At 41.9% G+C, this 288,358-nt stretch overlaps 1 protein-coding gene across 1 annotated transcript; it reads left to right on the top strand.

Moving 5' to 3' along the window:
* The first annotated feature begins 108,949 nt into the window (after positions 1-108,949).
* On the top strand, positions 108,950-112,862 carry LOC147425764 (uncharacterized). Its single transcript, XM_086499916.1, has one exon. The coding sequence runs from the start codon at positions 110,990-110,992 to the stop codon at positions 111,467-111,469; it is 480 nt and encodes a 159-aa protein (XP_086356042.1). The 5' UTR covers positions 108,950-110,989; the 3' UTR covers positions 111,470-112,862.
* Positions 112,863-288,358: the final 175,496 nt, after the last annotated feature.

Here is a 288,358-nt window from a genome sequence, read left to right as displayed (position 1 = left end):
GTACCCATTGTCGATGGTAAAATGCTTCCATCGCTGTAGTTCATCACTTGATAAAGGAGAAATAGGTGTGGAGGTTAACTGTACACTACCTGCATTGGAGTGAGAAGGATCCCTCTTTTGAACATGGCTCCACACTTTGGAATATGTTTCATCTTGCTCATATTTGCTCTTGAGAGAATCTAAAAATTCACTATGAAGTTCCGTGAACAAGAGCAAATTGATCTCTGGCATTCGCATGAGAGCGTCTGCCACTACATTATATTAGCCTTTGCGATACCTTAACTTGGCGGCATATTCCTGAAGGATCTCGGCCCACCTGGCTTTTTGACCCTTTAAATTTGTTTGTTGTGTAAACCGTTTGATGCTTTCATGGTCAAACACAATCTCGAATGGAGCACCATACAGATAGTGCCGCCATGTCTTTAAGGCAGACACTATTGCATAGAGTTCACGTTTGTAAGCAGCATAATTTTGCTGAGCTGCATCCAGCTTCTTACTTTCAAATGCAATTGGCCGTCCGTCTTGTAACAGGACTGCTCCAATAGCACGATCACTGGCATCCGTTTCCAAAACGAATGATTTCGAAGGATTTACAATAGCCAGTAGAGGAGCTATAGCTAATGCATCTTTGAGTGTTTCAAAACTATGCTATTGAGCGGAACCCCACTGAAAAGCTTTACCTTTTCCTTTTAGTTGGTTCGTCATAGGTACAACAATGTGGGCAGAGTTTTTAACGAACCTTCGGTAAAAACATGCAAAGCCTAAAAAGAGTTGTAATTCTTCTAGATTTTTAGGAGGTGGCCATTTCCGGATGGTATCCACTTTGGATTGATCCATGTATAGGCCATTATCTGAAATAACATGCCCTAAATAATGAATTTCCTCCTTGAGAAAATCACGTTTAGATTCCTTGGCATATAACTTGTTTGTGCGTAACAACTCAAACACCTGCCTAAGATGTTGTAAGTCTCTTCTTCAGAAGCACTATAAACTAGAATGTCATCGAGGAACACAATGAAAAATTTGCCGAAATATGGCTTCAAGACACTATCCATAAGTTTCATGAATGTTGCGGGCGCATTGGTTAACCCAAACGGCATCACCAAAAATTCGTAATGTCCAAACCGTATTCGGAATGCAGTCTTAGGTATATCGGTACGCCGAATACGGACTTGGTGATATCCTGACCGCAAGTCAATTTTTGTAAAAATTCGAGCATGTGTTATCTTATCAAATAACTCATCTACCCTCGGCAATGGGTATTTGTTCTTAACTGTAACCGCATTTAAACCCCGGTAGTCTACGCACATGCGCATACTGCCGTCCTTTTTCTTTACCAAAAGGATAGGCAAAGCCCATGGTGAAGAACTAGGTTGTATAAACCCTCTGCTAAGGTAGTCAGCAAGCTGACGTTCCACCTCAGCAGCCTCTGAGTAACTCATACGGTAAGGTGGTTTACTAACAGGTTTACAGCCTGTAGTCATGTCAATGCCATGTTGTACTGAGCGTGTCGATGGTAAACCTGATGGCAAATCATTAGGAAAGACATCTTGAAATTCCTTTAATAATTTTTGCAACTGATTAGCAATGTTTTCTTGTGTAGAATTAGAAATTGGCGGAATAGAGGAGAGAGACGCATGCGGCGTTGAGGAATGTTCAACAGACTCAACGTTAGAAAGAAAATGAGACAGTGAGTAACACAAGAAAAACTGTTCTATTTCATTATCAGAAACGAGCTGCATAAGCTCAGCAATACAAATCAGTGGTGATGAAGGTATATCCTTTTCTCTTAACAACAATACATGTGTGCCATGGGAATCAAACATCAAGCTATTGTGCTCATAGCTACGCATCAGTGATGGTCCTAGGCTATGCAACCACTCCCTACCAAGAACCACATCAGCCCTTTCCATGTTCATAACTTGAAAATCCAAACAAGTAGAGTACCCTTGTACTTCCAATGGAACAGCTCGGCATTGAGTATCCCATATTTCAGTATCATGTCCATTCATCATTGCTACCTTGTAGCGGTGGGTACTAGGAGTTTGAGGCAGTTTGAGCTTTTTCACCAATCCAAAATTGATGAAATTATGAGTAGCACCATCATCTACCAAGATGCACACCTTGTGCCCTTGCAGATATCCGTGCATACGTACTAACTCATGTGGTCCAAAGGTTTGTTGCCACATGGAAGATGTGAGACAACATTCATGCACCACCTCAGTGTGTGTTACTTCCACTGTAGAGAATTTTGAGGAAGACTCGAGAGGCAGTAGTTGCACCGTGTGCACTGCTTTCTCCTTCCCTTGAGCACCAGATTTCCCCTTGGGACAATCCTTTTTTCCATGGCCTCTTCCTAAGCATTGAAAACATAGCTTCTCTTTCTTGGCTTTATCAAAATCCTTAGGTGAGAGAGGACCCCTAGACCCCTTGGGTTTTTTAGATGCATCTGAATTAGCAACTATAAATTTTCTTTTATTGTGCCCGTACTGAGTGCGTGTATTACCATGTATACTAGCAGGCACCTTACTATTATGTGTTTTCTTATCATCAGGGTCATCATGAATATGTGCTTTCACTATGGATTCCTCAAGTGTTTTAGGGTCCTGGGACTTGACATACTTCTTAAGTTCTGGAGTCAGACCTCGTATGAACCCTCGTACTTGTTGAAAGGTATCCAAGCCTTCCAACTTGAGGATGACGTCCCTATAGTGAGAGATGTATTCAAGGAGTGATGGATATTGGCGCATGGAACACATGTCGCAAGCGGTCCAGTTCCGATTGGCCTTGTTTGTAGGCAAAAATTCCTTGCTAAACATTGATTCAAAGGCTGTCCAACTCTGTGGTATGATGTTCTTCTCCTTGAGATACATCCACCATTTGTAGGCCTTGCCTTCCAGAGTTACACTCGTTTGCAGAGCTCTAACTGCATCTGGAGTACGTCGTAAGGCATGAATTCCATCCCATTTACTGAGAAAGATGTTCACTGCATCCTTATTGCGGTCTCGGTCTTCGCCCTTGAAAACTGGTGGTTTTAAATTCTTTAACAAGTCATCTACCTCTTTGGCGGTGAGAGTATGCAGTGTTTCATTAATTGGTCCTTGCCCTTGTGTTCCAACGGGCTCATGCATGTGGGTGTTAGTAGTACTCTTAGTCTGTTGTTGCATTAATTGAATGAATAATGTGGAAAGTTTACTAACATTTTCATTTAAAGCCTTAAAATTTTCATCCATGACTGTCATGCGTGTTTGAAGTGCAGGAAATTCTTGAATATCGAGCAATTCATAAGTATCTTGTCCTGCCGTAGCGTCACGGGTACTCTCCTTGAGAGGATACGGCCGCGAGCTGTCATTGGCAGGATCGGGAGTACTTTGCTCAAAGTCGAATGTCATGTTGATATTCGAATCCATGGCTACACAGTGCAGTGAAAGAAGTACTCAGAAAAAAATACCTGATTTTGGTAGCACTTGCCAAGTATAGCTAACTCCCCTTGTGCGTCGTAGCACCTGACCGTCGAAGAATAAGCAAGTATGATGCAGCAAACAATCGGTGTCCATGTCTCTTGAAGAAATCACCGGTATGGAAAGGTGGAATCCAGCGATTCAGACACCCGGGAACCGTTGCACGAGCGAAGCGTGTTGGAAGACGGACGTGCTCACAAGAGAATGAAAAACTTGAAGTGCCGTATAAAAAAATCAACACGCTTGGTTGTTGTGTAGTGGCGGCGGCAACGGTGAATGAATATTGAGGTGTGACTTGCTGCGAGCAACAAAGAAATAACTTGCTTTGAGAAGCACAAGCTATGGCATTTGTGTGCTTTGGCTGGAAAGAGCAGTGTGAAGAAGAAGCTTATACGCTGTATGAAAGGCTTCTAGAGTCGAAAGGCCAAAATCAATTAAAGGCCAAAGCCTTTGGCCATCATAATGTGAACCAAGGAAGCCAAAACTACACGAACAACGTGAAAGCAGAGAATTCGAGAGCGTGGTAGAGAAGATGTGATGTGTGCAAGCTGCAGGAAGAGTAGATGGCCTCCAAAGCTGAGGGAGATCAAGCCGAAGAGCACATGCACCTATCAAGCCCAAGCCCTCCCGAAATCATGCACCACATAGTGGTGTCCAAAACGGGAAATACAGCCCAAATTAGAAAAAAAAATCTATTTTTGGAAAAGCCTCACAAAGGCCATGGTTCTCACCTAAAGGCCCTATTTTTCGGAGCCAAAAGTGACCATGCCTAGAGAGAGAGTGGAAGAGAGACCTTAGCTCTGATAACAATGTAAGAACTAGGGGAAACTAGACTGAAGATCCTCCTCCCAACCTCCCTTTATATAGGCGGGCTCCTAGCCCCTTGCCCTAGACGGATCCATTGTCCACACTGTCTAGCCCGACCCTTGGCCGTAGTCCATGACCATCCTAGTTCTTAGGTTACAGGACCCTTGTCTTGACAAAATCCCTACAGGGTGGAAGCATGACTAGGTGTGGTACACTTTTATGGGTTGAAAGCTCTTTTTTAATAGCCACTTAATAACACCTTTGAAATTTTTGGATTCAAAAAATACTCAAAAAAACACCAAAGTTCGTATGTGCAAGAGAGGTCCCAAAAGCTTGGACTTGCGTGGGTGTTGAGCACACTGAGCGCATTCATGTAGCTTCTCTTCCTCTCAAGCAAGAAGCAATAGCAGCAGGGCACACAATAGCAGGGCAACATGTCTCTTAGGTTCTCTCTCACTCTCTGAGGCAGGGTGGTCAATATCTGCCATCCCTTTCTCTCTTTCTATTTCACACACACACACACACACACACACACACACACACACACACACACACACACACACACACACACACACACACACACACACACACACACACACACACACACACACACACACACACACACACACACACACACACACACACACATGCATAGTTGAAAGTATTGCATGTTTGAAACAAGGTAGCTTAGTCTCAAGCTTGCCACCTTTGATTGGACATGTTTTGCTTGCTTTTTCCCCTGTCACCATTACAAGGTGCTTCATGTCCCGATAGCTTCACCACCCAACCGTGACCATTGTATGTTTCTTTTTAAGTTTCATTTTGTTCCATGATGCATATCCATGGACATAGATATGAACACACACACACACATACCTACATAGAGAGAGTCTTGTTTCAACATTAGGATTTATTATTGGTGCAAAAATCCTTCCTCTTAGGAGATTTTATCTGTTATTAGTTACTTCTTGTGGTGAAATGATGATTAAAAATGTTATTTTGATGTGTCATTTAATTATAAAACTAGTTTTATATGTATATTCTAGGTGGAACCCACCTCCATTTACTAGAATCCAGCATACAAAACTTTGCATGTCAAGACAAGACTTCCATGAAGTTTACAACCTCAGCTTGGACGGGGTTGACAACCCACACTTTATGGATGTTACAGAGAAAGAGTGGTTGTCCATGTTCACGGTGCTACAAACCAAAGGGCAGAAGGTGAAGCTTCAAACCATACGGTCAGAGCTTTACGATAAATTCATGATGCTGTATCAAATGGTTTACTAGGAGTTACCTATAAACGGTGAGTGCACTGCCTGGTTTGCCAAAGCATTTGCATTTGAAAATTGCCAGAGGGCGGACTTGTCTCTCGACAAGTCCAAATACCGGGTAGCTTGGGCTGTTGTGGCTGAGAACTCAGTTACTCGACTGGGGGCACATAAGCAAGGGCTCTCCAACAAGATGTCCAGAGTAATGACGCACATGACTGATGGGAAAACAATGTGCAACTTAGTATTGGTAGCTCAATCATCGAAGGCAAGTGTGGATAAGTCAAATAGTCGGGATGTAGAGCTGGCACAGATCATGCGGTTTGATGTACAAGCTAAAGTTAGGCAGATTGAGAGTAAAATAGAGTAGATCTCTAAAGAAATGCAGCAAGCACAAGTGGAAGTGCAAGTTCATTCAAAGGCAGACACTTTCTTGAAACAGTTATGGGAAGCACAAGAAGAATTAGCCACGCTTGAGGCTAGTGGCAGTGTGCCGTTGGAGAGGGTGATGATGTTGCAAGCTGTGATCAATGCTAACTTGCAAGTTCTCAGTGTTCTTGGTGTCACAGAGGGTGGCACGTTTGAAAACAACGATGTTGCAGCCATACAGGTTGATTTGTGAACACCAAGAAGATACTGTTGTTCCTCTTATTTTGTGTTTGAATAGTTTTGCTGAATTTTTTTGTCCGATACAAGAGAGGCTGCAACAAAAGAATGTGCTCTTGGCGAGACTCAGAAATCAGGAGGCTTTTGTTGGTAGTGGAATTTTACAATTGCAACAGGGCAAAGCACCTGTATTCTCTCCATCACCTCCAATCATGTCAAATAAACGTCGAGGCGTTATATTTATTGACGAGCCGTGCACAGCCTGTGGGTTGGAACTTCAGGATAAAATACTGGTGGGTGTTTGCACGCTACCATGCCAACACCCCTATCAAATTTTTTGTTTCACAACTTTGTCCACGCTGAGTGATTTTTGCTTGGCACCTGGATACAGCATAGAGATCCTTGCTTCAGGGAAGAAGATGTTTGGTGCAGAGACAACCTCCGTGGCAGAAGAAAAAGTTACTCCAATAGGTATGTTCCCAATTTTGGTTACTCAAGCTCCAAAGGAAGGAAAAGTTGTATTAGTAGTAAGCTCTATTAGTAACCAATAGCTGTCAAATAACTGTATTAATAGTAAATTATATTAGTAACCAATAGCTTGTAATTAGTGGTAAGCTATCAAATAGCTTGTAATTAGTAGTAAGCTATATTAGTAACCAATAGCTGTATTAGGTATGACTATGAGTTAGCTATTTGATAGCTATTGGCTACTAATACAACTTACTGTCCAATTACCAATAGATGCTTATCACAAGCTTTTAAAAAGCTATTAGATACAGCTTTAAACCAGCTATTAGTTTGCCAATGGATTCCATAGGTAGTGGGTGATAGCTATCTGCTAGGTTTAAAGAGAGCTACTAGCTGGTAATAGCTACCTGGATCTTGTTAAATAGCTCCAGAATAGATGTTAATTGTGTGAGTAAATACTTTCTCACTCACTAGTGGCCAGTATTCCTACCTATTAGAATTTAATAGCTCTCTAATAGTTGGGTACTAGCTATTACATATCTGCTGGTCCCGAAGCTTTTGACCATCTATGAGGTAGCTATTGACCTTTGTAGCTGTACAATAGCTATTGATAGTGTGTAGATATACACACTCAAGCACCATGTGGCCACTATTTCTAGTTAGCAGCAAGAAATAGCTATTTAATAGCTTGCAAGTAGATATTATAGACCCAAACTTTGCTAAAGTTGCTTCTCAGATAGCTTTTGACCAGCTATTAGGTAGCTATCGTCTGCCATAGCTAGTGGGTGATGGCCTATTAGCTGCCAGTACTTATTTGACCTATTATTAATAGCTGTGTGATAGAGCTTTTAATCAGCTATGAGTTAGCTATTGGCTTCCATAGCTAGTGGATAATAGCTATTTTCCATAGCTAGTGGGTGATAGCTATTTTGCAAGGTGGGAGAGCTATTAGCTGGAAGTAGCTATTGATCACAGCTACTGTCTTCCACAGCTAGTGGGTAATAGATTTTTGCCAATTTTGGAGAGCTATTAGCTGGAAGTAGCCATCTGAAGCTGTTATGAATAGCTGCTTGATAGTGCTTATAACCAGCTATTACATAGCTATTGCCTGCCATAGCTATTAGGTCAAATCTATTTGCATGGTTTTGAGAGCTATCAGCTGCTAGTAGCTATTTGGCCAGCAAGTGCAAAGGTGACATTTCCCATGATGCCTAAACTTGTTTTGCCGCATCCGATTAAAGGCCTCTTTTAGATAGAGTATCACATGGGATACACAGTAGCAGGTATACCGCTCTTTCAACATCTGAACGAAGTATGGCTTTAATGCCTCAAAGCATCTAAGAGACATGACCAGTGTAGGGTGAGTTCTCTTGAATCTGTGGTATAACTCTACCTGTGGAACCAATACAATAAGAGTTAGAAATTCCAACTTCATGCAAATGGTAAAATGCCACTAATGTGCAGTAGTACAAAAATTGGTTGTATACAGTACCAAAGAATGTATTGTAGAACCAAAACTGGATGTAAGAAGTACCAAAGATTGTAATATAGAACCAAAATTAGTTTTAAACATTATCAGAGATAGTAATGTACCAAAATTGGATGTACACACTACCAAAGCTTGTACTGTAGTACCAACATAGGTTGTAAATAGTACCAAAGATAGTACTGTAGAACCAAAATTGGATATAAAGAGTACCAAAGATTGTATTGTAGAACCAAAAGTGGTTGTAAATAGTACCAAAGATAGTAATGTACCAAAATTGGATGTACACACTACCAAAGATTGTACTATAGAACCAAAATTGGTTGTAAATAGTACCAAAGATAGTAATGTGCCAAAATTGGATGTACACACTACCAAAGATTGTACTGTAGAACCAAAATTGGATGTAAAAAGTACCAAAGATTGTACTGTAGAACCAAAATTGAATGTAAATAGTACCAAAGATAGTATTGTAGAACCAAAATTGGATGTAAACAGTACCAAATATTGTACTGTAGAACCTAAATTGGTTGTAAATAGTACCAAAGATAGTATTGTAGAACCCAAATTGGTTGTAAGTAGTACCAAAAATTGTACTATCTATCTGCTTTTGACTCATTTTAGAATTTTTTGTAGAAGAGTACCCATATGGAAACTTTGCAAATGATTTGGTGATAAACAAGAATGTTTTGGTACTATACAGGGAATAGTTTTGGTACTCTGCACAAAAACTTTGGTACTACACAATTAGGCTTTGGTAAAATAGAGTAAGGCTTTGGTACTAAAGATTGAGGCTTTGGTGCCTGTAGGGATGGAAAAGTTACTATACAGACGCTTTGGTACTGTACAGATAGGCCTTGGAATCACTAGTATGGAGCAGACTACCAAATTTGGTACTACAGAGGGGATTTGGTTCTTTATAGGATAGCTTTGGAACTACATAGGAGTTCATTGGTACTGTATATAACCTTTGTAAGGTATTGTATACCACCACTACCATATAGCAAACTACCAAATTCGGTATTGCACAAGGGATTTGGTTCTATAAAGCATAGCTCTGGAACCACCCAGGAATGCACTGGTTCTGTATACGACCTTTGTAAGGTACTATATACCACCACTGCCATATAGTGGACCACCAAATTTGGTACTGTTTTGACCAAATCAGCTTTAAGAATCACCAAATAAATTAAAATTGCTAGTATTTGTTGGTACTTGAGAGTCATCGAGTAGATGCACAGGATGTTTGACAACACTTTTCCTTCCAATTCTCTTCTTACGTATGTCCTTCTTGTTAGGTGAAACTCTGGTTTCTGATGTCCAAAAGGCATACACCAAATCTCTTGTTTCATGAGTGATAATGGTTCCTTGTGGCAATTGTCTCTCACAAGCACTCAATGGAAACACTTCATCCTCATCTTTATTCTCCAGCCTTGAAGTTGCAGCAGCTATATTCCTTCGATGGACACCCAAGACACTAGCAATTTTGGACTGGTTTATTGAGGCTACACCTGTAATATTGTTCAAGATCATCATCAGAGAGGTTCTCTTAACAAAAAGCTCACTTGCTAAGTGTGGGACCTTAATTTTAGCCAAAGTGTTGCACACACCAATAGAACGGTGTCTTCAACATTGTTGAAATTGGATTTTTGCAACTCGAAAAATGTCTGGTGGTCCAATAGTTGCTGAAATATTTCCTTTTGCTCATTCCTTGACAGCCCGAGTGTTTGCTTGCACCAACATCATGCCACTGCTGCACAAATGTTATTCCTTGACCTGGATTTCGGTAATCCAAGTGCAAAAGAAGGATGTCGTTCTTTCCTTCTCTGTTCAAGTTTCTTTGCAGCCCAATAATCACGAAGAAAATCTTGATTAGTGACACATGTCTCAATGGAACTGAAAATGGGACGGTTTTGTATCTATTCATCCATGCGTGATTCCTCCTCATCCAACTCGTTCAAAGAGAGTAGCTGTGAGTCACCCCAATGGTAAATTCTTGCAGTATTGTCCATTGGCAAGGAGCAAGAGAGAGAGAGACACACACACACACACACACACACACACACACACACACACACACACACACACACACACACACACACACACGCACACACACAGAGAGAGAGAGAGAGAGAGAGAGAGAGAGAGAGAGAGAGAGAGAGAGAGAGAGAGAGAGAGAGAGAGAGAGAGAGAGAGAGACGCAACAGTGGTCAATAAACATCAATTAAAACTAGGGTTTCGTGTGCATCTTTCTGGTGCAGAGAGTGTGAGAGAGAGAAAGAGATGCAGTGGCTGGTCAATTCAATTAGCTTATCCATTTATCCTTTGCAAAACCAGGGCTCAACTTGGTAGTGGAGAGAGAGTGAGAAAGAGAGATAACGAGAGAACAACCCAAGTTCGTTGGCTATGGAGCATAGAAGGTGCACAGGAGCAACACAACCGTGTGTAGAGAGAGAGAGAGAGAGAGAGAGAGAGAGAGAGAGAGAGAGAGAGAGAGAGAGAGAGAGAGAGAGGTGTGGTGAAAGCCAATAACCATAATGTGGGTCCAGCCCTCCCCCCCCACCTCCTCTCTTGGAGTGGCCCCTCCAAATAGTGAAACGTCTAAAAACAAAGAAATATATGGCCCCTCTCCATTTCCAATTAAAAGGTCCAATTTATACACAAATGAACCACCAAGCCCATTTGTGTCAAGGACAGTCCTTTTTGTACCACCATTGCATGCTTTCAGTCAAATCACAAAGTTTATGTTTTATTAATTGGTCAAATATTGATGTGATTATGGGAATGTAATTTTTCTGAGTTAAACATGTGATTGTAAATTTGTCAATTCTCCATTGTTTTCAAGATCATTCATTGTTAAATGAAGCATGACATAGAAATTTTAAGATGTTTTAGCCATAATGTTTTTTGAAAAACTTGCGAGCTTAAATGCTCATTTTTTTGAGTTTTTTTGGGTTTTTTTGTGGCAACCAAAACTACATCTCATGCCCTGTTGTAATTTTTGATGACCGAGTGTTACAAGCACCTTACAAGAATGCCAGCTACAGGAAGCCCTCAGTCTCAAGATTCGGATTGGAGGGCTTTGCTCCCCATGGTGCACAAAGGAGGGCACCCTCGAAGAAGCCATCACCAAGCTCAATGGCATTCTTCAACCACTTAATATCAAGTCCAACATTGTCTCTTGGATCAATGATACGCATAGGCATATGCCACTTGGTCAATGCATCCTTACTTTCAAAAACAAGGAAGAATGGATGAGGCTGCTACGTCAATCCTATCGCCTCAAGGGGAAAAAACTTTGAATTGCCGAGGAATTGACCATGAATCAACTCAATCTTAAAGCAAGAAAGCTCAAGAAGATGCATGAAGCTCGTAAACAAGGTAAATGGGTTTTATACAGTGGCGGTAAAGCCACCATTCAGGAGTTTCAAACTCCCAAACCAGCTCCACCTCCACTTGACCGTCCTTAGGTTTTGTTATTGTTCTTTTCCTTTTTCCCTTCATCCCTTGATGGACACTCAGTCCCTAACTGATATGTATCTAATTTTTTCACCTTGGAAAACCAGATGTATTGCTTGTTTTGGTCCCATTGGTCACATTTGACCTCCACGGATGATAATGAATCTCTCTCTCTCTCTCTCTCTCTCTCACACACACACACACACACACACACACACACACACACACACACACACACACACACACACACACACACCCACCCTTTATTTCACTCACTCCATTGATCTTCATGCCATGTCCTTTGCCCATTACATACCTTTGTTGCTCTCTCCCTCCCTTGGCCTCTACATGCCATTTCAACTTGCTTCTTTCCTCTCTCTCTCTCTCACCCATTCCCTCTCTCCCTTTCTTGGCCTCCATATGTCATTTTAACCTACTTCTTTCCTCTCTCACCCATTCCCTCTCTCCCTTCCCTGCCTCCACATGTCATTTTAACCTACTTCTTTCCTTTCACTCACGCATTCCCTCTCTTTCTCTCCCTCCCTTATGAACTCTCTCTCTCTCTCTCTCTCTCTCTCTCTCTCTCTCAACTTTTTCTTCCTTTCCATCTATTTCTATACATGTCCTATACTTTAAAAATGTCCACTTCTCTCTCTCTCTCTCTCTCTCTCTCCTCCTACCATCACTTTGCTTAACTGCATCCCTCTCCTACACCCTTTCTTATTGTTTCTTCCTCTATCCCTTTCTTAAGAGAGATCCCACTCCCATGATGTATCCTCTCTCTCTCTAGCCATAGACATAAAGAGACAAGGAGGAGACATAGAGAATATAGTAGAGGTTTATGTGTGTGTGTGTGTGTGTACATATATATGTGTGTGTTTTTGTATGTGTTTATATACATCTGCATACACACACATATCTATATTATATATGTATACATATACCTGTGTGTGCATATGTGTATGTGTGGGTATTCACCACCACCTTCCCATCAGTGATATTGCTAATGGGAAAATCCAATGAAGGGAGAGCCGGGGGAACGGGGGGGGGGGGGGGGGGGGGGGTATGTGGTCGGAGGGAGCCAGAGAGAGCCAGAGAGAGAGAGAGAGAGAGAGAGAGAGAGAGAGAGAGAGAGAGAGAGAGAGAGCAGGGGGTTGCGTAAGAAGAATATATGGTGGGAGGGGGCAATGCAAGAGATTGGTAAAATGGAAGGAGAGGGAGGGGGGGGGAGAGAGAGAGAGAGAGAGAGAGAGAGAGAGAGAGAGAGAGAGAGAGCAGGGGGTTGCGTAAGAAGAATATAAGGTGGGAGGGGGCACTGCAAGAGATTGGTAAAATGGAAGGAGAGGGAGGGGGGGGGGGAGAGAGAGAGAGAGAGAGAGAGAGAGAGAGAGAGAGAGAGAGAGAGAGAGGGAGAGAGACTTGATTGAATGTATGTGTGTTTGTGTCACACGCACACACAGAGAATCGCTTGACAATATATATATTTTCTTCAAGGCAAGCTCAAAATATATTCGAGATTTTACAATTTTACTATATGTGGATAGGGGTGTGTGTGTGTGTGTGTGTGTGTGTGAGAGAGAGAGAGAGAGAGAGAGAGAGAGAGAGAGAGAGAGAGAGAGAGAGAGAGAGAGAGAAGAAGAAGAAGAAGAAGAAGAAGAAATAATAGTAGAAGTAGAAGAGAAATTTAATGTCACAGGAAACTATCCCAAGAGAACTCAAAGATTTATCCACCGATGTGAGTTGAGTTCACGACCTATTACTCAAGAGTGTGTGTGTGTGTGTGTGTGTGTGTGTGTGTGTGTGTGTGAGAGAGAGAGAGAGAGAGAGAGAGAGAGAGAGAGAGAGAGAGAGAGAGAGAGAGACTTAATCAAAAGGAAAGAAATAGCACTCCCTTTTGCTCTTATTTAACTTTCTTTGTTCAAAATTTGAAAAAAGAAAAAGAAGGGTTGGACTATACCAGGTATGGTCCAACCCTTCTTCTTTTTTCTCAAATTTTGAACAAAGAAAGTGTTAAGAGCAAAAGGCATTGCTCTTTCTTTCCTTTGAAATAAGTCTCTCTCTCTCTCTCTCTCTCACTCACACACACACACACACACACACAACCCTAGCCTAGCTGCAGGTAGAACTCCTCCTCCTTCTCATCGCGTTGGCCTCCTTGGGGCGAGGGACACCCTTGTGCGAGTGCCTTCAGTCCCATAGATCCACCGCCACTCCTCTTCTCCTAGGCATTACCCACTTGACGATTGCCTGCGTGTTAGCAGGCTGTAGCTCAACAACTGTCTGTATTTTTCGATGACTGTTCCTTTGATTGCCTGCCCTGTCTCCAACCCAATTTTATTTGCTTTACTTTGCCCTTCCACCAACAAATAGACACTAGCACTGTGTCACACTCAGTAAATAGTAAACAAACACCTCTTCAACCCTAAACACAGAAGCTTCTTCTCATAGGACTAGGCAATGTTTTGAACTCTTTCTGATGCTCAAGGCTTTTCCTCGCAAAGAGTGCTTCTCCAAGCTACGATGCAACGCGGGGGGCCCTCTCTCCCCCATCAAGTGGACTCGTCTTTTCATGTTCACCGTGTGGGTGGATCCGACGGACCGCCTTCACCCCCAAATTCAAGAACTCAAAGACGAGAATGCCAAACTCAAGGCACGTCTAGCATCCGTTGAGACTCGCCTCTCCTCCTTGGAGTTCGAAAATCAAGTCCACAATGAGCAACTTCTTGCCAATGCAAACGACGTCAAGCACACCCTCACCGCAAGCATGGCCAACCTTGCCATCCAAGTTCAACAAGCAATCATCGTCGTCTCCTCCAAAAAGGAAGAATATGCTGCCGATGAGAAGTACTGACACTCTCTGTCCGAATGGGTGGCTTGCCCTCCACTTGGTGGGGTGAGAGTGATGACTACACCTCAACACTAGACAAGGTCAACCAAGCCATTCACCCAACCAAGTTTTATCCCAACAAAATTGATAAAGGTTCACCACGACAATCGCACCAACCAAGGGATCCTTGTCTTCAAAACCAAAGAGCCATGCATAGCACTTTTACACCAAGGACGACTTCTCAAGGGCAGCAAAGTATGGATCAGTGAGGCGTTTACTCCTGCCGAACTCAAAGTCAAGAAACAAGAACTCCAAAAGGCTTAAGAAGCACGGGCAGCTAGAAAATGGTTGTCTACCGAGGCTGCAAGGACATCGTCAAGGACTTCTGGGCTCCGAAAACTCCCGAGCCACTTTCTCCCTCTTCCCCCCCTAAGTGACATATATCACAATTTTTGTTGTATCCACAACAGTCATGATTCTCCATGTACTCCTCTAGTAAGAGGTCCAATCATGTATGTTTTCTTGGTCCCATAGGTCATATTTGACCCCCGAGGACAATAATGAAATCTCTCTCTCTCTCTCTCTCTCTCTCTCTCACACACACACACACACACACACACACACACACACACACACACACACACACACACACACACACACTTCACACATTGTTTATAAAAAAAGCTGTTAATGTAATTTGACCCGTTTAAATCTCTCTCTCTCTCTCTCTCTCTCTCTCTCTCTCTCTCTACACACACACACACCCTCTACGCACTATTTGGCCAATGGACCCCGGAATCCGACCATCAGACCTTATGTATTGACCTTTCATGTGGAGAAGCAACTAAGCATGGTAATCTCAGCCAAACGGAAGAGAAATTATCACTATGTATAAATTTCACACGGAAACCAATGTACATTGAAATGGTTGGGCAAAAGTTATGGATGAAAAAGCTTCAATATGATGCACCATTGGAAACTAAATTGGAAGCTTTCAAGAAAGTTATTTGTTCTTGTGTTGAAGAATGATTTGTCATAAAGCGTCTCCATGGTATCAACAAAGATAGATCACGCAAAAGGTGGTTTGATAAAGAATTTCAAGATGCTCAAAACTCCTTCATACAGCTTGATGCAACTATGGACAAAGACATATACAAGGCATTGATTCAAAAGAAGAGAAGAAGATGGGAAGTAAAGCAACAACTTTTTCAAGTCCAAGAAAAGGAACATGCGTGTGGAAGATTTTAGAGGAAATTGAGGGGAAAGCAGGTTGAGAATTTTGGTAACTTGCATCTTGTGTATATATACACACATTGTAGGCAGTTATATGAGCAAGCAAATGCTAAAAAAATGCCATTTTATGGTTCACTCCCATGTATGTACTCTGTTTTTACTATTGAGGATGTATGCGATGGGCTTGAAAAGTTGGCTACTTGCAAAGCGGGAGATCTTCAAGGTATCCAGGCAGATATGATCAAATGGACGGGAGATTTTACCCATGAGTGGATGTGTGATATGTTCAACCTTGCACTTCAACATGGTATGCCTTATGATTGGAGTACTAATTGGGTTAAGCCTTTGCATAAAGGAGGGGATGTAAAGAATGTAAACAACCACCGGACTATATGGATTGGGTCTCTTATGGAAAAGTTGTTTGGGTGCATAATTGAGATGAAATTGAGTGATTGGGCTGAACAGAATGACAAGCGTGCAAAAGGACAAGCGGGTTTTTGTCGATGCCATAGCACCATTGATCATCTTATCACTCTTCGTGTTCTCATGGAGGAAAGTCGGTTGAAAAGCAAGCAATTGTATTGTTTTTTTGTGGACTTTAAGAAAGCCTTTGATATGATTCCACGTAACAATTTGTGGAGAGGGATGGAAAAACTCCAGGTGCCAAGTTAGTTTATGCTTGCGGTTTCTCGGTCATTTGTCAATTGCGCATGGGAAGAGAAATTTTAGAAATTTTTGTAAGCACTATTGGGGTTAAACAAGGATGTCCGTTGTCACCAACTCTCTTTGGTCAATGCATCGATTAATTGGAACAAATGGTACTTGACTTTATGAAGAAGAAGGCATTGAAGAGGTCACTATTTGCAATGCGGTAATCAAGCTTTTTTTGTATGCGGACGATGTAGTGATTCTAGCACACACTTTAGAAGATGCATAAAAGCTTATGGTTGTCCTTGAGAACTTTTTCTTGCATAGTGCGCTGATTGTTAATGAGTTCAAAACAAAGGTTATGCTTGTGAAAACCAACCATAAGGAGAAGCCATGCGTTGTGTACAGCAATGAGACACTTGAAGTTGTTGAGAGCTTTAAGTACCTTGGCCTTGAGTTTCCGTCCAATCAAAAGTGGCATGAATATGCTATACGTCACTTGGAAGTGGAAAAGAGAGCATATTATGCATTTGAGAACATATGTAATGCGGAAAACATCAGGTGTTGGATTCTCAAGAAGTACCTTTTTGATGCATTAATGACACCAGTTCTTCTTTATGGAGTTGAAGTGTGGGGAGGGAGCATCTCAAAGTATACTTGTAAAGAGTTTGAGAATGTCCAAAAGAGTTTTCTTACAAACTTTCTTCAAGTTAAGACAGAAACACCATATATGCTCCTACTTTTTGAGTCGGAATCTCTTCCAATTGAGGTTATGGGCATGGAAAGGGTTTTGGAGTACATTATAAAGATGCATCAAAACCCCTCACATCGGCTTCCTACAATTGCATGGGAAGCAAGAAAAAACGTTTAAAAGACACATAAATGCAAGATCTTGAGCACGGGATGGATGCAAGACATAACGAAGTGGTTTGGGAGATGGGATGCATTACACTTGCTACATGATGCTTCAATTGACTCCCAATTGAATGAATCTTTTCTACAACACCAATGTATTATGGCTTGGGAGAAATCCTGTGGTTCATGGTGTTAGTGTGCAAACAACAAGGAAAATTATTGCCTCTATAGCCTTGCACGAGTCACACAATTGGAAGGAAGAACTATTGCACTGCCAAAACCACATGTGATAAGCACCTGTAAAGATTTTTAAGAACCCTTCAACCATGAAACACATTTGATATTAGGAGAAACCAAGGACATCATGATGTAGCTTGTCTCATGGAGATGTCTGTAGAGTATCCATAGGAAAAAAAAAATGAAAGATGAGAGAGTTATGGCCACTCGAAACTGGGGGTGTACTCTTTCTAGCTCAAAAATGAGATCTCTGGAAAGTTTGCAAGTGTTGCAGCTATAATAATGGGGGATTTTCTTATCTTTTATCCCTAAAGATTTCTTCTCTCTCCTCAACCAACAAGGATTTCTTGCAAAAACTTCATTTTATTCGTCCTTTTTTGGGCTCAATTTGGGCATAAAATGGGCAGCCGATGACTTTTTGACCAAGGGAAGGGGTTGGGGCAAGTCTCCAGAGGACCAAAATGAGGACCAGGCACCTAGACAACTGATTGGAATCCAAAATGGACTCCCTTCTCCCCCAAATATCCACGAACCCCCATAGCCAAGCTTTGAGAGAGCCCCTCTCACCTTTGATACACCCTGAATGGGCACCCCATCCTCCCCTTATACCCCCCACTTTCCCCTTTCCTCTTCTCATGTGGGATAATCCCATTGCCACATGGAACACTCCTTCCACTCTTCCCCAAGTCCCTTATCTCCCCACAAAAAATTCCCAGCTTGACCCCTTCTCAGGACCAACTTCCTTGGAGCATAGTGCATCGCTTTGGGCATCAAATGCGACGCCGTAAAGCACGGATCAGAGCCCATTACTTTGGCTATCTCCAATAATTTGAACTCTCAACATTGCTAATTTTAGATCATCAAGTTGGACCAGTTGCCTTTGTCACATGTATCTGCAACCACTTTCTACATCATGTACAATTCTGATTCACAAGCTATAAAGCACGACTGAAAATACTTATTGAAAATCATGTTTTGGGGACTCGAACAACCCAAAAAATCAGCACCCAAGCTTGACAAAACCAAAACTTTCTACATGAATTTTTACATGATCACTTCCAAGTCTCAAAGCACTATGTATACATATATACATGAGGCTAGTTAGCAAGATTTTTGGCATGATCTAATGACTTTATGCTCATCCAAAAAATGTGTGACATAGCTTGCCAACCCCCCTAGTTTTCTTGATCATTCGTGATAAGCAGAGTTTCTAAGGTGAACGATTGTTGTAGCTCAGTCCCAGAAACCTCATTCACATTTTCATATGTCTTTACATTGTCTTCCTACATTGATAGCATCTTATCTGTCACAATTGTTATCAAACATGCTAAATATTTCTTCAGTCTCTAGCCATTGACACGGTATTTATGTTGTGCACCACCCAAATCTACCAACTGATATGTGCCATTGTGCACGTTTGTCGCACGTGTCAATGCAAGGAACTTGCCGATACACTGTGTGTGAGCCACAAATGGCTCCAAGCACGCAACTAGCCTAAACTAGTAAGCTCAAAGATGGAGATGGTGTGTCACTCACCGCTCTAAGCTTGCTATCGTGGAGGATTCCTCGCCATGAAGAAGGAGCCGCCGCTGTGCCACGCTCAACCGCTTCGCCCCGCTACCGTGCCGTCGTCGCAATGATCAATCACACACACTCTCTCTCTCTCTCTCTCTCTCACACACACACACACACACACACACACACACACACACACACACACACACACACACACACACACACACACACACACACACACACACACACACACACACACACACACACGCATACACACACACAAGGAGATGAAGAAGAAGAAGATGGAGATGGAGCAAGAGCACTCTTCAATTGCACAAATGAGAGAATGAGTGAATTTTAGGTTTAGTTGACTTTTATATGAGCTTGCCCCATTCACACTTGGCCGCCCATGCTTAGCCAACTAATCCCTTGAATGTTCCAGCTAGAGTGCACCTCTCATCAACGATCACTCTTACCATTTTCTTATTGGACCGGCAAGCCCAATACCTGACTCTACCAAATAAATAATTCAGCGTCCGTCGTAGGTGATAGGAATGTGCGTGAGGGTTAACATGCCCCCCTTCCTGATATAGATTGCATCCTCGGAAGCTATTGATTTGAAGCTCGTTCATTGAGGTGGAAGAGCATTTGAGATGAATGTCCTTCGCCTTCTTCAGTCACTGCAAAATCAAACAACATTGGCACAGTAATTGCATTCTCATTCCCCAGCAACGACGTCAAAAATGTGCACATCTGTCGCACGTGTCAATGCAAGGAACTTGTCGATACATTGTGTGCAAGCCACAAAAAGATCCAAACATGTAACTAGCCTAAACTAGTAAGCTCAAAGATGGCGATGGTGTGTCACTCACTACTCTATGCTTGCTGTCGTGGAGGATCCCTCTCCACGAAGAAGGAGCCACCGCTGTGCTGTGCTCAACCGCTTCGCCATTGCCGTGCCGTCGTTGCAATGGTCGATCGCACTCTCTCTCTCTCTCTCTCTCACGCATACACACACACAAGGAGATGAAGAAGAAGAAGATGGAGATGGAGCAAGAGCACTCTTCAATTGCACAAATGAGAGAATGAGTGAATTTAGGTTTAGTTGACTTTTATATGAGCTGGCCCCATTCACACTTGGGCACTCATGCTTAGCCAACTAATCCCTTGAATGTTCCAGTTAGAGTGCGTCTCTCATCGACGATCACTCTTACCCTTTTCCTATTGGACCAACAAGCCCGGTACCTGACTCTACCAAATAAATAGTACAACGTCCATCGTAGGTGATAGGAATGTGCGTGAGGGTTAACATGCCCCCCTTCCTGATGAAGATTCCGTCCTCGGAAGCTATTGAGTTGAATCTCGTTCGTTGAGGTGGAAGATCATTTGAGATGAATGTCCTTCGCCTTCTTCAGTCACTGCAAAATCAAACAACATTGGCACAGTAATTGCATTCTCATATACAATTAAAAAGCATATGCAGTTTTAGGCAGACAAATTGATTGGTAGCAGAATTCTAAACCATTTGTCAGAAATAAACATGAAATTGTAATATAATCAAACGCATAAACAATTGTAAAGGTAAAAAATTAAACAAGTCTGGGGTCGCTCATTTAACGGTCGAAAGGCACTAAAGATCGACTATTAATACTATGGGCAAGCTTCTCCATTTTCTTTGGTCAATTAAGTTGTTTAATCACGAGAGCCAAGTATTTCAGGTCCGAGGGCTGACTAGAGGCTATACCTAGAAGACCTTGTAGTTAAGCTACGATAAAAGGAATTTCTCATGAAATCATAGCCTGACTTATTTTCTTTTTTTTGACCCCCCAAAGTCTTTTCACATTGTTTCAATTTTGATGTGTGTGCTTATTTGTATGCCTTGGGTTTTTTGCTTTTCAAGGAAAAGCGTCCACACTGGGAACCTCTAGGGCTCTAGTACCATAGGTGATACATGTGAGTGGAGTATCAAATCAAGATGAGATTTATCTTCCAGCTTAAGATTTTACATTGTTGCACTTTGATTTTTTGTTTGTTCGTTTTCAGCATTTTAATTTTGTAACTTTGGGGGGTCATATAACATTGTTACCCTCCCCAGGCTCATCACATTAGTAAACTCCCTCTATAATACTTAAGCTAAAGGTCAATAGGGACTAAGACCACTAGAAAGCCCTAGTACATTTCACACAATGTTGCCTAAATCGGATTAAGAACCTAAGTAACCATTGATTATTAGGAAGGTATTCCCATGGTATTAAGAGAAGATCTCTAACACCTAGCTTGGTCAAACTAGCTTAGTCGGACTGCTTGATTTTTAAACCTAGACAAGTGCTTATGACAAACAATTAATGTTTGATACTAAGAAAATGTGTTGAATATTATGCTACCAATCACAATTAAAGCAGATAAACATGGATGCAAAAAGATAAGGGGCAATGCTAATGGACAAGAAACACATGTTTGTGTTGATGGTCGCGCTTGATTTGAAGTGTGAACGAGAGAAAGATTCCATGAAGGTCCAAATCCTAACAACAGCAACACGTTCCTGTACACACTAAGAAACACAAAGAATACCTCTAGGAGGCACATTAGTGGGAAAAGATACCAACACTTATTGAACATAATTTAAAAAAACATAAGGAACCCTAACCTAATTATTTGCACCCCCCCTAGAGAGTCAAGGGAATAGGATATTGTAGAGATTGGGGGGAAACCCTAGGGCTAAACCCCTATCCTCATCGTCGAGAAAAACAAAGTCATCATCTGTGAGACCACATGTGCCATCCGTATAATCATGTGAATCTTCTCATCATCAGAGGCACCAATGTTTACTAAGAAGTTCACTAGACGCCTATAGTCATCTTGGTCAAAAGGATAGGCTTGTGCAATGGGAGATACACTCTCTAGTAAGTACGGATTAGTCGTGGTCAAGAGACGTATCAGCCATTCTAACTCCTAGAAATTCCTCTCACATGCTAGCGTACCTACCAAATCCCATTCATAGGCAAGCACCGCAAAGACCATGTGAAACATTTGTGAAAAGGAACGAGGGTACCTCTCACCCAAGGCAGGAGTGGATGACTCTAGCGTACTAGCCATATCTGTACATGCAAATAGATGATGGTTAGAGTGCAAATATTACAAGGGTCGTGTTCTTGTGCATAATGTGTTTTTATGATTTTGTGTTATGGCTCTTGCTGTTTTACTTTTTTATCTTGTTTTTGTGAGTATAAGGCTATATAAATTCTTTAAGATTAGAGATTGAGAGGTCAGGGAGGAAGGTTGAGAGGGAAGCAAGTGAATGATGGATGTCAGCAAACACTCCCCCCTTCCTTGGGTAGATCATACCTTTTGGAATGATGTCGTTACCCTTTGAAACCAATTGTTCCAAGTTGTTATAGGTGAAGGCTTTAACCAATAGTTTTTGACCGCCCTATGCGTTTCATCTAGTTGCAAGGGTGGTAAGGTACTCTCCCATGATTTTATTTGCAACATTGTGAGGTGCAAAATCTTTCTTGCTTGTATGGATATGTAAAATGGTAGGTGGAGGTTGTGTCAAAGCTTCTATTTCCGTATAGGAACTACACGAAGAGCAAGAAGCTTCATTTGATTTCCCTGTTCCTGAGCTAGGTGGAACAAATCGTTCTTTCTTCAGTACCCAAAATAGCTCTGGAGAAGGTGTGTAGCACTCCATGATTTTTTCCTTTCCGCGATCTTCAATTTATTTAGGAGCCACATGATTGAGCTCACATGGGCCTAGTGACAAGTAAGAGCACAATTTACGTTTTGGCACCCAGATTTGATAATTTCCTTGATAGTAGCCTTGGGTTTCCAATAGTCGTTTAGGAATCCAACGCCACGTTTCCTTACATTTCCTGGAGTGAGTGGGATGTTTCTTACAAGGCGTCAAAAATGTGGGCTTCTATTTTTTAGCACTAGCTATGGTTGCTAAAGAAGATTTAGGGACCCACTTGTATGTTTTCTTTGTTATGTTAGGATGAGTCTTGTCACAAGCTATATGCATTACTTCTAGCATATTTAAGGGTACCAGTGGTGGCATTTCATCCCCCTCAAGTGTTACCCAGGTCATCCCCCTATTTACCCAAGTGTCTATGGTTGCTGCTAGGTGGACCCAATCCACATTGTCCGACTCAGTCATCCCAGGTAGTACATCCATATAAGGAGAATCTTCCCCAACATCAGTGTCCGCTTTACACGTGTAACAATACTGTAATGGGGCTGAGGGAACTGTGGTGTCAGATCTATGATCAATTATAAACCTGTCTCCTAGAGGATGTGCTCGATCAGTCACAAGATCCGCTCAAATGACAAAATCTTGGAACTGCAAGTAGACATGGTTTTTAGACTAGTCATGCATCATTTCTGCTTCCCTCATGAAAGGACGTCTAAGATCATCTCCGATGCCATAGTGTGTTTGGAGAAATCCATATCAATGAAGGTAATCCTTATTTTATGTCCAAAGACCTTGATCTTGAGATCTTCTAGCATCCCAATAGGTTTAACAATAGACCCATTGGCCATCTTCACTACTATGGTTGTGGTTGCAAGGTGAGGTCTTCCCATAGTTTCCCATCAATTTTTAGTCACAATGCTAACAAAAACGCCACCATCAAGGATTCCCTTCACAGTTAATCCCTTAGTAGTGATTGGTATGGTCACATTGGATTCATCACCCTCAAAGTATTGTCCCAGCTTGTTAACATGTATTTCTATAACAAGGTTCTCATCTAGGTTGGGTTGTGGATCTAAGTGTTCCTCCTCTATTGGCATCTCCCCATCTCCATCCATCTGTGAAAATTGTGGTAGCCCAAAATTTAGTTCTCCATTGAGGAAGGCTCGAAGGGCTGAGACTAGCTCATGGTCTTTATATAGTTTGGACATGATGATGGTTCTAACTTATGAAGACATGAAATCCATCAATTTGGCAATGTTAAACAACACCTTTTGGACTTCAATCCCTTGATGTGGGGAAGATGGGATCTCCATTTCTTCGATAGGATCAGGTAGTCCCTCTGTAAACATTCTTTCCATCAAGAAGTGAGTACGTCCACTTTTCCATGACTTTATGTCACTTTCTTCTTGGATGACAGTAGGTATGTCTAAGGGTCTATGGACTTGGTGAGGTTGTTGTTGCGTAGGGAACATGGTGTCTGTAATCTGGATCTGTCGAGGTGCTGGTTCTAGATCCTTTTGGGTATCTTCTACCAAACTCCTTAATTGCTTGACTCGCTCAATATCCTCTGTAGGGTTTGGATAAGTTCCTATCTTCTTCTTGGATCCTGGCCATTGTGGCTCATGAAGGTATTCCTTGTTGGTTTCTATCTTAGTGGTCGTTTTGGTCTCCATAGTTTCACCTAAATTAGAATCCTCTTCAGCGTCGTTCATATATACGGGGTCGTCACCAGTCCCTATGTTGGTCTTTGAAATGGGGTCTGACTTCGCTGCTTTTTGCAATCTCTTCCTTCGTGTTTTCTTTTTTTTCTGAGATTGGGCAATTGATGCCATGTCTCTTTCCTCAAGAATATAATTTTGTTTTTGGAGCATCAATCGTGTGAGTACGTTTACTGGTACCAGAGATGTACTTTGTGATGGCTCCTCGGTAACTTCAATCAAGTTTAACGGCGTGATCTTCGGTGCATTTGGATTATTTGGGCATTGGGCAATCAAATGATCTATGTCACATTGATTACACATGAGTATCAGCATTGTAGACGTGCTCGCTTGATTGGTTTGCATTAGTGTGGTGTTATTTTGTAGCCTAATAGGACACTCGGTCACTCGATGTGGACCTCCACACTCATAGCATTGAAGAGGTGGTCTCTTAGCAGTGCAATTGATATTTTGGTGTCTTGCAGCAAGAGCAGCTACTTGATAGACATGTTTGACTTGTCTCCAATAGTCCTCCATGTAGTATTGTGGACTTTCTTCAAGCACATCCACCCCGTAGGCAATATTAGGATCTATATCTTCCTCACAGCCTTCCAAACAAGCAATAGATGACTCACAACCCACTTGATTTACATAAGTGATTCTCGGATGTGGTGGTTGTGGTCCTAGCACTAGAGGTGGTAAGGGTGTTGTTTGAACAACATTTTGGGCCCTAGGGACCATGTGTTGTGACATTTGTTCAAGAGGTGGAGCCGGAATCAGTGCAGGCACTCGAGGTGTGTCTGTCCATGCTAAGGTTGGTCTATTGGCCATCGCACGCTTAAATACTATGCAATCCTTAGCTTGATGAACATACCTCCCATAGGCATTGCAGTTCCCATTGAATTTTACTCTAAAAGTAGGGCATTCACTGGTACTATGTGGACCATAGCATACTGAGTACCATTGTTGCTCCCTTCTTGGATACATACGATTGTTTTGTAGAGCACGATTGTCTCTAAGAATCTCTTGAATAGCCTTGGTGAGATTTGCTAAATTCATCGCAGATATCTTTGGCTCCTTAGCAATAGGCTTTAGGGTCATTGGATGAGGCCTTGATGCTTGCGAGCTAATAGATCTACGCTCAACAAACACTCTTTCTCCTTGAATCATTAAATTATCCTCCAATTGTATCGCGTCGGTGGTGACTGCTTCCCAAGTGGTGATACCTCTAATGACTAGGCCATTGCAGATATCCTCATGTCGTAATCCCCTAATGAATCTATCAAGCAATTGATTATTATTGAAGCGCTCATTTGGATTACAACGAGAATTCAAATGCTTCAAGCGACTAATAAAGTCTCTCACCGACTCTCCTTCCTCTCATTGGGATTTCTGGAGTTGAGAGGCTACACCCCAAATCACTCCCTCTCGTATGTATTCTTTCAAGAACAGTCCCCTAAGAGTAGGGTAAATCATTTTTTCTTCCACCCTTAGGGTTCTATACCAATCCCTTGCCTTCCCACTTAAGTTTAGGCTTAAAGCATTACTCTTATGTAGGTCATTGTGTTCTCCTAGAGAATCGCATATTTGTTCAAACACTTCGATATGCTTTCTCACATCCCCGTCTCCACTAAATTTTTGTGTGAGCTTTGCTATTTATACTGCCTTACTTCTAGGCTCTCTATCAGGTGTGTTACGCATATTCTCAGCAATAGATCGACCAATAGCTTGAGCAAATGTTGCCAAGTCACCTAAGTGAGCAAGCACTGTGGGTGAAGTCTCTCTAGAGACTATATGTGGAGTAGGTATTGGCATTGGGCTTGGCGCATAGGAAGCCCTTGGGTTTCACGTTGGGTAAGATGTTGTGCCATGTGGTGGCCCAAGGTATTAAGAAAGCTAAGATCATCAGGATGGAAAACCAATCTACCAATCCTTTTGTAGATATGACCAGAGGTATGACAAGCCAAGCTAGAAGTGTTGAAATGCCAATCTATCCACATTTTGACACAAACCCACACAATGCATTAGAAAAAGGTGGGAAATTGGTCAATGAAGGACCACATATATCTCCACCAAGAATGAGAATTGCTCCAAGAATTCCAAAAAGGGAGCCACTTAGATTCCCTTCTAGAGTGATAACGAGAGATGAAATGATCACAGAGATGGCATACATGCCTCCTCAAGTGAATATTCTTAATGGAACATGGTTGTACCCAGATTCAACCATAGAACATGACTTTTATAGAGGTGGAATTACGGACACAACAGGACCATATGTACCATCACCACCCCCTATAACTTACTCCTATTCAAATTAGAGCAGAACCTTGAGAAGATATGATACTGAGAGTGACACATCTTCCCAGAGGAGTGATTCACCAAGAATCCAACCCACATTAAAGCCAGAGGTATCTAGTGAGAAAATGAATCTTATAGAAGGATTAGCTCAAAGACTTGCTCCTCTAGCCAAATCTGACCTCCAAGAACCTCTATGGTGCGAAATTGAGAGAAAATAGACAAACCATACGAGAGAATAGTGTTACTATGGCATGGAATATGCTAGGGAAAGATATGTACAACATGTTATAGTAGCCCCTCCTCCACTTAGATACGCTATCGGGAATGTTCTGGGACCAGTTGGAGTTTCAAGGCCACAACTTGTATTAGGACAACTTATATTGCCAGGTGCTAGAATGCATGTAGACATGAGATATACGCAGATGATGAAAGCACCTAACAAACAAGCGCTAGTACCAAATGGAACGTATTATAACAGCCAAAGTGGGTACTTTCCTTTGAAGAAAAAAAAGATTAGAGAGAAACACAGGGAATGGTGAGGCCAGTACAACCTCCACCTCTTGCGTTTTGACTTGAAGAAAGAAGATATGAGATGGAAAAAAGGACATTGCGGTTCATTGCTAATAGAGGCTTATCAAGATCAAAGCCTCTTTACAGCCAAGAGGAAATGCAAGAAGAAGCTCCTCAATCAGAGATAGATTGCCCACTTGGTCAAACAATGTCCTCAGACGGAGATCACACAAGTGAATTCCTATTGTCTTGATCACAAAAAATCAAAACCAAGTCGTCAAGATCACAATGAATGTCTCAGGAATTGTTCAGCTACCCAGTAGCTCAAAAAATGAAAATGTTGTACCAGTTCAAGTAGTTAGGAGAGCACAAGCTCAAAAGGAAGATGCTAAGAATCTAGAGACATAGAAAATGGAAACAGATGCGAGTCTAGAGATGGGTGAGCCAAAGACCGACTCACTTAGTCAAAAGACCAAGAGCAAACAAAACAACTAGAAATCTAGAAAGTCTATAATGAAAGCACGTAAGGAATGAGAGAAAAAATCCCTAGCTGAGAAGCTTACCCAAGCTGAAGAGAAGATAAGACAACATGAGGAAAGGGTTGCATCTTCTCTTGTGGAGGCATCTCAATCTTCAACAGAAACATCAACAAAGAGTGAGTCAAAAAGTGCTAGTTCAAGAGGATCAGTTTTGGTAGAGAAGGTTAATGAGAATTTAGAAGACCTCCTAAAAGACTATGAAACACGACTCAAAAACAACCAAACCTAGGAACAGAGATGGATGACATATCCATATGCGGAAAAAGGACAGGCTTGAAATGTGCCAGAAAATGATTCAGAAAGCCCATGATTTACTAGAACCACCAATTGAAAACCTGAGGGTGTGATCCCTGTCCCACCTACACCAGTAATACCACCAAACCACGAACGAAAAGAGCTAGATTCCAGTCATGAGTGTTAGGTTTCCAATCCCGTGAGAATAAGTCTCAAGGCATGCAGATACCTTTTTTAGTTTTGCATGGCAAGTCTCCCTTATATGTAAAAGGATTTTATCAAATTAGAATAGCGTGTGATTTTTGCAATTATATATATAAAAAAAGTTGTTGGGGCACGTCTATGGAGGATACCACTTGCAGCAAATGCCTATCAAAATGCGAGCATCTTGAGATGCTAGTCTGCCATACCTACGGCGTGGGCTCTGATACCAGTTGTTGGGGCACCTCTCAGGAGGCATCCCCCATAGCTTCGCAACCCAACATGTGGATTAGAGCCCATGTCGTAGGTGTGGTGGGCTACATACGACTCTCGCATTTTGATAAGCATTTGCTGCAGGTGGTATCCTCCATAGACGTGCCCCAACAATGAGCATGGACCAAAGTTCAAGGACTCCACATTAGAGCCAAGAATAGTGTTGAATACCATGGATAACTCTTCCAAGGGATTTCACATAGACATACATGATAGTTGTAAAGACATAGATGGTCTTAACGAATTGTGGAAACAAGTCAGAGAGGCCAATGAAGCGAGTGATCTAAGTAGACAAGTAAACCAAACGAGTGATGCAAGAGGAGTGTCTCTTCCACCAATACAAGAAATTGAGATTGGATCTCAAATGAACCTAGAAGTGGAATTGTATTGGGGAGACAAAGGATCTGTACAGTCTATGGACAGTCAACCCCATTCACTAAGAACACTACCATCCTATATGGGAGATTATGAGGCCAAGTCACATGTTGTTTCAATCCCATTACAAAGACTGTCTCCGAACAAGGTCATAGATTCAAAAGTGCTGATAGATATTCTATCTACCCCAATCACTTGTACGATAACAGCCGAGTTGCTTAGAATACGACCAAACATGTGGGATACTATGGAAAAATGCCTAGAAAAATTTGGTTTAAAAAAACCAATGACTCAAATCGAGGAAGGGATCAAAGAGCTAGAAATGCCTCACACCAAGGCACATACCCAACTACATAGCCAGACTGCCATCCACATGCTTCTACCACTCCAAGTACTCCTTAGCAAACTGCCCACTCACAACAAAGCACCTTCAAGAACACCAAATAGAGCACCTTCGTGCTCACCATCCTACTCAATCAACAGTCGTGACCTACCTGACCTGCCCTCCCATCCATGTAAAGCTAGATCCTTGCCCAACAGATTCTGTACCTGCTTAACAGCACATTGCACAACGCTCTTTATCACCATGTCTTTCAACCACCACTTATAGACCTCCTTACAAATCTTGGACACCGCCTTAGAATCTGCATCACCTATCATAGAGGGAACCAACTGCATAAGAAGCACCTCTAACGTTGACTCCGCTTTGCCCTTCTCACCCGTCATACACTCAATTCCAGCATCGTGGAGCTCCTCCTCATGAACTGGCCCTTCAAGGACAGTAAGCACCACCTGCTTGTCGACTGCAATCACCTGCTCTTCTACCACTGCATCCTCAAGATCTGCCAAGGAAGAGAGAAACTCGCTCTCTACCGCATCCTCTTCATCCTTCTCCATAGGTACAATTGTTTCACACCTTTTAGCAAAATTTTGCACCTGCTGCACCACCATGGCATACTCTACTTCTATTTTCATCATCATGGCCATTAGCATGGCACTGCACACCAGCTTTACCTGCTCTCCACCACATGTAGGGCTAAATTGCACCGCTCGGTCCTCACTAGGCACCTCAGCTTGCACTTCATGCTGCTCCTCGCACACATTCACTGCCTCTCCACTCACATATAGGAGGTCGAACTCATCATACCTGGATTGGGATGACTTGGTCTCCCAACTTGTATCTGCGTCCATAGATCTACTGTCACTCGACCCCGTCTCCACTTCGGTTTCAAGCTTAGGAACTTCCTCTAGCTTCACCGCTTCAACCTCGTCTGCAAACCGCACTCCTTGCTCTCTACCGCACTTCAATGGAGCTTCAACAACTTCACTCAAACTTGGCAGCACTGCTTTTTCCCACTCTGGAACCACCTGCACTTCCTCCATAACTGGAACCGCTCTAGCCGGCATCTTTGGCATAGGAACCATTCTGTCTCTTTGTAGCCAAAGAACCCTTGGTTCTTCTCGCACCTACACTTCTCTTTGCACCACTTTTGGCTCGGCTATCACCGCATCACACTGCTTTGGCATCATTGCACTTGGCCAACCCTGCCTAGCCTCTTGCTTCCTCAAAATTTTCTTGGTTCGCCCTCTCGCTAGAGCTACCGCCTCTTCATACGACATTGGACCATCTATCTCCACCTTATCTCGCACTTCTTCATGCAGGCAATCCATGAACTTACACAACTTCAAAAAAACGGCATTTTCTGCAGCAATTACCTTCATTAACTTCCCCCATAGGGCTTCGAACTCCCACTTGAACACTTGAAAATCTCCCTCCAAGCTTTGCTTCAATCCGTCTAGCTTCCGCTTTACTTCATCTAGTTGTGCATCCGCTACGAACCTGCTTCGAAAAGCCGCCTCGAGGGCTTCACAAATATTATTTTTCCTCTTCACCAAGTCTATCGAACCACAACTTTGCTTTACCATGAACCAAGAGCGGGAACACCTGTACTGCACCATCTTCTCTTGATAAACCGCTTTCCAACAGGAACAATCCGTAGTCTTGAAGCCAAGTTTCCGCATCTTCAACCCCAGTGAAAATGGGAAATCCTACCGAAACCATCACTAGCAGCACCTGCTCTTCAAAGGCCGCACCTTTGGTATCACCAAAATCACCGCTTTGACTTCAACTAGGAGCATCAGCATACTCCTCCGTGGGGGCACTAGAAGATGGAGAGGGGGAATGGGGGAAAAAGCCCGGCACAAACAGAAGGGCCTCTCTATAGCTCAGGGCATTCAGAGCATCCCTATCCTCTAGGAAAACACCTTCAAACACACAACTCACACTAGCAGACCACCGCCTGCTCGATTGCATCTGCTCACACAATCCACAAAACCACCACACGACACACACCTGTTGCCATGGCCTGTCTCCACCCTTACACTCGCACACAACAACTCAATCTCACTCTCTCACACAACACCATCGGTTCGGGGGGGGCACACACTTCCACACAACCGGCACCGGAGAAAACCATGAAAGCAGGAGAAAGAGAATGGGGGGAAGGGGAAACCACAGCAAGAGAGGAAACAACCGCTTGATTGCACTTCACCAAACACGTATACAAACTCACACTGCCATCACCATCGCCATTTACACAAGAAAAATGCAAAGGGCTTGACAGGCACACTCCTCTGTCCAAAAGCTCCACTTTGCAGGCTTCCAACGGGCTCCACAAGCCAAGAAAAAGCTAAGAAGAATCCCTTAATTTGATCATTTTTTGACTTTTATAGGGTGGGGGGTTCAGTTTGGGAAATTGCCCTCTAATTGGTCCATGTGGCACCCTTTTTTTGGCATCTCTTGGGAAGGGGGCACCGCATTTCTTCATCTGCTCTCTTTCTCTCTTTTGCTCTTTGGGGGGGGGGCACTAGCGACATCGCTATTGCCCCTTGGTATTTTTTATTTTTTATGTTCTTGATTTTTACCCCTTATGGCCTCAACCTTACACTGCTCCATTTTTGACTTTCACTCTCCCTTTCCTCTATCCACTCCTCTTTTGCCCTCTTTTGACCTTGGCTTCCACTTTGTCCGGACATTCCCTAGCTTGGCCCATTTGGCCTTGCCCCTTTGGTCTTTGCCGCCCTCGAGCTCGGACTCTCTCTCTCTCTCTCTCTCTCTCTCTCTCTCTCTCTCTCTCTCTCTCTCTCTCTCTCTCTCTCTCTCTCTCTCTCTCTCTCTCTCTCTCTCTCTCTCTCTCTCTCTCTAGCTCGCCTACCCTGCTGTGGGACTCATCTCTTACCTGAGGGGGGGAGGCAATAGCGATGTCGCTATTGCCCCCCCTCTCTCCTTTAAAAATTTGGCGCCGTGAGAATTGCCCCCTACCGGGCGAGCGCGCCATGTCATCACTACCAACTCCTCCGCAGGCCACTACGCCGCCGCTCCTCGCCGGCCGTCATCGCCAAAACCGCCTCAATTTCCACCGCGCAGGGGCCCTGGCGCCCACGCCATCGCCCACGTCTCACGGAGCTCCAAGAGCTCTCCACATCTTGTGATACCCATGAGGGTTGCTTGCCCCAGGCCATATAGCGCACAACCTTTGGTCTCCTCCTCGCATGTGGGCGCACTTGTCAGCCACGTGGCAGCCCTAGGGAGTACCCCCCTTTGAGTGGCCTCCAAGGCTTTGAAAATTTAAAAAACACCTCCATGAAAAACCCACTTCTCCCCTCCTTTCTCTTGTCTGCCAACTGGCACCTGGTGATCCAATCACCGAGTCGTAAAGTGGTGCCGAGTCCCACTTTGCCGGTCCCTGGCCGTGCCAACCCCACTGCATTCCGACTCCCCGGAGTTCGACATCCGAGGCCATGAAAGTCTTAAAAAACCATCTGTAATTATTCCCTTCCCAAATGCGCCCAACTTCATCTCGCAGTATTTGACCAACCAAATATCCGATTAACGTGCAGTCAACTTGTGCCAGTTGCACATGACTCATCCTTCCACCGACAACCTTGGCGAGGCTGAAAAACTGCCAGATGGCGCCTTTCCCAAGGTGGTCAAATGAGCACCAACCTTCCCCCCTCGAAATCTTCTAATGGCCATATCTTGCTATCCAGAGCTGCGATTCGCAATCCAAGAAGACAAGCATGCTCCATAACTTGAGCTCCACACATGTATGCACTGACATCAGCCCGGGCCAACTGTCGCCAGCTGCCCTATCCATCGGGGATCTGCTACACATTTCAACTTTAAACTGCAATATCTTAAGCACCGGGGCTTCGTTTGACAAGCCGTCTGGACCGGCTTCTAGAGCACATTGATCACTACATTCTAGGACATAAACCCACATCTCGGGCACAGTAGGCCACCAACCTGCTTGGCTCTTTGCAGCACACCTTTGGCCTAAAAAACCACTTCAAACATACATCTCCATTATCCTTGGGCTGCCTAGGGCTTTGGTACCTGCCCTAGCCTTCTGCACTGCACTCACATGTTCTCTCTGCTTGGCATTGACCATCTCCTAGCTCGGACAAACTTTGGCTGCACCAACGTGATAGGTTACATTTTTATTAGGTGACCTCCCCGGGAACCATAGCTACCTCAAAATACATCTTATTACTAGACCTCATTGCATTGATAATCATAAATATCACACGATATTCTTGATGAATAAATTTCTCTTCATTCCCTTTGTAAAGGGGACCATCACTCCAACTGCTTTGTGTTTCATTTAAAAACTGGAAAAACATCTCAAAGACCCCAACACTAGCATCTTCTTCTGCACACAAGGCATGTGCCACTTGAAAAGTTAGAAGCATGTATACAAAGCCACATAAGATATCATAACCAAGTCCCAAACAAGTCCTCATTCTGCCAACCTTCCCAAAGACTTGCTAACTACCAATCAAGACCTTTGCAGATAAAAGAATTTTCCCCAACCGTATGCTAAAGCACTTGAAATGCATCCACTAGATCATTGTGTAATCAAAATATCACTCTAACTTGTTTGTCTATCGCATCCTCAAAATGTTTATACAAAATCACCAGATGGCATGTATCATTGCCAAAATCCCCAAGAGATGGAACTAGAATCAAATTGTTGCATAGATAGACCTCATTCCTATTGCATTCATGAACCAACACCTTTGCATCACAACCACTAGAGGGTGGCCCAATTCCCAACTCTGGTAAAGCAAATTTACCCAGGGTCAAATGATCCAGCATAGAATCACTCTCTTGTACATCATCTTCAATTAATGTGGAAATTCCATGACCATATCCCATCATCTCATCTTCATTACAAGCATCCATGTCGTGTTGCTACAAAGCTCCTTCCCAAAACATATACTAATCTTCATGCAAGGATACCATGCCCCTCATTGATGGATCTTGAAACTCTATGTCATCATCACATACATCATCATACCAACTCTCCCTAGCATTAGATGTATCACCATCATAGGCTACCTCATCCTCCTCAATTTTACTCTCACCATCTCCACTTTCCATGCTAGTGCTCAAAATTACACAACTGTCTACTCTGTTTTTGACATTGTCCACCATATTCATGTGTATGGTTTCCACAACTAATTTACATACTTCATTTGCATTGACTTGAAGCTCACCCACTCTATCAATACCAAGTAGAGGAAAAAAGTACTTCATGCCTATAGCAACACATATCTTTCTCTCTTTTTGTAGTTCTATCTTTAATGCTTCACACATGGATCTGGGCTCTTTCTCTTACACTTTCATCTCAAGGATTGGCCGTAGAAAACTTGTGAATACCTATATTCTTTGCCTATTTGTAATATAAAAATAAAATCCCCCTTTAGAAATGGTTTTTGCATGCAACACATCTTTCCAAACTCTCCAAGAATCATCAAATCTTGACCAAAATGCTACAACATACTGATGTTCTTGCATAAACAATCTAGTGACTTGTTTCCACACATCTTGGTGAGGGATCATGTTCTTGAACCGCTTCAAAAATCATCTCTTAAACCTATCCCAAGATCCTTTCTCATCCTATGACAAGTCCTTAAACCATTCTATTGCATTACCTCTAACCACCAAATTGATACCTGCAAAGGCTTCTGCAACTCACTTGGAACTACAACGGCATAAGATGCCAAGTCAAACTCATATGATGCAAGCCAATACTTTGCATCCATGAAACCTATAAAAACTGATGGTCAAAATGGCATCACCATCTTGAAATTACCTTTAGCACCTAAAATGTGAAAATATCACCACTTTAACCTTAATGTTTGAGTGTAGAACCGGCAAATCTTTGCTCCCCAGTATGATCTCCAAAGGATGGTGGGGCAAAAGACACCGTCCACCCACTCACACACCCTTGCACCTTAACACAACAAAAGGAATTTGATTACTTCCCTAACCTCACACGCCACTCAAGAGCTCCATGAAAGTCCTTACCCAACCCGATTCAAGCTCCAAATGTCTCAAACTACTAACCCTTGCCTTCCCGTAGACACTATATAGTGAGTCGAGCTGATCAAGGCTATATATTAAATTTGACGGCCACCTAAAGACATAAGAAAATCCACCAAAAGCTTGAAAATGCTATCCACAAAAGGACTTTCTAAAACCATTGCAAAATATTTATCAAACTTTACTATGTTGGACTCTTTGGTGTAGCCTCAACCCTAATGGCATCGATATAGGTCACATAGTCTTGTAGAAAGCCACAAACACCATTTTAGATAATTTGGGAAAATCCCGTTTCCCAAATTCTAAATGTGTATGCTAGGATTGTGTTATTTAATGATTTCTAAGCTCTAGTTGCCTTTAATTTAGATAAATTATCATGATTGTATGAGTCCATTTTAATTTCTCTACTATAAAATTTAAGAATAAACCTCCAATATAGTTTTTGGAAAGAGGATTTGTATGACATCAGTGCTTTTCAAAATTCAACAAATGCTTCTAGAAGTAGATTCTCAAAAAATGAGGTGTCAAAAAAACCAATTGATATGATTTTAAAGCAGCATATAGATTGATTACAGCAATTAAAAAAGATAATATGTAAAGACAAATACTATTAAACACTCTTGTCATAATTTGGTGACCTTAATCCATGTATAACAAAATACTTGGTCATGGTTTTGAAGCATGCTATCAAGTTTTAAATACACGATAATTTAAACAACATTCAAACTAATATTTCACACTTAAAAAGTCAAAACAATACTATATAGTATCCTATGGCTATAAGACCATGAGATTCCATCTATTGCACCTATGGCCTTAAGGCCATATGGTGCTCTTTGTAGACATGTCTATGACTTTAATATGTCTCTTTATGACCTCAAGGCCATAGGGTTAGGATTGTTAGTTGGTCCCAACGTATAAAGAGGTCCAGCCCTTCAAAGCCATATGGGACTTTATTTATGTGCCACCCTATGTCCCTAAGGCTGTAGGTTGTCTTAGGGCCACAAGATGTTGTTTATGTTAGGAAATAAGGCGTAGCTAAATAGATAATTGAGTAGATTACTTAATGGAGAGAGACAGATTTATATACACGAAATTATAGAGTAGAGAGAGAGAGGGAGGGAGAGAGAGAGAGAGAGAGAGAGAGAGAGAGAGAGAGAGAGAGAGAGAGAGAGAGAGAGAGAGAGAGAGTACACACGATATACGTGGTTCACCCAATGTGGGCTACGTCCACGGGAAAGCAGCCACTCAATGGCTTTAGTACTTCAAAACAAGAAGTAGTTTACAAAGGGATTATACCCTTAATGGAGATCCCGCCTTGCTTCACTCTCACCACCTCACACTCACCTTGTTGCATCAACTTCACACTATGAAATGTGTGTAGAAATGGCCTCCTTTTATAGGCCAAAAGGGCTGCCCTCTCTTATGAGAGACAGCCATGTGTAGCCGTCCTTGTGCGAATAAGTCCAAATCAGACCCTCCAATCCGCCCATGTGTGGCCGCCCTTGAGATGATAAGTCCGCTTTTGAATTCGGCCACCGGCCATTGACTTCCAACCATCGACCACCGGCCATTGACTACTGGCCACCGGCCAACCGACCGGTTGTTTTCCGACCACTTTCCGACCGCCGTCCGGCCATAATATTCCGGCGAAAAAAAAAGACTCGGGGACCTCCACCCCCGAGGCCTTTAAAGTTGCCCCTGATTCCTGTCCGTGAAAATTTTGGTTTCCGATGAGTGATTTTCCTTCACACACGATGGCTTCTCCTCATAATGGGGGCCTTACAAATGTGCGCTTTTACCACAAAAAATTACAAGGGTAAATCAGGCTCCATACTTAACAATCTCCCACTTGGAGACTGATCTCCAAACCAAACCTGTGACTGCTTTCCATTCTGGCTTCTTATCCTTGAATGCCGATTGAAGATGAGCAAAAGCTCAACTTCTCCTTGTTGACCACCTTTGTAAACATGTCTACAGGATTTTCACTTGTATGCACCTTTCCTAACTTTAGTTGTCCCTGTTCCAAAAGAGTGCGTATGAAGTGATATTTCACCTCAATGTGCTTTGTCCTTGAATGAAAGGCTGAGTTCTTCGCAAGATGGATAGCGCTTTGGCTATCACTGTACAAGACACAATTGTCTTGTTTGAATCCAAGCTCTTCTAAGAATCTGTGAAGCCACAGAATTTCTTTGCTTGCCTCCGTTATTGCTACATACTCTGCTTCCGTGGTAGAAAGTGAAACCACTTTCTGCAGCTTTGAAGCCCAGCTTACTGCTGTGCCTCCAACCGTGAACACATAGCCAGTAGTGCTCCTTCGAGTATCTTTGTCACCTACCATATCTGCATCAGCATACCCTTCTAGAAAAATATCAGTTCCTCCAAAATACAAATCATTTGTTGTTGTCCCTTTTAGATACCTAAGTATCCACTTCACAGCTTGCCAATGCTCTTTACCTGGGTTGTCCATGAACCTACTCACAACTCCCACTGCATGTGCAATGTCTGGCCTTGTCCATACCATAGCATACATTAGAGAACCTACCGCTGCAGCATATGGAACTTTAGACATATAGGCTATCTCCTCTTGTGTCTTTGGACACATATCCTTTGTTAGTTTAAAATGACCAGCCAAAGGTATAGAAACTGGTTTTGCATTTTGGATTGCAAACCTTTCTAGTACCTTCTTGATGTAATCTTCTTGAGATAGCTTTATTGTCTTCTTCGTCCTGTCCCTTGATATTTTCATACCAAGTATCCTCTTTGCAGCACCTAAATCTTTCATTGAAAAAGATTTGGACAGCTCCTCTTTTAGGTCTTTGATGTTCTGCATGTTAGCACTTGCAATCAACATGTCATCAACATACAACATTAGGATGATGAATTTCCCATCTCCCAAATTCTCCGTGTAGACGCAGTGATCCGAGTTGCATCTTGTGAATCCATGATCCAACATCCATCGATCAAACTTCAAGTACCATTGTCTTGATGCTTGCTTTAAACCATACAAGCTCTTCTTTAATCTGCAAACCATTTTCTCGTTACCTTTTACTTCATACCCCTTTGGTACCAGCATGTAGATTTCCTCCTCTAAGTCACCGTGAGGGAATGCCGTATTTACATCCATTTGCTTGAGATTTAGATCATGAGCAGCCACAAGGCTTAAGACAAGCCTAATTGAGTTCATTTTTACAACAGGAGAAAATATTTCATTGAAGTCAATACCTTTCTTTTGAGAAAAACCTTTTACCACAAGCCTAGACTTGTACCTTTTCTTCCCACCTTCTTCTTCCTTTAGCTTGTACACCCATTTGTTTTGAAGTGCCCGCTTATCTTTAGGCAACTCAACCAACTCCCATGTTTGGTTGCGATGTAGTGAGTCCATCTCCACTTGCATGCTCTTCGTCCATTCTTCTTTGGATTCATGTTGCATAGCTTCTTCATATGATTCCGGCTCTCCAGAATCTGAGATCAAGAGATGGTTGAAGGAAGGAACAAACCTTTATGGAGGTCTACTTGCTCTTGTAGATCTTCGAGGAATAGGTTGAGTCTCCTCATTTGGTTGACGTTGTTGCACATTGTCACCGTTTGCAGTCCTTGAGTCTTCACCGTCCTCAAGATCCATGTACTCATCACCTATTTCTTTTGTTTGTTTTCTTTCCAAGTAATCTTTGTACATATTTTGTTCGTTAAAAATTACATCCCTACTCCTTAAGATTTTACCATCTTCAAGATTCCATAGGCGATACCCAAAGTCTCCTTCTACATAGCCAATGAAGAAACACTTTCTGGACTTTGCATCTAACTTTGATATGAGGCTTCTATCTATGTGCATGAAAGCCTCACACCCAAACACTTTGAGAAATGCATAATTCACCGGTTTACCTGTCCATGCCTCTTCTGGAACTCCCCCATCCAATGCCGTTGAGGGTGACCGATTGATTAAGTACACAGAAGTACTTACAGCTTCTGCCCAAAGCTCAAGCGGTAGGCCTGCATGTAGCCGCATGCTTTGTGCTCGTTCCATGATTGTCCTGTTGATCCTTTCCGAAATCCCATTTTGTTGAGGTGTCCTTGGGGTTGTCCTTTGCCTCCGAATGCCATTGCTAGCACAAAAGCTTTCAAAAGCTTGGCTGCAATATTCGCCTCCATTGTCGGATCTGAGGCATTTAACCTTGGTACCTGTTTCATTCTCCACAAAGGCTTTCCACCTTTGAAATATGGAAAATACATCGGATTTATTCTTCATGACATAAACCCATGTTTTTCTAGTCGCATCGTCTATGAATGTTACATAGTACAATGAGCCACCAAGCGATGGTGTACTTGCAGGACCCCAAACATCAGAATGAACCAACTCAAGTTTTTTATTTTTTCTTTCATTTCCTGATTTTTGAAATTTTACCCTCTTTTGTTTACCATAAACACAATCTTCACAGAACTCTAAGTCCACTTCTTTCAAACCTGGTAGAAGCTTCTTTGTTTGAAGGATTTGCATTCCTTTGGCACTCATATGCCCAAGTCGGTAGTGCCACACCGCACTGTCAACTTCTGTAGTTGCTGCACAAGCTGAAGGTTGCATGCTAACAGTACACAAGTAAAGTGTACCGACTTTTTCACCCTTGGCAACCACCAAAGATCCCTTTGAGATCTTCCACCGTTTGTTTCCGAATGCAATGTTGTGACCTTCATCGTCCAATTGTCCTGTAGAGATCAAATTTTTGCGAAGAGAAGGAACATGCCTAACATCTTTAAGCTTCCATTCATTTACGTTAGCAGTTTTGACAGAAACTGTACCTTTGCCGACAATCTCACAAGATTTATCATCTCCCAAGTATACATACCCAAAATTACCTTTGGTGTAGTCTTGGAAATGTTGCTTGTGTGGTGTCGCATGGAATGAAGCCCCGGAATCTACTATCCAGGAATTAGACACATTGTCTAATGAGAGAATTAGAGCATCTTGGTCTACTTTACCTGCCACATTGGCCTCCGATGTCTTGTTGTCTTGAGACTTTGTCTCCTTCTTCTTCTTGGACCAGCAATCCTTCTTGACGTGGACCTTCTTGCCGCAGTTCCAACATTCAAGAACTGACTTTGTGCGTGACTTGCTCCGCCTTGAGCGATCACGACCCTTTTGGTTTTTGAACCTCTCCTTAAGCCTTCCTCTTGTTTCCACTGATAGTGCATCACTTGATGATTCTCCTGTGCTTCTCCTTTGCATTTCCTCGCTTAGGAGAACACCCACAACATCATCAAACTTAAGAGTATTTGTGCCAGAGATAGAATTACTTACAACCATCACAAGGCTGTCCCAACTATCCGGTAGAGATGATAGTATAAGGAGAGCTCGCACTTCGTCATCGAAATTGATTTTCACTGATCGAAGTTGACTTATGTTTGTGTTAAAGTCATTTAGGTGTTCTGCAACTGAACCATTCTCTGCCATCTTTAGATTGAACAAGCGCTTCATAAGAAATACCTTATTGGATGCCGATGGTTTCTCGTAGAAGTCGTCAAGTGACTTCATCAAGTCCTCCGTGGTCTTCATCTTCAAAACATTGAAGGCCACCGTTGACGCCAAGCTTAACCGGATTGTTCCCAGTGCCTTTCGATCAAGGACAATCCATGCTTCATCTGCCATTGTTGCGAGCTTCTTCGCAAGACCGCCTAGTGGCAAATAGAGGTCCTTCTGGTAGAGATAGTCTTCAATCTGCATCTTCCAATGTTGGTAGTTTTTTCCGTTGAACTTCTCAATCTTGAGCTTCCCTTCCTCCACCATAACTCCCACTCAATTCAAGGAATCCTTTCTTTGAGATAATTTAGCTACGAGCAAACCTTGCTCTGATACCAATTGTTAGGAAATAAGACGTAGCTAAATGGAGAATTGAGTAGACTACTTAATGGAGAGAGACAGATTTATATTCACGAGATTATAGAGTAGAGAGAGAGAGAGAGAGAGAGAGAGAGAGAGAGAGAGAGAGAGAGAGAGAGAGAGAGAGAGAGTACACACGATATACGTGGTTCACCCAATGTGGGCTACGTCCACGGAAAAGCAGCCACTCAATGGCTTTAGTACTTCAAAACAAGAAGTAGTTTACAAAGGGATTATACCCTTAATGGAGCTCCCGCCTTGCTTCACTCTCACCACCTCACACTCACCTTGTTGCATCAACTTCACACTATGAAATGTGTGTAGAAATGGCCTCATTTTGTAGGAGAAAAGGGCTACCCTCTCTTATGAGAGATAGCCATGTGTAGCCGCCCTTGTGCGAATAAGTCCAAATCGGACCCTCCAATCCGCCCATGTGTGGCCGCCCTTGAGAAGACAAGTCCGCTTTTGAATTCGGCCACCGGCCACCGGCCATTGACTTCCGACCACCGGTCATCGGCCATTGACTACCGGCCACCGGCCAACCGACCGGTTGTTTCCCGACCACTTTCCGGCCGCCGTCCGGCCATAATATTCCGGCGAAAAAAAAGTTGCCCCTGATTCTTGACCGTGAAAATTTTGGTTTCCGGTGAGTGATTTTCCTTCACGCACGATGGGTTCTCCTCATAATGGGGGCCTTACAAATGTGCGCTTTTACCACAGAAAATTACAAGGGTAAATCAGGCTCCATACTTAACAGTTTATGCCAATAAGAAACCCTTCTATGCTCTATGTTGGCACACTATGTCCCCAGGCGCACAAGGTGTGCCTCGTATGCTAGTTAGAAACCCTTTATTCTATATGTTGTCACCATATGGCCTTAGACCATAGGGTGCCCTCTGTGCTAGTAAGAAATCCTCTATACTCTGTGTTTGCACCCTATGGACCTAGGGCCACAAGGTACCCTCTATGCTAGTAAGAAATCCTCTACGCTCAATATTGAGACCATGTGGCCCCAAAGCCATATGATATCCTCTATGGTAGTGAGAAAAACCCTCTATGATCTATGTTCACAAACAATTAAAAAATCTAAACAATACTATAGAGTATCCTATGGCCCTAAAACCATAAGATGTCATCTATTGCACCTATAATTCCATTTGGTATTTTATTTAACTATACAAAGTTAGATGAGGCACTTACTTAGATAAACTATCATAATTCTAACTTTGAAATTATTTCTTAACGTAAAACTACAATATAAAAACTCCTAATATAAGTTTGTGCCAAAGAATCAATGTTAAGATGAAGATTTTTTACATCAAGTACATGCTTTAAAACTTCACTCGAAGGTTTTAGAGATGGTGTCTCAGAAAAAGGAGGTGTTTAAAAACACCATTTGATGTGAATAATACGAATTGTATACATTGATTATGTCAAAATAGTATAAAGTATAAACATAAAGATTACCACCAACATGACAGTTTCATAAAAATGATGGTCTTCATCACATGTACAATAAAAGACTAACTAGAAACAGTATGATATCTCCAAGATTGAGGGTGTTCAAAAAACACTGGTTTGTAACACTACCAAATGTCAAGAAATTCTGATTGTTTGGATCACTTAATAAAGACAATTAATAAGAAGAAAAAGTTAACAATACCATAGAAGCATCAAACAATGAAACCAAAGAACTTGAATGAGAGAAGTCTCCTCACAATAGGATGCACTTCATTAAAAAAACAGCTTAAAGATGTTTCAAGATATCCCACAACATTCCATCAAGTTTAAAATTTGAGCAGTACACATTGCCAAATACTTGGTAGATGCTATTTAGAATACTTAACTAGTACACTTAAAATGGCCTCCTTCTCTTGAGATTTTGAGTCCTTTGAGACATATAACATTGCATTACATAGTGAGTCTCAGGATCAGGATGGAGCATTACAAATTTTTTTATGGTATAGTTTCTCTTGTCTTTAACATACAACCATCCACATAACCATGGAACAATTTCATCTTTTAAAAAACATTGAAGCAATTGAGTAGGTTGGTTCCAAAACTTTGGAAAAATCATATAAGTTCCTTGCATATTCCACATCACTCGATATGGACTATCATCAAATATTATAGTGTTGTCCCCATCTAAATAATCAAATAGCTTCCATATGGTCGAAAGATTTTTGTGATAGGCTCTTTTGTAACCGATCATGAAATTTGAATTTTGGCAGCACCGGTTATCCATAATCATCTTGAATTTGTGACTTTGTGTAGGAAAACAGGTCTTGATTATGTGTTGAGCTTTTTGTAAACGATGGCAGCTCCAAATCCAAACCTCAAATAACTCAAAGAAAAATCTTAAGAAATACTCTGCATCTGGACGCACCGCATACACCTCATTTTTATCTTCTACAATGCACATGTACTTGGTCCAAGTTGGCCTTGATAGAAGCTCAAATGTTGCAAGAAGCACACCCTCTAAATCCAAGACAAGCATTCTTTTGTCCTGTTTGAAAGATGTTGGTAGATAATGAAACCATTGCTCTTGGTTTGAATGTGATATTGATGTAATATGAAAGGGAGCTCCTCTATTTTGTGATAATCTAATAGCAAAACATTTTTTCTTAGAAGCCCTGAAATGATTAAAAAAATAAATTAATATAGATATCTTAAGTGTGTTGAAGACCTTAGGGACATAGGGTGCTTATTTGTGGTTACACTTAGTAAGTCCTATGCAAGAACACATGCCAAACTATGACCCTATGGCCTTAGATTCATAGGGTGTTGAGACAATAAAGTGAAATTCCCCCAAGGACATATAGGGTGAGATTTGACCTTATGAGCATGTAGATTGTCCTTGATGGCACAATGAACTCAAATTTCAAAGCAAACAACTATAAAAGCTTTTAAAAAAAGAGCATTTGGCACATGAAACTCAGAAGTTACTTATAGTATTGAAAGACAATTTAAAAAACTATTAATCATTTACATCTTCATATATCTTGAAACCCTAAGCACTCTAACAAAGTCTCTGAGTACATAAAGATCTTTGTAAATGACAAAATGTTACAAAACATTGCTCCATCATTTCTTGATATAGGGCTATTTGAGATCATACTGAATTTTTAGATGCTTTATATAATTCCTGGCTTCATGTACTTTGATCACAGGCTCCTTGTATCCCAATTTTTGGACAAGCATGATTGCTTTTGTACCTTTCAAGGTTGATAATGATTTGATATTCTTTAAGACCCTTAATTTTTCTCGATCACGTGCTGAAAGTTTCTTGTCTTGACTTCGAGTGGACATTCCACTAGTGCTAGATGTTGTAACTTTCTCATCGTGAAGAGGATGAGAAAATTCTGGTAGTCTTCCCGTGGAGTAGGTTTTTCCTAGAAAAATTAGATTTCTCTCCTCCCACTCTACAACAACCTTGTGTATACGGTTATAAAGCTCATGACCTTGAGAAATGGGTGCTTGTCCATATAAATGAGACCCTGTAACTGTGCGAATGTCATTAACATGATCGAGAGCTTTGATATATGGTAGCAGCTCCCCAAGGAGGATATTATCCTCCTCATCATCAACATTAAATGATGGTGGAAAAATACAATTCAATGCAAGATTCACACATCCCTTTAATGGTTCATCATCTACAAGAAGCAATCTTCTTGCATCAAGCCCAAATATTAATAATGCAATAGCCAGCAGTTTGAAAAGTTCTTCTACTCCTCGATTATCTAAGCGAGTGATCCTTGATTCTACGCATGGTTGACATTGGCTTTGCCCACAGATCATAAAGAATGGAAATTTTTCTTTAGCTTCCTTTTCTAAAATCTTGATGATGTCCACAACATGCATGTCATTAGCAGCTGACCATATCCCTACAATTAAATTGCTAAATAGAGCCTTTAAAAACTCAATGCATCCTGGACGAAGAACAATATGCTCATGTCCAAACTTTAAGCTCTTCATTTTATTGGAATTTTGCCAGCATCTCCTCAGGAACAATCCACACAAGCTCACTATTATAGTCAGCATTGGTTTGTTGGTGGATGGAAGGTCTGACTCACCATGCACTTTGATTTCCAAATCCTGGGGTGCTAAAATATTTGTGTTGGATTCTCCTTCTGGCGTTGCACATGTCTGGAACTTCCATTGTGGTGTCATGCAATCCAATTCCCAACTTTTGGGCTACTAGAATATTTTCATTGGATTCTTCTTCTTCCCTTGGACATGTTCTGGAACTTTCACTGTCTTCTTCCATTGGATTACTCTTTAAATTTATCTCCAGTCGTTGTAGCAGTTGACCCTCAAAGACTTGTAGATTCTTGTCATCTTGGTCAGAAACTCTTTGGTTGACATGGAGATTGATAGAATCTTTCTCAGTGGAGTCAATTGCATTAGCATCCTCTATACCAACAATCTCGAGTAAAACTTTGTCAGCCGCAATATCTTGTTGAAGGACTGCAAGTTTAAAGAACACCTAATTTTAGATTCCAAAGTATCTACATTTTGATAACTCTTTTTTGTCACACTCTTAGAAAAAACTAATCGCAAATAGCAAATTTACTAACTGACAACACATCTACAATGGATTTATTTTTATGCTCCTTATTGTCTAGAGATTCCTAATCTTTATCTAGCTACATTAGTTCTTTGTCCATGATGGTGGCGCCAGAAGTATACTTGGAGAAGCATTTATGCCTTTAAGCTCTATAGCAGAAGTCTCATTTTCTATTGCCATGATATTCTTCTATTGGATGATTTCCTTGACTAAGTTTCTTATGGCCTTCAGGCCATACGGTTCTCTTTGTAGATATCTCTATGACTTAAAGATAATCCAAAATATGTCTGTTTATGGCCTCAAGGCCATAGGGTTAGGACTGTTGGGAGGTCTCAACATATAAATAGATATATGGCTTCAAAGCCATATGGTACTTTACTTATGTGTCACCCTATGGCCCTAAGGCCATGGGTTGTCATAGGGCCACAAGATGCCGTCTATGAGCACTAGTAAGAAACCATATATGCTTTATGTTGGCACCCTATGACACGAGGGCCACAAGGTCTGCCTTTATGCTAGTAATAAACCCTTTATGCTACATGTTATCACTCTATGACGTTTGGGCCATAGGGTGCCCGATGTGCTAGTAACAAATCCTCTATGCTCTATGTTTGCACCCTATGGACCTAGGGCCACAAGGTACCCTCTATGATAGTAAGAAATCCTCTATTCTCTATGTTTGCACCCTATGGATCTAGGGCCACAAGGTAGCCTCTATTCTAGTAAGAAATCCTCTATGCTCAATATTGAAACCCTATGGCCCCAAGGCCATAGGATGTCCTCTATGCTAGTAAGAAAAACCCACTACACTCTATGTTGGCACCCTATGGAGACTTGAGGGCCACAAGGTACCCTTTATAATGCTACTAAGAAACCTTGTATGTTCTAGGGGAGCACCAAATAGCCCCTAGGCCACAAGGTTACCTCTATGCTAGAAAGAAAACTTCTACGGTCTACATTGGCAACCTACAGCCCTCGGGCCATAGGGTGCATCAAATGGCTCCTAGGCCACATGGTGCCCTCTATGCTAGAAAGGAAAACTCTGCGCTCTACATTGACACTCTATGGCCCCAAGGCCATAGGGTGCCCCTTATGCCTAGTATGAAACCATTGAAACTCTATATTAGCATCTAAAGACCGTAGGCCACAAGGTGAGCTCTATGTTAGTAAGAAACCATCTAAACTCTATGTTGGTAGCCAAAGGCCATAGGATAGCCAATGAACCCTTTAGGAGCATTCCCCACAAAGACCACCTTATGGCCCCAGGGAAATAAGCTATCCTCTATGCTTTCAAAAACCGTTTATGCTTTTTGTTGGAATCATATGGCCCCAAGTCCATAGGGAGCCCACAGGGTGCTCTTTATGCTAGCAAGAAACCCTCCATGCTATATGTTTGCACCCTATGGCACCAAGGACACAAGGTGTCCTTCATGATAGTAAGAAACCCTCTATGCTCTAAGTTTACGCCCCATTTGACTATGTTGACACCCTATGGCCCTGGGGCCATAGGGTGCTCCCTAGGTCCACAAGGTGCCCTTCAACCTAGATTGGTACTCTTTGGCCTCAGGGTGATAGGGTGCCTTCTATGCTAGTAAGATACATTATATGGTCTAGGTTTCAACTCTATTGCATAGAACTAAAAGGTTAGCTCTATGAAGAAACATGTATACTATATATTGTTGGCAGTGTATGGCGCTAGGGATAGAAGGAAACCCTAGGACTATAGGGTGTCCTCTATGCTACTATCGTATGATCCAAGGGCCAAATAGTGACCAAGGTATCATGTGTGTCCCAAGGGTAACAAGGTGCTAATAAAGAGCCCTCTATGCTTTATGTTGGCACCCTATGGCCCCAAGGCCATAGGGCCATCTTTATGCTAGTAAAATTCCCTCTATGCACTATGTTTACGTGTATACTTATAAGAAGCCATTTATGCACTATGTTGGCACCCTATGACCCTAGATCCATAAGATGTCCTCTATGGTAAAAGAGAAATTGTACATGGGATATGATGGCATCCTATGGTCCTAGGGCCATAGGGTGTCCTCTATGCTAGCAAAATGTGTAATTTAATACTCCGAAATTGAAAGAGCTTTTCAGAAAAAAAAAGAAAAAAAAAACCTTGTACTTCCATTGTGGTGTCATGCAATCCAATTCCCAACTCTTAGGCTACTAGAATATTTTCATTAGATTCTTCTTCTTCCCTTGCACATGTTCTGGAAGTTTCACTATCTTCTTCCATTGGATTACTCTTTAAATTTATCTCCAGTCGTTGTAGTAGTTGACCTTCAAAGATTTGTAGATTCTTGTCATCTTCGTCAGAAACTCTTTGGTTAACATGGAGATTGATAGAATCTTTCTCAGTAGGGTCAATGGCATTAGCATCCTCTATACCAACAATCTCGAGTAAAACTTTGTCAGCTGCAATATCTTGTTGAAGGACTGCAAGTTTAAAGAACACCTAATTTTAGATTCCAAAGTATCTACATTTTGATAACTCTTTTTTTCACACTCTTAGAAAAACTAATCGCAAATAGCAAATTTACTAACTGACAACACATCTACAATGAATTTATTTTTTTATGCTCCTTATTGTCTAGAGATTCCTAATCTTTATCTAGCTACATTAGCTCTTCGTCCATGATGGTGGCGCCTAGAAGTATACTTGGAGAAACATTTATGCCTTTAAGCTCTATAGCAGAAGTCTCATTTTCTATTGCCATGATCTTCTTGCATTGGATGATTTCCTTGACTAAGTTTCTTATGGACTTCAGGCCATACAATTCTCTTTGTAGATATCTCTATGACTTTAAGATAATCCAAAATATGTCTTTTTATGGCCTCAAGGCCATAGGGTTAGGATTGTTGGGAGGTCTCAACATATAAATAGTTATATGGCTTCAAAGCCATATGGTACTTTATTTATGTGTCACCCTATGGCCCTAAGGCCATGGGTTGTCATAGGGCCACAAGATGCCCTCTATGAGCAATAGTAAGAAACCATATATGCTTTATGTTGGCACCCTATGACCCGAGGGCCACAAGGTCTGCCTCTTATGCTAGTAAGAAACCCTTTATGCTACATGTTGTCACTCTATGGCGTTTGGGCCATAGGGTGCCCAATGTGCTAGTAACAAATCCTCTATGCTCTATGTTTGCACCCTATGGACCTAGGGCCACAAGGTACCCTGTATGATAGTAAGAAATCCTCTATTCTCTATGTTTGCACCCTATGGACCTAGGGCCACAAGGTAGCCTCTATGCTAGTAAGAAATCCTCTATGCTCAATATTGAAACCCTATGGCCCCAAGGCCATAGAATGTCCTCTATGCTAGTAAGAAAATCCCTCTATGCTCTATGTTGGCACCCTATGGAGATTTGAGGGCCACAAGGTACCCTTTATAATGATACTAAGAAAACTTTTCTACATTGGCAACCTACAACCCCCGGGCCATAGGGTGCATCGAATGGCTCCTAGGCCACATGGTGCCCTCTATGCAAGAAAGGAAACCTCTGCGCTCTACATTGACACTCTATGGCCCCAAGGCCATAGGGTGCCCCTTACGCCTAGTATGAAACCATTGAAACTCTATATTAGCATCTAAAGACCGTAGGCCACAAGGTGAGCTCTATGTTAGTAAGAAACCATCTAAACTCTATGTTGGTAGCCAAAGGCCATAGAATAGCAAAGGAACCCTTTAGGAGCATTCCCCACAAAGACCACCTTATGGCCCCATGGTGATTTAGTGGCCTATGTTCCCTTCTTAAGACTCTTTTATTTTTGTATCATATGGCCCTAGGGAAATAAGCTATCCTCTATGCTATCAAAAAACTGTTTATGCTCTTTGTTGGAATCATATGGCCCCAAGGCCATAGGGTGCTCTCTATGCTAGCAAGAAACCCTCCATGCTATATGTTTGCACCCTATGGCACCAAGGACACAGGGTGTCCTCCATGATAGTAAAAAACCCTCTATGCTCTAAGTTTACACCCCATTTGCCATATGTTGAGACCCTATGGCCCTGGGGCCATAGGGAGCTCCCTAGGGCCACAAGGTGCCCTTCAACTTAGGAAGAGACCCTTTATGCCCTAAATTGGTACTCTTTGGCCTCAGGGTCATAGGGTGCCTTCTATGCTAGTAGGATACATTATATGGTTTAGGTTTCCACTCTATAGTGTAGGACTAAAAGGTTTGCTCTATGAAGAAACCATGTATACTATATGTTGGCAGTGTATGGCCCTAGGGATAGAAGGAAACCCTAGGGCTATAGGGTATCCTCTATGCGACTATCATATGGTCCAAGGGCTAGATAGTGACTAAGGTATCATGTGTGTGAGAATTCTCTACTATATATACAAAAACCACTTTATTGGCACTATGGCGTCCCAAGGGCAACAAGGTGCTAATAAAAAACCCTCTATGCTCTATGTTGGCACCCTATGGTCCCAAGGCCATAGGGCGGTCTTTATGCTAGTAAAATTCCCTCTATGCACTATGTTTACATGTATACTTATAAGAAGCCATTTATGCACTATGTTGGTGTCTTATGACCCTAGATCCATAAGATGTCCTCTATGGTAAAAGAGAAAGTGTACATGGGATATGATGGAATCCTATGGTCCTAGGGCCATAGTGTGTCCTCTATGCTAGCAAAATGTGTAAGCTAAAAAATGCGATAAATATGCAACACGATATACAAAATTGAATCATTAGCATACATCATACATTTGTTGCTTTACCACACAGTTGAAGGGGTCTTTGCCTTCAAATATCATCATAACATTCAAACATTTAAATCAAAATTTCAAGTACTTTAATTCACAAATGCATTGATCTGTTGGTGGATGGAAGGTCCGGCTCACCATGCACTTTGATTTACAAATCCTGAGTGGCAAAAGTATTTGTGCTGGATTCTCCTTATGGCATTGCACATGTTTTGGAACTTGCATTGCCTTCTACTTCCAATTTACAAACTTAAACAATGGTTATACATTATATAATTTTTTCTTTGCAATAAACCTTGATACAATGTTCCGATTGCTACATGAGAAGCTAAAAAATTCTACTAGTCCTAGCTTCTCTCTATTGAAAAAAAATCAAGATATAAATTCCAATTCTCTGCATCATCTAGAAGAGAAACAAAATCATAGTTTGGAAAAAAATACTCGCACTTTATATCTTTGAATAAAATCTTGTTAAAATCAAAGAACTAGATCTTCACATAATCCAAAGGAGAAATGCTTCAATAACCATTTATACTCGATGTTTACTGTCTAAGCAAATAATTGGCATTTACAACAAATGTTGAATATATGTTTAATCTAGTTAGTTGCAATACAAAGATAATTATTTCAAACGCTTACACCATCAATTCACAATAGAATAACTTACACCCAACAAAAACTGATCATACATCAATTGTTCAACCTTAATCACAAGATAAGAAATATATGTCCCTAATGTATATGAACACAAGATATAAGGCCAACGAAAAATGTTCTTGAAACACTTAAAGAGTCTTTAGGTGACCTAGAATAACCAACCTATGGTCTAAAGGCCATAGGGTGTCATGTGATGTTTTATAAGATGTGTCCATAAGAGCTAGGTGATTTGCATCCATGGGGTGATTTAAGTGCCCCTGTGGAGATTCTATGTCACCACCCTATGGCCCTAAGGCCTTAGGGTATCCCAAATGCTCTTGGATAACTTATGTTTCCTTCTAGAATAGCCCAAATACTAATGTGCCCGTTTAGAGACTTTATGTAATCTCTCTATATACATAAGATTGTAGGATAGCTGTGTTGACACCCTATGGCCTTAAGGCTGTAGACTAGCCCAAATGCTTATGTGCCCTTTTAAAGACTCTATGTAATCACCCTATATCCGTAAGATTGTAGGGTAGCCAAATGCTTTTGGGGGATTCTATGTTGACACCCTATGGGCCTAAGGCTATAAAGTAACCCAGATGCTTATGTGCCCTTTTAGAGACTCGGTTTAATCACCCTACATCTGTAAGGTTGTTGGGTATCCCATTTTCTTTTGGGGGATTCTATGGCCCTAGGGCCATAGGGTGTCATGTCTACAAAGAACTCTATGATCCTCAAGTCTACAAAGAACTCTATGATCCTCAAGTCATAGTGTATTCTTCCCAAACCTCATATGATCAATTAACTTTAAAGTATTACATAATATATATCTTATGACCATATATAAATGTAGAATTCTATTTACCAAAACATGTCCATATAATATCATACACTTAAGTCTAATTCATTTATTGTGAAAAAACTCAAACTCACAAGTTCACATTTTTTCAAAGAAAATAAATTGAGAACAATAACGAGCCAAACATCAATGTTTTTAACATCATGGGAAGATTTGAGATGGGACAAATAAAATAAAATGATAACAATAATAATCTAAATATCAGTAATGTAATATCATGGGTGGCTAGCTTAACTTGTTTCCTGTAGACTTTCTAGAATGGCCTCAGCAGTTGCATCCAATGGTTCTTCAATTTCTTCTTCCTCTGAATCTTGGCATTGACTTTCTCTGTGTTATCCACACCTACCCACCTTCTAAGATCAAGGTCTTCTTCCACTATGGAATGGCAAAGAGATTCCAATCGCGTCATTTGATCACTACTACATGCAACTGATATCACCTTTCTCTGTTGTTGTAGTGCCTCTTTAGTCCCATAGCCTAATGAGAAGATGTCTATCATTTGATCATCTTCTTTGAGACAGATGCATTTGATTGCATGATGTACAAAAAAGGATTTGGCCGTGGTCACAGCATCATACTCGTCGTCATTGATGCACAGAGTATTCATTGGCTCCAACAATGACTCTTTAACACTAGAGTAGTTGGTGTACTGCTCTCCTTGACTGAAAAATGCCCAAACCCCAAAATCTACTTCACGAAGAGCACATGTTTGGATGGTCTCTAATCCCATTAAGGAGCTCAAAGGTAGAACGTGCATTTCATACCATTTAGCTTTTTCAAAAATTGCCTTCTCTAGGGAAGCAGCATGCTGATACTTGACTAAGCCGGCAATTAAAAACTCTGATTGTTGATGTGCTACCCCACATACTCCATCAATTAATTTACCAAATTGGGCAGCACTCCAACCACTAGATGTAAGACTTTTGTGTGTTGTGTCTATGATGCAAACACCAACACGAATTTTAGAGCTATTCTCACTGCAGAGAAACTCAATGCCTTCCAAATACTTTCCAACACACTTGATTGTCCATGGTAAAACGAATTGCAAACTAGAAGTGCCATTATTTTGTGCAATGATCCACTGCACATATCCCCTAGTGATCTCAGGAATTGGCTCTTTCTCCTTTCCTTTTTGTAGTAGGAGATTTAGCCATTGCGTACAACAAGTGAAGAGAGATTTGTAAATCTCATCTGTAATGTTATAATGAGACTTAAATTTATCCCATGAAGTAACTGCTATTGTTGATCGATCTATCTCTTTAAATGCCATCAAAACTTGAGGCTCAAAAACCCTGGTCTTCTTTAAGACTGTTGCACGTGCAGTGAGGTCGAGCATGCCTGCTTGTTGACGTGGTTGCTTCACTAAGAAGATCTTCTCATCTGCCAGCTCTTGTTGTAGTATCTTGACATCATTATATTCTAAACTAGCTAGGAATCTAAAGGTTGTTATGCTTGGTTGTCTCCCACGAGCAGTTGATGTCTGATGCTTCTCCAAGATGTGTATCCACTGATCATAGATTTCATCATCGTACATGACCATGTGTGCTTCTTTGTTGGAAAATGATTTATGGTTGAACACGATGTTCGCCACATTTACAAAGGCATTCAAGATAAAGAAAAGAAAATTACTTTTATTTCAAGACATATTTGTAACAAAACAAGCATAGGGAAGTGGAACTTACATCCCAACTTGCTCGACTTGGATGACCGACAGGAACACCTACCTTGGGTTTTGTTGGTTTAGAATATGCAAGCCATTGACTACGGCCATGCTTCAAGACCTCCACATAAGGCTGGTGTTTCATTGTTGTTATTCTCTCCATGTTCTCCATTTTGGAAATTCGAACAGCAACCCCTTTTGGAGCGTCTACCACTATCCTTGCAGTTCTAAACTTGTAGAACTCTTTTCTCAAAGCATACTTAGTGCTGTTGTTACGCAAAAAAGCTCTAGCCTCTATGATGGAATGCTGACCAGCTAGAATCCAGTAGTGGTATGTTGATAGCTTGTCTCCATGCACTTCAGCTGTTTGTAAAGGCATTTTTGTAATTGAGTTATACGGCATCAAGTCTGCTGCACTGGAGACTGGCCTAGAGTGCCCTATAAATTGCTTCAAGAGATATTTCACATATACATCTTACAATGGTCTGCATCTATAGCCTTCTGGTGTAAGGTTGCATTGCTCAACTGGGATCAATTGGGTAAATTGTACACCAAATTTAAAATAGTGGTCAATTCCGACGTATCCATCTAGCCCACTCTTAGAAGTTTTGGCAACTTCTTTATCAAGATCTTTTTCGTTGGGCTGTATAATAGAGTCCAACACAGCTAAGGATGCTGAGTCCACAACCACTGCCACTGAGGGGGTTCCAACTGTTAGGGTTGCAAGTCCACTAGAATATCCTGCTTCTTGAGTCTGTAAGGGTATAACTGAAAGATTTTCTTCGGCCACATTTCCACTATTTTCTCCAAGTGAGGGAGTCTGACTCTCCTTGAGCGTCTTAGATTGATTTTTTGTACCTGTGTCTTCATTCTTTCGCTTCTTATTCTTCTTTGTGCTGCTCAATTCACCTAAATAATGATTGACTTTCTTAAAGCCCTCAATATATAAGTCTATAAAGTTCTCACTTGGAGTGTCGTCTTGAAGCTCCACCCACCCTGCTTCTTTCATTGTCACTCCTTCATAATCAACCTTCACCAATTTTTGAGCAAAGGCCACAGGCTCCAACAAGTAGGAGTCACCATTGAGTAGTTTTACTCCAAGGCATGGAGACATTTCAAGATTTGAACAATCTTTCTTTATCTCCTTGACAATACCACAGTCCTTGAAGGGCAATTGCTCTTTATCTTGAAAGAACAAGTGGACTTTCTCATCACTTCCACCATTTGGTAAGTGAAAATCTAGATACCAAGAACTTGGTGTTGAGCCTGTTGCATCAACTGACTTTGACTTTCTCTTCTGAGACATTTTCTGTAATAAGAATGACATATATTTAGACAAGATGGATATTATTACATCCATATGGACCTAGGGCCATAGAGTCACCTCTATGTTAAACCATGTGGTCCTAGGTCCAAAGGGTGCCAACAAAATGGTTCTACAAGTGTACCTAGGCCACTCTATGGTAGTGTGATCACATGTTCCCTTATGACATTAGAGGACCCTCAAAGAAGTATCCCTTGAATGGCCTAAATACCCCTTTAGAGCCTCTACACCAACACCATATGTCAATCTGTGGCCTGAAGTCCATAGGGTCCCCTGCATGCTAGTAAGAACCTCTCTATGCTCTACATTGGCATCCTATGGCCCCAAGGCCACAAGGTGGCCACAATGTTTTAAAGAAACACTTCATGAGGGTTTTCTGGTAACCTATGACCCCAGGGCCATATGGTGCTCTCCATGCAAGTAAAAACCACTATTTGCTCTATATTGAGGAGACTTGGTGGGATGAAGTCCATAGGGTCCCCTCTATGCTAGTAAGAACCTCTGTTTACTCTATAATGGCACCCTCTGGCCTAAAGGTCATAGGGTTCCCTCTATGCTACTAAGAATCTCTTTGTGCTCTATGCTCTATCGTCTATAATCTATGATCTATATTGACTTCCTATGGCCCCAAGACCACAAGGTGCCCTCATCATTTCCAAAAACACCTCATTGTTTTGCTATGGCCCTAGGGCCATAGCTCTCTATGCCGCTATAAAGCACCATGCTCTATATTATCTCCCTAAGGCTTGAAGGCCATAGGGTTGGCCTCAAGGGCCCCAAGGGTGCTCTGTATGCCAATGAAAAATACTATTCGCTCTATATTGAGAAGACCTTGTGGGCTGAAGGCCATAGGAACCCTTCTATGATGGATTTTTGACAACCAATCCCCCTAGGTCAGGATGTTCTATATGCTAGTAAAAACACTATTTTCTCTATATTGGCACCATGTGACTTGAAAGCCATATGGTCCCCTATATTCTAGTAAGAGCCTCTCCATGCTCTATATTGGCACCCTTTGGCCTGAAGGCCATAGGGTCTGATCTTTGCTAGTAAGAACCGATCTATGCTCTATATTGGCACCCTATGGCCTTCAGGCCATAGGGTCCCCTGTATGCTAGTAAGAACCTCTATATGCTCTACACATCCGATGACCCCAAGGCCACAAGTTGCCCTCTATGTTTTGAAGAAACCCTTCAGGAGGGTTTTTTGGCAACCTATGGACCCAGGGCCATAGGGTGCTCTCTATGCCATTGAACAACCCTCATTGTTTTGGTGCCCTATGGCCCCATGTATAAAGCACTATTTGGTATCTCTATGCTAGTAAGAACTTATCTTTGTTCTATATTGGCACCCTTTGGCCTGAAGACCATAGGGTCCGCTTTGTGCTAGTAAGAACCGATTTATTCTCTATATTCTCTATATTCAGGCCATAGGGTCCCCTGTATGTTAGTAAGAACCTCTCTATGCTCTACATATACTATGACTCCAAGGGCACAAGGTGCCCTCTATGTTATTTGAAAATCCTATGTCCTAGGGTTTTCTTCTTCTATCTTGTGAGATCCTTGTGGCCCTAGAGTGGCAATGTGAAAGCTTGTGGACCTAGGGCCATAGGGTGGCAATGTATAAGCTCAAGAGCCATAAGTTTCCCTATATTCCATTTGGAAATCCTATGGCCCTAGGGTTTAGGGGCGACAATAGATAAGCTCCAATACATAGCCCTATGTTCTAGTTGGAGATCCTATGGCCCTAGGTCCACAACAATGAATAAGCTCAAGAGCCATATGTTGCCCTACTTTGTAGTTGGATATCCTATGGCCCTAGGGTCATGGAGTGGCAATATGTAAGCTCAAGGGCCATAGGGTGCCACATGTCCCATATGGAGATTCTACGGCCCTAGGGCCATGGGGTGGCAATGTATAAGCTCAATGGCCAGACATTGCCTATGTTCCATTCCGAAATCCTATGGCCCTAGGGTAATGGGGTGGCAATGTATAAGCTCAAGGGCCATACATTGCCTATGTTCCATTTGGAAATCCTATGGCCCTAGGGTCATGGGGTGCCACATGTCCCATATAGAGATCCTATGGCCCTAGGGCCATGGGGCTGCATTGATATCTTGTCCACCCTTGAACCCACACCCTTGAGCTAAGGGGCCTTAGGTTCTCTTATTGTATGTTGTGAGATCTTGTGGCCCTAGGGCCATAGGGTGGAAATGTATAAGCTCAAGGGACATACATTGCCTATGTTCCATTCGGAAATCCTATGGCCCTAGGGTAATGGGGTGGCAATGTATAAGTTCAAGGGCCATACATTGCCTACGTTCCATTTGGACATCCTATGGCCCTAGGGTCATGGGGTGCCCCATGTCCCATATAGAGATCCTATGGCCCTAGGGCCATGGGGCTGCATTGATATCTTGGCCACCCTTGAACCCGCACCCTTGAGCTTAGGGGCCTTAGGTTCTCTTATTGTATGTTGTGAGATCTTGTGGCCCTAGGGCCATAGGGTGGCAATGTATAAGCTCAAGGGCCATACATTGCCTATGTTCCATTTGGAAATCCTATGGCCCTAGGGTCATGGGGTGGCAATATATAAGCTCAAGGGCCATACATTGCCTACGTTCCATTTGGAAATCCTATGGCCCTAGGGCCATGGGGCTGCATTGATATCTTGGCCACCTTTGACATCGTGGCCATAGGTTGTCTTTTTGTATGTTTTGAAGTCTTGTGGCCCTAGGGCCATAGGGTGTCAATGTATAAGCTCAAGGGCCATACGTTGCCCTATGTTCCATTTGGAAATCCTATAGCCCTAGGGTTGTGGGGTTGCAATGTATAAGCTCAAGGGCCATACATTGTCGCATGTTTCATATGCGGATCCTATGGCCCTAGGGTCATGGGGTTGCAATGTATAAGCTCAAGGGCCATACATTGTCGCATGTTTCATTTGGAGATCTTATGGCCCTAGGGTCATGGGGTGCCATAGGATGTATATATACTTGACATGAAACTCCGTGAGGTGATCTTGAGGACAACCCTATGGCCTTCAGGCCTTAGGGAGATAATATAGAGCAAATATGCTTTATATCGGCATAGAGAGCTATGGCCCTGGGGCCATAGCAAAACAATGAGGGTTTTTTGGAAACAATGAGGGTGCCTTGTGGTCTAGGGGCCATAGGAAGTCCATATAGATCATAGAGCATAGACGATAGAGCATAGAGCACAAAGAGATTCTTAGTATCATAGAGGGAACCCTATAACCTTCAGGCCACAAGGTGCTTCTCATGAAACACCCACATACATACTTGTTATGCTTTATGCTATGTAAATCAATATACTCTGCAAGCAGTTTGTTTAACAATTATTCTTGAAATATTCTTGTAGGTATGGCTAATTTCAATCATGGTGATAGAGTGTGCATGTTTGTAGCAACACAAAAGGTTGCCATTGGGACTGTATTTGAAATAAATCCAAGTGCATATTGTTTTGGCATGCTTATTGGGGAAGGCAATGTATTGGTGTCAGTTGATTTGTGTTTTGAAAAGAAAGCACTCATCCCTTTTCCAACAATGGATGCATTGACAGTGGGAGATGCCTTTCATAGTATTGTGAAATGGAGTAGTGGGTTGCTGCAACATATAAATGAGATGCAATACAAAGGGGCTTCTATGCATGAGGCTGACAAAGCAGAAGGAGGATTGGATGCACAATGTAATGGAATGAGCTATAGAGAGGTTTGGAAGGATAAGAGGGTTCAACTTTGGGATGAAATCAAAACACATGTAGTAGCCGAAGGGGTTGTCATGTACGTGTGTCCATTTGACTCTGTAAACTTTGGTGAGCTAGGTGAAGATAACATTGGTATTGGTATCGAAACATCCTATGCAGATGAGGCTACTATTTCTGCAGAAGCTAGTGTATGCAGCATTAACCTAGTTTGTTGGCCTATCAAGAGAGTGACAACTATGGATGAAAAAGAATTGTTATGCTATGAGGATCTACATGCTATGCATGCGTTACAAGACACATGCATTGAATCAGCTTATTTGGTAGAGCCTATTTCAAAAAAGCGAAAATATTTCTTTGTAAATAGGAAGCCAAAAATGTTAGTGAAAGCTTCTAAGAGATCCAATCAAGCATCTCTAGCATCTGTCCAGCTTGTTTCAACCATAGATTATTGTTCCAAAAGGTGTTATCAATATGCCAATCGAGATAAGGTCATGGCTATGCGCAATGAATTTTGGGGACAAAGTTTGCAAAATAGAACAAACTATGTGTATGATACAATGTTGACTGCATGGCGTGAGAACAAAACAACTACAAAGACATGCTATGTGTTTTCTTTTAATGGCAGTGAGGTTTGCAGTAGAGCTTGGTACAAAATTCATGGCATTCCAAAAACTTCATTTTATCGTTACCGTGAACATTTTGAGAATGGGGTTAGACGCTCGGTGCATGGTAATGATGGTGCCATGAGAAAAGGAAGAGACCATACATAAATGGGAAGGGCATTGATGCGCTCTTTTGTTGATGAAAACTTGGAGAGAATGCCACATAAGAGTAGAACCATGGAAGATGGTACTAGGGAAACTTTGCTTGCAATACTAAACACGTACAAGCAAGTAGACATTTTACATGATGTCAATAAAACACTTGACAATATGAGTTTCAAGCCAATGTCTAGCACGACATTCAATAGGATTTGGAATACAGAGTTTGCTAATGTGACATTGTCAAAAACAAGTGAGTTCTCCAAATGTGTTGTGCGTAGTCGAATAAAGTCTCAACTAGAGTCAACAAAGGATGACGAGATGATTGCACATTTGAAGGATGAACGTCGAATTCACATGTTGCAACAACGAAGTTGTAGGAATGTGTACTACACCTGGCGTAAGTTCTCCCAGTTGCAAAAGGATAAGTATTTATGCATTTACATTATAAAATGGATAAAAAAAAGACAGAAATACCTAGGTTGCGTGTGAGCTCAAAAGATTATGCGAATGCATATCAATTGCAAGTATCATTAATAGGTATGATAACACATGGACATGGTCATGGAATGTATGGTCACTTCTCACTTAATGGTCTATGGCCTTCAGATTCCAATGCTACAATTGGTTCCCTTGCATTATGCTTACAGAATCTGGAAAGAACAGAAAACCATGGACAAGGAGATTTATGCCATGACGGTATGCCACGCAGCAATGTAACGTTATTCAATGCATTGAACTCAAGGAGAGCTCTAGACCTCCAAAACAAAATGAAGCAAGATCGTGAGAGGAATGCATCAACAATGACACCACCGTTGGCCATCCAGGGATGTAATGAAGATATTGTACACATACAATCAACTTCCTCTCAATGTGTTTTGGATACCATATCCACTCCTGTATTTCAAAAATTGCCTGAGAATCTTTTGCTGCAGCTAGATAATTGTGCAGGAGAGAATAAAAATCGATATTTTTTTGCATACTTATCCTTGTTAGTAGCAAAAGGAGTTTTCAAAACCGTGCATTTGGGATTCTTAATGGTGGGTCATACACATGAGGACATAGATGCAATGTTTAGTAGGTTCTCAGAAAGAACAGGAATGACATTTACTTTTCCACATCTGATGGAACATTTTCAAAAATGTGAAAGCTCAGCTCCAGCACCATTTTTGATGACACAAGTTCCCGACTTTAAATCCTTTGTGCAAGGGTACATGTGTGACGGACAAGATGCTCTAGTCAGACACTCTAAGTCACTTCAATTTCGTTTCTATATGCAAGGTGAAGTCCCAGTAATGCAGTACAAAATTCATCCCAAATCACCCGATTGGATGCCAAAGGAGTCGGGAATTGAGTTGTGGAAAAGAGATGACCAGGGAAAACCAAAATTACCAACAGGCTGTCCAGATGTGGTACCTATAGCAGACTATGTGAGAGATAGTCCTTGTTATTCAAGGGATTAAGTCATATCTTGAATTTTGGAAAATATGTTCTCTATTAAAGGGAAAGGACCATGACTCCACAAAATACATGGAGCCTGTTATCACTTATTGGAAAAACATAATCAATGAGCTTGAACAACCAACCAATAAACACATTGGTGAATATATAACATTTTGTCCAAAGACTATAGGGAGTCATAGAATGCAAGAGATAGAGGAAGACAGAGATGAGTTTCAAGGATATGAAGAATTGAATGATCACTATGTTGGTCCTCAAAGTGGAAGGCCACAAGAGGCCTTTAGGCCTCAAATTGATGTAAGAAAAGGGGATCTTGTTCTTGTGAGACCCGCAAATCCTGAATATCCGATATGGCTAGGAGTGGCAGAGTCAAACGTTGATGTAGACAAATCATCTCTTAACTACAAGAAAGTTCTGATTCAATATTGGGCACCAAAACATCGAAAACGAAATCCCACAATCCAAGAACAGTATGAGGATTGTTGGAAAACGAGTTGGTGCTACAATCTTGCTGACCCAAAGCGCTGGGAGTGTGTTGATACAATTGTATGGTCATGGACTCCAAGGGGTGGAAGAATTGCGGAAACAATCAAGATCCCATCAAATGTCATGGAGAAGGCACAAGCTACCTTAATAGGAGAAATTGAATAGCATTTCATATCTTGCTCATTGTTTTATTTCCCCAGCTTATGTATGATTTTATGAAGTATTTTTAAACACCCACATAAAAATAAAAATTCTAAAAGGTCTTTCTCAACACCACCATTTTCTTGGGAATCTATCTCTTTTATGAAGTGTTTTGAAACACCCACATAAAAATAAACATTTTAAAAGGTGTTTCTCAACACCACCATTTTCTTGAGAATCTATCTCTTTGTCACATTCCCAAATTAAATGAAAATTTTCCAAATTTAATGGAAAATGGGAATCCATAGGCGTTGAAATTAGTCCCAAATTTGTGGGATTTTCCCATTTCATCTAAAATGGTGTTCACACCTTCTTCCCTCAATTACTCACACACACACATCCATCAAAACCTCAACTCTTCCATATACTCTCCCAAGTGTTGACGGGAGCAAAGCGAACCTCGAACCCCCGACGGCCTCTAAAACACCGGGGACCGAATGGCGCGCCTCGAGCCTGTCATAGTAAAGCAAATAGGGGGCACCACCTAGCTTCAGTGGCTAGGACGCAAACAACACACCACCATAACAAAGTTTTCATCCAAGAGAGATGGATGCTTGGGAGTAATTATGAAGAGGAAGGGAAATGAGATCAATAGAGAGAGAGAGAGAGAGAGAGAGAGAGAGAGAGAGTGAGGGAGGGGGTATGAATCCGCACACCCTTCACACATACACTAGCTCACTCCAAACACAAGACTAGGTGGCGATTCCACACACCTCACATGGGCAAAACATTGCAGGAAAACATACTCACAAAACCTTAAGCTTTATTTAGAGAATAAGGCGATGAAATGCGGAGCATAGGGTAGGGGAATGAGAAGGGAGAGAGTGGTAGAGCACATGGCGGATAGGTGGGAGTTGATGGCGAAGACTCGCACAAGGGTTATGGCCATCATACTTCATTTAGTTGCCCTTCATCTTTCATAGCCCAAGGGTGTAGAGGTCATGCTCAAGACGAGCATGGTGATTGCGGTGATGGTGATGGTGTGGGTGTGTGTGTGTGTGCACTAGGCACACACAGTGCATAGTGTACTCTTTGGTGATGTTGTGTGTGTATTTAGTGTGATGGTGACCCCTCTTTATATAGGGGAGGAGGGGGGGGGGGGGGGGGGGGGAGAAATTCTAGAATTTAGAAATGAAGAAATCATTATCTACATAGGCCATGTGACTGTGGGCCCCACTTGTCTGGCTGTGTGTATATGTGCCAGAACAGCAGTCTCATGAGAGAGAGACTAAGAGAGAGAGATGGGTTGATGAAAAAAAATGAGAGGTGACATGGAGAATAAAGTAATTACAAGAGGGAAGAGAGGGGAGTGTGTTGAGAGGTGAATCTGTGTGCAGATGTGTGTGAACACAAGAAAAATCAGGTAACCACCGGGTGGGGATGGGTCTGTGGGCACCTTTTTCAGTGAAACCGAGTGTGTGTGAGTGTGGGGGAGGTTATTTAGCTACAAGACAAGAGACATGGCGCCCTTTAGAGAGAGAGGGGGTTGACATTTTGAGTGGAGGAGAGGAAAAGGTACACACAGCGGGGCAACAGTGAAGAAAAAGGAGGCAAGGTGGGGATGGGCTGCCCCACAGGCATGAGGTGGCCTATTTTACATTTCTCATATATTTACATAATCATAATTTATTTTTTCTTACTTTTTCCAATGCCTTTTGTCACTCCCTCCCTAAGAGGGGGTTTTCATGGGGTGGGGACGAGAGAAGAGGAGTATGGGATCTTGGCTTGTGAAAAGCCCCCATCATTAGCCCTCCCCTTTTGGCTAGAGGCATTCATGTCTCTAGCTCATGTGTTTGATCATTATCGTCGAAGGTGGCGGCTGATGGTGTGTCCTCATCTGGAATGTCAATTGGTGGAGCGTGGTCAAATTGAAGAAAATAAGGTTTAAGTCGCCAACCATTTACCTTGGTTTTATGAAGTTTTTCATCAGCTTCCATAAGCTGGTAGCTTCCATTGGCATACTTTTTCCTGATGATGAAAGGGCCTTCCCATTGGAGCAGGAGTTTCTTATCCTTGCGCATGTCGAAGCGATTGTCGTAGCGGAGCACCAACATTCCTTTCTTCAATTCTTTTTTCCGGAGATGCTCATTAAAGCTAAGCCGTCTATGCTCTGCTTGTGCTGCATAATAATTTATTTCTTCTTCTCTATCCAGCTGCAGTCTTTCCAAGTTGATGATGTGATCTCTCAAATGCATGTTGGGCTGTTGAAGTTGGCTTGCCATTACTCTGAGACTTTGTAGTTGCACTTCAATGGGCAAGATTGCTTCCTTACCAAATATTAGATGATACGGTGTGAATCCCAAGGGTGTATGGAATGAAGTCCTGTAGGCCCATAAAGCTAGTAGTAGGTACTTATCCCAGTCTCCAGGATGATTGTTTACTTGCTTGGTAATAATTTTAGAAACCATTCCATTTACCTTTTCAACTAGGCCATTACATTGAGGGTAATATGGTGAAGAGTGTCTCCTTGTAATGCCCAGTTTTTGCATTAATTCTCCTACCAAGTCTGCTCTGAAACCTGGCCCTCTATCAGAGATGATCTCTAAAGGTGTGCCAAACCTACAGCATATGTGCTCGTAGATAAATTTAGCTACCTCTACCGCTGAAGCGGTCCGGGGCGGGCAACAAGAAGAGCAACCTCTAGACACCCTTCAAGGCTCCCGTGCTGCTCAATGGGGCTGGGGCACAACACAACACAAACCAAAACAACAAACCCCCAGCCAAATCCCAACTACACAAGGGGAACCACCTAGTTTAAGAGAGAACTAGGACGCAAAAGAGGAGAATCGTTAGAGCAACCCACAAACAAGCAAGGAATTTACACTAACCCTAACACCAATGGAATACTCTCACACACTAAAACACGAGAGAGAGAGAGAGAGAGAGAGAGAGAGAGAGAGAGAGAGAGAGAGAGAGAGAGAGAGAGAGAGAGAGAGAGAGATTGCTCTGGCTGCTTTGAAACGTATCGGCAATGATCAAGCAAACACAATTATATATGTAAGAAAGAGAGAGAAGGGGGAGGGGGTGTTTGTTGCACTAATACCTTCTTACAAATCTGTCATGAACAATCCAAGTGATATTAGTATTTGTTCAACATAGCTTGAGTAAATTACACCACAACACATCACAAGAAAAGCCACCCCACTCACTGTCTTAAGGCCAGGGGAGTCCTCTCCACCCTGTCGCCCTCTTACAATATGTTGGATTTATGGCTAAATTGATGACAACACTAGAGACAAGCTATCAAGAACTTAACAAAAAAAACACCAAGACACTTACACATCATTGTTGTCCATTACTTCACGTGGGAAGAGAGACAAAGTATCCAAGCTTAGTCCAAATCCACCCGCCTTGATTCAGCAAATGTTGGGCTTACACTAGTAGGAGAAATGATAGATTTCCTACTCTCAATTGAGTGATCTCTCTCTCTCTTACAATGGCATAGAGTTCCCTTGCTAATCTCCTATTACAACACATGCACATGCATAAGACAATGAGCTTCCACTCAAGAGCTCCTTCTAGAGAGGTTGAGCTTGGCTTCTCAAGCTATAGCATAGTGCTCTTGCTTATGGCTCCCCCTTTTGTGCTAGCTACACCCTCCTTTTATAGCAATTTTGAAGGCTAGGGTTACTCCTCTAACCATGGTTGGGTTAGATTTTCAACAATTTATCTAATTTCTTTTGCTTGGAATTATCAAGAAGTTGGTGGGGAAAGAGAGAGGAGAGAAATGGAGGTGATAGGACTTTTCATAGTGGGTTAGTGTTAGTAGAGTTAGTATTAATTTACAAATGGAATTGGATATTTACAATGGGAGTATCCATGTAGGATACAAATAAGGAAGAAAAACTCTTAAGAGGTAAGAAAAGGTGGATTTCTTACAAGGTTGATGCTCCAAGTGTCTTGAGTAGGGCCAATTTTGACGCTTGTTGACGGTCCACTAGCTTTGACGGTACATTTTTTCTCCACTCTTGACCTTCCTTGAGAGACAAGGTAATTGAAGCTGAGTAATCAACCACCATGATGCTGTCTTTTAAGAGAAGAGGCTGAATTTTGTGGTTTTTTTGATAGATATGGGTAAATTGGAGGAGGAAAAATGAGACTAGGTGGTCAATTTTGGAATGGAATTGTGTGTGGGAGGTATGAGTTCACCATGGTTTCTCTTATTCTTCAAGGTTGAGGAGAAGGTGAGTAGGGTGCAGAGAGGAGTGGTGAGAGAGGTGGGGATGATGAGTGGAGAAGTGTGTGTGAAAGAGGAAAATGATAAAGTGGAAGAGAGAGTGTGGCTGCATAGTATGGGAAAACTGGGGTCCACTAATAAAATCATAGCTCACAACTCGTAGCTCAAAAAAATATGAAAAAATTTGAGGCAAAAGTTCAGCCCACGAGCTACAACTTTTGTTTGTATCACCTTTTCAAATTCGGAGAGCAAGTGAAACTTTAAAAATTCAGCAAAACCGACTGTTTTTTTCCACTGCACAAAGTCCTTGTGGGGTCCTTCTTTGGATGATTCTTTTGAATACCTCCAAGAGTGGGCCCTCCATAGTGCATGTATGCATGCCACCTACCCTTGACCTTATTTGGTAGGTCTATAATTGAAGATATTGTTGAGATCATGATATAAGTGAATAGCACAACTAAGAAAATCAAATATTGAGGGGTCTAAAAATATATGTACATGTCAAATATAAATAATATAGGTGGAAAAAATATAAAGGGGTCAAAATAAATCTCTCTCATCATAAGTCTACCATAAAAAAAAGAATATTTTTTATGGTCTAATTTATGAGAGTAATAGAGAATAGATGTAGGAAGGAAAAAAATCACAATAGTGAAAAAATATACACATAAATAGAACTAGTTTTTTTTGGTTTTTTGTTGGGATGGAGTTACACCAAAAATAAGAGAAACTTGCATGAGATTATTTTTATATGGAATAAAGAGTATGCAAAATGGTAAGAAAAAAATATGGTAATGGTGAGTCAATGTACATAGCATAAATAACACATCCTACGTAGAAATATTTAAATAAATACCAAAATAATTACGAAAAATCTTTTTTATTTAGGCCCTATATACAATGCAATATTTACACACAAATGGGACATAATATACTTATATTTTTTATTTTTTTATTTTTTTGGCTCAACTAGCCCAATGACTAGCTAATTGAGGGTTTTTTAAGAAGATATGGGAAAAGTCCCGTGACTCACGCACGCCTATGTACAGTGAAATGGTAGGGATAGCCACAGTGTTTGGGTGATTTTGGTAGGGTGAGGTAACTCGCTGTGGCAATTACAAAGAGCCGGAAAACGGTTATCACCGCTGTGATTCTAGTGGTAGCTGTAGCCTCTGCCCATCTAGTCATGTAGTCGACCCCCATGATAATGTAGAATTTTCCTGAGTTGGCCCTAGGTAATGGCCCAATGGCATCGATACCCCATTTTTCAAATGGGCCATATGAGAGAATAGGTGTCTGTGGTTCAGGCATAAGTGACCTAGTGCCGGCCTTTTGACACAACTTACACGTTTTGCACAAGTGGTGTACATCACGGTTGAGGCTCGGCCATATGAATACTGCCTACAAGATTTTCCTACTTGTTATGTCTAGGGCAAAGTGACCACCACAAGCCCCGCCATGACAGCTAGCAATTACTCCCATGATTTCCTGAGAGAGAGGGACCTTCCTGAGTATTTGGTCCTTACCCTTACAATACAGATCGTCATTGATGAGTCAATACCTTGTGGCCTTCCGCGTCAGCCATTGCTTCTGTCCCTTTGTTAAATCTGATGGGCATTCCCCTGTTTCCAAAAAATGCATGATGTCAGGCAAGGCGTCACTACCTTGAAATAGAGGGAGCTTTAGTTTTATTGCTCCAACCACCACTTCCTGTAGTCTTTCACTTGCTAGGGCATCTGCTTCTTGGTTTTGAGCCCTTGGGATATGGTGTATATGAATTTCTTCAGACTTACCCAACAAGGTTTTTACACCACTTAAGTGAGTCCTTAAACTAGGATTCTTGCATGTCCATGCTCCATTTACTTGCCTTACCGGAAGTAGAGCATCCCCAAATACATTAAGGCATTGTACACCTTGTGAGACGCACCATTGTAGACCCTTGGCTAGTGCTGCATACTCAGCTTCATTGTTAGAATGTGAATCTAACAATTGGCCCAACGAAAATACCTTTGTCCCTTTGTCATCAAAGACCACTATGCCTGCAGCTGCTTTGTCGGATGCTCGCTTGTAGGCTCCATCAAAGTAGAGAGAGTATGCTCCTTCTACCATCGGTGGTACTGGAGGTAATTGGACTTCTCCTTCCTTAGATTGCTTCTCCTTCCTTTCAAAGACTTGGTAGGTCATGAGTCCCCCCAAACTTGACCTTGTCGTGCTTTCTACCTGTACCGTGTAGTCAAACTCTTGCAGACGAACTAGCCATTCAGTAATCCTAGCAGACACATCCATGTGTTGTACAACATAGGGAAATATTTCATCCGTGGTTAGAATCACAAATTGCTTAGGCAGCAAATATGACCTAAACTTTGTAGTTGCAAATCTAAGAGCTAGGACTAAGTGTTCCACATGGGTGAAACCTTTCTCTCCTGCTGTCATCATTCGACTAGAGAAGTAGATTGGCCTCATGAAAGATGTCGTCGTATCCTTTTGGAGTAGCACAGCCCCCAATGAGTCATCACCAACACTTGAGGTGACATAGAATTTTTCATCCCACTTAGGTGGTGAGATAGTTGGCAGAGTGGCTAAGACCTCCTTTACCTTGTTGTAGTAATGTTCGCTTTCCTTGTCCCAAGTGAAAGTTGATCTTTGAGTGAGTTGTTGCAGTGGTAGAACAAGTTGTGATAGTAGATGTATGAATCTACTTAAGTACATCACCTTCTGTAGAAAAGAGACCAGTTGACGTGCGGTCATTGGTGAACGTAGGGCTATGAGTGCGGACACCTTACTTGGGTCGGCGTTGATACCTTTTGCTGAAATTTCATGGCCTAGTAGAATGACTTTACTCTCCCCAATGTGGCATTTATCCACATTTAATTGCCCACCTACGCTCTGCAACCTGGCCAAACCTTTAGTTACCTTTTCTAAATGTGAAATACGGGAGCTATATATACAAAAATCATCAATGAACACTCTTATGGATGTTCCAAAGAACGGTTGAAATACATATGTGACATATCTTTGGAATGTGGCAGGTGCATTTGTGAGACCAAATGGCATAACCACGTATGTAAAACAACCCCATGGCATGATAAAAGTGGTTTTTAGTTGATCTTCCAAGGCTATGCGTATTTGAAAGTATCCAGAATAACCATCACAGACGGTATAGCATTCAAAACCCGCTACTTCATTCAGAATTTCATCCAAGAAAGGGAGAGGAAAGTGGTCTCTCTTTGTAGCTGCATTTAGTGGTTTGTAGTCAACACAGACCCTCCACTTACCATTCTTTTTAGGCATCACCACTATGGGTGACACCCATTCTGAGTTTTCTACAGGATAGATGAATCCTGCCTCCAACAGTTTCCTTACCTCAGCCAAGAGTGCCTTTTCTTGTATGACCCCCAGTCGTCATAGCTTTTGCACAACTGGTTTTACCCCTTCCTTCAGCTTAATATGATGTTCCACCACTTTAATGCCTGTGATTCTTTCATAGTTGTCACTGAACAGGTTAGGAAATCCCATCAACATTTGCAAAAAACTATCTTTCTCCTCAAGTGTTTATTCTGTAGACAACATACCCTTCAACCTACTTCCTCCTAGGCCAGGTGATTTGCTCTCCTCTTCATTGGGTTGCCCTTTTGGTGATGGATCACCAGTTGTGCTTACCCTTTGTGGATCCTTCATAATGATACCCATCACATAAATGGAACTGTCACTTTCGTCAGTGGATGTGGTCTCCTCCTCAGAACTGGAAGATTCGCTAGTGGTTTCATCTGCCGATGTTTCCTGATTCATTTGCTTCTGCTTGCCAATCCTCATGTCGTAGTAGATTGTCTCCCCTTTCTTACCGGTCATGCGTAGAAGGCCAGTACCCCAATCCTGTTTTTCCTTCATGGCCATCAACCATGGCCTTCCCAAGACTAGTGGATAGCCCTCCCCCTTAGTAGGCATTACAAAAACATCTACCTCTACCTCAGTGTTGAAAGCTTTTATTTTCACGGCACTTACCACACCCACACACTTTACTTTTGCGTTGTTTTCCATCTTTGGCTTGCATGGAGAAGGCCTGTCAACCTCGAGCCCTACTTGAAGCATCATAGCTTCGCTCATTACACAGATTTGTACACCTCCATCAATGTAGGTGTTTCCAACCCTCTTTCCTTTTATGTTTACGTCGACAATTGGAAGGATGTCATCCATGTTGCAACCCGAAATTGCTCCGGCTACCTTTGTTTTGGAGCGTCTTGTACTTACCATTTTGGACCATTGTCGCCTTACTTTAGGTGCAAGATGTAGTAGCTGTGGCCATGTAATCTTCGGTCCTTGCTCTGCCACATCCAATGTTAGATCATAGGGCTTAGAACTTTCCCCTAGCTGGAAGTCGGTGATGCCCAATTTCCGTCGTGGCCTGGATGGCCTCTTGCTAGTTTCTCCTCTCATGCTTCTCTCATCATCTGATTGTGTAGCTTTCTCCCTCCTAGCTCTTTTCACAGTCATGGCTTCAAGTGGTTCTAAAAAGGTTACCTTCTCCTTACCCTTGTCCCTTTCTTTTGCTCTAGGTGGATCCACTACTACGGCTTTTCCTTTCTCTTCTAGCCTTATGATGTTTACAGGGCGATCAGGTGGTGGGGCTGGTGGAAGAGGTGGAATGGATGCTTGTAGTGGTGTCTGGGGTGGACGTAGAATTTGTGTTGGTGGGGGTGGTGCTCGGGGTGGGGGTGTTCTTTCTCTAGGGGGTGACAATTGGTTCCTCCTACCTCCTCTATTATAGTTTTGTCGTGGTTTGGGACAGTAGTACATATCGTGACCGTCTTCTCCGCAATTGTAGCCATGATACTCCCTATTTTGTCGTCGTGCTCTTCCAGGGTCTTGATCTCTTTCTTGACTCCTCCCATGTTGTATTAAGTGGACATAAAAATTCTACAGTTGGTCAGTAATATGGGCCAACATATCTTGTTGGTCATCTCTTACCCCAAGAGCCGGTGGTGGTGGTGGAATGGTGTTTGTCGTAGTTGTTGGTCGACGTGATGTTCCTGTTTCTGTTGACTCGGTTTCTTTGGCTTTCATTCGCAGCTTCTTGTCCTTAAGGCGAGCAATCTCAATGGCTAACTCGTACGTAGCCGAGAATCTACCTTTCACCTTCTCCTTGAGAAGCGTCCATAAGCCATGCGTGAACCGATATTTTTTTAGGAAATCGGGTGCAGCTTTTCCCCTTGCCAGTGACTCAACCCACTGTTCCCACAAATCCACAAATTTGGACTCATAGGTGGCATATTCTAAAAGACCCTCCTGCTTCAAGTCTCTCAACTTGTCCCACAACTTTTCTGAAGTGGTACCTCCCCCAAAGCGCCTCTTAAAAGCGGTTTTTAAGGGTTCCCAGTCATCCTTGGTTGCTTGTGGAAGTGCATTGTACCATGATCTAGCTTCTAGCTTCATGAGATGCTTAAAGATTCTAACCCGAGATTCATCCGTATCTTTGTTGCTCACTACACATGCTACTTCAAAGTCATCTAGGAAGTCTGTTACCAAATCCTCCCCCTTCTTTCCTTTAAATGTTGGAAATGCTACACTTGCCATGATTACTGAGAGAGAGCTAGAAAGACACACTGCTTAGCTTACAAAAGTTTTTTTTCTTCTTTACAAGGAGGCGTGTATACCCTCTTATACTAGGACATAGATTAAAACTTCAAACGGTACATTGCCTTGTACCAAAGGTAAGACAAATGGTTGATCTGATGCCAGAACCTCAAAAAACTGCTCCCCACCCAGCATGGTGTCAATGACGTGTTGGTAGTGAGCCTTCAAGTCCAGTATTACCTTGATTGAGCGTACACGTGTTGGTATGTGTGATATGTCTTGAGGTAGTTTGTACTGATTCATGTGAAGCTTAGAGGTGCTTAGTCACTGTCCAAGCTTGTGGGAGAGGGTGGTGTTCTTTCCTGAAACAAACTCAGTAGATCCCTAGTTTCTCTAGTGAGAGTGTGAGCCAATGCTTCCGTTATCTGTGCTGCAGCATCATGTGTGACTTGAAAACTGACTGTGATAATTACCTCAGTGACTTGAGTTACCCGATTCTCAAAGTAGAATAGTGTTGATTCTCTATTGTACAGAGCTCCTTCCATTTTGTTGTTGTTGGTTGGTTGTAGGTTGCGTACATGGTTTCGACCTTCTCCTTCTTCTTCTTGGCACTTGGCCTATGTATATCCACTGGGTTTGGCGTGTTGGTTGACTCTCCCACTCCAAATCGATTACCGTTACGCCTGGCACTCGAGCTTCGATGGAGATGCGGAGTTCGTCTAGTTGTGCTTGGAGATCTTCTTCTTCTGTCCTCTAATTAGCAAATCCTGCTAGCCATTCATCCATTCACAATAGTTTAGGGGTTTCAATCTTGTAAACTGAAGGGTTTCATGAAAAGATCCTCAGTGGGGGCACCAAATGACGGGAGCAAAGCGAGCCCCGAACCCCCGACGGCCTCTAAAACACCGGGGACCGAATGGCGTGCCTCGAGCCTGTCATAGTAAAGCAAACAGGGGGCACCATCTAGCTTCAGCGGCTAGGACGCAAACAACACACCACCATAACAAAGTTTTCATCCAAGAGAGATGGATGCTTGGGAGTAATGATGAAGAGGAAGGGAAATGAGATCAATAGAGAGAGAGAGAGAGAGAGAGAGAGAGAGAGAGAGAGAGAGAGAGAGAGAGAGAGAGAGAGAGAGAGAGAGAGAGAGGGAGGGGGTATGGCGGCTTAGTACTTAGGCACCACAAAAGGATGGCGAATCCGCACACCCTTCACACATACACAAGCTTACTCCAAACACAAGACTAGGTGGCGATTCCACACACCTCACAAGGGCAAAACATACTCACAAAACCTTAAGCTTTATTTAGAGAATAAGGCGATGAAATGGGGAGCATAGGGTAGGGGAATGAGAAGGGAGAGAGTGGTAGAGCGCATGGCAGATAGGTGGGAGTTGATGGCAAAGACTCGCACGAGGGTTATGGACATCATCCTTCATTTAGTTGCCCTTCATCTTCCATAGCCCAAGGGTGTAGAGGTCATGCTCAAGACGAGCATGGTGATTGCGGTGATGGTGATGGTGTGGGTGTGTGTGTGTGCACTAGGCACACACAGTGCATAGCGCACTCTTTGGTGATGTTGTGTGTGTATTTAGTGTGATGGTGACCCCTCTTTATATAGGGGAGGAGGGGGGGAGAAATTTTAGAATTTAGAAATGAAGAAATCATTATCTACATAGGCCATGTGACTGTGGGCCCCACTTGTCTGGCTATGTGTATATGTGCCAGAACAGCAGTCTCATGAGAGAGAGACTAAGAGAGAGAGATGGGTTGATGAAAAAAAATGAGAGGTGACATGGAGAATAAAGTAATTACAGGAGGGAAGAGAGGGGAGTGTGTTGAGAGGTGAATCTGTGTGTAGATGTGTGTGAACACAAGAAAAATCAGGTAACCACCGGGTGGGGATGGGTCTGTGGGCACCTTTTTCAGTGAAACTGAGTGTGTGTGAGTGTGGGGGATGTTATTTAGCTACAAGACAAGAGACATGGCGCCCTTTAGAGAGAGAGGGGGGTATTTGGGTCATGGGATATGATACGAGAGAGAAAGGAGGGGTGGGGTATACTATTTTGGAAGATATGATAAGTTGCATGTGAGTTAGGGTGCATTATTGGCGAGTTAGAATGCATTATTGGTGAGAGGTGGGGTAGCTTGAGGGGAGAGAGAAAGGAGAAAGGACAAGGGGAAGAGAGAGGGGGTTGACCTTTTGAGTGGAGGAGAGGAAAAGGGACACACCGCGGGGCAACAGTGAAGAAAAAGGAGGCAATATGGGGATGGGCTGCCCCGCAGGGATGAGGTGGCCTATTTTACCTTTGTCATATATTTACATAATCATACTTTATTTTTTCTTACTTTTTCCAATGCCTTTTATCACTCCCTCCCTAAGAGGGGGTTTTCATGGGGTGGGGACGAGAGAAGAGGAGTATGGGAGCTTGGCTTGTGAAAAGCCCCCATCAGTGTAAAAGTGAAGAGAAGAAACCCTCATTCACACAAAGGGAAGAAAGTTATGACATTCTATCCCACACACACTCTCTCATCTTGTATAGGCATGGAACCATGAGTGATGTGGCAAATTATAGCCTCTACAAATCATTTTATAGGACCCTCGATGGGGGCATTTTTCATGGGAAAAATACCAAACGGACTCCAATTTCCATAAAATTTTGTATGCTTGATCCTTGATACCAAACATTCATGGACACTTATCAAAATTATATTTTTGACCACCTCCAAGGTGATTTTCACATCACTATATATCGGGCGTTGCAAATAGATGGTTATTGCATGTGTCAAACTTTTGGGGTGGGATGAGAGTATCCACACTTACCACTTGCATTATTTAAATTATATAAAGATCAAAGACATATTGAATACATAAAAGAATCTATTTGGAGCCATATCTAAGGCTTCAACACCATGTCTAGACATGTACATATACGTGACTACTGACACGTAAGCATGGCTATTTATAATGCATACATTGTCAACCATACTTGAAACCCAATATCAGTTTGAAAAGCTTCCAAATGCATGTAATTCTTTAATATATAAACATGTACATGCTTACACCCACTACTATGTACAAGACAAAATTTATTTACCATTGGGTGAGTTGTGTGTGAGTGTGCGTGGGTGTGAAAGAGTGTGTGTGGTTTTTGGTGTTTCTGATGAGGATACAATCTTCATTGTTTTACCCTTGCACTGCTTTTGTTTGGTTTTGAGTACGTCCTCGTGCAACAAAGATATTATATCCTCGATATTAATCATGTTCCCTGGTGAGTCATCACATTTTTCCTCTCCAAGCTTGAGTTCATAATCTCTTTTTTTGTCTTGCAAGAAATTCATCACACTTATCTTCTTCAAGCTTGGGTTTCTAATAAAATTTTTTCCCTTGCTTTCTTGCCCAGCCCATTTTGCAAGGACTCCTTGCTAGGTTCCTCCTAGAACTCATGCTTTGTTGATCCTTGGGTAGACTCAATGCATCCAGGCATTTCTCGAGAACTTTTGATGGAGATGGAAGCCTCTACATTTGGCATACCGAATTTTATCTTCTCATCTAAGGGTGAAAAATGAAACTTTGATAACTGCTTGTAACCAAGATGTAAGGAAAAAATATTTGACCCCTTTTGTTGAGAAAACCATTTCCTTCATGGTGTGAATTTACTCAAGCAAAGTAACGCTACCAACAAATATGCAATACAAGTAGAGTTCAATCTTGATGTTGCTTTTCTGAGCTTGAGAGAATGCTATGCAAAATAAGTTGTGTTGTTATTTATGGAAAAACAAGGATGTCGACTCAAGGCTATTGGGATTTGGAGGCTGCTATGTTTTGTCACAGGAGATAGAGAAGGAGAGATCTTGAGCTCTTGGAAGAACACACACACACAAAGATGGAGGAAAAAGACTATATTTCTTCTTCTTCAATAACTCAAGGTAAGTGGTCTACAAAACATAAGGGACAATAATGCATAGAAAAGGAAACCAATACAACGGTCTACTATAAAACGCTAGTGAGTGAGGTGAGTAGATAAGTGTGGCATAGAGCTGCAACTCCACATCATCCCTATAAAAGAGTACAACCATAGGGCGGTTTACACTAGATCAATGCAGCCATAGAGCTACAACTCCACATAAGCCCTATAAAAGAGTGCATAATCCAAAGTAGCACTCACATAGTGCAAAGTGCACCTCATTGCATCCAAGTGTGGTTTCTTAGGAGACTACATAAACTGACTCACCAATCCAATTGTGTAGCTTAAGTCTTGTCGTGAGATAGTCAGGTAGATCAAGCTGCCCACACTCTTCCTGTACATGGTAGCATTCTCAAGCACTTGACTTGCATCATTTCCCAACTTCAAATTCTGATCTAATGGAATTGCAACTGGCTCACAACCAGCCATACCATACATTTTCAACATGCTTAAAGCATATTGCCTTTGTGATAGCCATCCAACCTCTTCTATATGAGTAGTTTCAATGCCCAAGAAATACCACACGTCTCCCAAGTCTTTCGTTTCAAACTTCTGCATAATTAGTGCATGCACACCCTCTACTTTAGCCACATTATTACCTCCAACAATCAAATCATCCACAAAAATGCATATCACCCTGCCTCATTCTTCCACACATACAACGAATGATCTACATGAGACATCTTAAAGCCCAATGAAATGAGGAATTCCACAATCCTCTCATACCAAGCTCTAGGTGCCTGCTTCATCCCATACACCACTTTCTTTAACTAGAATACAAGGTCACATATCCTCATTTTTTCATAACCTTGTGGCTGCTCCATATACAAAACTTTCTCCAAGTCTCCATTCAAAAATGCATTCTTTACATCCATTTGATTCAACATACATTTTAACACGGCAGCCATTGCAATAAACACATGAAAAATATCCATCTTGGCTACAGGGCTGAATATCTCCTCATAATCCATCCCATAAGTCTATGCATAACCTTTGGTTACATGTCTTGCCTTATACTTGATCACACTCCCATCAGCATTATGCATTATTTTGTAAACCCATTTACATCCAATTGCCTTTCTACCTTTTGGTAATGGCACCAATTCCCATGTTCCATTTGCATCAAGTATAGCGATCTCTTCATCCATAGCTTGCCACCAGTTTTCATCTTTGACAACATCATCAAAATATGTGGGTTCTACCTCCTCTGTAATCTTTGCCATGCATGCACAATGATGAGCTACATAGCTATCATAACTCAATCTCTGCACATGATTTCTTACTCTTTCTAACCTGCATGGTCCAGGATCACTTGCAGATGCCTTGTTCCCTGTTTGCATCCTTCTTGCACCCGATGTTTTCACAGAGGGTATGCTAAACTCCTCATCTAGATTCTGCTCAAATTCACTAATATCATCTTCATCATGACTACTACTCAAACTTGGTAACCTAGGGGAATTATCAACTTTTTCCTTCCCTTTTCTTGATACATTTGAAGAGTTATCAAGACTCACTCTTTTACGTAGCATGCCACTTCATGGATTCTCAACATAACCTGCACTAGATGATCCTTGCATCCCACTCACAACTTTTGATTGCGCGCTTGTTTTTTCCAAAGTCACATTTTCTCTCACATCAATTCCCAAATTATCTTTTACATCAGCATACCAACTTGACATTTCATAAAAAACAACATCCTTGATCACCCTCACTCTTCCCGTGATAGGATTGTAGCACTTCTACACTTCAATGAACATGCATTTTTTTGCTTATGGATCAAGCTTATTTCTTATGTCATTTGAAACATGCACATAAGAAATACATCCAAACACTTTAAAATCTGACCTATCCGGTTTTTCACCAATGAACTTCTCTTTAGGTGTCATATCATGTACTGCAGCAGTAGGGGTCCCATTCATAATGTAAACTCCTATAGCAACAACCTCAACCCAATAACAATGAGGCATGTTCTTCTCATTCATCAATGCTCTAGAAACCTTTACAATGTGCCTGCATTTTTTCTCATCAACACCATTTTGTTGTAGAGTATACTCGGGGGGCTGGCGGGTCGCTATGTATAAATTGTGTATATCATGTGTCTTCAAGGACTATTTTTTCTACTGCTTAACTAAGAATTTTTGACAAATAAAATATACCCTTTTTATATTCAATCTGTATTTTTTTTTCAAATTTTATTTTATGATACCCTTTTGTATAGGAAAATGTGAGAATAACACCCCCCCCCCCCCCCCCACCCCCCACCCCGAGGGAGTATACCTTCATGAAAATTGCCTATGAATTCCATGTTTTTTCAGAAAACGAGTGAATTGATTGGAGAAGTATTCTCCCCCTCCATCTGACCTCGAGAACTTTACATGTTTACCAGTCTATTTTTCAACCATAACTTTGAAATTTTTAAAGTGCATAAACACTTTATTTTTTTTCTTCATGAAATTACCCATACCTTCCTAGTAGGGTCATCAATGAAACCCACATAGTATCTACATCCACCCATAGATGCAGTCTTTGTCGGACCCCATACATATGCATGCACTAAATCCAATGCATTCTTGCTTACATGCTCATCACAAGGAAAGGATGCTTTTTCTTGCTTTCCAAATTGATAAGCTTCACAAAATTTTTGCATTTGAGCAACTTTAAATGTAGTAAACTTAAAACCATCTCTTTAGTTTACATCATTTTTAGCCTCTATAAATTTACACGACCAATACATTTGTGTCAAATTTCAATGTTTGGAACAACACGTGCACCTCATGCAAACATGGCAGCATTCACTTCAGGCACATTTACATCCAAAGTAAACATTCTGTCCACTTTCTTTCGTTGCGCAACCAGCCTTTCATTCTTCTTATGCTCTTTCACAAAGAGACCATCGGAGTTCAAGTTGACTTGCAAGCCCTGCTCAACCATTTTTCCAACAGAAACCAGGTTCTTTGTAGTATTGGGTACATGCAGTACATCATCCATGTACTTTAGTTTACCATCTGTCAGACAATGACACAATTCTTGTATGCATAATGGGATGTGTAGTATCATTCTCAATTTCTACATAACCAAGACTTTGTAAAGATTGCATGTCCTTGAACCATGCAACATGACTGGCCATGTGATTCGATGCACCAGAATCTATATACTAGACATTATTACTGTATTTTTTCACATTTGCAAACATAGTTTTCAGCATGTGCTACACCACAAATAGCCTCTCAGGCCCATCTACATTCCTGGTAGTGGTTGCATAATTGTTTTGTTGCCTCTTGTTTAGACAATCACATTCAAAGTGACCATGTCTTCCACAACCCCAATATACTAAATTTATGTGTTGACCTGCATTATTTCATTACACATGTTTACGACCTCTTGGACTTCCCCTACCTCGAAAGTTTCCTCAACCACCCGTGTCTGACCTTGATTCTTATTTCTGCTGTTGTGCTTGGTGATTGCCTCTTCCTTGGCCTCATCCATGATGTGTACCATGCCCTCTTCCTCTTATCTATTGTTGAAAAGGACCTATTCAAAATTGTTTCCACCGTGCGTAGAGGAGTCTTCATCAAGTTCCTTCTCTTCTACAATCAATAAGGACACCAAATTTGTGAATGAGGGAATGTTCTCTTGAAAGTAGATGTCAGTTTTGAACTTTTTGTATTTTGGACCCAAACCTCATGCACAAACTTCTACTTTGTCATCCCTCATTGACTGTAACGCCAATTGATGCAAGTTACTCATATATGTTCTTTATCTTCAATGAATAGTCATTGATGGACAATATTTTCTTCTGCACAGTATTCAACTCAATCTTGAACTGCACCTTACATGACCTTCCAATCTTCCTGGTTCCAATCTTTAAACGCATTTATTTGTGCAACACTTGCACCTTCCTCTGGTAATGATGGTGTTGTCTCATGCTCTCCACCAATGTAATCCCAATAACCTGATTGGTCATTCTGAACTTCCAAGCATGGAAGTTACTCTTGTCCAACCTCTCATTGACAATTTGGTTAAGCCCATCATTGTTGGACGACATGTTTTCCACCCTTCACCAAGTCTCTGAGCAGCCTGCTAAAAATGTCAATTACCACTTGTAACCACAATCTATGTACATACATTTATGTCATAGTGCTAAGTAGTATATGTGCACATTGCAACCAATTTGAAGCTTTCTATACCAACACCTCAAACCTTAGCATTTCTACATGCGAACACACTCTAACTCCAAAATAGGTGTCGAAACGCACTTGAAATGGACATTTGATTGCACAGTCTCAATCCAAAATTCCAAACGACTATATAAAACCTTGAAATACGCAATCTTCAAGAAGAATCACCTCAATCGAAGATTGTTGGACAATGGCTTCTAAGAATATCGAAGCCGCTTCCTAGGCTACTATGCTTGTTGCCCCAAGCTCCTTAGGCACAACCAAGATCTGATACCATGTCATGAGATAGGGAAGGGGATAGCTTGAGATCTTGCAAGCGCGTGCACACACACACACACACACTAGTATACTAATCATAAGTGGTTTTTTAAAGAAAAACTGCCCCCCCCCCCCCCCCCCCCCCCCCCCCCCCCCCCCCCCCCCCCCCCCATGGTTGCATAATAAAGACAAACTGGGACTTGGTCCCCGCTTAAACCAAAGCGTGAAGTAATATCATTACAAGGGGTAGGCGGCCCTTGTCCACTCTTGATCACCTTCCCCAGACTATGGCGCCTACAGGCGCACACAGATTGAGGGTGGCCAATTGCATTAGAAACTGATGGCTCTGGGAGCGTGCATGACATCCTTTATAAACAAAGGTGAGGGCATACTCTGGCCCTCACTTAGCCTTGGAGTAGGTTTTTTTCTGCTCATGTTTTTGCTGCCATCTTATCTTGATAAAATGCAGCTTGCAACTCAAGAAACACAGGTACCTTACTACAAAGCTTCAGTTTTTGTTTTAATGTTGTTGCAGTACCTTGCATGGTAAGAAAGATGTTGTCTACACTGTGTATATGTCCTAAACTTGGAGAGACAAACTCTTTTGCCTAACATTTGAGCAAAATAAGGAAGCTTTTTGAATCACTTGCATGTAATTTAGGTGTCAGTTCTAAGAAAAACCACTGCATAATCATAACATGGGCATTATTGTTGGCCTTGGGACTGATTGTGCATAAAAAAGAACTATTTTTTATCTTGTTGACTATACCAATGAGGATAAATTCCTGAGGGAATGGTGTTAGCTATACAAATGGCCATTTTTGGTTTGTTTCTGCCGCTGCGTTTCGTGGTAAGATACATGAGCATGGGTTTGTGGTTATGGGTTTTTGTAGTAAGGTACCTGGTTATGGATTTTGGCATGGTTGGCTTCATTTGGGAGCCTATTGATATAAACATGGCTAAACTGGTTTCTTTCAAACTCCTGGGCCGAGGCATGATTAGCATGTGCCTTTAAGGCCCCGTATACATAGATTGGGGTTGAGCTACTATCAAACACATGCTCGGATTGTCTCTTGCTTTTGGGTGTTATACTGGCTCTTTCTTGAGCAGTTGCAAGTTTGTACCCCAAGGACGTTAATCCTATATGGCCCAAGGAGAGTCCACATTTTTCCTAATGTACTGGTGGTTTATGGCGATGCATGTTGTGCGCTATTGGCTATAATACTGGTGTTTGTTCGCATACTGTTTGATTGGGTCTCTCTTGTTAACCATTGCAGGACGTTAATTTACATTTTAAAAAGAAAGCGATATGACATATTGCATGACGTGCAGGGTTGGAAGTTATGTGTTAAAAACAATTTGTGTTAGCTTGGCGTGATAAATTGTTGGGCTTAAATATACCTTGGCACTTGTAAATTCATATAAAAACAAATGGTTTGGGGTGTTACTCACTTCATCTAGTACCTCTGGTTGATAAACAAGTAAGGTATCTTACTCAGTCAATGGCCGGACACTGTCATTCTTTAAAAAGTTCATAATGACTTGTGGATATCTTGGCATTATGAAGGTAAGTATATGGCTGGTATTTTCAGCTTTGGCATAGCTTCCAAGCTATGAGTTAAAAAATGGGATTCCATATTAATAAGAGGGAGTCTTGCTACCCTGCTAACTGGCTATGCTAGTGGTCTCAACTGATGCCGTCTCTTGCCAAAAAATAGAAATTAAATGATTATGCATCTTATACAGAAAAGGTCGGACATGACCTATCTTTGTCTAAAGGGATACCAATGACACCATGGGATTACTAAGTCTGAAGGTAAGTATATGGTTGTTATTTTTGGGCTTAAGCATAGCTATCGAGCTATGGATCTTGAAATGTTTGGACTCTTGATGGACTTCACCACTCGCATTAAAAAGTAAAATGTACCACTCATTTTTTTTAAAGACTACTAAAAAAAACCTAGCTTTTCTAAAGTAATTAAATCTTATAAGATGGACATGGATAACAACTGATATGGTCCATTGATACCCGTAAAACACATCCAAGGCTAACTGAATTGTTGTTTTGTTTGGATGGATGCATGTAAGGACTCTATCTTATTTTGGAGGGTTTTCTTTTCTTTGGCAAGCAACCTTATTGTAATGAAATACTCACTGAGGAACGGGGAAGTTCTTTTACTAATCCTACTGAAAGAGGATCTCTTTCCTACAATCATTGTACCTAAATAATTCTGATACTGAGTTAATTTTGTACAAATCAGTTCATTATTCCTTGGCCAAATGTCTTTTGAATGTAAAAATTCAATTATGTCTTATTAGTTAAGATTTAAATAGCTACACACACATCCTATACATAAGGTTTCTTCTTTTCGGGGGAAACCGGAATGCTGGCCTAGGAATTTTTTTAAGGAATGGAGCTCTAAATTGGACCCACAGTCTGTAAATCCTTCATTGGTTGGCTGGTGTTAGGGGGGACCCTTTTAGACTCTTTTTCTGGTTCCCTGCTCACGGCTACCATAGTCTCTGACTTTGCCGGTTGAAGGTTTGCAGGACCAAGTATACTTTACAATATAGACACTCTGCTAATTTATATGTCACCTCTGTTTCAGGACTGCTCACATTATAGAATGACAGCTTGCATGAGTACTAATCACAACCCTGAGAATCATGCAAAGATTCTTGATCAGATTAATCTTTACCTTAAAGAACATACACCAAAGAATGCCTTGGATACTAGAGCTAGACCTTTCCTTGCTAGGAAAGCCAAATTATGTATTACATACTATGGTAAGAAAAAGTAAACCTGACCTCACTGTTTTTGCAGACTCTTGCTTTATCTCAAGGATTGGAACTTACGTCGGAGCCCCTCTCTGTGGCCTCCTCTCTTGTCCTCAGATGTATTAGCACTTTGGATGCTTCACAGCTTATTTATGATTCAGCTCTTGTCTCGGATAAAAAACTATCTATCTTGACTATGTTGTCATTTAATGACTGGGTAAAAATTCTGGCTACATTGGACAAAGACCCCCTAGAAGGCGTTAATTTGCTATCCCAATATATTGCCCAACTTCCGGTCCTTGCTTCACAATACTAGCAAGAGCTTGCCCTGTTCTCCTCATCTAGAGATGAGCTGTCAAACTTCCTTAGAAAACTCTGTGGGCTTAACCCCTCATTTGTCTGCACCCCAAATACCCCCTCCATCCCTCCAACTGGTGGCATTTTCTGTTGAGATAGTGCAGCACTAGAAGCAGTGAAATAATTTCAAAATAATCTTTGCTCACTCAATGATGTTAACCTCCTTGAGATGGTACCAAAAATATCTAAAGTTTCTCCTGTCTTACCAATAAGACAAATAGAAATTGAATCTCTCGGAGTTGACCATCAAATGTGGGTTCTACCAAACAAAGCCTTCCTGGCTCCTATTCTCAATGAAACCTGGGTGTACTTGGCCAACCTTCCCGCCTCAACCGTGGAAGACTGTAAACTCAAGATTCTTAAAGGTGGGCAGTTCTTGGACAAGGGAGAACTGATTAAAGCCCCCTTTAACCTTCATCTCATTGACCACTCTAAATGCCCTTCAAATGCAAGATTGTACATACGTACTAAAGGTAGCATGGAATTTGCAAAAAGTAACCCAGATTTCTACACAGAGTCCATCTGGAATATCTTTAACCCCTATGTGAAATGTACCTGCAGATTTCTTGACCCCAAAGCTACCTGTGAATCAAGAATCATGTGGTTTGATCATGCAATATGGTATATCCTCAACCATTTGGATCTGTTATTCCCAGAGAAACTAGTCGATTTTCACCTATCCCTCATCTGCTCATGGCTAGGTGGACAGGCTAAGCAGTCGTGATTGCACAAATTGCCTTTAATATTTTCCGTGGTCTTAGGCATGATATTCTGAAAGAGATTAAAGCTGATGAGCCCGGTCTATACCTCACCACATATGCTAACTTTAAAGGAGTTAAGTTCATCACTAATCTGCTTAAACCTTGTATTGAAGATGATGATTCTCCTGCTCTGAAAAGAGCTAATTCTTTGGCTACTCCCAACCCTTTCACCTCATTTTTTACACCTAGCTCCTCGTATAATCGAAGAAAAACTCGTAGCTTTACAAGAGGGAGAGGCAGGTTCCCTGCAATCAAAAATTTCGCTGAAATCTAACCCATGAATATATTGCAGGTCTCTACAAACCCGTGTGGAAGAAAAGTTCTCAGCAAAGAAGATTCGAATCGTGGTGCTATCTACATACATTGTTTGTTTCACAATATACTTCTTGATTGGATCTTACCAAAAAGTCTTTTTTGTGAGTGCTTTGACTTATTTTTTGGGAATCATAAATTGCTTTGACAATATTCTCATAGGATGGAAATATCATCATCCTATTAAAGGATTAGTTTTAAATAATGACTTTCTTAGACAAGAAACAAATCCTTATTGTACATGCATTCAATTTGCCTCATTTTGCAGGGATTTTGAAGGATTTGGTAACCATGTTTTTACTCAGGACCTCAGCATTATCGATAATGTCACAATACGTAAGTTACTAGCGAAAGGGCTCAATCACATACCTAACTATCCACAAAACCCATACCTTGCCCTATCAGCTTTACTTAGCTGCCTCACTGACCTTGTCAGTGCTCTCCGAATGGAGATGACAGTCCTACCGAACTTAAAGGAATTAGTGAAGGAATGCTTCCTTCATAAAATTTCTCTGCTTCCTAGGAAGTGGCTTTCTTCTGATAGTTCTTGGCTTACACCTCAACTAGCTTTTTGATTTTCAACTAATCTCAAATAAATGGCTTGTGGTTGGGCTTGACAAAAGCTCCAACTATCCTACTATTGTGTGCAAATACCTTGCTTGGAAAGCAGCTCGAGATCGAGTATCAGGGAAAGAATTCTATCATACTAACAAAACGCCGCAAGATATCTCTAACAAGATCTCTAAACATTTAGGACAACTTGGTTACTCTATTAGTAACACCAGATTACCAGTACTATTTCCTACATATAAATTCCACAAACATAAATTCAGATGGATATCTGATGCCTCTAACTGTATCTTCACAGATATCACCAAAGATATTACTCTTTGCCTTGATATTATTCTCATAGAATTTGAGCTCATTTGTGCAGAGAAGCATAGAATCTGCAAGGATTTCCTAAATATCCAATATAATCACTTTTGGTTAACAAAAAAAGCAACAGAAGTCACACTTAACCTTCCTCAACATATCTTCCACATCTTTACAGCTGATATTACACAATGCTACGAAAACATTCCACTTAGTGGAGATCTCGGCCTTAAGATTGTTTTAGCTAAGGTTTAATTTAGCCTTTACCAATACTAAAAAAAGAAAGTATCATTTTATCTCCCTATCCAAGAAACCCAGATGGATTCAAGCATCTCACTCCATACACCCTCTACACTTCAATGAAACAAAACTCTGCTCCTATATTTTCTGGCTCTGCTGAATAACTACACTATTATTGCAGGTGGTTGCTGCTTTAACTAATGCCTTGGCATCCCTATGGGCTTCTCATGCTCACCACTTATGTGTAATATTTACCTGGCTTTTTTCAAATACAAATGGTGCCTTAAGAACACGAAAACTAACCATAAAATACTTCCATCATTCAATCATACTTTTAGATATATGGATGACCTGCTTAGCATTAACAACAGAATGTTCTCCAAAGAGATTGATCTAATCTACCCCCACTGCCTAAAAATTGAGCCTACTTCCCTCCCAGATAATTCGACTGTTCTTGGGGACTTTTGCAAATCAACCCAATTTCTGAACCTTTCAATATCTCTTCACTCCCCATCTACAGGTGGATATGACCTTATATTTATCTGGAGAAAGGATCTTCTTAAGCTTCCTCACATAGAATTCATTAAAAGAAATAGCAATAGGCCATACAAAGCCTCTATTTGCTCCTGCATTGGCCTTCTTTACTTAATTTTCTACTCTTCATCTACCCCCTCTTTTGCCTCGGAAGAGATATCTGTACTAGTTAAAAAATACTCCCATAACGGATTTAACCATAATCAGATCTGAAACACCATCATACAAGCTCTCAGTTGGCATAACTGGCCTCGACTATTGTTTCAGAAAGAGAGTCTCATCTCTCTCATAAGGTAGTAGGCCCATACACAATGGGCCTACTACCGACCCATTGTGTGTGGTGCCTGGGTTAGGGCGGGTACACACACACACACACACACACACACACACACACACACACACACACACACACACACACACACACACACTATTATACTAATCATAAGTGTTTTTTTAAAGAAAAACTCCACCCCCCCCCCCCCCATGGTTGCATAATAAAGACAAACTGGGACTTGGTCCCCGCTTAAACCAAAGCGTGAAGTAATATCATTACAAGGGGTAGGCGGCCCCTGTCCACTCTCGGTCACCTTCCCCAGGCTATGGCGCCTACAAGCTCGCGCAGATTGAGGGCGGCTGATTGCATTCATAACTGATGGCTCTGGGAGCGTGCATGACATTCTTTATAAACAAAGGTGAGTGAATACTCTGGCCCTCACTTAGCTCTGGAGTAAGATTTTTTTCTGCTCATTTTTTTGCTGCTATCTGATCTTGATAAAATGGAGCTTGTAGCTCAAGAAACACAGGTACCTTACTACAAAGCTTCAGTTTTTGTTTTAATGTTGTTGCAGTACCTTGCATGGTAAGAAAGATGTCGTCTACACTGTGTATATGTCCTAAACTTGGAGAGACAAACTCTTTTGCCTAAAATTTGAGAAAAATAAGGAAGCTTTTTGAAGCACTTGCATGTAATTCAGGTGTCAGTTCTGAGAAAAACCGCTGCATAATCATAACATGGGAATTATTGTTGGCCTCGCTGATTGTGCATAAAAAGCAACTATGTTTTATCTTGTTGATTGTACCAATGAGGATAAACACCTGAGGGAATGGTGTTAGCTATACAAATGGACATTTTTGTTTTGTTTCTGCTTCTACGTTTCGTGGTAAGGTACCTGAGCATGGGTTTGTGGTTATGGGTTTAGTAAGGTACCTGGTTATGGATTTTGGCATGGTTGGCTTCATTTGGGAGACCGTTGATATAAACACGACTAAACTGGTTTCTTTCAAACTCCTGGGCCGGGGCATGATGAGCATGTTCCTTTCAGGCCCCATATGCATAGATTGGGGCTGAGCTACTGTCAAACACATGCTCGGACTGTCTCTTGCTAGTGGGTGTTATACTGGCTCTTTCTTGAGCATTTGCAGGTTTGTAGCTACTGGTGGTTTATGGCGATGCATGTTGTGTGCTACTGGCTGTAATACTGGTGTTTGTGCACATACTGGTTGATTGGGGCTCCGTTGTTAACCATTGCAGGATGTTAATTTACATTCAAAAAAAAAAAAGCAATATGACATATTGCATGACATGTAGGGTTGGAAGTTATGTGTTAAAAACAATTTGTGTTAGCTTGGTGTGATAAATTGTTGGGCTTAAATAGCTTGGCACTTGTAATTTCATATAAAAACAAATGGTTGGGGTGTTACTCACTTCATCTAGTACCTCTGGTTGATAAACAAGTAAGGTATCTTACTCAGTCAAGGGCCGGACACTGTCATTCTTTAAAAAGTTGATAATGACTTGTGGATATCTTGGCATTATGAAGGTAAGTATATGGTTGGTATTTTTAGCTTTGGCATAGCTTCCAAGCTATGAATTAAAAAATGGGATTCCATATTAATAAGAGGGAGTCTTGATACCCTGCTAACTGGCTATGCTAGTGGTCTCAACTGATACCGTCTCTTGCCAAAAAATAGAAATTAAATGATTATGCATCTTACAAGAGAAAAGGTCGGACATGACCAATCTTTGTCTAAAGGGATACCAATGATACCATGGTTTCTAAGTCTGAAGGTAAGTATATGGTTGCTATATTTGGGCTTATGCACAGCTACCGAGCTATGGATCTTGAAATGTTTGGACTCTTGATGGACTTCACCACTCGCATTAAAAAGTAAAATGTACCACTCATTTTTTTAAGAGACTACTAAAAAAAACCTAGCTTGTCTAAAGTATTTAAATCTTATAAGATGGACATGGATAGCAACTGATATGGTCCATTGATACCTGTAAAACACATCCAAGGCTAATTGAATTGTTGTCTTGTTTGGATGGATGCAGGTAAGGACTCTATCTTATCTTGGAGGGTTTTGTTTTCTTTGGCAAGCAACCTTACTGTAATGAAATACTCACTAAGGAACGAGGAAGTTCTTTTACTAATCCTACTGAAAGAGGATCTCATTCCTACAATCATTGTCCCTAAATAATTCTGATACTGAGTTATTTTTATACAAATTAGTTTATTCCTTGGCCAGCTGTCATTTGAATGTAAAAATTCAATTATGTCTTATTAGTTAAGATTTAAACAGCTATACACACATACACACATACACAAAGATGGAGGAAAAGACTATACTTATTCTTCTTGAGTAACTCAAGATAAACGGTCTAGAAAACATAAGGGAAAATACTCCATAATAAGGGAATTAGTACAATGGTTTGGTGTAAAGTGCTAGTGAGTGAGGTGAGTAGATAAGTGTGCCATCACTTTGGTAGGTAGACCAACCCGATGTAGTACATTTGTAGTATCGCTGAAGAAGATATGTGTATCCACCAAGGCATGTAGTGGTAGTAATCTAGGAGTCATACAAGCTGAGCTTGACATCTTAACATATATAGCATCAAAAATGAGGTCCAACAATTAACAACATATTGGGCAAGTGCTTCTATGTTGCTATATGAACTTTTGAGCATGCGGTTTAGGATTTAGTTATCAAGGTAATGATTTGTGTTCTTTGCATATATAATGCCATGGACACTGGAGTTTTGCCTAAAGGAAGAGATTATGAACTTCTATGCAATGTGTGTCATATTTAAATGCCTCTCACTTTAGCTACATGGGCACATTGAATCCATTGCTTCGAAGTTGGGTTGAGTGCTTTATGAGAAAGATATCAAGGTGTGCATCCTATGGAACATGGAAAATCCCATTCCAAAGTATGCAGATATTAATATGGGATGCTTTATAGCGTTTTGAAAAGAGTTGGCTTTTACTTCTTTCCCTAGAGCATGCTAAAAGTGTAAAAGGACTAGTCTCTACACTAGCGTAATGCTCGATGGTAGGGATTATTAGTAGCCTAGTGAGAAAACCCACATGGGAACAAGCTGATCAAGGTCCCAAGCTATCATCATTTGAGAATAAACACCTTTTATTGAGAACGCATGTGACAAGGAGGAAACGGATGATGCAAGTGTTGAAGATGCTAGTCCACTTATGTCAAAGAACAAGAGGAAAAGGAAAATGCCTATATGTCCTCATCTCAAGCTAGGTTTGCCAACAAAACCCAAGTTTAAATTGCTCCAAGTGATGACTCTCTTGGGCAAGAGCCTATCCTCATTAGCCACGTGGAGGATCAAACAAAGATTGAAGGATCCTCACTTGGGTGCTTTTCTGGTACGGAATTTCATATGCAGGAAGGTCATCATTGATGCCACTCCAACACAAAATCTTAACCTTCTTATCCATCTTTTGGTTGCCCCGAGCTTGTCTACAAGGGGTGCTTAATTTTTGGGAGCTTCTAATTTAGAGCTTTTTAAAAAAGATTTAGGTCTTTTCAAGTTGTGGACAGAATTTGGAAAAATCTTGTACAAATTTTTTTTTACTTTTCAATTTTATGAGACGACTTTTCATTTCTTATATTATTAACCTTCACTTTACTAATTTATGTTCAAACTTCCAATTTCCATAGCCTTTCAATTTCCACCAATTTCCCATTGCACCTATGAATGTTTTAGCCTAAAGTAATGATTTTCTTTCCCAAATTGTGGTGACTTTGATGAGCTCTAAAAACAAACAGTATAGTCCCCATATTTCATAGAATAGATTTTCAAGCTATAGGTTACCCAATAATAAATGCATTCCTTTAAAATATACATATGATGTGAGCTCAAGTGTTGATCTAGTGAAACATATGCATCAAAGTTGATAGCATGGCATTGGGTAAACAATTCCAAATAAGCCATGGCTTGATAGTAACCTTGATTACAAAGAGAAAAATTGTATGTGTTCTTACACAACCATAGCTTCAGGCGCTCTTTGTTTTAAGAGAAACGTAATCACCAAGGTCCTGTTTATCTTTATCTAGTAGATTCATCCAAAGGTAGCGGTTTATTTTCCCCTAGATAGCACCACCCAACAATTGATGTAATGCATGTTTCCATTCTTTGACTTAGACAAGTCCGGTGTCGTTAACGGCCCGGTTAATCATGTAAACGGGAGCTTAAACTCCTAGTTAGCAGATGATCCAAGTGACGACGCTGTTAACAGCCCGCCTTGGCGTAAGGACTAAGTTGTACTCAAAGTAATATTCAATTAATTGATGATTGCGGTGATTGGTAGAGCTGTCATTGTCTCTTGTTCTCTCTCTTTCACACCTCCCACAGCTAGAGGCCCGGCGCCTGCCCGGCTCACGTAGCGAACACATATCCCCCGACAACGCATGTCACCTTGGCCTTTGATCCCTCCCCCCCCAGAGACACACACCTGGCTCCCATGTTGCCTTCCCCTTGCCACTTGTGATCCATTCCCTTTTCTTTTCAAACCCACAATGGGGATCTCTTACGATTCTCCCTTTAAAAAATGGTTCCTCCCCTACTGGGTTTCTTATTTGTTGCCTCTAATGGGCTTCCAGTAGCTTCAAATGCTAGAAGAATAAACTAGGGCAATAGGCATGCAGAGCGGAGGAAAACCAATTTTCACTTGAACTTTGCAAGAAAATAGTATAAATATGCTAAAACATATTTTTATTTGCCAAAAATGGAATTTTTTTTTCCATCAAAAAATAGCCACGTACGTGCGCGGACGGACTGCATACTCAAACACGTACGTGGCTATTTTTTCATGGAAAAAAAGCATTCCATTTTCAGGAGATAAAACTATATTTTAGCAGTTTTATACTATTTTCTTGCAAAATTCAAGTGGAAATTGGTTTTCCTCCCTTCTCAATTGACTTTTTTGAGTTTCCACCTAGCTCAAGGCTAAGCCAAGAGAAAAGTTTCCATGTTCCTGTGAATCTACACCTACTTTTCTTATAAAGTTTTTTTCATAGCTTGAGCTCACTGTTCATCTGCGCACGCACGGATTGATTTTGAGCTTGGATAGTGATCTTAAGCTAAAAATAATACCATATGAAGCTATGAAGCGTAGACAAGGAGCGTGCAGACAAGCAAGAAAAAGTTCTCTTAAGAACGCTCGTTGCCAGCATGGCATATTCCATCGAGCTTGGCGTGTCCACTCCAAAGGCTGCAGACACTTCGTCTGCATGCTCAAGCTGCACCCACTTAGGCTCCACCCGCCAACCCTCGAAACTTACGCTACGTGATGGTGTGTTATGCAGCTTCAACTCGTCGCCTGCATTTGATCGGATACAATCTCGCTGCGTTTGTTGTGGACGAAATGGAGGGCTGCATGTACTTCTAGGGAAATATCCATAGGTACTTCTATAGCAAAGCAAATCTGTGACAATATGAAGAGGAGACATGCAAGATGGAGGCGCAATCATAGCTAGGGAGGGAAAAATTTGAGTGGTGGGATTCTATGTTGGAAGGGGAGGAGGAGCACCTAAGGGAAGGCCTGGAGAGTATGTGCCTTAAGGATGGCAAAGCAGACAAGTACATGAAGTGGCATGGAGAGATGGAACAAGGTGGAAGGTGGAGGCACAATTACAGGAGGACGAGGAGGAGTGGGAATAATTGAAGGAGAATGACGACAAGGCAGAGGAGGAGAATAATTTATACTCTATGTACTTTCATATCATGCATGCTTCTTACCTTTTGATATCAGATTACTTCATCTGACACCCCCTCATTAATTATTCTTGCTTCCATCCCTGCGCCTATCACTTCCCACATCTAGGGCTAAGTTGTTTGAACATACTCAAATAATAGCATGTTTCAGACCTCGGATGCCTCTGTGTTGTATGATGTGCACCCCTCCTTTCCATTTGATCTCAAAGGGCTTTTTTTACCTTTGAATTCTATTCTCACTCATCCTGCCTCTTGAGTGATTAGGTAAGCTCTTAATTGTTGCGATCTTAGATTTAACTCTATCCTCAACTTTGATGCTAAGTTGTATGGAATCCTAATTCAGGTTGTTTTAAAATCACGCCACTTCCACAAGAAGATTTAGAAATATTATCATGTGGAAAACGAAGTTTTTTTCAGTGTTTTTCATACAATGCATAACATCATAGCTTCTGCTCGAGAGGCACCACATATCTAGCTAGATATGATTGGGGCAGGGGACCACCGGTAGTCCCCAACCCCCAATCATACCTAGCTAGGTATGCAGTGCCTCCCTCACAGAAGCTCATGACATTGAGGTAAGTCGCAATGTGGGAATTATTGTGAGAATTTGTCCAAAACTTCTTTTGAGAGGGAAGAGGAGGTCATGAGGTTTGTAGAAATGATGGATGACCCTCCAAACTTACACTGGAAGACACAAACTCTTTAAATTTTATATGAACATTGAAGTTAATAAAAACCTCCATGTGAAACAATTTAGATAAAAATTGATATATTTGAAGGTCTTTACACCTAATTTTGTTTGTATTGTCACCTTTGAATTTAAAATTCACAAGATAGTTTTGAAATTTATAGGTGGTACCGGTATTACACTACACTTTGGTTCTTTAACACTAGAATGGTAACCTAACAGGACATAAAAGTGTCCTTTCAGGGTTTTGGAAAAAAATTCCAAAACCATAGTAGATCCACTCATTTTGAAAAATCCTTTCATGAGCTTATAGTTCAATCACTACTACATATGGAAAAAATGAGAAACTTGTAATTTTTCTCATCCCTTAGTCACTACAAGCCTCCAAAGTTGATGGACCAGTGCATTTTGCCCAAAACAACAATTTCTTACGGTTGATTGCATATAAATAAGAGTGGAGATTTTTGTAGTACATGAGATAAAATGCCCCGTTAACTTCAATGAGTTGGTGACCAAAACATATGGTTGCTTTTACCTCACTATTTTTTTTTTGGGCAAAAAAAATAGGTACAAAAAAGTTGCATTTTTTCCATTTTGCGGACCTATCATCAAAGTTTCTATAGTCACGCTCAATACAGATACTATATACATGTTTTCTTAGTTCCCTTTGGGCCTTTGGATTCAAAAGGAGCCATGGAGCATGTCAAAAGGATAATGGATCTCTTACAATTGGAACCTTGGGGGCAATGATAAAGTGCTAAATATAGCAAACATGAAAAAACTGGGTTTAGCATTATGACCTCTAGAAACCCATTAAAACTACTCAATATCTAGCCAAGTTTGTAGTCTATGATTAGATATGGTCACTACCTACAAAATACACACAATTGGCATAAGAAACTAGCAATATTGAGAAAGTTATACTTGCTACTCTAAAATGTATCGTATTCTTCAGCAATCAAAAAACTCAACCATCATCATATACTATGCTATATAGGATATTAGGTCCCCCAAAACTCAAGGAAGACTAGCTTTATGTTATACATTACACTTACACAATCAAAATTGAATTTGGATATCAAGAAAGCCACCAAAAAAATCATAAAAGTGCTAATTTTGGCCAAAAAACAGGATTATGCAATTCTTGTAAATTGGTCATAACTTTCAATTTTAACACTTAGCTCTCCCTACAAGCATCAAAACATGTTGAGAACTATGAAGGCCTAACCTCTAGCCATCTAAACCTCACAAACATGAAGTTTAGAGTGGTATAGTTGCCAAAAATTGAAAAAAAACCAAAAACAGGACCCGTTTTTTCACACAGTTTAGGTTCAAAAATGTTGTGCAAGAGTAAGGTTAATGGTGAGATCGATACTCAAAAAAAAATGCTAAGTTTTTTTCAGCTCATAAGGCAACTTTGTGGATATATAGCACCTAGAAATTCATTTTCATACTCTTCAAATAATTCAAGCAAAATGGTCACTTAACAGGACACAAAAGTGTCCAAGGACATAAAAGTGTCATGTTACCATTCTAGTGTTAATATAATTTTGATTATTTGCATGTAGAGTTTGGGAAAATTGTGTCTTAAGTTATGATTGGGTCACTTTGAAATTGAAAATTTTTGCTTGACAGTAAGAGGAAGAGAAAATTTGCGCTTGGATTTTGAGAAAAATAGTGTAAAAATATATGAAGTTAGCTCTGTACTTTTCAGATTATCCTTTTGGAGAACTTAGGAAAAGAAATTAAAGGCCTTTCCAAACACGGTTTGTAAGACTTTTGAACTATTTTCTAGACCTAAATGCAATAGATGACTAATAAACCTTTTCGAAGTCTACCACATCTCACTCTAGTCAACCTCAATTGCTCCTACCAACAACCTAAATTGACTAGCAGATGCCAAAGTCAATGATGCGAAAGCGTCGAGACCCATAAGAGAGAGAGAGAGAGAGAGAGAGAGAGAGAGAGAGAGAGAGAGAGAGAGAGAGAGAGAGAGAGAGAGAGAGAGAGAGAGAGAGTCTCCTAAAACAATCAACCTTGGCAATGAAAAACTGAGTGTGTGATACAATGTAGGCAAGGGGTTGCATATATAGCAACCTCAATAAATTTCCATACCGGCCAGACTTTGACAAATAAGTAAAATAAATACCTAAAGGACAAAAACAAATAATGGGATCACATTGGGTAGTTCACTTGAGATGCCAAAACTCTAACACCCTTTCTGTAGCTCATAGAGGACATAAATAGTGAAACCACGTTAATGAAGAAGCTACCATGGACACCCCACCATCACCGGTCGTGCTAGATACTCCTCCAATTTGCCACCCTCAACTTTGTACCTTAGAAGAATGCCATCTTGAGCATGAGTTTCCTTTTAGAAAGATGGAACCTATAGACCACACTAAATTCAAGAATCCCCATTTGTGAATTGTGAACACATCATGTCCAAAAATAATTCTCCAAGATAATGAACCATGTAACACATTTTGTCCATGATCCGACCAACAACAATGGATGTTCCTACCGGATGCATGTGCCTTGAAGTCCAACCTTTGTGTTCAAACAGTTGTGCCTAGGTCATAATGAGTGGGATGCGGAAATATTGAATACCTTCAAGAGAAATTGTGATGAATCGAAGCTCTTAACATGCCATGTGTCACAAGAGGCTTATCGATTCTACAACATCCCTTTTGGTGGCTTGATATCTAAGTTTAGAGTAAAATAGTTCAAATTGGAGGATCCAAAGTTCTTATTTATAGTTGCATACAATGCTCATAATTTTTTGTTTGGATTATCCTTTAAAAATAAGTGATGCCATCTTTGAAGTTTGATGCTTGCGGCAGTTAGGTGCCTACATGTTCTAGTTTGTAGTGTGAATATCCAATCAAAGATAGAAATATTTGTGACCCATAAAACAACAACCAAAAATACACAAAAACAAGAAAAATGTCTATCATATATCAACCCTAGTCATATATACTTGAAAAGGTTATTTAGGGTATTTCATCCCAAAATCTTGTAGCCTTCAAAATCTTAATAGGGTGAAGGGGAGCCCTAAGCACATGACGGACAAATTTTCTCTATGCTACTCTTTCTTTAGCATTGATAGGTGCGAGGATAAAGAGGTTTCTATAACATAAGTCTTGATGGGATCAACAATTTATAGACTAGGAACAACAACAATAAGTGTGCTCAAGTGTATCTAAAGCAAGGACTAGTGTTTAAAGTGCAATCCTTAGAGGTAAATTTACTATATTTCAATAGCTCTATAGTTTGAAATTCAATTCTTGGTGGAGTCCTCAGTGAGTGAGAGAGAGATGCATAGCAAGAGTTTCTTTCTAGATGAAGTGTATGGAGTAGCCTATAGAAGGATATGCCAGCAAGGGTTGGCAAAAGAAATCTCTAGAAACTTTTTTAATTGGGTGAAAATATAGGACTTCTTCCCAGAAAAGACACTCATGTATAAAAAAAGTACATAAAAAGCTGATTTTGTGGGATAGAATCTAAAAAACTTCTTATTGAATATAACTTTGCACACAACTTAAAATATAAATATGAACTAAAATATGTCAAAAGGATGTACATTCAGAAGAATTCTTGTGTGTACAATAAGCCCAATTGAGCACATAATTGAAAAAAATCTAAGTTTGTGCCAAAAACTCTAAATTAAAAGCTTACGAAATTATTATTCCTGTTTAGAAGTACTAGTTTGATCAAAAAGAAAAAGAGGAAAAAGTAGTGTCTATCCTAGAGTTCTATTATTTATTTGGTTGTTGTAAGTGTTGTTGGCTCCTTGTAAAAGTTAGTTCGGTGCATTCCTTATGTACACATGGCAAGGAAACTTTGCATGGGTGATGCTGTCTCTTTCTTGTTTTTTCTTAATATAAATGTCCCACATAATGTGGGAATTTCTCAAAAAAAAGATTGTTAATCGTTATGTATATGCTTATAATCTAAAGTCCATTTTGTTTTTTTTCTAAACTCACTTACTTAACAACTCTTAGGGTAGAAGAGCCAATTAAAGGATGGATTCCAAAACTAATACAAGTTTTGAATAAATCCATCATATTTTTCATTATTTGGATACATGATGAGCTGGACATTTGTACTAAAATAGTTTCACATGTGCTATCTTTTGACATAAATTTGGTTCAAAATTATGAAATACCATAGGAGATTGAACTAAGAAGATTACATTTTCTTAAATTGGCCCATACAATTTGAGCGGCCATACAATTGGCCCATAAATCGATGCCTCTACCCTAATGTTTTTTGGCTTTTTGAAACAACTTTTAGACAGTGTTCGATAAATTTGTGCCTCATCTCAATCTTGAGCCAGTTAAAAAATCGATTGAAGAGAGAGGGAGAAGGAGAAAATTTGCTTGAAAATTTCAAGAAAGTAGAGTTAAATTATAAAAAATGCTAATTATTTTGAAAATTTTCCTCTTTGAATCTATCCTAAAGGGCATTTTTTATGTTTGTGAATTTGATTTTTCTCAAACGCTGCTTTTAGAGGAGAAGAGAATTAAGCAGACATTCAAAATTTAATTATTTTCTATTTTGATTGATTCTTGCTTATCATGTGAACACTAAAATATTCTTGCTTTTCATATGAACATTCAAAAGTTTTGACATTTTTTGGGTTGTGAATGTGTCCATTCGTATCACACTTGCATGTAAACAATTGAAATCTTCTTTAGGTTGTAGTTCAGGTCAATGTGGCTTTTCATTTCACACTCTTGCATGTAAACAATTGAAATCTTCTTTAGTTCAAGTCAATTTGTCACTGCATAGCCTTACATAGGTACATGATTTGATTTCCCTTTCCCCTTAAAATGCCAATGTGAACCTTCACCTTGTTTTCTTGTTTCCTTGAACCATTAGTCAGCACTTGCACTTAGTTTATTTAGTAAAGTGATCACATGACAAATAATGATAGGAACTTCCCACTTCCTGATTGCCTTTGGAGAGTGTTCTCAACTCGAATCGCATCAATGGTTCTATCACATGCTTGCAGTTATATTTCCCTTTCAAGTTTCAAGCGACTTCTAAAATTATATCCACAGTCCACTCTTGTCAAAAGAAGAAAAGTGCCTCGAAAGAAAAGGTATGTCTAGAATGAGGGTAATGGCGAGGGTTTTTGGCCTTTGTGTCAACGGCCAAGAGTCTTTGTGTCTGCATGCTCCACATTCTCTCTGCACTGTGCTGAGGATTTCCACAATACTGACTTCATCCTTGATCGCCTTGTGTGGCAAAGGGTGGTGCCACCTAGTGCTCCCATCAATGGGAGATCTCTGCTTTTTCACTGCTCGTGTCCCCCCTAGTTGTTGTAGATCTTGGTGCAATAGTACATGGAGGCAAGCCCTTGTTGCCCCTTGGAGGAGTGCGCTTTTGTTCGATGGCATCTTCTTTGCCTGGCGCACTGATTTTGTTACCTTAGTAAGTGTGAGTATTATTGTTTCTACCAACTTGCGACTATTATATCAAGTTTCTAGCCAAGAAAAAGAGTCCTTAGGAGATCTTCATCACGCTCATGTGTTTAGCTCTTGAAAAGCCTTTTGGCCAAGGCCACTTTAGCCAAGACTTAGGTCTTACTCTAGCCCACTCATACAAAGCCCCACTATTCTATTTTGTTGCTACCACTCCCCCGTCCACAATGATAGTAATGGAGGTTGAAGCTCTACCCATGGAGGAGGACATCATCAAGTTCTTTCAAGTGCTCATGACTGGGAAACTATCATTGAATGAGGAAATTGTATGATGGACGAAGGGGATGCGTCCTCCTTGAAACCATCAACTGATGCGGTAATGACGGATGGTGCTTTGTTAAGGGGCCCAACCATGGGTTTAAACAAAGCTCTGTGACTGAAAAGGTCCCCTTTGCTAGGGAGAAATTAAAAATGATCCACCAAACTCCTCAAGGATTTGGCTTCAAGATAAAGACCCTCCAAGCTGGTGAGCGTCAGGCTTGCCTCAAGGTCCAATTTGTATGACAAGAAACAAGGTGGAAATTGGTTTTGCATATCTTAGACCAGGCATCTCATTCACAAACATCCTAAAGGGTTCTGTCTCTAAGGACTGTGCTAAAGCTACATCAAATGAATCATCAAGTGAAGGAGACCTCCATAAACCAAAAGAATGTAAAGGCTCGGCTTGAACAAGAGCTCAAAGAATTTAACAAGAAGATGGAGTTTGACCCAAACAGTAACAAAATAACTTTCTCAAGTGTTGAACGCGGTGGGGTATTCAAAGACAAGCTGGCGGATCGGGCCTTTAGTGCTTTAAATCTCTACCGCAATAGGTGGAGGTCGCAAAGGCTATTACTATGGAAATTGTGGCATCTCTGATTAAAAAACAACTTGCCATGCAAGCTAAACTTATGCTTGTGTTTGGTTTCAGTGAGATAGTCTCGAATAGGTACAAGCTGATTCAATGGCTTCAAGGACCACAAATTTTGGGGCATGGAGCAGCAATTAAAAATACCTATTACCTAGAAAAGGGTTTGTGCTTGGGTAGATTCAAAAAAAAATTGACATGTAAAAGATCCTGGATAAAGGTCCCCTTATATTTAACAAGACTATTGTTTGTGTGGTACCATGAGAGCCAGTGTTTGACTCGGTAGAGTTCCTCCAAGGGATTCATCCTGTCTGGGTTGAGTTTGCCGGACTGCCTAGCTAGCTTTGGGATAATATCAACATGCTTGCTAGTCAATTGGGCACCCCCTTGTTTGTTCCCAACAAGCAAGGCAGGTCCCCCGCATGTCCTCTAACCGGATTTTTATAGCTTGTAAAGTTTCTAAACCACCTCCTAAGAGCATGGTTATCAATGTGGGAGCTAGGTTGATAACCATTCCGCTCATTTTCAAGACTTACTTTGGGGCATGTTTTGACTGTAACAAATTTGGACACTTTGCAAAGGATCTCCCTACTATGAAGGATAAATAAATACGATCCTACAACACAAGTCTCCAGTGAAGGGGTAACAACTAGATTCCCGTTAAGGAAACCACAGTGGATGGGAAGGAGAAACATTTAAAGAGTAACAAAGGGATAAGTGTAGGGGAGGAAAAAGAGGCTATGATTTGTGACAAGGTGGACACCAAGCTGCAACAAAAGACTCTGGAAAAGAAAAAACTCACACCTTAAGTCCATTAATGCATAGGCAATGAGAACCCGTTTTCTTTTCCTACTTCTACACCTAAGTTTATGACAATGACAACTACATCGGTTGTAAAAATCCAGGTTTGAAGAGGGCCCAAAGGGTAAAGGAAGTGGCAATCTTGAGACTAGAAGATATTTGAAAGGAAAAAACTCCGCTCCACCTCCCACCCTACTAAAAGGAGGGATGTGCGTCATCTTGCTTCACAATCCCTAGTGCTACAAGAAAAGAAACTCCCTGACTTGGATCCCTCGGATTCTCCTGGGACCAGAAGTGTGGAGACTGGACAGGGGTCGGAAGTTGAAGATTTCATCCCTCTCCCCCAATGAAACCCACACTTCATTTGTTTTCTTGGAATGTGGAGGGCATAAGAACAAATGAAAGGCAAGCAAAGCTCTAGTAGTGCATGAAGAGGAGAAATCATATTAGTTTGCTGGTGCATACGCAAACACTACCTTGATGCCTCAGTGATGAGAAAGTAAAAACTTGGGAAACTATTTTTTTTAACGGCATCGCTTCTCTTGATGGATCTAGTGGAGTGATGATAGGAGTCCACAGGGATCTGGAACCTAAAGTTGTTTTTCAGCACCCGTCTGGGAGGGCTCTTTGAGTGTCTATTAAGGTAGATAACAACTTCCTCACTATTTTCAACATTTATGCTCCTAACAACTCCAAAGGTAGGAAGGTGTTATGGAATGACCTCTCACAATTACAAATAGAAGGAGAGTTTTGTTTAATGGGGGACTTTGATATGGCTTATCTTAGACAAGATAGGTAGGTTCCTTCAAGCATTCCTACTGGGGGGAGCGTAAGAAGTGGTATTCCCTGGAAGAAACATGGGCTCTGGTGGATCCCTGGTAAACTAACCCTTGGAAGGATGGTGTGAGGTTCACCATCAACCACACAATATAAGTCTGCAAATCTAGATTTGAAAAGCTAGGCCAAAAGAAAATGCAACGAAAAGCCTTGGACCAAGAGCACATTAAGTGGTTGAAGATCAAGTAGACCTTGCACAAAAGGGAAATGGAAACCACAAATCTCCTTAGGGTTCAATCCAAGGAAAGCTACATCAAGAATAAGAAGGTTGACAAAAAAACCGTATTGTTAGCAGCAAGCTAACATGGAAACCATTTTTTGGAGTTTTCTTTGTACAACATTTATTATTTTGATAAATGGGAAATATTGTAACTCCTATTTTTTCGGATAAACTCTGTAATTAATGAGCCGGGGCTACAAGCTTCCAGATTGTATCAGCCAGTCATTACCCAGCTTTGGTAGAACTCCAGATTATTAGTTTTGACCACCCAAAAACCTTGGCTAAGGTATAAAAGTCAATTTTTGTAAGTTTTATACAAGTTTTTTGGATAAGAAATACACAGAGTGAGCTAACAGCGCTCACTTCTCTCCTTCTCACGCTTCCTACTCCCTCTCCCATTGTCACATTGCAATTGTGTTTGTTGCATTGCAACCGTAGGTAAGAGCTCTACGCATTGACGTAAACAATTCACAATATTTCGTAGCTTTTGGCGTCACCGACTGCGGCCTAATTTCATCATAACTAGGAATTTATACTTTTAAATAAAAAATCAAGCATAGGAGGGGTATTGGGGCATCATTGCTAAGCATTTAGATGCATTTTGGATCAAAAATGACTAGGTAAAAAATCCATTGCTGTTAATAATCGCGATTTTGGAACTTGACCTAAAGTGAGATTTGAGACCATAAGTATGTGTGCTTAGGTCTTATAAACTTGTCCTAGATGTTTCGTTACATTTGGATGTCATCTGATGTTGTAACGGATGTGATTTGTTTGCTGATGAGCGATTGGCTTTTGGTGATTTTAGTCAGTTGAGTGTAGCTTGAGTGAGATGCGAGTTGTTAGTTGTTTTTCGAGAGATTGACAACCTCTTGTAGCCTCTATGCACTAGTCGAGTCAGCTTTGTCCCATGGTTTGACAAATTAATCGTCGTTCTTGCTAATACTGCACTAAGATAGGATGGTAAGGTTAGACATGCGTCCCATATTTGGCACCACTATCGGGGATCGAAGAGACCTAAACTAAGGAAAAACACGAGCGTCTTGTGTAGTTGTCCTCTAGATTCCTCTAGGTCCTCTAGGTTCGCCTAGCGTTCAAAACTTTCTTTTAGAAACTGCATAGTTTAAGATTGTCGTCTTTTGCTGTGTAGAGGTAGCTTGGAAGTAATCGTACTTGCTGAGTGCCTTTAGGATTGTAGGATTGTAGAATTAGATTAGGATTTTGAGAATGATTGGTAGACAAGACAAGTCTTAAGATCAGTGCTCAGAAAAACATAAAATACAATAAAACGAGTGTTTGTGAACAGTTTCCACAACCCCATTGCATGAGAATCTAGGGGTAGGGTAAGTAGGATCTGAGGTGGATTTTAAAACATTGCTCTCTCTGAAAGAATCAAGTGTGAGTTGTTATTGGAAGTTGCAAAATTTTAGGTCTACGGCTAGAAATAGCTCGAAAAGACTCGAAACCACTCAATCTGACTGGAGAGTAAGCCTAAAAGTTGTCTGAACATGTTGGTAAGCTCAAACACACTTCGAGGTAGAAATTTCAAAAGTTGGCCAAAACTCAGATTATTTACTTTTTCTTGACATTTTAGGCCAAATTAAGTTTTGACTTGATTTTTAGGCTTAAAATAGCTCATATAAAGACTGTCTTTAAAAAAATTGCAAAAAAGTGCTCATTGCAAACCTAAAGTTAATAATCGCGAGTATTAACCTTTTGCTCTAAATTGGCCAAGGTTCATACCATTGACTCATTGCATGTGTACAAACAACTTTTGTAAAGGCCCAAGAGATTTGGATCACTAAACTGGCAAAAAAGCTGGGTAAAAACTAAAGTTTGTACTAACTTTTTGAATCTTCAATATAAATTGGGAAAAAATTTATCCAAACTTGTTGAAATTTGATTCATACGCTTATATTGATGTGATAAACATGTGTACATGCTCAGTTGACCAAAAAGATGCAAAAATTTATCAGTAGTAAATAATCGTGATTATTTACATCTGTTCTATTTTTTACTTTTTTGAACAAGTCAGCATACCACTAGTTTTACCATGTTGTAATAAGCCCACGAACCAATTTTGGTAAGATTTGGATCACTGGATTGAAAATTGTGACTAAAATTGCAAAGTTAGTCTGCGGACAGATAATTGATGACCATTTGACAAAAAAATGTCCAAACTTGATGAAACTTGGCTAGTGACCTTAACTTAAGGTACTTAACAGATCTGTGTCAAAGTTGGGGCAAAAACTTGCAAAAATTTACATCTGCTTTAAAACTTGATGATTTTGCATATTTGAGTATACCACAAGGTCAAGCATATCAAGTAGACCTCACAAATCCATTTTGGTGAAATTTAGATCCTAAAAGTGAGACTTAAGCTAGATTCTCAAAACCAGAGTCTGCGAACACCAAACAGTTGATAAACTTGATCATATTTTATCCAAACCTGTTGAAACTTGTCCAAGGACTTTAACAAGTTGTATACTTGTCCAACTAATCCAAAAAGTGCAAAAAACTGCCAAAAGTAAATAATCGCGATTATTTACTTCTGTTATCCAGAGACATCAATTTTGACTTTTGAGCTTATACAATGTTAGAACAACATAATATAAAGCCACAGGAAAATGTTGGGTTCAATCGGATCAAAATTGATACATGGACACTCAGTTTACAGGTTGCAGATCAAATCTTTGAATTTTTGCTAAAGTCGAATTTGAGGCAAATTTTGACTCTCATAGCTCGATTTGAAGTGATACACAGAGACCAATCAGGAGAGTTAGCAAAAACTCTAATGTATTTATAGAAGAATAGCTAACTTGATCAAATTTGTACAGGAATCAGGTTGCAGACGAGGAATCAGTGGCTTGCCAAAAAGTTGCAATTGAATCAAGTGGAAATTGACGACAAGTCAATCCAAGGTGAGTACTCTATCCAGGGCTTCATAAGTCTTTATGAACCTTAGATCTGGTCGTGTACTAAGAAATCACGGCATACTCGGAGAAACATCTAGTAGAATATCAACCGAAGAAAGCGTGAATCAAGGCAATTCCTTGTACACAATTCTTGAAGAAGTCTCGAACACTTTTTCAGATTCAACATCCGAAATGTCTTCTTACTCGACTCACTCAAAAACCGGAATGACAGTGTGTTATAAGCATATACTATCTTTTTACAAGACTAATCATCATGGAGGCCAGGTTTACGTGGACTCTAATGAGGAGTATGCTATTCGACCATGGTATTAAGTTCGAAGAAGAGGTTAGAGCAAACAAACAAGCAAAAATATACATGGATCGAAACAGAACTCAATATTTACAAGTCGAAAACCCTGATGTGATAGAGAAATGGGGGTTAGAAGTAAACACCATAATCCCAGACATGTCAGCAAAGGAAGGACCACCAACTTTAGAATTTGAGGGATACGATCACGTAGACTTGAAGCCTTTGAAGCGGCTTAGTATGGATAATCCTAGGATCAGAGTCTATCGTTGGGAAGATAGAAACATAAAAGATCTTCTGTGGACTTCTCATGCCAAACCAGGACAATTAACGGCCATGAAGATCATCTATATCTTCAAGATCAAAGATAAGGGATCATCGGACCTACCAACCTACCTGTTTAGGGATTGTTATAACAACAACTTTGTTATGATGACTCTTGAGGAGGTAGAACAAACCAAATACCAAGGGTATTATATACGAGATTGGATATTGGGGCAAGGACCAGAAACAATTCCAAGAGATGAACACCGTGAGAGATCATCTGAGAGTAATGTGAAGAAACCAGAAACCACCTCATCATGTAGAAAATCGGGTGACACTAAGGCCAGTCCAAGGATACATGAGTCGCTATTCCCAAAAGACTAGTTTGAAGGACTCAAAACAGGACCAGAAGACCAGGAGTTGAACCAAACAGACGCGTCAGACCAGCTGATTTTCAGAAATGGGTTAGAAAATATAGTGGATGAGGGGATCCATACAACCACTTAGCAAGCTTTAAGCAAGTGCTAAGACCAAAGCGTATATTCGATACTGAATTCGAGGGGTTTGTAATGACATTAGAAGAAAAATCATTGACATGGTTCCAAAACATTTCACCAAGGTCAATCATGGACTTAAACACATTAGCTCAAGGATTTGTAGCTGCTTGTTCCAAAACGAGAATCAAACATAATACGGTAGCTCAAATCTACAACTTTAAACAGAAACATGAGGAGTCTGTTAGAGATTGTACAACTCAAATGAAATAATACATGCCAGATGCCTAGAGATGGAGATACCAGCAAAAGAACGACTTGTATCTTTGTTTCTGGAGGGATTGCTAAACAAAGAGCTTCATGCTATAGTCTATAGTAAAAAGCATACAACCCTAGAAGCGTGTGTGTCAGATGCTATTGACCTAGGAGACAATTGCAAGGTTTTCAACGAAGAAGATGTCCCTAATGATAACCAAAGTGACAAAACAACATCCACTAAACCAGCACAAGTGGGAACGGCTGCTGGAGCACCACTCTCATCCATAGAAGATATGCTAAAAAGGATGAACGACATGATGAACAACATGCAAAAAGCACCTATGAGGGGACCAGGACAAGGGATACCTCCACAGGGACAACCAATTAGGCCACAAAAATGGTGTGCAATTGAGGATAAATGTACCAACCATGAGACCCACGAGTGCTACTTCAGACCAAAGTATGATGGGAATGTTCAGTACGTGCCCATGAGGCCACAAGGACAACCCATGTACAGATATCAACCTAATATGGCCCAAGCTCAAAGACCATCAATGGGTATGGAAATACCTCAACCTATGTTGGGACAACAACCTCCGTATCCAGGACATAATGCAGTGCCTGTGAAGTACATGCACTCTACAGGAGTCACATATAAACAAGCATTAGTGCCTGGCACACCCTATGTAGAGCCTAGTCCATCTACAATAATGGTAGAAGGAGATTGGTATAATCCACATCCACCACCAATGGAAGAAACAATGACTTATGATCCACCAGAGCTCACACCAATGTATTATGTAGCTAATAAAGGTGTCAGATCTCCTATGGTAAGACCCATGATGAAGCCAAGAATAAGAAACTGCCATAACTGTGGTGCTGATGATCATTGGAAAAATGAATGTCCAGAGCCTGACAAAAACCTCAAACCGATCGAAGCTTATTGCATACAATGTTGCAAAAAGGGAGGACACTTTTTGGAAGATTGTCCTAAAAATCCTTTGAACAAGGGTAAAACGATAGTAAACGTGGTCCAAGTGATACCTAGTAGCTCATCAGAGAGTGAACCGATTGTTCCAATCAAGGTAGTCACTAGAGCCTAGGAAAAGAAAAAGAAACACAACTCCTCTGATGATTAGGAGCAGAAGAAAAAGATATGAGATGAGAAAACAAAAACAACGGGTTGAAATCGAGGAGAAAGCAAAGAAGCTAGTCCAGGACAAGTTGAAAGAAACTGGCAGTGGATATAAAGAAACAACCGTGAAATCTAGAGGATCCATTCTGGTTGATAAAATTTTTGAGCCTATTAATTCCGCCTCGGAAGCCTACCAAGCAGGACTTAAAGCAGCCCAAAACATGAAAAACAAATGGAAAAACTATCCATCTCCAGACATGGAAGCAACTAAGCTCGAAGCTTATCAAAATTTGGTAAGAATTACACAAGAAATGCTGGAAAAACAAAAACCGAAGAGTGAAAGTATTGCAAAACCTGAAGAGCTTGTGGTAAAAGAAACAAACAAAAAATCCAATGTGGTGGCAGAACCCCACATTGAAAGAAATGAACCCGAACTTATAGTGCCTGAGAGCGAAGATGCCTTAGACGGAATTCCATTCGTACATGAAGACAGGCCAGGACACTTATGGGAAAAAGTGAGAGAGATCAATGATGGGAGCCTAACTCTAACATCGGCTCCTATAGAGGAAGTATGGTTGAATAACCTACTTTCTGATATAAACATGGATGTACAATCCTTGTACGGGGATTGCGGATCGGAAGCTTTAGGAATGTCAAAACCATTAAAAACATTACCTTCTTACTTGGGAGATAATGAAGATGAGTCCATCGTGTGTAAGACCACTCAAGTAAAAAGATATGAACATACTCTAGAAGTAGACAACATTCATTCAATCATGTCTACACCCATCGAATGCACTCTTACCTTGGGAGAACTGTTAAAACTCAGAACATACTTATGGAATGATTTACAAAAAACCCTAGAGAAGGTAGGGATAATGGGGTTAATCTTGAAGAATTTGAAAAAATTAAAAAATGAAATGGAAAACAAAGAGATTCAATCATTTCTCATGAACAAGATCGTAGAATATTATGAAGGGGAAGAAGGAAACACCACCCTCCCAGTGAAATATAATGACATTGAAACCATGGCGATACTCGATAGTGGAGCAGGCATAGCCATAGCCACTAAAGTAGTATGGGAATCTTGTGGACAGCCAACCATTAAATAAACTCGAATGAAATTGCGATTGACTGACGGACACATTGAGAGACCACTAGGGCTGCTTGAAAAAGTGCTAGTCAATTTCTGTGGAAGTGAATATCAACACACTTTTGCACTCTAGCTATTCACTGAACAGGAGCCATGCAAGCAACGGAGAGGGCCAATAAGAAGCTCAACCAAAAAGAGAAACTACAGGAACTGCCCACTTATCAACTAGATCCCGAGTCAGTCAAAGCAGCCAAGGCATCATACCTCTCCAGAGAATAGTTACATCACACTACAATCTTCAGTGGCAGGTTCAAGAGTGAAGAGGGGCATCAAGTGAAGTTGCAACTCCTGCCCAAGGAATTCTATGATGTAGCTGCCAAGCCATAAACCAAACAAGCTAACCACAGGCTAGGACTCAGGGATTTCTATGAACAAGGACCTTGCGTAGTGGGTTTTCAGAAGGCTTATGAGCGTCTGTCCACAATTAAAGAAGATGGGACCGCACAGATATCTGACACCCAAGGAAACAATGTCAAAGTAGTGATCACTAAAGAGATAGTGGCAGAGGTACTCAGACTGCCCATAGAAGGAATGACCATGCAAGCAAGGGATAGGAAAACCGCAAGAACATTTACCAAAGAGACAACCATGGCTACATTTGCCGACCTCATTCACAAACTAGTGGAAGAGCCAGCCCGCTTGTACCACCAGCACTTCCATTTCTTGGCAAAAAGGTCACCAAGTTACACTACGCCAAATCACGCCATGGCCACCACATTCACTCAAATTCTCAAGTTGACGGCAAGGCAACCAGTGGACCACGTGCAATATGTCCTGACCACTTTGAAGGGCACCAGGAAGGAAGGCAAAATCACTTACTTGGGTGCGCCAGAGGTCTTGACGAGGATAGCATACCATGCCATTGGCATGGCTGACAACCTACCGCCTGCTCCTGATCAGAACACCTAGATATTGTAAGAAAAACCCTATCCAAGAGCTACAAGGTCAGGAAAAAGATAATATAAATCCGATGAAGAGTCAGCTGATAGCTCCCCAAAAAGGCAATCAGCGAGAGCTCGTAGAGAAGAAATGAAAAGAAAAGTTGTGGCCGCACACTAAGAAGAGCTAGCCCAAAATCAAGCACGCTTTGAAAGAGAGAAGCAGGCCTACCAGCATAGTAGACAAGCACAAGGGAAGGACCCAGAAAAATGGGTGCCTGCTGGACTTAAAGGCCCTAGAACGAAGCAGCACACACAAAAAGAGACTGAAGATCCAACCGAGAAATTGGAAAGAATGTACCAAGAAGCAAAAGGCCTCAAGCTGAAGGAGACAGAAGAAGCGGCTAAGAAAGCCAAGGAGGCGGAAGAACAAAGACAAGCTAAGGAGACGGTGATAAATCACTTTTGGCATGTACAAAATAGCATTTATATGCATGGTCATATGTTCAAAAAAGATGTAGATACATGCATTTGGGAGCTTTGCAAAGTGGTTTCAAGTTCGAAAAAAGATGCAACGTTGGTACAACCAAACTGTGTCGACCTATGGAAGTGCAGGAAGTCGAGGCATGGCAGTTTCCAAGTAGATGCCAAAGTGTTTCAGTGGCTATCTGATGCAAGATATGGCTGGCACTGTCATGATGTGTATGTCAAATGTGGATTTTAGGAGACCAACGGGGGTCTTCAAGCTTAGCCACTTGGGTCTCTTAAAGTCTCTTGCACGGGATAGTACCATGCTGTGTATGTTGAGTGCTTGCACTGCTTGGACAAGGTCCGAGTTGTGATGATGCTTGAAGATGGATGGTTAACAGTTTATGATCATGAGGTCGGCGGCACGAAAAGCGATCCTCGGGCTTGCTTCTGATCATTGGCAATGCGGCAGGAAGCTAAGCACATTTTTTAGGAGAGGGTGGAGCTCAAGCTTTGAAGGGTGTGCAGGAGGAGAAGTTGAAGGACGGCTTTTCAACAACCAATGAGCGTCACGACTTGATGGCGTGGGACCTGTCGCCAAGCAAGGCTTAAAAAAGCATAGCTTTGAGGTATTAAAAGAGTAAAAAAAACCCGCTTGTTGGTCTGCAGTCGACGAGCAGCGCGTGCAGGAGGCAGTTCCGCCACTTGGAGGCTTGCATGGGGAAAGGGCGCAACTGGGAAGCTGCATGAGAGGTTGCCAGAAGGAGGAGGGACAGCAGTTGTCCGCCAGGGAAGGTGTAAGAAGGCGTGCCGTTTGAAGGCAGAGGGTGGCGGGCCAGTTTTGGAAGGCCGGTGAACAGGATGAGGAGAAGCCGCCACATGGGTGTGCATGAGGACGAGAGGGATACAAAGGGGTGGCCAGTTGCATGCAGAGGAGGACCGGGGAGGCTGCAAAAATAGAGCCGCCAGGGGCTATCGGGTAAAAAGGGGGGAAGAGAAGCGACCAATAGCAAGGTCGCTATTGGCCGGCTGCAAGGAGGTGAAGGGTGGTGGCCGACTGCATGAAGCGGGGAGTTGCAGTTGAGGGCGGCCATATTCAGTGAGAGGGCCAAGAAGGGACGGCCAGTAAGAGCCGGGGTTCGCGTGGCTGCAACGCCAGGAGTTGAGGAGAGGCCTCGCCAGTGAGGGCTTGAGGGGACGGGCTAGTGCATGACACAGGGGCGTTGCAGTTGAAACTCATGAAGGGAGGAGCTGCAGGGCAGCGTCATCAAGAGGAGGTGGGCGCCATTGCAAGAGGAGCCAAGGGCCGAGAGTAAGGGGAGAAACAGGTCGAGGAGGCTGAAAGGGGCTGGCTATAGTGGAGAGGCCGCCAAGAGCTACGGACGAGGTGCTGAGGTGGCCGCCAGTAGTATCAAAGGGAAGGTCACGAAGGCCACCAAAAGGGCGGGCTCGTAGGAGCTCTGGACATCAGGGAGCCCGTGAGCAGAGATAAAGGGGAGGTCAAAGACGATGGCATGGAGGTAGTAAAAGGGCCACGAGGTGTGATAGTGGGGAACTGTGAGCAAGCTGGGAGCAAGACTCGTCGGATCCTACGCTCAAGGAGTACAGTGTCTACGCCAGTTCATCATTGTACATTCTCGAGATGAAACCAAGTGTATCAAAATTATGATTGGTCTCTATGTGTATAGCATTTGAGTGCATCCCTCCCGTTTGTAGTACATGTCATTGGTTTGTGTGCGAGTGTGTTATGTATAAGGGATTGTGCAAGGCTATGGGTGTTGGTGGATATAGGGTTACATATTTGTGGGTGTTGCATACGTGAGAGATCGGACAAGAGTATGTGTCAACCACTTTTGAGATGCAGAATATAGTGCTTTGAAGGTTCGAAGGTAGAACCTATCATTGTATGCTTTGTGATCGAGTGCATATAGTCTGGGATGGTTGGGTGTGTACAAGGGAACTAGTTGTTTGCAGATTGTGTATCTGGATGTGTGTTTGCTAGGGGATAGGGTTTAGGTCACCATCAAGTGTGATTTCAAGTGTTCATCACCTCGACTCACCTTGTAGTGTCTGCGGGCAAGCAAGGGCTTGTAGGTCGAGGCGTTTGGAGTTTGAATTGAGCTTGTGGGTAGAGTTTTTAGGGAGATTTTGAGTGTTAGTGAGTGAGGTGAGGAATTCAAGTAAATGCCTCGTGTTGTGTTGAGTTTTCTGGGTGTGTGAGTGTGCGCACGATATCTTTTGCTCCGTCATTCTTTGGCGTTCCTGCTAGGGAGCGAAAATTGCCGGTTGTGCACCCAGAATTTGGATTTTGAGCAGTGATGTACACAAATTTTGGATGTTGAAGGCAGTTTTATGATGGTGGTGCCATTCCAACCATCAATTTTCACATGTTTTGAGGATGCAGACGATTGGCTTGCATCATATGAGTTCGACTTGACATGTTTATGCCGTGCAGTTCCAAGTGAGGCGCAAAAGCTTGCAGGTATCAATCTGGTGGTCAGAGGTAATGCAAGAGAATGGTTTGAGAGATTGTCACAGGATGACAAAGTGAATTGGGACAGCTTTAAGATATGCTTTTTGAAGCGGTTTAAAAAGGTGATTTCTCACCAAGATGCATGGAAACAGGTCACTAGTTTGTTTATGCAAGAGCACGAGTCTATTGCAGATTTTTGGTCAAGATTTGATGATGCTTGGAGAGTGTGGAAAGATGCTCTATTGCATGTGGAAGCCATGTCTAAAGAGGAATTTTATTCCGCATTTACAAATAGCCAAAGAATACAGGTATTCATGAGTTTGTTACGACCAATCCTTAAAGTGAAAAGTGCAAGAGAGAGAGCCGAATTCCATGCGTGAAGCATTGAAGATAGCACTGCAAAAAGAAAGAAATCTATGCGTTGCCACATGCATGAAGTTCCCTTTTTCAATACGTGGTATGGATTTAGATGACCTTTATGTGCATAAACTCACAGTTGCAGGTGCTCATGCTAGCAAGGATAATAGCTTGGATACAGGTGTGGATTCCCATATGCGCAAAGTCGATGCAAATGAAATATGTGAAGCAATTTTGGAGAGCATACACATGCCAATGGTGCAAAATGGCAAGGACACAGTAGACAAATGTGAAAGTTTGAGCACTAGCACGGAAAGTGAAGATGATGAAACTAAAATTGACAAGGATGAGGCAACCTATGATGGTGACACATCTGATGTTTGTGAGAGTTCGTGCGATGATGTATGTGATGATGACATAGAGTCACTAGATCCATTGAAGGATATGGTAGCCTTGCACAAAGAGCAGCGTATCTTTTGGGAAGCAGCTTTGTAGCAACATGGCATGGATTCTTGCATTAATGATGAGATGATGGGCTATGGTCAAGGAGTTTCCACATCAAGAAAAGATTACGTAGGAGATAATGATGCTATGATGGTTGATGTGACCTTGGGTCCATGTGCTTTACCAGAGCTAGGGGTTGGGCAACCCTATACCCTATAGTGGGTGTGATGCAAAGACATTGGGTCATGAAGATTATATGGATGAGTTCTATGTGTGCAAGGATTTGATGCTAGTGCCATCTCCAAGGGATTTCCGTGAGAATATGCGACCTACGGTTGTTAAGTATACACTTCTTGAGGATGGGTAGACAAGGAGGTTAAAGTGACCTTTTGCTTGCATGATGATTTGATGGATGCATTTCACAAACTTCAATGTATGTTTAGGACATATCCCTTTATCTGTGAAGATCCTAATTGGCAGTTAGCGAGTCTTGGGGCTAGTTGGCATGATGAAGACTTGATTATAAGGTGCTATGTGGCTTTGTATGCATGTTTCAGCTTTTCAAGTGGAAAATGTCTTATGTGAAGAAGAAGAATCTACTAGTGATAGCATTTTTGGAGAGGGTTTTCAATTTCGGAGTGGATTTGTTAATGCTTGGAGTGATGCTGATCTCTTAGCCATAAGAAATGAAGAGCAGCTGATGTGCAATTTATGGTTGTCAATCGAATAAGATCTAGTTATGAGATGCATTTTGAGGTATCTATGGTTCTGAATGATTGTGATAGCTTCTGGTGTAACATGGCATGTAGCAACCTTCGATGTGATTTATATCGTGCTTGGGATCCAAGTGGACAATGGCATTTGGCAAGAAAACGGATGTTTTTTTCTTTCATATATAGGGGTAGCCTGCTTGAGCATGTAGTTGGTTCTATGCGGATGTGTAAGTTTCCCTATGATCCTGGAGGAAGTTTGCAATCATTTCCATAGGTTTTTTTTGTCACAGTTTGATGCAAGTGTTGAGCATAAATGCTCAACTAGGGGTTGGGCAATGATGATAAATCACTTTTCGCATGTACAAAGTAGCATTTATATGCATGGTCATATGTTCAAAAAGATGTAGATACATGAATTTGGGAGCTTTGCAAAGTGGTTTCAAGTTCGAAAAAACATGCAACGTGTACACATTGTGAATAGTCAGGTTCGCGCGCTAGCAGTCCGACACATGTACATGCCCGTATAGGGTATCGGGGCCTTGGATATGGTTTTAGGTGGATTATTTTGGCTCTAGAGAATGTGTTTGAGCTTTCTAGAATGTAAATAATTCAAGCGACAAGTGTGGCTACTCTTATCCCGCTCGAGAAGTTTGACACATGCGGTAATTGTCTATTTGCGACGCCTGATCTGCGGTGATACGTGCATCGCCCTAGAAGTGGTCAAAAATGGAATGTGGAGATCTGGAAATGTGCTTTGGGTATCGAGGATCAAGCGTGAAAAATTTTGGAAATTTTGGAATCCGTTTGGGGTTTTTCCTACGAAAAATACCCGCCAAGGGTCAAAACTGGCCTAAACTGGGCCAAAAAAGGTCAAAAAATGGTCAAAAAAGGTGTGAAATGGCTTCAAATTTCCACATCACTCATGGTGTCGTGATGGTCCAGGATGAGGGAGGACTTTTGAAGAAAAATATCAACACTTGCACCCCTCTGTGTGTGGGAGGAAGCAGGGTTCCTACAGGTGGTCTAGTGCAGTCCTGTTGTGTTCGCATCCTGTTTTCGACTGTGTGGAGGAGTGAATGAGAGCTTTCTCTCTTCAATTTTGCACTTGGGAGAGTCTATGGGAGTTCTGAGGTTTCCATTGATGTGTGTGTGCAAGGAATTGAGGGAAGACTATGTGAACCTGTATCGGTGGCATTAGGGTTGGCGCTACTCCAAAGAGTCCAACAGAGTGGAGTTTGTGGAAGATTTTGCAATGGTTTGAGAGTGGCCTTTTGTGGCTGAAGTTTTTTGTTTTTTGATGGTTTTTCTTGTATATTTTGGTCACCATCAAGCGTGATTTCAAGTGTTGATCAGCTCGACTCACCTTGTAGTGTCTGCGGGCAGGCAAGGGCTTGTAGGTCGAGGCGTTTGGTGTTTGAATTGAGCTTGTGGGTAGAGTTTTTAGGGAGCTTTAAGTGGTAGTGAGTGAGTTGAGTAATTCAACTAAATTCCTCGTGTTGTGTTGAGTTGTCTGGGTGTGTGAGTGTGTGCACAACATCTTTTGCTCCATCAACGGCTAGAGCAGAAGCCCAATAACAAAGCTACGGATCTCCCAGACCAACCTCACCGCCTTCCAAACAGCAAGAGCACCCCATGCCAAGCCCACCACCATCACTTGTGGGCAAATACACCAATGAAGAAGCGGAGCCAAAGAAAACCAATGAATCTGAATCCAACAAAGAAACAAAACCTCCACAAGAGGCGGACCAGGAAGAGAAAGAGAAATATCAAGTAACAGAGCCAGAAAAAGAGGCTACCACTGCACAAGAGAAATAACCCAAGCCAAAGAAGGAAGTGTTGGAATTAGGGTTGCAGAGAAACACACACAGCTTGGAGAAGACGAAGGAAGCTCAAGGCACACAATAGAGAGTGTGTTACTTAGTGTGCAATGGAAAGATGGATACCCCTAGAGTGATGGGCGTATATACAATGCACGGGGGAAAAAACCTCCTAAAGAGGAAAAAAATGCCCCGACGGTCCTAGTGTGTTCACACACATCACTACCACATGTATATGGTAACAAATCCCCCCTGGAGTGATGCGGTGAACGAGAGCTGGCACATGAGTAAAGGGAAGTGCCATGCCCTGAGGACAGGATCCGTCCACAAAGGGGAGTAAGCCCAAAGCTTTGCAGAAAGCTTCAAGCTTCTCACGAGACAATGCCTTTGTGAAAAGATCTGCAAGGTTGTCCTGTGTTGGCACATAAGCCAAGCTGATCTCTCCTGCTGAGAGCCTCTCCCTGACATAGTGGTAATGCACCTCAATGTGCTTTGTGCGAGCATGAAAAACTGGGTTCCTCGCAACTGTCAATGCGCTCTGACTGTCAGTGTAGATAGTGTTGGCAGTGTCCTGTCCAACACCCAAGTCAGCCATAAGGCGTCTGAGCCATACACACTCAACCGTAGCTGTGAAGACTGCCCTGTACTCAGCCTCACAACTCGAAGTGGCCACAGTAGGTTGCTTCTTGCTCAACCATGATATACATGAACTGCCAAGCATGAAACAAAAACCACTTGTGGACACTCGCGTGTCAAAACAACCAGCCCAATCCGAGTCCGAAAAAGCATGTAAGTCTGGCGGCAATGATCCCCCCTTGGGATAAAACAAGCCAAGATGTAAAGTGCCACTAAGATAGCGGAAAATCCTCTTGACAGCATGCCAATGCTTAGACCCTGGGCTATGCATAAATCTGCTGACCTGTGAGACTGCAAACTGAATATCTGGCCTCGTGTTGCATACATAAATGAGGCAGCCAACAGCAGTTTGGTAAAGAGTGACATCAGCAAAATCGCCAGCATCATGTAGACTCAACTTCAAACCTGTTTCCATGGGAGTGGCAATAGGTTTGCAATCCTCAAGTCCAAACTTACATAGCAATGTCTCTATGTAACTTTTCTGACACAAGGCAATACCACCATCACACTGCTTAAACTGTATACCCAAGTAATGATGCAACATCCCCAAATCTTTCATCTTGAAAGTAGCATTCAAATCAGCCTTAAATTCAGCAATATGTCTCTCATTTGGTCCAGTGATCAACAAATCATCAACATAAAGAACCACAATGAGAAATACATCATCCTCACGCTTTACATACAATGTGCTTTCTGTTGGACTGTTACGAAAGCCTCGTTTAACCAAATGAGTGTCAGCTTTCTCATACCAAGCACGAGGAGATTGCTTCAAACCATACAAAGCCTTCTTACATTTGCACACTTTGTCCTCTTGTCCTTTTATGACAAAACCGCGAGGCTGCGTTACATAAACTTCCTCAAATATGTCACCATTCAAGAAAGCAGTAACAATGTCTGATTGATGTACATCCCAACCAAAATGAGCTGCCAATGCACATAGAAAACGCACAGTAGTCATACGACAAGTGGGAGCAAAAGTCTCTTCATAATCTATGCCTTTTTGTTGTGCATAACCCTTTGCAACAAGTCGAGCCTTATGGCGATCGATCTCACCATCCGGCTTGCGTTTCAACTTGTAAACCCACTTCGTACCAATGGCCTTTTTGCCAGGAGGCAAATCACATAAAGTCCATGTGTCATTCTCTATAAGTGCATCATATTCTGATTTCATGGCAGCAATCCAATTTTTTGAATTTTGTGCTTCATCAAAAGACAGAGGCTCCTCAACATCATGTAAACTAGACACAGCCAAAGCATAACAATCTGATGCATAAGATGCATGGCGAGAGCCTGAACGAGTACGACTAGATAAAGGTGCATCCAATTTACTGTCACGCAAAGTGTGCACCAGCCATTTTGGCATACCTCTAGCCTGCTCATTTTCAGCCCTTTCCTCACCAAGTACATCATGTACATCTGCATCAGTAATAGGCTGTTCTAAAACATTTTCAGAAACCCCCATAGGCTGTACATTTGCCTCATTGGAACTTACATTCGTATTTCCACCACTGAAAAGAGGCAACAAAGTGTCATAAATGTCCTGTGAGCTTACATTACTGTCTCTAGTACATGACAGCAAGGGCTGAACAGAGTCTTCCACAAACACTACATCCCGTGAAACCAGAATACGTTTTGTTTGCGGATGATACAACCTGTAACCTTTGCTTTCAGCACTATAACCAACAAAAATACATTTGACAGCCTTATCATCCAATTTTCTGCCCTGCACTTGTGGCACCAAAAGATATGCCAAACAGCCAAAAACACGCATGTGCTCAATAGAAGGTTTTCTATCATGCCATGCTTCATATGGAGTAATAGACTGCAAAGCTTTCGTAGGACACCTGTTAAGTACATAAGTGGTACACATGATGGCCTCAAGCCAAAAAGAATGCGGTAAAGCTTGACTTTTGACCATACATCGTGCCATTTCCGTTAGTGACCTGTTTTTCCTCTCAGCAACACCATTTTGCTGAGGTGTATAAGGCACTGTACATTGGTGTTTTATCCCACGACTAGCCAGAAATGCATTAAATTCATGAGACATATACTCCCCCCCTCGATCGTAACGGAGGGTGCCCATAGTACATTTTGAGACATTTTCAACCATAGCCAAAAATTGTTTGAAGCACATAAAAACTTCGGACTTCGCTTTAAGCGGAAATACCCATGCATGCCTGGAGTAATCATCAATGAAAGTCACGAAGTACAGGTAATTGCCCAAGGACGGAGTTTGCATGGGCCCACAAACATCACTATGCACAAGCTGCAACCTGCATGTGGCCCTAACTGAACCATCCTTTGGAAACTTAGAACGCTGCATTTTACCCAGAATACAGCCTTCACAAACATGTTTGACAGGTGCTTCAAGAGGCGGCAAAGAAGCAACCATATCAGATTTTTGCAAACGCAGCAAACTGGCAAAATTCAGATGACCAAAACGTGCATGCCAAAGTTTTCCATCTGAAATAGCCCTTGAATCTGCAACAGCATTTGCAAAATTTTTTCCACACTTGTCATACAAAGTGAGCTTATACAGCCCACGGCAAAAAAGCACAGATGCAACAATTTCATCACCAAAACTGAGATCATGAACTGTACATCTGTCATCCACAAATTTGACTACAAGTCCAAGTCTAGCAAGTGCGGATACAGACAAGAGATTCTTCTTGATCCCAGGTACATAAAGTGCATCAACAAGTGTGAAGGAACTGCCAGTAGCAGCAGTGAGCACAATCTTTTCAACTCCCTGAACTGGATAAGAGGCGTTGTTGGCACAAGTGACTGAATTCCCATGAGGGACAGACTCGAGAGAGGTAAACAATTCACGATGTGAGGTAATGTGCTTTGTAGCACCACTGTCGAAATACCACACATGTGAATCTGCAGCAACTGACAAGCATGCATCATGGACAGCAGGATTGTAAGTGCACTCTGCGCTAAAAGCCCATTCTGCATCAACATCAGCATCACAATCTCCTTTCACAGAAGACTCAACAATGGCTGCATTTGTAGTGGAACCAGCATTTGCAGTGGAACCACCCTCTTTCTTCTTAGCCTCTTTGGCCTTCAACTTAGGACACGACTTGATCAAGTAATCATTGGCTTTACAATAATGGCAACGCATCTTCTTTTTGCCCTTATCACCAGAATTGCCAGACGAAGTGCTGCCAGTAGAAGCATTAGTAACAGAATTTTTGCCACTCGCAGCAGAACCATAAGAAGTGGCTGCATTACTGTTACCACCCTTTCTTTGAGAAGCAATAAAAGCCTGTTCAACTGCACGCTGCCTAGTCCTGTTTTTTCTAGAAAGTGACTCTTGCAACAGCAATGTGCATAATGCATCAAACTTGACAACTTCAGGATTTCCTTGGGTCATCAGTCTCCAAGTACTAGCAAAAGTCTGGTAGGAATCTGGTAAGGCATCAAGAACAATCTGCACAAGGGAACTGTCCGAAATGACTTCACCTGCAGAAATGAGTTGCTCATTGATATCCTTGACACTAGCAAGGAAAGTGTCCATATCATCTTCCTCATGCATAATCTTCGACTCTAGCTCTTTACGCAGCAAAGCAATTTTAGTCTCATTGCGGCTTGCATAAAGACCTGCTAGAATATCCCAAGCCTGTTTTGCAGATTTTGCTGAACGGATGTGAGGAATAATGGTGCGCTTCACAGACAACGCAATCAATGCATGAGCCTGCGCATCCTTAACATCCCAACGAGCTTGTTCTGTCGTAGGCAAAACAACTCTAACAGCTGCAATCCTTACAGCAAGACCTGCAACATCCTCAACATCGCCTACATCTTTAGAACCAGGACGTACATCAATGCCCTGCACAATGTTCCAGACACCTTTTAACACAAGAACATGTTGCATCATATAAGCCCACATAGGATAGTTGTCCCCATCCAACCTGTCCTCAGCAGCAAACATCTTGAACACATCTGTGTTGTTGTTGTCAGCCATGGTAAATGCTGCACCTGATGTGAAAACTGCCCGAAAATAGGAGAAATGGAGCGGGAACAACTTGTGCTATATAGCACAAACCGTAGAAGACTATAAGGCACCTGTTATGCAGAAAACGGCACTGACAGAAAATCTGCACAAAATGACGAAATAGCCTGTGCAGTACTGCCCGTAGTGGAAACGGTCGACCTGCGAACGCTCGCCAAAGCTCACTGAAATCGGAGAAAGTGAGCAGGCGTGTGCTGGAGCAGCTGGCGACTAAGCCCAGGAGGACGTGACCTGCTCTGATACCAATTGTTGGAATTAGGGTTGCAGAGAAACACACACAGCTTGGAGAAGACGAAGGAAGCTCAAGGCACACAATAGAGAGTGTGTTACTTAGTGTGCAATGGAAAGATGGATAGCCCTAGAGTGATGGGCGTATATACAATGCACGGGGGAAAAAAACTCCTAAAGAGGGAAAAAATGCCCCGGCGGTCCTAGTGTGTTCACACACATCACTACCACATGTATATGGTAACAGGAAGAAAGACCAGCACCAGAAGAGACAACAAGGTCTGAGCCAAAACCCTCTACTTCCACCTAGCCAATAACCACCGAGGCATCAAAGCCTCAGGATGACCAAGAAGAAGACCGACCCTCTACCTCAACACAAGAACAACCAACAGCTATGACTCAGCGGAAAGATACACATGAGACTGAAGGCACATCTCGGCTGCCACGATAGGAGGAGTGATAGTCAAACGGCGAGGTAATAGTCCAAGTCCAAGTCAATGAATATGCATGGCAGATGTAAGAAATGACGGAGAGACTTCATTCAGCAGCACTAAGCCGTAGCATAAAGGCCAAAGAACTTGAGATGGTGATCGACGCTCTCCAAGGAGAGTTAGAAGACAGGATGACTGTCATCACCGATCTTCAAAGGCAGGTGCAAGAGATGAAGGAAGAAGCTGAACAACGTCAGTTAGCGAGAGATAGGCAACAAAAAGAAATGGAGGAGTTAGGTGATATGCTCACCAAACTATCCGATGCATGCAAAGCAAAAGACGAGCAACTGACAAAAGTTACGAATGAACTTCTTACGACATTAGATGTTTCCAATGCTTCTCTGCAGAACTCTGAATAGCGGATCAATGATCAGGCAATTTTCTTACGAAAAATCAGAGAAAATCCAGTCATGGCCTTGATCAAAGGGACTGACGAAGTGTACAAGGCATTGGAGAAGAAAAACAAAGATCTTGAATTGGAATTAAAGCTGGAACAATCACAGCGCAGGGACCTGGCACTGATGCGGGTTCAACAAGAAGAGGAGCTCCTAAAGGAAATAGAAAAACTCAAGTGAGTTAACCAACTCCTCAAAGATGGGAAACCAGACATGCAGGAAGAGGCAGACACTTCAAAGCCGCCACAGATAGACATACCCTCGGTCTCATTTGCTGAGTTTGAGACACAGTCCACAGCAGAGCCGAGTGGTGATGAGGATTTTCAGATCAATATCACAAATGCAGACACAATGCCAAGGGTCCAGCTGTCTAAAGCTGAAGAAGACAATTGAAAGAGAAGATCACCCTAGAGGTGGATGAGCAGTAGAAAGCTGTGATGGATTGGGAGTTGAGAGTTTTACACTCTGTCAAAGTCACTCAACTCACTCCCAATCAGATCAATGAGCAATGGCATCAGCAATCCCTTCCATACCCTCTCATTAAAGTGAAATTATTACAGATGAAAGAGAGGTTGTACAAAGATATGCAAGAAGATGGTGCAGATAACGACCACCCAAAGTGGAGGTTAAACTGGGTGAATACGAATCCGAGATACCTGATTCTGCTCACAAGAGCACCTACAGCCCTTCAAAGAGATCCAACCTTCTGTCTTGTACCCAGAGTAAGGACATGGCAAGAGCATGAAGCATTGACAAAGAAGAGGCGAACTTGGCTTAACACCCCCAGGCTGCTAGCTCCAGAGGTAGGACAAGCGACAGAGGAATACATGGTGAAAACCCTAATAGGCACCATGTCTTTCTTCAAGAGTCTACCAGATCTCTCCTGTGCCATGTTATATTAGATCTACAGGATGTTGCTTACATGCATCCAAGTTTTTAATGAGCTTGAGCAAACATGAACCCCTAGATCTCATTTTTGGAAGGTAACAAAGGCTTATGCTACGATCTGAGTGGGCAACCTTCGGAAGAAGTCCTTTATGGCTTCTATGCCAGATGTATGTTCTTGCCATCGAATAATATGTTGGCATTTGAAGAATCCTTCTACACTGGATTCTTCACCTGGCGAACGAAATATTTGCGCTGGTGATCAGCAACCTAACATCTAGGTTCGTAGGCTACTTAGCAGATGAGCCAACCTATGTCGCCGTTAACCAAACAGTGGAGCTAAAGAATAAAGTGACAATGCAATTTTTGCAAGTTCCCGATAAAGAAAGAAGAATCAGATACCAGAAGGCAATGAATGCGCTTAAAGACCACCTCGCCAGCCGTCAACTCGAAGTATATTTCAGCCCATAAAGCTGTGTCAAGGGACAACATAGGCCAGAGGGGGGGAATGTTAGAAGCAAGCTAACACGGACACCATTTTTCGGAGTTCTCTTTGTAAAACATTTATTATTTTGATAAATCAAGAATATTGTAACTCCTATTTTCTCAGATAAACTTTGTAATTAATGAGCCGGGGCTACAAGCTTCCAGATTTTATCAGCCAGTCTCATGACCCATATTTGGTAGAACTCTAGATTATTAGTTTTGACAACCCAAAAACCTTGGCTAAGGTATAAAAGCCAATTTTTGTGAGTTTTATACAAGTTTTCTGGATAAGAAATACACAGCGTGAGCTAACAACGCTCACTTCTCTCCTTTTCGCACTTCCTACTCCCTGTTCGGTTGTCACATTGCGATTGTGTTTGTTGCATTGCAACCGCAGGTAAGAGCTCTACGCATTGACTAAGCAGTTTATCGTATTTTGTAGCTTTTGGTGTCACCGATCCTTGGCCTAATTTCATCATAACTAGGAATTGATACTTTTAAATTGAAAACCAAGCACAGGCGGGGTATTGGGGCATCATTGCTAAGCATTTAGATGCATTCTGGGTCAAAAAAGACTAGGTCAAAAATCCACTGCGCTTAATATTCGCGATTTTGGAACTTGACCTAAAGTGGGGTTTGAGACCATAAGTATGTGTGCTTAGGTCTTATAAACTTTTTCTAGAAGTTTCGTTACGTCTGGATGTCATCTGATGCTGTAACGGATGTAATTTGTTTGTTGATGAACGATTGGCTTTTGGTGATTTTAGTCACTTGATTGTAGCTTGAGTTAGATGCGAGTTGTTAGTTGTTTTTTGAGAGATTGACAACCTCTTGTAGACTCTATGCACTAGTCGAGTCAGCTTCATCCCGGTTTGACAAATTAATCGTGGTTCTCATTAATACTGCAATAAGATAGGATGGTGAGGTTAGGCATGCGTCCCACACCTACTTAGAACGATCAAGGTAAGAAAGAGACATGCTACCATCTCCTCGTTGATCAACCAACAAGGACGCTAGATTAGCAACCTTGATCAGATGGGCAAAGTGATGCTAGATCACCTCAACCAAATCATAAAAATGGAACATTCACCCTCTCCTACAATTAGTAAAGCCAGGTCAAAGATTATCTCGGCCAACCCAACTTTAGTAGACCCTAGCCGGGCAAACTATTTGGAAAGGTACTTTACCCTTGAATTTTGGAGGACTCTTTAAAAACTACAAAGAAAAATCACCAGGATGGGATGGGATCACAGTCGATTTTTTCTAAGAATTTTGGGAGGTTCTAAGCCATTCTTTATTGCATATGGTTAGCAGAGCCTTTATAAAAGGTACATTTGAATCAGGGGTGAAGAAAGGTTTAATTAAAATCATACCCAAGCAGCTAGCTTTCTCTGAACTCAAACATTGGAGACCAATTACAATGGTAGTTGTGGTGTACAAGGTGTTGGCTAAACTCATTGTTGAACAAATGTCTCCAGTGTTGGTTGATGTTATATCTCCCCGTCAACATGGTTGTACTAAAGGAAGATCAATCTATAACAATATCTAGGTGTCCATGATAGGTATGGAATATGCCACATCCAAGAAACAAGAATGTGTCCTACTCCAATTGGACCTTGATAAGGAATATGATAGGATCACTTGGTCTTTTGTGCAAGAAACGCTATGGAATTTGGGGTTTGGTCCACCAATTTGTCAAGCTATAAGTACTCTTGGGGAAGGGAGCTCATCAAAATTGTTATTCAACTCAAGAATAGTTGGTTGTTTGTTTGAAGTCAAGAGATCCATTTGACAAGGATGCCCCTTAGCTACTCTTTTGTTTGCTGCCTGCACCCACTCTCTTATTGCAATGCTCAAAGAAGCGATGGCAAGAGGATAGATTCATGGGTTGCAAATCCAAAATGGCAAAAACTGATTGTGAAAATGTTTGTAGATGACTCGTTACTTTTCCCCCAAGAGGATGCAAACAATCATAGGAAAGCCTTAGAGATTTTCCAGGTGTTTTCCACACCATTAGGGTCTCAATGGAACATAGAAAAATCAAGAATTGTTTCTCTAACGGAAGGTGACCACTTTGATTTTGCAGGTTGGATTGGAGAGGTTGTGAGTAGATGCATCATCTTCCGCCACCTTGTGGTGCTAGTAGGGGAAGGAAATACTCACAAGACTACCTTTGACTAGGCTTAAGAGAAAATTAAAAATAAAATGAAGCATTAGGAATAAATTCTAACTCCCTTTCATTGTAGAGCTACGATAATTAACACCTTCTGCATCCCGTATATAACCTACACATTTTCATTCCTCCAACTATCTCAAAAAAATTGAAGGTCTTTTTTGAAACTGATTAAGGAATTCTTATGGAAAAATAACTGATAGCTAGTAGACCATGGCAATGGGGTCAATGAGCGGCAATCACCAAATCAAAAACTTAGGGGTGGGCTAGGCATCCGTGACCTAGTTAACCACGACCTGGCGCTATGTGAAAAAGTTTTCTCCACCCTTGTCATTTTTTATGAGATGGGGTTGTCATGGCAAGGAAAATGGTGATGGAAGCCCAGATGAAATCTAAAGGTGGTACATAGTCCAATCTCTGCTTACAAAACAGACTTCCATCACCCCCCCCCCCCCCCCCCCCCCCCCCCCCTCAAAGGCTCAAATAGATGTATTTACTAGAAATTTTATTAAAAAATGTTATAAAGCCACCATACCAGTCAAGTGGAAAGAAGAGATTAGATACTGGAAAGGGACGGAAAGACACTAGTCTCTATGGGGCCCTATAGTGGAAGATTTGAGCCTTGATAACCATTGGCTACGAATTGCCAAAAATTTAAACAATAAGGGCTGACACCTTGGATGCTCTGAGGAATAATAAAAAAGGGTATTGGCAAACCTTGGCACATCTGAAGACTTGTTGCAACCTCTCACTCCAAGAGGCAGTCCTTGTCAGAAGACTGCTAGAAAGGTTATCAAACCTAACCCTTCCTCCTTGCTCCACATCTCTTGATTAAAAATCTTGGAAGTGGCTTGGAGAAATACTATTCAACTCATCCAAGACCAAATATATCTATGAAAAGCTATGCTTTGCAGAGGACTGGAAAGATCACCTCAACAGCATCTAGTCCAAATACTGGGCAACAAGAAAATGGAGTCAAGTACTTGGGCACTTATGGAGGGCCAAGAGTTTGAGAGAGGGACAAATGTTTGTATTCATCCCAACAAGAGACAAAACCAAAGTCAAAGGCCTTGCCAAAGGCACCTATGTTAGGTGCAAACACTCGAATGAATCCCTCTCACACCTATTATGGAGTTGTCCAAAAATCAGCAACTTTACTGGCGTGGTCTAGAAGAGGTTGTACACACATTTGGGAACTCCCTTCTTTAGGCGCAAACTTGCTTTGGGCTCCAGGTTCATCAATGATTTGGATCTTTTGACTGACATATACATTGTAAGAGCCACTATATTGAGGGCTATTTGGCAATCCAGAAATGCACTACTGTTTCAAGGGAAGTGTGATCCCCTCAACTCAAATACTATTCTAGAAACGTGGCGGTGGAAAATATATAAGACCTACAAGTTAAGTAAGGCTAGTAAGGATGTTCATTCCCCCAGATGTATTTTTTCTTGGAAAACCCTATGCAAAGGATATGCTAGGGCTCTTTGTAACCTCTAAGTACTAAGAGTTCAAGCTCAACTGAGAGTTTTAAAAAAAAACAAATATTTCAAGATACTTTTAAGCATAAGACATTAATTCATTAAACTCTCTCTCTCTCTCTCTCTCTCTCTCTCTCTCTCTCTCTCTCTCTCTCTCTCTCTCACACACACACACACACACACACACACACACACACACTTTTGTGTGCTTCAACTTGCAACTCACAGACACATGCACATTGATACACCTCCAACTCACTATGAACTTGGCAAGTTGCAGCGACCCAGTGACAATCATGTCATCTCTACTCTTCTTCATGCGATCCACCTTTCCATAGTGCAAGATTTTTTAGTTAAACAACTAAAATGGGCTACGTCAAATGCACATAATTTAGACAATAGGTTCAATAATTTATAAGAGTGTGAAGTGGAAAACAACAAAAGGAACCTCACCAAGAAAGCAAGTAGAAGGTGAGGCCATCGCCCCTCAGGCCAGGATGATGAGCATAGAGGGCGGGAGTAGCAACTATCTGTAAAGTGTGAGCTTTGTCCTAAGGTGTGAGTCAAGGAGAGGAGAGTGGATTTATCCCACATACTGTGGAGCAAGGATGTAGAGCTACTTAAAGCTCATTTCTTGAATCAATAAACAACAACTCATTTTGCACTACATGATTGTCTATGGTGAGCTTGTGCTAAGCTAAGTCAGTACTCAAGATTGTGTTTATGAGTCCAAGCTAATCTATCTTGGAACCTAATTCACTTGAGTGATAACCTTGATTACACACACTCACACACTTGCACCATGTTTCTCTTTCATCCACCATAGCTAGCACGATCCAAATCCTAACATTTGGTATCAGAGCTATGGTGTGCTAGCTAGGATTGTTGTTATGCATTTGTGTGTTAGTACAATTAGCATTACTCTATCATCATTAGATAAATCCATTTGATTTGCTCTTCTATTGCATAACGCATGCCTAATTAGTATTCCATTGGCTAGCATGAGCATGTTCTTGAGCTAAAGACTCTTGAGCCACTACTCACTGGCTAATTGGAATCTTAATTAAGCATAAGAGTGCATTAATTTTTTGTCAAGAACTTGCATTTTGCATCCAATAGTTGCTGCTTATTTTAGCAAAAATGGCATTTGTAATTGGTGTGTGTGCGTAGCCGAGAGATTTCCAACAAGCATGTGCATGCTTAAATCGTCCCAAAATTTATCAAAAAATGGTTTGATTAAATTTGGCATCTTTTGTGAGCCATTTTCATTCATCCTCTGCACATTTGTGTTTCTGCAATAGCAAAATCAACAACCCAAAATTTGTGTGTGTGTGTTTTGACTCCTTTAATGCTCATCAGCCTTTTTAACACCTCCTTTGTGAGTCCACGTGGTGGGAACACCCTGTTTTTGGGGGGCCTTTGACCCTTTTAAAGGCAAAGGGGCCACACACTTAGGGCGCTTAGTGGGCGGACTCCAAACAGCATAAATTGCATTGGATACGCGAAGCAGGTCCGTCACTGGCCTAGTCACCTGCCTTTTTTGCGTGCGCGCGTCCGACGTTCCTCGCCGCCTACTGCATCCACCGGCCGCAAGCGCTTGCATCAACATCCGGTCATGGGCTTGGACGGAAGAGCTCAACCCTTTTTTATAAAGCTTTCGGGTCCACCCTTGTGGGGCCCCCCTTCCCACGGTGCTCCATACCAAGCTGGCCTTGTAAGCTTGCCTTCACGCGCTGCCCCAAGAGCCTCAAAGGCCTTCAACTTTATAAGCTTACCCCCTTCACAAGGGCACATTCCCACAGGCCAGAAAATACCTTGGCGTCCAGTCACAAGCCCACCAAAGCCTCAAGCCTCCAAGCACCTCGAAGAAGTCCAAAGCCTCCAAGATCAAGGTCTTGCTCCCTACAAGTTGTAGCAAAGACCCTGCCAAGCTTCAAGAGATTTTCCAAAGCAAATAAACCCTAAATCTTTCAAAGCCTCAAAGGCATCAAAGAACCGCGACCAAAGGTGACTTTTGTGAAGAGGGGCTTCACTGACGCGACGGTGAAGAGGAGCTTTACCAAAAAGGGGGGATCTCTCTCTCTCTATCTCTCTCTCTCTCTTACAATGAACCCTTAAAATTATTGCAACCAAGCACAATTTTGCAAATTAAATTTTTCTATCATCAATTGTGCACCGTGTAAAGAGGGAGACACTGGCTAGGAGAGTCTCCTAAGCTAAGACCCCTCTATTGGCACAAATGGGGGACAAGGGAATAGGGAATTCAATGGGGAGGGATTTCACACTTGGCAAACAAAATTAAGAGGCTATCTTATGAAAAAATGTTTGTGGTCTGTCATTAGCACTGCCCTCGAGCAACAAGCTGAACCCGATGGAGTGCACACTAGGGCATCTACACTCATAGCAAGTGCACAAAATTTGGCCAAAGACGAACAAGCATTGGGAATTATCATCACTTCTTTGAATGATAACTATGTGCATTTCATAGATGAATGTAAGCATGCACATGAAGCCTGACATGTCCTATAAAGTAATTTTGGAGCTAGAGCCAAAAGAAGCAAAGTTAGTCTTAAAAGACAGCTTTACAAATTTACTATGCTTCAAGGGGAGGACATTGCTAGCCTAGTGAAGAGGCTTAAGAGCATTTTCACGCAGCTCACTTACATCCAAGTTGAAGTACCAGAAAATGAAAAAGTGGCCATACTTTTAAGTGCACTTCCACCTTCATATGACCACTTAGTCACAATTCTTGAAGAAAAAGAACCAGCACCACCATTCCAAGATGTCATCAACTCAATCCAAGCAGAAGAAAGAAAGCAAAGAGGTTCACTTACCCCATCAAGAGGAGTTTTCATCACAACATCTTCAAGGGGAAGATATTCGCCATCGACATTGAGAAACGGACGAAAGTGTTATGAATGTGGAAGAATGGGACACGTAGCGAAAGATTGCTACACAAACAAACCTTGCAACAAATGTGGTAGGAAGGGACACCCTCCTTCTCGGTGCTACTCAAGTGGAGGCAATAGCAGTGGAGAAAGCAGCAACAGTAGAAGAAACAGCAAAAGCAACGAAGGCAAGAGACCTGATAGAGGATCATCTCACATAGTAGAAGACAAAAAGGACGAAGATGAAGGCAGCGTTTGGGAAGACCCATTTTGAAGATGCAGACTCTCTACTTGTAGGGGAGGACTTTTTCCTGTGTGGATACCAGCTTATCATCTTGTGTGGACATCACCATCCTTTGTGGATTGTTCTTGTGTGGATTTTACCATCCTGTGTGGATATCACCATCCTTTGTGGACTTTATTTTCCTGTGTGGATATCACCATCCTATGTGGATTTTGTTAGCCTGTGTGGATCGTGCATCTTCAGTATCTTGTCTTAGTCCAAACCTCAAGGGGAGGATTGTAAAGTGTGATCTTTGTCCTAAGGTGTGATTCAAGGAGAGGAGAGTGGATTTATCCCACATACTGTGGAGAAAGGCTATAGAGCTACTTAAAGCTCATTTCTTGAATCAATAAACAACAACTCATTTTGCACTACATGCTTGCCTATGGTGAGCTTGTGCTAAGCTAAGTGAATACTCAAGATTGTGTTTATGAGTCCAAGCTAATCTATCTTGGAACCTAATTCACTTGAGTGATAACCTTGCTTACAAACACTCACACACTTGCACCATGTTTCTCTTTCATCCATCATAGCTAGCACGATCCAAATCCTAACACTATCCACTATATTAGAGAAAAATGTGGAGTCCACTAGTGGTTGGTCTAATGAAAGCACTAGTGGTTGGGCTAATGAAAGCACTAAGTTTAACCCGGTAAAATATATGTTACAAATCCTTCACCATCATCAATGGCCTATTTCCTTCATCATTCTTTTGAGATGGCCATTAAATTTGGTCAATTCCTAAGGCCCATTGGCCATGCAAGCAGGCTATGCCAAGTGTAAAGGTTGTACTCCCCCTTTGTGAGATAAGGCTATGTCCCCTCCCCCCACCCCATCTCTCTCTCTCTCTCTCTCTCTCTCTCTCTCATTAGATCGGTTCTTTAGTTTAAAAATCATCAGATTATCATTGATGTCTATTGGATTGTTCCTATATTGTAAAACGTTCTTCTCCTACTAATCATCGTCTTCTTCTATTTCTCTCTCTCTATGTGTGTGTGTACACACACACACACACACACACACACATTTGGAATAAGACCTCTCAAGTGATAATTAGAATGATCTCTTATATCGTGCTAGAGATGCACCACACACTTTAGTGGTTGTGAAAGGTGTTCTAGAGGTGAGTTAGTGCACATAGCCTTGAAGGATTTAAAAAACATTGTATTGGTTAGTTTGAAAGAAAAAGAGGAGTTATATTTTTCACACTGAATTCATTGCTCTCCCTCTCTCTAATCCATCTACTTCCCCACCCTTGTGTTTCTCCAACATGGTATCAAAGAGCTAGGGTATCCATGGATTTGTCCATAGCCTAAGTCTCTATCTTGTTGGATTATGGTGGGTAATCTAATGTAGCATTTATACTAATTGCATAATTAGGAAACTATTAATGCTAATCACACACTTAGATAATCAATACACACAAGAGCATAGCATAGGCACACAATGTTTATTGATTAATTATTGAGTGTATACCTTGAGCTATGCATATTTTCACACATGTGATGATGTGACAGGGATTGCCAAGTAGGTTGCACACTAGGATTCCACATAGGTTAAACCCACATGGTCTATCACATGTCACAAGTTGACTAAGCATTCACATACAAGAAGGTTCTCACACACATTAGGTTCTACAAAACCCACACCCTAACAACCCTCCATTGTGGGTTTTGTCGCAATAAAGTGTTGAGGTTGGATCCTCGTGCGCGAGTGCATGCAGAAAGGCCCATTCTCCCAAGGGGAATTTACGTCGAGATCTCCATTTTTTAAAATGGAAAACTCCTTAGTTCCACCAATGGAGGTGCCTCTTGAGTTGTCCATGAAGGAGGCTTGTATCACACTCCTTCACGCTAAGTAGACACTGGAATTTCTTGCAATTAGCATGTTATCTACATATAGGATGAGAATGACCAAGAACCATCATTGAGAAATGATCCTTTTGACTCCTTCTATAACCCTAGGACCGCATAAAAGCATAAGATTTTTGATACCACTATCTTGAACCCTACTTTAAGCCATAAAGTGCTTTCTTGAGTAAAATGATGAATCTTATATCCACAAGGTCTTGCATTGTTTCAATATGCATGGGAAGGTAGTAAGTACCCCACTATTGTCATATTTGAAACTTAAGAAGGAAGATTCTCCCAAGTCAGATGGTGAGAGAGCAAAAATGGCAAGTGTGCCATACTCTTCAGATGTAGTTAGTTTTATGTATGCTATGGTAGCTACGAGGCCATACATTACATATGAAGTGGGAGTGGTTAGTCGATATATGGCTAATCTTTGCAAACAACATTGGATAGTGGTGAAACACATCCTCGGATACTTGAAGTGTACATCAAGTAGGTGTTTTCCCTTTCATAATAGTGCTGCATCTATTTTTGGTTACACAAATGTAGATTATGTGGGCTGTAGAAATAGTAGGAGATCTATGTCTAATTACATTGTCATATTTGCAGGAAGAGCCATTTCTTGGAGATCATCTCTCCAAAATTGTACATCTTCTTCCACTATGGAGGCTGAGTATGTTGCAATGTCATATGACACCAAAGAAGCTATATGGTTGGCACATTTAGTGGGAGATATATATATTCAATATGTTCTAGTTTTGCAGTGTGATAGTTCGAATGCCATGGCTTTGGTAGGGAATCCAATGTTTCACTCCAAGTCAAAACACACTGAGGTGAGGTATCATCTCATTTGGGATGTGGTGAAGATAAGCTCTTGAAGCTTGTCAAGGTCCATATGATGACAACCCAATAGATTCTCTTACAAAGAGACTAGCTACGGAGAAGTTTTCACATTGCATCAAGTTAATGGGTTAGAGTGAGCAAATTTATACAAGAGTGAAGCTGTCGTGCTTCACGGTTGCACACTCTAGATTTAGTTTCCACTTACGACCACATTGGTCTTTAAGTGGGAGATTGTTGGGTAAAGGCCCTATGGCCCGTGCCCATGTGACCCTAACCCATTAACCCCTTTTGTATACTAACCCTTCTTTTTCTAGATACAAAATCAATAAAAGACACACACACACACACACACACAATAAATTCTTCTTACTTTGTGTTTCACCCAAAATTGCATCCTCTCCTCTTCTCTGCTGAGGAGATTGCCAAATTAATAAAAATGTTGAAAAAACACTTTGCTATGAAAGATTGAGGAAAAGAAAATCATTTTGTTAGTATGTGTATCAGATAGAAAAAGAGGGCTAAACGCCCTCTGATCAGCACCCATATGACCCTAACCCATTAACCCATTTTGTATACTATCCTTCTTTGTCTATATATAAAGAACAAACACACAATAACTCCTTAGTGCATGCACTCGTGCAGGTGGATCCATCCCCAACATAAAGCACTCATCCAGAATGGCATCCTCTCCTCTTCTCCTTCCCCCTTTCTGCATGTACTCATGCACAGGGGTCCATCCCCAACATAAAGAACTCACCCTACCTCCCCTCAAAACACACTAGGGGTAGGTGCACACAACATAATTATCCCCTTGAGCACAAATAGGGAAAATGATGCACAGATCTCCCAAACACAAGGTGGGATAGACAAAATCCTCCCCTACAACATGAAGAGTTGATGAACACATGACTAAAGTGCTCACAAATCACATTAAGGTGGTCTGACTTGCACCCTAACATATCTCTCGAGGTCACATGAAAGGTTGCATGTATGGTAGAAGAGAAGAAAGTGGAATTTCACAACATGGTGCAAGGTTTCCATTGAGGGGGTCGCCTTGGGCTGCTGGTGAGCTTTTGACACTATGGATATCACAAACTCAACTTCTACACGTCTCAAAAAGCATCTTCTTTCTACACTACTTAAACCTATTCCACCATATTTTTTTCTAAGGGCTCATAGTGAAAACTTATTTAAGTTTTTTCCCAATTTGAAGATTTAGCCTTGACCAAGATCCTTTTCTCTCTTTTTTGTTCTCCATCTCGACAAAAAGTTCATCAATGATATAACAGGCCAATCAAATTACTAATCGGCGATAGTTCGCTACTTGAATAATCTTGACCTCACCTTCAATAAAGCTTACTTTTTTATTTTCAACAGCTTTGGACATCTTGTTATTCTTGATGAGTTAATAAATTTTAACAATTGTGCAAGGTGAAGAAATCTATTGTGCAATTGTTTTTTGGGAGCTACAATCAGAACCACCATTCTTCTCAAGAATTGAAGCTCTAGGTCGATGATTCTCACTCAAACTTTGAAGCCTAGTTTGCAAAACTTGCCAACATGATAATTTTTCTCAAAGATTTTGATTTCTTAGCATATACTGAAACTTTATTGTGAGGGATATTTATTTTCCGAAGCATCCAAACTGAAACTGTTGATTATTTCTTATATATCACACATAGAAATTTTCTCACGAAAAAAGAAGATTAATTTGTTCACATGCAATTACTCCCTTATGGTATTGAGTTCATTTGTCAGCTTCATACAAGACATAAGAATGGGTCAATTTATGTGGGATGTGTTATTATTTCTGTGGTTTTTCTTAGTTTAGCAGAATCTTTGGTCAATAAGACCTTGTTAGTTGCTGTCGATAAAATTTCTTTTATTGTAATGGGTTTCAGACGCTGCCCTTGTTATTCATGAAGTGAGATACCCAATTTGTCATGTCTTGTGGTTGAGTCTATTGTTGTCTCATTTTGATTGTTCTCAGAGAGAAGCACACATATCTATGTTGTTGTCCACGGGGTTCTATTGTTGTTTTAGATGGCTTGTCAGACCCCTCCATATGTCCACATAGTTGTCTTTTTGACAATATTGGTCATTAGTTAGTCTTATAGGGGGGATGTTGGAATAAAACCTCCCATGTGATAGTGAAAATGATCTCTTAAATCATGCTAGAGATGCACTACACACTTTGGTGGTTGAGAAAGCAATGATAGAGGTGCGGTAGTGAATGTATCCTATAAAGCTTTAAATAAACATTGTATTGGTCTTTTTTTATATTAAAAATAAGTGTGTTATTTTGCACATTGAATCGGTTACTCTCTCTCTCTCTCTCTCTCTCTCTCTCTCTCTCTCTCTCTCTCTCTCTCTCTCTCTCTCTCTCTCTCTCTCTCTCTCTCTCTCTCTCTCTCTCTCTCTCTCTCTCTCTCTGGTGCACAAGGGGAATCCAAAGGAGGGGCGGAGGGAGGAGCAAACCAGAGTATTACCTACAACACAAGCACAAAAACATAAAGGGGGTAAATGCATCTCTACACATCATGAGACAAAAGATTTTCCCCCTCTCTCCCTCTACTCTGCTCTACGGTGTGCACAAGGCAATCAAAAGTTTGTAAATACATCGATGCATGCCATGGGGACAAGAATCTCCATTTCTAGTGGAGTATGCTAAGATGGATCCACTTATGAATGAAGAGGGTGATGACTACCGAACTCCACCCAAGGTGACGGCCACCTTCCGACAGACGATGCAGGATAGTGTGCTATCATCAAACTCTATGAGAGTAGGCAAGCTCAACAAGATCAAGGATGAAACCATGTATGAAAAGGTTCAGATGATGATTTGGGTTGAACTCAATCTCATGAGAGAAGACATGGAAAAAGAACTTTTCAAAGGAGGCATGCAAAGTTTAGTGGTATAACAAATTGAGTTAAGAAATGCAGAAAAGGATGAGGGCGGAAATAGAGGTAGCACAAGTCATTTGGAGAAAGGAATTGGATGCAGTAATCACCACCTTTGCAGTTTGGAAATCAAAGATGGAGAAGCGTATGAATGAAAAGGATGCCTTGATTGAAGAACTCAAGAGAAAGTTTGCAGAGTGCATAAGTAAATTAAAAAAAAAACTAAAGATCACCAGTTCAAAGTGATCAACGAATTGAACATTATCAAAGATCATATGAAAACTCTTAAAGAGGAGGAGAAATAAAAAAAAAACAAGAAGCTTCTTCATGGGCAAATAGGCTCTTTCAAATGTAGAAGAAGCTGGACAAAGTGGAGAAGTAGATTGAGACTACAAAGAAAGGTAAAGGTGGAATGTCTACTACCACACCCCTATCTACCATCATTAACTTGACCTTGGAGGAGGAGAAAAAGAGAAAGATGAGATCTCTTCATGTACGTGTCACTGGTCTCAAAGACACTAACAATACAGAAGAAGAAGTCAAGAAACTTCTGAAGAGAATGAACATCCCCAAGCCTACTCACACATGGGCTTGGAGAGTGGGGAAGAAAGGGAATGATGGGACAAGAGAAGATGTTGGAGATCAAGGCAACCAGAGAGAAAGGAAAATTTGATTTTTACTTAGGAGAGAGAGTAGTGATTTTGGAAAAAGAACAACGCATGACAGTGTGAGACCTATGGGAAAATCCTAAACTAGCAACATGGAATTGTAATGGGTCACTGAAGCTAGATCTAGGAACCTTTATTGATAGCTTCAAAGGAAGAGACATTATTTTCTACTCAGAGACACACTAGACTCCCGGCAGCACATTACCTAAGAGTGTCAGGGTATCGTTGGAACACTACTTGTAGACAAGAGGTGAGATCAAAGTATAGAGGATGTGGGTCAGGAGGTGTGGAAGTCTTATTCAAGGAGGAATTGTAGTCCCTCATTTGTACTGTCCATAGAGATGAGTGTCATGCCAAGGGCATACCCAGGGGGGTCACAAACCGGGGCCAAGAGGCTGACTGCCAGTGTGGATTGGGGATTCAGGACAAGGGCTATATATATGGGAGGTTGGGTGGTGAATCCTAGAAGGCAGCTCCCTGGGCTTCATATTGGTATCAGAGCTAAAAAATGCCCAGGGGCAGGTGTGGTCCTCTCATGCTTTTGCATGTGCATGCAAAGGTCGTGAATCTCCTCTCTTGCCAAGTGCAAAAGAATTTAAGGAGGAAAAAGGGGGAAATCTTGTGTGCAGGTTCCGTTGAATTGAGGAGAGGAGAAACTCGACCCTTGACAAATTGCGTGAATAAGAGCGCAACGGGGTCGCAAGGCCCAGGGGAGCAAAACTCGACCCTAGCACAAGGCAAGGCGAGCAATACACAACCCACCAACGACATCTCTCTCTCTCTCTTTTGCTACTCTTTGCCCGCCATCACTTCACTTGAAGCTTTTGGGATCCCACAAGAAATTCCTAAGGCTAAGAGCCTTAGGACTTAACTCCATTAAGGGCAGGTACCCACAGTAGCACCACAATGCCTCTACAATTCATCGTTGGTATTCAGTTGAGCACCGTTCGAGGTGCAAAAAATTACGAACTTGGAGTCAAGGTGTCTTAGGAAAATTAGTTAACTTTATATTTGCAAACTCGGCAAGTCTACAGAGTTGAGGTGTCAGACATCTCTCAAATTTTTGCTTTGGCAGCATCAAGCACCACCGGTTTTGGCTATATCCAACCACCGGCAGATCACGAGAAGTTTCACAATATCGAATTGAATTTGTTATGGTTTCTTTCGATCACTATTTATGATTTGAAGGAGTAATTAGCACGGCTAGTTATCAATAGCAACGGTGCATACTAAGGTTGCGACATTATTTGAAATCAAGGTATTCTGCTAGTATTCTTCTGTTTATTTCTAGCACCACAGAAACCCGTCATGGATTCCTCATTTGATTTTTTGGATACGTAACTTTCTGAGATTTAATTTTTTTACTTTGAAATTTCTTCACGAGCATCTACTCCTCCTCCTCCTCAAAGTGTGCTCAACATTTTGGAGGATACTAGTAATTTAATCGATGATAAAGAATACGTCACAAAACGTGACTTTCAAAAGTTTGAAGAACGATTTCAAAAGTTGGCGGTTCGCGTCCAATTGCTTGCTACAAAGGTGGATCACCTTACAGAGTTGATCATCTCGTGCATCCCACATGCTACAGTATCTACACATGTGGCAGTCATCGAACTACTATTCAACAAGGGGGCAAAGAGGAGAATTTCCACAGTCGACTTTCAAAAAGCCAAATTGCAGAAGTTATGTTTCAATTGTATGGGACAATATCAACGGAAACATTCTCTCCAGGTACTAGATTCATAGGCCCGTTTGATGGATTTTGATACTAAGTAGTCAATCAATTTTCTTGCATTATCTCTAGTGGTTATCTACCCTTTCAGTTATTTGTATAAGATACAATAGCTTGCTTATTATAGCATATTCAATCAAGATATCCTACATGTTACAATGATGCTTTCTTTCTTTATGAAATTTTGACACGGTCGATTCTTCTCTACTTGGACACAAGGGAGCATCTATTAGCTATGAGCACAAGCACTCCATGAGTACTTACGTAAAGCATGGCTTCCCTTTTGACATTTTGCATAATGGTTTCCAAAGGTTTGGGATATGCTAATAGCAGGTTAAGAGACTGTATATGCCTCGTGCAACGACATTCTCTTCCGTAGTAGATATGGCTATGAGCCAAATTCTAGTGAGTTTTATTTTGTCAAACTCAAGACAAGTTGCCACATCCGGGCCACCAAGATACACAATTTTAAGTTTTCTTTTAATGTGGAAATGATTGCCTCCTATACAAAGCAAAGTGCTTTGGCACAATTTTTGAGACTCAAGGCTGAATAGCTCTAGATCAGAATGGGATCACTTACCTAAAGCTACTCCTACAAATCATATGGGGTTTTGCTTCTATGAGTAGAAAAACTCTTCACTGACACACACGGACTAGTAAACGCTTTTATCACCTCACAAATCACTCGACCACCAACAACTACTCTAATCCATAGATCCTAACTAAACCTATCTAGTCGCAGACCCTCGGCAAGACACACGCTTCCTGGATATCCACTTGATCGCGGAATAGCCTCTTCCGGATCCACTTAAGAAAAACGCTTTCTTTAGTCGAAATACACACATACGAAAGGTAACTCACCTAATCATGCCAGATTCGTACGAAACTTAAGGAACACCATCCCCTCACTAGGATACACCTGTCCCTAAGCTTCTACACTCGAAATCCTCACTCTAAACCCATCTATGGAAAACGCGTAGGATGAAAGAGGAGAATTTTGAAAGTGCCCGAAACTAAAATTTATGAGTACCAATGCGTAGCTTATGTCGCCACGATTTTATAGACTACTAGCACACAGAAAACAGACATCATTTGATACATTTACAACGGCAAATAGCTCGTAGATGCGTCGGCGTGTGCGCTTCGTCTCGCGTGGAATGCTTGGCGTTGTCGTGTATCTCTCCTCGAGCCTACAGCAATGGTGCAGTCGGATCTCCAATGTGTTGAGCGAGCCGGGCGTAGCAAGAGGATAAAGCTCACACTCACTCTCTTTTTCTCTCACACACAGTAGACGGCAGTGCTAAAGTTTTGATTATGAATAAAGTCTCCTTTAGAAAATGACCTAGGTACCTTATATACTAAGGCTACCTTAGGTTTAACCAAAAAAATGGGGTTGAAAGGGTCAAATGGCTTTGTATTTACAATCTGGAAGTGCCATTGCACCCCGGCTTCTGAAACTAGAATAACTACTCATTACAAATGACGTTTATAGCCATAATCCGCAGCATTTCATAACTCACAAAAGATAAGACTTTGGTACGAAACTTGAGTTATGTTGTGTTGTTGACCCAGCAGTCAACACTCCCCCCTTCCGCATTCATGTCGTCCTCGACATGACCTGATTGTCGATGGCGATGTGGTCTTTGCTGTCGTTTTGGCTTCATCTGTTGCACTGCTTGTAACTTTGTCGAACCACAACAAAAACTATGATCCATTAGAACGGACATCTATCATCATAACCATTCATCTTTTGAGATCCTCTGATTACTTTTATGTCTGCTCTTCTTCATTGAGGACTTCTTTGTTCCTGTGGAATCATGTTGTTAGTGTTGTCTGCAGCTTTTTCATTGTAGGCCATTCTTCGACTCGCCATTGAGGAGAAGTATGCTATGATCTGAAATTGGTGCTCCAATTCATTTGTCAATTGATTTGAGTAGCATTTCCTTATTGTTGATGTAGAAGGAATATGTATAAGAGGATGGTGATAGGTATCTTTAGATTAGGGTCTAAAACCTGGATGAACAAAGGGAAAAAACCCGGTGGGGAAAAAAATGCCTTTGGTATATGCTCTTATTGGAGTTGAGCAGTTGAACGTGAAGTACATGTTCATGAAAGGTGAGTTCTTGGGTGAAACACGAAAAGAGTGCCTGATGAAAGTGCCAATTATGGGACACTCTATATGCATATGAGAAATTTGTCAACAAAAGCATGCAATGTGAAAGAAGGAGATGATGGGTGTTTCGAGGAATAAATGTAGCACATGTGACATCAAAAGATGTCTCAATAGCTTCCACCTTTCCAAGAAGTTTTGTCGATGTAGAAGTTTCTCCACTCTATCTCATTGTGCTCAGTACGTGAGTGTCTTTTGGACCTTCTCCTTCACTTCACCAGACTTAAGTACTTAGACTTCCACTCTTTTGCTCACCTATACCAACATGAGCGACACAACGTAAATATGCTCAACTCTTCCAGCTTGAGCAGTACCTAGAATAGCTAAGACACTTAGACCACAAAGAATATTACTTGAAGCTTTGGGACTAACACCTCACTCATTTTGTGGCTTAGCTACTCGACTCTGACTTGTATGACTTGTCGGTTGCATGTTGACACTGCTTTGTGACAAGTTCTTCGGCTGTTGTAGTGGCTGCTGAGACATACTTCGTGAAGTTTCATCGTTTTCCTGTACCTTCTTCTCTTTGTAGTGCTCATACCTCTCATCAGTCTTTTCTTCATGTGGATTATGTTTTTTTTTAATCTTTTCTTAATAATAAACAAAGAAAATCTTAAAACAACTCAACAAAAGAAAAATCATTCAAATAGAAATCTAAATGCTATGTACACTATACACATGTCCCTAGGGGCTCATATATGGATTTTGTCCCCATACTCCTCTGTAACACTACTATGAGGGCATATACTCTAAATTTCATCAAAAAATTATCACAATAAAACGCAAAAATTCAATGCATCTCACAAAACATTTCCCTCTAATAGTCATAATGTTAGGTCTGCATTCAGAATGCCTCCCCCCTTCCTATTTGGAGTCATCCTTTATGAGAGGGTATCGCAAAGGGTATGTGTTGTTCTTGGGCAATTAAAAGTTGTGCCTATGCAGGCCTTGTAATGTAGCCCTATTATGCATACACAGTCAATGCATGGAAAAGATTCATGTTGTGCAAGATGTGGGTATAAGAAGTTTGCTTATTGGAATTTGTTGGCGAGGCTTCCTATTCTAAGCAATGTAATGGTCTTTGAAGCTCCTGTATCGTTGCTTGATTGAAGCGACTTGCTCTCTTCCAACTGTACTGTAATCGTAGGAAGAATTGTAAGAATTCAAGCGGCGATGCACTGACATCAGTTTTTTTGTTCTTCTTTGGGACCCATTTCTTTGCGATTATTGGTTGTTTTGTTGTTGGCTCTCGTTTGGGAACCCATACTTGCCCGTGCTTCGTTTGTCTTTGAAGAGACTTCTTTGGGATCCACCTTTTTGTTGTGTGGTTCAATAGTGGTCTTTGCTTCAGCCCTTGTACGCTTGGTTGGGGATGGGATTTAGGCTTTGAAAGTTGATACTGTGGTTGTTTTGGAATCCAAATGAATTCCTGACTTTTTTGTGCTTGAATCAACTTCTTTGGAGCCCAAACCTGAGTTGTGAAAGCTTGCGACTTTGTGATATTCTTACCCGTTCGTGCACGCTTTCCTTGTTTTTGTTTTGGTGTTGGATCTTGTGATTTGTCATTAGAGATCTTTGTCTTCTTGATCCATATCTGTTTTTGGCCGATCTGGCTTTTTGGTATCCAGATTTGTCAAGCTTTTTGGCTTTGACTTGTTGTCCTTTTCTTTTGACCTGTCATGGTTGTTGCTGAAGGGGTTGGTGATAGTGATGGCCTGAGTTGATGATAGGGGATGTCTTAAGATTCATCACTATCGCTACTATCCTCAGCAAGGTTGACTTCTTGTACTTTCCCTTGATTTTTTGGCTAGTAGTGGAAAGTTACTGTCTGTTTGCTCGTGGGTGGTAGTTTCTTGGAGGACTTTTCTAGCCCATTTATTAGAGCATTGTTAGCTCGTTGCTCTGGTCATATTCCTCCTAGCTGAGTCTTTGCATCCTTATTAGGAGCCATGTATGAGGATGCTTGTGGTGGCTGTGTCTTCACCGAGGACTTTGGAATCCACTTTTGATGCACTTTATTCATGTATCCATGACATTGATTCCCGGGTCGTTGATCTTCTGGAAGCTCGAAGTGTTCTACAGAGTCATAGAACTCGTCGTCTTCTTCATCTTTTGATTCTTCACATTTCTTTGTTTGCTCCTTATTTCGAGAGCTTGTTGATGTCTGGTTCTCTTCATTTTCCTTGATTACACTCACTGCAAAATAAGGAACGACATCATAGCCATTTTCATCACAAAACTTTGTTGTGGGAGCATCCTCCACGACGCACACGTCTAGAGTAGCCAAGATGTGTTCCCATCCAAAAGGCTCTAACTCTTCTTCAGGAAATGGTCCTGGGATATAGTCCATATCCTCTATAACCCCCTCTAGGATACATTCCTCAAGTTTCAAGCTGCCACATTGTGAATCTCCACACATCCATAGTTCTTTAGGCTTACCTAACCAAGTTGGAAGTTCTGATCCTGCTACTGTGGCGGAATCAAACTCCTCAACCGGTGTTCTCGTCACATCCCCATAGCTATGGTCCCTCAAGTTTATCTTTGTTATGGTTTCCATATGTCTGAGGTATATATGGTCATAACCCCAATCTTGGACCATTTTCAATTGTCGCATGAATGGTCTTCCCAGAATGATGTCATAGTTGTTCTTCTTGCCAAAGTCAACAACAGCAAAAGTGTGTTCATATTCAATGCCACAAGAAGTAACAAGTACTTTTTCTAGCAGTCCTAGGGGCTTTTCCTTGTGTCTGTCTGCAAGCTGCAGGGTCATTCGTGTAGATATCAAGGCAGGTTTTCCCCATTTTTTCCAAACCTCCTTGGTTGCAATGGCCACACCACCTCCAATGTCAAGGATTGCCATGGTTTTTAAACCATTGAATTCTAGAGGAAGGGTGGTGTTTCCATCTTCTCCCTTGTAATACTCACCTACCTTGTTTAATGGCATTGGCCTAGTATTTAGTTGAGGCATTTCAAGCTCTTTGATGCCTTCCTCGATTTGAGTCATTGGGGTTTTTACACCAAATTTCTCTAGACATTTACCCATATTAGCCCACATGTTTGGTCTTATTATGAGCAACTCGTCTAACATTATTGTACAGGTGACTGGGGTAGATAGAATATCTACTAGCCCCTTTGAATCGATGCCCTTGTTGGGAGACAGACTCTGTGATGGGACGGCAACCACATCTGACTTGGTCTCGTACTCTCCCATGTAGGACGGTAGTGTTCTTAGCGAATGGGGTTGACTATCCATAGATTGTAAAGATCCTTTGTCGCCCCAATACGATTGCACGTCTATATTCATTTGAGATCTAGTCTCAAATTCCTCTATTGGTGGTAGAAACATTCCTCGTTCATCACCAATCTTGTCTACTAGTCTTCTTAGGTCATCGGCTTCATTGGCCTCTCTGACTTGTTTCCACAATTCGTCAAGAACATCTATCTCTTTACAATCCTCAGGTATAGCTTGGTGAAATCCCTCAGAAGAGTTATCCGTGGTATTCAGTACTATCCTTGGTTCTAATGCTGGGTCTTTGAGGTTTGGTCTGTGCTCATGACTAGAATCTGGATCTTTTAGTTCCTGGTTTGGTGGGATTACTTGTGTAGGCATGACACGGATCACATCCTCAGGTTTTGCAACTGGTGGTTCTAGTAAAGCTTGGGCTGTTTGAATCATTCTAACACATTTCAAACCTTTTCTTTTCTAGTCATCCACCTGTGTTCTTGGGTTTGGTTGTTTTTAAGCCTCACCTCATAGGATTTCAAGAGGGCATCTAATGTCTCATTAACCTTCTCTGCCAACACAGATCCGCCTGAACTAGCACTTCTCGGTTTCTCATCTGTGGCTGGTTCTTCTAGAGGTTTAACCATCTGTGTAAGAGAAGGTGCCTCCTTTTCCTCATGTTGTTTTATCTTCTCCTCAGCTTCGGTAAGCTTCTCAGCTAGGGATTTTTGCTCTCGTTCCCTGTGTGCTTTCATCCTAGTCTTTCTAGCTTTCCAACTATTTCGTTTGCTCTTGGTTTTTTGACTAGGTGCGTCTGTCTTTGTTCCATCATCTGTCTTTGGACTCATGTCACTTTCCGTGTTCTTTGTCTCTGGATTCTCATCAGCTTTCTTTTGAGCTTGTGCTCTCGTAACCACTTGAACTGGTACGACATTTTCATTGAGCTACTAGGTAGCTAAACAATCCCTAATACATTTGTCATGATTTTCCTGATTTGGTTTGGGTTTTTATGGCAATCGGGGATCAAGTGAGTGATGCCACACTCAAGACAATAGGCATTTAATTCAGTGATCTCCGTACGAGGACATTGTTTGACCAAGTGGTTGTCACGAATTTTGTGACAATCTGTCTCTGGTTGAGGAGATTCTTTTAGCATTTCCTCTTGGCTATAAGCAAGCTTTGACCTAGATAAGCCGCTATTTTCAATGAATCGCAATGTCCTTTCGTCCATTTCATACCTTCTTTCTTTTGACTGAAACCCAGGAGGTGGAGGTTGTACCGGCCTCACCACTCCATGTGTTTCTCTCACATTTTGTTGCTCCGAAGGGTAGTACTCACTTTGGTTGCTATACCACATTGTAGCTGGTACTGGCATTGGTTTATTTGATGCTTCCATCATTGGCATGTATGTCATGTCTACTTGCATTCTAGCACCTGGCAGCGGAGGTTGTTGTCCTAAGACAAGCTGTGGCCTTAAAACTCCTACTGGTCTTGGCGCATTCCCCGTAATGTATCTAGGTGGAGTAGGTGCTTCTGGAATAGGTTGTACATACCTCTCCCTAGCATTTTCCATGCTATAATAGCACTCTTCCCCCGTATGGTTCGTCCATTTTCTCTCAATTTCACACCACTTCGGCTCTCTCGAATCTGACCTTACAAGAGGAATCGACCTCTTGACCAAGTCGTCGATAAGCTTTTCTTGATCAATAGGTGTTGTTGGCTTGGCAATGGACTCACTTATCTGTGAAACACTGTGCTGAGAGGATGTGTCATCTCCTTGACTCTTTAAGTCCTTTTCTTTGTATGCCTCACAGTTATCCACTAGATAAAGAGCTTCTTTGATCAACTCGTTTAGCGTCATCCTCCTTATCATATGCAGATCCTTCTGAAGGCCCGCATGTCTCATTCCCTGGATAAAGATCAGCATCAGTTGTGCTTGCGTAGGTAATTCCGCTCTCAGACAGAGCTTAACATATCTCTTGAGCCGTAATGATGCTTTGCGTACTGATTCATCCTCTTTCTCTTTGAATCTATGGATTTGTGAGACCGTGTTGTGAGCAATGCCTTTTGGCGATAATTCTTCAATAAACTCCTCAAACAGCTCATCTAGGGTCTCAAAATCCTATTTTTCCACCGAGTCGAACCATGTAGCTGCATCATCTTCTAGAGTCGATCCAAATCCCGCAAACTGTGTCGCAAAATCTGAAACTTCCTCTGCTCTAATCACTCTTCCAAAAGCCGTTACGTGATCTCTCGGATCTTTATCTCCAGAGTATTTTATGTTTACCCATTTCTGGACTTGGGATGGTCTAACTCGTCGATTGTCTACAAGTCTAACTAGAGACTCTCCCAATCCTTCTTTCGTTATCGCTCTTGAAGGGAATCCTGGTGGCTCTCTTCTTGGAATTCCTATAGAAATTCTCGTGTTTGATGGATGCATTTGTGGTCCTTCATTGACCAAATATCCACCTCTTTCTAGTACAGTCTATGGATTTGTGCTTTCTACAACTCTGTATTCTCGTCCATACTTATCGACGGCTATAGATCTCCATTGGCAGTCGACTCCGTATGTGTGGACATATAAGAGCTTGTAATCCGTTATCTCTTCTAGGTATGGATCTGAGCACCTATAAAGATTGACCTCATTGTCATCAATGTATCTATATAGTCCTTCACTCTCATGACCAATCACCCAAACTCTCTCAACAAGATGGATCTTTATCAATTGCAAGTTTGGAAGATCCATTGTCGGAGGATATTCCTCTATCATCGGGATCTCCAAGCTTGTGTAAGCTGCGTTTGAATCTAGGGTAGACATGATTTTTGGGCTTAACACTAGAATGGTAACCTAACAGGACATAAAAGTGTCCTTTCAGGGTTTTGGGAAAAAATTCCAAAACCATAATAGATCCACTCATTTTGAAAAATCCTTTCATGAGCTTATAGTTCAATAACTACTACATATGGAAAAAATGAGAAACTTGTAATTTTTCTCATCCCTTGGTCACTACAAGCCTCCAAAGTTGATGGACCAGTGCATTTTGCCCAAAACAACAATTTCTTACGGTTGATTGCATATAAATAAGAGTGGAGATTTTTGTAGGACATGAGATAAAATGCCCGGTTAACTTCAATGGGTTGGTGACCAAAACATATGGTTGATTTTACCTCACTAAGTTTTTTTGGGCAAAAAAAAATAGGTACAAAAAAGTTGCATTTTTTCCATTCTGCGGACCTATCATCAAAGTTTCTATAGTCATGCTCAATACAGATACTATATACATGTTTTCTTAGTTCCCTTTGGGCCTCTGGATTCAAAAGGAGCCATGGAGCATGTCAAAAGGATAATGGATCTCTTACAATTGGAACCTTGGAGGCAATGATAAAGTGCTAAATACAACAAACATGAAAAAGTTGGGTTTAGCATTATGACCTCTAGAAACCCATAGAAACTACTCAATATCTAGCCAAGTTTGTGTTCTATGATTAGATATGGACACTACCTACAAAATACACACAATTGGCCTAAGAAACTAGCAATATTGAGAAAGTTATACTTGCTACTCTAAAATGTATCGTATTCTTCAGCAATCAAAAAACTCAACCATCATCATATACTATGCTATATAGCATATTAGGTCCCCCAAAACTCAAGGAAGATTATCTTTATGTTATACATTACACTTACACAATCAAAATTGAATTTGGATATCAAGAAAGCCACCAAAAAAATCATAAAAGTGCTAATTTTGGCCAAAAAACAGGATTGAGGTTTAGATGGCTAGAGGTTAGGACTTCATAGTTCTCAACATGTTTTGATGCTTGTAGGGAGAGCTAAGTGTTAAAAAATCATAAAAGTGTTAATTTTGGTTTTTTTTCAATTTTTGGCAACTATACCACTTTAAACTTCATGTTTGTGAGGTTTAGATGGCTAGAGGTTAGGACTTCATAGTTCTCAACATGTTTTGGTGCTTGTAGGGAGAGCTAAGTGTCTTGTTACCATTCTAGTGTTAAGAGCTTTTGCTTGGTTCAAGTATACTTAGTCCATTGTGTTCAAGTTCTTTGGTTAGGGAAAAGTCGAAACTATGTCCAAAACTACAACCGTTTCGTCACAATTCTCGCAAATTGTCGCTTTCAGACACCCCTAACTTGCGGATGAATTTTGAGGCCTCAAACGACGTTTTTTTCAAATATGAAATAAATGGATGCTGTTGGCATATGTTTAGTTCATGTTTTGCTCTAAGATCTGTAGAGCCGCTCTCAGGCTACGTTTTGATATAAAAACTTTTCCGATCCGATACCGTTTGTGAAAGTTATGGCCAAAACGTGAAATGCAGTTTAGAACGGTCAAAATGAGTCCAAATTCAATTTTAAAAGAAGATTTGGGATCTCTGTGACACTGTGAACACTTCTATATGGTCAAAATTTCAGTTGCACCCTAAAACTGGCGTAGAGACATCCTACGCGTAGGATGTCTATATGCTCAGAATTTAACAAAATTTGGTCCAGAGACTCCCCTTAAGTCCAAAAACACAATGGTATGCTCAGAGGTTGATTTGGACCTAAAAATGGCCTTGAGACATCCTACGCATAGGATGTCTTTTTTCTCGGAATGACTTGAAATTTTCACCCCAGCTTCTCCTTGATGTGCTGATCACAGTGGTGTGCTCATAGGTTGGTTTGGAGTCCTAAATCAAGCTGGAGACATCCTACGCGTAGGATGTCTAACTGCTCATATTTTGTCCAAACTTGATCCCAAGATTCTCCTAGTGCTCAGCAACCCAATGGTATACTCAAAATTGAATTTTGATGCCAAGAGGTCAAGATTTGGGCTGCATAAGCTTCTAGTGCACTCCAAGAGTAGGATGTCTGACAATTTTTGTCTTTGCTTGGTAAATAGGCCAAACAAGGTCCAACTTCACTTCTGAAAAAAGTTCTGGAATCCTTGAGACACTTAGAACCTCCCTATATAGCCAAAGTAGAATTTTGACCACTTTATGACCCTGGAGACATCCTACGCGTAGGATGTCTTTTTGCTCTGTTTCAGCTCAAACTTGCACTGTAGCTTCCCCTTGATGTGCTAAGCTCACAGCTATTTTTACTTTTTGATTCTGACACCTATAGGTTGGTCAAATGATCAAGAATTTGTTCCAAAAGCCTGATGTCTGTCCTGATGAATTCCCAAGTCAAATCAACTCCAAATTGGACCAAATTTGCCTAGGAGGCTTATCTAAGGCTATATGACAGCATGGTATGGTCACAATAGAATTTTGGTCTCAGAATCATGCAGTAGACATCCTACGCGTAGGATGTCTTTTTGCTCAGAAGGAACCCAAACTTGGACCAAAGATCCCCCTAGTCTTCACCAACCCACTGGTATGCTTAGATTTGAGTTTGGATGTCAAAAGATCCCAAAACTAGCTATTCTTGCCTTTTTCAGTAAAAAATGCTAAAGTCTGTTCAATCTTCACTTTCACTGACCCAAGTGAGATGAAATTTATCACATGCACTCAATACAACATTTAGAACATGCCTATGGAGTCATCCTATGGTTTGGTCTCAAAATTATGCCTTGGGCACAATTTGGGTAGGATGTCTGGCAATTCTCGTCTTTTGGCTTTGATCTGTCAAAATTTGGTCAAATTTCCACTTTCTAGGTGAAAATAGGGTAAAACCTACATTCTAAACACACTGGTAACCTCAGATTTTGAAAATTTCCACCAGATCACCCTGTAGACATCCTACGTGTAGGATGTCTTTTTTCTCAGAATGGACTTCTGTTTCTACCCAAGGTGCTTCTTGATGGATATAACAAGAATATGTGATCACAACAAATTTTGGATGTCAAAATTGCTCGGAATCACCACTTTTGGAAAAATATTTCTCTGAAAGAGTAACATCCCCTTAACTCTCAGTCTATATGTCCAAATGACATGAGCTTTGGTGTGTGTGTCCAACACAATATGCAGAATATGGGTATGATGTCAAAACTTGATTTTTGCTTCCAGAATCACTCTCTAGACATCCTACGTGTAGGATGTCTACTGATGAATTTTTTGGCAGAATTCATCCACAGGCATCCCCAAGTCCTGAGCACTACTTTTCAAGCATTCCTACCAATTTTTATGCAAAATTGTGCTCAGAGTCTTAAGTTTCTTGTTTTCGCATTTTTGACACTCCGTCTTTGGTCTTTTGGGTGTCAAGAGTTGGTCAAAACTATAGTTTCAATGTATACTTAGGGTAAACCCCCCCTTCTGAACACACTGGTGTAGTCAGAATTTTCAAATTTGGTCTCCAGAACCCCCTTGAGACATCCTACGCGAAGGATGCCTATATTTACAGAATTGCAGGTTTTCTTCACAGAACCCTTGCAAATGCTCTTTTATATGCACAGCATCAGTCAGTCATACAAAAATATGCACAAAAGCTTGTATAATGCATTTTTACCCTCAAAAGCACACTTATCCGTGATTTCAAATGCAATCAAGCACTTTAGCAAATAATTCAGTGTTGAATAGCTCTAGATCAGAATCGGATCACTTACCTAAAGATACTCCTACAAATCATATGGGGTTTTGCATCTATGAGTAGAAAAATGCTTCACTGCCACACACGGACTAGTAAACGCTTTTATCACCTCACAAATCACTCGACCACCAACAACTACTCTAAATCTTTTCTTAATAATAAACAAAGAAAATCTTAAAACAACTCAACAAAAGAAAAATCATTCAAATAGAAATCTAAATGCTATGTACACTATACACATGTCCCTAGGGGCTCATATATGGATTTTGTCCCATACTCCTCTGTAACACTACTATGAGGGCATATACTCTAAATTTCATCAAAAAATTATCACAATAAAACGCAAAAATTCAATGCATCTCACAAAACATTTCCCTCTAATAGTCATAATGTTAGGTCTGCATTCAGAATGCCTCCCCCCTTCCTATTTGGAGTCATCCTTTATGAGAGGGTATCGCAAAGGGTATGTGTTGTTCTTGGGCAATTAAAAGTTGTGCCTATGCAGGCCTTGTAATGTAGCCCTATTATGCATACACAGTCAATGCATGGAAAAGATTTATGTTGTGCAAGATGTGGGTATAAGCAGTTTGCTTATTGGAATTTGTTGGCGAGGCTTCCTATTCTAAGCAATGTAATGGTCTTTGAAGCTCCTGTATCTTTGCTTCATTGAAGCGACTTGCTCTCTTCCAACTGTACTGTGATCGTAGGAAGAATTGTAAGAATTCAAGCGGCGATGCACTGACAGCAGTTTTTTTGTTCTTCTTTGGGACCCATTTCTTTGCGATTATTGGTTGTTTTGTTGTTGGCTCTCGTTTGGGAACCCATACTTGCCCATGCTTCGTTTGTGTTTAAGGAGACTTCTTTGGGATCCACCTTTTTGTTGTGTGGTTCAATAGTGGTCTTTGCTTCAGCCCTTGTACGCTTGGTTGGGGATGGGATTTAGGCTTTGAAAGTTGATACTGTGGTTGTTTTGGAATCCAAATGAATTCCTGACTTTTTTGTGCTTGAATCAACTTCTTTGGAGCCCAAACCTGAGTTGTGAAAGCTTGCGACTTTGTGATATTCTTACCCGTTCGTGCACGCTTTCCTTGTTTTTGTTTTGGTGTTGGATCTTGTGATTTGTCATTAGAGATCTTTGTCTTCTTGATCCATATCTGTTTTTGGCCGATCTGGCTTTTTGGTATCCAGATTTGTCGAGCTTTTTGGCTTTGACTTGTTGTCCTTTTCTTTTGACCTGTCATGGTTGTTGCTGAAGGGGTTGGTGATAGTGATGGCCTGAGTTGATGATAGGGGATGTCGTAAGATTCATCACTATCGCTACTATCCTCAGCAAGGTTGACTTCTTGTACTTTCCCTTGATTTTTTGGCTAGTAGTGGAAAATTACTGTCTGTTTGCTCGTGGGTGGTAGTTTCTTGGAGGACTTTTCTAGCCCATTGATTAGAGCATTGTTAGCTCGTTGCTTTGGTCATATTCCTCCTAGCTGAGTCTTTGCATCCTTATTAGGAGCCATGTATGAGGATGCTTGTGGTGGCTGTGTCTTCACCGAGGACTTTGGAATCCACTTTTGATGCACTTTATTCATGTATCCATGACATTGATTCTCGGGTCGTTGATCTTCTGGAAGCTCGAAGTGTTCTACAGAGTCATAGAACTCGTCGTCTTCTTCATCTTTTGATTCTCCACATTTCTTTGTTTGCTCCTTATTTCGAGAGCTTGTTGATGTCTGGTTCTCTTCATTTTCCTTGATTACACTCACTGCAAAATAAGGAACGACATCATAGCCATTTTCATCACCAGACTTTGTTGTGGGAGCATCCTCCACGACACACACGTCTAGAGTAGCCAAGATGTGTTCCCATCCAAAAGGCTCTAACTCTTCTTCAGGAAATGGTCCTGGCATATAGTCCATATCCTCTATAACCCCCTCTAGGATACATTCCTCAAGTTTCAAGCTGCCACATTGTGAATCTCCACACATCCATAGTTCTTTAGGCTTACCTAACCAAGTTGGAAGTTCTGATCCTGCTACTGTGGCGGAATCAAACTCCTCAACCGGTGTTCTCGTCACATCCCCATAGCTATGGTCCCTCAAGTTTATCTTTGTTATGGTTTCCATATGTCTGAGGTAGATGCGTCGGCGTGTGCGCTTTGTCTCGCGTGGAATGCTTGGCGTTGTTGTGTAGCTCTCCTCGAGCCTATAGCAATGCTGCAGTCGGATCTCTAATGTGTTGAGCGAGCCGGGCGTAGCAAGAGGATAAAGCTCACACTCACTCTCTTTCTCTCTCACACACAGTAGACGGCAGCGCTAAAGTTTTGATTATGATTAAAGTCTCCTTTAGAAAATGACCTAGGTACCTTATATACTAAGATTACCTTAGGTTTAACCAAAAAAATGGGGTTGAAAGGGCCACATGGCTTTGTATTTACAATCTGGAAGTGCCATTGCACCCCGGCTTCTGAAACTAGAGTAACTACTCATTACAAATGACGTTTATAGCCATAATCCGCAGCATTTCATAACTCGCAAAAGATAAGACTTTGGTACGAAAATTGAGTTATGTTGTGTTGTTGACCCAGCGGTCAACAGGCTTTTAACTCATGCCATGATCATGCCAATGAGTTCAACTCAACGACATCGGCACACTATTTTGGGCATTTGAAAATGTGTAGATATAAGCTCACAATTTACGTAAGGCAAAGCAAAATTATGATGTATCCATGCCCGATAGTGCACGACACTTTAGGTATCGGCTCAATCGGTAGAGGCCGTCAATGTCACCTACACCTCTATGTGCATGGCATTCCAATGAGATTGACATAATTCCATCTCATTACTATCTCTAGTTCCGCTATCACACTAACTACTCTGTCAAAGACGAGATATGTTATTGATATCTTAAAACATTTTTTATGTTTATTCGACGTCAAAATGCCATACATACTTCACCCTAGTACAATCATGGCCACATATACGCTAGGTTGGTCTAGACGTGAATTCTGGTACATCTCTCTACAAGAGCGTTGTACATGCCCACTGTTGTACGCTTATAGGATAAGCTATGACATAGACATGGTCTGCACTGGAGAATTTGCAAGGGCATACAACACATTAGACTAAGGGGTTTTCCTTAGCACATCATTCTCTCTCTCTCTCTCTCTCTCTCTCTCTCTCTCTCTCTCTCTCTCTCTCTCTCTCTCTCTCTCTCTCTCTCTCTCTCTCTCTCTCTCTCTCTCTCTCTGTCTCCCCCCCCCCCCCCCCCCTCCAACTTCTATGCGGGAAACGTAAAACTAGGCATAAATTTATTGAAATCTCTCTATGTCAATATGGTAATAGGAAGGGCTAAGAGCCATCTCTTGCCACCTATTTTGGAATGGCTATGATTCATTTATTTTTAATCCCTCGGTAATTGCTTTCAAGATCAAACAAATCTATTCAGTTGAGTACCCATTGATTTTTATAAGCCAACGTCTTGCCATTACTGCTTTTTTGGGTGTTATTTTAGCATTTCACACTTTGAGTGTGAAGATCAAGTTGAGTTTTTTAAAGTATCAAACTCGTAAATACATCTCTCTACTAAGGTAAATACATCTCTCTACTAAGGTATATAGATGAAGCAAGCAATCCAGACAGCACAACTGTTCACAAAACTCCTAGATTGGGTCTAGACACAATCCCATTGTGAATACGAGTGTCTATATGAGTACAGTTTTGGGATAAGCCCCAGCTCGTGATTACTAAATCACTTATTCAGTTTTGATGATCCATTTTTGGAACCTTCACAGTTGTGCTTTCAAGGAAAGAAGTCCCCCAACTGCCATGGGGTAGTGGATACTTTTAAGCTTCCGAAGTCATAAGGTCAAACTCAAGGGGGGTCATGGACACAGGCCAAGGGCCGGCTGCTAGTTGCACAATTTTCCTACAAAAGTCTACCGAATGGGTTTGACAATGTCGCTATTAGCCAAGGGATTTGGATTGCAAAGGCAACACCCATGGTTATATGTGTAATACTACTTGCATTTCACTAATTTTCAATTAGTGTCCCTGCACCTTTGCAGGCGAGAACTTTGGGCAGGTGCCTTTGCCTACAGGTAAGTGAACACGGTGTTCAAACTCTAGATATGCATATGATTTGGTTTATTTCCATTTTTTCATATGCTTTGTTTGATTTTTTCAAGTTGGATGACTAAGCTTGAATGCTTTCATCCATTTTTGCTCTTAAGAGAGATAACAAGGTCATGTAAGAACCCAAAAATTTGGGTTGTAGTGTCCAAAATAAACTTTTGCATTATGCAGTTATGGACCCATTTGTAGGGTTTTATTTGGCACATGTTGTCACATGGGATACAACATGGTATAGGAACTCAAGAAGTTCATTTTAGCCAGTTTGGAGCAAGTGTAATGAGGATCCTCTCACTCCCATCGTAGAGTGTTTGCAGTTACCTCCATGCACAAGTACATATCGTACTTGAAGGATGTTCTTTTTTCAGACACCCTTACATGCCACATATTCCACATGTGGAGAGTATGAGTCTCTGGGACTGACACTGGCACCCACTATTTCAATTATGTGTCATGACAAAGTCCCTAGGTGCTAGTTGAATCCATTTTCTAGACCATTTTCAGCACGTAGTATCACAAACAATTTTAGTGGTGGCCAGAAATTTCCGGATACTGAGAATGACTTGTTAAGGTACAAGTGCTGCTAAAGAACAGTAACAGATGGTTGTTTATGCACGGCTATGAGTTGTTACTGAAAAAGTTTCATTGTTTGTACCTAGAAGTACTTAATGTTTCAAACGTTTCAACAAGGATTTCAAATGATTGTAGCGGAATGTATTTAGTTTCTTTTTAGAACTATTTACATTCCTCTTTAATGTGTGCTAGGAGCATCACATTAGCCATAAGTATTGGCAAAGATAATCATGGATATACAGATTCAGATCTGGTTTTGCTAAATGCATGCACACTAGGTGTTATGGGCCCTAGTGGTTAGCAAAGGCTGATTTGGAGCGGCATGCGTATTCATCACAATAGTTGCTTATCAAGCATTTTTCACTCTATGTGTAGTATCTCCATGAGATTATGTTTGGATCTACCACTCACCAATAGAGGCCATGGCTCGGTTTGGGTGCTTGTGGATCTTCTTGGTTTGGGTGCGTGTGGATCTTTCAAGTTAACCAAGATGGTTATTCATGCCATTGTCATTTATTTACCAGTCATTTGGAAGACTATCTGTAAACTGTGGGGAATCTCAGACACCTCACTACTGTCAGTATCCAAGGGGATAGGAAGATTACAACAATTATGCTAATGTCAATATCCAAGGGGATAGGCAAATTACAACAGTTATGCTACTCTCAGTATCCACGAGGAGAGGCAGATTACACAGCATAATCTTGTGCTAAAGGATATGAAAAGTGCATACTCTAGCACCAAGAAATCCAATTATTAAGAATTTATTTCTTTAGTTTCAGTTTTCTTACTATAAATTAAAGCAAGTTTGCAACCTTGACCACTGGTTATGGTGAGGCTGTTTACTAATACGAAAAGAGAACAAGTCAAGGACTTAAACTTGACTGATGAGTTACATTGTGGCACGGGATGAAAACACACACAGCGCCTCTATAACGACCCGACACACACTCTTGGGAAGATACACACACACACTAGGGGGCACCACTCGGCTTACACAACACACCTGGCCGAGACAGGGAACACACCTCTTGAGTGAGAGGAGAGAGACTATCCACTTGCCCACTCCACACAGACACACACACACACACCCCCCCCAAAAAACTCAGCTCAAAAGAGGAGAATTTCTGATGTTTAGATACAAATGAGCTTGGGCCAACACCAATGGGGCAAATAGCTCACAAAATATGGGTGAAAGATACCAGATACAATCACCAACTAGAGCAGAAACTTCGCTCATAGGAGAAACTTACACAGAAAAACAGCAGGAAAAGAGTGAGGAATTTGGAAAAATGGACAGTGCCATCGCGTTCGGAACGGCCCAAAACCCCAGTTTACAATGTCAAAATGCTCAAATCCGACCTCGGATGAGCAGTTTACGGCCAAAACAGGCTCCAAAAACACCAAAAACACACCTACGGCTGTTCCTCCTCTCTTCTCCACGTTTTTTCTGGTCTTCTCTCTGTTTTTTCAGTTCTCACACTTAGCTTTATTAGTTGGGCACCCTTGGCCTTTTAGATGACCTCAAACGGACCCCGAACAGGCCAAAAACTGACCTCGCAGTGCATAGTTGTCACCTTTTTTGCATCATTCGCACACCGGGCACTCAGCTTTTTTCCAATAATGCATCTCACCACCACCTGAAGTGGCCCCAAAAAGTGGTCCTAATGATGACCTTTCTGCATAACTCTCACAAGAAAACACCCATGTTGTGTCCGTCCTCATCCGCGTGCAAATATTGACCTCGTTCGCCCTCTTGACGCCACTAGATGCCATCTGACGCACCTGCTGACCTCACGTCCTCGGCCCGCGGATAGCTTCCTCGAGAAGTTTTACATGCTATAAACTCCTCATTATTGTAGAAAAACACAGTGGTACTGGTAATAGTGAAAATCGATGCACTATGTATACCCTGTCCTACTTGTACACATGTGGGCCCCACATAACCACCTAGCTAAGGAAAATGGGAAATCCTTTATTTGATGCACCATGCATGTGTATATACATATGCGCAATCCCTTGTTCCAAAAAACTCCTGACATAATTTGCCCATCCCCTAGCCTGCTAGATCATTCATGATCAGCAGCAGCAAAGAGAGATATGAGACTCGCCGCATCACAGGTCTCCTCATCCTTCACCAACATTGCTTGCTCCACAGACAGCTCATCTTGCTCCACCATCATCAATCTAGCATGATACAATTTAAGACGCAACCCATTTACCCTTGACTTATGTAGAACACCATCCAGGTTAGCCAGCTGATATGTACCATTCGGGAAACACTGCACTACCTTGAAAGGGCCTTCCCACTTAATTTGAAACTTCTTTTGGAAGGTGTTATCCAGCTTACTGTTGTAGCGCAAAACCAAGTCATGTTTCTTGATACCCTTACTTTTGACCTTTTCATTTATCTTTGTCAAAGCCTTATCCTGCATCTGCCCATAATGCTCCAATGCGCTCATCCTATCCAACTGGACCTCTTGTAACTGCAAGAGCCTCTCTTTGAATGCATCACTAGGCGGCCCAAGCAACTTCTCTAACATCTTGACTGCAGGCAACTCTACTTCCACAGGCAATAGTGCTTCTTTTCCATACACCAAATGAAATGGAGTAAACCTTGTACCTGTCTTCACCGAAGTACGGTAAGCCCATAACGCACTAGGCAATTCCAAATCCCAATTCTTTCCTTGGTGCTCTGTCACTTTCGAAAGAATCTGTACCAACTCACCATTGAATCTTTCATTTAAGCCATTACACTCTGGGTAATAAGGAGTGGTATGCTGGTGCCTAATCTTCATCTTTGTGCATAGGAAGTCTAGCAGTTTAGCTCTAAATCCTAGCCCCTTATCTGAAAGTAGCTCTAATGGCACCCCAAACTTGCAACATATTTCATCATACACAAATTTTGCCACATCCTTTGCAGTGATCTGTTTTACAGCTATAGCCTCTGCCCATCTAGAGAGATAGTCCACTGCCGTCAAGATATAGCTTTTGCCCCTGCTTGTGATAGGTAACAGGCCTATTGCATCAATCCCCCACTTTTCAAACACATCAAACGCCATAATGGTTTTTCGTAGCTCTAGCTTCAACACTCTCTTCCCAGATGCTTGACACCTATTGCAAGACCTACACCAATGGTGAACATCCTTGTGCAAACTAGGCCATACATACCCCTCTTGCAAAATCTTATGCAAGGTGATCTTTAGAGCAAAATGGCCACCACATGCGCCTTCATGATTCTCTTCCAACACTCTGTAAAGCTCCTCCCGCCAAGGTACACGTCTCAACACGAGATCAGCCCCTTTCATGTATAAGACATCACCAATCAATTTGTACCTGTATGCTCTATGCACAAAGCCATACTTCTTAGACTTCTGAATCTCCTTTGGAATGATTCCTGTTATCAAAAACTCCTCTTCTTGAGCCAAACTTTCCCGACCATGGTAAAGAGGTAAGTTGGTCCTCAACACAAATAGCTCCCCAATCATGCCTTGAGCTGCTTCATGTGCCTCCCCATTTAGAGCACGTTCAATGTGTCTGATGCTCCATGCTTCAAACTTTTTTAACATGCCTTTAATTCTGAAACACATCTCCTTCAATGAGCTGTTCTTGCTCTTCCACACACCCAGCACTTGCTTCACCACTAACAAGGCATCACCTTTTATGCTCAACCTTTGAACCCCATGCTTCAAACAAATGTGTAATCCGGCTTCCAATTTAGCATATTCAGCCTCATTGTTACTATGCGCATCCAATTTGAACCCTCTCTTACATACTAGCTTCCCCTCTGGATCATAAAGTGCTATACCCCCTGAAGCTGCATCATGGCTCTTTCTGTATGAACCATCAAAGAACAACACATGTGCATTGCTGATCTGTGGCACTTCTTCAACTACCTTTCTCACCACCTCTTCCTTAACAATAAGGGGATTCTCCTTGTAGGTCAACAAATCAGCTAGGGTAGCCCTTGTACTATCTTCCACTAGAAAAGAGAACTCAAACTCTTGCAGCTCAATTACCCATTTCTTCACCACATTTGACATGATAGTACCATTAATTAACTGTGGCAAAAAGGCATAACTCGTCAAGAAAACAAAAGGCCGTGGTAGCAAGTAATGACGAAATCGTCGACAAGAAAATATTACACTGGCCATCACTAGCTCTACTTCCGATAACTTTCTCTCCGCTACCAACTTCACTCGGCTTGCACAATACACTAGCCTCATATAATGGCTGCCCTTCCCCTTTTGCAATAGCATGGCTCCAATGGCATCATCCCCTACTGATGGATTTACATAAAAAACTTTCTCCCAATCAAGAGCCTGCATGGCTGACAACCCCCCTAACACCTCTTTCACCTCTTGAAACACTTCTTCACACTTGTCATCCCATTGCAATGGATCATGCTTTGCCACTTGTTGTAATGGATAAAGAAGCTGCGAAGACAATGGAATAAACCGTGCCATGTACTTCACTTTGTGTATAAAGGTTGCCAATTGCTTCGTACTCATAGGTGATGGAAGAAGAATAATAGACTTAACCTTGTCTGGATCAGCCTCAATGCCATTTTCTGACACCATGTGGCCCAATAACTTCACCCTTGGCTGTGCTAGATGACATTTCTTTGGATTTAGTTGTCCTCCACATTCATCATATCGACCCAATACCATCTACAGCTTCTCATGGTGTTCAGCCCTACTGCTATAAACACAGAAGTCATCCATAAAAGCTTTAACACAACTACCAATGAATGGTTCCAACACCCAATTTGCTCTCTCTTGATAGAAGGAAGGTCCATTTGACAACCCAAATGGCAATACTGTGTAGCAATAGCAGCCCCATGGCATAATAAAAGTTGTCTTTGTGCGGTCTTTAAGAGCAATCTTCAATTGAAAATAGCCTGAAAAACCATCACACACACTGTACCTCTCATAACCTGCCACTGAATCCAAGATCTGATCGATGAATGGAAGAGGATAAGGGTTCTTCTTAGTGGCTGCATTTAAGGGTTTAAAATCTACACAAATCCTCCACTTCCCATCCTTCTTTGGACTGACTACTACTAGACTCACCCATTATGTGGTTTCCACAGGGACTATGAACCCTGCCTTCAATAACTTGTCCACCTCTACCCGCAAGGCTTCCATTTGCTCTTGACCCATCCTTCTTAGCCTTTGCCGCACTGGCTTAGCACCTTCTTTCAGCTCTATATGCATCTCTTCACCCTTGAACCCTCTGATCTCTTCATATGAAGTAATGAACAAATCAGTAAAACTAGCCAGCATATGCAAATATATATCCTTCTCCATAGCTGAGAGGTCTTCACTGATCATTTGTGTCATCAATTCCTGCTTCTTTGACAACTCAACTTTGGTTTGCATCAGCCCTTCAATCACTTCATAAGGCCCTTCACTTTCATCTTCAACCTCATTCGCAAATGCAACTAAACCAATCTCCTGGATTTCTTTGTCCATCAAAAGAAATGTAACATCAGCATCCTCATCACTGCTGGTAGTGCTATCACTGTCCTCATCTGTCACCGTGGAAGAGTCTTCATCACTAGACTCATCCTCATCTTCATAAAGCTCCTCTAATCATTTCCTTGTGTCCATATTATAAAGCTTCTTGGTACCTGTCTTTCCATAGAGGCTAATCGTACCATGTCGCCAATCTTGAACAGCTCCCACTGCACGTAACCATGGTCTGCCCAGTATAATAGGATATGCTCCCAAACCTGCTGGCATCACATGAAAATCAACCACTGCCTTTGCATCATATGCCTCCACTTCTAAGCTCTTTACAACACCTAAGCATTTTACTTTTTGATGGTTTGCCAATCTGATCCGAAAACCTGACACCCCAGCCACTGTGAGACCCATCTTCTCAACGCATGAGTGTGTTATGACGCATATTTGGGCTCCGCCATCCACATAACCTTGTCCCAAATGTTTCCTTTTATGCCACACATCTACTATTGGACAAATGTCTGGTAGCTCGCCCATTGCCAACACCTTCACTGAACCTCTCTCTGGCTCTTTCTCCATTGGGTTAACCATCCTCTTCCACTGTCTCTTTAGCTTAGGCACCATCTCTATAAGCTGCCCAAAAGTAACATCTGCCTTCCTGCTCGTCAGATCCTCCCTCAAGTCATAGCTTAATTGCCCATCCCCTAGTGGAAAATCTGAAACATGAAACTTTCGACGAGCTCTCCTTTTCCTCTTGGCCTTGACATCCTCACCTTCATGGCTCTTTCCTTTCTTCTTACTAGGACCTGGGGCACTTCTTCCTTCCTTATCCTCTGTGGTCCTCTTCCCAATAGGCATCACTAATGTATCCTCTAGCTTTGATGCCTTCTCCAAGGTGACTACACTTAGCACTTTTGTCTTTCCCTTTTCCTCCTGGGTCAGTCCACTGGTTCCTTCGTCTCCCTTAATTTCTATGCCATAATCATTTGACCTAGTTAGCACCTGTCTTGGCAATGGATACATGTCTCCCCCCATCCTTGGTGGCTTATCACATTGCGGGCTGATGTGACCCAACTCTCCACAATTATAACATGTGGACTTCTGCCTCCAAAACCTACCATTGCTTTGTCCAACACCATTCTTAGGCCTTTCTTCACCTCCTTGCTGATTTGCAAACCTCCCTCGACCTCGATTATTTCCCACTTGACCTAGCATGTTTAGGCTGAGATTCTTCATCAAATCTACCATTTGCCTCATGTCTTGCCTTAGCCCATCATCTTGCACTGCTGTAGTGACCACTGCTGGCATAACCTGAGTAGTAACAGGAACTACTGGTTCATGATGAACCCCTAACATGCGCCCTTGTAAAGACTCTATAGGCTGAAATTCAGACCTCATTGGCAAAGACTCCACCCCTAACTGGCTCATTTTCCTCAGCTTCCACTCTTTGTTCCTTGCTACCTCTAGTGCATCCTCATATGTCCTAGGCTTCTTTAGCTCCACTCTCCAACGTATATTCTCCCAAAGACCAGCCAAGAACCTGTCCTTCTTCATCATGTCAGGCGGGGGTACCTGTGGTGCTAAGGCCTTGCACATTCGCTCCCATGCAAATGAAAACTTACGTATGTACGCATCTACTGGCTCACCTTCCTTTTGCACCAAAGCCTGTACTTCTTGCCACACTTTGTCAGGATCTTCTATCTTCACAAACTCCACTTCCAACCCATGTCGTAGATTGTCCCAACTCAACCTTACAGGTGGATCAGCCACACGCAAGTCCTCTTCAAATGCTTTAGACCAAACTCGTGCATCACTCTTCAAACAAATTTGGAGAAGGCGTAACATTTGTGTAGGATCATGAATCTGGTTGCTAGTGCAGGCAACCTCCATCTTTTCCAAAAATTCTTCCACATCTTCATCACTTCTTCCATGAAACTCCGGATAAGAGAAAGCCATGGCTACCCAAATTATGATGCTTTCAGAACCCCTTTGAACACACGTGCAAGAACCCAAAACTTTTCACCACCCAATCCCCAGAAACTTCAATGGAGCTCAGCTTTAGATAAGGACAAACACATGCACATCAAAAGAGTTTTCATAGTTAATCATCAGAATGACAACAGGCAAAGGACATTCCAGGATCTCTCTCAATCTTCTTGGCCCAAACATAAAGACTATGCGCTGCTGGAAAAAGATCTTCCTGGACACATGAACATTAATCTGAATTCTTTGAGTTAAATGAAAAGGAGTGAACTGAGGGCCATTTTGATCATCCATTAAAGCCAACCATGAAGCTCCCAAGAAGGCACACCTGACTCAACCTCTGATTTTGCCAAAATTTCAGCAGCATAACAGCATAATTGGCTCAAAATACCAAAAAACCAGCCATCATAACTTGGGAAAATTTCGACAGAGTTTCCCCAGAAGTAGAGCAGTAGGAACCCAAAATATAGACTGTCTATGTATGCATAAACTGTCAACAATAGAACCCGAGCATCAAATAGGAGTCACTAGTACATAGACTATGGAGAGGTCACAAAAAGGGTGCTCCAGCTACCTGTATCACCGAAAGGATCTCCACATTTGAGAATCCCCCAGCTCAATAAAAACCTCACGCTATCGACCCTCACATGAAGGCTAATGCAAATCGCATATAGTCAAGTCTCAGAAATGACTATCTTCCAGACCAAGTCTCAGAAATGGCTGGGACTGCCAAATACAACCAAGTATGGCTCCACAAATGCGTACAATGGCAGTTTCCACAAGTAACGTACAATCCAGCAGACAATGCGCTCAAATAGGCACCAAGTGATGCATTCCCACAACAACTACAAGTGACATCACTGCTAGTATATCACTGTACTCCAGCTACCTGTACCTGTGTGAATCACATTTACCTGTACCTATCCCTGTAACCTGTAACCTGTAATCTGCAACCTGCAACCTGTAATCCCGAAGCTCGAAGCTCGAAGCAGAAGGTACTCGAAGAAGATCCTCCGTGGGGGCGCCAAAAGAATGTGGCACGGGATGAAAACACACACAGCGCCTCTATAACGACCTGACACACACTCTTGGGAAGACACACACACACACTAGGGGGCACCACTCGGCTTACACAACACACCTGGCCGAAACAGGGAACACACCTCTTGAGTGAGAGGAGAGAGACTATCCACTTGCCCACTCCACACACACACACACACACACACACCCAAAAAACTCAGCTCAAAAGAGGAGAATTTCAGATGTTTAGATACAAATGAGCTTGGGCCAACACCAATGGGGCAAACAGCTCACCAAATATGGGTGAAAGATACCAGATACAATCACCAACTGGAGCAGAAACTTCGCTCATAGGAGAAACTTACACAGAAAAACAGCAGGAAAAGAGTGAGGAATTTGGCAAAATGGACAGCGCCATCGCATCCGGAGCGGCCCAAAACCCCAGTCTACAATGTCAAAGTGCTCAAATTCGACCTCGGATGAGCAGTTTATGGCCAAAACAAGCTCCAAAAACACCAAAAACACACCTGCGGCTGTTCCTCCTCTCTTCTCCACGTTTTTTCTGGTCTTCTCTCTGTTTTTTCAGTTCCCACACTTAGCTTTATTAGTTGGGCACCCTTGGCCTTTTAGATGACCTCAAACGGACCCCGAACAGGCCAAAAACTGACCTCGCAGTGCATAGTTGTCACCTTTTTTGCATCATTCGCACACCGGGCACTCAGCTTTTTTCCAATAATGCATCTCGCCACCACGTGAAGTGGCCCCAAAAAGTGGTCCTAATGATGACCTTTTTGCATAACTCTCACAGGAAAACACCCACGTTGTGTCCGTCCTCATCCGCGTGCAAATATTGACCTCGTTCGCCCTCCTGACGCCACTAGATGCCATCTGACGCACCTGCTGACCTCACGTCGTCGGCCCGCGGATAGCTTCCTCGAGAATTTTTACACGCTATAAACTCCTCATTATTGTAGAAAAACACAGTGGTACTGGTAATAGTGAAAATCGATGCACTATGTACACCCTGTCCTACTTGTACACATGTGGGCCCCACATAACCACCTGGCTAAGGAAAATGGGCAATCCTTTATTTGATGCACCATGCATGTGTATGTACATATGCGCAATCCCTTGTTCCAAAAAACTCCTGACAACATCAGCAAGCTACTTTCTTGCAAAGTAAAAGAGGTACTCTTTTGGGTACATCTTAGTTATGATAGCTCGTTTAGCATACTCAAGAGAGCTCTAAAGTGAGTTTATATGCTATGTTGTATATGAGACAATTACACGAAGATGGTTGCAAAGGGACAACAATGTGGAAAATTACGATGTTATTCTTGATTTTGTTGAGCCTCCCACAGAACCATGTTCCAGTCACATACACAGCTGGATCCATGAAAGATGCCACTGTGCAAAACCTTAGTGTTCTTAAGAAAAAGTTTCCCACTTTTGTTTTTGTGGACGAAAACACTTCTCCAAGGGGGGAGTAATGTCATGCCAAGGGCATACCCATGGGGGGTCACGGACCCGGTCCAAGAGGCCGGGTCCCGACTGCCAGTGTGGACAAGGGACTCAGGCCAAGGGCTATATATATGGGAGGTGAATCCTAGAAGGCAGTTCCATGGGCTTCATAATGAGCATGCCTGGTATATGTGGGTCAAGGTGAGAGCGGAGACTGGGAGGCCACTTTACATTTCAATATTTTATTTTCCACCAAGCACGTCTCACTATGCATCCCCCAAGGGACAATCACCTTATATGATTTTGGATGAGGATATATGGTAGTTCTCTAGAGATGGGGATGTTATCCTTCTGGGGTACTTCAATGCCACGATAGGACACTCTCTGAAAGTCTTCTACAATACCTCATAGGAGATGTTGAGAGAATTGGATGCCAGTGATATGGGTTTGGCGAGGTGTTTTCAAGATGAGGAGAACACAGGTTATGGGGGATATTTTTTGGACATGGGGACTGCACATAGACTAGCCATTTTAAATGGTCTATAGAGATTTCTAGCATCAAGTGGGTTCAGCTATTTTCCTCACACACATGGGGCTAGAACAATGGATTATGTTTTGGCTTGGCCCAAGTTTATACCCTCTATTCAAGATTTTATAGTCGAGCCCAGGCCTATCGGTATAGCAGTAGATCATGCCCTTGACATGTTTATCATCTCTTTCTAGTTCAATAGAGCTCGATTGACACAAACATCCACACATACCAGATACAATTTCACTTGAGAGACTAATTCTATCTACATAGATGGCATAACAGACGCTTAGCTACTTAGGATTCGGGACTTCCATTGGAGGAGCTTACCTAAATATTGACGGAGACATTACATGATGTAGTAGCAGAGGCATACCCACATAGCCAGCCTGAGCACAGACACTGTTCTGGGAGCATGGCCCAAAATAATTGGTATGATGAGGAGTATAGAGAAACGAGAGCCACACTTTAGAGAGAGTTGTCTCTGGGAGTCATTACTCATAGACAGCATAGATTTCCTTTTGATGTCTTTTGCGACGGAAGAAGTGGGCTTATCTAGCTCAACTAGAGAAGGAGTTATATAAGATATTTTTGAGCCAGGACTCAGGTGAGGCATGGATATTCTTTCATGAGCACTCCCCTCCACCGGCCATCACATCCACTGAGACTTGGGGTGAGTATGAACATCTATTTACAAGTTCCAGGATAGCTGCCTCTGTTGAGATGTCGAGCTCTACACCTTGAGCTGGCATCCACTACGGGTCTTGGCCGCTTACGGCATTTACTCACTGGCGCGTTAGGTGACCGACACGGAGGATCTCTGCCAGTGATTCTACAGCTGGACTACACTTATAGTGCCAGCCTAGTACGCTTCTAGCGAGTTCACACTTAGTGACCGCATGTACATATGTGCTACTTTTCAGCTTTAGCACTTAGTCATTTTGTACTCTCTTTTCTGTGAAGAAGAAGAAGAATCTTTCCATCTTTATGTGCTTTGTGCTTGTCTTGTGTAGCTCTCTTGCATCCTCATTCTTTACATGGTATCAGAGCCTGGTGCAGGCAAGAGAGGCTAAGAGAGCAAGAGCATCACAATCCCTTCGTTCGCAATCCACGACCAGATGCCGAAGGCGCCTCGCGCAGCGAGAAAAATTTAGGGGTTTTTCGCACAAGATTCTGAACAGGTCTCCAAAGTGCAGTATACAGAGATTTACTGTACAAGTACAGTGGTTGTGAAACGCTTGATTGTGGACACTCGTTGAGTATAGAAAGCATTACAGGAACCACGATAGAAGGTTCAGCAGATTTGCAGGTTTTTGCAGATTACAGCTATTTTGTCTTAGTGCTTCAAGATGTCTGACGGTTTCAGTCAGATTGTTACTTAGAAGCTTGAGAAAAATAACTACCCTGCATGGAAGTTCAGAATAACAAATTTCCTAAAAGGAAAAGGTTATTGGGACTATGTAGAAGGAGACAATGAAAAGGAACCAGAGATTCCCGAGGCAAATGCTACAGCAGAACAAAGGAAAGCTTTGAGGGACTGGCAACAAGGCCAGAGCAAAGTGATGTATTGGCTGTCTATGAGCATCACAGATGGCATGATGGGCTATCTACAGGATGCTGAAACCCCCGCCATTGCATGGAGAAACTTAGGCAGAGTGTTCGAAGTGAACACCAAGGCCAGGAAGCTTCAACTAAAGTCGGAGCTAAATCAGGTTAAGAGGAACAACCTCTCAATCAATGATTATGCCTTGAAGATCAAGAGTATCATTGAGTCTCTTGGATCTATTAAAGTCTCAGTGGAAGACGATGACATTGTCCGTGCATGCTTGGATGGTCTAGGAGATGAGTATGTACATTTTAGGTCTTCTATGAATACAAGAGACGACATCCCCGTGTTCCAAGATTTGATTTCTATGCTTATTCTTGAGGAGAAGAACCTTGACACATCTTCTTCTCATGGAAGAAATAATTCTGAGCAGGCCTTCTATTCTAACTCCAACAGAGGTAGAGGTAGAGGTCGTGGTCGAGGCCCAAGGGGTTGCAGGGGCCAATTTCTGGAAGGTCAATCAAATCAAAACAATACAGGTGGCAGGGGAAACCAGTCTCAAGGCAGGGGGAGTCAAAGAGGTCGTGGTGCAGGATCAAGCAGGCAGCAACATACTCCAGATAGTAGAGAATGTTGGACTTGTGGTGAAAGAGGTCACATGTCACGTGACTGTCCAAAGGGAAAAGCAAGTAGAAAGAGAGAATAGGGCAACTATGCATCTACTAGCAGAGATGCAGATGACAGCAAAAACGAGCGCATGTTTGTTATGCAGCATGTAATGAATACAATGACTGCAGAGAATTCCACCCAAGATGATGTTTGGTATGTGGATTCAGGTGCCTCTAATCACATGACGTCTCGTGGAGAGTGGTTTAGAGATATGCGCAAACCAGATGTGTCAGGCTATGTGCAGACAGGAGATGACACAGCTCACCCCATTGCTCATGTAGGGGACATACCTCTAAATACGAAGAGTGGGAAATCAAAGTACTTAGCAGATGTACTTCATGTCCCAAACATTACAAAGAATCTTGTTTCTGTTGGACAAATGGTTGAGCAGGGTTTGCAGGTTCGCTTCAATCCAAATGGCTGTTATGTAGAAGATTTCCAGAATGGCTGTAAGCTGATCACAGAGGGCAAATGTGTGGGCAGAATGTTTACGCTGAATGTAGACATGCCTGAGGTAAAAGCTGCATTATTTGCACAGGGCACAGGTGTTGTGGCTGATGTTGACATTTGGCACAAACGCATTGGCCATGTCAATGAGCAGAGATTGCGCAGCATGCAATCAAAACAGATTGTAAAAGGTTTGCCCAAATTCAAGGTGGATGGTATGCATAAAGTGTGTGCAGCATGCCAGTTTGGAAAACAGTCAAAGGGCTCATTTCCACATGAGCGCAATGTATGTAAAAGGCCACTTGAGGTGGTGCACACAGATGTTTGGGGTCCAACCGATACTGCAAGTATATATGGTTGTAGGTATTATGTCTCTTTCATTGATGACCATACAAGGAAAGTATGGGTCTACTTCATGCGTAACAAAAGTGAAGTGTTTGGTCACTTTCAAGACTTCAAAGTCATGATTGAGAAGGAGACAGATATGCAAATCAAGACATTGAGGTCAGATGGAGGGGGAGAGTACTTCTCCAATGATTTTTCAGATTTTCTGCGAATGCATGGTATACACAGGCAATTTACATGCAGATATACTCCACAGCAGAATGGGGTCGCAGAAAGGAAAAACAGTCACATTGCAGAGGTTGCACGTGCATTGATGAATGAGAAGAACATGACTCATCATTTCTGGGCTGAAGCTGTAAATACAGCTGTGTACATTATGAACAGGACACCTACAGCTGCGGTGCATGATGTAACACCTGAGGAAAAGTTTACAGGTACAAAGCCTGATTTGGCACACTTGAAAGTGTTTGGCTGCATAGCTTACGTGCATGTACCAGATGAGTTGCATAGGAAATTGGATCCTAAAGCAGAGAAATGTATTCTTGTGGGATATTCCCTTGAACAAAAGGGGTACAGGTGCTACAATCCTACTACACGAGAATTACGAGTGAGCAGAGATGTAGTCTTTGATGAGATGAGCAGCTGGTACAGTAATGCACATGGCACTATTGGGGCTGATGTAAAAGATGATGTGGGTGTACAAAATGTGAGGCCACAGTCACAAGTTTTGAGTGGACCACAAGAGTCCTCTTCTCGTGGCTCTGTTGAGAAACCATGGAATGGTAGACTACGTACGCAGGTTACTCCACCAACAGGTACAGGGAATGTATCACGAAAAGGAAAAGAAAAGGTTGATGAACCTCCCTTTATGGTTGATGCATCGTCAGGTTTTTCACATGTAGACATGGATTCAGATGGTTCTGAACAAAGTCTTGATGAGGAATTTGGAATTCCGGCTGTCAGGACACCTGGTGTAAGGAAAGTACAAGAAGATGCTAGAGGGCAAAGGAGTGACCAAGGACCGCGCAGATCTAATAGAGTCAGAAATCCAGTTCAGAAATTGACTTATGATGGGTATCTAGCGCATCACCAAGCCTACATGGCTAAGGTGATACAGGATGTGGAGCCCACATGTTTTGAGGATGCAGTTGGAAATGTGCATTGGGATGATGCAATGAATGAAGAGATGGCTGCATTGGAAGCAAATGACACATGGGAGTTGGTGCCATTGCCAAGTGGCAAGAAAGCTATTGGCTGTAAATGGGTGTATAAAACCAAGCATAAGGCTGATGGTAACATTGAGCGTCACAAGGCAAGGCTGGTCGCAAAGGGTTATGCACAGACGTATGGCATAGACTATGAGGAGACCTTTGCTCCAGTGGCAAAGATGACGACTGTGAGAGCTGTCATAGTAGTGGCTGCATCTAGAGGATGGATTATGCATCAAATGGATGTAAAGAATGCCTTCTTGAATGGTGAGTTGCAAGAGGAAGTGTATATGGATCAGCCACCTGGTTATGTCGATCCAGGTTACCCAGATTATGTATGCAGACTTCTCAAAGCTTTGTATGGTTTGAAGCAGGGCTCTAGAGCATGGTATGACAGGATTGCCAAGTATCTTGTCAGTATTGGTTTTAGGAGAGCTCATGCTGATCATTCACTCTATGTACGTGAGAGTGATGTGGGGATTGTGGCCATTACCATATATGTAGATGACCTTATTATTGTTGGTGACAATGCTATGGAGATTGACCATGTGAAGGGTCTTCTCAAACAGGAGTTTGAAATGAAAGATTTGGGCGAGTTGCGCTACTTTCTTGGCATTGAGGTGATCAGGACTCCAGAGGGTGTATGGCTGTCACAGAGACAATATGCTTTGGACATGTTGTCAAAGTATGGTATGGCTGATTGTAAGCCAATTTCCATTCCCTTGGATGTGAATGCAAAGATGAGTGCAGAGAAGGGTGATGTTGTTGAGGATGTCAATATGTACAGGAAGATGGTGGGTAGTCTAATCTACTTGACTATCACAAGGCCAGACTTGAGCTACACAGTAGGCTTGGAGAGTCAGTTCATGCAGCTTCCGAGGAAGCCACATTTGGATGGAGTACGACGCACACTTAGGTATGTGCAAGGGACTCTTGACTACGCATTGTTCTATGCAGCAGATGCACCATTAGCATTGTATGGGTATACAGATGCAGATTGGGCAGGTAGCATTGTTGATAGGAGATCTACGAGTGGCTTCATGTTCTCTTTTGGGAGTGCTGCTGTTACTTGGAGCAGCAAAAAGCAGCCTACGGTTGCTTTATCGAGCACAGAGGCCGAGTACAGAGGTGCAGCAGTTGCGGCGTGCGAGGTAGCTTGGCTACGCACATTACTTGAGGACTTGGGAGTGCAGGTGGACCAGCAGATTGTCATTCATTGTGACAACCTCAGCAGCATGCAGTTGGCTAGGAACCCAGTGTTCCATGCTAGGAACAAACACATAGAGGTCCATTACCACTACGTTCGAGAGCGAGTGTTGGCGGGCGACATCGACTTGGTCTACGTCAGCACAGAGGAGCAGATAGTGGATATCTTTACCAAGGCCCTCGGAGCTGAGAAGCTTCGACGTTTCCGGACTATGCTTGGACTCTGCGACATGCAGAGCTCGAGGGGGAGTGTTGAGATGTCGAGCTCTACACCTTGAGCTGGCATCCACTACGGGTCTTGTCCGCTTACGGCATTTACTCACTGGCGCGTTAGGTGACCGACACGGAGGATCTCTGCCAGTGATTCTACAGCTGGACTACACTTATAGTGCCAGCCTAGTACGCTTCTAGCGAGTTCACACTTAGTGACCGCATGTACATATGTGCTACTTTTCAGCTTTAGCACTTAGTCATTTTGTACTCTCTTTTCTGTGAAGAAGAAGAAGAAGCTTTCCATCTCTGTGTGCTTTGTGCTTGTCTTGTGTAGCTCTCTTGCATCCTCATTCTTTACAGCCTCTACTAGACCCATTGATGCCATGTCCAGAGACATCCTTTCTCTTTACCACTAAGATGGTGAAGAAAGATATTGACAAGATGAAGACTAGGAGAATGATATGCTCATGATGGATTGGTAGCGGAGCACTTTATACATGCCCAAGATATGATTGCAGAAATTCTTGCATTGATGTTCAACTGAGCCATGTGTGAGGATTTTTCTGATACTTGGAGTATGTCAATTCTTGTGCTTATTTTAAAGGCACGAGATCCAATGATTCCCAAGAACTATTGCACCATTATGATTGGACACACACTTTCCAGGTTATATGTTTCTATTCTTGAACAACAATTGAGTAGAAGGGCAAAGAGACCAAGCATATGAGCATCATGAAAGGTAGGTTTCAGGAGAGCTCTTTCCATTCTTGATCACATATTGACACTCACAGCTATTATTGAGGAGGGAAAAATCACATGGTAGGAGGATTTACTGTATTTGTGTGGACTTCCGCAAAGCATTTGGAACAGTCCTTAGAGCTCGACTGATGCGCATGTTATAGGAGATGGTTGTACCCACATAGCTAATTTGGGGGATCATGACCCTGTATAGGAAAATTGTGGATCAAGTATACACTCCCAAGGGGGTCTATGAGCTTTTTCAATCCACTATTGGGGTGAAACAGGGTTGTCCACTCTTCCCTACTGGAATTGGAGCTGATCTCTTTAGATAGTTAATTCCAATGTTAGAGTTTACAGCTACTGGTGATTCATTAGTTCAATCAGTAGAAATGGAGGAAAGATAGAAACTGAGCTAGAGCAGTTATATGAACTGGAATACATCTACTGAGAATTAGACAAGATGAATGACTGGAATTAGTATTCAGATTCAGAAGAAATGGATACAAGGCATGTCTGGCTGAAGTGTACTTGAATACTGTATTAGAAATTACAGAATAAGAGTACAAGTGGGGGTAATGTAGCCTAGGAACACCTTCATGACTACAATCACACACTAAGAGTAGGAACTCAAAAGATAAAACAATCCAAAAGTACAGCCAACAATTTCCAACCCGATTACAATGTAATGGGTCCTATTTATAGATTCTTGGAGTTACTGTGCTAACCATCATGGTAATTACTGAATGATCCACTGCTTGGATTTCCAAGAGCTAGTTCCCACCTAGTGAAACTTCCTCCACCATCTACATCCTTCCCTCCTTTCTTGAATTTTGGTAAGACTTCATGCTTTGTTGAGTGCTTGACACTCCCTATAATTTTAATTCCATGGGTTGGCAGCCAAAGAGATGTCCACACCTTGCTGAAAAAATCCGCTGTCTGATTCTAAAAAGGTTTGGAAAAATCCACCATCTGATTTTGAGAAGGTTGGGAAAAATCCACCGTCTGATTTTGAGACGGCTGGAAAATTCCTCTATCGAGTACCAAGATGGAACTACCCAGTATCCTTCCAGTAAACCCCCTTCCTTTTGCCCTTAGGTCTGGATGGTTTCTCCGAAGTCCCAGTGCCAGCATTGTCCTTTTGAATGAGTCTGTAAATGGCCTCCTGATCAAGCTGATTCCGCCTCTCTGTGGTCATTTCTACTTCATAAGGCATGAGAGGATGATAAGTTTTTGTGTCGGGATCATAGAGCGTGTGTTTTCCTTTTGTGAGACAAGTTTTGGCCAATTTGTGACAATGCGAGGCTGTATGGATCCATCCTTCTAGAAGAGGCTAATTAGTTCTGATTCTAGCTTCAAAAAGAATCTCAGCCATCTCTTTGTACTGGGGTCCTAGACCTGGTTTAGCCATAATGTCCTTTTCAGGTACTTTAGAGGACTCAATAGTGAGTTGCAGCAGTTGGTTGGTGATCTTAGTGAGACCTCTGAGCTAAATTCTCCATTGTCCCATACACAGTTTGATCCTCTACACCTCATCTCTTAACTCCTGGAAATCATTCAATTGGAGAGCTTCATTGAAAAGTGTTTGCCAAGTTTTCCATTCCACAGTCGATCGCTCATACCAATCCTGAAGATCATCAGTAATCTTGAAGTATGTGAGCTAATCTACTGGTTCTGTGTGTTGAGGATACAGTGTTGGAAAGAATCTTGGTAACTTTGCCTCTCTTGCTAGTAAAGCATACAGGAGAATTGGGGAGTCAGGCACAACTTCTAAGAAATTAAGGACATCTTCGTTCTCTTGCTGCATCATCCTTCTGGTTACCTTAACCAGATGAAACAGTCGCCAGAGAGGAGTTGCCTGTTCTCCCACTGATATTCGAGTTTGAGGTCCCTTGCTGGTGGCAGTCTGATCTTCAAGAATAACTCACACCCTTTGATCCAGAACTCCCCTAGCTATCTGCATTTGCACTAAGACCTCTTTTAATTAACTCCTGACATCCTTCATGCATCTATACGTTGGCTTGTTCCCCAGCAGAAGTTCTAATTCTATCACTAGGGAGTGACAATCTGCAGTAGAATGCCGTTGCCAATGTGGCTTAGCTACTCTCTCTTCAGAAGTCAATATCCATTCAAGCACCCTTTCTAACAGTTGTATTGTATTGGGATGCTCAGGCAGTTGACAGACCTCCTGATCATGGAAAGCAGCTGATTTTCAATGCTCAACCATTTCCCTAGCTCCGATATATAGTCGCTGAAATTGCTCCAGATCAGAGATAAGATCATCATCCTCCAGATATCGCATGGTTATATGAGTTTGCTGATGTCTCAATTTCTTATTCAACGTTACGAGCTATAATTAATGTTGTTCATCACCCGCTAGACCCTCAGTCACCGCTTTGCCTTTCCCTTTAGCATCCCTACTGTGTTGTGACTGGTGTGTTGGTGATTTTCCAATGTTGTTGGGTTGTTTCTTTCCCAGCCACTAATCACTCAATTGCTGCCCGTCAGGCTGGTTTGGTTGGTCTGCCTGGGATTGATCGTTTCCCCCTGCTGTCCCTGCACCACCAGTACCAGGTTCTAGAGGTGGAGATAAAGGAGAGTCATCATCATCATTATGCCCCTCTTCTGGTTCATCCTCCTTATTCGCTTATTCTTCCTCCTTATCATCATCCTTCTGCTGTTCAATGTAATCAAGGATAGATTGATTTGCCAGAGCACTGTTAAATTCAAAAAAATTATCTTGCAAATCACTCTGCATTGTCTCCATTAGAGCCCTCAAGTTATCCATGTTGAAACAACATTCCCTTATGGATTCAAGATCTTGGCCAGATTATTATAGATATATCTTTCTGTTAATGTGGCCGTCAGAGCAGTGTGGATGGTCAGTAAGGAGTTGAACTCAACTCTCTTCATTCTCAACATAGTTTCAAACCTATCTCCAGCTCTTTCAGCTTCTACCTTTTCTTCCCGGATGGTTCGTGTATCAGACTCCACCTTGTCAAGCTTACTTTGTAACTGCTGTATAGTTCTAGATGACTAAGCTTCAAGGACACTGTGGTGCAGGTTCTGGGCTACTCTCCCTTGCTCCAGCTTTTCAATATGTTCCTCAGTCTCCCTCAGTTTAGTCTTTATCTTAGTTAGTTCATCTTCAGACCCTGCAATATCTAGCATTTGTCCCATGCAATTGACAATAGTGTTCCATGATGACTGAATAACTACGGAACAACCATCATTAACTATTGTTGGGTCAGAATCAGTTGGCTCATAGACCGTGTGACAGGAGCCAGGTAGGTAATGCAGAATAATCATATTTTTGCAAAACTAGGTGTCCCTTGAGAGGATGAGTCTGCATCTGTTGTAACCTATCTTTCTTTGTCAATAGCAGGGGTGCTTCACTGTATGGAATAGAGACCCTGCCAAGTTGACTTGGAGATGTTGGTCCTTTGCCTTTATCAGTCTGGTCTACTGGCTGCTGAGGACTGGCCCTTTTTGATTGGTCTTGTCCAGTACTGGTGGTTATTGAAATCTGGCATGCTGGTTGGCTGACTCCACCAGTGGTTTGGATAGTATGTTGTTCAGTCTAGCTAGTTGAAGTCTTTTCAGTAGACACTGTCCTGATTTGACTTTCTAGCTGCCTCAAGAGAGCCGTACTTTTGGTCAGTGTTGTCCTTGGCCTCTTTGAACTGCCAGCTTCCTCTTGTATAGCCTTTCTCTTTTGTCCAGTGGGAACTGACTGGCTTTCTGGGGCTTCTTCATCAGATGATAATTCCACATTCTGGGATATTGGGAATGGCTTCTGGCTCCAAGCCATTCTCACCTGATTATGGGCGTCTGGAGAAGTTGCCCAGTATAGAAACTGCCAAACATACCAAGCCTTAAATACACTTTGAGACTTCAACTTGGCAGTTTTCTATAGTACATTATGCGACAATATCTGATAGAGGTTGATATCAACTTTAGAATCCAATATCTTTGCTAAAAGCATAGCAAAGAGTTTCTCTGACACATATGTCGGATTATTTTTCAGGCTCACAGCTTTAGCCACGAATCGATAAGCAGCAGGCATGTCCAGACCTGCTACTGGAATCCCTTGCACACTGGTTTTTTGTCTCCTTTTGGTAGCATCTTCCTTCAAAGTTGCACTAATCTGCTCTTTGGTTGCCACAGATGGCTTTGGCTCATTTGGCATTTGGAAAGAAAAAGCAATGTTCTCTAGAGTAATTGTCACTTTTCTACCATAGACCACAGCACTTCCATCTTCAGCATTAAAAGAATCCAGGACTTTCCTTATGATGGTTGTGTCAAACTCAATCCTTGTGGCTTTCCGAATCAGACGCAAATCCCATAGTTGGATTAAAGCCTTGGCTTGCTTAGTAAACACATAACACTGAAATTTACTATGCGGAATGAGTGGAAGAGTTTCCTTTGCAGCAGTGATAAGGGCTTGGGTTTCGTCGATAGTCTCCTGCATCTTTTCCGACATTTTCTTCCTACCCATACACCTTGAGGACAATGAAGCAGTAGACAAAGAAGAATATGGCTTACTTGATTTGTCGAACCCGTATCGAGGTGTGGCTGGCAAGGATAAGCGACAATCCACTGTCTCCTCAGAAGAAGAAGTTTGCGACTGCAGTGAGGAAACCTCGAAGCTCGATGATGGTGAATGGACAACAGAAGGTAAGCGTCACGCAGAAGATTTGCAAGAAAAAACACTAACTCACCTTACTATTATATGCGTTTGCACCATAAAAGCTCCACTACTTATCGTTCCTAGAGTTCTGTGCACCACAAGTGACGTGGCCGACATGCATTGGACAAGAATTTCACTCGTCTTTGAAATGATTACTATTGATATTCCATCTGACCGTTGGTCCCCCAAAAACTGATATTGGTGTCCATACTTTTTTGGTTCTGGTCTAGACAGGGTTTTATCACACTAGCACTGTTCTGGCTTTTTGACTGGTTGTGGAACTGGTTGCACATGGAAAAGACCTAAAATAGCTAATTCCGGAGTTTCCCGGTCTTCAGCCCCTATACCATCAACACCCTTTCTCCTGGGTTTTGAATAATAGAGCATGATTTTAGCTCCATTATATACCCCCGACAACAATAATCCAGACAGATCTTTCAGCCTTATCGTGCCATTTGAGAACACCCATCAACTTCAAATGGTCCTGCCCAGGCTATCTTTAAGTTTGGTTTCTTAGGGCCTAATTTAGATTGATATAATAGAACCAGATCGCCTTTCTGAAACTCTCGAACCTTAATTCGTTTGTCATGCCAGTATTTCCTTCTTTGCTGAACAATTTCTTGTTCCAGCATAGCCCTCTATCTCATCTCATCTAACTGGGTTAGCTCTTCCAGTCTGTTTTTCAGATTGTGATTAAAGTCTAAGCCATACTCCATAGCCATTCTGAGACTGGGTATAACAAATTCCATAGGGACAACAGCTTCAATGCCATACACCATTCTGAATGGTGTTAACCACGTAGTGACCTTATAAGCTGTCCTATATGACCATAGAGCAGTCTGAAGCTTCAAATCCCACTATTTTGGCCTTTTTTGCACAATCTTAGTGAGGATAGTCTTGATAGTCTTGTTGCTACTTTCGGCCTGCCCATTGCATCTAGGATAATATGGTGTGGATTTTTTATGCTTGATTGAAAGCATGTCCATGAGAATATCCATAGTGTCATTTATGAAGTGTGTCACTTGGTCTGGCACAATCTCCACAGAACATCCATAGCGGCATACAATATTCTCAAATAAAAACCTTGCCCTGGATTTTGTTGTATTGTCAGGAAGAGCCTTAGCTTCTACCCACTTGGTTACATAGCAGGTGGCTATCAATATATACCTATTCTTCCTAGGAGTAACCTTCTTGAAAGGTCCCATAAAATCCAAACTCCATTTCATAAAAACACCCAGTGGATGTACTGGTGTTAAAGGAGTCATGTTTGTTGTTATGGGTCTACCCATTCTTTGGTATATGTCACAGGTTTTGCAAAAACTTCTGACATCAGATATCAACGTTTGCCACCATAAACTAGCCTGCAGAATCTTCTTGAAAGTAATGTCAATAGAAACATGTCCACCAGATTCCCCATTATGTGCTTCTAAAATAACTTGCAGTCTGCCCTCCATAGGCACACATCGACGAAGAATCCCATCGACACCCAATCTGTAGAGTAAGCCACCAATAATAGTAAAATTTAAAATGTTAATAACCAAAGCCTTCTTCTGATTCTGCTTCCAGTCATCTGGGAAGCCACCCTGAGAGAGAAACTGATATACTTCATATAATTCAAGATCAATTGATTCTGCCGCTTCTAGCTGAAATAACTCAGCATCTGGTTCGTCTCTTAAAGATGCTTCAGAGTAGCCCTTCGTACTCCTAGAGAGGAAATCAGCACCACTGTGGTTTTTGCTAGGTTTATGGAAAATTCAAAATTCAAATTCCATAAGGAACATCATCCACCTTATTAGTCTGCCTTGAATAATGACTTTATTAATCAAGAATAATAGGGCTTGATGATCCACATAGAAATGAAACAATTTGCCTAGCAAATAATGTCGAAATTTTGTAGCACTGAAAACCATCCCTAAATCCTCTCTTTCAATGGTTGTATATCCTTGTTCAGCCTGGCTGAATCTGTGACTAGCAAGGTATACAGGAAAATCAGTTCTTCCATCTAGCTGAGCTAGTATCGCTCCCATTGCCAGTCCTGAAGCATCCACATGTACATGGAAGATGACATCCCAATTCGGTTGGCGAAGAACTGTTTTACTGATGATGGCACTCTTTAATTTCTGAAAGCTTTCCTCACAATCAGTAGTCCAAATGAACTTGCTAGTTTTCTTTGTAAGCTCATACAATGGTAATGCTTGAGCATCAAACTTATGCACAAACCTTCTGTAAACATTAATATATCCTAGAAAAGAACTTAATTCTGCTGCATTCCTAGGCGCCTTGGCCTATTGGATGCACTGGATCTTGTCATTGGCCATTTCTATTGCATTTTTGGACACCACATGTCCCAATAGCTGTCCTTTCCATACCAAAAAAACAGATTTGAATGGATTTAGACAAATCCTCTTCTCCTGACAGCGCGTAAGAACCATCTCCAGAAATAGTAAATGCTTTTCCTCTGTGGAATATATGGTGAAGTCATCCATGAATATGGCGAGAATTGATGAAGAAATTCAATGAAAATTTCCATCATACATCTCTAAAAAGTGGCTGGTGCATTGCAAAGGCCAAATGGTATTACCAGATACATAAATGCTCCCCACCCTGTAATAAAAGTGGTCTTTTTCCGATCCTCAGGAGCAATTTGTAACTAGTTATAGCCACTATATCCATCCATCAAGTTATACATCTCATATCCTGCAATCTCATCAAGTAACATATCTGTGAAGGGTAATGGGAATGGATCCTTAATGGTTTGAGAATTCAGTTTCCTGTAATCTACACATACTCTTAGCTTCCCATTCTTCTTAGGCACAACCACAATAGAAAACAACCAATCACTACTGGCTACTTCAGTAATGAACCCAACTTTTAGAAGATTGTCAATCTCTTCTTTGACCTTCTTAGCATAATTCGGATTCATTCGATAGCACTGCAGTCGTACTGGCCAGGCATCAGGTTTCAGTGGTATTCTGTGTTGACAGACCTTTGGATCCACCCCTTTCAGATCAGTGCTCCCATGCGAACACATCTTTATAGTGATAGAACATATGTCGTGCCTTCTCTTTCATCATAGGATTCATATGTTTATTTTCCTTGATCATTCTAGGGTTTTCTTTAAACCCTAAATTCCATTCCTCTATCTCCTGATCATTTGGAAGAAACCAGTTAGGCCCTCCACCCTTTCTCTTGGTTAATTCCTCAGCATAATCCCAGGACGATCCTCTGAGTCCCGAATTACCATTCTGATTTCCAGTAGCTTCTCCAGAGCATGCCGGTTCTACTGGGGTGCTAAACTCAACTGGTTCTTCTGGCCTTCCAATTAACCTCACTGGACATTCTCCTCAATTTAGTTCAGTGAACTGTTCTGGAAATTAATTCTTTTGTTTTTCAGCTTCATCTTTGTTTATTAAAATTGCATTGAGATCTATCTCTGTTAATGGAAAAATATTCATGCTGCCAACATTTTCCCAATCTTCTTCACCTTGTAGTTCTGGCAGAGCTCCTTGGGTCTCAGTTCCTTTCTCCAACTTCTGGTGTTATTCGTCTAAATCTGGATTCTGCTACCGGCCCCTTGTATTTTCAAAGTCTGATTAGCATAGTCATGAACAACCTGTGCCGTTCGCAGCCATGGGCGTCCCAGTAGCATCCCATACGCTCCTTGCACATCCAGTAATAGGAAATTGGCTTCGAACTTTGCTTTGCCCACTCGTATTTGCATATTCTCTACCATTCCAGTTGTCTGTACCACTCGATGACTGCCATTCCGACTTTGAAAGGTGCTGGTTTCAGGTTAGTAATTCCCATCCTTTGTTGAAGATATACTCCCAAAATGTTTACCCCTGCTCCTCCATCTAGTATGACGCTTGAGAGTGGTTCCCATTGTTTCCTCACTTTGTAGTCCACCTGAATCACCGGCACTTCATCATCTCTGACAGCTTTCAAGTCGACTGATCTGGACTCCGCCGCAGCCTTCATTCTCTGCCTTATGAATTTCGTTACTGCAGGTAGAGTTCTTCTAATTTTCTCTAACTCCACAGTGAGTTTCTGAATTTTGTCACAAATTTTGACATGAATTTCCTCTTTCTCATGCTTAGAGTTGTTGTCAGAACTTGAAGAACTGGTACTATCTTCACAATACCATTCCTTTGGTTTAGTGCTTCCAGCTCCTTTAACAGTTCCCAACTATTCCATCAACCCTTGTACTGCAGCCAACATGGTCTCAAGCATCCCAGTCTTCGACTGATTTGGTTGTGCTATCTCAGACAACTAGGTAGGTATCTTATGAATGACCCGGGCATCATAACTCTCTGGTTGCTCTAGCAGTTTCTTGGCTAAATCCTCAGTGATTTTCGCCGCTAGTTCTCTTTGCTTCTACCAGTCATCAACCACCTTTTCTTTACCCTTGGCCTTCCATACCTCTCTCTGCTGAGCCCATTTGCTACTTTCAGGATTGACTGGTTTTGCTAGTCTGTCTAGAATTTCCTCAATCACATCCCTTTGCTTTGTGTAACTGCTGGTACAGGAACCCGTTCTGGAACCTTCACCCCGGTATCCACAGCTCTAGGTGTTTCTGGACACTGAGCCGCGAAATGCCCATACTTACCACATGTATAGCAATTCAGGCTTCAATTCTAAAAATTACCACGACCTCAGCCTCGGTTGGTACCCGCTTGGTATTTACCACGCCCTGATCCAATACCATTTGCACCTGGTTTCTCCTCTTGAGAAACACTGGTAATTTCCACTCTTACTGGTTTAGCATTGGTGAATGCTACCACTGACAAATCTTTTCCCTTCTTAAAATGAAGAATTTTAATACCACAGTTGTTCCATAGATGGCCATAGTCTTTGCAGTAAGTACACTGTGGACATTCGTTTGAAACATGGTCTTTAGATTTACACTTTGAACACCAGGTTTCCATTCTTCTTACCGGCTGTCTAGTCTGGCTAATTTCAACAATTTGTCGGACCATCTCTTCAATCTTTCTAGACCAAGATCCTTTCTTAGTCTTGTCCTTGGTTCTTTTAGCTGAACTGATTTCAAAGCTACTAAAGGCTCTACTCGACTTAGAATCTTCAGTAGAAGTACTGCTACTACTGGACCTCCTCTTCTTATGACTCTTTTCCTTCTTAGCTTGTTGTTCGAGCTTCAGGGCCCATTGCACCAAATCATTGAATTTATTGGTTGGTTCTAGCACCTCCTGTTCCCTAAGCTTCTTACTGCGAAACCCATTCAGAAACCATGCTCGCAGCCTCTTTCCGAATGGTGGTTCCTGCAGTTGTCTAGTTAGTTCCTTGATTTTCTGAACATAGTTTGTGAATGATAATTTTCCCTGCCTTATCTTGTCCTGCTCATAGACTATATCCTCATCCCCTCCGTTGTCTGAATATTCTAGTCAGAAAGCTTTAAGAAGTTTATTATATAATCTGAGTTGACAAGCCGGGTAATGGTAGTACCATTTCCTTGCTGCCTCCTTTAATGTCTATGGAAAGTAGTCGACCCAATCATCTTCATCAATATTTTTTAACTTAGCATACTGCTCAAAGGCTTGGATATGAACATCCAGGTCCTCCCTCTTCCCCCTTTGAACATGGGAAAATAAATTTTCAATGAAGATGTGTAATCATGTCTATCAGCCTCATTTCTTCCTCTCCTCACCTTGGAATCCTGACTCCTTTTTGCAGCCTTTTTACAATAGTATGTGTATGCATCCCAATTAATTTTTGCCTATGTCTCGGTTTTTGTCTCCTCTCAAGCTTTTCTACTGGAACTATGACGACTTACTTTACTGCCTTTGGCACCTTTGTCTCCCCATTTGGTCCGAGAACTCTTGGCCTTGCATTCTTCCCTTTCAGCTCTGCGTCTTCGGACTGACTGGAATGTTGAGAGTCATGTGCCTCTTCAACATGACTATGCTCCTCCTAAGACTCTGTCAGTTACTTGTTCATCCTTGGGATCAGAGTCTCTTTCTGATTCCTCAGGAATAGGGTCAACACGGTAGGATGGTTTTCGGCCACGACTAGGTTTGGGTGCCATTACTGCAGCTGAAACTCAAACTGGGAGAGGAGTCTAGTGGTCAATGAGCACTAGATCTATCCATCGTGAACGCCAAAATGGAATTGGATCTGATCTCTTTAGATAGCTGATTCCAATGTTAGAGTTTACAGCTGTTGGTGATTCATTAATTCAATCGGTAGAACTAGAGGAAAGATAGAAACTGAGCTAGAACAGTTATATGAACTGGAATACATCTATTGAGAATTAGACAAGCTGAATGACTGGAAATAGTATTCAGATTCACATTCAAATTTAGAAGAAATGGATACAAGGCATGTCTGGCTGAAGTGTACTTGACTACTGTATTAGGAATTACATAGTAAGAGTACAAGTGGGGATAATGTAGCCTAGGAGCAGCTTCAAGACTACAATCACACACTAAGAGTAGAAAGTCAAAAGATAAAACAACCCAAAAGTACAACCAACACTTGCCAACCCGATTACAATGTAATGGGTCCTATTTATAGCTTCTTGGAGTTAATGTGGTAACCGTCATGGTAATTACTGAATGATCCGTTGCTCGGCTTTCCAAGAGCTGGTTCCCACCTAGTGAAATTGCCTCCTCCATCTACACCTACTTTATTTGGTATTTATGTGGATGAGGTTTCATATTACATTGAGAGAAGAGGCGACATAGGAGCACAATTAGCACGGACTTGGATCTCATTGCTAGTATATGTAGATGATATTGTGTTGATCTCAGATTCACCAGAGGGAATGCAACAACAGTTTGGATACATTGCACACATTTGCTAGTGGTAGCGGCTTATCGGTGAACCTTGACAAGACAGTGGGTTAGGAAATCTGAACCTACCTTGCATATGGTCAAGAGACGGTGGAGTATACAGATGCATACACTTAGCTTGGTGTGGTCTTTAGTGTTGGGTGCATTGGCTATGGAGGGTGTAGGCGACAAGAAGCCATGGCGAGAGAGAAGGTAGAAAAGCAGAACGACAGAGTCAACAAAAGACACGCTATATTTTTACATTGAAAAAACCTTACAATATATCAAATGTTGTAGCCATGCAAAAATTCTAAAAAAGAGTATAGTTCATCTGCATGCTCCATAAAGGAGTGTTTCCATGGGCTGACATCAAAGTAGAAGAGGTCTAACCCAAATCACTCTCATGATATCTTGAGTTTTTGGTGTACTCGACAATTGTGAGTTTTAGGTTCTCTCACAACCAAGGATTTTGGTATATCTATAACCTCGTGCTATGATAGTGAACCCCCCCTTGAACAGATAGGGTACAACAACAAATTAACTACCATAACAAATGGAGTTTTCGGTTCACTACCAAACCTTGGGTTTAAGGTGTACCTAATAACCTCATAGAAAGTGCAACAAAAATAGGACTTGAACAAGAACTGGTAGTTTGGGAGGTCTTACCACTCATGTGTGGCAATGTCTATAGCCCATACAATTTGTTTTGACTAGGCAAAACATGAAAAGAGTTGATTTAAAAAACATCACTATCAACAACAAGTATTTGAGATTCGGTGTCTCCATCAATCACATGAATTCGATTTTTACCCTTTTGAAAGGATGATTTGTCTTACCACAATGAACACAGGGATTCTTTTGGTGATTGTTGCACCCACAAATGGCACAAGATCTGGTACAAATGGATGGTCGAGATGAAGTTGAACTAGAAGCACAATTAGTGGACTACATAGGCATTGGGAGTATCAAAAGAACTGATGGGGGACACTGCAAGGGAGACTGTATATGCACTAGGAATAATGGGAGAATTGGTACGGGATACCCTTCTTTCTTCTTCCTGCAATGAATTGATGATACCATCCAAGGAGGGCAATGGACCTTTTCTTTTAAAACAACAACAATCTGATGGAATTTATCAGGCAAACTTTTTAACAAAACAGCATTGAGATCTTCTTTTGGCATTGGGGCTTCAACATTAACTGGAGGAGATGTGCCGGCTTCATTGGTTGATAAGGGTTTCACAATACTCCATAGGTTCTTTCGCATCAAATAGTCCTTCACTTTGATTTTCTAGGTGTGGAAGACGAATCGGTTGAATTTATCCACCTTTGATGCCATACTTGATATGCTTTTGCAAATTAAAGAGGGGTGTTTTGATTGTTGTGCTGACAAAACGTTTAATAGCTTCCTCTTGATATGCTAGCAAAATTTACCTAATAATAGAGTGTCATAAAGCTTCACCCACTATAAAAATTGCTATCTTTGCTTCAACCGCCTAGGGAAAGAGGCAATCAATGTTTGATGTACGTTGCCAAAAGGTGTGCTTCTTGAATAGATTTGCAGACTACTTAGGGTAGTTTTGTGCCGTGTTGAGAAGCCCTTGATTACTTTTTTATGCACCTTAGATGGAGATTTCCACTATCGCCAAGTCCACCACTTTGGCCAAGTTGCATCACCCACTGCCTTGCAGTGCAAAACTCCCCAAGTTGCACTAAAGATGGCGTTTTGAGATTCTTGTCGAGGCTACAATTCACCAACCCACAAAGGCCTACGTTTTAGAATGCTTCCATAGTTCTCTACCCGCATAATTCTCTGCCCGCCTGAGGATGCTACCTCTGCTACGTATTAAGAGGCGATGCCCACCTACGGCTTGGATTGCCTTGACGCACTTGCCCGCGCAGGAACACCACTACGTCTTGAGGTGCAGTTAAGCTGCAAATCTTGAAGCTCCCCGCCTACAGCTTCTACAGCATTTTGAAAAGCACCTTCCCAAGCTTTCTTTGCCAATACCAAGAACACCTCGCTCTGATACTAGTATTGGGTGCAGCGGCTATGGTGGGTGTAAGCGACAAGAAGCCATGGCAAGAGAGAAGGTAGAAAAGCAAAACGAGAGAGTCAACATAAGACATGCTATATTTGTACTTCGAAAAAACCTTACAATATATCAAATGTGTAGCCATGCAAATTTTTTGAAAAAGAGTGCAGTTCATGATAAGGGAGTGTTCCCATGGGCTGACATCAAAGTAGACAAGGGATGAAACCCAACATTTAGTGGCCCAATGTTTTCTTTGAGGAGAGCAGTAGAGGCTAGGCTAACAAGAGCATATGCGGCTATAGGGAAGATGGAGAGTATGTGTTTGCAGGTTCAATTTCAAGAACCTCAGGTGAAACTATAACTTTTTGACACTTTGGTCACATCAGCTATGCCTTATGGGGTGTAGATTTGGGGGCCATCACCGGACCACCATGGCTGAGATGGCAATATTGATGGATGGAAGTGCATGGAGAGGCCTCTGGTCTCTATGATCTCTCGAATGATCAGGGCCAATCCCTTTGTATCACATGAGATTATCTGTGTAGAGCTCATTGTTACACCACTAGTCATTGAGGCACTCACTTGATCCGTTTATTTCATGCACAATATATGGGATCTCCCCAGAGATAGATATGCCCATCTAGCTTTGGAGTCTTCTCGACCTCTTGTCTCACAGGGAGACCCCTCTTGTTGATATGCACATATGACATCTTGGTTCGAGCTGGATGGTTTTGACATGGAAAGACTACCCCCTTTCTAGTATTCATTGGATGCACCCTCCTTGATCCATTTCTTTCATGCACAATATATGGGATCTCCCCAAAGATAGATATTCCCATCTAGCTTTGGAGTCTTCTCGACCTCTTGCCTCACCACATGGAGACACCTCTTGTTGATATGCAAGCATGGTTTTGACATGGATAGACTACCCCCTTTCCAGTAGCACTGGATGCACCCTCATTGTCTCTCACACGGACTGAGATCACTTATCTCATCTAATAGGACTTTATTAAGTTAGACACTAGAAGGACATGGATACAGCCTATGTATGTGCTTGGCACAAAGATGGATTTCTATAGAGAACATATCCTTGAGATTATAGAGGATGTTTTTGTGATCAGACCTGCCTACATGGACACTCATCTATCCCATGGATTACGATGTGCTATTGGATAGATGCTCACATCGTCACATGAGTTAGAGATTGAGACTGGTAGATTTAGAGGAGTACTAGCAGTGTCATAATAACTAATATCTAATTCTCCTAAATGATTTTCTCATGTTAAACTGATCATTTAATATGGGAAGTGCCAGGGGAGGAAAAACTAGAATATTGGTTAAGTTGGAAAACCGGACACAGTAGGGATCCAAAGGAGAGAAAATAGGGATCCAGGGGGGGCACATCTGCAAAAAATCAATGTGAAACAATGGTCTTTAAAGACCCTAAGGTTCAGCTATGGTTCCAAAATTCAAAGGTTGTGTCCAAAGGTCAAAGCACTAGGAAAATTGGATGCTTTGTGTGTGTACCAAAAGTCTTTGTTAAAAACTCCTACAAAGGAGGGGGCGAGACTTGCAAGTAGGGGATGAGAGAGAAACACACACACATACTCACAAGCTTCCGTTACACAAAGGGAATGAGGGACACATGTCAGCTCCCTGGCCCAGATGCCCACAAGGTGCACTCAAATCCTATTGGATGGACATGGAGGTGGACCAATGAGGATTAGGCTAGAGTAAATCTAGTTTAATTCATTTAAAAAAACTTAATAAAATAACCTATAAGAATTAAGCTCTCTAGAAGACTATTGGACAATCTCCCAAGGGGTCCAATGAGCATTCAACAGCCCAATGGCTTGTTTGATTCCTATTGGCCATGAGACAAAGGGGACTGAGAGTTTAGTTGTATTAATTAATCACCTAAATATCTCACAAAAGGGGAAAGGGGGACACATGTCAGAAGGCTATCACTTGTGATACTTAATTCTCATTGGCTAAGCTTGGAGACGTCCAATGGGGTGTCAACATGAGTAATTTGCATGAGGGGTCGACCAAGAGAGAGAGAGAGAGGGGGGGCTGAATTTCTCAAGGCAATATTCCACAAACACTCACACTAGCCCATGTGTGAAGCAAGAAGACTCTCTCTCTCCTTATCAAGTTTTAATGGAAAGCTTATCACCTACTCCAAGCTTGTGAGAAGCGAGGCCTACACCAATTACTCTTGGCTTTGTGATGCAAATCCAGCCAAGAGCCAAGCTTCAATGCATGCTCATCTCCTCTACCATGCTAATTACTAAGCTATTCTATGCTAATATGAGTGATTATGTGAGGAGATGTACATCTTTCTTGTAAGACTACTCCTTCCTCTCAATCTACTCTCATACCCCACTAGCTCTCACCATCCTTAAAGGTGTGTGAGGTCTTGGGTCTGAGACCGTGAGGGAATTGATGTTGTGTTTTATAAGTGTTTTGCTTAGTGCTTGAAGTTTCCATCTTCATGGCACTAGCTAGTTATTGAAGGAACACAAAGAATTGTATTGTGAAATGTCTCCCTTGATGGGGGAAACCTATAAAGCCTTTTGGAGGGGGGGAGGCTCCATGAAAATCCGGTCCTCAACTGTTGTCAATAGCTTAGTGTCTCTCTCTTTTGAAGTATTATTCATGCCTATCTAACTAGGTGTTATGCTTTTTGTTGCTCTCTCCACCCAAGCACTCTAGCTATGCTCATTAGGAATCTATTTTAATGAAATGCTCACTATGTATATGCTATTTTCTCTACACACAACTTACTAGGCCATTAAATGTTAATTTATATCAGAGCACAAGGTTTATCTTTTCTTGCTCAAGAATGGAGGTCCTCAAGCTAGCTATAAATGGTTGTTATTATAAATTGCAATTGAGTAAGTAGAATAGGGATTTTTCAGCCTTGCAGTGCGCCTACCTTTGTGCAGATCTTCGTGCAGATAACGGGGCATCACCGTCGAGTGCTATGGTCTTAATAGTGGAGTCCTACGGGGCTTTCCTACAGCCTAACCAGTATTGAGCTATTAGAAGCTTGACAAAAGCCGATGCTATTTTGATGTTGAAAGACCCTCTCTTCTTTTCCTTGCAATTAATGGTATTCGAGCCACGGGTACAGTAGCTTCAGTGCTTTTTTAAAGGGTTAAAGAGGAGTAGCAACTAGAGCTTGAAATGCCAAAGTACACCTAAAAAAATTTACACCTAAAAGTTGTTAGAATGGATGACAATAGTAAAGAGAGTGAAATTAATGTTGATAGCTTTGATTTTGCTAATGAGAAGGCTACTAATGATGCCCCTATGCTTGTTAACTACCTTGTTTCCCTGGGGCAGTCACTTATCAAAAGACCCCTATATCACGTGCATTCAAGAGGTAATTAATAATACCCCAATATACATACTATACTTACACTGTGAGTCTATTTAAAAAACCCTCACCCCCCTCTGTATGTATACATTTTGGTCTTTTAATAATCCTCTCCGGTTAACTCACGTGATATCATACACATTCTAAAAAGTGACCGCCCCGGGCTTGTTTCTAGGCTTCAACAAGCCATGGGCAATCCATCCCTCCAAAGTGAAGTGCAACGGCAGCTTCGTGCTCATGGGATTCTCCAACCTCCCCACCATGATGAGAGAGTACCTACGAAGCCTCCTTGTGAGACTTCCAAAAGAGGTCTCTCTCCGATTCAAGAAGAAGAAGAGGATCCATACGAAGGGCTCAAAATTTGCTTCTTGATGATGCATCTCCTTCCTAAAGGAGAATTCAAGAGTCCCCACCGAAGGAACGAGAAATAAGTGAGTCTTCTGCCACCTCTGTGGAGATGGCTCCACGAAGATGGCGGGCTAAACGCTCTCCATCACCTTCTAAACGGAGAAGACCATCGCACACTTATCTAGACCATAATTCAAAGAGGGATGACAAAAAGCAAGAGAAGAAAAAGGCAAGAAAGAGGTCACCCTCTTCTCCATCTTCTTCATCCTCTTCTTCTTATGAAGAAAGTGATGGTGCAAACAGAGAAATCCAAGGCAAGAAAAAGGCGAGAAAGAGGTCACCCTCTTCTCCATCTTCCTCAAATTCTTCATCTTCTAAAGAAAGCGATGGTGAAACTTTTGAACCATCAAAAAGAAAAGGCCATAGTAAATCCTATGCCGCATGGAAGAGGTCATCCAAGCTTAAGAAGTTCAAGGAGGGAGAAAAGAGCATCTCTTTCCTTACCTACGATGGCACCTTTGGTGCTACGGACAAAGTCTTGGCCTTTATCCAACAATTCAATGTGGCGTTTGGAGATGAGGGCTTCATGGAGTCCTCTAAGCTATGCCATGTAGCTATGCACTTTCAAAAGTCTGCCAGGCAATGGTGGTCTAGCCTACGGGCCAATGGTGAAGCTCCACAAACATGGAAAGCTTTGGAGCTTCCATTATGAAGCAATTTTTGAGCACCGATACCAAAGACAAACTACTCATCAAATGGAGAAGCTTGAATCTCTCTCCCTACGAATCCATTCACAAATATGTAGACAAGTTTTGGGATTTACATCTCAAATCCACTATCTTTAAAAAGATGGATTTTGGAGGGCAAAAACAATAATTTTGTGTAGGCTTAACTGAAGAAATGGTGGAGTATGTCAACTCCCAAAGTCCACGCACTATATCTGAAGTTATATACCATGTTATGGTGGCTTCTCGAATCAATTTCCAAACAAAGGCTAAGAGAAATTCTAAACCCATAGAAAACAAGCTTCCAATGAGCTTAAGGGGAAGGAAATGTCCAAAAGTCTCCTAAGGGAAATCCCATTAACAACAAAGCTAAGGAGAAGGGAGTTTACAAAGGCAAAAACAAACACTCTCCTAAAGAGCTTGAGTGTCATCGCAAGGATAACCGTTGTTTCAAGTGCGACGAGCAAGGGCATGCATACCGTGCTTGTCCCCAAAAGAACACCCGCCATGAGCCTCCTAGAGCTACCTTGGTTGAAATTCAAGAAGGAGAAGCTCACCACAAAGGATCTCCTCTATGCCATGCTTGGGGAAAGTTAAGAGAACATGATGCTTTTATTCTCTTTGACCCTGGTTCTACTCATAATTTCATATCCACAGAGTTGGCCACCAAGCTGGACATCCAAGCCTATGAGATGGGAGATGTCCTACCCACAGATGGTGCTTTCAAGGGTCAAGAAGCTTCAGTCACTCCCTTAATCGAGAAATTGAGGCTCCATGTCCAAAGCTTGTGCACAAAGAGGACTTCTTTATCTCTCCTCTCAAGCATGAGGATGTAATTCTAGGGGCACCATGGTTTGATCGCATGGCTGCCAATGTTAAATTCCCTAAAAGTAAAATTTACTTTCAGTACAGGAAAAAAGATATGTACATAGATGCTAAGGAGTTGGTTAACACCATACCCATTGTACATATGCAAGGTTTCAATAAGTCAATAAAGAGCTCTATTTCCGTGTACATGATTTTGTTAAAGATTCTCAAAATGAATCTAATGCTTTAACAAAATAAAATATAAACAATCACAAAGAATTAAAGTTATCCAATTTCCTCAAGGGGTTTCAAGATGTCTTTATTGACAACATCCCTTGTGAACTACCTCCTAAACAAGGCAATGATGACCATGCAATTGAACTTCTTATAGGAAGTTCATCGCCTAATAAACCTCCTTATAGAGTTTCTCAAGCTCAACAAGAGGAGATTATGCGGCAAGTGCATGAGTTAGTTGAGAAGGGCATGGTTAGGCCAAGTTCATATCCATTTTTCTCACCCGTGTTATTAGTGCAAAAGAAAGATGGCACATATCGTATGTGTGTCGACTATAGAGCACTAAATAGGATCACTATCAAGAATAGGTTTCTTGTTCCACGGGTAGAAGACCTATTTGATAAGCTACAAGGGTCGACCTACTTCAGTATGATTGACCTTAAAAGTGGCTACCATCAAATAAGAATAGTTGATCAAGACATTGTAAAGACCGCATTTCCCACTACGTTGGGTCTTTACGAATACATTGTCATGGCTTTTGGCTTGCCCAATGCAACAGCCACATTCAACCGGTTGATGGACTACTCTGCCACTCCACCATTTAAAATAGTAGACTTGGACTCTTATGCTCACCTATCCAGCATGAGCGACTCCATTTTACAATATGCTCAACTCTTCCATATTGAGCTATAATCTAAATATCTAGACTCATAGACCACAAAAAATATTAATACATGAAGCTTGGGTCTGACGCTTGCTCATTTAGTGGCTCAGCTATCCGACTCTTGACTCTTATGCCATGATTTTTATGGCGACTTGACTTACTCTCGGGAGCTTTCGGCCAAGAATAGGTTTTGAAATTCAAAACTCCCATACTCAAAGAGAGGATTTGTAAAGGACCATAATGGCAATATTGGTTTCTGTTGCCATACCTGGGTGACCTTGGTTGTCAAAATTTCTTTTTGTTGTTGTTGGTCCCTTGGTTGAGAAGATTGGCTCGCTCCATTCTCCGTAACACTTTGTCTATCATGTCTTGACATTTCTTGAGATCTAGAGATGACTTCAATCTTCTTCGTTATGTGTTGTTCTTTTGGCACCCATTTGTATCTGCATCGTGTGATTAGCGTGTCTTTGCAGATATCCTTTGCCTTGACTGTGACATTGTCCTTGATTTTGCCTTTCGTGAACTTGAGATTATTTTCAAGCTGAAGTCGTTTGCTTGAAGAAGGTTTACCTGGCATCTTTGGTAGCCAGATTCTCCGATTTCCTTGATAGTAACCTTGAGCTTGAAGAATTGTAGATGGCACTTCCCATGATGTTTTTGATGTCGTATTGAGATGTACAAGAGTGCCATTTTTGGGATTATTTATCGATGAAGTCCTATGTTGGTATGAAGGCCAGTTGGATTTGAAATTTCCTACATCCCTTTGGTGATCCTTGTTGGTTGGTTTCCTTTGGCGATATAAATATGAGCTTTGTTCCTTTTGGGGATGCTTTTTGAAACCTTTATCCACCGCAAAATCCGAGGTCTGTGGTTTTGGTAACCAAAGTTTCTTTTGACCCTCATAATAGCCTTGATCTGCTAAGCTGTAGTGGGAGGCTATCCATCCCATGTGTTTACCTTTCGTCAATTGGCTAGGCTCATTTACCCATATTGGGTCCTTGACCTTTATTTCTTCAGTTTTAATGTAGACCTTTGAAGATTTTTGTCGACGATGATCTCGCAATGTAGGGTATTTTGGTTGAAAATTTTTCTTTGGAGTCTGCCTTGGGCGTGGAAGTGTATTGACCGTTGATATAGAAGCATTGTCTTGAACCTGAGTGGGTTGGATTGAAGACTCTGATTTAAGGGGCTGCTTATGTTGGTAGGACATTTGTGGGCTCATTTTGGCTTTGCCTTTGTCGGAAGCCGATAATCTTGGAGCAGTAGTAGGCTGGATTTCTTGAGAGCTAGTCGTGATGACCATTGTTGAAAATTCACGTTCTTCTGCCAATGTTTTTGCCCAGTTCTTGGACAAAATCAAATGTGTACTCATTTTGGAGGAATCCACCACTAGGAATTTGTCTTTGATTACCTTTTACTGTAGTGTAAGGGTAGCTTTTGCAATCCCTAAACTTGTGACGGCTATTCCATGTGATATAGGAACTTGTACCTGAATTTCATACAGTTCTGGCTTATCTAGAAGTAACCACAGCCCATAAGACATGACATTAGTCGTGGCAGTGCAATCTATCTCTGCTATAAATTTGAATTTCAGTTTCTCATGCACATCCAACGAGAATTTAATCTTCTTGTTGGCTGCCAAGTAGTTGATGTCCTCGTTGCTTTCGGTACTTTTCTTTGACTTTTGTTCCTTGAAGGCTTTGTCATCCTCTTGTATGTTGAACTTCTTTGTCATTTGACTAGTTGTAGCATGTCCCAAGTGCTTACTATCTTCTGCTGTAGCTGCTTTTTGGTGTTCATTGCTAGTTTCTGACTTTGACACCTTGATTCTTGATTTCAGAAGCTCTCTGTCACTATTTACTTCTTCTAGCACTTGAAGGTCATTCAATGGTGACTTTTCTTCTTGGAAATCTTCTGAATCTTGTGTAGCATGATGTTGAGGTTGACTCTCTGCTTCTGATGCAATGGTCGCCATGGCCTTTGGTTCCCATTGTTCCATGGGTTTTTGTAGAGTCTCTTCTCGAAAATATTTATTCATATCCTGTATTGCTTGTCCTTGGTAGTCAATCTTGGACTCAGTCATTTCCCTTTCTTCTGTGCATTTTATGTCTTCAGTTACATCTTCTTTTAGCTTATCATACTCTTTGATTTGCTCAATCACCAATGAAGAGTCCACAATAGAAAATTTATTTGGTAGACTTTCAGCTTCATCCATTGACTCTATTTGCATGTCTTCCACTTGTGACGTGGCACTAAGATTTTTTTTAACCTCTGCCACCTCTTCTTGTGTTGGCTCACTATCATCAGAATCTTGGCTTCTTTTGCTCTCGAACCTTGAAGTGCGAGCTTTATCTTCATCACCTTGTGGATGCTTTGACTTGTCCTCACTGAGGTTCCTTAAACGATCTTGAATCAGCTAGTTCAATTGATCTTTTTTGAAAGACTGATTCTCTATGATAATGTCGTTGACACCCTTGACTTCAAGCAACTGTGTCTTGAGCCTATCTTTTGTGCTCTGTGACAAGATTTGCTTCTTTCCCGGAGCTCTTGTTGGGGATTCTTGCTTCCGTTCCCTTGTGGTCACTGTCTGAACTTTGCTTTTGGCTTGTTGCTTCTTCTTTTCGATGTAGAGCTTTGTTGGGCAGTCCTTCACTAAATGACCGATGGCACATTGGTCGCAATATGTTGTTATCTCAACATGTGCACCCTTTGGACGAGGCAGCTCTCCATAATACTGTTGATAATGGTTTCCTGTGGTATCTAGATACAGATATGACCTCTTCTGCATGCATGAACCTATAGATTACGAGTAACCTAGGTGTATCCACTGGCTTCGTCTATTTATCCTTCATCGTCTTGTCCTTGAGAGGCTGAACATAGCTTCCATTATTGCTTGCATACAAGATCAAATCACTATCCATGATTTCTAGCAGTTGTAATGCTAATTCTTCCATCAGTATATGGTCTTTGACGTGGGGCTTATGCATAGCCTTATGGCTATGTTTCCGAGTTGATTTTGGCGAGTTCTGCACCGAGGGTGAAGATCGAACCGAATCTTTGTTTTTCGTTTCCCTTGATGGTGCTTTTGGACGGGGTCCAAGTATGTGACTTACAGGTTGCCCACAATTGCTAAACTCATCCATATTTTTCACATCGGCTATTTCATAGTGCCTATCGTATTTGTCGACCACAATGACATCTTGACCTGACCTTTTACATTGGGCATTGTGAATTTCCAGTGGTCTCTCCTCCGGCTCGGCATCTTCCAATGCTTCTTGAAATTCCACTTGGGTTTCTGGAAAGGACATTGCTTCTTGTTTGAAAGTGAACTTCTTAATCCCACTCTTGAAGATATAGGGTCTCTTTTTTGAGTTTGAACTCCCCCCATCCGAGAGGGTTTCATATCTGATGTTGGCATCTGTTTAATGCCTGATGATATGACTTCTTGTGCTTTGTTAAGTAGCTCTTGAGATCGAGCTAGTTCTTTTTGAAGTTGTGCTATCTTCATAGCGGGTACTTCTGACGTATTCCCTGTTTGTGCAATTTGGTGTGTTTGAGCTTTGTCTTGTGCTGGTGCGGTGCACGAGACTTATGTCGTGTCTTTCTATGTTGTGCGTTGTGTTGTGCCTTGTTGTGTGTCATGTGGTGTGTCACTCATTTCTGCATTGACAGTTGTAGGTGTCAATTCTTCCAGGTGCGTAGTTAGAGGTAAACCCATGACGAGATGGTATACATTACCACCTTTAGACATGTAGTCTTCTCCTCTTGAGCCAAACGCTTCTGCTGCAAAATAATGATTGTTTTCTACAGGAACTTCATGACTTGTGACATCCCTGTAGTATCGATCGTCTTCGTCTCCATAGAGGGTACCAATTTTTCATTTTCCATCTTGTGCTTTGTACAAAAAACTACTTGGAGGATATGTGTAGATATTTGTAAGTTGATCCTTGTACAACATTTCTATCTCATTGTCGATGTATTTTTCGTGCCTTATGTAAATTGATCCCAGACAATCTTCCATGAAATCTGGATGTGGGTGTAGTACATTTTTCGTTGTTTCAACTTCCACATATTGAGATGTCCGAGTTTCCTCTGTATCTTTCTTTGTCTTGATGTACAAATTCCGATTGTCATCTTCTTTTTCTGGACACGCAGCTTTTCTTGATGTATTTTGAGAAGCATATCTTGGGTTAGCGGCAAAAGATACTTTTTCACTCTGCATCCACTAATCCAATTGGGCATTTCTTCTCCGTCTAATGTAGCAAGCTTGACGGCTCCACTTGGTGATAGATCTTTAATCACCAGAGGTCCCATCCCTCGCTTTTTAAGCTTCTTAGCATGCTGTTTCAGAATGTAAACTAGGACATAGTCCCCAACCTTAAACTCTTTAGTCCGCACATGCTTATCAAAAAATTCCTTTTGTCGCCTTTTTTGAGCATAGATAGAAGCTACTGCTTTTAGGCGAAGCTCGTCTAGCTTTTCCAGGTCATCTATTCTATCAGAAAGCTCGTTCCCTGTCCACTCTAGATCCTTAGCCACCCTTAAGGTTGAAATCAAGATTTCTATTGGTAAGATAGCATTTAGCCCAAAAACCATGTTATATGGGGTCGTTCCTATTGATGTTTTATATGCTACCCTATATGCCCATAATGTTGAATGCAACTTCTGGTCCCAGTCAGTTCTCGACTCAGATACAATCTTCGTAAGAACCGTGCATATGGTTTTGTTTGTTGCTTCAGCTTGTCCGTTTGCTTGTGGATGATACGGGGCTGATTTCCTATGGATTACCATGAATTCATCTAGAAGGATCTCTATCACTTCATTTATAAAATGTGTGCCTCGATCACTCACAATTTCTATTGGCAATCCATATCGTACAAAGACGTATTCATATAGAAATTGTGCTGTGGTCCTGGCATCTGCTTTTTGAGTTGCCTTTGCTTCGACCCACTTTGTTAGATAGTCTGTAGCCACAACGATGTATTGTGCATGAGTCTTATATGCAGGAGGTGAAATGGGTCCGACATAATCAATCCCCCATTTTGCAAAAGCTCTTGCCCCCATCATTGGTCTAAGCGGCATATCATCTCTTTTAAGTGGTACTTTGGTCCGCTCACAGTCATCACACCGTTTAACGTATTCCTCAGCGTCCATATGTAATGTTGGCCACCATATTCTTGCGGCTAAGACAAGTTTTGTTGTCTTATCACCTGAGAAATGGCCTCCACCTACTCCTCCATGAGCTTGCTCCAGGATTATCACATACTCAGACTCTGATGCGCAAATCCTAAGATGGTTGTCTTTACCTCTCTTATAGAGTTGATCTCCTATTAAAGCGTAATCTCTAGCTTCTGTCTCTACAGATTTCTGACGAGCTTTTGACGTTCCTTCTGAGAAAGTTCTATTTGTGAGATATTCAACAATATACTGACTCCATTCCAGAGCGACCATTATCTGATATAATGTCGAATACTCTGCTAGCGGTTTTGATGAACATACAATACATATAGTGACATATTCATGTACGCTTTCTTTCATTCCTGGCCAATAGACTCCCAATTGTAACAAATTCCTATATGTGTTCCTTCTTGAACAATGAAATGCACATTCTTGAACATGTGCTTCGCACAGATATATATTATATTCCTCAGGATTGATGCATAGTCGTAAAACATGATCATTTCCCAATTGATACAACCTTCCTGCAACCAATTGAAGATTCTTGGATTTCTGAATAGCAATATGTTTCTGGTTGTATTCTCTTCTATCAAACTCTCCTCCATAGGTTAATAGGCTAACGACATTTTGAGACCACTTCGGTATCATTTCTATGTTGAACAAGTACGCGTCTGGCATGTCGTCATCTACTCCTATAGGGTCTTCTCCATTCGTCAATCGCGAAAGATGATCAGCTCTAAGATGTGTTTTTCCTTTCTTTACTACTACCGTGAAGTCGAATTCCAGTAAGATAATGAACCATCTCACTATTCTCCCGGTATTGCATGGTTTATTCACTACGTAGAGCAAGGCTTGGTGATCCGTAAAAAACACAAACTTGTTGGCTAGAAGATAATGCCGAAATTTCTTCACAGCATATACATTCCTAATCCTTCTCGCTCTGTTGTGGTGTAATTTTTCTCTGCATTGTTGAGCTGTCGACTGGCGTAACAGATAGGAAAATCCATGTTTCCTTCTTCTAGCTAAGCCAGAATGCATCCTATTGCATATGCCGAAGCATCTATATGCACATGGAATATCTTCTCCCAATCTGGTGATTTCAAGACTGGAGCAGTAATGAGTGCCTCTTTCAATTTCTTGAATGATTCCTCACACTCCTCTGTCCATTCAAAGTTCACTATTAGCCTGTAAAGTGGTTGGCCTATTATAGCGTACATGTAAATGAATCATCTATAATATCCGCAATGTCCCATAAAGCTCTGTACTTGTTTCGCATTGGTTGGTCTAGGCATATCCACTATAACTTTTATCTTTTCTAAATCTGTGGATATTCCGTTTTGTGAGATAATATGTCCCAGAATTCTGCCCTGTCGGACCATAAACACACATTTCTAAGGATTGAGACAAATGCAATATGTCCTACATTTCTCAAATACTTTTCTTAGGTGTTCTAGATGCTCATCTCTCAGAAGAGAATGTACACATAAGTCATCCATGTATATTTCTAGAAACAACCTTAAGTATTCTTTGAAAGCATGCGTCATCAGCCTCTGGAAGGTTGCGGGAGCATTGGTTAGACCAAAAGGCATAACCCGATAAGCATAAATTCCCTACTCCGTTGCAAAAGCTGTTTTATGTTGATCTTCGGGTGCTATGGCTAGCTGGTTATATCCTGAAAAACCATCAAGAAAGGAGTATGCTGTTTTCCCTGATACACGCTCTAGAACATGATCAGTTATCAGCAGGGGATAATTGTCCCTGATTGTTGCAGCATTCACTTTCTTTAAGTTGACACACACTCGGAGTTTTCCGTTCTTCTTGGGTACCACCACAATTGGAGATACCCAATCGGTGTGTTCAATTTCGTATATGAATTCAGCTTCCATTAGCTTATCTATCTCTTCTTTGATTCGCTTAGCAAACGTATCATTATATGTGTATGGTCTCTGTCTGCTAGGCTTTGCATCTATTTTAGTGGGATTGTGTGTTGGCATATCGATGGGTCAACTCCCTTTAAGTCCTTATAAGACCATGCAAACACATCCCTGTACTCTCTGAGAAGACTCAAAAGTCTCTCTTCCTCGCTTGGAGACAAATCTGTGCCTATGTACACCGGTCTAGGTGTCTCACCTGGAGCTGCTAAATCAACTTTTTTTTCATCCTCCGGTTCGTCATAAGATTCGTTCGCCTTTCTCTCTCGAATAGGTTGGGTTAATACCACCTTCCTATCCTCTATTGTGAATTTCCTATAGTGAGAGGGAACATTCATGTTTTCCTTGATTTTGGCGTTTTCGTCCTCTCCACTCTCAATTTCTGTCGTCCAAACTTCTTTCAGAGTTTTCTTGAGCTCTCTGTACTTGTTTCTACGTTCTAACTTGGACTCCGTGTGTTTTCTATTGTGCTTGTTCTTTTCTGATTTTTCTGTTTCAGTTTTCGTTTCATTCCTTTGAACTTGATTTCTTGAGCTTCTTTTGTCTTTTCGTAAGCTCTTTTGATCATTGCCTCTCATTCTTCCAGAAATCTTGTTCTTAACACAATCTTCCGCCTTTACTAGCATTAGGAATTGATTTTTTCCTCTTATTCTAGGCATCGGATTGGTTCTAACCCCCTTTGTTTTTCTCTTTGCTCTATAGCGTTTCTGGCGTTGTTTAGTTTGGTTCGGAAAATCATAAAATCTGACATCCGTTATAGTTTCTTCGTTTCCTCTTGAATTGTCCGTTGACTCGTTGTCTGCTTCATTTTCCCACTCTGGATTATCGGAATGTCGTGAAACACCTCTTCTTCATCTTCCTTTTCTAGTGTATCGTTCTTTTCAGTTTCTTTTTCAAGTGTAGTTCTCAGCATGAAGTACGGAACCACGTCGTACCCGTCCTTGTCGCAAAATTTTGTTGTGGGACCATCCGGAATTGCACAAACATCTAGGGTTGCTAGAATGTGTGTCCATTCTAATGGTTCAAGTGTGTCCTCTGGAAAGGGTTCTCCTATATAAGTTTCGTCTTCGATAGCCCTTTCTAAAACATATTCTTCTCGCCTCAGACTTCCACATTTCGAGGCTCCACACATCCATAACTCCTTGGGCTTACCTAACCAAGCTGGAAATTCGGATCCCGCCAAAGTAGCTCAATCAAACTCCTCTACCGGTGTTTGGTTCACATCTTTGTAGCTATGGTCTTTCAGGTTCACACGTGTAGTGGTTTCCATATTTCTCAGGTATATGTGATCGTAGCCCCAATCCTGGACCATTTTCAACTATCTCATGAATGGTCTTCCCAGTATGATATCATAGTTATTCTCCTTGCCAAAATCGACAATAGCAAAAGTATGTTCGTATTCAATGCCGCAAGAAGTCACTACGACTTTCTCTAATAACCCCATAGGTTTCTCCATGTGTCCATCTGCTAATTGGAGTTTCAACCTAGTCTTCCTTATTGCTGGTTTCCCCCATTTTTTCTAGATTTCTTTCGTAGCAATGGCTACCCCAGCTCCGCTGTCTAGTATTGCCATCGTGTTCACTCCTTGGAATTCAACTGGTAAGGTTGTATTCCCCTCTTCACCTTCGCAATACTCTCCGACCTTGTTTAAGGGTACAGGATTAGCGTTCTTTTGTGGTTTGCTCAGCTCTTGTATACCCTCTTGCAGTCTCGATGTTGGGTCTTTTATCCCAAATTTCTCCAAGCATTTTCCTACAATGGTCCACATATGTGGTCTTAGCCTCAAAAGCTCAGCTAGAGTGATATTGCATGTCACTGGTGTTGACAAGATCTCTATCAATCCTTGCGAGTCCATGACTTTTTCTGATGAAATTCTTCGTGAGGGAAGTGCTCTAATCTCGGATTTTGCTTCATACTCTCCTAAGTATGAAGGTAAGGTATTCAGTGAATGAGGTCTGCTCTCCATTGTTCTAACAGAGCCCCCATCTCCCCAGTAAGATTGCAGATCCAAGTCCACTTGAGATCCTGCCTCAAATTCCACTATGGGAGGATTCCTGATGTCCTTTTCCCAATTTGTCTGATTAGCTTGGCAACTTAGCTCGTTTGCAAAGTTTGCCTCTCTCACTTGTTTCCAAAATTCATTGTAATCCTCATCTCTTCCGTAAGACCTCTGTATGACTAGATGAAAACTCTCTATCTCCTAATCGGTTGTGTTCAATACTATGCGGTCATCCTTGTGTGTATTTTTCAGGCTTTTGTGCACTGGGAGTCTTTTCAGCTACCCATGAAATGATAGTCTCTTGCTGAATTGGGTTTTCCGTTCCACAATTCATTGTTTCTCTTGGTGGTTCTAATAAGGCTTGTGCAGTCCCGATCATTCTCTGGCACATTTCAAGTCTCTGCTTTTCCAATTCCGTGTTTGGGTATGTCATCCACCTCTGTTCTTGTGTTTGGTTGTTCTTTAACCTAGCTTCGTAAGCTCTCATCAGTGCGTCCAATGGTTCGTGTACTTTGTCGACTAGCACTGATCCCCCTGAGCTTAAGCTCGTTGTCTCTTTGATACTCTTTTGTTTCGTTCTTTCCGGGCTCATCTCTCGTTTCCCGTTTTGACTCTCAAGTTTTTCTAATCTATCTTTAGTTTGCTTTAGTTCCTCAGCTAGAATAGCGTCTTCACGTTCTTTTCTCAACTTCATGCGTGCTTTTCTAGCTTTCCATGTGTTTCTCTGACTCCGCGGTCCTTGACTAACCACTTCAGTCGCTAACTTTCCATTCTCAGGCTCTCTAGTGGTTTTCTTAGCTTGAGCTCTAGTAACAACTTGCGTTGCTATCAGAGTTTCATTTTCAGACCCACTGCTGGTAGGAATAGTTTCTAACATATTCAATGTCGTCTTTTGCACTTTGTTTGGATTCTTTGAACAATCCTCAATGAAGTGAGTAACCCCACACTCAGTGCAATAAGCGTTAATTCTAATGATTTCCGTATGTGGACAAACATTCATCAGATGGTCACCTCCACACTTGTAACAGGGTCCTAGTGCTGGTCTTGGTCCCACTTGATTTGTCCTTTGTGGATAGGATGGTCTTTGTCCTGTTAACCCTCCATGAGCTATGAACATCAATGTTCTTGCGTCCAAATTGTATCTCTCTTCATCAGAAGCACTTGTAACTGTTGGTGTTCCAACATTCCCAATCATGCCCCATGGTTCTGGTTGTTTGGGTTCTTCTTGTGGGTAATACACAGTTGGAGACATGTGTGCACCAGATTCTTCATAATAGGCTTGAACAGGCACTAAGTCTTGTTCTTCCTGATTCTCTAAGGTTGGTGCATATCTAATGTCCACTGGTCTTGCTCCTGGTAAAGGTGGTTGTTTTCCCAATACCGGTTGTGGTCTTTCTATCCCCATAGGTCCTAGTACATTTCCCGTTGGGTATCGAGGTACTGGATGTACCTGAGGTGGTGCTAATTGAGCAGGAGGTGCATACTGATGTTCCCTTACATGCCCTTTGTTGTAATAGCACTCTTCTGTTGGATGGTTTGTCCATTTTTGTTCAATAGCACACCATTTCAGTGGTTTTGGCAATGGTTTTTGGTATGGTGCCATCCTTTTTAGAGCATCTTCTATCATTTGCTCTACATTTGGCATGGTTGTTGTTTGAACATTCTTTTTAGTGGTAGTCTCACTTGCTACGGAGGAAGAGCTACTGGATGCTAAATCTGTATCCGCTGACACCTCTCCATAAACCGTACAGTTATCCACTAAGTACAATGCTTCTCTCGTTACTTGCTCGAAACTTGTACAAGCTTTCAAGTGCAAGTCCTTCTTGAGAGTGTCGTTTCTCAATCCTTCAATAAAGAGAACAGATAGTCTGTCATCTTGTGGTTGTTCACGTACTGGACATCTCTCAATGTATTGTTTGAAGCGAAGTGAAGCTTCCTTCACTTTTTCGTGTTCTCTCTGTTTAAAAGCATATATTTGTGAGACTATATTGTGCTTAATCCCTTGTTTTGAGAATTCCTCAGCAAACTCTCTTAGAAAATGGTCAATGTCATGGAATCCCCCTCTGTTTAGTGGTTGAAACCATGTCAATGCCGTACCTTCTAGAGTAAGACCAAATCCCTCGTATTGTGTATAGAAATTTGTTATCTGCTCAGCTCTTAAGACTTGCTTAAAGAGTGACACATGTGCATACGGATCTCCTGAACCACCATACTTCTTTTGCATACACTTGGCTACTTGAGATGGTCTCATACGTCCATGGTCTGCTACCAATCTCATTGCTCCTGTGTCCCGGCTAAAGCTTTCTCTAGCATCATGGACTTCATGGGTTACCCTTGTCGGTTCTCCTGCCCTGAGTCTACTACTAGGAGGTAAATGTGATGGTTCCTCTTCGAACCTTGGACCTGGAGTGGTATACGTGGGGATTGGAATTGCACTACCTCGATTCGTATCCATTTACTCTCTGGAATGTAATGATCCCATTGGTCCGGGCTTCGAGTACTGAGGTTGACTGAAAGAGTCAGCAGCCTGAGTTCTTTGTCCTCCTGCTGTCATTGGGTTTTGCACTCCATTTGTTGGTGCTAGTCTTTTTGAGCTAGAAGTAACATAATACTGATGTAGTGGTCCCCCAAAGTATGTATATCTTTCTAATTCTTTCTTGCCCATTGTTGAGTATTGCCTCCCATACTTGTCGTAAGCGGCAATTTTCACTTCCGATCCCTCTGTGTAGGTAAAGACATAAAGTCTTTTTTGGTCTGTCAACTCTCCGGTGTAGGGTTCTTCACATCTATAATAGAGATCTTGCTCCCCATTATAGAGATCTATAATAGAGATGTTATCAGTGTTGATCCTTGTAGTTTCATTCTCTCTTCTTAACCTCGCATCAGGGAAGTTCATTATTGGTGCTTTCTCCTCAAGTTCTTCATCTACTTTGGCTTTGGTGCCCATCAATCCCCACTTGTCCACAATGTTAGGGTTTAGGACTACCAAGTACATGGTACCCTCGTCATCTAGATATCTATCTCCGCTATAGCTCACAGGCACTAAGTCCTTGAACTCACTAGGTCTATCTTCTATCTTTACACAATAGCGGTCCATTCCATCTTTGTAGATCTTGGCACCTTGCTCATTGTCGTACTGGTATTTTATGAACAATAGCTTCATTGTGGCGGAAGGGTTTGATGATCCTGCTGCCATATTTTCTCTGTTGTTTAGGTTCAAGTGTTCCAAGTGGTCGTTGAAAATCTCGTAAGATCTCTCCGAAGAAGTATCAGAAACACTTCCTTCAAAGATCGGCTCTAATGGTTGCACCCAACTTTGGTTTACACTTCCTTCGGTTAATATGACACTTGCTTGTTCCCCTTGTTTTGGTTGGTTATTCTGGAGATTCCTGCCCGATCTCAAATTCATCAATTCCCCTAAAGGACTTTAACTTTTCCGTCTCGGCAATTTGTTTTCCCAAGTTTTTGTGGTCAGAATTGATCCAAACTGATTGATACTTGGTCAATTGTTTAATCTTGTCAGTTGGACAACTTCTATTTCATCAAGTGAGAATTTTGTTACAGTTATGCTGAAAAAGACATTATACGCGTATGATGTCTTTTTTCACAGATTTGGACTATTTTGGTTATGCTCACTCTCAGTAGCCCCCTTATGCTCTGTCCACTCACAAAATTCAGTTTGAACTCTGTTTGAGCAAGTTATGGCTAATTTAGGCTTTTCTTGGCAATTTTCCGCTTTTGACTTGTTTTGGGTCAATTGTGATCCAAATGGGATGAAACTTGAAATATAACCTCTAGACAGCTATTACAATGGATCTATGTTGGCAAAGTATCAAAATATGTCCAAAATTAGGTCAAAGACATCATACGCGTATGATGTCTTTTTCATCAATTTGGGTCAAGACTTGATATTTATGCTTTCTACAGTGTTTGTAACAATCTTGTCAGGTCAGATATCAAAAATAAGCAGTGCATGTGCTAAAAGACATTATACGCGTATGATGTCTTTTGTCCCAGATTTTGACTATTCTTGGTTTTAAGCCTTCTCCAATGTTTATAATTGAGTTTCAAGTGTTTTTGTCAGGTTTGAATGTAAAAACAAGATCTGAATCCAAAATTTCCTATTCTTTGCGTTTCTTGGACTCCGGCTTGTCTTTTTGGGTTTCTTTGAGTGTTAATGCTCTTGTTTTAAGTTGAAATTAGGGTATAACCCCCCTTTTGAACACTCTGTAAAGTCAAAATTTCTGTTTTGGTCTCTGTTTGGTCATTTAGACATCATACGCGTATGATGTCTAAAGTTGCAAATTTCCAGTTTTTTGGCACAGAATCCTTCCTAAAGCTTTCTCAAGTGCTCAGCAACTCCCAGATACACAGAACATTTCTCTGACTTTTGTTTATTGCAAGTTTCACTACTAACTCGACGGTTTAGTGATCTAACATGCAATCACCCATATCAAGCAAATACTCCAATGATTACTAGCTCTAGATCAGGATCAAATGAAGTCCTACCTAAGCTATTCCTAATCATAAAATGGGTTTGGTAATTGTGATTTTAAAGAGATCCACTGCCACTCACGGACTAGCTTATTCTTCTTCTATCAACAACTATTCAACACCAACAAAACAACAAACAAATCTAAGCTAAACTAAAAATACTGTCAACACGGAAGACCCACGAATACCCCACTTCCTAATATCTCTCGAGATCTTCGGAGTCCACCACTCCTAGATCTTTTCTAACTAAAGTATACAAAGTAGTTTATACGACTCACCTCGTAGGATTAGTCTAAGGTCACCTACTTAGGGCTCTCGTCCCCGGCAGCGGCGCCAAATGTTAAGGCGGTTACGCCGCTAACGGAAGCTAAATAGCGAGAACTCAACCAACAACAGAATTTGTCAGACGAGGGCGGATCTTGACCCACAGGCGCATGGAAACAACTAGGTGGGTGTCAAATCACCTACTCGACCTTCTAATGACAATCACTACTAAGGAAATCAAATCTAAGTTCTAAAATACGCAAGTGACTGAAATCCGTACTACGAACGAATGCTATACGAAACAGGATCTAGAATCATTGAATCGATCTCAAACTCAAGGGGAAGTCTATACACTAGGTAAGAACAACACCCTAAAGACTTGAACTGCAAAATCAACCTATAACCACTCCGTGCGGTAAACGCGTATGAAGACAGGCCGAAAAATACAAGTGATCGAAACTTGACCCCGATGGTACCAATGTGTAGCTCTACTCGTTGTGGTTCTATAGATATGCCGCACGCTCCATTCCGACACACGAGTTGGAAGAAAAATCACACCGAAGCTCGTAGGAACTTACCACACATAGAAGCCGATAGCGCGCACTCTTGATATCTGTGCGTAGCCCTCGCCGTTGCTAACACAATGGCGGCTCCGTAGCTCGCGTAGCAAGTAGATAAGACTCTCACTCTCTCTCTCACTCTCTCTCTCTCTCTCTCTCTCTCTCTCTCTCTCTCTCTCTCTCTCTCTCTCTCTCTCAGACACAGTCACGACGCTCAAAAAACTCACTTTGATTAATAATCTGCCCCCCTTAGGTTACAAAAACTTTGGCTTATATACCTCAGCCTTGGAGGTGAGATCATCTCTAACTAATTACATCAGCAAGTGAAATTACTTCGGGATTACAAGCTCGAAACTCAATTGAGTCCCGTTACTTAATGAATGGCTCAAATCAAAATTAATGTCGGAAAGACATTTATTACAATCAATGGTTACAAAATGATGAGTGTGAGCAAAAATGTGGGTGTGATCCTCTGCTGGCTCAACAAACAATAACCGCATTTAATCCACGGTAGTCTACGCACATGCGCATACTACCATCCTTTTTCTTCACTAATAGGATAGGAGAAGCCCATGGTGAAGAGCTGGGTTGAATAAACTCTCTGCTAAGATAGTCAGCAAGCTGACATTCCACCTCAGCAGCTTCAGAATAAGTCATTCTGTAGGGTGGTTTACTGATTGGTTTACTGCTTGCAACCATGTTGATGCTATGTTGCACAGATCGTGTCGGTGGTAATCCTGATGGAAATCATTAGGAAAAACATCGTGAAATTCCTTTAATAGATTTTTTAATTCACTAGCAACCTTTGCTTGTTGAGAAGTAGCCATGGGTGGAAGAGATGAGAGAGAAGCATGCGGCATTGAGGAATGTTCAACAGATTCAACATTGGAAAGAAAATGACACAATGAGTAACACAAGAACACTTCATCTATTTCATTATTGGAAACTAGCTTCATAAGCTTTGCTATACATATCAGGGGTGAGGAAGGTACATCCTTCTCTCCTAACAAAATACATGTGCGCCATGGGATTCAAACATCAGACTGTTGTGCTCATAGCTACGCTTTAGTGATAGACCTAGGCTATGCAACCACTCCCTACCAAGTACCACATCTCCCTCTCCATATTCATAACCTGGAATCCAAGGATGTAGAATAGCTTTGTATTTCCAATGGTATAGCTTTGAATTGACTATCCCATATTTCGGCATCATAACCATTCATCAGTGCTACCTTTAGCGGTGGGAACTCAAAGTTTGAGGCAATTTGAGTTTTTTCACTAATCCATAGTTAATGAAATTGTGAGTAGCACCGTCATCTACCAAGATGCACACCTTGTGCCCTTGAAGAGATCCGTGCATACGCACTAACTCATTTGGACGGAAGGTCTGTTGCCACATGGAAGCTGTGATACAACATTCATGCACCATGTCGGTGTGTGTTACTTCCACCGTAGAGAATTGTGAGGAAGACTCAAGAGATAGCAGTTGCACCGTGTGCACTTCTTTCTCCTTGCCGTGAGCAGCAGATTTCCCCTTGGGACAATCCTTTTTGCCACGGTCGCTTCCCAAGCATTGAAATCATAACTTCTCTTTTTTAGCCTTCTCAAATTCCTCAGGAGAGAGAGGACCACGAGACCCTTGGGTTTTTTAACTGCTTCAGAATTGGCTACTATAAATTTCCTTTTATTGTGCCCATACTGTGCGCGTGTATTACCATATGTATTAGAAAGCACGTGATTATTATGTGATTTCTTTTCATCTCGATCATCATGAATATGTGCTTTCACGATGGCCTCCTCAAGTGAGTTAGGGTCCTGAGTCTTGACGTGCTTCTTAAGCTCTGGCGTCAGACCACGAATAAACCCACGCACTTGCTGAAGGTGTCTAGTCCTTCCAACTTGAGGAGAAAATCACGGTAGTGAGAGATATACTCAAGCAATGATGGGTGTTGGCACATGGAACACGTGTCCCTATCTGCCTCATTCGTGGGCAGAAACTCTTTTTGAAACATAGCCTCAAAGGCTGCCCAACTCTGTGGTATGATGTTCTTCTCCTTGAGAGACATCCACCATTTGTAGGCCTTGCCTTCCTGAGTTAGACTGGCCTGCAGTTCTCTGACTGCATCCGGAGTACGCCGTAAGGCGTGAATTCCATCCCACTTGCTGAGGAAGATATTCACTGCATCCTTATTGCGATCTCAGTCCAACCGCTTAAAAGTCGGTGGCTTGGTGTTTTTCAACAACTCATCCACCTCCTTTGTAGTGAGAGAGTGAAAAGAGGCCGGAGAGGGACCTTGTCCATGATCAGAAGGGCCTTGCTCGTGATCGGCAACGTGCTCATGCATGTGTGTGTCAACAGGGCCCTTGGCCTGCTGCTGCATAAATTGTATCACTAAAGTGGATAATTAGTGACATTTTCATTTAGGGATGCAAAATTTGTTTCCATTACTGAGATGCGCGTCTAAAGTGGGAAAAATTTCTGAATATTGAGCAATTCATAAGCGTCATCACCTCCCGTAGCATCGCGGGCACCCTCCGTGAGAGTATCCGACCGCGAGCCATCATGGGAAGGATCAAGTGTATGATGCTCAAAATCAAAGGTCATATTGATATCTGAATCCATGGCAACACCGTGCAGAGTAAGAAAGAGAAACAAGAATACCTTGATTCAAAAAACAATCTTGTAGCCGTAGTATGCACCATAATTGAGTAGAATTATCCGTGCTAATTACTTTTGTTCGTCAAAGCTTTATCATCCCGTAAGGGCACCCGTTCACTTACGCCGCTTGAACACGTCGCATCCGATTCAATCTTTCGGAAAAAAACAAGTGGTGTTGGATACTTGTTTGAAAGCCTTAAAGCCGTCGCAAAATTCACCTTGATGCACTGCAAATGTTGATTTCTTTAGTGAAACGGCTTTATGGACATTGTATCCAATTAGCAAAATTTTGAAATGTTCCAAATTTATGCATGGAATTGTTGACTGATGATTGCTGAAAAAGACCCGGCCCTTTGCCGATGGTGGCCGAATACGCCCTCTAAGCAAAGGAGAAGCTGCGACCACCATGGGCACTTGCCCTAAGGATTTAATTTGGGTTTGCCCTAAGGCTTTGGGCGGCCAAATATGGTGAGGCAAAAAAAAATCAAGGCCTGGCGATGGAGGGCAGAAGCTCCAAGTGCAAAGAAGAGGGAGAGAGAGAGAGAGAGAGAGAGAGAGAGAGAGAGAGAGAGAGAGAGAGAGAGAGAGAGAGAGCTTTGTGGCTCTATAGTGTCTGCTCGCATGATGGATTCTGCCCAGCTCCCCCACGCGCACCTTTCGAGCCCAAGCGTGCATGAATTGTCCGACCTTGCCGCTTCTCACTCCCCTCTATAGGGTCGGATCCCGCAATTTCAAATGCTTTCGATTCTCCTAGCTGAGCGGCCATGCCCGCCTGTGAGATGTGTTCGGTTCCCCTTTCCTTACATGAACATGCAAAAAAAGTGAGCGGCTCTCCACGCCTTGTGTCCCAAAATAGTGGCTCTGATACCAGTATAAGACTAGGGGACTAGAACTTGAGATCCTCCTCCCAACCTCCCATTATATAGGTGGGCTCCTAGCCGTTTGCCCTTGACGGATCACCTATCCACACTGTCTAGCCCGGTTGCCTGGTCGTAGTCCGTGACTGCCCTAGTTCTTAGGTTTGGGTCGTGCCCTATGGAACCCTTGTCCTGATAATTCAGGCCTCACCAAACCTTTACTGGAGTGTTCTTTGATGATATCATCATCTACTCTAATTCACTAGATGAACACAAGCAGCACCTCCAGGTAATATTTTAAGTCTTAAGAGAGAACAAACTTTATGTTAATCAAAAGAAAAGTGATTTTTTCTTGCAAGAGATTCAGTCTTTAGGTCACATTATCTCTCAAGATGGCATCCAAATAGATCCATCTAATCTAGAGGTAATAAAAGGATGGCCTAATCCAAGGAATCTTCATGAACTAAGAAGCTTTATAGGTATGTGCGCATACTATAGACGCTTCATAGAAAAGTTATCACTAATAGTAGCAGGACCATTACATGACCTAACAAAGAAAAATGTTAGGTATACATGGTCTGCCAAGGAGAACAATGCTTTCAAAAAGCTTAAAGAAAAGCTTATCTCTCAACCTATGCTTACACTGCCGGATCTCTCAAATCCATTTGAGGTCCATTGTGATGCTTGTGACGATTGCCTTGGAGCTGTTTTGCTCCAAGAAGGGTACGCCATAGCCTATGAAAGTCGAAGGCTCGACCCTGTTGAGCAAGCTCTAGAGGCATATATGAAAAGGAACTCCTCTCGCAGTTCTACATGCCTTAGACTCATGGAAGCACTACTTATTGGGGACTCCTTTCATTTTGTGAATGGATCACCAAAGCCTTAATTACTTCATGAAGTAGACCAAGCTCTCCGACAAACAAATGAGGTGGGCAATTTTTCTTTCGCAATTTCATTTTCATATTGCTCACATTGCTGGCAAGCATAATCAAGTATCCAATGCACTCTCAAGACGGCCGAGAGTGAATGCGGTTTCCATAGCAACTCACAATGATCTATCTTCTATGATAGATGAGTATGCTATTGATCCCAATTTTAAAGATGTGATTTCAGCCTTTGCACTAGAAAAGAAAGAGGAACCATTTACTTTACATGACAATAGACTATGCGTTACTAACTCACTATTCAAGAAAGTAATGTATGAATCTCATGCTCCTCCTTATGTGGGGCATAGAGGGATTCAGTCTACCCTGAAAGGGATTGAAACATATTTCTATTGGCCTACCATGAAAGCAAACATACAAAAGTATGTTTCTAGATGTGTGGTATGCCAAAAGACGAAGTTTGATAGAGGGAAGCAACCTGGATTTCTTCAACCTTTGCAATCCCTAATTCACCATGGGAGAGCATATCGGTGGGTTTTATCTTTGGATTGTGTAAGTCTATTCATGGGAATACGAGAATATGGACGATAGTAGACAGGTTCGGTAAACAAGCTCATTTTATACCTGTCAAAAAGACTATCAAAGCCCATCAAATGGAAACCCTGTTCATTTCACAAATCTTCAAGTACCATGGATTACCAATGTCCATAGTGTCGGATAGAGATCCTAGAATGACCAGTAATTCTGGAAGGGTCTCTTTGAGAATTTAGGGACAAGGCTAAATTTTTCTTCGGTCTATCACCCCCAAACGGATGGCCAAAGTGAAATAGCTTTACCTAACAATTCTTGATCTACTAAAATTCTATGTAACAGAAGTAGATCAAAGGTCCCAATGAGAGAAGTACTTACCCTTAGTGGAGTATGCCTACAATAACACTGTACATACTTCCACGGAAAAGCACCTTTCGAGGTAATTGAGGGAAGATAAAAAAGTCCCCTGCTACTCAAAGTACACGAGAAGATCTTCGCTGCAGATGAGTATAGCCCAGACCTACAAGAATGTTTTTGAAAGATTAAGGATGCTATCTGTATCTCACAGCAAAGGAAAAAGGCTACTTCTAACAAGCAAAGAAGAGCCCAAGCCTTTAAAGAAAACGATTGGGTCTTACTTAAATTTCCCAAGGCTCGATTAAGGCACACGACGGGGCAAGAACCTTACGAGACACCAAAAGTACTATGCTAAGTTAGCAAAAAGGTAATATGGTCCCTTCAAGATTCTTGACCAATCAATGAGATGGCCTACCAACTCAAGTTTCCCAACCATTGGCTCATACACAATACTTTCCATGTGAGCCTATTAAAGCCTTACAAAGGAGATCCACCTCAAGAACCAACCGGAGATCGAGGACCAAGAAGAGATGTTGCAACCCGAGTCCATTCTCCAACATGAAGACAAGGTATTAAGAGGCGGTAAGACTACGATATCTTATTAAGTTTAAGAATTATCCTTTTGAAGATGCTAGATGGATGCAAGGCATACAATTAAAGGATAACATAAACCTTGTCAATGCTTACAATGCTTCCCTAGAGTAAGCAAATGTACAAATGTTTAAAATGAACAAAACATTTTTTGTCTTGTAAGACTCTCTTTCTTTTATTGTGAGAAAATGTGAAGTAGTATGCATGCTTAGAATCAAGTTTGCAGAGACGATGTCTCCCAAACACCAAGTAGAGCTTTTCACTCTGCTATGGAAGATTGATAGGACTAATGTGTAGACATGCTTGCGGCAGCCTTAGGCTCTCAAGCGCCAAATGGATTAGTCATCGATTCTGGAATGATGTCGTAGGGTAACATAGGGATCCTCTACCTGCTAGAAAAAGGACTAATGATTAGGATTTATTTTCTCTATCCCATAGTTGAGGACGACAATGACTTCAAGAGAGAGGTAATGTCATAATAATTAATATATAATTCTCCTAAATGATTTTCTCATGTTAAAGTGATCATTTAATATGGGGAAGTGCAAGGGGAGAAAAAACTAGAATATTGGTTAGGCTGGCAGACCGGCCAAAGTAGGGATCCAAAGGAGGGAAAATAGGGATCCAAAGGGGGGGGGCATCTGCAAAAGAGCAATGTGCAACATGAAGGAGTACGAGCGGAAGTGCGACGCGAAGAAGAAGAGCACGACGATATGGTGAACTCTCTCTACTGTAATGTGTAGAGCATAGTGAGTTCTTATTAGGTTTTTACAAAAGAATATGTGTACATACCTGGCGGCCCGCCCACTTACCTGGGCGACCACATTGGGCTTTATACCCCAACAACCTCCCACTTAAAGTCCAATGTGGTACTTTAAGTGTGAGAGAAGCTACTATACAAGCTAATATACAAGAGATGTAGAGAAGTGATGTACTACCCTACACCTAACTGCTTGCGAAAATGCGCAAAGCTCTCTGAGGGAAGTCCTTTTGTAAGTAGATCAACAGGATTTTCTGTGGTGTGAACTTTGACAAGCTGAAGTTGCTTATCCTCGAGCATTTCCTTGATGAAATGATACTTCACATCCACATGCTTTGTCTTTGAGTGATAAACTGGATTGCGAGCCAATTGTATAGCACTTTGACTATCACAATATAACACAGGCATCTCTTCTTTGATTCCCAAATCTGTTACTAGTCGATTAAGCCAAATTAATTATTTGCATGCCTCTGATGCTGCAACATATTCAGCCTCTGTAGTAGACTGAGTAACACAATCTTGTAATCTAGAACGCCATGATACTGCTCCACCAGCCAATGTAAAGACATACCCTGACGTAGACCTTCGGTTGTCTAAGTCACCTGCATAATCTGAGTGTGTAAAACCCTTTACACTTAGCTCCTGACTCCCATAGCATATACGCATACTCTTTGTAGCTTTCAGGTATCTGAATATTCCTTTCACTGCCTCCCAATGTTTCTTGCCTGGGTTTGACATGTATTGACTTACTACTCCCACTGCAAATGCAATGTCTGGGCGAGTAGCAATCATTGCATACATCAAACTACCCACTGCAGACGCATATGGAATCTTATCCATTTCAGCCTGTTCTTCCTCAGACACAGGACAATCTTGTTTGCTAAGTTTCACATATATACTCTGTTTGAGATAACCAAATCAACTTCTTTGATCTGTCTCTCTCAATGCGTATACCAAGTATATGACTTGCCTCACCCATGTCTTTCATGTCAAACGATTTTGCCATCTTTGACTTCAAAGCTGAAATTTCTTCCAAGTGCTTGCAAGCAATCAACATGTCATCCACATACAAAATAAGGATCAGCCAACTACCATCCTTAGCCTTCTTTGTATATAGACAGTGATCGAACTCACTACGTTTGTAGCCTTGAGAAAGCATAAACTTGTGGAATTTATGGTACCATGCCCTCGGTGATTGTTTTAAGCCATAAAGACTCTTTAACAACTGGCATACCCAATCTTCCTTGCCTTACCATGTAGTCGAAAATGGCCTGCGTAGACCTTTGTCGAAGCCGAACAGTGGCCGAGATGACCTCAGAATGAATTTTTGACAACACCAAGCCCTTCGAGCTTTCCCACGAGATTTGGGGCCGTGTCTTTGCCTGTCGAATTTCACTCCAATCTGAGATGGTGACTCTAGCCTCCTGCAGTGCTGCCCCGAGCCTCAATCTGAGCTCTGATACCAGTTGAAGGAGTATGAGCGGAAGTGCGACGCGAGAGAGAGTGCGAGAAGAAGAGCACGACGATATGGTGAACTCGCTCTACTGTAATGTGTAGAGAAAAGTGAGTTCTTATTAGGTTTTTACAAAAGAATATGTGTACATACGTGGCGGCCCGTCCACTTACCCGGGCGACCACATTGGGCTTTATACCCCAACACAACAATGGGATTTAAAAACCCTAAGGTTTCAGCCCATTAAGACTTCCAAAATGCTAAGGTTCCAAAATTCAAAGGTTGTGTCCAAAGGTCAAAACACTAGGGAAATTCGATGCTTTGTGTGTGTACCAAAAGTCTTTAAAAACTCCTACAGAGGAGACAAGCCTTGCAAGTAGGGGATGAGAGAGAAACACACACACATACTCACAAGCTTCCTTTACACAAATGGGATGAGGGACACATGTCAGCTCCCTAGCCCAGATGTCCACAAGGTGCACCCAAATCCTATTGGATGGCCATGGAGGTGGACCAATGAGAATTAGGCTAGAGTAAATCTAGTTTAATTCATTTAAAAAAACTTAATAAAAGAACCAATAAGAATTAACTAGCTCTCCAAAAGACTATTGGATAGTCTCCCAAGGGGTCCAATGAGCATTCAGCAGCCCAATGGCTTGCCTAATTTCTATTAGCCAGGAGACAAAGGGGTCCAATGAGAGTTTAGTTGCATTAATTAATTACCTAAAGCTCTCACAAAAGGGGAAAGGGGGACACATGTCAGAAGGCTACCACTTATGCTACTTAATTCTCATTGGTTAAGCTTGGAGAGGTCCAATGGGGTGTCACCATGAGTAATTTGCATGAGGGGTCGACCAAGAGAGAGAGGGGGCTTTTCTCAAGGCATTATTCCACACACACTCACACTAGCTCATGTGCGAAGCAAGAAGACTCTCTCTCTCCTTCTCAAGCTTTAATGGAAAGCTTATCACCTACTCTAAGCTTGTGAGAAGGGAGGCCTACACCAACAACTCTTGTCTTTGTGATGCAAATGCAACCAAGAGCCAAGCTTCAATGCATGCTCATCTCCTCTACCATGCTAACTACTAAGCTATGCTATGCTAATATGAGTGATTATGTGAGGAGATGTACATCTTTCTCGTAAGACTACTCCTTCTTCCTCTCAATCTACTCTCATACCCCGCTAGCTCTAACCATCTTCGAAGGTATGTGAAATCTTGGGTCTAAGACCGTGAGGGAATTGATGTTGTGTTTTATAAGTGTTTTGCTTAGTGCTTGAAGTTTCCATCTTCATTGCACTAGCTAGTTATTGAAGGAACACAAAGCATTGTATTGTAAATCTCTCTCTTTTGAAGTATTGTTCATGCCGATTTAACTAGGTGTTATGCTTTTTGTTGCTCTCTCCACCCAAGCACTCTTGCTATGCTCATTAGGAATCTATTTTAATGAAATGCTCACTATGTCTATGCTATTTTGTGCTACACACAAGTTGCTAGGCCATTAAATATTACAAGCAAAGGCCAGGATTTGTCGGCTATGCCATATAGAGCCACAGACAGAGTTACATCACATATGTCATTGTCCAGTCTACTAAGAGATACGAGGCCGTTTCCACTGACTATTCATGTTAGGAAATAAGACGTAGCTAAATAGATAATTGAGTAGATTACTTAATGGAGAGAGACAAATTTATATACACGAGATTATAGAGTAGAGAGAGAGAGAGAGAGAGAGAGAGAGAGTACACACGATATACGTGGTTCACCCAATGTGGGCTACGTCCACGAGAAAGCAGCCACTCAATGGCTTTAGTACTTCAAAACAAGAAGTAGTTTACAAAGGGATTATACCCTTAATGGAGCTCCCGCCTTGTTTCACTCTCACCACCTCACACTCACTTTGTTGCATCAACTTCACACTATGAAATGTGTGTAGAAATGGCCTCCTTTTATAGGCCAAAAGGGTTGCCCTCTCTTATGAGAGACAGCCATGTGTAACCGCCCTTGTGCGAATAAGTCCAAATCGGACCCTCCAATCCGCCCATGTGTGGCCGCCCTTGAGAAGACAAGTCCGCTTTTGAATTCGGCCATCGGCCACCGGCCATCGGCCATTGACTACCGGCCACCGGCCAACCGACCAGTTGTTTTCCGACCACTTTCCGACCGCCGTCCGGCCATAATATTCCGACGAAAAAGAATATTCCGGCGAAAAAAAGTCTCGGGGGCCTCCGCCCCCAAGGCCTTTAAAGTTGCCCCTGATTCTTGTCCGTGAAAATTTTGGTTTCCGGTGAGTGATTTTCCTTCACGCACGATGGCTTCTCCTCATAATGGGGGCCTTATAAATGTGCGCTTTTACCACAGAAAATTACAAGGGTAAGCAGGCTCGATACTTAACAATTCACAGAGAGTTTTGAACCACTGGCCATAGTTATGAGATATCAAGATCAGAGATGCCTTGGGCTTTTTTTTTTTTTAATAGAGCTGCATCGACATAGGGAGAGCCTCTTGAGAAGACCAGATAATAGGAGACACTCACAGAGAGAGAACACTGATTTTTTATATATATTTATTTTTTAGACTACATGCGTGCATTCAGATGAGCAGGCATCATAGCAGACTGCAGAGTCCACATGTACCAAAGGTACACTGACTAACAGGGCCACTGAACTTGGGAGATCCAAATGCCCACAATTGCGAGGGTCATCGAGACATTGATGGAAGCTGCATCAGAGAGTCCGTACTATTCTGGCACGACATGGGGGACGCCTAGTCACAGTACTCACTGAGGAGGACATTGATGAGTTTCTCCAAAGAGCGATGTAGGATATCATAGGATAGGATCTTGATTCCAAAATCTCTGTCTTTCAATTCATCCCATTCCATTTCCATTTCGCTCCATTTCACTTTAGGTCAGTTCAGTTTCAGTTTTTAGTTTGTCAGTCTTTTACACAGACATTGTATCAAATTCACCATTTTGTAAACTCTTTTGTCTCATAGGTCACTTTGACCTTTTGAAGACGTTAATATGTCATTTCATATCTCTCTCTCTCTCTCTCTCTCTCTCCCCCCTTCCTTGCTTGTGATCCATCTACTTTCCCATCCTTGTGTTTCTCCAACATGCATCACTAGCGCCTTTGTAGCTCTTATACCTAGCATTCGCATTTGCTACATGACCTTATATACTGTTATGCTTTTTGTAGGCCTTGGAGAATCTTCATCTTGTACTTTAGGCGGAGGCTTTGTTTTAGAATGCCAATGTGAATCGTCATGTTGTTAGCATGTAGTTTTAGGGCAACCTACAAGAGAATGCAGAGCACATTTCGCCTCTAAAAGGATCAAAATTTTGAAGGAACTGTTCCTTCGAGGCCTTGTTTTCTAACGCTTTGCCATTTACTGTCAACTCTTCGTATGTGAAGCCACGTTGTCTTTTTCTAGTCTAATTGGTGACGTGATTTCTTTGACTCGGTGTGTACATAACCTTAGGAAATGTGGCAAAATCGTAGGTGAGCGTAGCAACAGAAAATGTTTGAAATGGCGATCAGGAGGAACTTGGAAGGTTGAACAGGAACGTGGAAGTGTCATAAATTAGACTAAAATGAGGGGATAGTCAAAGGAGGGACTTTGTGGGTGTTTTGTTGTGTTTTTTGGTGGGGGGGGGGGGGGCGCGGGAAAGAGCTCGTGTGAGAAAAAGAGAAGAGACTCCGAAGGGAGAGAGAGAGAGAGAGAGACGAGGTCGTGTGAGACAAAGAGAAGAGAGAGAGAGAGAGGGAGGCAGAAACTTGAAGAGGAGGGACGGTATCTTCCTTGGCAAGCAATTGACTGGAGGAAAGCAGACTCAGCAGAGGGTTTCATCTCTCCCCCCCCTCTCTCTCTCTCTCTCTCTCTCTCTCCATAAAGGAGGGCAAGGCCAGCAGCAAATCATTCCCCCCCCCCCCCCCCCCCCCCCCCCTCTCTCTCTCTCTCTCTCGACTGTGCCTACGACGTTAAAACTCTTCTTCACTCTGATCTCTCTCTCTCTCTCTCTCTCTCTCTCTCTCTCTCTCTCTCTCTCTCTCTCTCTGTGTGTGTGTGTGTGAGCAAACCAGAAGATCTTATCTAGCAAGTCATCTACTTTTGCATGGGCGCAACCCCCCTCCATGCAGCTCCATCCCGCAGGCGCTCATTCCCACGGCTGGCCGCCCTGCTCCTCTTCCTCTTATTGCTGCTGCTGCCCATCCTGCACCAGCCCGCTGAATGCCGCCCCATTCTAAGAAGAGGAGGATCACGCCCGGCCCGTCATCATGGCCACAGGAAGCACGCCCATCGCCACGCACAGCGCTCTGCAGCCTCTTCCCCTCGCCGACGCCTGGACACGCCCGTCTCCGGCCCCAATCCTGGCGGCAATTCTGTGCCGCCCACCTGATCTTACTATTAGCGCCCGCCCGCCGCCTATTATCTTGATTTTACACTATTTGAGCCTCATAGCATTCAAAATTTTGAAACTCATCCAAAAAGATAGTAGTCATGAGCCCTTCTACCAATACACAACGGCCAGCATGTAAGGCTTAAATGTGTCTTTCATACACTAACAGGCAATGCAGTCGGCCCACCATAACGCAACGGCGGCCGGCCGACCGACCGACCACCTTGGACTCAGACAGACACCATTCCTACAAGGCAATTTTGTTAAGCAACATTTCTTTCATTTGTTAGCTTGTATCTCAGCTTATTTTGTGAGACTATCAAGCCTAATGTAAATAATGAAATCCTCTCACGGAGGACCTAAAGGCACATAATAAATATTTTGTATCCATGAGACAATTGCCCCTACATTTGCACCAGCTCAAAGACATGGTGCCTCTAACAATAAGACACTTTGAGAGCATCTAGCTCAATGTAAGTAATGTTTGTTTTAATTACTGACACATGTGCAACACGGCCACCATTGTGCTCTGTGTATAAGCTACTGTCATGGTTGAAAAGGTCTTTTTGGCTCTCTTAAACAACCCTAAATAAGAGAAAAGAGCAAGGCACACATTAAAAGCTTTATTATTTCTTACTTTGATTGATTGAACCTTTGCTTTCTTTTCATTTCATGTGAACTACTGAAATCTTATTTTAAGTGTTTAGTTTGTCAACCGGTCCTTTCATTTCACAACCTTGCATAGTTACATGACTTGATTTTTTCCTTTTATTTTAAATGTTTGAGAATGGCCACGTGAACCTTCACCTTGTTTTTACGTATCCAACCAACGCTATGACCAGTTTTGCTCTGTTCCTAGGCTTGTATTTTTTGCTCGATAATTGACATATATTTTTTGTTTTGATCTGCTAAAAGCATTAGTACTACGCAAAGGGTGAAGACTGTTCAATTTTCTTTCTTAAAAAAGTGTCCTTACGAGAGCTTAAAAGTTTTGTGAATGAATAGAAAGAGATCATAGCTACTATTCTCCAAAGGTCCAAAAGACACATTCACTTTTTGGCCGAAGGCTTTAGAGAACAGACGAATAAAAAATATATTCATACGAATTTGATCCCATAAAATGAGATAGTTAAAAAGAGTCATTTCATTTAAGGATTTTGAAAAAGTTTATTTTATTAAATTGTTTTATTATTATTTATGTTTATTAAATCTATCTTTTTTATTTTGTTTTGATTTTTATTATGTCTTTTCTTGCAAGAAACTTATTGAAAAGACTAACAAAAAATTACAGACTGTGTCTACATAAATAGCTTTAGAAGAGATCCTTTCTTTGAAAAGAATAGACATCTATCTTGCAATGCCAAACTTGGCTCCCTCAATTGCTTTCTTTTCTCGCCAAGCCCTCTTTAAAAATGGTTTCACACTTCCACTCTTGATAGTGCCTCCCTCCCCTAATTCCTCATATCCTGGGCAAAGATTATCAAATAGAACTTTCATGAGTGTCACAAAAGGCACATTCATGGATCACAACTTGCGAGGTATCAATGAGGGAGAGATTGTATTATAGAGAAAAAATGGTGAATGTGGATAGAAGATACGAGGTAGATAGCAAGGGGTGGTGCTATAGAGAGTTGCAGCGCACATCAAGAGAAGGAAGAGTGTTGAAGTGGCTTAGGAAGCCCTAACAAAAACAATACTTTGTTGGTATTTCATATTCAAGCTCTAATAAGAAAGAGGGTTGAAGTGGCTTAGGAAGCCCTAGAAAAAAAAAATTTGTTGGTATTTCATGTTCAAGCTAATCCTCCAAGTCCATTGTAGGCAAAAGTTCAACATTCAAAACTGACGTTGACTTTCACCGCATTGGACTTGGTTCCTTGATAATTAACATTTTCCTTTTATAGAAAAAGTCATTTCTTTTTTTTTGCTATATTTGATTGGAGGCAGGCCTTGTGATTTTATCACTCGTTTTAAAAAGTGCTCAATTGAGCTTGAATTGCTTAAAATTCAAAAAGTTATAAAGAGCCCTGGCATATCCTTTGCACAGGGTTATCCAACAAAAAATACATCAGAGGGGGTGGCGAACCTGATTAACCTTACATCTTGTATTTTTTGCTTGATAATTGGCATAATTTTGATGCAAACAATATTGATCAATGCCTCCTTGATCATTATGTGTATCTTTTGCTTGTCAATTGACATCCTTTTGTCCATTTCCTGTGTCTTTTTCTCATCAGATGAGGCACTTCTTCATCCATTACTTTTTTTACCTTTTTTCCTCACTTAATATACAAATTTTGCGTGCTTACAAAATCATTATTCTCATACTTCATGACGGCAAAGCCCGGGTATCTCCATGCTTTCAGTCTTAGTATCTTATGCCGTGAAACATTAAGGTATGTATCACATATGGGTGATGTAGCAAGGAATATCCACATACTCTTTTGCATGTGAGAATGGCCATTCATCTAATCAGTCTCACAATAGGAGCACTGATGGCCATTGAAAAGGTTGGAAGAAATTGATAGTGGAAAGAATAAAAGTCAATGAGCAACAAGGATGCTGCTATGTATGAGGGCAAGGGGACAAGATTGCTCATGAACAATGCTCAGGAAAAGTGTGTCTTAGCTTCAACTGAAAGGAGAGGGAGAAGGAGAAAATTCGCTTGAAAAATATAAGAAAATAGAGTTGAATTGCAAAACATGCAAGTTATTTTGGAAAATTTCCTCTTTGAATGTATCCTAAAAGTAATTTGGTATGTTAGTGAAATTGATTTTTTTCGAACACTGCTCATGAAACAGCCATTTGGCCATTGCATGGTATGTTGGCATGGCATGGCATGAGGAGGCGCAACAAGGGATCGTGTGAAATGAAGTTTTTGTGACTAACCATTAGACCAGGTCACCATTGTCTTTGTTCAAATGCCCTATTGTGACGTAGTGTGACATGGGCCTAAGATTTGTCGTTCTAACAAAAGTTGGGAAACATTGCCGAATTTCAACCCCCCACATTGACTCTTGACCTCATTCCTTAGATTTGAAATGGACACTATACTTACAAAATCCTTTGTGTATAAATAGTGGGATGCAAACATTCCACAAAAGGCACAACTTGAATATAATTTGTATTTCTTTCTTCAAACAATCGTGAGCGGATGATTGTATTAAAACCTTCATCAAGGAATCTACATAATATTAAGCAAAACATAGAATTTACAGAACAAATTACGTGTTTTGAAAAAAAAAATGTAGATAGTAGCATCAAGTTCGATTCGAGGTTAATATAATTTATATTCTTTTTATTTTCCAAACTCGCAATAGTGAGTGTCTGTGTGTGAGTGGGTGAAGAGATTCTTATGGGGTAGGGAAAGGTCGTTCAGTGACCTTTCCCCGTAATAATTGCGACCACTTGGCGATCGGCGGAGGCCAGGAGCCATGTGGGAGCAGTTATTAAGCACGAGGATAGCTGGGCAGCCTTCTCATCAGGCCTGTTGTTGCACGAAACACCCACCAGAGTGCCAACGTCTATGCGGTTGGAGGGATTGGCTAAGGCTGCCGAAGTCCAGGTGTACTCCAGAATTGTTGGTGAGCACTGAGTGCCTGTAGCAAACCCTTGAGATAGTCGCTGCCGCCCTTGCCGGGCTCTTCCTCGTCAGTATCGTCATGTTCCTGCGCCCTCCTCCACCAATAGTGGGCTGTGATTGTACGGTTACAGAGTACCTGCAATGAGTATTACACACGCTGAGATGGCAAATGGTGGTTGGCACAGAGTACAGAGCCTGCTGAAATTCATTCCGTGCACTGAGGTGGCAAATGGTGGTTGGCGGAGCGTATCGTGGCTGTTGAAATTCATTTCTTATGCTGAGTTGTCGAGTATCCAACGGTTCATGGGGCAGATTCCGGCAGGGAATGTCTAGCAGATGAGCGGCTGCAGGTCTCTGCCCCCTGACCAACGACCTTGACGGAAATACAGTTTGTATTCTTAAAAGTTAAGAGAGTGCATTCCATGTGTGTTTCTTCAAGACTAACGTGCATCATTTCCCCCCCCGCCCCCCCCCCCCCCCCCTCTACACATACACACACAAAGAGAGCAAGGTGAAGCCTCACATGGGCATTTTGAAACCATTGAAAAAAATATCAATGTAACTCTATTTTATTCTTTTTTCGCAGTACTCACAGTTGTGGGTAGTATATAAATTACTTTATTAAAAAGAATTGCATGAGCAACCATGCTCAAAATGAGCCATAGCATCACAGAAGCTTAGCATGTATCAGAAGCTTAACATAGAGACAGCCAGATAACTACCTTTTACACGAAGACCTAACTGACTCAAAACATAGTTGGAGATACAATGGTTGATAAGGGTGACACCCTCGTAAGAGAGACATATTGTCGAAGAAGGGGTGCTCCAAGAAGCCACCACAAGGAAATTGTTGCCACCAGCCGCCAAAGTGCCTCTCCAGGACTAGCATCCGGGAGAGAGAATAGAAGACTCGCATCCCAAGCCGCAACCAACCGCCAAAAATAACCCAAACCAACCACTTGTAGATAGTGGAGCGAGGCCTTTAAGTGCCACGAGGAGGGATGAAGCTCCCATCAACCCCCATTCTCCTCAATAACTCCACCACAATGAGATCTACCAAATCAAGCACCACCAGAACTGGTTCATCTCAGGCCACTTTGGAGGGCCAAACTCCATCCAAGGATTCCAGTAGCACCAAACACTCCAAGAACACATGCATAAAACCATCATGGTCGTTGGTCGGGGGGCAGCGCATCGCAGCCCTCCATCCACTGTTGTTTCTGGTGCAAAATCCAATGCTGCAGCCTTTGGATGGGTGCCACATCAGGCCGGAAGTTGTCTAACCCTTCACAAATAATTGCATGGCACATCAGCAGTGTGAATATCAACCAATATTTGACGGGTCAGCATATGGAATGCTCACGACAACGCCCAATCAATTTACGACAAGTCAGCACACAGAATTGGCCTGTGCAATCTCTGCAGCAGGTGAGCGACAGTGCACAGCAACTCATTCTCTGTGTACAATCCTCACGCTCACTATCAGACTCCACCTATGCTTGGCCCCTCTCCCAACGACCATGACGGCCGGGAATGGCCCTGCAGTGGCCATTCCCTGAAATAATGCGCTCCCATCATGGCTCCCGGCCTCCACCGGTCGCCATGAGGTCGCCCATTATTTTAGGGAATGGCCACTGCAGGGCTATTCCCTACACCATATAGAGCACCTCCAACCAAGAAAAACCACTTGGACTAGCAAGATTAAGATACGGACCCGATAGTCTCAGAACCCCTTCCAACTTGGGCGTAAAATTTGCCTCCAGAGCAGGAGGGACGACAGCCACCAAGCCAAGTTGCCAAAAAAGATCTTCATTTTCCCTAGCCCGTTTCGCAAAGGCGAGTAGTAGCAGCCGAGAGCTCCGTCCCAGGAGCTCCCCTGTTCATGGGACAAACCAACCCCAGCCCAACCAGATCTTTGCATGAACACCACCATGCAACTACAAACAACCCACCAGCAGGCCCTCGGGTTGTTGTAGCTACCCATGGAGACACTCAAATAAAGAAGGGGAGGGGGCTTCATATAGACATTTTGCAAAGCCAGTTTTTATATATCAATGTGACTCTTCAATGAAGAAACTCATTCGCCAACAAAACTCACACAAAAAGATTTGTATGCATTTCTTCCTTGTCCTCTATAACATGTTTTAACATGCCAAAAGGGGATTGGTTGTGGGAGATTGTCACAAAAGGGAATATTTTCAGACATTTGGGGGACCCCTTGGGGGTGGAAATAACTCACAAACAAAGATTTCAGTGGGTCCTCGAAAAATCTGAACAAAAATGAGTAGGTGGGACTATGCTATTCTTCCATTCCCAAGCCGGATTAAAGTGACTAGCTTGCGCGACCCGTCTACCGGCGGGTCTCGTTCGCTCTTACTATGACACAAATTAAATTAATGACACACATGCTAGAACTCTGAGCGGCTCTCTCTTTGGATGGGTGTTGTCAGACAGACACACACACACACACAAAGTTGTGTATCCAGTTCTCGTGGGTGGTCCTCTCTCTCTCTCTCTCTCTCTCTCTCTCTCTCTCTCTTTGTGTGTGTGCATATCAGGTGTGGCCGGAGCATATCTGTCTAGCTCTCTAGTTTCTCTCTCATCGTTAGAGTCCCACTCTCTCTCTCTCTCTCTCTCCCCAATGTTAAATCACTCGTGCGTCTATGTACTCTCTTCAGTTAACATTGCATAGCAAGAGGACATGTTGAATTACACATTTTAGAACAATTATCATGTTGTCGATAAGATGAATGAGTTCACCTTGATGGTTTTCATAGCAATGGAATCCATGTCACCGTGGCTGATTTTCCCTAATTCTCTCATATTTTTACTCAGGCTAGACTTGTAAAGACCTTGGATACATACGTCTTCGTCCTCCCATGATTTCTAACTATCACGCTTTTGCTTTGCAATTGCTTTTAAAGTTTTCTTTTTATATACATGATCTCAAACAGGTGATAAGAGTATAGGTTTCTAGAAGTTTTGAATAAATATGTCATGATTGCAACTTCTATACTGGCTCCAAATGGGTTTCATTAATTTATTAGCACGGCAGATTTCGTGCCGCGATTATAGCCAGAAGCAAAACTGCACTTTGCTGCGCTTCCCACGCCCTGTCCATCCCAGCCTGCCATGACGGCCTGCAAGCTTTCCGGAGCACTCTGCGCAGCAATTCCATTGGGCTGGAGCTAGGCTCTGGATTCACTGTGCATTCAAGCGGAGCGCAGCACTCATTGCTGCTGTCCGTGCCACGACAAACCAGCGTACTCCCTGCTGCTCTCGGTACGCTACTCGCTATTGGTCTCCGTCCCTCCCAAGCACTGCGATGTAAGCAGCATGGCCACCCTCTACCCCTGCCATCAACGAAATTGAAACGGCCTGCATCGCCCAACTCTCGACTCTCTGTGCGTCCCCACTTGCGAATAGACTGAGAGAATTGCGCCCTCAATGCTCCACGCGCCATCCCCTAGCCTTTTGCCTTCACAAAAGTCATCGCTGGGTCCTCCCCCACTTTGCATCCCTTTGCTGAGCGGACCCCCTCCCACCCCCTCTTACGTCTGCCTGTACTCAGCCCTTCATCTCTCCTTGTCTTGCTCGCAAACCAGGTTCGCCTCCCCTGCTCCTATACACAGCCCATGACCAAACCAAGCCTTACGTACTTGGACAGAGCTGCTTCTGCACCTATACTCGCTAGGAGGAGAGCCTTGCAATCTTATCTCCGAGGCTTGCCACGACCAACCTCAGCTGAGATGACCCCCTGCCATCGCCTCTCACATCTGTCCGCACTCAGAGCTTCATCTCTCGCATCTGCTTCGAGCCTTGTTATCGCGTCTGTGTCCACATCTCACAGAGAGAGAGAGAGAGAGAGAGAGAGAGAGAGAGAGAGAGAGAGAGATTCGGCGCGTCAGTGCTAGCCTACACAGAATTAAAAAAAAATCACCGTCCGCCGCCATACTAGTGTCACTCCACTCCTCTCTCTCCCCCTCCCTCCTCCACGTGCACCATTCCCTTTTTTTTCCTTCGTACGCATCACAGCATCTCCTCAGATTCCAGGTAATGTGAGCTGGTTGCAAAGATTGGGCACACATACTAGCTAGTTGTTAGACAAAGCGAAAAAGGTTTCATAGTCTTCTGTTAATGTGGTTATGTATTTATACAACCGTGTATGTAGGTGTGTTGGTTATAGAATTACGTGTTTTGTGAGGTCTCTCTCTCTGTGTATCATTAACTTATATAATAATAGACCTAAGGTATGTGATGCCTTCTCAGCAAAAGTTTATGACATGTAGCACTATATAAGAACAATAGCTATGAAGAGTACATCTTCTTACTTTGTAAAAATGTCTAAAATATCATGTAGAACCTTTACCAAACTCTTTGCACTAATATAGATGTTCATGCAGTACACACTTATATATACCCAAAAGGACGTCGGAACTCACCGGATGCAGCAAAGTTTGACACATGGCACTGGAAAACCAGTCTCCTTAATATATAGTATAGATATCAACTTCTCTATCTCTCTTAACTGTTCCTCTCTCTCTCTCTCTCTCTCTCTCTCTCTCTTCAAAACCATAAGAAAAGATCACAAATCTAGTAAAAATATTATTTTTTAGTAGAAACCATCAGAAAAGATCACAATTCTACTAAAACCATTAATTTTTTTTAGAACGATTAAGAGAGAGAGAGAGAGAGAGAGAGAGAGAGGGGAAACCTATGGGTGATGATGATGATCTAGCTCTCTCTCTCTCTCTCTCTCTCTCTCTCTCTCTCTCTCTCTCTCTCTTCTAGCGAGTAGCACTTCTAGTTTCATTTTATATTTCTTTCGTACCCAAACATGGTATCCAATTTACCAGTTTGTGTCTCATAGGTCATTTTGGTCTCTTGAAGACGTTAATATATTATTGAATTTTTTTATTATCAAAATACCCCTCAAATTTCAAAAATCCCCAAAACACCCTTGTATCTATTTTGTCTAGATTGATCAAGATTTTCAAATCATTATTCTTTTTTGACAATTGAGATCTGTTTTTGAGTACTTAGCATGTAATTTGTCACAAATTATCCTTCAAAAAAGGCAATTATGTTTGAAAATAAGGGAGCAGTTAATCTCCAAAGCCTACATAACCAACTCCCTTAACGATGCTTGTTGACTACATCTCTTTCTCTGCCAAAATTAGTCACTGGGTTGCAACGTTCAGGTATCTATATTAGAGTTGTAAATAGGTTCTCTCTCTCTCTCTCTCTCTCTCTCTCTCTCTCTCTCTCTTTGCAGCTTGTTTCCAAGTCCGGCTTTCGAGTTCTGAGCTTCGCTTCACACTTACGAACATAGTACTATCAGGCTCCAGCTCTCTGAGCTTCTCTCTCTCTCTCTCTCTCTCTCTCTCTCTCTCTTTGTGTGTGTGTGTGTGTGTGTGTGTGTCTGGCCTCGGCTATGAAAACTCCGCATCTCTCCCTTCCCCCATTCTCGTGCCGTTTTCAAGTTCAAAAATGTCGAGCGAAGGCAAGGGGAAAAGGAGAAATTTTGCCCCAAAGTAGAGAAAATTAGTGTAAAAACCCAAAAAAAATAAACCTAATTTTCTAAAATTTCCTCTTGGAAAATTGAAGAAAGGGAATTCTGTATGCTTCGAAAAATGATTTTTCCCGAGCACTGGTTGGAACTGCGCTCTCGCGTTGCCCGTTCAAACCCTGCAGCTTTGTGTACTCTTGCAAGTAAAGCTTCGCTCTCTACTTCTTGCCTCGTGATCCCTCATCACCTTTGCCAATGTCCAAAGTACTCAGCAACGCCATGCCAGTCCCCAATATCTTCAGCCAGTTATCCCTCGACCTGCCACGGGAGCCTGTCAAGCTTATCAACCTCACCAGCCAACCCCTACATCCCTCAATTACCTTCACCACCAGTACCCCCATCGCCACCCTTCCGGCCATTGGCGCTTCCCACACTGCCTACTGCAACACCCATTGACCTCGTCGAGCCTGTGAGGCGGTTGTTGCAAGCTCTGGTTGAGTTCACTCAAAGCTTGGACCATTGTCGTCCGCAGAGGAGCTGGACCAGATGAGGGCATTTCGAGGAGCATGGCATGGGATTGGATGCCCACTTTCGCCAGTGCATGCTCGATTCGCGTGAGCACACCCTTCTCTCTCTCTCTCTCTCTCTCTCTCTCTCTCTCTCTCTCTCTCTCTCTCTCTCTCTCTCTCTCTCTCTCTCTCTCTCTCAAACTGTTTCGCTCAGACTACACTGCCTGAAGGCGCCAGAGTGAGGAGGTTTGGACACGTGTTCACTGTTGCCGGAGATGCAGGGCTAGATGCAGCAATTCGCACCATATGGCCCCCCGGAATGTCTCTCTGCTAATATATAGTATAGATTAATGCATTTATGCTCCCTTATATGCCTTCACTAGCTCGCTTCTCAAGATGGCTAAGTGTCACTGGAAAGAGTTCTTAAAACCATTAAAAATACTAGTACGGCCGGCCGCCTTCGACGGCCTCTCTCCCTCTTTATCGCGTGCAAAGGGGCTTTTTTTAGTTTTGGACTTTAGCCTTCAGGTCGCAGATTGCGACACATGTAAAGGGCTCCCCCTTCTGCCATATTATGTTAGTAGATTTTTTAATGGAAAAACAACACAAAATCCTCCAGGCCATGGCAATGGGCCAATTGAGAATCAATCGCTCAGCTAGTGGATCAAGGAGGCCTCATAATTCTTAGCCCTATGGCCCATGCAGAAGCTCGTTGTGCAAAATTTGTAGTCTCATTGGCTAAACAAGATCAGTCTTGGGTTATCATGATCAAAGATATGATAGAAACAGCTAAACTTGGTTCAAAAGGTGGTAAGTGGAAAGGGGTAGAGGTTCATGACAAACAATTAGCCCTGACGTGGTCTACCCTAAGTCTGGGGGGCATCTCAGGGGAATTGGTAAGGAAATGCAACAGAGCAGCAGGAGTCTTAGAGTGGGGGGAAGAAACCAGATACTTCAAGAACTCCGTTTTGCATTGGTCCCCCTAGCTCTCTAAAGTTGTAGATCCATCAAAAAGTCCCTATTGGATAGAAACAACAAGGAAACTGAATAATAAGGGTCTGAATCGACTTGGGCACTTCTCGGATGGTGACAACAAGAGATGGAAAACCATTGACCTCTGGTAACACAGCTGCAACTTAATGGCTTGGTGGTATTGCTAGTTAACAAAGTGATGAAAGAGCTTGACAATATAGTGATGCCAATCTATGAATTGGGGTTTAAATGGAATGCCTCGAGATGGCCTGAAAGCAGTCTCTTATGGAAACCCCATTCTCGATCCCTTAACAAGGTATGACAAAACAATGTTCGGAGGAATGGTGGGACCAAGTAATGGAGACCATCTGGAAGCCAAAGTTGTGGCAGTACGGTATTTCTATGGAAGGTAATGTGGGGTGCTCTTCCGAAAGATACAGGATAGAGGGATTGGGCCAGATTGATGCTTGGGGTGCAAGTTAGCTAGTGAGGATCTGGACCATCTATTTATGGAATGCTCGGCTATCAGAGGCCTTGCAGGGAAAATTTTCAAGTGGGTCCAAAGGACATGAAAAATTGGTTTTTTCAAGACTGATTTATTCCTTGGAGGTAAGAAGTTAGGAAGTCCTGCCCTCCTCATTAGCACTCAAACTTCCATTTACTTCTTCTTCCGTAATGTATGGTAGACAAGGACCATCGGGTGTTTGAAGGAGATCCTAAGGTGGCAAGCTTTGCAGAGATTTTACAAGAAAGAAAAGTGCTAATATGGACGATCGGATGCAAGAAAAAGTAGGAAGGTTGGTCTAGGACTACTCATGCCTTGTTGTCAACAGACGGTAAGTAAAGCCTAGAAATTTTGTTCACATTTGGTGGTGATAGGCCTCACTACAAGATGGTAAACATCCAGCTTGTAAACTTTTGCACCTCAAGGCTTGATCCAAGCTTGAGTTTGGTTCTGTAATATTATGATGTGTTCAATACAATTTACTCACAAATTGTGAGTTTTGCAAAAAAAAAAAAAACAAGCCAAAAGGGGGTAGGATTTGAGTCAGGTGTTGCTATGCAAACTCATTAGTGCCCCACCCTCTGCCTCACGAGTAGGGAGGCTCACAAAAGGGGAGAATGGTGGGGGTGACCCTCAGTGGTGGAGGCAAGGATGGTCCGAGATGTAGTCAATGTTACATGTGTTTGGGGTAGGAATTCACCTCGGATGGGGCCCTCGACTGCCCCCTATGGTGAGGCTCATCTTACAATTCCAACCCCCCCCCCCCCCCCCCCCCCCCCCCCCCTCGTCTCAATTGGTGGAGGCTGCCCCTCCTTACTTTGTGAAGCGTTCAAATGGTGGCTAGAACATGTGGATTTTTTGCTACTCAACACTTCGAGGGTGTTTGTGGGTGAAGTGGGCATTGGTGGCAACTATTCCTCACTTCACGACAACCGGCAACACTCCCAAGGGTTTGCTATTTTTTGGATATGTTTTGGCTACAAGAGCTCCTTCAATACCATGATATGGGATCAATGTAAAGGATGGATCTTTTCTGAGATTGATGGTATTATGATGGTACTTGGTCTGCTATTCCATCTTTCGGAAGCTGATTGCACGAGAACTTGTTGTCTTGAGTGCAGAGATACAAGTGGTGGGAGTCATGCCTCGGATCCTGTTTTGTTAAATCATGTGGCATGTTAAATTATTGGGGAAAGTATGCCTGATGCATCATCGGAGAGATCCTATACCTTCGTGGTTGAGGGACTCAACAAGGTGAGTTTTAAGGAAGGAATGAATGTAGAATCCCATCAAGCACCCAAAATGAAATTATTGCACTTAAAAGTATCAATTCAAAAATGACCAAAGTGCAAAGATATAAAAAGATGGTATGGATCACTACTGCATGAAATAAGAGGAAAGGTATAGTACCGTTGACTATAGTGGTGATCGATATTTTGACGATGAGGGAACAATGTATTTAATTATGAAAATTCTCTATATTGTGAACAAATGGGGAATGAAATGCACAAAAGAGAAAGTTGACATAGAGCCGAAAGAGGAGTTGCCAAAGTTGGACAAGCCAAATGGTCAACTAATCCATGTAAACAATCCAAAATGAGTCTATTAAAAATGCGATGACCCTATATAGGAGAGTTATCTGAGCAGAAAAGGTTGTGTGTTTTTACATACACCGAAGGGAGAGACACTCACATAATCATGTGTGACAAGTATGGATGTAGGTGATGGTAGACTTGAGAGAATTTAAGAGGTATACATATTTTGGAGGCCCACTCCATCAATATTATGTCACTCCTAATAGAACCAGACCTACTGTATCGGATACTAGACCAGAGAGGTTGAGTCCAAAAAGAACAAGAATTGATGATTCAATGAGCCACCATCAGTTTTCAATGATTATATTGATGGGATCCTTGGCTTCTAGGGTTCCAACGACTATACACAGGGCAAGTAAAGCTCCTAGCATGATGTATAGAACAAGAGATACAATTACCTTGATAGAAGCAAGAGATGTGCATCCTGAGGAGAGCGCCATGGAAAGAAATACAACCAGAGTTCCTGGTGGGAGTTATGAGACTGGAGATATCGTACCAATTAAGAGATCTAGTAGTTGTGGGAATGGCTACAGAAACATGAAGTATGTGACCATTTTAAGTAGCTAAATGTGTTTCTAAAAATCATAATGGATCAGGAGATCCTATGATTATGTCTCACTCTGGACAGATTGTAGATTTTCACACACATTATGGGCTAACATTGGAAGGAACGACCTTGATGTGGTTGCAACCTTTGAACATAGGTGATTTTCAATCATAGAGCAAATTTTATGTGAATTTGTTGATGAATTCTCTAAAAGGGAAAACAAGCATAATACTGTGTCCCAAATCTAAGCTTTTAGGCTAGAAGAGCATGAGAAAGTGAAGGAAGCTTTGCTTTGCTTCAAACAGTATATAGAGAGATGTCGTATGAGATATTTACCACAAGACTCAAAGGCTATCATTTCTCTCTATAGAGGGCTTGAGCAATGAAACTCTCCAGAAGAATCTACATTTGAAAGCATGCACGGCATTTGAGCAAGTCAATAGAGAGGCATTGTATGTATTTGACAATTGTAAGGCCTATGGAGACATGTCAGAAGATGTAGAAAATGAAACTAGTAGCACCTCTTCTACGACAAGTGAATCCATAACAAAGAAGAATAGTCCAACTCCTACCATGCCAAACATTAACAATTGGCTCAAGAAGTGACAAGGAGGATGAACCAAAACTTTAGATAGAATTCAAATATACGACAACAACCAATGAGGAGATATGACACATAAGGAGGGGATCATCCAATCCCATGGTGTAACACTCAATCGAGACCAGTAGTGGTAAATGCACGATGCATTTGGGAAGGGATGTGCTATTGAGAAAACATGGACCAACCATGAAATGAGTGAGTGTTTTTATAACAAGAACTATGTGAGGGAAAGACAATATGGACCTCCGGGGGTGCAACCATTTCCACCACCACCAAAATTAGTCCAGAAAAACATAGCCTAAGGGGAGACAAAACCTCATTTAGTGTTGGGTCATCAACCTCCTTTAACTCAAGAAAATCAAGTGATCATAAAGTACACACAGCCTATAAAAACACTTGCAAGCCTGATATTGCTACCACCAACTTCATACTATGAAGAGCCGATTGAATCTTTTGAGGAAGATCCTGAGAGTAACGTGTATGTTGATGAAGGTCATCCTTCTTGGATAAGTACAGATGATGCTACATGCCCAGCATATGCTACACAACTGACAAAACATCATTATATGATGGACAAGAACAACTTATGTTCATAGCTAACCAAAATTATAAACCTAGGGGTTATCCTACTAGGACAAGAAAACTAATGGGGGATCCACAAGCAACCCAACAGACAAGTCAATGCTATGAATGTGGAGGTGATCATTGGGCAAGGAGTTGTACACAAGAGTGAGAGTGTAAATATTTTTCGACATTGTGAGAAATGTACAATCATTCATGCTCTTCAAGCGTGTCCAAAAAGTCATGATAATAAAGGAAAAGTGGCAATAAACATTATTGGGATTTTTTATCCTTGAGTGGATTAGAAATTGAGCCTACAATTATAATAAATGCGGTGACTAGAGCTCAAGCTCAAGAAGCTGCCAAAAAAAAAAATTGTCAAGAAGAAACATAAATTGCTTATTCAAACAAAAATCGAAATCATTCAATGAGGACTCAAAGGAAATCATGGAAAGCTAAATGAGACAAAATGAAAGAAAACATGAAAAAAGAGATAATCACCTTAAAATTGAGCTATAACAAGCCAAAGAGTAGCTAAAACAAAAAAAGAAAAATAGCGAACAAATAAGAGGAGTAGTGTCATCTAAGACATTATCAGGAGGTTTAGTCTTGGCTGATAAAGTTATCAAACCTTTAGAGGCTTTTTTGCTTATGAATCTAGACTAAAAACCAATTAAACAGTGGAATAGATATAGTTAACATATCTACATCCTCAAATTCTTAAAAAAAAGACTTGAAATGTGCAAAAGATTCATAGAGACAACTCAAGCTCTAATGCAACCAAAGAAACAAAACAACCCTAGACAAGAAGTATCAATCCAAAAAAGGATAGAGAAATTGAGCACAACAAAAATTGGATGAATTATCCAACTAAACCAAAAATAAAGACACCATTGGAAAACATGGTAGTGGCTAATACCACATATGGCTCAAAGTCACACGTGATGATACTAATTCTTGAAGTGGAAGAGCCATGTCCACAAGCCTCTAGTGTGGAAGGATGGTAGTGTGACCTTCCAGTTTTCACCTATCATTGAGATGAACATGGATCATGAATTTTACCCAAGAGATATACAATCTCTATGTGGTGATGCAGGAACAAAAGCCTATGTGGAGAGTAAACTTGAAACATTGAGTGCTTTTTTGCCTTTTTTAGGAGAATACAAAAAAAAATCAAAAGTTAGTGTAGTGTCCTCACAATGGAAGTCATTTCCAAAGATGATGGACACTAAGAGCCTGCATGAACTAATGTATACTCCTATACAATGCATGATAGCTCTTCTAAGTTGTTACAGATTAGACCACATCTATGGGGAGAGGTGGGAAAAAGTACAACTTACAAATGTTTATGTTGAGAGACATGTATGTATTTTGGAATATATTGTAGTAATCTCTTGTGGGATAGAGTAACAACATACCTTTAGTAGATTTTGGCAAGGGCAACAACTTTGATGTCATCTTCAGGAGATCATTTATGCATCAGTTTAAAATGGTACAAGATTGGGGCTATGACCACATCTACTTGAGGCACAAAGAGAATAGGACAAGGATCATTGTAAAAGACCATAGCTATAGAGATGTTAGTCGAACTCCAATGGAGGATTTTGAATCAACAATGGTCAATGGGCAAGACATACAAGCATGGAAAAAGATTAAAGCACATATTTGGATGTGTGGATCTTTCAAATGTGAAAGCCTGGTAAGAGAGGATTGTATCCTAGAGAGATCATTAGAGGATAAGGATTATATCTCGAAACCATTTCTTGAGGAACTGTCTGAGCCTCATGGCTAGAATTAGATATTGGCTATCCTAGATATATGCATAAATGAGGCAACTCCAACAAAATTTTGTGAGGAAGAGGGCTATTATATAGTACCCTTTCTATCTACTACTAGGGACTTGCTATGCTCCGTGTGCGAGCCACAGGGCTACAAGCACACAACCTGACAAATGCAAATAAGCTCTACGTCTACATGGTGGTGTCTCACTCACCTCCTACAGTGTTTCCATCGGGGAACTCCATGTGCGCATAGAGAAGAAGAAACCGCCATGTTGCTACTCGTCCTTCTCTGTGCCGCCATGCTCGCCGATGCTCGGTTGCTCTCTCTCTCTCTCTCTCTCTCTCTCTCTCTCTCTCTCTCTCTCTCTCTCTCTCTCTCTCTCTCTCTCTCTCTCTCTCTCACGCTCACGCTCATAGACAAGCAAGAATAGGTGAAGCAAGAGAATATCTTGCACGTTGAAAATCCTTGAAAACCCTAGTTTACAGCCTTATCTAGGGCTTTCTGTCCTTTTCACATACGGGCATCCATATTTTGTAGTGAATTCTAAATGGGTCTGGTGCGTCTTTCATCGGTGATCACTAGCCTTTTACTATAAATTTCTTGGACTAACAAGCCTGGCCCATGACTAAACATATGCACTAAAAAATAATGGCAGAATCATGGGTTAACATGCCCCCCTTCCTGATGTAGATTCCATCCCCGGAAGCTAGTGAGGTGAAGCTCATTTGTGAAGGTGGTAGAGCATTTGGGATAGATTGTTTGCACAACAAATTCACTGTGAGAGTATGCAAGCAAAACTTTATGGAAATAAATCACGAGGGACATATAAATTACATGAGGACATGAGTAATTGCAAGGAATTACAAAATACTATACTGCCATTAAGGACGAATAAATTACACTTTGATGAAATTAATCAATCAAGAGTTTTGGGCTTATGGATAATTCTATCAATTAGGTAGGTATGGCTAAGGTTAAAACAACTACTTTAGTAGTAACGAAGTTAGGAAGATTATCTAAATGCAAGATTCCCCAATTGTGTCTTTTAACTTTGATTAGCCAACTAACTCTCACAACTCCAAACAAGAGATTGAATGTTTCACTTTAAACTTAATGGAAGTCTTTTTCATGTCTTTTTTTTCTTTTTTATTCAAAATCATCTGCCGTGTGTGCTTATTTTGTATGTCCGGGGCTTGTTTCTTTTCAAATAAAAGCACCCACATTGGGAACCTCGAACCTCGAGGGCTCTAGTACCATAGACAATACATGTGAGTGAGGTACCAAATCAAGCCGGGAATTCTCTTCCACCTTAAGATTTTACTTTGTGGTACTTTTTCTTTTTGGTTCCATGTACTTTGTATTCTCACTAGTGTCTTTTGTTGTTGAAGTGAGCAAGCTTCTCTATGCCTAAAAGACTCCTAAGGTCTCTAATACCTAGATAATTTTACCAACTAGGACTACTGGTCAAGTAAATGAGTTAACCAAAAGTCACGGCTGCCTAACCTCAAGGCTCATCCATAAGACTAAACTCTAGTTTATCAACCTAAGCAAAGATAAATTTGTATAGTTATAATGGCAGATAATAGAACATAACTAAATGCACTTAATCAAACCATGGAAAACCACAATTAGCAATTATAAATAGCCATTAGTATGAATCATGGAAAGTAGTACACCTAGAGATATGGAGTTGTTCATTTCGTCGAAGTAGGTGTCCTCAGCCATGTCAATGGAGATCCATATAAGTCTACACAACAATATCAAGCAACAAGGCACTATACCTCTAGGAGGCATGTCAATGTGAAAAGATCAAAACTCCTGGAAAAAAAGTGGAAACAAAATCTAGACCCCTAACCGACCTATCTGTTATCGCTTATGGAATCAAGGAAAGAGGATATTATATAGACTGGGTGGCATCCCTAAGGCTAGGCCTCTATCCTCATCATCTAGATAAACAAAATCATTGTCAGTCAGGCTATATTATTCCTCAAATTCTTCATCATCTTTGTGTGCACATATGTTAATCGAGAACCTGGTTGTGTGTCATAATAATCAATATCTAATTCTCCTAAATGATTTTCTCATAGTAAAGTGATCATTTAATGTGGGGAAGGCCAGGGGAGAAAAATCTAGAATATTGGTTAAGCTAGCATACCAGCCACAGTAGGGATCCAAAGGAGGGAAAATAGGGATCCAAAGGGGGGGCCATCTGCAAAAGAGCCATGTATACAATGGGCTAAAAATACCCTAAGGTTCAGCCCATTAAGACTTCCAAAATGCTAAGGTTCCAAAATTCAAAGGTTGTGTCCAAAGGTCAACCCTAGGGAAAATTGGATGCTTTGTGTGTGCCCTAAAAGTCTTTGCACATCCCTACATGGGAGGGGGCGAGCCCTAAAGGTAGGGGATGAGAGAGAAATCCACACACACACACACACACACACAGGCTCCCTTTACACAAAGGGAATGAGGGACACATGTCAGCTCCCTAGGCCAGATTCCCACAAGGTGTGCCCAATTTCTATTGGATGACCCTTGAAGTGGACCAATGAGAATTAAGCTAGAGTAAATCTAGTTTAATTAATTTAAAAAAATTTAATAAAAGAAACCAATGAGAGTTAAGTCTCCTAGAAGACCATTGGGCAGTCTCCCAAGTGGTCCAATGAGCATTCAGGAGCCCCATGGCTTGCCTGATTCCTATTGGCCAGGAGGCAAAGGGGTCCAATGAGAGTTTAGTTTAATTATTTAATTACCTAAAGCTCTCACAAAAGGGGAAAGGGGGACACATGTCAGAAGGCTATCACTTATGCTGCTTAATTGTAATTGGCTTGACTTGGGGAGGGCCAATGAGGCTTCAGCAAGAGCAATTAGCAAGAGGGCTCGCCCAAGAGGGAGAGGGGGCTGATTTTTGCAAGGCATTATCACACACACAATCTATGTGTGAAGAAAAGAAGACTATCTCTTCCCAAGCTTTAATGGAGAGCTCATCACCTACTCCAAGCTTGTGAGATAGAAGCCTACATCAACACACTCTTGGCATGTGGATGCAAATCCAACCAAGAGCCAAGCTTCAATGCATGCTCATCTCCTCTACCAAGCTAATTAATAAGCTAAATCTATGCTAATATGAGTGATTATGTGAGGAGATGTACATCTTTCTCGTAAGATACTCCTTCTTCCTCTCAATCTACTCTCATACCCTGCTAGCTCTCACCATCTTCGAAGGTGTGTGAGGTCTTGAGTCTAAGAACGGAGATAATTAAAGTTGTGTTTGTTAAGTGTTTTGCTTAGTGCATGAAGATTGCATCTTCATTGCACTAGCTAGTCTTGAAGGAACACAAAGAATTGTATTGTACAATGTCTCTCTTGATGGGAGAAACCATAATACAAAGCCTTTTGGAGGGGGGACTGGCTCCATGAAAATCCGGTCCTCAGCTGTTGTGAATAGCTTAATTTCTCTCTCTTTTGAAAGTATTGTCGATGCTATCTAATTAGGTGTTATGATTTTTATTGCTCTCTCCACCCAAGCACTATTGTAATTCTCATTAGGAATCTATTCTAATGAAATTCCCACTATGTTCATGCTCATTTCCGCTACACACAAGTTATTAGGCCATTAAATGTTACATTGGTATCAGAGCTCAAGGTTTCTCTTTTCTTGCTCAAGAAGGGAGGTCCTCAAGCTAGCTACAAATGGTTGGTATTATTAATTGCCTGTGAGTAAGTAGAATAGGGATTTTTCAGCCTTGCAGTACGCCTGCCTTTGTGCAGTTAATGGGGAATCACTGTCCAGAGCTATGGTCTTAATAGTGGAGTCCTACGGGGATTGCCTATGGCTTAACCACTATTGAGCTATTAGAAGCTTGACAGGAGCCGGTGCTGTTTTGGTGTTGAAAGACCCTCTCTTCTATTCCTTGCAATTAATGGTATTCAAGCCGCGCGTACAGTAGCTTGAGTGCTTTTTCTAAAGGGGTAAAGAGGAGTAGCAACTAGGGCTTGAAGTGCCAAAGTACACCTAAAAAGTTTACACCTAAAAGTTGTTAGAATGACTGACAATAGTAAAGAGAGTGAAATTAATGTTGATTACTTTGATTTTGCTCATGAGCAAGCTACTAATGATGCTTCAATGCTTGTTAACTATCTTGTTACTAGGCTTCAACAAGCCATGGGCAATCCATCTCTCCAAAGTGAAGTGCAACGGTAGCTCCGTGCTCACGGGATTCTCCAAGCGCATCACCATGACGAGAGAACACCTAGGAAGCCTCCTTGTGAGACTCCCAAAAGAGGTCTCTCTCCGATTCGTGAAGAGGAAGAGAATCCTTATGAAGGGCTCAAGAATTTACTTCTTGATTATGCATCTCCTTCCCAAAGGAGAACTCAAGAGCCTCCACCGAAGGAACGAGAAAGAAGCGAGTCTCCCGCCACCTCGGCGGAGATGGCTCCACGAAGACAGCGGGCTAAACGCTCTCCATCACCACCAAAGCGGAGAAGACCATCGTATTCTTCTCCTCACCACAATTCGAAGAGGGATGATAAAAAGCAAGAGAAGAAAAAAGGCGAGAAAGAGGACACCCTCTTCTCCATCTTCTTCATTCTCTTCCTCTTATGAAAGCTATGGTGAAGACGACAAAGATCGGGACAAGAAAAAGGCGAGAAAGAGGTCACCCTCTTCTCCACCTTCTTCAAATTCTTCACCTTCTGAAGAAAGTGATGGTGAAACTTTTGAACCATCAAAAAGAAGAGGCCATAGGAAATCCTATGCCGCATGAAAGAGGTCGTCCAAGCTGAAGAAATTCAAAGAGGGAGGGAAGAGCATCTCTTTCCTTACCTATGATGGTACCTTTGGTGCCACGGACAAAGTCTTGGCCTTTATCCAGCAATTCGATGTGGCGTTTGGAGATGAGGGCTTTACGGAGTCCTCTAAGCTACGCCATGTAGCTATGCACTTTCAAAAGTCCGCCAGACAATGGTGGTCTACCCTACGAGCCAACGGTGAAGCTCCACGAACATGGAAAGCTTTAAGAGCTTCCATTATGAAGCAGTTTTTGGCCACTGATGCCAAAGACAAAGTACTCACCGAATGGCGAAGCTTAAAGCTCTCTCATAATGAATCCATCCACAAATATGTAGACAAGTTTTGAGACCTACAACTCAAAGCCACTGTCTTCAAAAAGTTGGATTTTGGAGAGCAAAAGCAACAATTTTGTGCGGGCTTAACCGAAGAAATGGCGGAGTATGTCAACTCCCAAAGGCCACGTACCATATCGGCGGTAATACAACACACTATGGTGGCCTCTCGAATCAATTTCCAAACAGGGGCAAAAAGAAATAATAAGCCCCCGGGAAACAAGGGTTCCAATGAGCCTAAGGGGAAGGACAATGTCCAAAAGTCTCTTAAGGGCAACTCCAACAAAGCTAAAGAGAAGGGAGTTTACAAAGGTAAGAATAAACTCTCTCCTGAAGAGCTTGAGCGTTATCGTAAGAATAACCGATGTTTCAAGTGCGGCAAACAAGGGCATGCGTACCGCGCTTGTCCCCAAAAGAACAATCGCCAAGATCCTCCTAGAGCTTCCTTGGTTGAAATCCAAGAGGAGGAAATTCACCAAACTCATCACAAAGGATCTCCTCTATGCCATGCTTGGGGAAAGGTAAGAGAACATGATGCTTTTATTCTCTTTGACCCTGGTTCTACTCACAATTTTATATCTATGGAGTTAGCCACCAAGCTAGGCATACAATCCTATGAGATGGGAGATGTCCTACCCGCAGACAATGCCTTCAAGGGCAAGAAGCTTCAGTCACTCCCTTAATCGCGAAATTGAGGCTTCCGCTCCAAGGCTATGTGGACAAAGAGGACTTCTTTATCTCTCCTCTCAAGCATGAGGATGTAATCCTAGGGGCACCATGGTTTGAACGCCTAGCTGCCGATGTTAAATTTCCTGAAAGGAGAATCTCCTTTAAGTTCACGGAAAAAGACATGTATATAAATGCTAAGGAAATGGGTAACACCATCCCCATTGTACATACACCAGCTTTCAACAAGTCAATAAAGAGCTCTATTTCCATGTACATGATTTTATTTAAAGATTCTCAAAATGAACCTAATGCTTTAACAAAAGAAAATAAAAGCAACCAAAAGGAATTAGACTTATCCAATTTTCTCAAGGGGTTTCAAGATGTTTTTATTGACTACATCCCTTGTGAGCTACCTCCTAAACGAGGTAATGATGACCATGCAATTGAACTTCTTCCAGGAAGTTCACCGCCTAATAAACCTCCTTATAGAGTTTCTCAAGCTCAACAAGAGGAGATTATGCGGCAAGTGCATGAGTTAGTTGAGAAGGGTATGGTTAGGCCAAGCTCATCTCCATTTTTCTCACCTGTGCTATTAGTGGAAAAGAAAGACGGCACATATTGTATGTGTGTCGACTATAGAGCACTAAATAGGATCACTATCAAGAATAGGTTTCCCCTTCCACGGGTAGAAGACCTATTTGATAAGCTACAAGGATCGACCTACTTTAGTAGGATTGACCTAAAAAGTGGCTATCATCAAATAAGGATAGTTGATCAAGACATTGTAAAGACCGCATTTCGTACTACATTTGGTCTTTATGAATACATCGTCATGCCTTTTGGCTTGACCAATGCACCAGCCACATTCAACCACTTGATGGAGAAGCTGTTCAGGCCTCATCGAACCTTCATTGGAGTGTTCTTTGATGATATTATCATCTACTCTAATTCATTGGAGGAACACAAGAAACACCTCCAGGTAATATTTCAAGTTTTAAGAGAGAATAAACTTTATGTTAATCAAAAGAAAAGTGAAATTTTCTTGCAAGAGATTCAGTATTTAGGTCACATTATCTCTCAAGATGGCATCCAAATGGATCCATCCAAGTTAGAGGTAATAAAAGGATGGCCTAAACCAAGGAATCTTCATGAACTAAGAAGCTTTATAGGTATGTGTGCATACTATAGACGCTTCATAGAAAAGTTCTCACAAATTGCGTGATTATTACATGACCTAACAAAGAAAAGCGTTAGGTATACATGGTCTGCTAAGGAGAACAATGCTTTCGAAAAGCTTAAAAAAAAGCTTATCTCTCAACCTGTGCTTATACTACCGGATCTCTCAAAACCGTTTGAGGTCCAATGTGATGCTTGTGGTGATTGCCTTGGAGCTGGTTTGCTCCAAGAAGGGCACGCCATAGGCTATGAGAGTCGAAGGCTCGACCCTGTTGAGCAAGCTCTAGGCATATACGAAAAGGAACTCCTTGCAGTTCTACATGCCTTAGACTCATGGAAGCACTATTTATTGGGGACTCCTTTCATTCTGCGAACGGATCACCAAAGTCTTAAGTACTTCATGACGCAGACCAAGCTCTCCGAGAAGGGCACGCCATAGGCTATGAAAGTCGAAGGCTCAACCCTGTTGAGCAAGCTCTAGGCATATACGAAAAGGAACTCCTTGCAGTTCTACATGCCTTAGACTCATGGAAGCACTATTTATTGGGGACTCCTTTCATTCTGCGAACGGATCACCAAAGTCTTAAGTACTTCATGACGCAGACCAAGCTCTCCGACAAACAAATGAGGTGGGCAAATTTCCTTTCGCAATTTCATTTTCATATTGCTCACATTGCTGGCAAGCATAATCAAGTAGCTGATGCACTCTCAAGACGGCCGAGAGTGAATGCGGTTTCCATAGCAACTCACAATGATCTATCTTCAATGATAGATGAGTACGCTATTGATCCCGATTTTAGAGATGTGATTTCAGCCCTTGCATTGGGGAAGAAAGAAGAACCATTTACTTTACAAGATGGTTATCTTCTCTGTGGCAATAGACTATGCGTTACTAACTCACTACGTGAGAAAGTAATGTATGAATCTCATGTTCCACCTTATGTGGGGCATAGAGGGATTCAGTCTACCTTAAAGGGAATTGAAACATATTTCTATTGGCCTACCATGAAAGTAAACATACAAGAGTATGTTTCCAAATGTGTGGTATGCCAAGAGACAAAATTTTATAGAGGGAAGCAACTTGGATTGCTTCAACCTTTGCCAATCCCTAATTCACCATGGGAGAGCATATCCATGGATTTTATCTTTGGATTGCCTAAGTCTATCCATGGGAATACGGGAATATGGATGATAGTAGACAGGTTAGTAAACAAGCTCATTTTATACCTGTCAAAAAGACTATCAAAGCCCATCAAATGGCAACCCTCTTTATTTCACAAATTTTGAAGTATCATGGCTTGCCCATGTCCATAGTGTTGGATAAAGATCCTAGAATGACCAGCAATTTCTGGAAGGGTCTCTTTGAGAATTTAGGAACAAGGCTAAACTTCTCTTCGGCCTATCATCCACAAACTGATGGCCAAAGTGAAATAGCTAACCTAACCATTCTCGATCTACTAAAAGCCTATGTAACGGAAGTAGATCAAAGATCCCAATGGGAGAAGTACTTACCCTTAGTGAAGTATGCTTACAATAACACTGTACATACCTCCACGGGAAAAGCACCTTTCAAGGTAATTGAGGGAAGATCAAAAAGTCCCTTGCTACTTAAGGTACATGGGAAGATCTTCGCTGTAGATGAGTATAGCCGAGACCTACAAGAATCTTTTCAAAAGATTAAGGATGCTATCTCTATCTCACAGCAAAGGCAAAAAGCTGTTGCTGACAAGCACAGAAGAGCCCAAGCCTTAAAAGAAAACGATTGGGTCTTGTTAAAGTTCCCAAGGCTCGATTAAGGCACACAACGGGCAAGAATCCTACGGGTCACCAAAAGTACTATGCTAAACTAGCAAAAAGGTACTATGGTCCCTTTCAGATTCTTAGGCCAATCAATGAGATGGCCTATCAACCCAAGTTGCCCAATCATTGGCTCATACACAATTCTTTTCATGTGAGCCTATTAAAGCCTTACAAAGGAGAGCCACCTCAAGAACCAACTATTGAAGACCCACCGGAGATCGAGGACCAAGAAGAGGTGCTGCAGCCCGAGTCCATTCTCCGACATGAAGACAAGGTACTAAGAGGCGGTAAGACTATCCGACGATATCTTATTAAGTTTAAGAATTATCCTTTTGAAGATGCTAGATGGATGCAAGGCATACAATTAAAGGATAACCTAAACCTTGTCAATGCTTACAATGCTTCCCAAGAGTAAGCAAATGTACAAAATGTTAAAAATGAACAAAGTTTTTGTCTTATAAGACTCTCTTTTTCTTTATTTTGCACAAAAATGAAGTAGTATGCATGCTTAGATCAAGTTTGCGGAGACGACGTCTCCCAAACACCAAGTAGAGCTTGTCACTCTACTATGGAAGACTGATAGGACTAATGTGCAGACATGCTTGCGGCAGCCTCAGGCTCTCAAGTGCCAAATGGACTAGTCATCCATTGTGGAATGATGTTGTAGGGTAACATAGGGATCCTCTACCCGCTAAGAAAAGGACTCATGAATATGCTTTATCTTCTCTACACCATAGTCGAGGACGACTATGATTTCAAGAGAGAGGTAATGTCATAACAATCCATATCTAATTCTCCTAAATGATTTTCTCATATTAAAATGATCATTTAATGTGGGGAAGGCCAGGGGAGAAAAAGCTAGAATATTGGTTAAGCTAGTAGACCGGCCACAGTAGGGATCCAAAGGAGGGAAAATAGAGATCCAAAGGGGGGGCCATCTGCAAAAGAGCCATGTGTACAATGGGCTAAAAAGACCCTAAGGTTCAACCCATTAAGACTTCCAAAATGCTAAGGTTCCAAAATTCAAAGGTTGTGTCCAAAGGTCAACCCTAGGGAAAATTGGATGCTTTGTGTGTGCCCTAAAAGTCTTTGCACATCCCTACATGGGAGGGGGCGAGCCCTAAAGGTAGGGGATGAGAGAGAAATCCACACACACACACACACAGGCTCCCTTTACACAAAGGGAATGAGGGACACATGTCAGCTCCCTAGGCCAGATGCCCACAAGGTGTGCCCAATTTCTATTGGATGACACTTGAAGTGGACCAATGAGAATTAAGCTAGAGTAAATCTAGTTTAATTAATTTAAAAACATTTAATAAAAGAAACCAATGAGAATTAAGTCTCCTAGAAGACTATTGGGCAGTCTCCCAAGGGGTCCAATGAGCATTTAGGAGCCCCATGGCTTGCCTGATTCCTATTGGCCAGGAGGCAAAGGGGTCCAATGAGAGTTTAGTTTAATTATTTAATTACCTAAATCTCTCACAAAAGGGGAAAGGGGGATCGACACATGTCAGAAGGCTATCACTTATGCTGCTTAATTGTAATTGGCTTGACTTGGGGAGGGCCAATGAGGCTTTAGCAAGAGCAATTAGCAAGAGGGCTCGCCCAAGAGGGAGAGGGGGCTGATTTTTGCAAGGCATTATCACACACACAGTCTATGTGTGAAGAAAAGAAGACTATCTCTTCCCAAGCTTTAATGGAGAGCTCATCACCTACTCCAAGCTTGTGAGATAGAAGCCTACATCAACACACTCTTGGCATGTGGATGCAAATCCAACCAAGAGCCAAGCTTCAATGCATGCTCATCTCCTCTACCAAGCTAATTACTAAGCTAAAGCTATGCTAATATGAGTGATTATGTGAGGAGATGTACATCTTTCTCGTAAGATACTCCTTCTTCCTCTCAATCTACTCTCATACCCTACTAGCTCTCACCATCTTCGAAGGTGTGTGAGGTCTTGGGTCTGAGAACGGGGATAATTAAAGTTGTGTTTGTTAAGTGTTTTTCTTAGTGCATGAAGCTTTCATCTTCATTGCACTAGCTAGTCTTGAAGGAACACACAGAATTGTATTGTACAATGTCTCTCTTGATGGGAGAAACCATAATACAAAGCCTTTTGGAGGGGGGACCGGCTCCATGAAAATCCGGTCCTCAACTGTTGTCAATAGCTTAATTTCTCTCTCTTTTGAAAGTATTGTCGATGCTATCTAATTAGGTGTTATGCTTTTTGTTGCTCTCTCCACCCAAGCACTCTTGTAATTCTCATTAGAAATCTATTCTAATGAAATGCCCACTATGTTCATGCTCATTTCCGCTACACACAAGTTATTAGGCCATTAAATGTTACATTGTGCATGAATACTCATATTGTGCAAAAGAATAGGCATGTTCCACGAGAGAAACATTCGTTACTGGGTACGGGTCACTAGTAGTCCATAGATGTATTAGCCATTCTAACTCCTCAAATTTTTTCTCACACGCAAGTCTCTCTGCCAAATCCCATTCACAAGAAATTATAGGGTAGCATATGTGAAAAACTTGAGAAAAAGAAAAAGGGTACCTTTCATAAAAAATAGAAGTGCATGCCTCTGGTGAGCTAGCCATCTCTGAGAACACATATATATTTGGTTAGGTCTCTAAAACAAGTTCTCTTGTGTTTCTTGATGTGACATGGTGCGTTTGGACTATGTCCTGGGTCTGATAGGGTGCATTCTCTTTGCTAGTCGTTCTTGCTCATTTTCTATTTTCATCCTCTTTTTTGTTTGTTTTGTGTGCTTTTGTATAAGACTATAAATATACATTCCCTAACACTTGGAAACTAAGGGGTCTGGGAGGAAGTTTAAGAGGGAAGCAATCGCATAATGATTGTTAGTAAGTACTCTCTCCTTCCTTGGGTAGATCATACCTTTTCAAAAGCTGTCATCTCCTTTTGAAAACAACTATTCCAAATTGTAATGGGCGAATATTTTGACCAATGGGATTTTTCCCCCTTAGGTGATTCATTAAGTTGTAAGGGTGGTAAGGTACTCTCCCATGATCTTACTTGAGAAGTTGCTCCAAGTGATGAACTCATAATTGGAGGTACAAAGTATTTATTATTTGTGTGGATTTGTACAATGGTAAACGGAGATTGTGTCGAAGCTTGTATTTCCATGGATGAACTACATGAAGAGCTAAAAGCTTCATTTGACTTCCATGTTCCTAAGCTAGGTGGAACAAATTGTTCTTTATTTGGTACCCAAACTAGCTCTGGAATAGGTGTGTACTCAATAAAAGGCTTTCTATCATGCCATGCTTGATATGGAGTAATACACTGCAAAGCTTTTGTAGGAAACCTGTTTAGTACATAAGTGGCACACATGATGGCCTCAAGCCAAAAAGAATGCAGCAAAGCTTGACTTTTGACCATACATCGTGCCATTTTTGTAAGTGACCTATTTTTCCTCTTAGCAATACCATTTTGTTGAGGTGTATAAGGCATTGTACATTGGTGTTTTATCCCACCACTAGCCAAAAATGCATTAGATTCATGAGACATATACTCCCCCCCTCGATCGGAATGGAGGGTGCCCATAGTACATTCCAAAACTCTTTTAGCACAGCCAGAAATTGTTTGAAGCACGTAAAAATTTTGGACTTCGCTTTAAGAAAAAATACCCCATGCGTGGAGTAATCATCAATGAAAGTCACAAAGTAAAGGTAATTTGCCAAGGACGGAGTTTCCATGGGCCCACAAAACATCACCTATGCGCAAGCTGCAACTTGCATGTGGCCCTAACTAAACCATCTTTTGGAAACTTAGAATGTTGCATCTTACCCAGAATATAGACTTCACGAACATGTTTGGGAGGTGCTTCAAGAGGCGGCAAAGAAGCAACCATATTAGATTTTTGCAAACACAGCAAACTGGAAAAATTCAGATGCCCAAAACATGCATGCCAAAGTTTTGCATATCTGAAATAGCCTTTGAAACCAAAACTACATATGAAAAACTTTGCCCGCACTTGTCATACAAAGTGATGTTATATAGCCCATGATATAATATGCCAGATGCAACAGTTTCATCACCAAAACTGAGATCATGTACTGTACATCTATCATCCACAAACTTTACTACAAGTCCAAGTCTAGTAAGTGCAGATACAAACAAAAGATTCTTTTTGATCCCAGGTACATAAAGTGCATCAACAAGTGTGAAAGAACTACCATTGCAGCAGTAAGCACAATCTTTCCAACTCCCTAAACCGGATAAGAGGCATTTTTGGCACAAGTAACTGAATTCCCGTGAGGGACGGACTGAAGAGGTAAGCAAATCACAATGTGAGGTAATGTGCTTTGTAGAACCACTGTCAAAATACCACACATGTGAATCTACAACAACTGACATGCATGCATCTTGGACAACATGATTATAGGTACAATCTGCACTAAAAGCCCATTCTACATGTCATAATAATCAATATCTAATGCTCCTAAATGATTTCTCATGTTAAACTGATCATTTAATATGGGGAAGTGCCAGGGGAGAAAAAGCTAGAATATTGGTTAAGATAGCAGACCGGCCACAGTAGGGATCCAAAGGAGGGAAAATAGGGATCCAAAAGGGGGGCCATCTGCAAAAGGCCAATGTGCACCAATGGGCTTAAAAGACCCTAAGGTTCAGCCCATTAAGACTTCCAAAATGCTAAGGTTCCAAAATTCAAAGGTTATGTATAAAGGTCAAAAGCCTAGGGAAATTGGATGCTTTGTGTGTGTCCCAAAAGTCTTCAACCATCACTACATAGGAGGCGGCGATCCCTAGACGTATGAGATGAGAGAGAAACTCTCTCTCACACACACAAGCTCCCTTTACACAAAGGGAATGAGGGACACATGTCAGCTCCCTAGCCCAGATGCCCATAAGGTGTACTCAATTCCTATTGGATGGCCTTGGAGGTGGACCAATGAGAATTAATCTAGAGTAAATCTAGTTTAATTAATTTAAAAACACTTAATAAAAGAACCAATAAGAATTAATCTCTCTAGAAGACTATTGGATAGTCTCCCAAGGGGTCCAATGAGCATTCAGCAGCCCAATGGCTTGCCTGATTCCTATTGGCCAGGAGGCAAAGGGGTCCAATGAGAGTTTAGTTGAATTAAGTAATTATCTAAAGCTCTATTTCCATTGGCTAGGCCTAGGGAGGTCCAATGAGGTGTGAGGATGAGCAAATAGCAAGAGGGGTCAACAGAGAGAGAGAGAGGGGCTAATTTTTGGAAGTCATTATCACACACACATTGACACAATCTTATGTGTGAAGCAAAGAAGACTCTCTCTCCTTGTCAAGCTTTAATGGAAAGATTACCACCTACTCCAAGCTTGTGAGAAGAGAGGCCTACACCAACAACTCTTGGCTTTGTGATGCAAATCCAACCAAGAGCCAAGCTTCAATGCATGCTCATCTCCTCTACCATGCTAATTACTAAGCTAAGCTATGCTAATACGAGTGATTATGTGAGGAGATGTACATCTTTCTCATAAGAATACTCCTTCTTCCTCTCATTCTACTCTCATACCCCGCTAGCTCTCACCATCTTCAAAGGCGTGTGAGGTCTTGGGTTTGAGATCGTGAGTTGCTGTTGTGTTCGGTAAGTGTTTTGGTTAGTGCATGAAGTTTCCGTCTTCATTGCACTAGCTAGTATTGAAGGAACACAAAGAATTGTATTGAAAAATGTCTCTCTTGATTGGAGAAACCATAATACAAAGCCTTTTGGAGGGGGGACCAGCTCCATGCAAATCCGGTCCTCAACTGTTGTCACTTTCTTAATTTCTCTCTCTTTGAAGTATTGATCATGCTATCTAACTAGGTATTATACTTTTTGTTGCTCTCTCCACCCAAGAACTCTTGTTATTCTCATCAGGAAGCTATTCTAATGAAATGCTCACTATGTTCATGCTATTTTATTCTACACACAAGTTACTAGACCATTAAATGTTACATTGGTACCAGAGCACAAGGTTTCTCTTTTCTTGCTCAAGAAGGGAGGTCCTCAAGCTATCTATAAATGGTTGGTACTATTAATTGCATGTGAGTAAGTAGAATAGGGATTTTTCAGCCTTGCAGTGCACCTGCCTTTGTGCAGTTAACGAGGAATCACCGTCAAGAGCTATGGTCTTAGTAGTGGAGTCGTATATGGCTTGCCTACGGCTTAACCACTATTGAGCTATTAGAAGCTTGACAGGAGCCGGTGCTGTTTTGGTGTTGAACGACCCTCTCTTCTATTCCTTTTAATTAATGGTATTCGAGGCACGGATACAGTAGCATGAGTGCTTTTTCTAAAGGGGTAAAGAGGAGTAGCAACTAGGTCTTGAAGTGCCAAAGTACACCTAAAACGTTTACACCTAAAAGTTGTTAGAATGGCTGAAAATAGTACAGAGAGTGAAATTAATGTTGATAACTTTGATTTTGCTAATGAGCAAGCTACTAATGATTCCCCAATGCTTGTTAACTATCTTGTTTCTAGTCTTCAACAAGCCGTGGGCAATCCATCTCTCCAAAGTGAAGTGCAACAGCAGCTTCGTGCTCATGGGATTCTCCAAGCTCCCCACTCTGACGAGAGAGCACCTAGGAAGCCTCCTTGCAAGACTTCCAAAAGAGGCCTCTCTCCGATTTGGGAAGAAGAAAAGGATCCATATGAAGGGCTCAGAAATTTGCTCCTTGATGACGCATCTCCTTCTCAAAGGAGAATTCAAGAGCCTCCACCGAAGGAGCGAGAAAGAAGTGAGTCTCCTGCCACCTCAATAGAGATGGCTCCACGAAGACGGCGGTGGAGAGGGGGAATGGGGGGAACATGCCCCGCACAAACACAAGGGCCTCTCTATAGCTCAGGGTAACCACAACACCCCTATCCTCTCAGAAAACACCTTCAAAGAAACACTTAACACTAGCAGACCACCGCCTGGTCAATTGCCACTGCTCACACCGGGGGGGCACACACTTCCACACAGCCGGCACCGAGGAGAACCATGAAAGCAGGAGAAAGAGAAAGGGGGAAGGGGAAACAAAAACAAGGGAGGCAACTGTGGCTTGATTGTGCTTCAGAAAACATATACACAGGCTTGCAATGCCATCACCATGGCCATTTTCAAGCAAAAGTTACAAAGGGGCTAGCTTGCTAGAGAACTCCACTTTGCAGGCTTCAAACGATATCTCAAAAGGCCAAGAAAAAAGCCCTTAATTTGATGCTTTTTTGACTTTTATAGGGGGTGCCTTTAATTTGGGAATTTACAATTTAATTGGTCCACTTGGCATCTTGAATTGATATCTTTTGGGAAAGAGGGCACCGCTTTGCTCTATCTCTCTCTTCTTCACTCTTTGCACTTGGGAGGGATGCTTTAGCGATGTCGCTATTGCCCCCTAGCCTTTTCATTTTTTATTTTTATTTTTCACCTTTTACCCTCTTTTGGTTTAGCCTTATATTGCTGCTCAATTTTTGACTTTGACCTTCACTCCTTATCCATCCGACTCCTTCTTGGCTCCCTTTTGGCTTTGACCTCCATTTTTTGGACCTTGGACTTGGTTTGGCTTTATCTTTGCCCTCAGCTTGGCTTTGTCCGGCCTCTACTTCGCCCTTGCTCCTTTGGTCCTCCCCTTTATCCTTCCTTGTCCGGTCCCTCTATCCTTTGCCTTTGCTTGGCCCGGACGCCTTTTGCAATGTCCACCCTTTCTCTCTCTCTCTCTCTCTCTCTCTCTCTCTCTCTCTCTCTCTCTCTCTCTCTCTCTCTCTCTCTCTCTCTCTCTCTCTCTCTCTCTCTATGTCGCGGGACTCAGCTCTTACCATGAGGGGGGGAGGCAATAGCGATGTCGCTATTGCCCTCCCTCTCTACTTCAAAAGCCGCGGGAACTACCCCTGCCATGTCATTACTGCCCATCTCTCACACACAGGCGTCAATGCCTTCTGCGCCGGCCACTCCCAGAATTCGCCCATGCAGCGCCCCTCATAGCCGCACGCCGCTCGGTAGCGCCAAATCGCAGCGCCCGCTGGGCGTCCGCCATAGCTCAGGGAGCGTGGAGCTCCCCACACTCCCTCTTGGTTAGCTTATGGGGCTTCATGGCGTACCCTATGAAGCGCGTAGTCCAAACGCCTTGCTGCGCATATGGGGCTATGCCAGGCACCACGTGGCAGTCTCTAGCCTCAAGACCTTCCAAGGCTTTGTAAAATCTTTGAAAACATTCCATACAAAAGCAATTTTTCCACATTGCTTGTCTCCCTGCCAACTTGCACCCGGTAATCGGATTTCGGGGCCATAAGTTTCAACTGATGGAGCTGGTTCCCGACATCAAACCCCCCCTTGCTCACCGCACTCTGACTCTCCCGGGCCTACCAAACAAGGCCGACAAAACACAAGAAAAGCATCTGTAATCACCGCTCAAGGGATAGCTCCCAACCTTGACCTGCAGTATCTTGCGGACTAGGAACCTGATTGGTGAACCGTCAATTTTTTTCTATTCCCCATGATGCACACTGCCACCGAGAACCTTGGCGAGGCTAAAATGACGCCAGATGGCACACCCTTCAATGCAACCAAGTGCGCTCAGACCCGGCCCCCCGAAAAATCTTCCAATAGCCATAACTTGCCATCCAGAGCTCTGATTCGCAATCCGAGAAGACATGCATGCTCCGTAACTCAAGCTCTAAACATGTATGCAGTGACACCAGCCCGGGCCACCTGTCCCCAGCTACCTTGTCTGTCGGGGATCTGCAACATACCCTTTCTTTAAACCGCAATATCTTGCACACCGGGGCTCCGTTTGACGAGCCGTCTGGACAAGCTTCTAGAGCACGCTAAACATTACATTCTAGGATGCTAACTTGGTCTTTTGGACATCTTAACTTGCCATCTCATATGAACCATTGCACAGAACTTTTGGCCTAAAAAGCCGCTTTAATCATACATTCCTGCTACCTTTGAGCTGCCTAGGGCCTTAGTACCTCCCCTAGCCTTCTGCACTGCACTCCACTGCACGCTTTGCCTGGCATAGACCACCCGCTAGCTCCGACCAACTTTGGATGCACCATCATTGCCCAGCCCCCTCGTCGAACATTTATGTTCGACCAAAAGCATATGTACACAACTTTAAAACTGGCACACCAAACTGACGATAAAAAGAACTCGCAAAATTATAACTGTATGTACAGGCTATGTACAAAAGCTTCATTTCCTTTCTCTCGCACAATGCATGCTTTAGGTGGGTTGCCCACCCCCCTTGACTATATTCTACTGCACTTTAGGCACTAGACTCCTCTCGAAATATAGTTTGAGCCACACGCCATTTACCCTGTTCCTAAGAAGCTTGCCATTTGCCCTTACCAATTGATATGTCCCAGTCGAAAAGGCCTTCTTCACTTTATACGGACCTATCCACTTCTTTTTGAACTTCTTCTGGAATGTGAAATCTAGGTAGCTTTCATATTTCATGACCAGGTCTCCTTCTTCTATCTTCTTTTCCGACAGGTTTTGATTGAACGTGGCAACCCGCTTCTCTCTCTGCTTCACATAGTAGTCTGCCGCTGCGTCTCTGTCCATCTGCAAAGCCTCCAAGTTGGCTATCCGATCCTGTAGAACCCCTTGTTGAGTGGCATTGACACGCCACATACCCTTTAACACTAGAATGGTAACAAGACACTTTTATGTCCTTGGACACTTTTGTGTCCTGTTAAGTGACCATTTTGCTTGAATTATTTGAAGAGTATGAAAATTAATTTTGAGGTGCTATATATCCATAAAATTGCCTTATGAGCTGAAAAAAATCTAGCATTTTTTTGTTGAGTATTGATCTCACCATTAACCTTACTCTTGGACAATATTTTTGAATCTAAACTGTGTGAAAAAACGAGTCCTGTTTTTGGCTTTTTTTCAATTTTTGGCAACTATACCACTCTAAACTTCATGTTTGTGAGGTTTAGATGGCTAGAGGTTAGGCCTTCATAGTTCTCAACATGTTTTGATGCTTGTAGGGAGAGCTAAGTGTTAAAATTGAAAGTTATGACCAATTTACAAGAATTGCATAATCGTGTTTTTTTGGCCAAAATTAGCACTTTTATGATTTTTTTGGTGGCTTTCTTGATTGTGTAAGTGTAATGTATAACATAAAGCTAATCTTCCTTGAGTTTTTGGGGACCTAATATGCTATATAGGATAGTATATGATGATGGTTGAGTTTTTTGATTGCTGAAGAATACGATACATTTTAGAGTAGCAAGTATAACTTTCTCAACATTGCTAGTTTCTTAGACCAATTGTGTGTATTTTGTAGGTAGTAACCATATCTAATCATAGACTACAAACTTGGCTAGATATTGAGTAGTTTCTATGGGTTTCTAGAGGTCATAATGCTAAACCTAGTTTTTTCATGTTTACTGTATTTAGCACTTTATCATTGCCCCCAAGGTTCCAATTGTAAGAGATCCATTATCCTTTTGACATTCTCCATGGCTCCTTTTGAATCCAAAGGCCCAAAGGGAACCAAGAAAACATGTATTTGGTATCTGTATTGAGCGTGACTATAGAAACTTTGATGGTAGGTCCGCAGAATGGTAAAACTGCAATTTTTTGTACCTTTTTTTTCCCCAAAAAACAATTAGTGAGGTAAAAGAAACCATATGTTTTGGTCACCAACCCATTGAAGTTAACGGGGCATTTTATCTCATGTCCTACAAAAATCCCCACTTTTATTTATATGCAATCAACCGTAGGAAATTGCTGTTTTGGGCAAAATGCACTGGTCCATCAACTTTGGAGGCTTGTAGTGACCAAGGGATGAGAAAAATTACAAGTTTCTCATTTTTACCGTATGTAGTAGTTATTGAACTATAAGATCATGAAAGGATTTTTCAAAATGAGTGGATCTACTATGGTTTTGGAATTTTTTTCCAAAACCCTGAAAGGACACTTTTATGTCCTCTTAGGTTACCATTCTAGTGTTAAAGCACCTAGCTGTGCATGCACTGGCAACACAGCCTCCTTACCATAGACAAGCTCGAATGGAGTGAAGTTTGTAGCCACTTTATAGGACGTCCTATACGCCCACATACACTTCTCTAGATTTGCCTCCCACTCGGATTTCTGCTTGTACACATACTTCATTAACATCTTGACAATTTGACCATTAGCACTCTCGACTAGACCATTGCATTGGGGGTGATAGGGTGAGGAAAACCGATGATGAATCTTTAACTTTTCCACTAATGCGCTCATGAGCTTGCTTCTAAACCCTTGACCCGTATCAGAAACTAATACCCATGGAACACCAAAGCGGCAACATATATTATCAAACACAAACTGAGACACCACATTAGCATTTACTTCCTTCACTGCTTTGGCCTCGACCCACCTTGTAAGGTAGTCAATGGCTACCACCACGTACTTCTTACCACTTGTAGACTTTAGGAGAGGTCCTATTGCATCTAGACCTCACTTCTCGAAGGCGCTTTGTGCGATGATGGCGCCCTGCGACTCCACTACCAGTCGTCTTTCACCTATATTCTGACACTCGTGGCACGTCTTGCACCAGTAATGCATGTCCTTCACAATGGAAGGCCACCAAAAGCCTGCTCTAAGCACTCGAAATAGAACCTGATCTTTTCCCTGATGCCCGCTCTCTTCATGGCATTGCTCCAGCACCATCCCTATCTCTTCTCTGTATAGAACCCTTCTAAGCACTCCATCATGCCCATAGTTCATGAGATCTTCACCTACCAGTGTAAATTTGTGGGCTTTTTGCGCCACTCTTCTCTTTTGCAGCTTGGAAAAACCCTCTGAACATTGGTCTGTACTCAAAAAGCCTTCAATCTCCTTAAGAGTCTCTCTACCTGCATAAGTGGCTGGGGCCACATATAGACCTACAACATGCACTTGTACTTTGTTGCTAGCTAGTTGATCCGCCTCTTGGTTTTGCTCTCTCCTCACATGCTTGAATTGGACTTCTTCAAAAGACTTTAGCATCTTCTTGATGGAAAAGAACCAATGCTTCAAAGAATCGCGCTTTACCTTCCATTGGCCTGACAGTTGCTTGATGACTAGCAGCGCATCTCCCTTCACCACAAACCTTGAAATGCCGGACTCTATGCACTGCTTTAAACCCAAATGCAGAGTGAGAGACTCCGCCTCATTATTGGTGTGGACATCTTCTAAATCATATGCCTTCGAGAATATAGTTTTTCCGTGTGGGTCGTGTATCACCACACCTCCTGCCTTTTGCACTACCCTCCAATATTCTTCATCGAACCACATTGTAAAAGAATCCTCCAAGTCGGGTTCCTCCTTAGCTTCATCTCGTACCACTCTTGGATAGGCCGGAAAATCGATGGCCTTGTTGACAACAATGTCTGCCATGTGAGACCAACTCGTGTGATCTACCTTGAACTCGAACTCGAACTCCTGTAGCTCCAACACCCACTTCATAATCCTCCTTCGTGGCTTCAAATGCAGCACTACCTCTGGCAATAAATTATTAGCCGTCAACACAAAAAACTTACGCACAATAAAATGGACTTTGAAATTCTTGCAAGCAAAGACTAGAGCCATCACCCACTGCTCCACCTCGGTGTAGGTAGCCTCTCCTAGGCTAATCACCCTGCTCTCGAAGTATATCGGCTTGTAGCTTCTCCCTACCTTTTGCAATAGAACCGCTCTGATGGCAACGGTTCCCACTGTCATAGACACATAAAAGTCATCCTCTCGATTGGGAGGACACACCGCTGGAAACTGACACAAAATCTCTTTAACTCTATCAAAAGCCTCCTGAGCTTCCCCATCCCACTCATAACCATGCACTTGCTGAGCCCTCTTTTGAAGAGGATGCACATATTGCGACAGCATCCAAAAGAAACGTGACAAATACTTCAACTTATGAACAAATGAAGCCAAACCTTGAGAATTTGATGGCGGCTCCATCAACACCAACGCTTTCACCTTCTCGGGATCAGCCTCTATACCGTTTTGTGACACCACATGACCCAACAACTGTGCTCGAGGCTATGCTAGCTTGCACTTCGTGGGATTCAGCTGACCTCCCTCTTCATTAAGCCTTTGAAAGCATAGTTGGAGCTTCGATAGGTGCTCCAACCTTGAAATGTAGCAGCCGATATCATCCATGAAGACCCTAATAAAACGGACCAAGTATGGACCAAATACACTGTTCATCCAACCTTGGAAGGTGGCATATGCATTCACCAATCCGAACGGCATCCTGCAATAAGCGAAGCAACCCCATGGAGATCTGAATGTGGTCTTCAACTCGTCTTCAAGCGCAATCCCTATCTGAAAGTACCCCGAAAAGCCATCCATAATCGAGTACCTCTCATGCCCATCCACCCGGTTTAGGATTTCATCTTGAAACGGCAAGGGATAGTGATTCCTCTTGGTCGCGGCATTCAATGGCTTGTAGTCAACACACACTCTCCATTTCCCATTCTTCTAAGGGGTTATGACCACTGGCGAGACCCACTCTGACTCCTTCACAGGATATATGATGCCTTCCTCCAACAACTTATTGATCTCCTGCCAAAGGGCTTCCTTTTGAATTTCTCCTAGTCTTCTCAGCTTTTGTGCTTTAGGCTTATGTCCCTCCTTAAGAACAATTTTGTGCTCCACCACCTTTGCACCTCGCAAATGCTTGTACTCCATAGCAAATAGATTTGGATAGGATTCACACAGTTGAACATAGACCTCCTTTTCACCCTTGGTTAAATCTTCACTCAACATGCTTGAAACCTCCTCTAGGATTAAACCATGAGCTTGAGGCTGCATACCTTCTTCTTTAGGTGGAGAGTCATCTATGGTGACTCCGAATAAGTCTGCATCTATCTTTAGCATGTCATCCTCGCTCTCCTCTTCCTCTGTGCTAGTATAGCCTTCATCATAGCCTGTCTCGGTCTTGTACTCATAGCTCGTCGTGTCACCCTCATCCTTAACTACCATAGGACGAGAACTGCTTTCCTTGGTCTTCAAATCAAGCACAATTTGTCTGCCTCTCTCTTTGTCAGGAAAAGTGAACACTTTGCTCTCCCAATCCTGATTTGCACCTATCGCCAAATGCCATGGCCTACCCAAAATGATAGGGTAAGCATTATCCCCTGCTTTCATCACAAAGAAGTCAATCAGGCACTCTATGCCCATCACCTTGACCTTTACATCCTACGCCACACCCAGACACCTGGATTTGGTATGGTTGGCCATCCTCATGCGCACATTTGACCTAACTACTGCCTTGAACCCTATCTCTTTCATGGCTGCTTCCGTCATGACACAAACCTGTGCTCCACCGTCTATGTAGGCTTGTACCTGCATCCTCTTCTCTATAATCGCATCCACCAACGAAAGAACATCAGTGGGGCTACCTACCCTCAAAGCCATGTTTTGCACCTCTTGCACATTTCCCTTAGCTCTCGGCAGCCTGGTGCTAACACTTGTGGACCACTGCCTTTTTAACTTTGGATTTAAAGCTAACAACTAACCAAATGTAATATTTTCCTTTTGATTTTGAACATGACTCACTAGATTGTACTCGGGATAGCCACGTCCTAGTTGGAAATCCGCTTGCTTGATCTTGCGATGCCTCCTTCTCTTGCTAGACTGAGGTTGCTCTCTGCCTTCGTACACCTTCTCTTTGCCTTTGCAAGCTCAAGCTTCCCACTCTGCCTTTGTCTCCCTCTCAGCTCTTGCCCTCTTATTGGCCAAAACTTTGACATCCTGCTTATCCAGCCCTATGATGTTTACTCTGGAACTTTACCTCAGTTTTACGGAGCCGGCTGCACAGGATTCTCTACCGCTTGCTCTCTTGGACCATTGTACTACCCTTGACCTCGACCTCTACCAAACAGCGGGTACATACCTCCTCTTTCTCTGTGTGGTTGAGGACAATAAGGTGCATAGTTCCCTTCTTCTCCACAATTATAACACCTACCTGGCAGTGGCCGTGCCCTGCCCCTTGCTCCTCTTGGTTGTCCTCTATCCATGACACTGAGCCGCAACTCCTGCATCTGCTCGGATAAATCTTGCACTATGCGCACCCAATTTTTTGGCACAACAGCTACACCTCGAATTCCCTGATTTTCTTCATGTGCAGTCTCTCTCGGACTCTGCGGTTGAACATGGGCCATCGTCTCGTAGCTTGACATGCCCTGCTCTATCTTCTTCTTTATCTTTCTGCTCTTCGATCGTGCAATGGTTGCCGCACCATTATAATTCTCTGGGCTCTTGAAATCAAATTTCTCTCTCACCTTGGGATGCAGACACGCCATGAATTTGTCGAGCTTGAAATAGTCTCCATTAGCCAATTGTATGGCTGCCGCTAACTCTACCCAACATTCTTCAAAATGACCCAAAAACAGATTGAACTCTTCACTTATGTCTTGCTTAAGCGCCTTCAGCTTTGCATTTATGTCGAGTGGGGAAGTCTCCTTGCAAAAGTCGTGAAGAAACCTCGCCCGTAGAGCCCGCCATGCTTGCTTCGGCTCACCTTCCAATGCGTCGTACCATGCTTTAGCTCTGCCACGCATCACCAACGGAAAAGTATGCATTTTTCTATCCTCGTTCGGCATACGCAACGACAGCATGTATAGCTCGAAATCTGACATCCACTCGTCAGGGCTCTCTTCTCCTGTGAAAATCGGTCCATAGCTTCTAGCTGCCATGATTTCCAACGCGAAAAACCGCTTCTTTTTGATTAACTGGGAGCAATCAGTGTGCTTCTCCCTAGGGGCACCAGAAGATGGAGAGGGGGAATGGGGGAACACGCCAGGCACAAACACAAGGGCCTCTCTATAGCTCAGGGTATCCAGAGCACCCCTATCCTCTTAGAAAACACGTTCAAAGAAACACTTAACACTTGCAGACAATCGCCTGGTCAATTGCCACTGCTCACACACTCTACAAACCACCACACAAGATACACCTACTACCACTTCCTGTCTCCACCCTTACACTCGCACACAACCACTCAATCTCACTCTCTCACTCAAAACACCATCGGTCCAGGGGGGCACACACTTCCACACAGTCGGCACCGAGGAGAACCATGAAAGCAGGAGAAAGAGAAAGGGGAAGGGGAAACAACAGCTAGGAGGCAACTGTGGATTGATTGCGCTTCAGAAAACATATACACAGGCTTTCAATGCCATCACCAGGGCCATTTTCAAGCAAAAGTTACAAAGGGGCTAGCTTGCTAGAGAACTCCACTTTGCAAGCTTCAAACGGTATCTCAAAAGGCCAAGAAAAAAGCCCTTAATTTGATCCTTTTTTTGACTTTTATAGGGGGGGCTTTTAATTTGGGAATTTACAATTTAATTGGTCCACTTGGAATCTTGAATTGGTATCTTTTGGGAACGAGGGCACCGCTTTGCTCTATCTCTCTCTTCTTCGCTCTTTGCACTTGGGAGGGGGGCATTAGCGATGTCACTATTGCCCCCTAGGCTTTTCATTTTTTATTTTGGGAAAGAGGGCACCGCTTTGCTCTATCTCTCTCTTCTTCACTCTTTGCACTTGGGAGGGGGGCATTAGCGATGTCGCTATTGCCCCCTAGGTTTTTCATTTTTTTTTTCACCTTTTACCCTCTTTTGGTTTAGCCTTATACTGCTGCTCAATTTTTGACTTTGACCTTCACTCCTTATCCATCCGACTCCTTCTTGGCTCCCTTTTGGCTTTGACCTCCGTTTTTTGGCCCTTGGACTTGGTTTGGCTTTATCTTTGCCCTCAGCTTGGCTTTGTCCGGCCTCTACTTCTCCCTTGCTCCTTTGGTTCTCCCCTTTATCCTTTCCTTGTCCGGTCCCTCTATCCTTTGCCTTTGCTTGGCCCGGACGCCCTTTGCAATGTCCACCCTTTCTCTTTCTCTCTCTCTCTCTCTCTCTCTCTCTCTCTCTCTCTCTCTCTCTCTCTATGCCGCGGGACTCACCTCTTACCATGAGGGGGGGGGGAGGCAATAGCGATGTCGCTATTGCCCTCCCTCTCTACTTCAAAATATCGGGGGCCCAACGGCCACGGGAACTGCCCCTGCCATGTCATCATTGCCCATCTCTCACACGCAGGCATCAATGCCTTCTCCGCCGGCCACTGCCAAAATTCGCGCACGCTGTGCCCCTCACTGCCGCGCGCCACTCGGCAGCGCCAAATCACAACGCCCGCTAGGCGTCCGCCATAGCTCACGGAGCGTGGAGCTCCCCACACTCCCTCTTGGTTAGCTTATGGGTTTCATGGCGTACCCTATGATGTGCGCAAGCCAAACGGCTTGCTGCGCATATGGGGCTATTCCAGGCGCCACGTGGCAGTATACAGTCTCAAGACCTTCCAAGGCTTTGTAAAATCTTTGAAAACATTCCATAAACAACCAATTTTTCCACATTGCTTGTCTGCGTGCCAACTTGCACCCGGTACTCGGATTTCGGGGCCATAAGTTTCAATTGATGGAGTCGGTTCCCGACTTTGAACACCTCTGTGCTCACCGCACTCAGACTCTCCTAGACCTACCAAACAAGGCCGACAATACACAAGAAAAGCATCTGTAATCACCGCTCAAGGGATAGCTCCCAACTTTGACCTGCAGTATCTTGCGGACTAGGAACCCGATTGGTGAACCGTCAATTTTGTGCTATTCCCCATGATGCACACTTCCGTCGAGAACCTTGGCGAGGCTAAAATGACGCCAGATGGAACACCCTTCAATGCAACCAAGTGGGCTCAGACCCGGCCCCTAGAAAATCTTCCAATGGCCATAACCTACCATCCAGAGCTCCGATTCGCAATCCGAGAAGATAGGCATGCTCCGTAACTCGAGCTCTACACATGTATGCACTGACACCAGCCCAAGCCACCTGTCCCCAGCTGCCCTGTCCGTCAGGGATCTGCAACATACCCTTTCTTTAAATCGCAATATCTTGCACACCGGGGCTCCGTTTGATGAGCCCTCTGGACCTGCTTCTAGAGCACCCTGAACTCTACATTCTAGGATGCTGACTTGGCCTTTCGAACATCTTGACTCACCCTCTCATCTGAATCATTGCAAAACACTTTTGGCCTAAAAAGCCGCTTGAAGCATACATTCCTACTACCCTTGGGCTGTCTAGGGCCTTAGTACCTACCCTAGCCTTCTGCACTGCACTCGACTGCACCCTTTGCCTAGCATAGACCACCTGCTAGCTTCAACCAACTTTGGCTGCACCAGTGGGCTAAACGCTCTCCATCACCTCCAAAACGAAGAATACCATCGCATACTTCTCCACACCATACTTCAAAGAGGGATGACAAAAAGCAAGAGAAGAAAAAGGCAAGAAAGAGGACACCCTCTTCTCCATCTTCTTCATCCTCTTCCTCTTATGAAAGTGATGGTGAAGACAAAGAAGATCAAGGAAAGAAAAAGGTGAGAAAGAGGTCACCCTCTTCTCCATCTTCCTCAAATTCTTCATCTTTTGAAGAAAGTGATGGTGCAACCTTTGCACCATCAAAAGGAAGAGCCATAGGAAATCCTATGCCATGTGGAAGAGGTCGTCCAAGCTCAAGAAATTCAAAGAGGGAGGGAAGAGCATCTCTTTCCTTACCTATGATGGCACTTTTGGCCAAAGTCTTGGCCTTTATCCAATAGTTCGATGCGGCGTTTGGAGATGAGGGCTTCACAGAGTCCTCTAAGCTATGCCATGTAGCTATGCACTTTCAAAATTCTGCCAGGCAATGGTGGTCTAGCCTACGGGCCAACGGTGAAGCTCCACAAACATGGAAACCTTTAAGAGCTTCTATTATGAAGTAGTTTCTGGCCACCGATGCCAAAGACAAAGTACTCACCTAATGGCAAAGCTTGAAGCTCTCTCCCTACGAATCCATTCACAAATATGTAGAAAAGTTTTGGGATTTACAACTCAAAGCCATTGTCTTCAAGAAGTTGGATTTTGGAGAGCAAAAGAAATTTTTTTTGTGCGGGCTTAACTGAAGAACTGGCGGAGTATGTCAACTCCCAATGGCCACGCACCATATCGGTGGTTATACAACATACTATGGTGGCCTCTCAAATCAATTTCCAAATGGGGGCTAAAAGAAATTCTAAGCCCACAGAAAATAAGGGTTCCAATGAGCCTAAGGGAAAGGACAATGTCCAAAAGTCTCCTAAGGGCAACTCCAACAAAGCTAAAGAGAAGGGAGTTTATAAAGGCAAAAATAAACTCTCTCCTAAAGAGCTTGTGCGTTATCGCAAGGATAACCATTGTTTCAAGTGCGGCGAGCAAGGGCATGCGTACTGCACTTGTCCCCAAAAGAACACCTGCTATGAACCTCCTAGAGCTACCTTGGTTGAAATCCACGAGGAGGAAATTCACCACAAAGGATCTCCTCTATGCCATGCTTGGGGAAAGGTAAGAGAACATGATGCTTTTATTCTCTTTTGACCCTGGTTCTACTCACAATTGTATATCTATAGAGTTGGCCACCAAGCTAGGCATACAAGCCTACGAGATGGGAGATGTCCTACCCGCAGACGGTGCTTTCAATGGGCAAGAAGCTTCAGTCACTCCCGTAATCGGGAAATTGAGGCTCCATGTCCAAAGCTATGTGGACAAAGAGGACTTCTTTATCTCTCCTCTCAAGCGTGAGGATGTAATCCTAGGGGCACCATGGTTTGATCGCATGGCTGCCAATGTTAAATTCCCTGAAAGGAGAATCTCCTTTAAGTTCAGGGAAAACGACATGTATATAGATGCTAAGGAAATGGGTAACACTATACCCATTGTACATACACAAGATTTCAACAAGTCAATAAAGAGCTCTATTTCCGTGTACATGATTTTTGTTAAAGATTCTCAATATGAATCTAATGTTCTAACAAAAGAAAATATACACAATCAAAAGTAATTAGAGTTATCCTATTTTCTCAAGGGGTTTCAAGATGTCTTTATTGACGACATCCCTTGTGAGCTACCTCATAAATGAGGCAATGTTGACCATGCAATTGAATTTCTTCCAGGAAGTTCACCGCCTAACAAACATCCTTATAGAGTTTCTCAAGTTCAACAAGAGGAGATTATGCAGCAAGTGCATGAGTTAGTTGAGAAGGGCATGGTTAGGCCTAGCTCATCTCCATTTTTTTCTCCTCTACTACTAGTGCAGAAGAAAGATGGCACATATCGTATGTGTGTCAACTATAGAGCACTGAATAGAATCACTAACAAGAATAGGTTTCTTGTTCCACGGGTAGAAGACCTATTTGATAAGCTACAAGGGTCCACCTATTTCAGTAGGATTGACCTAAAAAGTGGCTATCATCAAATAAGGATAGTTGATCAAGACATTGTAAAGACCCCATTTTGCACTATGTTTGGTCTTTACAAATATATTGTCATGCCTTTTGGCTTGACCAATGCACCAGCCACATTCAACCGCTTGATGGAGAAGCTATTCAGGCCTCACTGAACCTTTACTGGAGTGTTCTTTGACGATATCATCATCTATTCTAATTCATTAGATGAACACAAGCAACACCTCCAGGTAATATTTCAAGTTCTAGGAGAGGATAAACTTTATGTTAATTGAAAGAAAAGTGAATTTTTCTTACAAGAGATTCAGTATTTAGGTCACATTATCTCTCAAAATGGCATCCAAATGGATCCATCAAAGTTAGAGGTAATAAAAGGATGGCCTAAACCAAGGAATCTTCATGAGTTAAGGAGCTTTATAGGTATGTGCGCATACTATAGACACTTCATAGAAAAGTTCTCACTAATATCAGGACCATTACATGACTTGACAAAGAAAAACATTAGGTACACATGGTCTGCAAAGGAGAACAATGCTTTCAAAAAGCTTAAAGAAAAGATTATCTCTCAACCTCTACTTACACTACCGAATCCCTCAAAGCCATTTGAGGTCCGATGTGATGCTTGTGGTGATTTCCTTGGAGTTATTTTTCTTCAAGAAGGGCATGCCATAGGCTATGAAAGTCGAGGGCTCGACCCTGTTGAGCAAGCTCTAGGCATATATGAAAAGGAACTTCACACTTAGAAAACATAACTGAGGGTTTGGCAAGGTTGCAAAGCCTAGGTGGGCAACTAATTGTGGACAAATGCCACATTGGGGAGAGTAAAGTCATTCTATTAGGCCATGAAATTTCAGCAAAAGGTATCAACGCCAATCCAAGTAAGGTGTCCACACTCATAGCCCTACCTTCACCAACAATCGCACATCAACTGGTCTCTTTTTTACAAAAGTGAGGTACTTGAGTAGATTCATACATCTACTATCACAATTTTTTCTACCACTACAACAGCTCACTCAAAAATCAACTTTCACTTGGGACAAGGAAAGCGAACATCACTACAACAAGGTAAAGGAGGTCTTAGCCACCCTACCAACTATCTCACCACCTAAGTGGGATGAAAAATTCTATGTCACCTCAAGTGTGGGTGATGACTCATTGGGGGTTGTGCTACTCCAAAAGGATACAACAACATCTTTCATGAGGACAATTTACTTCTCTAGTCAAATGATGACAGCAGCAGAGAACAGTTTCACCCATGTGGAACACCTAGTCCTAGCTCTTAGATTTGCAACTACAAAGTTTAGGTCATATTTGATGCCTAATAAATTTGTGATTCTAGCCACGGATGAGATGTTTCCCTATGTTGTTCAACACATGGATGTGTCTACTAGGGTTACTAAATGGCTAGTTCGTCTGCAAGAATTTGACTACACGGTACATGTGGAAAGCAAGACAAAGGCAAGCTTGGGGGGACTCATGACCTACCAAGGATTTGAGAGGAAGGAGAAGCAATCGAAAGGAGAAGAAATTTGATTACTTCCAGTACCACCGATGGTAGAAGGAGCACACACTCTCTACTTTGATGGAGCCTACAAGCGAGCATCCAACAAAGCAGCTGCTGCAGGCATAGTGGTATTTGATGACAAAGGTATCAAGGTATTTTTGCTTGGCCAATTGTTAGATTCACATTCTAACAATGAGGCTGAGTATGCAGCACTAACCAAGGGTTTACAATGGTGCGTCTTGCAAGGGGTAAAACACCTTAATGTATTTGGGGATGCTCTACTTTTGGTAAGGCAAGTAATTAAATGGAGTATGGAAATGCAAGAATCCTAGCTTGAGGACTCTCGTAAGCGGTGTAAAAACCTTGTTGGGTAAGTTTGAAGAAGTTTAGATACACCATATCCCAAGGGCTCAAAACCATGAAGCAGATGCCCTTGCAAGTGAAAGGCTGTAGGAAGTGGTGGTTGGGGCTATAAAGCTAAAGCTCCCTCTCTTTCAAGGTAGTGATGCCTTACCTGATATCAATTGAACTTAAGAATTGTTATTCAAGAGTAAATAGGATAACCAATCTACCACACTTGGTTGCTAAGAAGCGAGACAAGGATTCCCTTTTCTTTCTTCGCATCACAAGTCTGTTGCCCGTGAGAAACTTTCCCTAATGAATAAAACTTGCAGAGCTTAAATTTGTTTGATATATGTATATATCTATATGTCCCCCCCCCCCCCCCCCGCCCCTTTCTATTCCATTTCCATTGGAGCAACAGGAAGAAAACAAATTTCGCTAGGGCGACCTTTATCACCGGCAGATTTGATCCAGCGGGCTATAACACAGTGGAGGATCGGATGAGCAGAGACAAATGCATTGGGGAAAAACATTATCCCCATTTGTCCTACACTTGCATGGACTCTGCTCCCACCTGAGCCACTACCCACCTCTGGGATTATCGGCAGTGTCGTTGCTACCGAGACGACACGCAACCAGCTTGTTTAGCCGCCAAAAACATTCACTTGTTTAGCTTGTCAGCTGGCGACTGCACACACCGACCTATACATGCTGCTAATTTTGAAAATCATGCAAAGTGAAGCCACTTTTCTTTGAAGCTCTCTCTCTCTCTCTCTCTCTCTCTCTCGCCGTGCTCTTTCTGTGAGCTGTATGAAACCAACCAACCCCCCCATCCCATGCAGTGGCTGGTTTGTTTGTCCACAATCTCTCAACATGCAGCTTCAGCCAAACCAACCACCCATGCAGTGGCCTTTTTCTGTCTCCCTCTCAGTGGTCTCTCAATGGCTTTTGATCGCCATCTAATCTCTCTCTAGCTCTTCAGCTAGCGGCCACACACACCGTCCATATTTTCGGTCTCTATTTGACCAAATGCTATCGAACTCTTTCATGCTCTCTCAGTTTTTTGCCTACACACTCTCTCTTTCCCTCTAATCCTTTGACGGCGCACCACCTGCACCACCTGTTGCTTCTGCATGAGAGACTATTTTGGGCCATGCAATCATAACTTGTGCAAACAATGGAGGTGGCTCAGCCTGCAATCAAAGGGGTGACGTTAGGGAGCACGTCTACAAAAAAAGGGAGGCTGCAAGGCACTGGGGGAGCATGGAAGGAGGGCCGTGAGCATGGCTACAAAGTAGGAGAGGAGCAACATGCATGGCAAAGAAGGGCCATCAACACATGGGTTCAGGACTTTGGCCAGAGACGTCCAACAATTGCGTGTAGCGTTTTCCTTAAGGATGATATTAGTGATAGTAAATATGATGACGATCACGAGGATCATGCTGATAATCAGCTCTCAAAGCTCTTCATCGATTGATATCGACACCCCCCAACCATCCCCACCCAAGTAGTCTACTTACAGAGGAGGACATTGACGAAGTTCCTCCATGGCTGCTACAACACTCTCTACGACGCCGCTCGCTGCAACACATCCTCGGGCATCCACGTTGTAGATGGCGATTAAGTTTATTTTTTGGGTTTTAACTTTAGTGTTCTTACAATTTAGTCTTTTACTGTTCTTCATTTTGTTTTGTATCCAAACATTGGCTTAGATCCATCAGGACTATTTGAGTTTGATCCCATGGTCTTCTGAAGACGAGTAATGTAACATTTCCTTTTTGCTATCTCTCTTTCCCCTCCCACTACGACTCCTTACGACGACGGACATTGATGAACGCTCTTCGGTGCCCACTGCAATACTTTCTCCGATGTCGGACACCCACGTGCATTGTCGATGACGATATTGCTTTTCATCACGACTTTAGGCGTTTAGTTTAAATCTCTCAGTCTTTCCTTTACTTCATTTTGTTTTTGCACCCACACATTGGAGTCAACCCACAAGGATTGTATCACTTTGGTCTCATTATTCATAGGAATATAACATTTCATCTCATTTCTCTCTCTCTCTCTCTCTGTCTCTCTCTCTCTCTCTTGCCCCCCCCCCGTTCCTCACTCAGAATTTGTTACTATGGCTGATAAAATATCTCTATAACGTGACCAATATATCTAACATATGTTGTTAAGTTAAATAAGGGTTTCCTTCAAAGTCTCTTTACTTGGCATAATGGTTGCCTTGATAAATCAATTATTCTCTTAGAGCTCAAATAGGAAACCCAAATTAAAAGTCATCAATAATTAAAATTTACCTTTAAACTTGAAAACAAATAGCTAGTGTAGCCTAGAGATCTTGAACAACATTTGGTTTGCAAACATAGCTATATAATCATAACAATAATAACTAAATAAATATACATATATTCTTGTAATGCATGTTCTCTTCTAGCACATCTACTGACACAATTGTTCATAAACCTCTTTAAAGAAGGATAAGCTACCCACTAATTGTCTTACTAAGAGAAAAGTAACATCTATCCACAGGCCGTGAAGTTAGTGGTACTTAACAACTTGAAAAATTCTAGAGTTTGTCATGAATATAGATGTTCCATACTTCAGTAGATTGTGATTAATTTTAAACTCTACATAGCTCAATGTGCACATGTCTAAGGGTCCTCATTTCTTTCTAAGTGTTAGGTGAAACTATAAACAAGTGATAGATTTATTTACTTATTTTAAAACCTTTTTTTTTTTTGTTCCATCATATGGTATAATGATAGTGCAATTTTTGTTACATATTACTTGATATAGTTTCATTTATTTTCTTCTGTATGACATCCATGCTATTGTTTCTAGTACTCCTCTGTAGCTGATTAAGGTAAACCATGATGAATATAAGGTCATATAGTTAGAATGCATTATTATTATTATTATTATGATTATTATTACTCAATTTTATTTGACAATAGTTTAAACAAAAGTCCCATTATTAGTTTCCTAATTGGAATTACTATTTGCCCTTCTTATTGTTATCACACGACATTAATCTCTGCTAAGTACCATCCCTACATTGTAAACAAACTCTCATTACCAACTTTTAAAATTTTTAATGAATTTAGTGTGTGCTTCAATTTGTTTTAGAATTGTTTAGAAATCATGTTTACTGCTTTGTCTTTGCGAATTACTATTGCAGACAAAGCTAACCATCATACTCTTATATCAACGAACCCCCATGTAGTAGTTTTTTTGGAATGTTCTCTACAGCATTTTAATTGTCCTTGCTTTAAGATCTCATTATTATAAAACATCTCTCAACTGCACATACTGCAATGTACTTGATATTATGCTACTGTGATGATATTCACCTTTTCAACTCTCTTGTAAGCTGTTTTTTTTGTAGTATAGATACGGGACAAGCTCAACGAGTTTGCAACAAGAATCTTTTTTTCTTATCTGCATTCTTTTATGACATGTGAGAATTAACCATCCCTAACATTGTGTCTTCTATTTACACTGAATGCAATTTCTATTGAGATGAATTGTCATTGAATTGTACAACTCCCACGAGAGCTAAGGTGCTTTGGGATACTGGAAAAACCGTTTGTAAGTATTTTCTCAGCTGAGAATAGTGCAATTTTGTGTCAAACAGATAGTAAATATTTTTCTTAATTTTATGTCTTGTCTAGTCCATTGGTCACATGCACACAAGTTTGCCAATTTAGGCAGTGTGTCAATGCTCATCTGGTGCAAATTTGCTGATTTAGGCAGCAAAAAGATTCACATTTTTTTAAAACAATTCCAAATGCAGATTCGCCGATTTAGGCAGCATTAGTGCAAATTCCCCGGTTTAGGAAGCACGTCTTATTGGTGTAGATTCGCCAATTTAGGCAACACCAATCATGAAATCATGCTACAGTGGCTGGCCCCCACTGTAACTGGTATGATTTTGTTACTCGGGTATAGAAAATGAAAGATATTTTGGATTTGGAATTGGATTTGAAATTGGTATATGATGATTTTCTATCGCGACAGTATTTATGAAGTGAACTAGAGGTTGATGAGAACTGATTTATACAATGATGAGTGTGACCAATGATGCCTTGATTCATCAAGGTATGACATATACTGCTTATTCTAGTGGTTGTTACCATATACATGTGGTAGTGATGTGTGTGAACACACTAGGACCGCCGGGGCATTTTTTCCCTCTTTAGGAGGTTTTTTCCCCCGTGCATTGTATATACGCCCATCACTCTAGGGCTATCCATCTTTCCATTGCACACTAAGTAACACACTCTCTATTGTGTGCCTTGAGCTTCCTTCGTCTTCTCCAAGCTGTGTGTGTTTCTCTGCAACCCTAATTCCAACAATTGGTATCAGAGCAGGTCACGTCCTCCCGGGCTTAGTCGCCAGCTGCTCCAGCACACGCCTGCTCACTTTCTCCGATTTCAGTGAGCTTTGGCGAGCGTTCGCAGGTCGACAAATATTTTGGGGGTGCTCGAAGAGCTTGGTATGCTCAGAATTTTGATTTGGGCTCATTTCGGCCTCCGTTTCCACTACGGGCAGTACTGCACAGGCTATTTCGTCATTTTGTGCAGATTTTCTGTCAGTGCCGTTTTCTGCATAACAGGTGCCTTATAGTCTTCTACGGTTTGTGCTATATAGCACAAGTTGTTCCCGCTCCATTTCTCCTATTTTCGGGCAGTTTTCACATCAGGTGCAACATTTACCATGGCTGACAACAACAACACAGGTGTGTTCAAGATGTTTGCTGCTGAGGACAGGTTGGATGGGGACAACTACCCTATGTGGGCTTATATGATGCAACATGTTCTTGTGTCAAAAGGTGTCTGGAACATTGTGCAGGGCATTGATGTACGTCCTGGTTCTGAAGATGTAGGCGATGTTGAGGATGTTGCAGGTCTTGCTGCAAGGATTGCAACTGTTAGAGTTGTTTTGCCTATGGCAGAACAAGCTCGTTGGGATGTTAAGGATGTGCATGCTCATGCATTGATTGCGTTGTCTGTGAAGCGCACCATTATTCCTCACATCCGTTCAGCAAAATCTGCAAAACAGGCTTGGGATATTCGAGCAGGTCTTTATGCAAGCCGCAATGAGGCTAAAATTGCTTTGCTGCGTAAAGAGCTAGAGTCGAAGATTATGCATGAGGAAGATGATATGGACACTTTCCTTGCTAGTGTCAAGGATATCAATGAGCAACTCATTTCTGCAGGTGAAGTCATTTCGGACAGTTCCCTTGTGCAGACTGTTCTTGATGCCTTACCAGATTCCTACGAGACTTTTGCTAGTACTTGGAGACTGATGACCCAAGGAAATCCTGAAGTTGTCAAGTTTGATGCATTATGCACATTGCTGTTGCAAGAGTCACTTTCTAGAAAAAACAGGACTAGGTAGCGTGCAGTTGAACAGCTTTTATTGCTTCTCAAAGAAAGGGTGGTAACAGTAATGCAGCCACTTCTTATGGTTCTGCTGCGAGTGGCAAAAATTCTGTTCCTAATGCTTCTGGTGGAAGCACTTCGTCTGGCAATTCTGGTGATAAGGGCAAAAAGAAGATGCGTTGCCATTATTGTAAAGCCAATGATCACTTGATCAAGTCGTGTCCTAAGTTGAAGGCCAAAGAGGCTATGAAGAAAGAGGGTGGTTCCACTGCAAATGCTGGTTCCACTACAAATGCAGCCATTGTTGAGTCTTCTGTGAAAGGAGATTGTGATGCTGATGTTGATGCAGAATGGGCTTTTAGCGCAGAGTGCACTTACAATCCTGCTATCCATGATGCATGCTTGTCAGTTGCTACAGATTCACATGTGTGGTATTTCGACAGTGGTGCTGCAAAGCACATTACCTCACATCGTGAATTTTTTACCTCTCTCGAGTCTGTCCCTCATGGGAATTCAGTCACTTGTGCCAACAATGCCTCTTATCCAGTTCAGGGAGTTGGAAAGATTGTGCTCACTGCTGCTAATGGCAGTTCCTTCACACTTGTTGATGCACTTTATGTACCTGGGATCAAGAAGAATCTCTTGTCTATATCCGCACTTGCTAGACTTGGACTTGTAGTCAAATTTGTGGATGACAGATGTACAGTTCATGATCTCAGTTTTGGTGATGAAATTGTTGCATCTGGGCTTTTGTGCCATGGGTTGTATAAGCTCACTTTGTATGACAAGTGTGGACAAAATTTTGCAAATGCTGTTGTAGATTCAAGGGCTATTTCAGATGCAAAACTTTGGCATGCACGTTTTGGTCATCTGAATTTTGCCAGTTTGCTGCGTTTGCAGAAATCTGATATGGTTGCTTCTTTGCCGCCTCTTGAAGCACCTGTCAAACATGTTTGTGAAGGCTGTATTCTGGGTAAAATGCAGCGTTCTAAGTTTCCAAAGGATGGTTCAGTTAGGGCCACATGCAGGTTGCAGCTTGTGCATAGTGATGTTTGTGGGCCCATGCAAACTCCGTCTTTGGGCAATTACCTGTACTTCATGACTTTCATTGATGATTACTCCAGGCATGCATGGGTATTTCCGCTTAAAACGAAGTCCGAAGTTTTTATGTGCTTCAAACAATTTTTGGCTATGGCTGAAAATGTCTCAAAATGTACTATGGGCACCCTCCGTTCCAATCGAGGGGGGGAGTATATGTCTCATGAATTTAATGCATTTCTGGCTAGTCGTGGGATAAAACACCAATGTACAGTGCCTTATACACCTCAGCAAAATGGTGTTGCTGAGAGGAAAAACAGGTCACTAACGGAAATGGCACGATGTATGGTCAAAAGTCAAGCTTTGCCGCATTCTTTTTGGCTTGAGGCCATCATGTGTGCCACTTATGTACTTAACAGGTGTCCTACGAAAGCTTTGCAATCTATTACTCCATATGAAGCATGGCATGATAGAAAACCTTCTATTGAGCACATGCGTGTTTTTGGCTGTTTGGCATATGCTTTGGTGCCACAAGTGCAGCGCAGAAAATTGGATGATAAGGCTGTCAAATGTATTTTTGTTGGTTATAGTGTTGAAAGCAAAGGTTACAGGTTGTATCATCCACAAACAAAACATATTCTGGTTTCACGGGATGTAGTGTTTGTGGAAGACTCTGTTCAGCCCTTGCTGTCATGTACTAGAGACAGTAATGTAAGCTCACAGGACATTTATGACACTTTGTTGCCTCTTTTCAGTGGTGGAAATACGAATGTAAGTTCCAATGAGGCAAATGTACAGCCTATGGGGGTTTCTGAAAATGTTTTAGAACAGCCTATTACTGATGCAGATGTACATGATGTACTTGATGAGGAAAGGGCTGAAAATGAGCAGGCTAGAGGTATGCCAAAATGGCTGGTGCACACTTTGCGTGACAGTAAATTGGATGCACCTTTATCTAGTCGTACTCGTTTAGGCTCTCGCCATGCATCTTATGCATCAGATTGTTATGCTTTGGCTGTGTCTAGTTTACATGATGTTGAGGAGCCTCTGTCTTTTGATGAAGCACAGAATTCAGAAAATTGGATTGCTGCCATGAAATCAGAATATGATGCACTTATAGAGAATGACACATGGACTTTATGTGATTTTCCTCCTGGCAAAAAGGCCATTGGTACGAAGTGGGTTTACAAGTTGAAACGCAAGCCGGATGGTGAGATCGATCGCCATAAGGCTCGACTTGTTGCAAAGGGTTATGCACAACAAAAAGGCATAGATTATGAAGAGACTTTTGCTCCCACTTGTCGTATGACTACTGTGCGTTTTCTATGTGCATTGGCAACTCATTTTGGTTGGGATGTACATCAATCAGACATTGTTACTGCTTTCTTGAATGGTGACATATTTGAGGAAGTTTATGTAACGCAGCCTCGCGGTTTTGTCATAAAAGGACAAGAGGACAAAGTGTGCAAATGTAAGAAGGCTTTGTATGGGTTGAAGCAATCTCCTCGTGCTTGGTATGAGAAAGCTGACACTCATTTGGTTAAACGAGGCCTTTGTAACAGTCCAACAGAACGCACATTGTATGTAAAGCGTGAGGATGATGTATTTCTCATTGTGGTTCTTTATGTTGATGATTTGCTGATCACTGGACCAAATGAGAGACATATTGCTGAATTTAAGGCTGATTTGAATGCTACTTTCAAGATGAAAGATTTGGGGTTGTTGCATCATTACTTGGGTATACAGTTTAAGCAGTGTGATGGTGGTATTGCCTTGTGTCAGAAAAGTTACATAGAGACATTGCTATGTAAGTTTGGACTTGAGGATTGCAAACCTATTGCCACTCCCATGGAAACAGGTTTGAAGTTGAGTCTACATGATGCTGGCAATCCTGCTAATGTCACTCTTTACCAAACTGCTGTTGGCTGCCTCATTTATGTATGCAACACGAGGCCAGATATTCAATTTGCAATCTCGCAGGTCAGCAGATTTATGCATAGCCCAGGGTCTAAGCATTGGCAGGATGTCAAGAGGATTTTCCGCTACCTTAGTGGCACTTTACATCTTGGCTTGTTTTATCCCAAGGGGGGATCATTGCCGCCAGACTTACATGCTTTTTCGGACTCAGATTGGGCTGGTTGTTTTGACACGCGAGTGTCCACAAGTGGTTTTTGTTTCATGCTTGGCAGTTCATGTATATCATGGTTGAGCAAGAAGAAACCTACTGTGGCCACTTCGAGTTGTGAGGCTGAGTACAGGGCAGTCTTCACAGCTACGGTTGAGTGTGTATGGCTCAGACGCCTTATGGCTGACTTGGGTGTTGGACAGGACACTGCCAACACTATCTACACTGACAGTCAGAGCACATTGGCAGTTGCGAGGAACCCAATTTTTCATGCTCGCACAAAGCACATTGAGGTGCATTACCACTATGTCAGGGAGAGGCTCTCAGCAGGAGAGATCAGTTTGTCTTATGTGCCAACACAGGACAACCTTACAGATCTTTTCACAAAGGCATTGTCTCGTGAGAAGCTTGAAGCTTTCCGCAAAGCTTTGGGCTTACTCCCCTTTGTGGACTGATCCTGTCCTCAGGGCATGGCACTTCCCTTTACTCATGTGCCAGCTCTCGTTCACCGCATCACTCCAGGGGGGATTTGTTACCATATACATGTGGTAGTGATGTGTGTGAACACACTAGGACCGCCGGGGCATTTTTTCCCTCTTTAGGAGGTTTTTTCCCCCGTGCATTGTATATACGCCCATCACTCTAGGGCTATCCATCTTTCCATTGCACACTAAGTAACACACTCTCTATTGTGTGCCTTGAGCTTCCTTCGTCTTCTCCAAGCTGTGTGTGTTTCTCTGCAACCCTAATTCCAACAGTGGTATGGGACACTAGAATAAGTAGTATGTGGATGACGACAGTCATAACCAATGTGTCTAATTTTATGGCTTTTTCTTTTACTATTTGATACAAATTTCTAATCATTGTTTTTGACAAGTATTGTTTGTAGATTTTATCTTCGCAACTGAGAACAGTTACTTTCCAACGGAGAGGTATGTTATAGAATTGATATTTTATTATCTATTGCAATTGACAGGTGGCAAAAGAATAAGCAGATAATGGATTATGCAGAAGGATATTACATTTGATTATTTAGGTGCTCTTTATGAGCTTTGGCCAATTATGTCTGGTCGGCCAGTTTGTACTCATTTTTGGGCATTCAAGAAATCTATAAATAATTATGTGCAAGAGGGAAATGCTCACTCTTGCATGGGGGGAGATTACACCCAGTGTCTGTGTATTCTTCTCTCCTCTCCCCTCTTCTCTCTCGTCTATTGGCGTAGCACTCCACTGTAGGAGGTGCGCCTACACGTATTCTCTTTTGCTCTGTCTTGCTCCCAATCTCTCTCTGTTTGTATACATCGCGGTTTATGTGCTATGGGAATTTCTAGGTATGCAGATTTGTCAGTTTATGATAGATATTGTGTTATCTTGGGTATTTTGCAGGGCAACCATGTTTCCGTTTGTAGCAAACAAAGCTGCTCTAGACTTATAACCACCAAGTACATTTTGTACAAGTTGTGGAAACCAAAGTTTGTAGTTCAAATTGCTATTGATTGAGAGATTGGATGCACCATAAGAGGCAACAACTCAATATTCTGCAAGCGTAATTTTGTTCATATATTTGCAATCAGTCAAGTTATATTAAAATAGAAATTCTGGTGTTAGAGACCAGTCAACTCATATTTCAATAGTAGGAAGTGTCAACTAAGAAACATTGCCAACCTTAGAGTCAATTTTGGAGGAAAACCTTTTTGATACTTCATCAAAGAGACCTTACACCTATATGGACGAGGGATCCAAAAGGGCGAGTTTTAAGGAGGAAACCAAAATGGGAGCGAGACCATCACAAACAACACCAAATATGAAACTTTTGAACCTGCAATACCAATTTGAAAATAAAAAGGGTGCCAAATTCTACAAAGAAGGTATGGATCATTACTACAAAAAAATAAAAGAGAGACCTAGTGAGCTCAAGCTCATAGTGCCCATAGATTATAGTGGAAATTGATATTTTGATGAGGATGGAAACGTGTAATTAGTTGTGCACAATCCCTTTATTGTGGAAAAGTGGGGATTGATAGGCACGAAGGAAAAGGTTGATGTTGAGGAAAAGATATCAAAGTTGGACATTCGTAATGTAAAGCTTAGGCAAGTGAATGTGGCTACTCGAGTGAACAATGTAAACATGCATGTGGGTTTATACAAGTACAATAATGGAGAAAAAATTCTCTATTACATTTATGATGAACCCAATGTGAGAGAGTTAATGGAGTAAAATGCTTATATGTGTTCACACACGAAGTGGAGAGAGATACTGAAGTGATCATGCTTGACAAGAATGGTCGAAAGTACCCTACAATGGATTGTAAGGAGCTTGAGGGATATACATACTTCAAAGGACCACTCCACTAGTAATATGACACCCCTAGCATGCATAGATCAACTGTCTCAAAAGTAAGTCCGTCGAGAGCAAGAGACCAAGATTCTTTTAGTCGACTACATTTTTCAGAACCTAGACCGATAAGATCCTTGAGTTCAAGGGTATCTATAACCATGCATCAAGGTAGTGATATTCTAGACACAATTTTCAGCGCAAGGGTGCCTAATACTAGAACTCAGGGTAGAGACATGAGACCTGAGGAGAGCGTAATGAACAAACTCCATCAAGAGCCCCTATGAGAGGATATAAGGCAAGAGATTTTATAATAGCAGAGCCTAGAATAATGAGAATGGTAGCAAAAATGAAAAGAATGCAGCCTTCCAAGTGGGGAAGTGTGTGCCCAAAATGTATAGCGGATCAGGATATCCATACACGCATGTTTTCATATTTAAGCAAGTATTAAGAGAGAAACAAGTTGCATATTTCCATACGCAGTACAAAGGATTTGGTTTGACATTGGAAGGAATAGCATTGACTTGGCTCCATCCACTGAATAGTAGATATTTCCTAAACATTGATCAACACTTGCAAGAGTTTTTCGAGGAGTTCTCTAAGAGAGGAATCAAGCACAACATGATTTTCCAAATTTATGTTTTTAAGCAAAAGGAGAAAAAAAAGGTGAAGGAAGCTTTGATTTGCTTCAAATAGTACATTGAGAGATATCCAGTCCGAGAGTTACCGCAAGACAATTGATTGCCGGTTCTCTTTATAGAGGGCTTGAGAAACAAAACTCTCAAAAAGAACTTGCACTTGAAGTCATGCACCACATTCAAACAAGTCAATAGAGAAGATTTGTATCTAGTAGTTCCTGTCAAAGTGCTAACAAGAGCTCAAGCTCAAGAAGCAGCCAAAACAAGCTAGTGGGGTGAATGAGTTGAAACTTCCAGAACAAACCGAGTTTGAAAGTGGGTTAGTGAGAACTCAACAGAAATCATGGAGAGAAAAGAGGCTGAGGGAAAAGGCGGCTTTAGAGACGGAACTAAAGCAAACAAGGGAATAGCTTAGGTGTGAACAAGTGAATAAAGAAAACAACAAGGGAGCAAAAGAGTCAAAGACTATATGAGGCGGATTAGTCTTGGTTTGAAAAGGTGAACGAGCATTTAGATGCTATGTTTCAAGTCTATGAGGCGAGGTTGAAGAGCAATCAAACATTGGAGCAAATATTGTTGACCTATTTGCATCTTAAAATAGAAACCAAATGAATGGAAATGTGAAAAAATCTCATAGAGAGGCTCAAGTCTTAATGCAATTAGAAACATTGAAAATCCTTGAGCAAGTAGTGCATGTGCCAGAAAAGGAGAACTCAAGTTCACTCAAGGAAAACAACACGAACAAAAAACCACAATGAAAAAAGAAGAACCATTGGATACAAGGGCTTTTGCGAACATGGCAGATGAGACCAAGTCCAATTCTTGAAGTGGACAAGACATGGTCACAATCGTTATGGGAGACAATAAAAAACACAAAAGAAAAAAGTGTCACATTGCAATCCACACCAATTTTGGAGATAAACATGGATCATGAGATCTATCTTGGGGATATACGCACATTGTATGAAAATGCAAGGATGAGCAAATTTAAAGAAATAAAGAAAAAATAAAACCAAGATCAAAGCTAAAGCATCAACAAAGATGTCCAAAACTAAACGCAGAAGTGCATATCAAAAGCTAAAACATACGCTAGAAGAGGTTTCGACAAATAAGATGGAAAGTGAAGAGGATGTCAACACAAAAAAGTTTGATGCACCCTCTCACTACAAAAACTACACTATTCAGGAGCGACGTATTGTGATTGAGAAACCGATGAGGGAACATAAAGAACAAAGAACATCATATTATGGGCCGAATAATGCAAAGAGAATTGATCTAGCCAAACTAGGGGAAGGATCGAAATCATCTTGCATGTGCACAGATCTCACCGAAGAGGAAGAGCAACTTATGATAACTACTCTCAAGCAATATAGAGATGCGTTTGCTTGTTCATACAAAGATCTTAAGGGAATGGATCCAAAAATATATCAATATAAAATACCTAAAGAGTGATGATAAACCGTGCATACAATGTTGGATAGGAGGAAGGGAGTACACACCTAGAGCACAAACAATTTGCCTTTCTATAGCTCAGGGTAAACACAACACCCCAATCCACTGGGATTCAGCTTCAAAATCCTCTTTCCTCTTAGTGATAGCCGTTTTTCGGCTCTCCATAATTTCCATAGTAAGTTACTCCACCCTAACAAATTCACCCAAACGCTATGGCTATCCCTACCATTTCACTGTACATAGGCGTGTATGAGTTAGGGGGCTTTTCCCATATCTTCTTAAAAACCCTCAGCTAGCTAGTCACTGTGCTAGTTGAGCCAAAAAAATAAAAAAATAAAAAAATAAAAGTATATTATGGCTTCTTTGTGTGTAAATATTTCATTGTATATATGGCCTAAATATAGGGATTTTTTATAATTATTTTGGTATTTTATTTAAATATTTCTACTTAGGTGTGTGTTTTATTAAACCTATGTACACCTTCTTTCATCCTCTTACACCATAATTATATTTTTTGCCAATATGTACATACTCTAACCTCATATTTTTCCTTTATACAAATCACTCCCACATTTTCACCCTCACCCTCGTGAAAACAAAAAATTGATTTCTACTCATTGGTTCCGTTTATTATATTATTTACTTGCATACCTTTTCCTCTTTCACCCAAAATAATTCAAGGAGGGACCATATCATATGATTCCAATATCTTTCCATATCCATAACTCCTCCATATTTTTATTATTATCTTTACTCATTATTCTAACACCATGTGCTCATTGAGCTAAAGTCCATGAATAGTCCATACACTAGTCCCACCATGTATATATTTCTTTATTCACCAATAATCCTCCTCCATGCATGGGTCAAGGGCAAATTGGATGCTTTGTATTATAATATGACAAAGGAGGGGCTCACTCTTGGATGCATTGTACAAATTCAACAAAGGAGGGGGCCACTAAAAGACTTTTGCAGGCATAAAAACAGGCTTTTTGGTGAGAATTTTGGCACCTATCTCCACTCCGAATTTGGAGCAGTGGTCAAAAGAGAAAATGTAGCCCACGCTCTGAATAATCACCTCAAATTTTTTCATGATTGTTAGAGCTACCAGCGGTGAGGTATGATTTTCTGAGTGGACCCCAGTCTGCGCACTTTTCTCATAAGTAGCCCTTAGTCTTCTCTCACCCTTCCACACACTTACTCACTCTTACACATCGCTCCCTCTCCTTCCCTCACTCAAACCTGCAATTTCCATGGCTTATCTCACCCTCTTCACCATTACCCTTCTCTCTCATCCCTATAGTTCTTTTATGAACCTCTACATACATACACCCTTTCCATGTCTCTCTCTATTGCTTCTATGTTACAATTTCATTAACCTCTCCTAAAAATATCTAAAATTCAGCATCTTAACCATGATAACTTCTTCAAATTGAGGATTTTTCATCAACAAATCCTCTTTTCATCGTGGTGGTCAACCGTGGCGGCGGCATAAAGAAGCGAAGAAGAAGACCAGCGGTCATTTTTTCCACAATCTACACAAGGGTGAGTTCAAGCTTCTTCAAAGCTTCACCATCTCAATGATTCTCTTTTAATTCACCCCTCTTCCTTCATCAAATCAACTCATCCTACCCATTGTAAATGTATCACTAACAATTCTAGTGATTATTACCACGAACAACTAACTTCTCTTGTAAAAATGCACCCACACTATCAACATATGGAGTAGGCAACCGCACAAGTAAACCAAATTCACTCACTCCCATGGAAGTTTCTCTCCTTTCACCACATCAATAATTCTCTTACTTGAGCCCACATCCATGTGACTCAAGAGAAAAGAGAGATACCATTCTCATTTGAAATTCATAAAAATTCATAATCCTTGATCTTTCCTAATAAAATTGATTAAGCTTAATCCTAATCAAAGATTCTAAAACCTATAAATAGAACCCATTCCTCCTTGTAAAAGACATCACTATACCATTGCACACTAGATTGAGCGTACCACACGCCACTTCTATCTTGGTTGTAAAGAGTGAGTAAGCTTTCTATACACCATCACCTTGGTGCATAGAAAAGGTTGAGCTAGTTTGAGTGAGTGCGAGTAGAAGATATTCTTCCTACCATTGTTGTATCTACCCCAACATCAATGAATTGGTAGTTTTGGGTGCAATTCATGTCCAAAGGCTCACGCTTCTCCTCCAATTTGGCTTGGGAAACTCATTCAGCTTCATAAGGTGACTTGTTTCATTGAAGGTTGTTGTTTTGTTGCTTGTGATTCATTGGATATTGTTTGGCTACCATTGTAAGAGGGTGGATGGTGAGAGGGCTCCCATAACCCTAAGACAATGTGCTAGTGATGCTATAACCAAATCTTGTCACTTGATTCCGCAAGCTCTAAGTTCCTTTTTGTGCAAAATATAAAGTTGAAGCTAAGTTGTACACCATCTCGCTTTCTCTCTCTCTGTCGTGTTTTAGTGTGTGAGAGTGTTCCATTGGTGTTAGGGTTAGTGTAAATTCCTTGCTTGTTTGTGGGTTGCTCTAACGATTCTCCTCTTTTGCGTCCTAGTTCGCTCTTAAACTAGGTGGTGCCCCTTGTGTAGTTGGAATTTGGCTGTGGGTTTGTTGTTTTGGTTTGTGTTGTGTTTTGCCCCAGCCCCATTGAGCAGCACGGGAGCCTTGAAGGGTGTCTAGAGGTTGCTCTTCTTGTTGCCTGCCCCGGACTGCCTCAATTTTGGTGCCCGCACTGAGGACAGGCTTGTGTATGTTTTGTGAAGGCTCAACCTTTAGCATAATCAAGTAGCTTGCATGAATCACGAGAATTTGTATGATCCCTTCATTCCCATTGCAAGGCAAAAGGTACACAGAATTGTTAGTACTAAGTTGCAATTTCAGCGAGTAATTTGTAGAATTTTAGGTCCTCTTAGGTTGGTAGAGATAAATGCATCAGTAAATCCTTTTATTTTGCCTCTCATTAGGTACGACCTTAGTTTGGACGTCTATATTTTTGTTTTGTTTTAAGAATTAGGTCATGCATAGACCATGGATAATGGCCCAGGAATACAGGTTTTTCCCTTTCATTTCACTCTACACATTAGAGTAAACATTGCAATTAGTAGAAAAATCCATTTTCAACAACGTATGGTATTCATGTTTGGTGCCCAAAGAGTAGGAGAAATTCTTGCATCACCAAACCCTGTCATTCTACCTCTTATTGATTATCATAGGTCATTTGATGTGAATATTTTTATTTTGTTGTAGAATATATTGCAATTTAGAAAATATTATTGTGTAAATCTTTTAAAGAAAGAAAAAACAAAAACGCGTCACTTTGAAATCAATTCAATGGAGAGCCAACGCCAAATGTCTGGATATCCTCTTTTCTTTGGAGAGCCTGGAGAGGATGCAGAATTATTTCTAGCGAATTTCAAGATGTCTTGCCGTATCAAGAGGATAGTAACTGATCAAGAACGTGTAGAAATGTTTGAGGTGGTCCTTAGGAAAGATGCTAGCACTTGGTTTGACTCTTTGCCTAAGGAAGTTAAAGGGAATTACACGAAAGTTTTGAATCGTTTCAAGAAATACTTCTTTGATCTCCAAAACACTCAGAAATTATGGCAAGACATTGTTTCTCATAAGCAAAAAGACTTAGATGACTACTACTTGTACAAGCAAGAGTTCCTACGTCTTTGGGCTCTATGGATACGAAATGTTGCTAACCCTGGTGATGGTGCATAATTTCTAAAGAAGGAGAGGTTCATAGTGGAACTCTCTCCTGACCTTAAGGTAAAAGTTGAGGTGGGTGCACCTGCTACCTTTGATGCAGCTGAAACTAGGGCTGCTGAGAAATATAGGAAACTCAAGTGCTTAAGGGGGGAGGTTCCAATAGAAGGTCTTAGACCCAAAGGTAAGTCACAAGCATCAACATCTAAGGAGCTTCCTGAGGTAACGGCGGAAGTGATTGAGAAGTTAAATGAATCTTTAAGCAGCTTGTCAATTCACCTTGCACAAGCTGTAGGTCCAAAGGGACAAGCAAAGAAGTCTGAAGAGAGAGACCCATGACCTAGGAGAGTCTTGAAATGTTGGAATTGCGGTGAGTCTGGACATGGGATGTATACTTGTCCTTGGCCCTGTGGGGAGACAGGGAGACCTAACTTGAATTACTCAATGATGAATGCAGGTGATGGAACTAGTCAGCAACCACGGCTTATACAAAGGCCAAATGGAGCAAGACCACCTCCACAAGGAGTGGAAGGAGTTCCACCTTTGCCAGACCCAAACGTGCATGTGGTAGAGGTGACAAATTCAAGAGAGGTTGACATGGAAGCAAATGGCACTAAGCGTGGCCGAGGGAAAGGTAAGGAGAAAGAAGGAATTACATCACAAAGTGACCATGGACGAGAAAAGAAGGCAAAGGAGACCAAGGACGCTAAGAGGACTCGACGTCGTATCAACCTCCAAGACTTCCCTCTTGGACATGGAATGGCTCCACACAACCTGTTTGAAGACATGAGAGGTAAGGGTCCCGATATCTCATGGCCTCAATTTCTTGCATTATGTCCACAAGTTAGGAGGGATTTAACAAGGGTATTTAGCACTAGGAGAAAGGTGAAAGAGAGTGTGCCTATTGTAAAAATTGCACAAGCTGAAATGAATGAGGACATTACACCTGTGCTAGATTGTTACATAAAAGGGAGATTGGTTAGGAAAGGTCTAGTGGATGGGGGTGCACAAATTTGCATCATGACAGAGGGACTCATGCAAAAACTAGGCATGCACATCCATGAGACACCTGAAATTAAGGTCAAGATGGCAAACAATAGCAAGGCTAGGTGCGTAGGCATTTGTAAAAATGTTTTTGTGGAGGCCTTTGGCATTAAGAAGGCAGTGGATTTCTATGTCATGTCTACCAAAGGAAATGGTTACCCATTTATCCTAGGGAGACCATGGCTAATGAAAATGCGAGCTTTGCAGGATTGGGAGAGTGGAAAGCTAATTTGCAGGAACGAAAATCATAAGAAGGTTGTCTTTGACATGAAGGAGCAACGCCAAGAGGAGCTCCATGAAGAATCATCTCAAAGTGAGACGGAAGAAGGTTGGACTGATAGCACTTCAGAAGAAGAAAGTAGCGCCAGCATTACTGAAGAGGAGTCTTCCATCGAAGTCATGGGGGTAAGGTTTAAGCCAAGCAACCAAGTCTGACTCTTGTCAAGGTTTGGAGGAGGTAGGTTCCCAAGAGAACCAAAAAGTGGAAGATGAAAGAATGCTAGAAGGTATGCTATCTACAACACTTACAAAGGATGAAAGAGAGGAGTTCAAATGTGTGCTAAGGAAATTTCCTAGGCTTTTTGCTAAAGACTACACCGATGTACGTGGAGTAGATGCTGTTCAACACAAAATTGAGTTGAAGCCAGAGGCCACACCTAAGGCTCAGAAGCTACGAAGGCTAGGAGTCATCAAGGAGCAGGCTTTACTCAAGGAGGTAAGAAAGCTTCTAGCAGCAGGTTTCATTTATCCAGTGGAGAATTCAGAGTGGGTCTCTCCCGTTGTTGTCACTCCTAAGAAAAACAGAAAGTGGAGGGTGTGTGTGGATTACCGTCCACTCAATGAGGCTACAAAAAGAGATCACTTTCCCCTCCCATTTCAGGATGAGATACTAAATGAGGTAGCTAGTCATGAGAAGTACACTGTGTGTGATGGCTACTCAGGCTACTTTCAAATAGGTATCGCATTGGAAGATCAATTGAAAACAACCTTTATCACTCCTTGGGGTTGTTATGCTTTTAGAGTCATGCCATTTGGTCTGACAAATGCTCCTGCAACATTCCAACGTTTCATGAACATGGTGTTTCAAGCATTCTTTGGAAAGTCAATTAGGGTGTTCATTGATGATTTCTGCATTTATAGCTCAAAATCATTGCATCTACAAAGGGTAGAAGAAGGTTTAAAGAAGCTCTACGACATGGGAGGTCAACTCAACCCCGACAAGTGCCACATATGTGAGGATAAAGTGATCTTGCTCGGTCACAAGGTTTCCTATAAAGGCATTGAGGTGGATCCTTCAAAGGCAAAGGCTCTTATTGAGCTCCCATCACTGAAGAGTCTTAAGGAGGTCATCTCTTTCATTCAGAAGGTGAAGTATATGTCACGATTCGTTCACTTAGCCTCGCAGTTGCTTCATCCTTTGCAAAAGTTGACACAACAAGTAGAATTTGCATGGTCTGATGAGCTTGAAGAGTATTTTTGTAACATTAAAGTCATTTTGTCAGAGCTACCAACACTCATGCCTCCTTGTTGGGAGTACACATTCTTTGTTAGCTCTAGTGTTGGAAGGGAAACAATTGGTGTTGTGTTGCTACAACAAGATCCCCACAGTACAAGGATGCGACCCATCTACTTTGCTAGTAGGGTCATGAATGCTTTGGAGAGAGACTACACAGAAGCAGAACTCATGATGCTTTCTCTCATGTTTGCGGTGAGAAAGTTTAGATCCTACCTGCTACCAAAACCTTTTGTAATTCTCACTGCAGAAAATTTGTTCCCTTGGGTGTCATCTCAAATGAATCTTAGTACTAGGATCTCAAAGTGGATTATGGAGTTGCAAGAGTTCCAATACTCTTTCAAGGTAGAAGATAGTGTGCGTGCACAATTGGCAGGGATTCTCACTTATAGGGTACATGAGAAGGAAATTAAGGTGCCTCAAGTAAAGACCCTACCATTGCCACCACCAAAAAGTATTCCCAATGCTTTTACCTTGTTCTTTGATGGAGCTTTTCGACGAGCCACAGGGAAAGCAGGGGGAGGGCTAGTGTTGCTCAACCCAAGTGGAGAGGTGGTCATGAAAGAGAAGGTCAATATACTAGGTTCAACTAGCAACAATGAAGCAGAATACGACACACTACTTCATGGTTTGAAGATATGCATTGGCCAAGGGATAAAACGTCTCATGGTAAAGGGAGATGCACTTCTCATTGTTAAACAGATTTTAGGCATTTGGGCATGCAAGAATGAAAGCTTGAGGAAAAAAGTTCATGCCATTCGTATAATGTTTAATCAGTTTGAAGAAGTGCAACTATATCATATTCCGAGGAAACAAAATGAAGATGCCGATTTACTTGCATAACAAGCAGTTACATGTGTTGAGAGAGAAGTGCAGGTCATCATGGTGGCAGCAGCTGTCAAGCAACCGAGATACCAGGGATTGGAGTCATTGGCTCCCATTATTGGCTACATTTTGGAGGGTGAGTTTCCACAAGACTTCACGAAGGCTCAGAAGAGGAGACTCATGAAGAAGGCAAGTTTCTATCTCTTCCTAGAAGGCTCCCTCTATCAAAGAGGGAAGGATCAAGTGTGTAGAAGAGTACCAACTATCGAGGAAATTCCAGCCATTCTAAAAGGTTTGCATGAAGAGGCATGTGGAGGTCATTTTGCCCAAGAATCAACTGTGAAGAAGATTTTACTTGCGGGGTATGTTTGGCCAAGCTTGCATGTGGATGTTCAACATTGGTGTAAAAGCTGTCACAATTGTCAGATAAATGAAAATAGAAGGTTGGTGCATGGCCCGAGGCAAATAGTGCTTGCAAATGGACCCTTTGAAAAGTGGGGCATTGATGCTATGGGTCCTCTGCCTAGGACAAAAAATGGTAAACTCTCCATTCTAGTGGCTGTAGACTATATGACTAGGTGGGTGGAAGCTCAAAGTGTGGCAAGAGTGAATGAGAGGACAGTTAGCAAGTTTGTGTACAATCACATTTGTTGCAGATTTGGCACACCTTTGGAGATTGTTTCTGATAATGGTCCAGGGTTTAGGAAGGGCTTGCTCACAGAAGTTTGTGAAGAGCTTCACATTCTACATCGTCATAGCACACCATACTATCCACAGTCAAATGGTTTGGTGGAGAAGGCTAATGGTGTCATTGCAGGAATCATTAGAAAGATGGTGCAAAACAAAACAAAATTATGGGACGACTTCTTGGATGGTGCCTTGTGGGCATATCGAACCACATATAGGGAAGCCACGGAGTTCATACTATTTCACTTGGTCTATGGTCAAGAGGCTTTGCAGCCTATCGAGCTCAACATTCCAACAATGCGACTTCATGGCAAAGGAGCACAAGATGATCAAGAGGTATGGATGGATCGACTTCTTACGTTAGTGGAGCTTGAGTGGAAAAGAGAAGCAGCATACGAATGCTACAAGAGGAAAGCCACACAAGCGAAAGAAACGCACGACAAGAAACTAAAGGACAAAGGCATCAAGGAAGGAGAGCTTGTGCTAAGGTATGACAATCGACTTGAAAATCGTTTTGATACCAAGTTTGAAACTAGATGGCAAGGGCCATACATAGTCAAGAAGGCTTTCAATTCTAGTTACTATCAGCTTATGGACTTGAATGGTAAAGAGCACTCCAGGAAGGTAAACGGGTATCACTTGAAGCCCTATTTGAGTCTCCTTCTACCAAAGGATCTACCAAAGATCTGTCCAAAGGCCATTGTCTCATGTAAGTATTGTTACCTGAAGCATGAGTGTAACTCCAGCCAAAATTCTGAGGGGCCAAACAATGAAGATCTCGTCAAGGACTCTAAAGCACTCTCGTTGGAAAAGATTCTCTATGATGGTACATGAATATACCATCATCCTGGGGGAGGGCTAATGATAGCCGTTTTTCGGCTCTCCATAATTACCATAGTAAGTTACTCCACCCTACCAAATTCACCCAAACGCTATGGCTATCCCTACCATTTCACTGTACATAGGCGTGTGTGAGTTAGGGGGCTTTTCCCATATCTTCTTAAAAACCCTCAGCTAGCTAGTCACTGTGCTAGTTGAGCCAAAAAAATAAAAAAGTAAAAAAATAAAAGTATATTATGGCCTCTTTGTGTGTAAATATTTCATTGTCTATATGGCCTAAATATAGGGATTTTTTATAATTATTTTGGTATTTTATTTAAATATTTCTACTTAGGTGTGTGTTTTATTAAACCATGTACACCTTCTTTCATCCTCTTACACCATAATTATATTTTTTGCCAATATGTACATACTCTAACCTCATATTTTTCCTTTATACAAATCACTCCCACATTTTCACCCTCACCCTCGTGAAAACAAAAAATTGATTTCTACTCATTAGTTACGTTTATTATATTATTTACTTGCATACTTTTTCCTCTTTCACCCAAAATAATTCAAGGAGGGACCATATCATATGATTCCATATCTTTCCATATCCATAACTCCTCCATATTTTTATTATTAGTTTTACTCATTATTCTAACACCATGTGCTCATTGAGCTAAAGTCCATGAATAGTCCATACACTAGTCCCACCATGTATATATTTCTTTATTCACCAATAATCCTCCTCCATGCATGGGTCAAGGGCAACTTGGATGCTTTGTATTATAATATGACAAAGGAGGGGCTCACTCTTGGATGCATTGTACACATTCAACAAAGGAGGGGGCCACTAAAAGACTTTTGCAGGCATAAAAACAGGCTTTTTGGTGAGAATTTTGGCACCTATCTCCAATCCGAAATTGGAGCGGTGGTCAAAAGAGAAAATGTAGCCCATGCTCTGAATAATCACCTCAAAGTTTTTCATGATTTTTGGAGCTACCAGTGGTGAGCTATGATTTTTTGAGTGGACCCCAGTCTGCCCACTTTTCTCACAAGTAGCCCTTAGTCTTCTCTCACCCTTCCACACACTTACTCACTCTTACACATCCCTCCCTCTCCTTCCCTCACTCAAACCTGCAAATTCCATGGCTTCTCCCACCCTCTTCACCATTACCCTTCTCTGTCATCCCTATAGTTCTTTTATGAACCTCTACATACATACACCCTCTCCATGTCTCTCTCTATTGCTTCTATGTTACAATTTCATTTACCTCTCCTAAAAATATCTAAAACTCAGCATCTTAACCATGATAACTTCTGAAAATTGAGGATTTTTCATCAAAAAATCCTCTTTTCATCGTGGCGGCGGCGTAAAGAAGCGAAGAAGAAGAAGAAGACCAGCGGTCATTTTTTCCACAATCTACACAAGGGTGAGTTCAAGCTTCTTCAAAGCTTCACCATCTCAATGATTCTCTTTTAATTCACCGCTCTTCCTTCATCAAATCAACTCTTCCTACCCATTGTAAATGTATCACTAAAAATTCTAGTGATTATTACCACTAACAACTAACTTCTCTTGTAAAAATGCACCCACACTATCAACATATGGAGTAGGCAACCGCACAAGTAAACCAAATTCACTCACTCCCATGGAAGTTTCTCTCCTTTCACCACATCAATAATTCTCTTACTTGAGCCCACATCCATGTGACTCAAGAGAAAAGAGAGACCCCATTCTCATTTGAAATTCATAAAAATTCATAATCCTTGATCTTTCCTAATAAAATTGATTAAGTTTAATCCTAATCAAGGATTCTAAAACCTATAAATAGAACCCATTCCTCCTTGTAAAAGACATCACTATACCATTGCACACTAGATTGAGCGTACCACATGCCACTTCTATCTTGGTTGTAAAGAGTGAGTAAGCTTTCTATACACCATCACCTTGGTGCATAGAAAATCTTGAGCTAGTTTGAGTGAGTGCGAGTGGAAGATATTCTTCCTACCATTGTTGTATCTACCCCAACATCAATGAATTGGTAGTTTTGGGTGCAATTCATGTCCAAAGGCTCACGCTTCTCCTCCAATTTGGCTTGGGAAACTCATTTAGCTTCATAAGGTGACTTGTTTCATTGAAGGTTGTTGTTTTGTTGCTTGTGATTCATTGGCTATTGTTTGGCTACCATTGTAAGAGGGTGGATGGTGAGAGGGCTCCCATAACCCTAAGACAATGTGCTAGTGATGCTATAACCAAATCTTGTCACTTGATTCCGCAAGCTCTAAGTTCCTTTTTGTGCAAAATATAAAGTTGAAGCTAAGTTGTACACCATCTCGCTCTCTCTCTCTCTCTCTCTCTCTCTCTCTCTCTCTTGTTTTAGTGTGTGAGAGTGTTCCATTGGTGTTAGGGTTAGTGTAAATTCCTTGCTTGTTTGTGGGTTGCTCTAACGATTCTCCTCTTTTGCGTCCTAGTTCTCTCTTAAACTAGGTGGTACCCCTTGTGTAGTTGGGATTTGGCTGTGGGTTTGTTGTTTTGGTTTGTGTTGTGTTTTGCCCCAGCCCCATTGAGCAGCACGGGAGCCTTGAAGGGTGTCTAGAGGTTGCTCTTCTTGTTGCCCGCCCCGGACCGCCTCATTAGCAAACCACCTCTTACACTTCTTGAGTCGACCACACTATATCACATCACGATCAAACACATACACACCGCATGACACACTTTGCGACTTCCCACGCACACCCAATGCCTCTTTCTTTCCCTTTGCCACAAGACACCACCGGTTCAATAGGGCACACTTGCCTACACACACCTCACACCATGGAAACAAGCACAAGAGTAGTAGAACAGAGGGGGGGAAGGGGAAACGACACCAAAGTCTGGGCAATCCTTGCTTTTCTTTGCTCAACACAACCTAGTTCAAACGGCCTCGTCGGCACAACCTCGACAAGCACTAAAAACTGATCACAGCAACCCTTGTTGATACAGTTTACGAGAGTCAGACTTTCCTCCTCTTGCCTTTGTTGTTGAACCATGCACGTATGCACGCACGTAAGCTCCTTCCTCTCTCGAGCTCTTGTCGCCCGAAAGCCCTCCCTCGAAGAGCCTCTCCTTGGGCTTGCCTCACCCTCGACCAAGCGAGCGAAGAGAAGATCCACCCAAAAAAAACACTTCTTTGCTTCTCCTTTTCCAAAAGCAAAAGAAAAACTCCCCTTTTTCTCACACCCAAGGGGGAACGAGGGCATCGTCGTTGCTCCCTTGTTCCCCTTTTTATTTTTTTCAAAGTGCTAAAAAAAGACCTCTCCTAGCCCTCTTTGGGGCCTCCCTACCACTTCTTTTTTTTTTCTTTTTCTCCTTCCTCCCTTGAGCTCTCGTTACCCGATAGCCCTCCCTCGAAGAGCCTCTCCTTGGGCTTGCCTCACTCTCGACCAAGCAAGTGAAGAAGAAGATCCACCCCAAAAATAACCCTTCTTGCTCCTCCTCAGTTTCGAAAGCAAAAGAAAAACTCCCCTTTTTCTCACTCCCTAGGGGGAACGAGGGCATCGTCGTTGCTCCCTTGTTCCCCTTTTTCTTTTTTTCAAAGTGCTAAAAAAAAGACCTCTCCTAGTTCCCTTTGGGCCTCCCTCCCACTTCTTTTTTTTTTCTTTTTCTCTTTACCATAAAGCTCAGCCCTTGTCTTTTTATTTTTTTTCCTCCAAAATGTAGCCAATATTGCCTTTTGCACTCATAAAATAGAAACTTGGACGCACCGTTCCCATGCCGTCGGTG

This window comes from Adiantum capillus-veneris, chromosome 25, assembly GCF_014529385.1.
Source record: "Adiantum capillus-veneris isolate H3 chromosome 25, ASM1452938v2, whole genome shotgun sequence".
NCBI lineage: Eukaryota > Viridiplantae > Streptophyta > Polypodiopsida > Polypodiales > Pteridaceae > Adiantum > Adiantum capillus-veneris.
Note: the sequence above shows the minus strand (reverse complement) of the source record. Positions and strands in the feature narration are given on the sequence as shown.

Excerpts from the sequence above, each read along its gene's own strand:
- LOC147425764 (XM_086499916.1), top strand. The coding sequence starts at position 110,990 with ATGCGTGAAGCATTGAAGATAGCACTGCAAAAAGAAAGAAATCTATGC.